The sequence below is a fragment of the Myotis myotis genome, unplaced genomic scaffold (assembly GCF_014108235.1).
Source record: "Myotis myotis isolate mMyoMyo1 unplaced genomic scaffold, mMyoMyo1.p scaffold_m19_p_6, whole genome shotgun sequence".
Classification (NCBI taxonomy): Eukaryota; Metazoa; Chordata; class Mammalia; order Chiroptera; family Vespertilionidae; genus Myotis; species Myotis myotis.
This window is the reverse complement of record NW_023416368.1, coordinates 52,163,310-52,451,667: the sequence shown is the minus strand read 5'-3', so window position 1 is coordinate 52,451,667 and position 288,358 is coordinate 52,163,310. Positions and strand designations below refer to the sequence as shown.

At 39.5% G+C, this 288,358-nt stretch overlaps 4 protein-coding genes, 2 long non-coding RNA genes and 4 pseudogenes across 16 annotated transcripts; 8 read left to right on the top strand and 2 right to left on the bottom strand.

The window, feature by feature from the left end:
* The first annotated feature begins 14,991 nt into the window (after positions 1–14,991).
* LOC118658451 lies at positions 14,992–25,358 on the top strand (annotated as a pseudogene).
* Positions 25,359–33,509: 8,151 nt separating this feature from the next.
* LOC118657731 (60S ribosomal protein L39-like) lies at positions 33,510–33,665 on the top strand. Its single transcript, XM_036312182.1, has one exon. It carries the CDS (start codon positions 33,510–33,512, stop codon positions 33,663–33,665), a length of 156 nt encoding a protein of 51 aa, XP_036168075.1.
* Positions 33,666–67,252: 33,587 nt separating this feature from the next.
* On the top strand, positions 67,253–69,150 carry LOC118658997 (annotated as a pseudogene).
* Positions 69,151–106,469: 37,319 nt separating this feature from the next.
* LOC118658450 lies at positions 106,470–120,041 on the top strand (annotated as a pseudogene).
* Positions 119,526–166,305, top strand: OTUD4 (OTU deubiquitinase 4). Of its 5 annotated transcripts, XM_036312201.1 has the most exons (21): positions 119,527–120,236; positions 126,133–126,216; positions 128,959–129,009; positions 132,651–132,697; positions 134,468–134,540; positions 136,490–136,571; positions 139,091–139,223; positions 142,596–142,653; positions 142,880–142,997; positions 143,090–143,154; positions 146,564–146,658; positions 147,676–147,779; positions 147,881–148,067; positions 153,082–153,244; positions 155,864–155,987; positions 156,277–156,332; positions 157,050–157,130; positions 158,011–158,149; positions 158,648–158,908; positions 159,926–159,966; positions 161,416–166,305. In XM_036312201.1, exons 1-21 carry the CDS (start codon positions 120,078–120,080, stop codon positions 162,622–162,624), a joined length of 3,330 nt encoding a protein of 1,109 aa, XP_036168094.1. In that variant the 5' UTR covers positions 119,527–120,077; the 3' UTR covers positions 162,625–166,305. The 5 variants fall into 5 exon arrangements, with proteins under 5 accessions (XP_036168095.1, XP_036168096.1, XP_036168094.1 ...); XM_036312202.1 differs by lacking the exon at positions 157,050–157,130 and having other exon boundaries at positions 119,526–120,236; XM_036312203.1 differs by lacking the exon at positions 158,648–158,908 and having other exon boundaries at positions 119,526–120,236.
* A 1,439-nt stretch (positions 166,306–167,744) lies between these two features.
* On the top strand, positions 167,745–171,581 carry LOC118658986. Its single transcript, XR_004968416.1, has 2 exons — positions 167,745–168,066; positions 169,192–171,581. It is a non-coding gene; the product is annotated as an uncharacterized LOC118658986 (long non-coding RNA).
* Positions 171,582–172,332: 751 nt separating this feature from the next.
* On the bottom strand, positions 172,333–200,855 carry ABCE1 (ATP binding cassette subfamily E member 1). Of its 2 annotated transcripts, none has more exons than XM_036312740.1 (18): positions 200,717–200,855; positions 195,181–195,310; positions 193,960–194,045; positions 191,129–191,226; positions 190,054–190,171; positions 189,262–189,399; positions 189,034–189,103; positions 187,729–187,825; positions 186,753–186,842; positions 183,558–183,679; positions 180,322–180,543; positions 178,893–178,952; positions 178,739–178,797; positions 176,792–176,902; positions 176,574–176,716; positions 176,335–176,457; positions 174,394–174,505; positions 172,333–172,852 (listed from the first exon to the last, which is right to left on the bottom strand). In XM_036312740.1, exons 2-18 carry the CDS (start codon positions 195,281–195,283, stop codon positions 172,805–172,807), a joined length of 1,800 nt encoding a protein of 599 aa, XP_036168633.1. In that variant the 5' UTR covers positions 195,284–195,310; positions 200,717–200,855; the 3' UTR covers positions 172,333–172,804. The 2 variants fall into 2 exon arrangements, with proteins under 2 accessions (XP_036168633.1, XP_036168632.1); XM_036312739.1 differs by having other exon boundaries at positions 200,713–200,849.
* Positions 200,856–200,905: 50 nt separating this feature from the next.
* ANAPC10 (anaphase promoting complex subunit 10) lies at positions 200,906–258,912 on the top strand. Of its 6 annotated transcripts, none has more exons than XM_036312742.1 (7): positions 200,906–201,038; positions 202,796–202,922; positions 205,411–205,501; positions 223,889–224,009; positions 254,252–254,344; positions 255,256–255,527; positions 258,171–258,912. In XM_036312742.1, the coding sequence occupies exons 2-6, from the start codon at positions 202,808–202,810 to the stop codon at positions 255,484–255,486; spliced, it is 651 nt and encodes a 216-aa protein (XP_036168635.1). In that variant the 5' UTR covers positions 200,906–201,038; positions 202,796–202,807; the 3' UTR covers positions 255,487–255,527; positions 258,171–258,912. The 6 variants fall into 6 exon arrangements, with proteins under 6 accessions (XP_036168635.1, XP_036168634.1, XP_036168638.1 ...); XM_036312741.1 differs by having other exon boundaries at positions 254,252–254,392; XM_036312745.1 differs by lacking the exons at positions 254,252–254,344; positions 255,256–255,527; positions 258,171–258,912 and adding an exon at positions 250,750–250,773 and having other exon boundaries at positions 200,907–201,038.
* A 22,128-nt stretch (positions 258,913–281,040) lies between these two features.
* LOC118659302 lies at positions 281,041–284,656 on the top strand. The gene is made up of 3 exons (XR_004968491.1): positions 281,041–281,141; positions 281,315–281,441; positions 284,468–284,656. It is a non-coding gene; the product is annotated as an uncharacterized LOC118659302 (long non-coding RNA).
* Positions 284,657–284,850: 194 nt separating this feature from the next.
* Positions 284,851–285,776, bottom strand: LOC118659038 (annotated as a pseudogene).
* Between the last annotated feature and the right edge of the window lie 2,582 nt (positions 285,777–288,358).

The following is a 288,358-nucleotide window of genomic DNA, read 5'->3' as shown; positions in this document are numbered from 1 at the left end:
AAAAAATAAAAAATAAAGGGAGGTAAGAAGGCCCTTTTGAAGAATTGGCAAAATGGCAGATTCACTGTATCTGTTCTTTGGCTCACATGGGAGGCAGCTGTGGTCCGGTGGCAAGGACTGTAGAGTAAGCAATATAAGTTCTACTCTAGAATCACAAATTCTAGCTTTGTGATTTACATGTATGTCTATGATCCATTTGAATTAATTTTTGTGAAAGGTAAGTTCTCTATGTAGATTTATTTTTAATGGGAATGTTCAGTTGTTTCATCACCATTTGTGGAAAAAGACAACTATCCTTTCTCCATTGAACTGCCTTTACTCCTTTGCCAAAGATCAGTTGACTATATTTGTGTGTGTCTGTTCCTGGGTTCTCTGTTACGTCCATTCTTTTGCCCTTACCATGTTTCCTTGATTACTGTAGCTTTATAGTAAGTCTTATAGTTGGGTAATATGTCAGTTCTTGACTTTATTCTTCTTTTCCAATGTTGTGTTTGCTATACAAACTTTAGAATCAGTTTGTCAATATCCACAAAATACTTGGCTGCCATTTAGACTGGGACTGCCTCAAATCTTTAGTTCAAATTGGGAAGAACTGATATCTTGACAATATATTGAGTCTTCCTGTCTATGAACATAGAATGTCTCTCCAGTTATTTAGATATTTAACTTTTTCTAGGAGTTTTGCAGTTTTCCTCATATAGTTTCTAGATATATTTTGTTGTTAAATTTTCATTTATGGAGTGTTAATGTAAATGGTAGTGTATTTTTAATTTTAATTTCAAAATTGTTTTGAATTCTGTGGCTAGCATACAGGAAAGCAATTGACTTTTATATGTTAACCTGATGTCCTGCAAACTTGCTGTAACTATTTACTGGGTCCAGTATTTTTTTATTTTTTTTATTTTATTTTTATTTTTTTTATTATTAGTTAAGGTATTACAAATGTGTCCTCATCCCCCCCATTAACCCCCAACCTCCCCCCCACACACAAACTCATGCTCCCATCCCCCTGTTGTCCATGTCCATTGGTTTGGCTTATATACATGTATACAAGTCCTTCGGTTGATCTCTTCCCCTTACCCCCGCCCTCCCCTACTTTCCTTCTGGGGATTGATAGCCTGATCGCTGTTTCTCAGGTTTTTTTGTAATTTCCTTGGGGTTTTCTACATAGACAATCATGTCATCTGCAAACAAACAGTTTGCTTTCTCCTTTCCCAATCTATAGTCCTTTTACTTCCTCTTTTTGTCTTAGTGCTCTACATAGGACTTCCAGTATGATGTTGAATAGGAGGACATCCTTATCTTGATCTAATCTTAGGGTAAAATCATTAGTTTCTCATCCTTAGGTATGATAATAGCTTAGATAATAATGTAGATATACTTTATCAAGTTGAGGACTACCTCTCTCTTCTTAGTTTGCTGAGAGTTTTTATCTTGAATGGATATTGGATATTATCAGGTGTTTTTTTCTGTATCAATTGATATGAGCATGTGATTTTTCTTCTTTGGCCTGTTGATGAGATTAGTTTAATTATTTGATTTTTGAATATTGAGCCATCCTTGTATATCTGGCATAAATTCTGATGGTTTGAACATACACATTTTTATACATCGTTGAATATGATTTACTAATATTTTATTGAGGAATTTTGTATCTATGTGCATGAGAGATATATTTGTCCTTCTTGAATATCTTTTCTGGTTTGGTATCAGGATAATGCTGGCTTCATAGGATAAGTTAGCAAGTATTCCCTTCATTTCTATTTTCTGGAAATGATTGTAGAGAATTGGCATTATTTCTTCCTTAAATGTTTGGTAGAACTCACTAGTAAAACTATCTGGGGCTGGTGCTTTCTTTTTTCAACATTATTAGTTATTATTTCAATTTCTTCAGCATTTAGACTGTGATGGTTAATTTTCTTGTACCAGTTTGGCTGGGCCATGGGGGTGCTTAGATATTTGGTCAAACATTATTCTAGTGTTTCTGGATGAGATTACCATGTAAGTCTGTGGACTTTGAGTAAAGCAGATTGCCTTCCATGATGTGGGTGGGCCTTATTCAATCAGGTTGAATATAACAGAAAGACTGGCCACCCCAGAGCAAGGGGAAATTCTCTAGCAGACTGTCTTCAGACCTCATCTGCAGCATTGGCACTTCCTGGTTCTATAGCCATCAGGCCTAAACTCTCCTGGGTCTGCAGCCTGCTGGCCCACCTGCAGATTTTGGAATTTCCACCTTCCATAATTATCTATGCCAATGCCTTATAATAAATCATATATATGTAAGTTATATATACACACATCCTTTTTGTTCTGTTTTTCTGAAGAACCCTGACTAATACATAGGCCTATTCAGATGATCTGTTTCTCCTTGTGTTGATTTTGAGTTGATATCTTCCGAGGAATTAGTATGTTACATCTAAGTGATCACATTTCTGAGCATAGAATTATTAACAATATTCCTTAATTATTATTTTAATGTCCATGGGTCAGTTGTGATGACCCCTTTCATTTCTGATATTAATAGTGTCCTCTTTCTTCTTTTCCTTAGGCTGGCTAGAAGCTTATTAATTTTATCAATCTTTTCAGAGAACCAGCTTTTTTATTTCTTTATGATTTCTTATTTTTAATTTCATTGATTCCTGCTTTAATTTTTATTATTTTTCTTCCGCTTGCTTTAGGCTTAACTTGCTCTTCTTTCTCTAGTTTCTTCAGATGGAAGCTTAGACTGTTGATTTTAGATCTCTTTTCCTATACATGCATTGGATGCTATATATTTCCCTCTAATTATTGTCTTCACTGCACCTCACACATTTTGAGACATTGTATTTTTTATTTTCATGTAGGGCAAAATATGTGGTCTATGTAAGTTAACATTCTATGTGAGCCACTGACTCAATTTTAATTAAAACAGATTTAAAATGAGTTTATAAAATTAGTGAGGTAAAGGGAAAATTGAAGCAAGACTAGGGAAGAATAAACAGGACTTAGCATGTTATTACTTTAGTTGACTGCAGTGATAAAAGAAATTTCCGAACTTGACTTACCACATACCTGTCTACCCATCCGTGGAAACAGCCTTCTGAAATATTTCTGTTCAGATTTTTCCTAGGCGAGGTGTCTGCATCAGAGATCCTAAAGGGAGGAGAGACTGCACTGTTTTAACTCTTTACTGATTTGGATTGTCCAGCATCGCTCGGGATGCACCTAACGCAGCGCAGTGTGTTTATGAGGCCCACGGGAATGGAGGTGAAATGCCATGTCTTCCTCCTAAGCGCCACATGCCCATGCCACGCATGCCGCAAACAAAAATAAACACCAAGAGCTGCTGACATTTCAATGCAAGAGCAATCTATTTGTTGTTGTCAATTGTTTATTTTTTGGTTGGCAGCATCAACTGGTAAGTGTCCAGTATATCACCACTACTCACATCTCCAATGACAATTTCGCCTCCAGAATGATGAAAATGATGATTACAGTGTAGTGGTCACATAGGTTATAGGTGACCTGTCTTTTTTTCCAGGACCTCTTATCCCTACTGCATTCCAGGCTCTCAGAAAGAGAAAATTCCTGCAGCAATAATCCCACCTCCGGCTCCATTTGTGGCAGGGCCAGCTTCCAGCGAGTTTGGCTGGCTCTCCTGGCTGGGCCTTCCATCTCCGGGGTCTCTAAGCAGACTGGCTGGGGCCAGCACCCGGGCAGACTCAGCACTAGGAACATGAGTTAAATCTCCAGTGTGGGTCCTGTCGCAGATTCCACAAAATAGGTTCAGGAGCTGTTTGAAATGACTTTTTAAAAAAGTGACTCTCACCCCAGCTGGTTTGGCTCAGTGGATAGAGCATCGGCCTGTGGATTGAAGGGTTGCAGGTTCAATTCTGGTCAAGGGCACATGCCCGGGTTGTGGGCTTGATCCCCAGTGGGGGGTATGCAGGAGGCAGCTGATCAATGATTCTCTCTTATCATTTATGTTTCTATCTATCTGTTTCTCTCTCTCTCTTCCTCTCTGAAAGCAATAAAAAATATATTTTAAAAAGTAACTCGTTTGTAAGATTTTTAGCTGCTCCTCATTGCAGCTGCTCATAAGGAGAAGGGCGTCACACACATACAGCTGGGCTGCATGTGCCCTGTCTCCACTCCTTAGAAATTCAAAGCTGCTCCTGGCATTGGCACGTTAAACATGGGTGGCTCAGACTGCCCTGGGGATAGGAGGTCAGGCACGTGCGAAGCTTCACCTAAGTCTCTCCGCCCCTTGGAGACAGTTCCAGCCAAAGAGTGACAGGTGATAGGTCGCACTTACCCCCACCCTCCTGCCACCCTCAGCACTCACAAGGAAACCTTGGTCTTTAGGAGCCAAGATAGTGAGAACATTCTTCAGGATGAGAAATGAAGTGACTGAGAGGGGTCAACCAGAATGGATGGAAGATGTAATTTAGGGAAGAAAAGAAGATCCACGGAGACAAGAGGACAATTATTTCCAAGTGTCCCCATTAATTGTTTGTTCGTCTTCTCAGTTTTCTATCATTACAATCCTAGTACCGCCAACCTGAGAAGAACTTGTATAAGGCCCAGTAAGTGAGGTGGTGCCATTACCCTGCTTGGGGATGGCTTCACTTTGTTTTGCTTTCCTAAGAACCCAGAGTAACAGACAAATCCAGGCCACAGGCTGGGCTAGAATAACAGAGGTGCCCTGAGTTCTAGTCTAGCCTTTGTCCTCACAGCCTTCATTGGGCCTCAGTGTCTTTGCCTCTAAAATTGCTCACTTCCAAAACTTATTGTGAGGTAGAATACACTATTTTACATTTCATAAAATTTGGAGTTTAAAGAATGTTTTTGCTTACATTTAAGCCTTATAACATATAGAAAGGTATTATCCTATATAATAAAAGCCTAATATGCTAAGTGTTTGGTCGTCCATTCATCCGTTCAACCAATCAAAGAGTAATATGCTAAGGCTGCTCAACCACTTGCTATGATGTGCACTGACCACCAGGGGGCAGATGCTCCAACCGGTAGGTTAGCTTGCTGCTGGGGTTTGGCTGGTTGGGACTGAGCGAGACAGGCCAGACACGCCCTGGAGCCCTCCCTCGGTCCTTCCCCAGCTGGCCAACCTCCCACGTCCCTCCCGGGGCCCGACCATGCACCGATGGGGTTCCTCAGCCTGGCCTGGCCTGTGCCCTCTCACAATCCAGGATCCCTTGGGGAATGTCGGAGAGCCGGTTTTGGCCCGATCCTGCAGGCCAGGCCAGGGGACCCCACTGGTGCACAAATTCGTGCACCGGGCCTCTAGTCTTTATAGAAGAAAAACAAAAACTGAGCAGAAAGTATGCAATGAACCTGCTTCTGTACTTTTGAGAGTTCCTGCCATGGTGAGTGGGTTTATATTCCAAAGGATTATTCATAAATCAGATGAACTTGAAACAAGAAATTCACATGCCATAGAGATGTTATGAGTGGTGGTAGGTTCCCAGGCCAACACACAAATTATATCCGTACAGTTAAATACGAAATGCTGTGGCAGAAAGAACTCAGGTGTCAGAGATGACCAGACAAACTTGGATGTAACCACTCACATTTCAGAAGAAAAACAGGCCCCAAACAGCATCAAGCTAGAGATGGCCTAAGCAGTGTCTGAAAGAGTGAGTAGGGGGAGGAGTGAGAAGATGGGGGCAGTACAGTGCAGGAAAATTTCTTAGTGGTTCCTCAGCCCTGGAGCTGAGGGTGCTGAGAGAGGATTGATTGCTACTAATCTTCTAGGCTGCATCAGAATAACCTGCATGTTAAAAACAAACCAACAAAGAAACAGCAATTCCAGGGTCCTACAAGATCAGCATCTCTGGGATGGGCCCCAGGCCTAGGTGTGTTTAAGAAACCCCCTAATTCTGGTACACAGCCAGGTTTGGGGACCGGTCTCTAACCTCTGCTCTCTCTCTTCCAATTGAAAAGCTGGAGGCAAGCCAGACCAACCACTCCCAGCAACGCACACGGAGACCATCTTCCAAATTTCCTTGTTGGCCTCCATGAGTTGGTGCCTTTGCCTCGCTCTCCCTTCCTCCAGCCATAAAATGAAGATGATGCTATTTACGTATCTTCACAGCTCTGCAGTGAAACTTAATTAGTTCATGTTTACTGTGTCCTTTGAAGATGAAAAGCTCCATGTAAGAGCTAAGGGTCATTATTTCACATTTCTTGCTTTTATTTGACAGGCCTAGAGCTCTACATTCTATAAGACTCTTCTTTTCCTCTATTTCCTGCTTTTTCTAACCTGCTCCAGACCAGGTACTAGTGGGATTTCTTGAGCTTTCCTAACTGTAAATGGTTTGAAGAACCTAATTGCTGGCCAGGATTGACGGGAGGGAGGGAGAGGAGGAAAGAAACATGTCTAAACAGAAACTTCAAGCATTCCAAGATCTGCCCCTCAACCTGGAATTCTGTGGCTCTCCCAGTGTTGGCTTCGACCTCTGGCTTGTTGCATTGTTCATTTATAGCCTCAGAGCTCCTGGCCCTTCAACTTTCCCTCACCATCCCAATGAATGTGAGATGTGGGAAGAAGGTGGAAATCTGTTTTTTGTTTTTGTTTTTTAATGTATATTTGGCAGTTTTAACACTACTTGACAGAAGCATTAAATGTTGTGAAATCTCTGCTCTTTAAAATCATCCTCCTCACCCGTTGCAAGAGACAGTGAGTGATATACAATGAAAGGGAGAGTAGTTTGGGGTTCTAGAGAGGTAGTAGAATTAAATGCTGCTTTCAAGATAATGATTAAAACTTTACTGTCCTTAAACAAACAATTTAACAAAAACATTAAAATTAGGTAAAGCAACTCCTCTTTCCAGAAATAAAAATACAAAACTATGTTTAATTTTAAGCCTTGAAAGTCTCGCTTGCTGTTCTGGCCAGCCTTCTGCCTCAATTCCTTTAAGCAGAATAAGTCCTTGGTGTTCAAGCTGTTCCTTGGCTGAGTTGAAAAATTGGGGCAGTTAGTCTTTGGTATTCAAGGATTCAAGTATATGCTCTTCCATTGAGCTTTGTAGCTCAATTCCTGTTAGGCACAAACAGCAGTTGTCCCAGCTATTTTCTATTTGTTCCTTCGTCCCTCTCCCTCCCCCGTCCATTTCCACCCTTCCCCAATCTGCATGGGTGGGAAGAGAGAGGGGAGCAGGAGCGGTATCTTGAGGTCTGAGAGTGGCCACCATGCAACACCACAGAGAGGTCAAGAAGTCAAGGGCTGAAATGACATATGAATTGCATTGTGATCCTACATCTACTAAGAAAAAGAAGGATTTCATTTTTCCAGGCAGTTTTATACATAAAAATATGTCTATTATATGTACTTATATATGTACTAGAGGCCTGGTGCATGAAATTCGTGCACAGGTAGAGTCCCTAGACCTGGCCAGTGATCAGGGCCGACTGGGGCCTTCTGGTTGCTGGCTGGGGCCTTCCTTTGCTCTGCACTGCCCCCTGGTGGTCAGCGCCTATCATAGTGAGCGATTGAATTCCAGGTCTCCCAGTCCAACTCCTGAGGGGACACTTTACATATTAGCCTTTTATATATATAGACTAGAGGCCTGATGCATGAAATTTGTGCAAGAGTAGGCCTTCCTTCCCCAAGCTGCCGGCACCGGCTTCCCTCTGGCACCCAGGACCCAGGCTTCCCTCTAGCCACCCGCAGGCACCCCGGACCCGGCCTTCCCTCACAGCCCCGGCTTTGTCCAGAAGGTCGTCCGGAAGGACATCGGGAAGGACATCCAGTCTAATTAGCATATTACACTTTTATTATTATAGATATGTAGTTATATATTTGTAGGTATATTCGAAAGGATAAATTGAGTCTTCTGTGTGGTGGCCTAAACTGGAGCCAGAGCCAAAGGACTGACAAAGTTTTAACTGACCTGCTCCCTGACAAGGCAGGTGCAGGACAATGGTCAAAGTAAACAAATAAGCCTGGTTCTCCTCAGGTTTTGGAAAGTAACTCTGTCATATTTTTTTTTATTTTGAGGGAGAATAATGGGTGGCTTGACTGGGGCAAGAGACATCTATGAGAAAGAGAAGATAAAAAGGACAATGACGTTAGCAGCATTATACTCAGCTAGGATCCATTCCTGGAACTTCCCTACTGGTTTCCTTGAGATCCACGGCACAGCAAATTCCTCTCTGGGAATTTCCTCATGTGATGGCCTGAGCATGTGCCTAGCAGACCTTGAACTCCAGGCGACTACTCAGAATCACTTTCCAAGTCTGTTTCGGTCCTCTCAGGTAGGGCACAGGAAGTTGCATTGTGCCAAGCCCCACCTCCCCCGATGATTCCAATACATGCTAAAATCTGAGACTCACTGCTAACAGGAAGCTGCAATTGTTACTTTTGAAAATGATGGCCATTTTTAAATTCAGATTTAAATTTCAGTTATTTATGAGTTTACATTGACACCATTCAAAAGAATGGTAATTTTTTTTAGCCTGGGAGGAGGGCCAATCAGGATCCCCCGGTCAGGTAGCAGTAAGTGGTGATAGGATCCCGTTCCTTCAGCAATTAGAGAGGTGGACATAGGGAATGGCCCCTCAACCCAGCCTCCAGCCCATTTAATCTGTTGTTTCTGTTTTTATGTCAATTAAACCAAAATTGTGGAACAAAAATGTTCAGCCTGTTCTTAGTTGTGAGCTAGAGTACAGCCACAGCTAATATCATAAATAAACAGGGAAACAGCGAGGCCCGAAGGCTCATTCACCACTCAAGTCAGTTGGGAGAACTTGAGGGTTCATAAAGAAGGATGATGAAAGCATTATCCTGACACAATACTCTGAAAAGCATCAGAAAATGTATATGCTCTTATAACCATGGTTTCTGAAGGGAAAGCCAGTGCCTGCTGAGGTAGAAAACTCAAACCAGGGGCACGTTACTTGTTCAGATATCTCTCCATTGTTGGGCTCATTACGGGGAGAAATATTGCTGATAAAATGAAGGCCAGAAGGAGGGAGCAGAGAAGGCATTTTCTAAAGGAGTTGAAAGAAACTCCAAAGTGAGAAAAGAGAAAGAGAATAAAGATTAGGGAAAATGAGAGAAAAAGGAGGAAAATCTGGTTGCTTTGAGATTTTTATTTTTTATTTTTTTATTTTTTTGGTTTTGACATGCATCACTGTCAGCAATTGTCTAGAAAGTACTGTGATCTATGTTTTAATTAAATAATCTCCCATCATTTTTTCCTTCGGATATAAGAAAACAATCCTAAGACATCTGACTGAATTGTAAGCATCTTCCTGCATCCTGTATATCTGACGGTTTAAACTGAAAATCTGGGTCACGAAGGAAACATTTTAGAAAGGAGTCCCCTGATGCACTAAACACATTTCTACTGAGACATTCCCCCTCCTGGGCTTTCTGGGGGGATGGGAGACAGTGACTGCAAACATGGAATTTACAGCTACAACCTTGAAGATAAATTTATATTACTCTAGGGAGCAGCCCAGTATTTGGCAGGAGCCTATAGGATTAATGGCACTTTTCTAGGGCTAGAGGAAGTGCCAGCAGAGGCTACTGATCCTGGAAATGACCTTGTGTTCTATGATGGGAATTCACCATTTGGAACGTACTTGAACATTTCTTGACAAAAATCACAGTGGTACCAACTGCTTTTACTGTTATTTTGTGCCTTGAGAAGCAGTAGTTGGAAGCACAGTGCTTACACGGGCCATGCTGAAAACACATTTGCGTAAGCAGGCCATGACTCAGAGTATACAAGACTGCAGGAAACTGGCGAACATGGGCTCAGTCTGCAAGCGCAGCAAATCTACATCTATGAATCAGTTCAGCTTCCCCCATCCTCCCTATCTGATACCCAGGTGCCGAAATGATGGAGAAAATCCCATGATTGTGCTAGGAATCCTAAGCCATCTAAAGCACAGGGCACTCATATCCTTACTTTGTAAATTCTAAAATAGGCCAAATCAAGATTACAGTCATTCCTAGCTTTTCTTCTTTCTGCCCCCCATGTTTTCACTTATCTTTTAGATCAGTATATCAAGATCTAGTTATATGTATAGACAACTGCATATAGCCACCATAGGCAGGTAGGCACCGTAAGAATCTCTGTAGAACGCAGTGGGGTCTCTGATCTCAGGGAAGTTTAGGATGTACTGCAGAAGTCAAGAAGTAAACGAGAGAAAAGGCAAGATGGAATATATAACCCAAGAGACATCTCCAGGTGGTGAGCAAATGTGTTACTATGACTCCAGAGGAATTACAGATCAAAGTGAAGTGAACTGCAGGGCTCTCAAGTTTCCAGAACAAGATGTGACTTGAAAAACCTTGAAAAGGAAGTACGATTTAGCAGTTAGAGGAGAAGAGAGCTTAGGCGAGAGGTACAGAGTGAGCAGAGGAATACGAGGAGGTCAAGCTTTTATCCTTCCTTCCCTTTACCCAAATTCTGAGTTACCAAGGATGGTCTGAAAATAGTGGAAAAGCAGCGTTGGGGGAGGTGCTGTCCTGACTGGGGAATACCATTTATTTGCCTTGTGTTCTCAAAAGTCCTTGTGAGTCTGTGTTACTCATTGTAGATTCTGAATTACTGAATGCTTTGTGGCTCTGGCCTGAATGTCCGCCAAGGAAAGCACTAACTCCATATTTTGGAGCCGGAATTAATTCTTATGAAGGATATCAGGTAGCTATGACTGAAAATAACAGAAAACACAGCTCGAAATGGCTTAAACAATGAAGAACTGAATTCTCTCATGTAACAAGAAATGCACAGGTTGGGCATATTCTCCAGATTAGTTAATGCCGTGACTGGACAACATCATCAAAACCTAAGTTTTCTCCAATTTTCCTCTCTCCCATCCTGTGAGCACGTGACTTTTTTCTTCAGAACACCAGCTCTAGAATTAGATGCCTTGGGTTTCAATCCCAACGCAGTCACTTATTAAATAATCGTACCTGAACAAGCGGTGTTACCATTTTAAGCCTCAGTTTCCTCATAGGATTAAATAACATAAGGTAGGTAAAGCATGTGGTGGCATTTAGTAAGTGATCAATAAATGCAGGCAATTGCTCTCTACAGGATAGCAGCACATTTTTTTAAAATAAACAGATTTGAAATAGAGTAGCATTTTTATGTACTTCATAGATAGTTTATAGTTCATTAGACTTCTCTATAATGAATACGTGAAGTGTATTTTATAGGAACTTGGAGCATACTTATTATTTTTAAAGTATTAAAATTTATATGTGGAGCTTTGCCTTATAATTTATTGCTGGTTGTACTGTGAATCAGGAAGTCAACCCCACATTACAACCTCATTCCTGCAGGAAAGTACAATCTGCCGTATAATGATCTATTTTCGCATGTGTTTCTAAGAATGCTTCACCATGGAAAGTTAGGTGGCCTCTGCTTCCTTGATTCTCCCACACAGCACAGCCTGTAGAAGGTACTCCTTTTTATTTACTGAAGCTGGCTTTGTTATGAGTGTAAAGATTAACAGGAATCTAAGTCAGTTTCTTCTTGTGCTTAGAGTCTGTTAATTAATAATTCAGTCCACTGTCCACCAGGTGTGCTGGGCCTGGTTCTGCCAGCTTGGAAGTCTGTCTTCTCAGGTCTCCCTGACTCCAGCTGGCTGGCTGGCTGGACAATCAGCAGTCCTCTGACAGGTTGCTGCCTTCCTCATTCATATCTAGAATGCTAAGCTCTTTTTGGCCCAGTCAGTTTTCTGGAAAATGTTTCCAAAATCAATCTCTGATGTCTCTATTGGCTCTGGCACCTGCCATTGACTCAGGTAGTGGCAAACAGGGTTAGACTCTCCCAAGCTTTCCATCTTCCTGCTGCACAGCCAGGATCACCTGAGGCTCCAGACTAACTCTCCAGCTGGGAGCACAGGGTATTCTGGGCAGAATTCTTCACCAGTGGGTCTATGCTGGGCCTGGCCCTTCAGCGTCAAGGAGTCCAGTTCCCCATGCTTTGAGGTTTTGATTTTTAAATGAAGTTTTGTTTTATGAACTCAGATCTAAAAATATAAAAAAATGTGTGGCTTCTTTTTTCTAAGATATTTTGCTGTCATTAATTCCCTCAGAGCCACAAAGCAGTCCCCCAGAAGCCTCGTGTTCTTCCATCAGTCTTAAGGGGACTGTACTCTAAACATCCTCGCTTTACCTTACTGTGATCTGTAAGCGTGAATTACCTTAAACAATTTATATCTTGAATCCATTTATATTGCAGCTGCTCTCTTGTCCTTATTCTTCATGATGTTGTGCAAGTTCATTAGGGTCTCCTCTTCTTGTCTTAGATTTCCATACTAGAATCCTGGACTTTCTATAACAGTATTCATATGGCTGGTTCTAAACTCCCTTCATTATTTTAGGTGCCCATCTGCCTCCGGATCTACACCTGCTTGTTTATCTTACATCTGTTACATACCATTTCTCTCTTAACAGGCAAAACAATGCCCTTTATGAAGATAAATGCACAGTGTTTTATTTTTTTATTATTTATTTATTTATTTGCACAGTGTTTTATATATGTTGAAAATTTCCAAACTCTGACAACTAGTCTCCTAATTCCATTGTTCCATAGTTTTTTAGGAAATTCAGAAATAGATTTGCTTGTATAAAAAAATAAATATGTTTTTAATAGGACTCAGGAAATGTAAAATCCTAGACCTTTTTTTATAATACATCATCTGTATATTGCATTGTGTGTTTACCACCCAAGTCAAATCTCCTTCCATCACCATATATTTGGCTCCCTCTACCCTTTACTACCTCCCTCACCCCTTCTCTCTGGTAACCAACATACTGTTGTCTGAGACTATGAGTTCTTGTTTATTTGTTTGTCTTATTTATTCATTTGTTGTTTTTCAGTTTTATAACCCCACATATGACTGAAAATATATAGTATGGTCTTTTTCTGTCTGACTTATTTCACTTAGCATGATATTCTCAAGACCCATCCATGTTGTCACAAGAAATCATAGACCTTGATATTCCCTTTTTATAATTGTATTAAAATTTAAAATATCACATAAATAAAATATTTGTAAATTAAATAACTGATACGAGGTTAATATCCAGAACAGAAAGAACTCCTCAAACTCAACAACACAAAAACAAATAATACAATTTTTTTTTATTTATTGCTTAAAGTATTACAAAGGGTATTACATATGTGTCCATTTTATCCCCCCGCCCTAGACAGTCCCCTAGCCTCCCCTATCCCCCAGTGTCTTATGTCCATTGGTTATGCTTATATGCATGCATACAAGTCCTTTAGTTGATCTCTTACCCCCCTACCTCCTGCCCCCCAACCCTCCCCGGCCTTCCCGCTGCAGTTTGACAATCTGTTTGAGGCAGCTCTGCCTCTATATCTATTATTGTTCAAAAGTTTATAATGGTCTCTATTATCCATGAATGAGTGAGATCATGTGGTATTTTTCCTTCATTGACTGGCTTATTTCACTTAGCATAATGCTCTCCAGTTCCATCCATGACGTTGCAAATGGTAAGAGTTCCTTCCTTTTTAGAGCAGCATAGTATTCCATCGTGTAGATGTACCACAGTTTTCTAATCCACAAAAACAAATAATACAATTTTAAAAATTGGCAAAAAGCTTGAATAGACATTTCTCCAAAGATGATATATGAATGGCCAACAAGTATCTGAAAAGACGCTCAATACCATTGATCATTAGGAAAATGCAAATAAAAAAACACAATGATATATCATCTTACACCAATTAGAATGGCTGTCACACAAAAAATATCAAGTGTTGATGAGGATATGGAGAAACTAGAACTCTTGTGCAATGTTGGTAGGAATGGAAAATGATGCAACCGCTATGGAAAACAGTATAGTCATTCCTCAAAAAATTAAAAATAGAATTACCATATGATGCAGCAATTTCACTTCTGAAAAACCAGGATCTCAAAGCAATATTTTCACACCCAAGTTCATAGAAGCAGTATTTACAATAGCTAACAGGTGAAGTAACCCAAGTGTCCATTGACAGATAAATGGATAAACAAGGGGTATGTATAGATAATGGAACTTTGTTCAGCCTTAAAAAGGAAGGAAATTCTGCTACACATGCTACGACATGGATGGACCCTGAGGACACTATGTTAAGTGAAATAAGCCAGTAACAGAAAGACAAATACCATATAATTCTACTATATGAAATATCTAGAATAGTCAAATTTATAGAAACAAAAAGTAGAATGGTGGTTACCAGGGGCTGGAAGGAGGAGGAAATAGGAAATTATTGTTTAATAGGTACAGAGTTACAGTCTGCAAGATGAAAATGTTCTGGACATCAGTGGCACAACAATGTGAATATAGTTATTGCCATTAAACTGTCCACTTAGAAATGGATAAGATGGTAAATTTTATGTTATGCTTTTACCACACTAAAAAATTAATATTTGTATTACACATACCTGCTGTACAGTAGTCCCCCTTATCCATGAGGGATACATTCCAAGACCTCCAGTGGATGCCTGAAACTACAGGTAGTACTGAACTCTCTACATCAGTGATGGCGAACCTATGACACGCGTGTCAGAGGTGACATGCAAACTCATTTTTTTGGTTGATTTTTCTTTGTTAAATGGCATTTAAATATATAAAATAAATATCAAAAATATAAGTCTTTGTTTTACTATGGTTGCAAATATCAAAAAATTTCTATATGTGACATGGCACCAGAGTTAAGTTCGGGTTTTTCAAAATGCTGACACGCCGAACTCAAAAGGTTCGCCATCACTGCTCTATATCTATTTTTTCCTCTACATATATACCTATGATAAAGTTTAATTTATAAATTAGGCAGGGTAAGAAATTAACAACAATAACTAATAATAAAATAGAACATTTATAACAATATACTATAATAGAAGTTATGCAAATGTATCATTGTTAGGTAAAATAAGGGTTATTTGAACACAGGCACTACGATGCCAGGACAGTCATCTGATATGTTACTAAGTGGCTAAGGGCGGGGAGTGTACACAGCATGGATGTGCTGGACAAAGGGATGATTCACATCCTGGGCAGGACGCAGTGGTACCGTAGGAGATTTTTTCATGCTATTCAGAATGGTACACGATTTAAAACATGAATTGTTTATTTCTGGAATTTTCTATTTAATATTTTTTAGACCTGATTGACTAAGGGTACAAAAAATAGAGATAAGGGGGTGACTACTGTTTATAGTATGCATTCATTTTTCTCTTAGAAATGTCATGTTTCAGCCAAGGTCATATCTTAATTACCCCACTTTACAGCCAAATAAAGTGGCCCTCCACTCCTAACCAGTGCCTTGACAAGAATAGGCATAAGATAAAATACCAACACCCAAAAGTAGCTAAGTTAATGACCTTGTGGTACTAAATAGATATTTTTATTGAATATTTCTTATGTGGCTTGGACTATGCTGGTGGGGAACTACAAGAGTACTTCCCTCTTTTTTCTGAGATCAGAGAAAAATGGGTTTGGCCAAGTGAGACTGTAGTTCCAGAGGGGGATTGAGTGGTTGCCTCTGTGGTGCGTGGTTTTCACAATGGCCTTTTCTTAGTGCACAAGACGCCAGTGGCAATGCGCTTGTGCCATGTGGGGAAGCACGGGCTTGGCTGGAATGTCTGTCAGGAGGATTCTCTGAACGGTCGGGTGCCTCTGAGGGGACCTTGCTGAAGGCGGCAGCCCCTACCTTGATTTTTCCAAACAAGTCCGATCCCCCGGGGTGTTTTGCTAGAATCTCTATGTTTAGTCTTCAAAGACCTGACCTTGTAGAAGCATATACTTTCTCAAGAATACTTGCCCTGCTGATTGTATCTAAAGGTTAATTTGAGTTCAAGCTGTTGTTACAATAAAAAGCCAACAAGGCAGGCGAACAAGACTGCTTTTACTACTGAAGTAAAAGAGTCCCTTAGCCCTCTCTTTCACAGAAACCTGTGTCGGAGTCATCTATTCATCCGACGCGCCAGCCTGATGTATGGGCTACATGACTCTATGGCCAACCCTGGGGAAGGGGAGGAAGGCTATTTCCTGCCCGCAGAGAACTTCAAAACAGGGATGGAGGTAGAGCAGGTGCATGGGGCAGGAGAGGTCTCCTTCAGAGAGAAGCCACAGGAGCAGACACATGGAAGTGTGGACACAGGAGAACCAGGCATGAATTCCAAAGGATGAGTGACAGAAATAAACACATCTTAGTCCTTTTTGTACCCCCAGTTGTTGACAATAGATTCTGTTAACCTGAATAAGTTTCAAGAACTTGAAAGCATTTAGATGTGTGTGTCTTGGGTTGAAGAGGAAAGAGTTGGGAGGGTTTACATATACACATACACATACATATACATACAAAAGGAAAGATTATTATCTTGAGAAAAACCTAAACACTGTCGCCTGCCAAGCTGACTCATCTGGCGAGATGTCTGTCCGTAATTACTTTTCCCAGTCACATTCATAGTCACTGTAGGAGTTTCGTCTAAGACAGTCACTGTAGGACACTAAGATCATTTTTTAACAGGAATTTTAGGTCACTTAAGACCAAGCAGTAAGTATTTCAATTAAACAAAAGACATTACAACAATGTCAAAAAGCTCCTACCATATTTAGCTACAATGGAAACATCAAGAGCAAATGTTAAGGGTTAGGATGGCAAGGGAGTTTGCTTTCTAGGAGAGCTGAGGGAAACAATTGTCTCTATTCCCTGACCATTTGGACCCAGAAGAACACGTGCCAGGAAAAGGTCCAGAGGGCAGAAGGTGAGAGCCAAACTGAAAAGTATACAAGAGACAAGCAGCTATGCGCGCCGACACCCCTCCTGACTCCCCAATGACTGCTTGAGCTCGATGCTCCAGACTCCTGCTTTCTAGGGGCACTGCAACAGGACTGCCAGGTTCAAGGGGCCCTGGGGCTCCAGATGACTTTACAGACCTTGAAGAACTGTGTGTGTGTACGCGCGCGCACATTGGTGCCAGAGCTAGCAGAGTGGGAGCTGTCCTGACTCATGGAATCTTTGCCACTCACCATTTCTCAAACCACTAATACGTGCTCAGAAGCAGTTGTAACACCCAATTCCACACTTCAGGAGGAAGCACTGAACTAAAAGTAAGGGAGATAGCCCTGGACAGTGTTGTTCAGTGGATAGAGCCCACAGACTGAAGGGTATAAGGGATCAATTCTGGTCAAGGGCAGGTACCTTTTTTGTTAACCCTCACCCAAGGATATTTCTTCCACTGATTTTTAGACAGAGTGGAAGGGAGGGGGAGAGACAGAGAGAGAAATATTGATGTGAGAGAGATACATCGACTGGTTACCTCCTGCATGCATGCAGGCACCCCAACCAAGGCTGCGTGCACTCGAGATATGAGCCCTTGATTGATACTTGAACCTGGAACTCTTCAGTAAGCAGGCTGACACTCTAACCACACCACTGAGCACACTGGCCAGGAATCCTTTTTTTTAAATACTCACCTGAGGACATGTTTCCATTGGTTGAGAGGGAGAGGGAGAAGGAGAGGGAGAGGGAGAGGGAGAGGGAGGGGGAGGGGGAGGGGGAGGGGGAGGGGGAGGGGGGGGGGGGGGGGGGGGGGGGGGGGGGGGGGGGGGGGGGGGAGAGAAACATCGATTGGTTGCCTCCCTTATGCACCCTGATCAAGTATGGGACCCACAACCTGGGTATGTGCCCTGACCAGGACCACACTCCAACCAACTGAGCCACCCAGCCAGGGTACAGAATAACTTCTTAAAAATAAGATCAACCCCACCTTTTATCTCTCCTACTACTGGCTCTCCCAGCTGATAATCTGATAAAAATCCTGCAAGAGACCCAGCTTGTTCCAGCCTAGCTAGCCACTTCTGTTTTTCACATCATGTATGTTAAACTTTATCTTAAATTGAGAAAATTCAAATTGAGATTAAGTGATAGAATTCCTTCTTGCAATGCCTCATTCTGGCTTCTTTTGTGACTTTTGTGAACCTCACAGCTTTCATTGCAGCGTAACTGCTGCAAGATTTTAGACTTTTGAGGGTGTTGCATAGGGATGTTTGGACTTGGAGAAACTTACAATAGTTTGCATGGGCATGCTTCCAGTTGTTCTTTGTTCAAAGAACTAGCAGCCTATTTGTGCAATTGGAGTGAGAAAGCAAAGATGGAATCATTTATAATTTTTCTTATTGCTTTTGATCACATAGTAAATATAGCAAAACAACAGGGTATTGACAAGACATCATTGTCTTATAATATAAGTGCCTAAGTTCTTTAAAGGCAATGTCTGTCTCTGATTCATTTTTAGCATCTTACAAGGCTAGTTCTGTATCTTACAAATAGTAAATAATCAAAAAATGTTTATGAATTAAGTGAAAATAAGAAAAAATAAACCCCAGTATCCCAAGGTTGTTAGCTATTAGCCAACAGTGCCTGAGCAGAAGGAACGCTCTCACTGGCGTATTATCATCATAAGCTTGCCTGTCTGCTTTTCAACATTAGAAGAAAAGATCTGCTAATCAGAGTTTTGCCTGTATCTGAAAGAAGTTATAGATTTTGTCATTTATTCTGGATTTACTGATGCATTCAGCAAGCTGTTTTGAAAAGCTAGTTGCATTTATCAACCTGGGAAGAAAAGGGGGCATTATATTCTAGCCTTTGGGAGTAAAGATCTACTGATCTCTTGACCCAACAGCAGTGGTCCAGGAATTTTGAGCTGCCTTGCCTGGAGCAGTAATGGATTTGCATCTATCCAGCTACATTCCCGCACTCACACATCTGCCCCATCACCATTGTGCTGACGGTTAGTTAAAAGCATTTTTTGAAGCAATAGCTGGACTTCGGGTTACACTCTGGACAAATAGATAAGATCAACATAATTGGTCTATCTGACTATTGAACCTGCTCTCATGACCTCACCAACATCATGTTCTGTATATAAATATGCATCATGTTCCTACTTTTCTCCCTCCCTCCCTTCCTTCCTTCCACAAATAGGGTTGAGCCAGACACTGTTTTAGTCACTGTGACTACAGGGGGAGCAAGAAACCCCAAATTCCTGCCTTCATGGAATTTATATTGTCTCATGGAAAGAGAAACAATAAAGAAGGTAAATAAATTACATTTATAGCAGATCAAATGATGATGAGAAAAGTAGAGGAGGGGGTCATGGATTCCTGAGAGGGGTCATGGCGGCATTAAACAGTGTGTTCTGGTAGGATCTCACTGAGCAGACATTTAAGCAAAGAACTGAAAAAGGTAAAAAGCTGGCCACAAAGCAGAGTCCTTTGTATCAAAAGGAAATGGCCTTTGGGAATAAATGGCAGACCCTCCTTACTTGGCTGTATGGTGATCAGTGAGTCAAGTATGCATCAAGAAGTATTCAATGATTTATCTTTGGCAAAAAGACAAAAAATAGACATCTGAATATTCTCCGCCTCCCCCTGACTTGATCCTCAAAGACAATGGTGAAGAATGCACACTCTGACTCTCCATGGAAAAAGAATTTCTGAAACAATGAGGTGAGATGACTCCTATAGTCATGGGTCTGAAGCTGAATGACCCTCCCCCTTACACAGCACCCAGATAAAACTCAAGGGTGGAGTTCCACTTCTTCATACAGGAAAGAATCTTATTGGGCCTGATGCACAATTATCTAAACAAGTTTTCAAATTTTCAATCAATAAAAGGGAAGGGTGGAGAGGGAAAAAGAGAGTGAACTCGAGCAGAATTTACAGAGAAGAATGCACGTTTTTGTTGAGCAAGTCTAGATACACCCATGGCAACCAGAAGCTGTCAGGATAACCCCATAGGTGAGGTCTATGTTTGCCTGCATGGGTCGAATGTGCAGGTGTTAGCAAGCGAGTCCCTCTAGGAGAAGGAAGGCATCCAAACCTCTGCTGCTATCAACATTTTCATATTTAACAGCATTGGTGAGTGGCTGCTATAAAATAGATTCTGTAAAAAATGCTAGAAATGCAAACATAAGTAACACACAGCTCTTGGCAGGTTTATAGGAGCTCGCCCACCATGAGTTGATCTGATTCCCAGCCAAACTACACTGAGTACCACTAACTAGCATTCTTTGGTTTAGAACTCTTGGCTCTATATAATCACAAATTAGGATAATAGTGGGAAATATAATGTCTGTGTCAGATATATATATATAAAAACAACTCAAACATAACTTGAATAGAAGCTGGAATCCAAAATAAATGGGATCTTACATCTCATGAATAACACAGGGCAAGAAAGCCTTTCTTATATGTTTGCTTGGCGTGAACATGAATCGTATGAGGAATATTTTAAGTTAATATGTGAATGTCCTGCTGAGTTATCCATCTTCAGTAGGGAAGAGAGATGATAATCACATGCTCTGGAACAATATCCTTCCAGCCCCAACAACTATCTATCATTTGTTGAAACTACTTTTACATGTTTCCCAACAAAAGTCAGATTCAAGTCTTGTAACCAAAAACACAGCCAAAAATGAGGCCAATGCCTTTTGCCACTTTTACACACATGTCACATAACATTCATGGCCCTGGGAAAGGAAAAAGTTTTCCCTATGCCTCATAGGTTATCTGCCTGGGGCCCTGTAAGTGAGATGGCTAGAAGGCTGATTACTAAGAGAAAAACAAACACAAGTTTATTAACATGTGCAGCCATGCATACACACGGAATACTTAGTGATGAGTAACTCGGAGGTGGTTAGATCCTGTGTTTATATACCATCTTAATGAAAGAACAAGAAAGTTTTAGAGAAATGACAAGGCAAAGGAAAAAAGCTTTGTTTATAGGGTGGCAATTTGTGGGAGGGTAAATACAGTAGGGGTCAAAAGTAGGTTTACAGTTGTTCGTATGGAAAATAATACAATAACTAATAAATAATAATACAAGAATAAACTCTGTTTCGCATAATTGCAACCCTAAACCTACTTTTGCCCTAGTAGAGTTTGTTTTGTACATTCCTTAGGTGCTATCTCTGGGCTGATAAGAGTCTAGAGTTATCTCTGGTGATTAACTTCTATCTCTCCTGGTAGAGAGGGATGGGGAGACACCTTTACAAATTATGTCCTGCATTTTTAGGCAAAAAGGGAGAAGACAGAGAACTTTTCTTCTATCTGCTTCTTCTCAGTTGCTTTCAGTTCAAAATAATCTTTATGCTACAGTGGCATATTTTGGGTTGGTATATTCTGATACTCTACACCTCATGACACACAGATTCTAGTTATGACCCTATGACTAACCACGTGTTTTTCCTGCCTCTACAAAAAATTCACCCCATTTGTAGATGTATTTCTGAGGTCTAGGTTTCCAATCTTTGAAAACAACACAAAACAAAAACACCATGCTGCCTAACTTTTCACCAGACCGATGCGTTGCAGGATCTGTGCCCATTCTCCTAGTTATAGTCAGGTCTTGATTATTGCACTAAGTGGAGTATTTCTATGGGTAACTTTAAATGGCAGGTTTAAAATGATATTTACTTTAAAATGGAATAGCACTTAGTGATAGAGCTAGCTGATATTCTAGTAATAAATTCTATTTGAATTTACTTCAAAGATAATAGTGAATGTTTACTAGGAAGATCTGACTCCAAAATTTCTTAGTTTCCCGGGCTCCCTTGACCAACCTTTTCCAGTTCTCTATCCCATGTTTTCTCACTGAAGGTTGGGTTTGCTTTCCCTGAAACTTTCTGACAGTAAAAAGGATGATGAAGTATTTGGGTATCAGGACAATATAAATAGAAGGAAGTTAGATATTGACCAGCCGAACAGCTGCCAGAACCAATAAAGAGTAACAATAAAAAATTTTGATAGATTAACAGAAAAGAAAGGAAAGAACATTTTCAAGATTTGTTCTGGTTTTAGTAGAAAGCGCTATACAAACAGATAATCGGAAAGTGCCTTGCCTTTTATTAGCTGTCTGACTTGACCAAGTTTCTTAAGCTCTCTGATCTTCAGTGATTTTCCTTCTGTAAAATGGGAAGAATAAGCCTCACTTTTCCATATTGTGAGAATTAGACATATCTTTAAAACACCTTGTTCAAGACTGACAGCTGTCAGAGGGGAGGAGGATTGGGGGGCTGGGTGAAAAAGGTGAAAGAATTAAGCAAAGAAAAAGAAATACCTCAGAGACACAGAAGATAATAGCACGGTAATGACCAGAGGGAAAGGGGGTGGGACGAGGTAAAAGAAGGTAAAGGGGGGACAAAGTGTGGTAGAAAGAGACTTGACTTAGGGTGGTGAACACACAATGCACTATACAGATGATGTATTATAGAACTGTACACCTGAAATCTATGCAATTTTATTAACCAATGTCACCCCCTAAATTCAAGAAAAAATGTTAAAAACACCTTGTTCAGCGACAATTCGTGGTTAACTCCAGAACAGTGCCCAGCATTTGGTATTTAATAGTTATTGAATGAATGGCAACTACAACAACAACAATAATAATATAGAAAACTTTGTAAAAAAAAAAGTAGGAATACATAAAATAAAATTATCAGATTTTTAGGTAATGTATTACTACATTTTATGCAATTCTGAAATAGTCCGAGTCACCAATATTTGGGCCAAGGGATACCAAAAGACAAACAGCTCCATTTTGGTACTGAAATGATTAATTCCATACTCTAAGAGAGAAGCATCTTACCCAAAACTGTGGTGTTTTCTGAAAGAACTGGAATTTTTAAAAGAATTCCAGGAAACCAGAGGCCTCAAGGTAGTGAATCATAGAGAAAGGAATCACCATTTTCTGACCAGAGGTGGATTCTCTAATGTTAAGAAAAGGTCAGAGACTTTCCATTACCTTAACTCAAACTGACCTCTTCTGAGGACAAAGCCAAGTATGACTCAGGGAAACCCTGGAGGCTTGGCCAGTGAGAAAGTGTCTCTTTCTGCCGTTGACATAGATTTCTTATATGGGCTTAAACTTGTGGCTGCTCTGGATCTCCTTCCTGAAAGAAATTATTCTTTGGCCTTTTCTTTATTTCAATCTTAATTTCATGTGGGTATTTACTACTTCCTTGCCTAAGATTTTTGTGACCAGAAGTAGTATACATACAAATACATGCATATACTACTGTGTGTGCAGGAGCATGTTTTGGTCTCTTGCTCTTTCCATTGAATAGCAAAGTACCATGACCTTTTTCCTCATGTTTCTTCTGCTCCTCACATGAAATTGGGGTGACCCTCAGCCCAGTTCAAAGTACCATGAACTTGTCTTTGTCTATTCTCTGAATGTAATCCCTGAGCTTTCTCGTGACAAAAATAGCAAGTCCAGAGATCTGTTTTCCCTCTGCATGAAGCATTCGAAGGTCCACAGTGCACAGGAGTGACTCGAGGAGGAGGATCAAGCTAACACCACAGTCTGTGGCACAGGGGCCTTGGCTGCTGATGAAAGCTCATCTTGGAGAGTTGCAGCCAAAAGGCAGACCTAGGGAAAGTAATTTATTCTTGTGGTAGCCAAGGGGCCTGGAGGCTTGACCCTGTGGGTCAGTATTACTCACAGGAGAGGGACTTTCAATCAAACTAGCCTGGACCTGCCTGCTGAGAGTCCTTTTGCTTCTCTATTGCCTCATAGAGCTAAGGTTTCACAAGTTCTGGCTCCTGAGAAGCAGTGTGCTAAAGGCTGAGAGGTCTGCAGTGAGAAGTGTCTCAGAACACTTGTGTTGAGTCCTCTGGGACAACACCAAGAAGGTGAAGAGGTGCCCACATCCTCGAAGCCACCTCCAGGGCAGTGCTAGAGCACTATCCTCTACACCTACCGCTTCTACGGATGCAAAGTCAATGCCTTCCACAACAGTGTTTATGGGGAAAGGCCATCTCCAGCACCTTCTGCCATTCCAGGACCCTCATGCCCTAAAATTCCTGGTCCTGACGATCTCTTAGTGATCAAATTCTTTCTGTTCATGTTCAGAGTTCCTTCTCAGACTGCAACATGGCCCTAGGAGTGGTTGGCCAAGACGTTTCCATCTTTTCCTGCAGTGATGTCCTCACAACGTTTATAGACACTTAAAACATCCAAGTTCTGGTTACACGCCTCTCCCAGAATAATGGCCAGCTCGCCCCACACTTGAAGGACTCAGTAAGGTCACCTAAATGATTCAGTAAAGTCACTTAAGTGACTCTTCCCAGAACAAGAAAAACCTTTTCAAAGTGATATTGCCCACCAGGACAACAGAGTCTATTCACGCCATACTTATGTAAGGGAGGAGACCACTTATGTGTTTCTTCCCCTACCAACAATGACCCGCGTCACTGCATTTTCTGCCCTACACTCATTATACACTGAAACAGCTGCCGGCTTCTGTTTAGGGTACCCACAACTGATGCCCAGTGCTTTGTTGGTTTACTTCGCACTGGCAGCCTGTGTGTTGGCTTCTCAAGTCTGTATATTAAGCGCAAAGCTAAATGCACCCATGTCTTTGCCTTCAATCAGTAAAAATGACAGCGTGTTTAAATATATGAACACACAATGTTGACATATCCCACTGGCAAAATCTGAAATGTAGTTTTTGCCTTTGCTTAGTAAAGCTTCCTGAAAACCATGATCTTAACTATATTTGATAGAATATACCTCATAGGTAGGAGGAAAATATATGAGCTGAAGAGTTAATGTCATGATACACTTATACCTAAGTTCCATAATGCTAAGAAAACCACAATCACATTTTGATAGAAAGTAGGGAATTATGGTAGAATCCCACCATAATATGACAAGTGGGGGTCCAAAAAGGTGTACTATAGACTGGGTAAGATGGGCAGTTTCGTTACTTGCATTACTACAAGGTAAATAAAATGACTTGGCTCCCCGCTCCCATCCTCTCCCCCTCCCGCAAAGCACCACTTACCACCACGCCCTCCCTCCAGCTCTGGGCTCCTGCTAAGCCAGATGCCTCTGTTGGCTCCTTCCGGCAGCCATCATCATCATCATCATCATCATCATCTACCCAGAACTCATTAGCCAGGATGAGGTGTTCTCCCATATCTACAAGTCCAGGAGATTGCAGATAGGCTGTGCCTGGAGGTAGAGGGGAAGATGGTCAGTAGGACAGAGGATGACAATGATGACTTGTTTATTGGTGGAAATGCCTCTGCTGAAGGCCCGGAGGGTGAAGGTACGGAAAGAACAGTAATCACTGGAGTTGGTACTGTCATGAACTATCATTTATAGGAGACCAGCTTCACAAAAGAAGCCTATAAGGAGATTCCATGAAATCAAAGGGGACGTGGAGTCCAGAGACCAGAAGAGAAAAGTCTTTTATGACAGGGGCTGCAGAACAAATCCAGCACATCCTTGATAATTTCAAAAACTACCAGGTCTGGATTGGTGAAAACATGAATCCAGATGACCCTGTATTGATTTTCTTTAAAAACGGTTAGAAATGGGAAAATGTTAAGTTTGGCAACTTGGGTCCATCACCTGTCATCATTCCTGGCTGCCACACACGTGGACTAGGACAAGTAGGACTATAGCATCTTGAGCTCTTCATTTATTTTTATCTTGATTTCTTTGGAGCAGAGGCATTTTTTTTTTTTTGATAGTGTATTTTTATTGCTTTCAGAGAGGAAGCGAGAAGGAGAGAGATAGAAACATCAATGATGAGAATCATTGATTGGCTGCCTCCTGCATGTCCCCTGCTGGGGATCAAGCCCACAACCCGGGCATGTGCCCTTGACTGGAATCAAACCCAGAACCCTTCTGTCTGCAGGCTGACGCTCTATCCCAGCTGTGGGCAAACTACGGCCCGCGGGCCGGATCCGGCCCGTTTGAAATGAATAAAACTATTGAAAAAAAAGACCATACCCTTTTATGTAATGATGTATACTTTGAATTTATATTAGTTCACACAAACACTCCATCCATGCTTTTGTTCCGGCCCTCCAGTCCAGTTTAAGAACCCATTGTGTCCCTCGAGTCAAAAAGTTTGCCCACCCCTGCCACTGAGCCAAATCAGCCAGACCCAGGCATTGTTTTTCAGAAAAAAACATATTTTGTAGGTTGTCTAAAAATAAAATGCATTTTAAATAAAAATAAAATAAAAATGTACCTATCCTGCCCACCAGGAGTTATCCTAAGGAATCCTTAGTGTGATCCAAGTCCATCCAGATCTCTGTTGCATTTTGGAGCTACTTGGTGGGAATTCCTGCTCCCATCCCCCCACTAGCCAAATATAAGTGAGGTCTGATGTTGGCTGGGACTTCCAGGACAGTGAGAGTGACTCCCGGAATCTACTGCCCTCTGGAAAGCTGTTCCATCAACCCCACCTGAAAGAATTGACCCATGGAATACTGCAGACCTGTGCTCTGGTTTCCTGCTTGCCAATCGGTATTATTCGAGGTTTCCCTATCAAACTTCATGCTCCCCTCTATAGTCTCAGCCCATTTCCCAGAATATAAAAACATTAACCCACTTGCATTTGGAAATTGAGACTGAATGGAGCAGAGGAGCTAATTGGATTGTATGCAAATTTGCATCATCCTGGGGTGTATCATGGGATTTTACTCTATTGTAGCCCTGTGTGCTCGTCTCCCACACCCACATCCTAAACTCCCACCTACGACCAGAGGCAAATAAATACTTCCCCCATCATTTAGAGCAGCTTTTAGTCCACATCCTATGGTAATGCATACGATCCAACAATAAACCAATAACAGCAGGGCCAAGAATTTATGTCAAGTGTGTCAATCCCATGAATAATAACTCACATCTTCTGATAGCTGGTGCAAACATTTAAAGAGGAATGATGGCCCCTGCTCTTCAAAACTCCTAAAATCACATAATATTAAATGAATGGTTTCTTAGAAGCCAAAGACAATTACCAGAAAAACTTTCATAAAGCAAATTTTTGAGCTGTGGCTGGCAGTGAGGGGTTTTGTCTGGAGAGAGATTGCATTACATTACCACAGTAATAATTAGGCACAAAAAATGTCATTTCTGAGCCAGTGGTGAAACTAAATGTCTGGATGTCAATATAAATAGACACCAGGATATGATACAGGGGGTTGAAAATATCATTGAGATTGTGGGTGTTTTGTTGGCAAAACAAAGACATTGGGCAAGCACATATGTTGTTCCGGTGAGCCACAGGCTGCCAGAAATCAAAGCTCAAGTGTAGGAGTGCATGTTTTCTCTTCAGTGAGGGGGCAAAAAAGCACGGGTACTTTCCAAGCTGGTAAACCAAACATTCGTTAGGTGGGAACACTGATACATATCAGTACAGGTGCAGTCACACACTTTTCTCCAGGGGCAGGGGAGTGGGAAGGAACTATGTGTTCCAGGGTGGGGAGGAGGCCAATGGAATCCATGCTTATCACGAACAACCTGCTTAAAGAGATGTTACCGTCCATCCCTAAGAGTGAGATTTTCAACCTCGAGTGAGTTCAGAAATCAGAGATGACTCTAAATACCTAATGACTTTGTGAGCTGCTGAAAATAATTTTAAATGAAGAAGGTAGCTTTAAAAATAATTTCTAAAGGGCTTTATCCTCCTCCATTCCTCTGAGCTACATGCTAGGCAGTGAGAGCCAGCAATGAGAACTGGCTCACTGTGCCATTGCAGAGAGCTGTTTGTGGAACTTCTATGGACCAGTGTAAGGCTGTGGTGAGGTCTGGATGCCTCTCCTCAGCTCACTCACCTAGCAGGGTTCCCAGAAGGACAAGTGCAGTAGTTCACAGTCAAGTTGCACTATCATTAGCTGTATGGCTCCCACCTCTGAATTCCCAAAGCAACTCAGGGGAAGACAGTGTAGTAGGGATGGTTTGATCTATTTCTCAGTGTACATACTGCCTCCCCCCTCCCCACTCCCCCACCCCATGAAGAAGTCTCACTGTTTTATAACAATTAAACATTACCTACAAGTATATGGACAATTCTCACTAACTTACAATTTAAACCATCACTTGAAAGTAATTGTTCACAAAACCTACAAATGAATGGCCTCCTAAGGCCTCCTCAGTAGAACCATGACAAAACTTTGTCAAGCTCCCATAGGGGCCTGAAGCCAACCAACGGTTTCTCTAGAGCAGTGATGGCGAATCTATGACACGCGTGTCAGAGGTGACACGTGAACTCATTTTTTTTGGTTGATTTTTCTTTGTTACATGGCATTTAAATATAGAAAATAAATATCAAAAATATAAGTCTTTGTTTTACTATGGTTGCAAATATCAAAAAATTTCTATATGTGACACGGCACCAGAGTTAAGTTAGGGTTTTTCAAAATGCTGACACGCCGAGCTCAAAAGGGTTGCCATCACTGCTCTAGAGTGTCCCCAAGATAACTGGAAAATAAAAATAAACACATGAGTTGCAATAACCAAATCTTAAAATTCTAACTTCATATGAATACGTAGCCCCGTTGATATAGCCATATTCCAATTTACAAGCTCTTCAAACTATCCTATTCAATCCAGCAAACTTTGTGTGGTTCCTCTAGGACAGGTGCTATGCTTGATTAACAACAGTATTAAAATAGTCTGTAATATACTTGAAAATATTCTTAAGGTAAGCTATAGCATCTTTTTAAAAATATGTTTTTATTTATTTTAGAGAGAGAGGAAGGGAGAGGAAAAGAGAGATAGAAACATGGATCTGCTGCCTCCTGCAGGCCCCCTACTGGGGATTGATCCTAAAACCCAGGCATGTGCCCTGACCGGGAATCAAACCAGCAATCTCTTGGTGCATGGGACGGCGCTCAATCCACTGAACCACACTGGCCAGGAAGCTATAGCATCTTAATATTATGTATCAGCTCAGGGATGATCAAACCACATTCCAGAGGGGCAACTACAGTTCATTCTGTTGTCTGAATCTCAAGATTGACAACCTACCCCTGCTAATCAGCATCCGGAATGTCAGAAACAAACCTCTGGTGTTTAACACTGTTGGCTGGCATGATGAATGTTGAATGTTAGATATCACACATCATTGATGAAACTAATGCAAGGTTATAAATATTTTAGAGACTCTCTCCCTACTGTTGCATGAATAGAAGCAAACAAAGACTTAGCCTTCACCTTAGGAGGCAGAGCTCAAAGCTTGATCCCTAAATGGTCTGAGGTCTACCTGTTGGTTATGATGATTTTTGTGGCCTGATGAATGCAACAGGAGTAAAGATTCCTGCTCTGGAGTGCAGTGCCAGTCTCTAAGCAGATAAGGTAAATTTCAGGGCACTTAAGATGACAGAAAGCTGGGGTTTCATTGAATTTACAGAACTGTACAGTTCTGGATCCGCTTGCTAGTCAGTGTATGGCTAATAAATGTCTGCATATATTATAGAATTTGGTTTGAGAATTGTTTTCATTATGATCTAGTAGCAAGGCCGAGAACGAACTAATTCTCATCCACAGTAGCCAACTTCTCAATGGCTACTGTTATCCTCCAGAAAGAACCTAGGAATTGTGTATGACCACATTGACTTAGATCAATTGCAATACATAGGCTCTACTTTCAAGGAACCCACAGAGGAGTTTCCACAGGCCTGACTGCCACTCACCAGAGTCTACCAGAGGTCCAACAGACTGACCAATCAATAGCCAGTGTCCCCATTAAGTCAAGGAGTTGATAAAAGATACTGATAGATACAGGGATGGGCAAAAGTAGGTTTACAGTAGTTTGTATGGAAAAAGACATACAGGTTATGATTATTACAATAGTTTTATAAAGAATGTCACAATTTGCCCAGCTGGCATGGCTCAGTGGTTGAGCTTTGACCTATGGACCAGGAGGTCAGGGTTCAAGTCCGGTCAAGGCACATGCCTGAGTTGTGGGCTTGATCCCCAGTGTGGGGCGTGCAAGAGGCAGCCGATCAAAGGTTCTTTCTCATCATTGATGTTTCTATCTCTCTCTCCCTCTCTCTTCCTCTCTGAAATCAATAAAAACATATTTTTTTAAAAAAAGGTCACAATGCAACTGTAAACCTACTTTTGCCTACCCCTATATGTTAGACTATTAAGCTTTCTTTAGTCAATAACCGAATGAAGATCAGTTACTCAGCTTTTCTTTTATGGGTCAGGAACATACATCTTGGAAAAAAACTATATACTTCCACATTCCCTAAGAGATAACTAACTCTTCTTTTAAAAGTTTGTGGAGAGGACAATCTTACAGTTTGTTGTGGGTCCAACATTCAAAGCATCAGAGAGGTTTGTGTTTGTTTGATTTTTGGTTATCAATATGTTCTCATTGTTTGTTTGTTTTTATTGTTTAAAGTATTATATATGTCTCCCTTTTCCCGATTGACACACTTCCCCTGCCATTCCTACCCCTAAGGGTAGACCCCCGCCGCCCCAGTGTCTGTGTCCATTGGTTATGCTAATATGCATGCATACAAGTCCTTTGGTTGATCTCTAACTCTCTCTCCCCTGCCCCTTGTCTCAGGATCTATTTTTGTTCATCAGTTTATGTTCATCATTATATCCCACATATAAGTGAGATCATGTGATATTTATCTTTCTCCGACTGGCTTATTTCGCTTAGCATAATGTTCTCCAGTTCCATCCGTGCTGTTGCAAATGGTAAAAGTTCCTTCTTTTTTATAGCAGCATAGTATTCCATTGTGTAGATGTGCCACAGTTTTTTCATCCACTCATCTGCTGATGGGCACTCAGGCTGTTTCCAAATCTTAGCTATTGTAATCGTGCTGCTATGAACATAGGGGTGTATATATCCTTTCTGATTGGTGTGTCTGGTTTCTTGGGATGTATAGAAAGCCTTTCTTGACATCTGTCCTAAACTTTGCTCTTCACAGGTAAAGAAAGAATCTGAATGGCGAAGGTAAGGATAGAAGGTCTTGTATCTCAATGTTCAGTTCTAGGTTTCTCTCTCCTCAAAAGCTTTTGGTCTTTAAGTTGCATTTTTTTCTTTGTCTCCCCCCCCACCTTACACACCCCCCAACCTTAAAGCTGGGTCACTGAAGTCCCATGATAGGGGCATAGGGGCTCTCCTGGCAGCTGTCCTTTGAAATAAATTGCTTGTCGGTATAACTTAATAAGGAAACACAAGCCAAAATGTAAGCCTTTTATTACACCAAAAATGCAGCCTTAATTATAAAAGTGTGAGTAACGGTCCCTTGGCTGACTCGCTCTCTGGCCGAGATTGGCAAGGCATCATGGTCCTGCTACAAGCTGTAATTTACAGGACTGTAAACTTCCCTTCCCTCCATTTCCTCCTCCTTAGCCGTCCCATCAACCACCTCAGTTTTTAAATATAAAGCTGTCCTTTTTGGTCATAGTACATGGCTAGTTATAGTAAGTCTCTCTTGATACTCAGCCAGACTTTGATGATTTTTTTAAAGGTACCAGTTAAGAATGCCATAAATTAAGAATTAGAGAAAAATTCTCTTGCTCCCTTTCCCATAAGTACAAAAATAAAGTTAAGAAGTCTCTTTATTTCCCACCCCCACAAAGGTATATTTTGCTTCAAATAGCTCTTCTTCCTTAAGCTTGAAATCAGTAGCCAATATTTATCCATCATGCATTTTTCTGAACACATGTTCTCTGGTGGGTATCATACTGCAGTGGAGTTAAAAAAGATTGAGCCTGGTTGGTGTGAGTGTGACTCCGACTGCCAAGTGTGTGAAGTTTGGGGACCAGAGAAATGACGGCCTGGTAGATCTAAGGACACTCACTGTAAGCCAGACTTCGGCCAGAGCTTCATTTATTATCTGATCTATACTCATGTGTCCTCTTAAGGGGGCCATGATTATGCTTTATGTCTGTGGGGGTCATGTAAACTTGGACCCTAGGTCCAACAATACCTCACAATGTCTGGTTATTACTTTCTCCCCAATACACTGTTATTCGAGTAAATGGTGGTAGGTCTCTGGGAAAAGATTAGAGTAAGCATTACAGTGTATACTTGCCATAATAGGGTGTACACTTGCCAAAATAGGGTGTGTGTGTGTGTGTGTGTGTGTGTTCATGTAAAGAACTAGGTTGTAACTCCAGAAAAAAAAATAGATTATGAAAGAAAATATTTCCTTACCTGACTCTATATAAAATAATACTGACAGTCATTACATGTAAAACAAGTTATTATTCCAGCCAAAGAAAGTGATATAAGTATAATGATAGGGTGAAGGAACAGACGTTGGGCCAGAGTATTGCCTATGAGCTGCCACTTCAGCTTTCCCTTCAGTAGGCCATTCCAACACTCAGTCAACTCCCTTGTGTGCTGGCTCATCATGAGGAGGTTAAGCCACTTCTGCACTTTCATAAGGTTCAGAACAGCCTGGAGAGTCAAAATCTATAGGAGCATCTCCCAGATGTCCTCATCTCATGTGTCAGGGACTCGGGTTTGTCCAGCCAGAGCAATGACTACCTTGGTTGAGTTTCCAACCATCTTTGAAGTTTATCCAGTCAGAACATCAAATTCTACACTTGATCTTCAGCCTTTTCTGTGAGTCCATTGCATGAGATGAGGGCTTCTTTGAAAGCTACCAAAGAGACACTCCAGCTTTTACACTTTTTTTTCAATTTGTTGATTGCCTTTTCATTATCAATCTGTAGTTTCACTGCAATTTAGAAAAAAAAAAAACCCACCCAATTCTATTATTATTGTATTTTTCATCTCTCTCCCCTACCTCCCCCACCTCTCCCCTACACCCCCCTCGCCCCCCCCACACACACACACATTTCAAATGCCCAAAACATCTTATTGACCATTGCATTGTCCTCTGCCAACATATCCTAGCCCATTATTTGTGAACACTTTATCCATTGGCCTGCTACCTTGTTCCAGAGCTGACTGTACACTAACTGGAACTAGGAACTGATTCTGCACTACCAACCAGGGAGTGGGTAAGTAAGCTGGCTCCTACATCCACCTTATTGCCTGCTTTCTTGGACCACTTCTGACACTAGGCTGGATTCCCTAGAAAACAGATGTGAGCTTGACTGGGAATAAAAAGTTTATGGGAAAGAACACTTGTAAAATGAAGGGGATGGGCATGAGATTAGGCAGGATAAGAGTCAGACCTCAATGTAGATGTGACAAAACTCTGCCAACCCAAAGAGAGCCCTGGGGTGGGGCTGTGAGAGGAGTCCTGCAGATAGCCAGGCCCTTTTACCATCTTTTCATGTGCTCATAAGCCAGGGTTGCCAGAGGAGAGTATGAGCTCAGCCACCCTGCTTTGCTCAGTCATTCACTATAAGCTTCCCCAAGAAAAGGATAACCTTGATTTGAATGCTGATCTAGACCCGGAAAGAGTTAACTGCAGTGAGTCTTTCCTTAAAGGAGCTGAGCCATGCTTTGTATCTGCCACTGCCTGGTTCTTATCCTGAGCTTATATTCTGGTGAGGGAAATACATGTAAGCATATGATTGCTATGCAATATGGTATGCAAAACTGTACAGGGGTCAACTCAAATTAGCTAAGTAGAGGAGTGAATGGGCGAGATAGAGCAGGAATGAAGACTCACCCTGGGGTCTTGATCATTTTCTTGTCCCCGTCATTTGGCATGTCAACTTGAAAAGTTGAAATAAGGCTCCTCTCCTCTGCCATTGTGGTGTGTGTGGTTGACTTCTTCGCCATGTCTTCTCACAAGACTTTCAGGATCAAGAGATTCCTGGCAACAAAACAAAAGCAGAATCAGCCCAATCCCCAGTGGATTCGGATGAAAACTGGTAATACAATCGGGTACAACTGCAAGAGGAGACATTGGAGAGGAACCAAGCTGGGTCTATAAAAAAAAATGCGCATGAGATGGCTCACATATTTATACTGTATCCAGTTGCTTGCACCTTACTATATCACTAAAAAGATCACTACTAGCTAGACAGCTGGGTGTGTCTTATTGGGAAATTATTGAAAGGATGATTTTTCTCTTTGTTAATATTTTTCTGCTGCTGTATAAATATGACATCTTTTTTTAAAAAATAACAATTGAAATAAAACCATACTGTGTGTAACATGCGTATTCACAGAGGGTCAATTTATCTTTTAGTCCCTAAATGAAAATAACTAAAGCAAGGCTTGGCATCCTCCAACCACAAATGGTGAAGTATTTAGCCAAAGTGAAAACTAATTTGATTTTTCATGGAGTTATAACAGAAAGCCAAGAAAATGTCTTAGTGCAGAATGCTCTATGCTTAGTCAATTTGAAGAATTTAATAAATTTTCTAACAATCATCATAAAGGTTTTTACCAAGAGACTATGCTTGCATGGTCCTTGTAACTGAAAGAAACTTTACTGTGGAATGTATTTGAAACTGGGATAGTTCATAAATCACTCTAACTTCTAGATTTATCATCATCTAGAAAAATTCAACCTATTCCTTCCGAATGCAACTGCTAGAGTCATTATAAATTTACTTGATCTTTTTTCCTCCATTGGAATTTTTAAATTGCAGGAGAACATACTTCAGTTGAAGAAAAAGAAATAGTAACAGATCATCTCTGCTTTAGAGGAAGACTATCAGTTTTGTGACTTCCCAGATGCTTCAATGGATATCTTCATTTCAATCTGGGCAACTTGCTTCTCCTTACATGTGTAGAGTCATTAGCCTTAAGAATTCAAATACATTTAATGCATAGATCACAATTCTCTACAATAATTTGTTTTACCATTGAATAATTACAATATAGCACACCAAGAAGGAGATAAGTGAACTCCAGTGTGACTTAGCTACTATCACGATCCTTTTGAATTAAATGATTAGATCACTGTAAAGGATTTCACCTGGAGTTTTTACAAAGAAATCATTCTCATCTTGGTCCTCCAGATTGGTTTCCCCTCCTTATTTATTGAATAGGATATATGTATATATTCTATAAAAATATCTTTGGTTATAAATGTATATTCCTGAAAGATTATTTTTAAAAAATCTATCAAGTAATAATGGATGGATAATGGATTTCAGGATCTAAAAGATCTCGAATATTTGAAATTTGCATGAGTTCACTAAGATAAAACTACTCACAAATGAACAATTCTGACTTTTCTACAGTAACAGCATTCTAAGTCAGCCAGAAGCCAGGGTACTATGGCTAGTTTCCTCTGAGGAACCTGTAAGTCATGATACTCAAAAGAACTGCCCCTACAAGTACTTAGCCAATGCAATGGAAACAATCTATTATTTTCTTAATCATATTTTCATTTATAGGATTCCCTGGCCTTGAATATTCTACTTGACTTTAATAGTGTAGCCTTCTCAAATAGTGTGCAAGAAAACTACAGACAGTCTACAGATTCACATGTCCATCTGGGTTTGATTTAGTTAATCTATCAAGTACTTGTGTGCAATTTTTTCAGACACATGGTTTTGCTTCTCTTCTTTTTAAGTAAGTTCTGTTTACTTAGGCATACGTTGCAAATTAGCTCTTAAAATATGGCAAATGAAATAAAGAAATCCTTTATAGTAGAACGAAGTCTAATGTGAATTTCATTACTGATTCATAAGACAGACCAATCCCAGAATTTTATATAAATTCTCAAGAAAATATATTTGTTAAATTTAAAAACACTTTCCCCTGCACTTTCTTGTTCCTTGGCATGTAGTGTTGCCACTGAATCTTTTGGGCATCTCAGATATCTGGAGAATGTTGAGCTCAGATACATTCTTGGCCATAGAAAAGGTGGGCACCCTTAATCTTTTCCCAGTTTCTTCAGTCGCTCCATAACCCAAAACCCTATTGTGAAAGAATTATTATTAAAGCACCCACTTAAACTTCTAGTTGTAAGAATTTTATTAATTAGGCTCATGGGTCAGTTCATTGACTTCACCATGAGGCAACATTAGTTTGTAGCATTTAAACTTATCCAGTTAACACATTTTAAAACGCTGTTGTGAGAATACATGTTATGAATAATAAATACTTTAATCATTATGCAGAGAATATTGAGGGCTTTCTTTTCTTTTTAATCAATCCCATCAAAAAGGAATGAACTATAGCCCTAACCAGTTTGGCTCAGTGGATAGACTGTCGGCCTGCAGACTCAAGGGTCCCAGATTCGATTCCGGTCAAGGCCATGTACCTTGGTTGCGGGCACATCCCCAGTAGGGGGTGTGCAGGAGGCAGCTGATTGATGTTTCTAACTCTCTATCCCTCTCCCTTCCTCTCTGTAAAAAATCAATAAAATATTTTTTTTTAAAAAAAAAGGATGAACTATAAACATTTTTAAATAGAATAAATTGTCTCTCAGGAAGCTTATCCATTTTCCACCATCTAGACTTTGCTGATAATTTTTAAATCCATGCCCCCACACACATTTCTCCAAGGTAGTCCAGCCTCTTGTTTTCAACCATCTTCATTGTGACTTAACCTGGATATGACTAGGACGCATAATAATGACTCCAAAAGGAGTCATATTATCAATTATAACATGTCAAGAACGGTGGGACGCTTACACTCGATACTCAAAGTGTGGCTGAGCATCAACAGCGTTGGCAGGATCAGGGAGCTTCTTAGAAATGCGGAACCTCAGGGCCTACACCGGACGTACTGAATCCTGATCTACATTCTAATGTGATCTTTAGGTTATTTTCCAACGCCTTACAATTTGAGAAGCCCAGGATCAAACTGCATGAATTTTAGGGTCTGACCATTTCCCGTTTATTTTCTAGTTCTGTGACTTACTGACCATGAGCAAATAAGTTAGCCTCTCTCTCAACTTCCTCATCTGTAAAATAAGAATAATGAGACTTATTTGAAAAAGTTGTTACAAACATATCTCCAAAAAAAAGTGTTTTTGAATGTGGGAGGGAGAGAAATAAGTTAGCTATATAGACTATTAGGTGGAATAGTCAAATATTGACAATTTCATACAATTCAACCTGAGTAAGTGAAGTAAGCTCTTAATAAACTATAGGTAATTATCTGTATTAGTATCCTACGGCTGTTGTAACCCACTACTGTAAGCCTGGTGGCTTATAATAACAGTAATTTATCTCTCACAGTTCTGGAGGCCAGAAGTCTGAACACATGGTGCTGGCAGGATTGGTTCCTTCTGGAGGTTCTGAGGGAAAATATGTCCCATCCATCTGGCCTACCTTCTGATGACTGCCCACAGTCCTTGCCATTTTTTTGGCTTGTAGATGAATCACTCCAGCCTCTCCCTCCATCATCACATGGCCTTCGCCTCTCTGTGTCTCTGTGTGCCTTCCCCTCTTCTTATAAGGATCCCTATCATTGGACTTAGGGCCCACCCTAAATCCAGTATAACCTCATCTTGAGATTCTATTTCCAAATAAGGTCACATTCTGAGATTCTAGGTGAACATAAATTTTGGGAGGAGATACTATTCAACCGCACTACAGGATCCTTCCTCCCTCCCTTTCAGTGATACCGGTAACACCAATCTTAAAAACTCAAGAGTTATTTTTTACTCTTCACTCTCTCATTTCTTAAATTCAGTTGTGCCTAGGTCTAGCGATTTCCTTCTTTAAAATGCTTCTCAGCTTTTAGTAACATGGAGCAAGGCTTGTGTTTTAAAGCTAAGCAAAAATAAAGCAGGGCATAACAGAGCCAAGGCTGGAAAGGCTCCACCTTTAGGTGATAATGGCTCCAATGGCACAGGGCTTGGTAGGCTTACAACATCTTTGTTAGCAAAAGGCACCCTTTCTCTGGGCCAATGCATTTCTGCTTTCAATACCCATTTACTCCCCCTAAACAGAATTGCTGTATCTAATACCTCCTACTAAGAAGAAGGAAGCATAACACTTTCTAGGCTTCTTTTGGGTTCCAGAACACCGTATGCCACACTGCTTCATTCCATTAACAAAGTGGCACAAAATGCTGCCATATTTAAGGGGGATCAAGAGCAAGACAGGGCTCTGCAGCGGGTCTGGAATACAGCGCTCTGCAGCTTGGACCACATGATCTGGCAGACATCATGGTGATGGAAATACCAGTGAAGAAAAAGAGATGTAGGGTAGAGTTTATGGCAAGCCCAGCTGGGAGAATGTCAGTGTAGACATTCTCCAGAGTTCTGAAGCAATACCATTCAATCTGCAATGGAGAATTACATACACACCTTTTGAAAAAGGCTCTTAGGGTGCTACTGAGCCATGGTAAGGAGAGGAATGGTTGTGTATGAAACACCAAAGTGATTATGAATCTCCAACGTGCAACATGAGCTGGAGCCTACTGAACCTGCCAAACTGTAAAGTCATGAGGATTCAGCATCAAGCCATCATAAAATGGAAATATACATCCAAGCTTGAGCATCAGCAGGGCCACAGGGCACAGCAAGCTGCGTGAGCAGGGAGCCAGACCCCCATGTTAACAGTCACAGTTCACCAGCATCTAACCCCCAGATCATACCTCTGGTTGTATCAGGAAAGACAGAGGGAGTCCTGTATGATCCAGTGAAAGAGGAAAAAATCCCCAAGTTTAGTTTATAGATAAATTGGTTCAGCATGTGCAAGCCAAACGTTGTATGGCAGCTGTGTTACATTCCCACTCAAGAGTGACTTTGAGAGACAATTGCAAAGGAAAAATCTTCTCAATGGGTACAATATTATCAGAGTGGTACACATATTCACTTTCTGTGAAAGAAGAAGCAGCCTGAGATGGAATATATATGATCTCTGGGAGTACAAAGTGGCTTTTCTGGCTAACTAGAGACCCAGAAGGAAAATGATTAAAGCTTGGAATTTAATCTTCAAAGCAAGGAATTCTAGGCTAAAGGCATGAGCTAAGTATATGGAATTGCATTGAAGTATGTAGATAACCAAGTAGGCAAAAGAAGTTGGCCCATTTATGTCAGCTAGCCTTTATCAGTGTCTACTGTGGTGTTGGCAAAATGCATGCACAAAGTGGCCAGAGCAGCTGAAACAGAGATTACGCATGGACCCAATAGCATGAACTTCCATTAACCAAGGCCAATCTTGCTAATAATGTCCAATCACATCTAATGTCCACTGTCCAACCTGCCAACACCAGAAACCAATGCTAAGTAAAGTCCCTAAAGTGGCAGTGAATCTTAAGAAGAACAACTAGCCACTTGAGAGCAAGCTGACTTCATTGGGAATCTCCCACCTTGGAAATTCTAGCAGTTTCTTTTCTTCTCACAGAAGACACTTGTTTCTGGTGTGGGTTTGTCTTTCATGCCCACAGGGAAGCACCACTATCTGGGAATCTATGGCATGCCTGATCTGCGATATGGAATTCCACATAACATAACATCCAACCAGAGAACTCACCTTCTCACAACAGAGGAGCACAAAAGTGAGCTCGTGACCCACCCCAGTAGTCACATCATATACTACTTCAGCCACATCACCCAGAGGCTGCTGGCCTGTTAGGGCAACGAGCAGTCTGCTGATGGGCAGCTGAAGCATCAGCTCAGAAGCAATGTTTTTTGAGATTATAGCACCGTCTTCTAAGGCACATTACACTTATTGAACCAGATACCTTTCTATGGCACCGTGTTCCCAACAGGGAGAAACATGGGTCTGGAACCAAGTGACAGAAGTAGAATTGATACTCCCAATGATTTACTAGAGTATTCTGTAGATTCCTGTCTCCACAACTCTGAACTCTGCAGGAGGAGAAACCCTTGCTCTCAAAAGGAGCATGTGCTCACCAGGGGACACAGCAAGAATCTCATTGAAGAACAGGCTACAGCTGCCCCCTGAGCACTTTGGAGACCTTTGTGTTCAGGAACCAGCAAGCAAGAAGAGGAGTCACCATCTTGTCAGGAGTGATTGACCCTGAACAGCATGAGAAACAGCTTCCTGGTACACAATAAAGACGAGGGGGATATGTGTGGCACTCAGCCACCCCATGAGTACCTCTTGGTCCTCTTGGCCCACATGAATGGGTACACGTAACAAGCCTGCCCAGAGACGTTTATGTTTAATAGGAAGTCTGGCTCTTCACGAAAAGTGCCAAGGCCAACGTAGATGGTCGCTGAGAGCGAAAGGAATTTAGAATGGAGAGTGGAGGGGAGAGATGATGAGCACCAGTTGTGGCCTTGAGACCAACTGCAGAGATGGGGGCTCAGTTTTGTCTCACTAACCTCCCTCTATCCAAGTGAGGTCCACCAGAGCCTGTGAGGAGCTGCTTCCAAATACCATGAAGTAGATGTGTGTGGCACAAGTGGCGAGCTGTGGCAGGCAGGGCGTTGTGCTGCTCTGCTCCCCCTTGCTGACCAGGGGAGGAAGGTGGTCCCCTGACAGAGTCCAGCTGGTAGCTAATTCAGGACTCACCTCAGCATTCAAGCTGCTGTCAGGCTCTCTTCAGAAAAGATACTGGTTAGTGACTGGGCAAGCCAACGGTGAAAGGGATCAGGATCTCCTTGGGGTGGTCCCAGCCAGTAACTGAGGCATAAGGGCTTGGCCCTTTACACACAACGTGGGCCTCCTCCAGTGGGCAGTCTTCTCTGGAACGTCCTGCTGGGCTGGCTGAGACATTGCCAGGTCTTTATCATCACCTCTCTATTTAGTCCTGCCTCTTGCATTTCTCTGTCACAGGGATTACTCTCCAGCAAAAAATTTTTGCACTCAGAATTCCATCTCAGTTTCTGCTCTCCAGAGAACCCAACATGCAACACATGTTTTAGCCGTTTTTGTAAACAGATTATCTAGCACAGTGCCTAGAACATAATAGGTAATCAAGAAATATTTGGCAATCAGGGCTGAATTATCTGCTTCATTCTATGATAAACTATGTGCTTAGTCATGGTCAAGTAACATGGCAGATAGAAAAACATTTCTTGTCTTCTTGTCTTTTTTTTTCTAATCCACAGAACTTTTAGGGACTTAAATGCAGTAAGGATTATGATGTTTTCATTGGCTTTTTATTCATTAAAATGAGACACGATCGAAGTCTTCCAAGTCTTTTGCTGTTTTCTGAGGCAGGAAATTTTCCATGCTGGAAAAAGAAGACAAATTTGTATTTATATCACAAGGAATGCTCACTAAATATTTCTCGCAGATGACTAAAGATGTGTTCATCAGAGCCAGTCAAATTTGAGATGCTACCCATAAGGATAAGGCAGCTGAAACAGCCCATCAGCCCCAAAACCACATAAAAGCCTTCAATGCAACTCTGAAGCCACCCACATAGCCACTGCCAAGCAATCAGTCAAGGCCAGAGGCAGGAACTAACTCATGTGGTGGCTAAAAGACTATTTGAAGAAGTTGGCAAAAGCTTGTCCATTTTATGAGGGGAACTTTAGGATGAGAAGAAAAAAAAAGTGATTTATATCAGCTGCCCCCACTGTGAATCAAATTTCCTGTGTCACTGTGTAGATGGCTCTGCAGCTATATATAATGCTTTGCTCCAGAGAACTAATAAAAATAGCACCATCCAAATGCAAGCCATAGAATGAGAGCAATTCCAGTAGTGCCTCTAGATAGATGAGAATGGTCTCTCTCCAGGTCAAAGAGGTATTTAAAAGGAAAGAACTCCAGCCAATTGTTTTATCTCAGAAATGGGAAGAAATGCCTCCATAAATTTTCTTTGAGCACATCGGTGATGAAGTGAGTGAAAAGCTGGCCTCTGTACTAAAAGCCTGACACGTTCTCCACAACAATCTCACCCTGGGGTCGCAACGTAGTTTATCTTGTAAAACAGAATCAAAATTGGAGTGAGCTTCCATTCCTCCAACCCACTACACCCTTTCTGTTCCTACTGAAAGTCTCAGAGTCATTTCTGAGTGTGAATTTTGGAGTGCCTTGTAGCATTGTTTGAGTCGCGCACTAGGCCAGTGGTCGGCAAACTCATCAGTCAACTGAGCCAAATATCAACAGTACAACGATTGAAATTTCTTTTGAGAGCCAAATTTTTTAAACTTAAACTGTATAGGTAGGTACATTGTTAATAACTTCATTAGGGTACTCCTAAGCTGGCCTTTGCTGAAAACGTCCTCAATCTGATTGAGGTGCGTTCACTGTGGTCGACCCCTTCCAACTCTCCCATCCACACTCGTCTTGTATACTTGTTTCTACCATTCCATTTATATTCAAGTTAAAATACAGCAGTTTTCCTTGTGCAGACTTTCTTCACCTCTTTGTTTTATCAAAGTGTAAGAGGCTCATTTAATAGGGACCCTTAAGCATACAAAACACAATTGACTTAATCTAAAGAAAATGTTCTTGTGGATGTTTGTAATTTGTTTAAACTCAGCGCAAACAAACACCCAGTTTGTTGGCAAATTAAACAACTATTACCATATGTCTGAAGTAATTCTAGGGATAGAGAGTGAATTTTTAAAGTAAATTTGATTTCATGGGCTAAATAGATCTCTTCTGAAGGAAAATGAATTGTCTTCAGTGGAAGTTTCTAATACAAGCCCTTTTAAGGCAAATTGCTAGAGGAACCTTCAAATCCCTTACCAATAATATACCTCAATTCTAATTTCTCTAATTGATAGCAATAAAAAACAGTTTCTTTTTAAAAATATATATATATATTTTAATTGATTTCAGAGAGGAAGGAAGAGGGAGAGATAGAAACATCAATGATGAAAGAGAATCATTGATTGGCTGCCTCCTGCATGCCCCCTACTGGGGATCGAGCCTGCAACCAGAGCATGTACCCTGACCAGGAATCGAACCCTGACCTCCTGGTTCATAGGTTGACACTTAACCACTGAGCCATGCTGGCTGGGCAACAGTTGCTTTTTCAATGGCTAAAATATAGGTGTGCAACAGGTTAGTTTTAAGTTGGCATTAGGTTTCCAAAAGTAGAAATATTACATAGCAACAAAAAAATGGAGGGATAGTAATAAATAGTATTTATTGAAAATTTAAATGTTCCAAACAATTGTGGGGCATATTATAAGGTTTCTGGTAGGCACACAAAGGAGGGCAGCCATTCCAGTTACTAATCATAGTTATCAAAACACACATTATGTTGTATTTCTTGGTAGGCTCAGGGCTATCAAACTTCTTCCGTGATAACTGAGAGGACCAGGCCATTCTGGTCTCCTGCTATAGCAACTCTGCTCAGCCAGGATCAAGGGGCGGAGAACCGGTCTCACCTCTCAAAGAGCAGCACAGCAAGGAATATGTGGCCCTTTGCAGTCAACCACAGGCAGATAAGAGAGACATCTGAAAATGTCAGGCATTAACAAATCATGATTTCTTTTTTTAAATATTTCAGTGGGGGGAATAATTTTGCTTGAGTTATCCAGACAATTACACTCATTCTGAACTCACATGAATAAGCACATTTCAAAAATATCATATTGGATCCCATTACTTTTATCCTATATCTTGGCCACTACTATTTTGGTTTTCTATGTCCTTGATATTTAATAGCAACGACATTTAAAACGATATTTTAATCAACAACAACAGCATTACTTTCTCCTCTGATGTAAAATAGCCAAACAAGAAAGGCAATCTATTAAGAATACCACTGTGGCTTCAAACAATCCTCCTAAAGAAAGAATGGTTTTGTATTCATAATAGCCTTTAAGTGGGTTTTTAAGAAATGCAACATAGTAATTTAACAACACAATAACAAATCTGGGGTTGAACCACCTGGCCGAAGATAAACGTGTACCTACTAATAGTCCTAGAAATATATCTTAAAGATCACACACTATATACCTAAATGAAGTGAATTCAAGTAACAACACAGAGCGTGGTGGTGATCTTTCGACACTGGGACTCCTGACCGTGTGAAATCAGGACAGTGGGTAGATATGAACGCCGCGGGAAGCACCAGCCCACCCAGGCTCTCCACCTATTTCTTGCTTGGCATAAAGCTACCTGCTTTGCCTGATACTCAGTTTGGTTCAACAAATGTGTATTGAGAAGTAGGTTCTGTGCTAGGAACTGACTAGTAAATGACATTGTTGCTGCCCTCCTTGCCCTCCTTGCCTTCCTTGAAGCAGACTCACGGCACCATTTTCCCATTGTGCATTCAACATGGTAGTTGAGTGCTTAATCTACACCAATTGTGTGAACCACTTGCAAACAAAAACCAAGAGGCCATGGTTCCACAGGTCCTGTATGAGTTTCCAAGGGCTGCCATGACAATGTACCACAAACTGTGTGGCTAAAACAATACAAATGTGTCGTCTCACAGCTATAAAGCCTGGAAGTCTGAGATCAGTGTCAGCAGTGTCGGCTCCTTCAGAGGAAGACTCTGGCCCATGCATTCCTCGGCTTGTCGATCTCTTGTTCATCTTGACATGACGCCCATTCTCCTTGTATGTATGCCTGTGGCCAGAGTTTCCTTTTCTATAAGGACACTGGTCAAATAGGATTAGGGCCCTCTCCCACTCCAGTATGACTTTGTCTTAATAATTACTTCTGTAACAAACCTATTTCCAAATAAGGTCACATTCTGAGGTTAGGGCTTCAACATATGGACATTGCGGGACACAATACAACCTATACCAGGTCCTTAGTGGTCCTATTTCTAGAGCATCTATCCACTTTGCACAATAAACAAAGCAACTTTACTTCTACCTAAGGAATAAGTATGGACAGAGTGATTATGAGGGTTAGCCAGCTCTCAAGTACTATATGCTTGGTTCTGTACCTGTTCTAGGCAGATTTAATTTGGAAAAAAAAAATGTTTTACGCAAAGAAAAGTAGGAAGATTTCATTGAGTGTCTGAAATTTATCCATTTAACAAATGTTTTGGGACATTGTTCTGGGCACTGAGGAGAAAGCAGTGAATAAAATGGGGGGGGGGGGATAATATCTGCTCTCATGGAGATTACATTCTAATGAAGGAAGACCAAAAAACAAATTAAAGAAGTCACATAGTACTTTAGTAGGTGTCAAGTGCTATGAAGAAAAACAAGATAGGACAAGAAAGATGGAGAATGCAAGATTTTGAGGGGTGGGGTTTGAAATTTTAAACAGGGTGGTCAGGGAGGCCTCACCTAAAAGGCAACGATTAAGGAGCTGACGATCATGGGGGAGCAAGCCATGTGGACAGCTGGTGCGGGAGTGTGGCAGGCAAAGGAAACAGCTAGTAGGATAGGAGTATGGTTGATGTGTTCAAGGAAAACAAAGTCAGTGTGGCTAGAAAATGAGAGAGTATGAGAGTGGCTGGTGGACAAGGTCAAAGGGAAGTAGGGAGCAGATCATAAAGGAACTTGTAGGCCATTGTAAGGATTTCAGCTGTTCTCCACGTAAAAGAGGAAGTCATTGGGGATTCTGAACGGAGGAGTGATGTGATCTGATTTGGGTTTTATTAGGATCGTTCTGGTTCTAAAGGTGAAAGGGGCAAAGATAAAAGCAGAGAGAAGCACTAGGAAGTTATTGCAATAGTCAAGGTGGGATATCGGTAGCTGGGCCAGGGTGACAGAGGTGGAGGTGATGAGAAGTATTTTGATTCTGGATATATCTTGAAAGGAAACCCAACGGTTTCCTTTTGGGATGAATTGATGGAGGGTGTAAAAGGAAAGAAGGAAGCAAGGAAAGAAGAAAAGAAGATATGATAAACTCCCAAAATTTGGCTTGTGCCAAATGGCAAATTCTTTCTGCCTTTATTGTTACCAATTAATTATTTTATTTGGGCAAGATGAAAAGCATTGAATAGTTAAATCCAGAATTGAAAAAAAACACAGGTAATTAATTGCTTTCTATTTAGATTTTTAAAATTCTCTAGAAATATGTAATCAGCTAAATCCAGAATGTGAGAAATTCCATAGCAAGAAAAATCCAGGTTCTTGAATAAATACATTGCAAGGGGAAAAAAAGAGGTAAAGTGAACCTAAAGATACAAAGACACTTAGGAGACATATAAATCAAATGCAATGTATATACTCTATTTAGATCCAACTGTGAAAAAGAAAGAAAAATATTTTGAGACACTCAGAAAAGTATAAACATTGATTGATTTGCGTGATAATTGGTCATTTTATAATGTTTAAGTTGGTAGCATATGATATTGGTATTATAGTTAACTTTTGAAAAATGAGTTCTTATTGCTTTGGCCAGTGTGACTCGGTTGGGCATTGTCTTGTGCACTGAAAGGTTGCTGGTTCAATTCCTGGTCAGGGCACATGCCCAGGTTGCAGGCTAGGCTCAATCCCCAGTAGGGGGTGTACAGGAGGCAGCCTAGAGGTGTACCACTCTCGCATTGATGTTTCTCTCTCTCTCTCCCCCTTACTCTGTCTCTAAAAATCAATAAAAAATTCTTTTAAAAATTAAACAAATAAAATGAGTTCTTATTTTTGATAGAAACATAATAAAATATTTACAGCTAAAAATTATGTCTAGGATTTGCTTCATCATAATCCAGTGGAGGAATGAAAGATGACCATAAATGGATGATAATTATTCATTTTACTATTCTATTTACTTTTATGTATGTTAGAAATGTTATAATAAAGAGTAGATAAATACATAGATACACAAATATATCAATACAATGTAATGACAATACATTAAAAATTGATAAGCATGATTTACCTTAAGAAAGGAGTGGCTGGGAGCAGAATCAAAGGAGATTCCTCCCTGCCTCCCCTTCTGTACCTTTTGAATATCAAACCTTTGAAATATACTATCAATTAATAAATACAATAAAAAATGTTAAGCTGCCCAGGCAGATGTGTGAAGGGAGCATCTTGCACAGAAGTGATGTCCCAGGACAAAGTGCTAATTATTTTCTCCTTGAGTCTCCCTATTCTAATCTCTGCCAGCCTCAGGTTGCCTCATGACTCCTCATTCTGAGGCAATGCTTAATTCAGCAGAATATAAGCCAAAATGAGAATGACTCAGAGAATAGTACCCCTGGGCATTAGAGCACATATCATTCTGAAGCAAATTTTTCCATGCAAGTTTCATTAGGTCCGTTGAAAAACAGTGCTTACATTGCAAGGAACTGTAAACTACTATTAACATCTGATTTAGGCTGGTGACCTTTTTCCCAACCTAACTGATGATAGGTTTATATCCTGGCACTCTCGGTGAGCAGATTAGATTTCATTATATACCACTGTGTATATTGGGAGTCACGTTTATTAATGCAATGCACACAGCACATCTTATCCGAACGTTAGATATGTTACATTTTATATAAAACTCATGCCATTCAGATTGCTCCATTAACTTTGCTGTGCACTTTTTATACATTAATCACAAAGTCCTCTGAACTTCTAACACTCAAAAGATCAATTTCAGGTACATATATTTATCCAAAAGACCTTCCATGATGCTCTCCAAACTTCAACACTTTAACAAATAGCTTTTTTTTGAAAGGCGTGAGTAAATTACTCTCCTCGCCCTTTAGGCAGGCGGGGGGAGGGGCGGGGGAGAAGGAGTTGGAGGGGAGGGTGTCTAAATTCAGTTGAAATTTTCATTTCTTTGTCTAGGAATCTAATCATGGAATAAACAAAGTTGAATAGACTGACTTCACATGAAAACTATTGGAATGTTTTTCATATTCTTTTACCCAAATATTGGTCCTCATCTAAGTTGCTGTCCTATGTTTTAGGGCTGAAATTTTTCTTTTCTGCTTCAAGCTTAGAAATAAAACATAAAAGGCAAAGTGAGTAGATGCCACACTTAGCTATTTGGGTCAGTGTTTTTCACGCACCTAGTAGACTATCAGCATTTAGCTTGGCAAAAAAAAATTATTAGGCTCTCACTTTCAAAAGATGAACTGCACAGCTGTGTTACTTATTCAAGTAAGTCTAATGGCAAAAGTTCCTGTGTGAGCATCAAAGGCTCTGCTACGAACTACTTTTATAAACTCTGGCCATGTTGCTCATACATCTCTGATACTTATTCTTTATAAATAAAATGAGAAGGTTTGATTGCACAGCCTTAAGTGTACTTTCAGCTTTCTATAATTCTATCATTTTAATTTTTAGAGAGAAGCACATGAAGTTACATGAATTTAGAATCTCTTCCTTTTACCCTATCCTAAAATTATTTATGAACCTCTAACTTGGTAAAGGGATTACTGTTTTAAACACCATTTGTGTCCATTCAGTATCCATTCCCTTCTTTCTTACATAGAGAACTCTGATTCAATGTACGCCAACACTGTGTTCAGCTAAAACACTTACCAGCGGTGTGATGATGAGATGGTAGCAGAAGTTGCTGAGTGAGGCTTCCAGTAAAGCTCTTTCAAAGCTGGTAGCCTCCCCTGGCAGGTATCTTTTATTCCTTGGCCTTTCCCTTCTGTCTGCCTGGAACTTGGACACAATCCTAGAGGTGGAGCAGTCACCGTGTGAAAACAAGGCAACAAGCAGAGCTGGGCAGAAAAGAGCATGAGGAGAACCCCAAACTGAATGGCTTAGAACAACAGGAACTTACTCTCTCACTGTCCTGGAGCTAGAAATCTGAGGTCAGGGTGTCCACAGGGCCATCCTCCTCCAAAGCCTCTAGGGAAGGACCCTTCCTTGCCTACTCTAGCTTCCTTGCCTCCAGGTGTCCCTTCGCTTGTGTCCCCATAACTCCAACCTCTGCCGTCTTCCTGTGTATCCCCATCTAAATGTCCCTTTTCTTATTAGGACACCAGTCATATTGGATTAGGACCCATGCCAATGACCTCATCTAAGTTGACTGCATTTTTAAAGATCCTAGATCTACAAACAGCCACATTCAGAGGTAGTGGGGGTTAGGACTTCAATATCTTTTGCGGGGGACACAATTCAACCCACACAGTCCCGACGGCATTCTGGAGCTGCTTTACCCTTCTGAATTTTCTACCTCTGAACTCAGTGCATGAAAAAAAAATAAAGCCCCTGTTTTGATTAAGCCTCTATTATTCAGAGGGTTTTGTTTTTGTTTGTTTATTTGTTGTTATTATTTTGTATTCACAACAGAACTCAATTCCTGACATAGTCACTTTGAAGTGAAGGCTCGGGCAATTAAAAAATGACTTGTCAGCCCTGGTTGGTTTTGCTCAGTGGATAGAGTGCTGGTCCCCGATTTAATTCCAGTCAAGGGCACATGCCTGGGTTGTGGGCTCGATCCCAGTAGGGGGTGTGCAGGAGGCAACCGAGCAATGATTCTCTCTCATCATTGATGCTTTTATCTCTCTCTCCCTCCCCCTTCCTCTCTGAAACCAATAAAAATATCTATAATAATAAAAGCATAATATGCTAATTAGACCGGACAGCTGAACGACCTTTGGGGCATCATTCCAGACATCCTTCCGGATGAAGTTGCAGTGGTGGGCGCTGAGGCAGAAGCAGTTAGGGGCGATCAGACAGGCAGGCAAGAAGTTAGGGGTAGTCAGGAAAGCAGGCAAGTGGTTAGGGGCGAACAGGCAGGCAGGCAGGTGAGCAGTTAGGAGCCAGCAGTCCTGAATTGTGAGGGTGCAGGCTGGGCTGAGGGCCTTCCCCCCCCCCCCCAACCCCTGCACGAATTTCATGCCGGGCCTCTAGTATTTAAAAGGAGCCTGTCTATTCAAAGGACAGTTTGTACTCTTTTTTTAAAGGCAGAGATCATCTTATTTGGGAGTGGGAAAACGGGTGGGAAGCTGTACTCTGCTACAATTTTTCTAGTCATAATTTAAAGATCAAACCTGTTGTCAAAATAGAGTTTGCCAGATACTGAAAAGGTCAATGGACATGTATTCAGCAGTCAAATTTAGGCCCTAACCCTGCCCTGGACTCACACTCATCTCAGATATGTCTTCATTAGTCACCACTACAGACCTCAGTGAATGGGAATATAAATGCAGCTTTTGTGCTAAAGTTACCAGAAGCACAGTTTACTTGTCCAACACAATCAAGTTCAATTTTATGATACTATCTTTGTGCCAGGTGTGGCGCTCACAAATATATGTGCCAGAAAACACTTCAAGGAGCCAACACTGACATTTGTCTTAACTTTGAGAGGGTTGCCAGGAGTCCTGAGACCATTTTCGTGGCATCCATACCAGGAACATAACCATGATTCATTCATCTTATTTATGGGCTCCTGCAGTGGAGACAAGCAATTCTTCCATCATCTCTGTTAGTCAGAGAGCCCTGAATTGCTCACTTTACTGCTCAACGGGCTCAGTAGAGGCTGACATCAGAGTAAATAAATATCCCTATCACTTCTTCTTAAGAAAGATGAGGGCAAAGCTGAGGACTTTTCATCCTGCCATCCTTTCTAAAAGAAATATTTATTGAGTGCCTATCTTGTGCCAGATTAATTCCAGGCACTGAAGATTAAACAAGACACAATCCCTACTTTCAAGGACCTACAGTAGAGCGACAGAGATAGACAGATCAACTGTTAATTGTAAGCCTGAAATGAAAGCTGAGAAGGGCTTAAGAGCAGGCTGCTAGGAAAGCACACAGGCAGGCTATCAACTCCTTTTCTGGGCAGTCCGGGTGAATTTTCCAGTTAAACTGGTGTCAAAAGTTAGACCTGAGGGTAACCTAGGAGTTAGCCAGGTGAGAGGGGACAGCATATGCAAAGGCCCAGAAGCAAGCAAGCACGTAATATATTTGGAGACCTGCACAGGGTTTGATATGATAGGGGGGTGGAGTGGGAAATGTCAATAAAAATAAATGAAATGTGGGGCATATCCTGAAGCCATTGGGAGCCACTAGAACAGTTGTAAGTCAGACAGTTACATGAACATGTTCGTGTTTCAGAAAATATCTTCCTGGCAACAGTATACAGAGTGAATTAGAACAGAGCAGGGCCAGACAGGGAGAAGCCAGTAGGAGTCTGCTGTGGTGCTCTAAGGGAAGGAGAGGTCCAGAGAAAGGAATTGGGAGACACAATTAGGAGTAAAATTGACAGCACTTAATGAGTGATCAGAGTCAGCACCCAAGGGTGACACTACAATTTATGGCTTAGTTAACTGATGTGTGTGGAATTGAAGAGGTATTCTTATGCTTAAAACGAGAAAATACGATAAAGTTAATTCTCTAATATTGATGCTAAAGATCCATATCCAAATATCATATTCATATTTAATAAAGTAATTGAATTCTCATCCTAATCAAATTTATAACATAATCATGTATTGAATTGTTTTAAAATATGAAAAGCAAATTCAGTTTAGAAACTGGATATCAATGGGGATGAATGATAAAACAAAAATATATAGGGTTGAAAGTTATAATGCATGAGTCAATAGTTCTCAATTATTTTCATCTCACAGTTTTCTTGAGAGTCCCACCCCATCCCACAGCTCAACTTCAGTGGATAGTACATATATCCCTGTACCAGTAATATAAGGTACAGCAATATTTCTCTTTTTTTGTAGGAAATAAAAAGGTGATATTTTGGAGCCAAAAGGAGCTTCAGAGATAATAAAATATGGATTTTTTAGGTTGGAACTATTGTATAACAACATTAAAATATTTTAAGATAAGCCCAGCCAACATGGCTCAGTGGTTGAGTGTGGACCTGTGAACCAGGAGGTCATGGTTCAATTCCCAGTCAGGGCAAATCTCCAGGTTGCAGGCTCAATCCCCAGTGTGGGGCGTGAAGGTGGCAGCTGGTCAATGATTCTCTCTCCTCATTGATGTTTCTATCTCTGTCTCCCTCTGCCTTCCTCTCTGAAATCAATAAAAATATTTTTTAAATAAAATATTTTAAAATAACAAAATCTCAGAATACCATTATGCTGAAATACAGGAGGTGTGCTACAACGGATACATGTTTGATAATTTCTACAAGCAAGGAGGGCCTGGACATGGAGTTGTGTGGATTAAATAAGGCAATATTTGAAAATACTTGAAACTGGACCCCTATCTTACACCACTCACAAAATGGGTTAAAGGCTGAAATGTAAGATCGGAAACTAAAAAACTCCTAGAAGAAAACATAGAGGAAAAGCTCCTTGATATTGTTTTTGACAATGGTTGTTTGTTTCTTTTTATATGACACCAAAAGTACAAGCAACAAAAGCAAAAAAAAAAATTCAAAAAAAAAATCTGGGACTATATTTGCAATCCACATATCTGATACAGGGTTAATATCCAAAATATGCAAGACACTCATACAACCCAATAGCAAAATAATAATAATAACCCAGTTAAATACTAGGCAAAGAGCATAGTCATTTTTCAAAAGAGATATTCAAATGACCAACAAGTGCATGAAAAGGTGCTCAACATCACTAATAATTAGGAAATGAAAATGAAAACCACATGATATATCACATCACATCTGTTAGAATTCTATTATCAAAAAGACCAAAAAAAAAAATTAACAAGGACTGGTAAAGATGTAATAAAGAGGAAACTCTTGTACATTATTGGTGGAAATGTAAATTGGTGCAACCACTATGGAAAACAGTATGGCAGTACCTCAAAAAATTAAAAATAGAACTAATGTGCTTCAGCAATTCTGCTCCTGGGTATATACCTGAAAGAAATGAAATTATTATTGAAGAGTATCTGCAGCCCATGTTCATAGCAGCATTATTTATAATAGCCAATGCATAGTAACAACCTAGGTGTCCATTAATGGATGAATGACTAAAGGAAATGTGGTATATATATACACAATGAAATATTACTCAGCAATAAAAAAGAATGAAATCTTGCCATTGTGACAACATGAATGAACCTTGAGGGCATAATTCTATGTAAAATAAGTCAGACAGAAGAAGAGTAATGATGTATGATCTCAGTTATATTGGTAAGTGGAATCTAAAAACCAAACTAAAAAACAGAGAATAAATTGGGGTGGGGTGCGGAGTAGGAGGAGGATGTCAGTCAAAGGGTACAAACTTCCAATTATAAGATGAATAAGTTCTGGGGAGGTGAAATATACAGGATGATTACTATTGTTAATAATACTGTTTTGTACAGTTGGAAGTTGTTAGCACATATACAGATTGCAACTATATGAGGCGATGGATGTGTTAACTAACCTTATTGTAGTAAACATTTCATAACATATATATATATATATGAAATCACATTATACCTTACACTTATACAATGTTTTATGTCAATTATACCTCCACAAAGCTAGGAAATAATAAAATAAACTCATAAAAAAAGGTTGGAGTTGCAAATCATAAGACAAGCAGAAAATATTTAAACTATCAACTTCTCAATAGCTGACCCTTCTGGTTGACACACTAGAAAACCTGATTCCCTTTCATCCAGCAATGACCCTCTTCCTAAAACAGCCTAACTTCCTAAGTGGAAGTTGAAATCATCCTAAAAGCATCAGGAATTTTCCTAAAAAACAAATGCCCCATTGTAACGTTTCCCTTTACAGAAAAACAATATGCACCTTTGATTTTATGACACCTGAAAGATTTGTGACTTCGTTTCCTTGAGAAGCTTAGCAAGAAACTAATTTCATTTAGTATTGTTTCAAAGTGATAAAAGTTATTAAAATATTCTAGATAATGTGACAATTTAAGGATGCAAACAGGATTAAATGGGAACTTCGTTGTAAAGAAAAAAGTGGGGGGGGGAATCAACAAAGTAACCCTTTTCAAATCAATTTAAAAACACTTGTTAAGCACCTACAATATGCAAAGCACTATCCCAGGTATTCTGCTTCTCCCATGAGCCGGTCATAGTCACTGTCTTTGCAGTCTAGTGGGGCTAACAATCATATAACTGATAAAAATACGTGGTAGAATAAAATGAGTTCTATAATGCTTCTATAAGCAAAGTACATCTGGGCCATCTTGGAAGGAGAAATTAATAACTGTTGAGGAAGAGAGGGAGAAAAGAAGGAGAAGAGTCTAATCGCAGAGAATAAAATCAGTGTTTACCTCCCCTGCCTCTTCCCCTAACCCCCACCGCCATTCCCATTTCTCAAACCCTGAGGATCACCTTCCTCTAGGATGTTTCAGAAAAAGGATGTTTGCCTCACATTTGTTCCTGAGTCACCCTCTTTGCAGCTGCTTTTGTGAGTCGCTTGCTCCTTTCCCTCACCCTCAGCTCCGCTCTGTTCTCCATCCTGCTGCCCACCTGGAGGACCTGGGACTTCTCATGACATGGTGATGGTCTCCATGGAAGGATAGAAGATCACACTTCCTTTTGGTGCTCTTCTCCTTAATTTCCCACCACACCAACACAGAGCGGTGCATATCTAATACACTTAATTAAAGGGTTGGTGAAAATTTAATTAAAAAGAGATTTATAACACAGGGCAGGGCAAAAGTAGGTTTACAGTTGTTCATGTGGAAAATAATACAATACATAATACAAGAATAAACTGTGTTTCACATACTCACAATTGTAAATCTACTTCTGCCAACTCCTGTATATAAGAAGAAAACCTAAAATTAAATAACAAATATGACCATTCTCTCAGCCCAAGGGGTAAAATTATCAGTCCTTTACAGGTGTCCTCTTGTGGAAACATCCTAGTTTCCCATTTTGCTCCCCTGCTTGAAGTCTAGCTTATCTTGCCCCCTCTAAAATGGTTTAGCTCTCCAGTCCTCCAAATACAAATCCTTGCTACTATGGTATGAACCCCACCCTTGCCCCTGGGCCTCCACCTGTATAACTCAAGGACACAGTGGCCATAGCAGAACATCATTTTAATGGGGAGACTCAGTGGACAGCCAAGGTGAGCTTTGCACTACAAGTCCAATCTCTTTTTTGAAGTCTCCATGCCAATCCAATGTGAGCCTATGTTACCCTCATCATTCTTGTAATTTTCCTGGTGGATAGCTGTTGGACTAAACACATCCCACATGTCTTTTCTAGTAGAATTAATACTTTACAAAGATAATACTCTCTTAATCTATATTAGAGATGATAAACTTTCTAAATGTGAAGTTATCTGCCTGTATTCTTCAGCCCACACACACACAAAAATAGCATTTTCTAAGGTTGTGCCAAGAAGTTTTGTGGGTTTTTTCCTACTTTCAGGCAATTCCCAGAGGCCTACCTGTGCTTCTGAAATAAAGCCCTGCTCACCAAGCAACAGCACCATCTACCATGATGGCCAACATTAGTTACACAAAATGCAGAAAAGCCCTAGCTGATTTGGCTCAGTGGATAGAGCGTTGGCCTGCAGACTGAAGGGTCCTGGTTCGATTCCAGCCAAGGGCACATGCCTGGGTTGCAGGCTCCTCCCCACCCAGGCCCTGATTGGGGCTAATGCAGGAGGCAACCAATCTATGTGTTTCTCTCACATTGATATTTCTCTCTTTTTTTCCCTCTCTCTTCCACTCTCTCTAAAAATCAATGGGAAAATATCCTTGGGTGAGGATTTTTTAAAAATGCAGAAGAAACTTTCAAAGTTCTTTCTTTGAGCCACATTGAATTCGTAGGCAGGAAAGAAAGGAAAGGGAGAGGGAGATAGGAACATTAATGATGAAAAAGAATCATTGATTGGCTGCTTTCTGCAATTCCCACACTGGGGATCAGCCCACAACCCAGGCGTGTTTCAACCAGGAATCTAACCATTACCTCCTGGTTCACAGGTTGATGCTCTACCACTGAACCACACCGGCTGGGCAGGCCTTTTCTTCTTAATGATCTCTATTAGGGTTAGGGAGGTAGTGGAAGGATGGTAATGACAAACTGATATGGCTGCCTAGTGCACAATGACCTCATACTCTTCCTTCGGGTACAGAATCTGTCCCCTTAATCTACAGAATAGACCTGTGACCAGCCTGAGCTAATCATGGTACTTTCTATGCTCAGTCATAGAAATTCATTCAAGGGTTGGAAACATGGTTCGAGCCTGGCCAATCAGAGTCCTACTCCAGGATTTTATAACCTAACACTAGATGAGAGAAGCCTCTTTTCTCCTATAGATGATGAAAGCCCAGGACTGAGTAAAACCCTGTTTTCCACCATAAAGAAAGAGCCTCTTCTCTATAGTAAAATGGAATAAAATGAATATGCATTGTAAAGAAGAAATGAGATTCAGAAAATTATGTTATTTAGTGTTTGAGTGCTTGGTTCCAGTCATTGAGGACTTCAACATTGCTATAGGTCCTAAAAACCATAGTCAATTATCTGAGTTATTCCAGTTAGTCTTTCAATTTAGCTCAAATTTTATTTAAACTGAATTGCATTGAGTTTCTCTTCTTACAAACAAAATATTCCTGAGATTATACCCTGTACAGACCAAATCAGCTTCCCTGAAGGCGGGAATAAAGATAGGAAAAGTGATGATTCCAGTAAACATAAACAAATCCTACACATGCAATCAGAAAGTCCTTGGCATTATTCCACATACAGCCAAATGTGACCATTAGAAAAGGATTTTCTAAGATGCTAGTATGATATCAAAGATCCTATACATACTAATCAACCAGTTGTTAAATAGAGCTCTGTGGGAGGCCTTGGCCAGTCCTGCTGGGCCCAGCCCCTCCTAAGTATGGAATAAATAGCGTATACCACAGGCTTGTCTTCAGAACATAACTGCAACACATCTATGCCTGCAATGTCTAGTAATTATTGGGTAACCTATGGTGGACTAAACACATCCCACATATCTTTTCTAGTAGATATGTGGGGTGTGTTTAGTCCACCATAGGTTACCCAAAATGGTGATGTGGCATACCAGGAATTGTACTTGGAATCAGTGTTATCTGGATGGTAAAGATTGATAAGGCTTTTCCCTTCTTCCAACTTTATAGAAAGTATAAAAAAGTTTTCAAGTTGCATGATTGATGAGAAGTTTTGTGAGCCTCTCGTTGGGGCTTCTCCCAATCTAAGGGAACCAACCATGGTCATACAAAATGCCACTGCCACTAACCCAGGCCTCTCTCCTGTGAAGAACTGGGTAGACTCAAGAAACCACAGTCAACAAGTATCTCCCATCTTGATATTTCCTGATGCTTTTCTGCAAGTGTTTTTGGAACTGTCACAATAGCATATAACTTTTGTAAGATTTCTGTGTCAATATGCAAAGCCCTGGTCCGGTCCTATGAAGAACTACTTCAGAACTATCTTCATAGATATCAAGAAATACTGGGAAATGTGGAATCTAGTGAAGTCTTTGTCAGTATCTAGGCCAGAGAAAGCTGGGGTAACGTAGACATTCAGCCTTAGTTGTTACTAAGAGGTAGACAACTTCAGTGCCTACATTTTATACCTTAACTGCTACTATATGCTTCAAAAGAAATGTGAGTTATTAACACGTAACCCAGATGTCAGATGAGTCCCCCTCCCCCCCCCCTTTTTTTTGGTTAATTCTCACTTGAGGATATTTTTTCAAAAAGAGTAGGATGGAGGGAGGGAGGGGTGAAAGAGAGAAACATTGATGTGAGAGAGACACATCAACTCGACTGGTTGCCCCGCCAGTGGGTGGGGAGCAAACCCCACAACCCAGGTACATGCCCTTGACTGGGAATTGAACCCAGGACCATTCTATGCATGGGCCAACACTCTAACCACTTAGCAACACTGGCCAGGACCCTTTGCCTTTTAAGATGGTTCAAAATCCCATTCCAAATTTCTCCATTGAAAGTCCAGTGCTCATCCCCGCATTTCTGGGAATTCCCAAGGGACTTTCGCTCTCATTGGCATTTCTGGCTCTGAATGCTGCTTCCTCTGACTAGTTTATCTGGTAGATCATCTTGCCATGTGGCACACAGTGTCCCTACCCTGCATCACATTCACCCAAACATGGAACTCAGCCCCTTGATTCCCACAGGACACCTGCTCACACATGCTCTGCCTTTACACAAGACATTTGTGTATATCGTAAGATTTACTAAAGATTTGGGACAGTGAAAGTGGGGCTTACATCACAGAGATAAAAAGTTCACAAAACTGAACATTGCATATTCAATATCTTAAAAGACTTTCGGCTGTACTACTGTATTGTCCTCCTAGTTGCTCTCACACATTGCCAGCCTGCTCGGTTTTTCCCACCTCTGTGCAGTCTAGCTATGACTGTTCTTTCTTTATCTCCAGCTACCCATGCCCTTATGATGCACCTCCTACCCAAGCAGTCCATGGAGTACAGGTATTTCCCTAAAACAGATTCTGGTTATAGCAGTTAAGGTTTTCCCTCCTAACGTACACAGAATAAATTAAATCCTGAAACTGGAAGATGCTAAGGCATATAAAATCTCTCAACTTACTTCATATCTCTTAAGTCTGAAGAACATTGTTCATGAACCCAGTTCATTTCCTGCAAGTCCCACCAAGCAATGATATTGTTACTAGACCCTTGGAAATTCTTCTGTTAGAACATGTAGGTTTTTAATAATATATAATAATTTAACCCCAAATTAAATTTTAAAAAACACATTCACCAGAATTGGAAAGGAAGTTAGATTCCTTCCTGTAGCAGAACATGTGGGATTGAAGGATTTAAATGACAGCAGGAAACAGCTGGTGTCCGGATAGATGTGTTTGTCCTCTAACGTGATTAATAAGCACATCGTTTTGAACGTAAAATGGCCGTTTTCCCAATTCCACATGATCTTTCCAGCCAAAGAAACTGTTTATCTTCTATGTGGATAGAAGCCTCGGATAGGGTGAGGCCTAGTGTCTCCTCTGGGGAGGACGGGTAATGGAATACGAAAGGCGGAATGAGACAGGGATCTGAATTCTTCCCTTTGAGTCCAGAAATAGCTGGCATGGGCCGTTCCTGGGCACCGAGGGCTGGGGTTTTAATGCTGTGGCCTAAGTTCCCAGCTACTTAAAACCAATTGGACAACAGGAGATCAGGTGATTGTCGTTAGCCCTCTTTCCTGCTCAAACTGCGCAGGAGTGTCTATTCCGCCAGCCTGGCAGCTTCAACTCCTCCCACCCCCAGAAAGGGCTTGATGTCTCATCGACTCAGTATAAACTGTCTCCCCCACATCTCACTGCCCTGCAGCCCCAGCCACCTCTGTGCCGTTCCCCAAACACATGAGATGTGCTCTGGTCCTGGAGTCTTTACCCTACTGCTTCTCTTACTGGAGAGGAGGTGTCTCCCTACATCCGCTCAGACAGGCTTTCTCCCACCACCTTACCTCAGCAGGATCCTCAGCACCCTTTATTCCTCTTCCCTTCTTTATCTTTCTTCATGGAACTTGCTACCTGATGAGACAGGCATGCACTGCATAAGGACATCTCCAGGCAAGGACAGACCTCATATACAAAGATGTGGTAGCATAGTAAAGTCATGACGTCATAGCGCAATGCAGTCCGAGTTTGGTGTAAGCCAACCTACTGTACTGCCAGTTTGTATAAAAGTACAGCACATATAATCATACTAGAGTCCCAGTGCACGGATTCGTGCACCAGTGGGGTCCCTCTGCCTGGCCTCCACCCTCTCGAAATCTGGGACCCCTCAGGAGATGTCAGACTGCTGGTTTCTGCCCCACCGGCAGGCCAGGCGGAGGGACCCCACTGGTGCATGAATCTGTGCACCAGGCCTCTAGTATGCATATAAGATCTTTGGTTAATCTCTTTCCGTCCTCCCCCTCTCCATTTCCCTCTGAGATTCATCAGTCTGTTCCATGTTTTCATGCCTGTGCTTTGAGTGTCTGCCCCCTGGTGATCAGTGCATGTCATAGCTACTGGTCAAACGGTCAAACAGTCACTTAGGCTTTTATATACAGTAGGTCCTTGGGTTACGTCGGAGATCCATTCCTATGGCACGATGTAACGCGATTTTTGCCGTAAGTCAGAATCCAACTACATAAGCACCTACGTCACTCACGTGGAGCACATACACAGCAGTAATGAAGTGAAACAGTAAAAAAATTTTAAAAGAAAGATAACAATTCCTGACCTTTACTTGTGGTAAATAAATAATAAAAAACATAAAGCACATATGTACATACGTCGAAATGACGGAACTTTTTTTTTTAGTAAATAAATGGGACGTAAGCACAGAATGATGTACGTCAAGTCCAACATAACCCGAGGACTGTCTGTATATACTAGAGGCCCAGTGCATGAAAATTCGTGCAAGAGTAGGCCTTCCTTCCCCTGACTGCTGGCACCGGCTTCCCTCCGGCAGGCACCCGGGACCTGGGCTGCCTTCCCTCGGGCTGCCTGCAGGCACCCGGGACACAGGCTGGCTTCCCTCGGGCCCCGGCTTAGTCAGGAAGAACGTCCAGAATGATGTCCAGAAGATGTCCTGTCTAATTAGAAGATATGCCCTGGCCGACTATAATCATATATAGTCCATGATACTTGATAATAATAGTAAATGACTATGTTACTTTTTTATGCATTTATTACACCATACTTATTGAGTGCACTGTTTCTATTTTTAAAACTTCGCTGTAAAACAGTATGTTACACTGGTAGCTCGTGTTTATTGTCTCTCGATTGCATAACTTTTCTCATTCTTGATTTAATCTCATGTTTTTTTGTACAGTAACATGCTATGTATTAGGCTTATAGCCCACAAGCAATAGGCTAGACCAGCAATTTTCAAGTGGTGTGTCACAAGAATTTTTAAAACATTCAATACTTGACTATTTAGTCAAGGGCACTGGCCTCTTTTCTTTTAGATTGTTAAATTTAAATAAAAAATGAGAACAGCCAACACACAACAATAGCTGTCTGGTGTGAAGGAATAAAAATTATACCTTTTTTCTTTGCCATATTGGCAAATATATATTTTTTGGTGTGCCGCAGAATTTTCGTAATTAGTTCATGTGTGTCATACGAAGGTTGAAAATTGCTGAGCAAGACCATATAGCCTAGGTGTGCAGTAGGCTATGCATGCCCTCTAAGATGTTAGCACAACGAAATTGCCTCACAACGCATTTCTCTGAATGTATCCCTGTCATTAAGTAACACGAGACTGTATATTGTAATTTATTGTCTGTCACCCTTCCAGAAAATCCCAGAGGTCAAGGAGTTTATTCCGTTCATCACTGTATATTCTGTACATAGTGACCCTGACACAGTTTATCAAATTAACAAATGAATGAATGAGTGATAACCCCAGAAGAAACTGGGTAACTTAGTGGTTTGGGGCAGGGACTTTTGAGATAGCAAATCTGGTTCAAGTTCTGGCTCCTCTATTTATAAGCTGTCTGGACTTCACCGAGTTGCTTACCCTATTTCACAGGATTATTGTACAGACTAAAGGAGGTAACATGAAATTCATTTAGCAGAATGAGCATCCTTGTTACCCCAATATTCCAGTCCTCTTATTTTATACATGAGGAACCAGAGGTAGACTGAAGCAGAAGGACTGGGCAGCAGCTCCAGTCTCAGAGCTATCTTGTGCAGAGAAGGAAACAAATCTCCCATTCCTCCATAAAGACATCATCAACCAATGTCAAGACCCTTAAAAACATACATTCACTTTGACTGAATCCTATTTCTGCAGATATAGCCCAGAGAAATAATCACCTACATAGGCAAAAATTTAGCTATACAGATTTTTACCACAGTTTTGTTTATAATAGCAAGAAATTAGTACTATACTACGTGTCCACTAGGAAACTGATTTGATAAATTATGGTATAGCCATCTGATGTAATGTGACATGGCCATTAGAATGAAATTGTAAAATAGTTAATAAGATGAGAAAATGCTTATATGTACTTAAATTTGAAAAGACTAACATCCACCAAAAGCCTGAGTGGTTGGAATCAGAATTAATTGTGTTTTCTTTGTGCTTCTCTGAATTTCCCATATTTTCTTCAGAAAATAGGCATTATTTTCATAAGAGTCTTTTAAATAAAAACAATAATAGTTTGTTAGTCTCTTAACAATGTGTTACTATGTTTTACCAGGTAGAACCATGAGAGATGCTTAAATTTGAGAAAGTTTCTTGAATCCTGATGGAATGAAATTATTTTCCAAATGTCATGATTTAAGTGAGCAATCCCCCTAAAGGTTTTGGCACATGGCTGATTCCAGAGTATTCCAGCTCTGCGACCGTTAGGACCAACTGCTGTGTGTTCTGAACATCCACATTTCTCTATATTAGCACATTTAACAGATGACCTTAGCTATGCTGAATTTTTAAAAACAAAATTGACTTATAGCATTACTCATTAGATTTAAATACGAGGGTGATTCATCATTTACAGTAAATCTATTAGATAGATTACACTGCAAAATTCGCCATTGTCAGTGTGGCAGGCCTGCCTGGAAATTAAGAATGGGAAAGGAAATTGAAGGAGAGAGATTCCTGTCCGTGATTTGAAATTTAAACTTAGATAGCTATGGCAAGCATCCGAGACTCAGCCAAAGAGGACAAGGCATCTGTCACATGTGTAAGATATTCCACTCTAATAATAGCCTAGGATCTTTTTTGGAACAGGTTAATGCCTTGCTTCATAAGGAAAAACCTTGCATGTTAAAATACTTTTAGGAGTATTTCCTTACCTCTTAGTTTTTTTCACAATATAACTGGACTGCATATGTGATACATGCAACAATGATTGGGTTTCTGCTGGTTAAATATAGTCCCAAACCAACAGCATGTTCAGCTGGGGGCCCTCACTCACCAGATGTTCTTCCATTAATAGTGAGTGAGCTCATCCTTGGTGTGGAAGGTTATTCATTTGGGAGAGAATAATGAAAGTGAGACAATCATTACGTCACCTTTTCCTGTACATTATTCTCCCCTGCAGCTAACAAGGCAGACAAGCTGCCCTGTTAGTTGTAAGCTAACTCATGTTCTTGCTTTTTTAGATCTACATCAAGTGAATCATGAGCTAATTCTAGTCCAAATTAATTTTTAATATATTATCTGATAATTTATATTTGGAGAGTTAGACTTTGGGGTGTTCTTTGTTATATAGTCAAGCATCCTGACTTCCTGAGGTGTGATTACCAGCACTTGACTCCCAGAGGCACTATCCTCCCTTTACGCCTTTGCCAGGGTTATCTCATTTTCCTCAGTTGGCCATTTGGGAGGCAGACACTGCTGTTTCTAGAAACACAAAGACTTCTGAATGAGTAAACTTTTAAAATAATGCTCATGAGATCATGTCCTTTTTTGTTTGAAGGATTCATTTGGTGCTATCATCAAACCACAAATTCAAGTTCAGAGTAAACCCAATTTATAAATAATATAGCAAAAAGAGGCTATATATATGTGTGTGTGTGTGTGTGTGTGTGTATATATATATATATATATATATTCATACTAACATATATGTTACATGTTTTATTAAAAATAAATCATTATGTGAGGTATTTTTAAAGAAATTATACATTTATTAATTAAGAATCCAACTTGTTGCTGAATTTTATTGCAGCCTTCCTTTAAATACAGTAATAACTCAGCAGCAAGCAATTTTATTAAATTTCTTTAAAAGGCTTTTAACTTTCTGCCAAGGAAGTTAACTGACCTTGTTTTTCTAGTGTTTATCATTATGGAATACAATTATAAGGAAAAGTGAAACATCTAATAATAACCCACTTGATGAAGCTGTCTTTTTTGTTTTGTTTTTTTCTAAAATTTTGCGTTTATTCATTTATTTTATTGAGGTACAATTGACCTATAACATTATATTCATTTCAGGTATACAATATAATGACTCAATATTTATATATATGGCAAACTGATCAACACAATAAGTCTAGTTAACACCTGTCACCACACATAGTTACATAATTTTTTCTTGTGATGAGAACTTTTAAGATCTTGAGACCACATTTTGGGTTGGAGATTAAGGCATATCTTCCAAAAGACTTTCATGTGTCTCTTAGCCAGCAGATCAACAAAAGAGAGAGAAATTGCTTGTATTTTTGTTTAGCACGTTTTTTTATTTGCTATCACATGAAAGTGAAAACAGAACTTCTCCAATGCCTCAGTAATTAAAAGGGAGTCATTAATATGCTGAGACACAATAAGTTGAATTTTTTCTCAGTGGGTGGCCTTACAAATACACACACACACACACACACACACACACACACACACACACAGTGGCTCTGATCTAGCCAACCATATGGTCCTCATTTTCTATATCTATTTCTATCTGTTAACTCAAGAATTCTGCCACTGTAAGACTGCTGACTGACCTTTTGCCCCTTGTTTCCCTCTTGTATTAAACAGATGGCTTAGCTTGAAACACTTCTTGGGTGCTGTTTTCTTCAGTTTTCCTCACATAGGAAAAAGAGTTCAAGGCTAAATGCTTAGTAAAAAATCACATTTGCATTATTATTTTCTTTTAAGGTGTTCCCCATCTCTGTGTTGTCTAAATCCTTTTATTTTTGTATTTTGTTCATTTAAGGCCATAGTCTTACTGTCTCCTTTTCCACCAAGAAAGAAAGGATCCTGAATGATTTTAGGACATGAAGAGTCAGAATCAATAAACAACCAAGCAAACACTGAGAGCCCACCCTGGGCCTTACATCCCACTAGACATTACAGGAAGTTGTAAGTGGTTCCTGGCAAAGCCAGAACGTCTGCTGCCTGGGTGTCCACGAGCTCTGGAGTCTCAGGCTGGGTGGGACCGTGGAGAACTGGATAACACAAGCTCAGGCTGAAAGGACAGCTGGTCCTCAGCTCCAGCCAACTGCTGCCATGTGGGAATGTAGGCCCAGTCTTGCCAGGTCAGCTAGTTTTTCCTCAAATTTTAGAAATCAAGATTTTTTGCATGAAATCTCTCCATTTAAAAAGTTGTCAACTAACTCAAACTTAAAAAAAAAAAAAAAAAAAACCGCTATGTGGGCCAATAAATATGCAGGCCAAATCAAATAAGTCTGCAGGCCTGATCTGGCCTGGGGCCTGCCAGTTTGTACCTTCTGCTTTACAGTTTAAACTCCCTCAGAGCTTTAAAATGCTTACTTCTCAAAATGACTTGGTCACAATTATAATGATCTATGTACATTTTGTGAGGAAAAACCTTGAATAAGGTGGCTTGTCTACAAATTCTAAACAATAAAACCTGCCACTCCAGGCACTTAGCACCACAAGGCAAAGTAACTTCTTGACAGAATTTTTTCCTTCCAAATAATTCAAATAATTGTTTTGACACCATATAAATGTGTTCTAAATTATGTATGTATCAAGTCTTAACATATTTTTTAGGATCAAGTCTGTATCAGCATTCCCTCCACACGTACACATATAGAATACTATCCAATAACAAAAATGACCACTATGAGAGATTATTTTAGGTTCCTGCAAGATTCTTATTGCTAGAAATAACAAGTGATTGGCAAGGATGTGGAGAAATTAGAACCCTTGTACACTGATGGTAGAAATGTAAAATGGTGCAGCCAGAATGGAAAACAGTGTGATGAATATTCAAAAGTTAAAAACAGAATTACCATATGATCCAGAAATTCCACTTTTGAAATACACACACACACACACACACACACACACATATACACACACACATATAGATATATATTAGAGATCCAGTGCACAAAACTCATGCACTGGCAGGGTGAGTGTCCCTCAGCCCAGCCTGCACCCTCTCCAATCTGGGACCCCTTGGGGGATGTCCGACTGCCGGTTTAGGCCCGATCCCACACTGGCAATCAGACATCCCTCTCACAATCCGAGACTGCTGGCTCCCAACCACTCGCCTGACTGCCTGCCTGATTGCCCCTAACCGCTTCTGCCTGCCAGCCTGATCACCCCCTAACCACTACCCTGCCAGCCCGGTCGCCCACAACTGCCCTCCCCTGCCAGCCTTGTCACCCCCAATGCCCTCCCCTGCTGGCCTGATCGCCCACAACTGCCCTCCCAAGCCGGCCATCTTGTGGCTATGGGCACCACCATCTTTGAGGGCAGGGCAGTCAGTTAGCATATTCCCTCCTTATTTGCTGTGGGCACCACCATCTTTGAGGGCGGGGCAGTCAATTAGCAAATTCCCACTTTATTGGCTGTGGGCACAGCCATCTTTGTGATGGCATGAGGGTCAATTAGCATATTCCCTCTTTATTAGATAGGAGATACACACACACACACACACACACACACACACACACACACGCCCAAGTGACCGGCTGACCAGCCGACCGGTAGCTATGACGCACACTGCCCACCAGGGGGTAGATGCTCAACACAGGAGCAGAAACCACAGGCATGGAAACATGGAACAGACTGATGAATCTCAGAGGGAAGAGGGGGAAGAGATGAACCAAAGATCTTATATGCATACCAGAGACCCGGCGCACGGATTCATGCACGCGTGGGGTCACTTGGCCTGGCCTGTGGGGATCAGGCCGAAACCAGCTCTCTGACATCCCCTGAGGGGTCCTGAATTGTGAGAGGGTGCAGGCCAGGCTGAGGGACCCCACCAGTGCACAAATCCGTGCACCGGGCCTCAAATATATATATATATTTAAAAGAATTGAAGGCAGAGCCTAGAAGAGATATTAGTATACCTGTACTCATAGCAACATTGTTCAAAAAGTGGAAGCAACCAAAGGGTCCTCCAAAGGAAAGCAACCCAAGTGGACCCTTTCGTTGCTTCCAAATTTTCAGGAAGAAAATTCTGACACATACTATAACATGAATGAGTCTTGTGGACATTATGCTAAATGAAATAAGCCAGCCACCAACAGATACTGTATGATTTACTTACATAAGATGCCTAAAGTGGAAACAAAAAGTAGAATGGTGGTTGCCAGGTTGGGACGGGGAAACGGGAGAGTTGTTTAATGGATGTATTAAACACAGTTCTCCAGAGAAATAGAATCAATAGGTATTCAGACACATAAAGAGAAATTTATTTGAAGGAATTGGTTCATGCAATTACAGAGGCTGGCAAGTCCAAAATCTGCAGGGTAGGCCCTCTGCTGGAGGCCCAAGGAAGAGCCAATGCCACCATTTAAGTCTGAAGGGCATCTACTGACATAATTCCCTCTTCCTCCAGAGAAGTCACTCTTTTATCCTATTCAGGCCATCAACTGATTGCATGAGGCCCACCCACACTATGGAGGCCAATCTGCTTTACTCAAAATCTACCAATTTAAATGTAAATCTCATCCAAAAAACATCCAAAATAACGTTTGACCAGATATCTTGGCACTGTGGTCTGGCCACATTGACATATAAAATTAACCATCACGGTGGTCACGGTGGGATGAAAGGTTCTGAAAATTGGCTGGAAATCAATGTGAATGCACTTAGCAGTACTGAACATTACACTGAAAAACGGTGAACGTGGTGATATGTGTAGTTTACCACAATTTTTAAAAAGGACATTAGCCCCTTCTCCCCCATATTAGTGCTGAGAGTGCGGAGTGTGTGCTCCAGGCTTGGAACACACATTTATTATTTTTTTTAATCTGTTTTACCCTCTCCCCCAAAAAAAATCTGTGTCTCCCCTGCCAGAGACGTTTTTTTCTTCCTTTTTATAAAATAGCCTGGTGAAGCACTCGTCGGTGGCCCCACAGCAGCTCCAAGAAGGAACCAAGAGACCAAGCCTTCTTGCTGCTTCAACACTCCACCCAGCAGCCTGAGGCCCTGCTGTTGAGCAGTTTTCGATTCCAGTGGATTTTTGTCCCCCTGCGCTTGCTCTGGCTCCCCTCCTCCCCTTCTGACCCCCCACTCTTGCCCTCCCCCCGTCGCCCCAGTACCCACTCTCCTCTCACAGAAAGGCCCAAGCCCTGTGGGCAGCTGTGCCCAGATGAACCACGGCAACCCCAGCCACCCCAGGGACTCGCTCTAGGTGAGGAACCTACACCCTGATGTGACCGTGACCGAGGTGACACTCTAGGAGAAGTTCAGGCGCCAGCCTATCCTGTCCATCTGCATCTGCAGGGACATGGTCACCGGCCGCTCCTTGGACAGCACATAGTGAACTTCCAGCAGCCGGCCGCCACCAAGCGTGCTGTGCACACCACGAATTTGGATGTCATAGGGCAAGCCAGTGTGCAGCATGTGGTCCCGGCGTGATCCTTCACTTCACAAATGTGGAGTGGACAACATAGTCATTAGAATTGGGGCAAATCCATTGAGAATAAAGCACTGCATGATACATTTTCTGCTTTCAGTAACATCCTTTCATGCAAGGTGGTTTGTGATGAAAATGGTCCCCAGGGTTATGGATTTGTACATTTTGAGACCCAGGGAGCAGCTGAAAGGGCTATTGAAAAAATGAAGGGGATGCTTCTAAATGGCCGCAGAGTATTTGTTGGGCGATGCAACTCTCCCAAAGAAAGAGAAGCAGGACGGGGAGCTAGGGCAACAGAGTTCACCATGTTCACATCAAGAATTTTGGAGAAGACATGGATGACGAGCGCCTTAAGGACCTCTTTGGCAAGTGTGGACCTGGCTTAAGTGTCAAAGTAATGATGGATGAAGGTGGGACATCCAAAGGTCTTGGATTTGTAAGCTTTGAAAGGCATGAAGAGACACAGAAAGCTGTGGATGAGGTGAATGGAAAGGAGCTCAATGGAAAACAAATCTACTTAGCCAAGCTCATAAAACAGTGGAATGGCAGATGGAACTTAGGTGCAAAGTTGAACACGTGAACCAAGATAGGGCCACCCGATACCAGGGTGTTAACCTTTACGTGAAAAATCTTGATGATGGTATTGATGACGGACGTCTCCAGAAAGAGTTTTCTCCATTTGATACAATCACTGGTGCAAAGTTTATGATGGAGGGTGGTCCTAGCAAAGGGTTTGGTTTTGTACGTTTCTCCTCCCCAGAAGAAGCCACTAAAGCAGTTACAGAAATGAATGGTAGAATTGTGGCTACCAAGCCATTGTGTGTAGCTTTAGCTCAGTGCAAGGAAGAGCGCCAAGCTCACCTCACTAACCGGTATATGCAGAGAATGGCAAGTGTGAGAGCTGTGCCCAACCCAGTAATCTTACCCGCTACCAGCCAGCACCTCCTTCAGGTTACTTCCTGGCAGCTATCTCACAGACTCAGAACCGTGCTGCATACTATCCTCGTCAAATTGCTCAACTGAGACCAAGGGCTCAGGGCGCCAGACCTCATCCATTCCAAAATCTGCCTGGTGCTTTCTGCCCAGCCGCTCCTGGACCACCATTTAGTACTGTGAGACCAGCTTCTTCACAGGTTCCCCATGTCATGTCCACACAGCGTGTTGCTAACACATCCACACAGACAATGGGTTCACGTCCTGCAGCGGCGGCAGCTGCAGCTATGCCTGCTGTCCACACTGTTCCACAGAATAAATATGCTACAGGGGTTTGCAATCCTCCACAACACCTTAGCACACAGCCACCAGTTACCATGTAGCAGCAGCCTGCTGCTCATGTACAAGGTCAGGAGCCTTTGACTGCTTCCATATTGGCATCTGCCCCTCCTCAAGAGCAAAAGCCAATGCTGGGTGAATGGCTGTTTCCTCTAATTCGAGCCAGGCAACCTACTCTAGCTGGTAAAGTCACTGCATGTTGTTGGAGATGGATAATTCAGGGCTTCTTCATGTGCTGGGGTCTCCAGAGCCTCTTCGTTCTACAGCTGATGGAAGCTGTCACTGTTCTTCAAGCCCATTGAGCTAGAGAGGCTGCCCAGAAAGCAGTCAGCAGTGCCACTGGTGTGCCAACTGTTTGAAACTCATCAGGGACCAGGAAAAGAAACTCGTGCCTCACTGAAGAAAAAGACCTACACATCAACAAACTTAAATATTAAGGGGGGGGGGGGAAACATTGCAAAATATAAAATAAATTTTAAAAGGAAAGGAAACTAAACTTTGGACTTTATGTACTGAGCAAATGCCAGGTCTAGCAAACATAATGCTAGTCCTAGATTACTTATTGATTTAAAAACAAACACACACACATACACACACACACATAGTGAAATATAAAAATTAATGTTTTGTAGACCCTGGGAAAAAGAATTTTCAGCAAAATACAAAAACTTAGAGCGTTCCTTTCTTTAATTTTGTTATTCTTTACAGTGGGATAGCTCAAAATATCACTTCTATTTTAAATAACAGAATTGATAACTGAGCAAGGAAACATAATTTGGATTGTAAAATTCTTGCCGTAATAAAAATTTCTTACATGGTGTGATTGGTGACATTCCTGGAGTCCACTTTAAGGATGTCAGAATAACCAGTGTCACTCTTTGGCCTTATATAAAGGCATGAAGAAAAGACCAAGATCACAAGTTTGAATGATGCAAACATGGTAACAATAATCTTTCATATGCTCCCCCTACCGAAAAATATCTTAGAGAGAGAAATTTCCTTTCACTAAATACCAAAAGAAATCTCTCCTAAGGGATGTTAGGGTACAAACTGGATTATATCTTAATTTGAGGGTTTTGCAAATGACCTAAAAAATGTTCTTCATATAGCAAGCTTCTATAAAAGTTGAGAGAGTAATTGTTATATCTCTAAAAGCTATTTCCTTGTTTAATTTTATTTTTCAATTACAGTTTACATTCAATATTATTTTGTATTAGTTTCAAGTATACAACAGTGGTTAGACTCAAAAAGCTATTTCTGTGGGGGTGGGTGGGTGGTTAAGATGACATAATCTAGGTATATCGTTTCCTGGAAATACAATTTTCCTCAGGGATAGAGTATAGAGAGTGAGAGAAATAGAAGCTAGTATGTTTCTTTGATTATTTCTCTCAAATAACAAACTTTTCAAATAAAGTGTTGGTAATAGTGAAATAGTAGTTAATTCATAGTTAATCCCAACCAATGACTATAATTTTAGTATTTTGGTGAACATTGCTATGTACACAGGAAGTAGAATGTGATCCATAACCAAATCCATGCTTCCAATGCATTTCAAATCAATTTTCTGAAATTTTATACTCCTGTTTAAGGATTTTTCACAGGCTAAGTGAGTTATCATTAAATGACTATTATGTTGATCTTAAGTTGAGACTCACATTATTCATACAAGTGTCTGTATGCTAAAGAATGTCTTCTAAATACAAGTCCTAATATTCAGACTTAACAGATGTAACAAGAGGCATCCCTTCTTTGGCCCCACTACTATTCAGCCTTTAGTTTATCCTACTAACAAGATTATATGGGTAATAATGGCTCCCACCATAATGCTGAGGGTCAAGTGATGATCATGGTAGTAAAATAATTATCAATTATAATTTAAAAAGCAATATAAATTCTTGTTACTCTAAATTCTATAGGAAAGATCACTTTAGTGTTTGGTGTGTTTTTTAAATATATTTTTTTGTTGATTTCAGAGAGGAAGGGAGAGATAGAAACATCAATAATGAGAGAGAATCATTGATTGGCTGCCTCCTGCACACCCCCTACTGAAGATGGAGCCTGCAACCCAGGCATGTGCCCTTCACCAGAATGGAACTGGGGCCCTTCGGTCAGCAGGCCGACACTCTAGCCACTGAGCCAAACCAGCTAGGGCTATGTTTTGTGTTTTATTAACAGGTTCTGTAATGACTTTTCCCTCCCCATGAAATTAGAGAGTTAAATAAAGGATAGTGATTGCTGAGGCAAGAAATGAGTGGTCCTACTGGTACAGCCACTATGGAAAACAATATGGAGGCTCCTCAAAAAATTAAGAATAGAGTTACCATATGATCCAGCAGCCCATCTTCTGGGTATCTACCTGAAAAAAATGAAAACATTTATTTCCAAAGATACATGCATCCCTATGTTCATTGCAGCATTATTCACAAAGGCCAAGACATGGAAACAACTGGACTGTCCTTTGATAGATGACTGGATAAAGAAGATGTGCTACATACATACTAGCAATTTTCAATCTTTTTAATCTCATGGCACACATAAACTAATTACCAAAATTCTGCAGCACACCAAAAAGTATATTTTTTGTCAATCTGACAAAAAAAAATAGGTGCAATTTTGATTCATTTACACTGGATGGCTATTATTGTGTTGGCTGTTGTCATTTTTTTATTTGACGATCTAAAAGAAAAGAGGTCAGTGCCCCTAAGTACTCAAGTATTGCATGTTTTTAAAAATACGTTTTTATTGATTTTTAGAGAGAGGAAAGGAAAGGGATAGAGAAACAGAAACATTGATGAGAGAGAAACATCATCAGTTGGCTGTCTTTTGCACGCCCCCCACTGGGGATTGAGTCTGCAACCTGGGCATGTGCCCTGACTGGGAATCGAATCAGGGACCTCTTGGTTCATGGGTAGATGCTCAACTACTGAGCCACACAGCCAGGCAGTATTGCATGTTTTAAAAATTCTCTCAGGCCCTAGCTGGTTTGGCTCAGTGGATAGAGTGTTGGCCTGTGGAATGAAGGGTCCCGGGTTAGATTCCAGTTACGGGTACATGCCCGGGTTGTGGGCTCGATCCCCAGTAGCGGGTATGCAGGAGGCAGCCAATCAATGATTCTCATCACTGTTGTTTCTATCTCTCCCTCTCCTTTCCCCTCTGAAATCAATAAATATATTTAATTAATTAATTAATTAATTTAATAAAAATTCTCTCAGCACACCAGTTGAAAATCATTGATACATACAATGGTACACTATTTAGCATGGAGAAAATATGAAGTTCTGCCATTTGTGACATGGATGGATCTTGAGAATATCATGCTAAGCAAAATAAGTTAGACAGAAAAAAGTTAAGAACCATATTACTTCACTCATTTGTGTGATATAAAACTGAAAGCAACAAATGAACAAATAAGAAAAAACAAATAAAAACTCATAGATACAGACAACAGGATAACAGTTACCAGAGGGTAGGGGGATGAAGGAGTAGTAAAGGGTAAAGAGGGTCCAATATATGGTGATGGAAGAAGCTTTGATTTTGGGTGGTGAACACACAATGCAATATACAGATGATGTGTCATAGAATTGTATACTTGAAGCCTATATAACCTTATTAGCCAACGTCACTCTGATAAATTTAAATTTTTTTAAATATTCCAAGAAAAAAAAAGTGAGCATTTCTTCTCCACAAGAAGGTAAGCCCTCCACAAGGTGAAGTCTCCAAGTAAAGCTGTAACTCTTTGAGAAACTCAACTAGTAACACAAGTCTGAAGAGATAATGACAGAGGTGCTGGCTGAAATGCTGAGCTCAGCCCATTCCAAGTTCAGGTTTTTAAGTCTCCCTATTTTGAAAAGGAATGTATTTTCTTTTTTACTTCATTTTTTTTTTTAAATCCTCAACTATGAACATAAACTTGGCAAACCAGTGAATTATAAATATGAAGGAAATCCTAAAGCCCATCTAGTCTATTTCTCTGCTTCTGAGTAAAATCAAACTTGAAATGTAGGTTTATCTTTTAAAATTTACCTCTAGGGAAGGCATTTCCTTACCACCAAAGCATTCCCTGGACTAGGTTAGGTTTCTTAGTGTACACTTTCACATCATTTGCTATTTCTTCTTCAAGGCATTTACTACAAATGGACCCAAATCATTACTGCAGGTCCTTGAGCAATGTCATTTTGTTCAATGTCGTTATGTTATAATACTGACCAGGAAAAAAAATCGATTTCTGATGGGACCACAGTCTGTGTGGAATTTGCACCTTCCCCCCTTGTCTGTGTGGGTTTTCTCTGGGGACTCTGGTTTCCTCCCACATCCCAGAGACATGCATGTGAGGTTAACTGGCCTGTCTACAGGGTCCCGATTTGAGTGGGTGTGGGTGTGGGTGTGGGTGGCCCTTCAATGGAAGGGCATCCTGTCCAGGTTGAGGTCGGCCCCTGAGCTGCTGGGAGAGGTTCTCGCCACTGTGACCCTGAACTGAAACAAGCAGGTTGGAAAATCATTATCTTATTTGTTTTTACTCATCTTTTAAAAATGTATGGATAGCTCACATTTGTTTCAATCTTTGATATTAGAAGTGTTTTGGATCTTTAGAAGTTTGGCAATGTTTGTGTGACCAGAAATATGCTGTAGGAACTTAACTCTTGTTTACATCAATCAGCCTGTGGTAAAATTCGTTTCATTATAGGTCGTTTCAATTAAAGTCACAGTTTCTAAGAATCTACGGACAATGTGAGGACTTACTATATTTGGACTTTCAGTTTAAGATCTCTGACTAACCTCACACACTTACCTCTCTTCCCCACCAAAGTCCTACTGAGATAATGAAAGAAATACAGCAATACAAATAAATCCATAACAGGAAAGATACCAACAGACCAGAAGAGAATGGGACTTCTAGGAAATTTAATCCTGGTAGGAGACAACTAATGGAGGCAGGGAACCAGAAACCCATGTCTGTGAAAAGAGAGACCCCTAAACAAATTTCCCCACGAGAGGATGGGAATAAGCCCTGAGAGAAGTAGCTGGGCCCGGAGAAAGCAGCCCGGGAGGCAGCTGGCATGTAATTAAGGGTCTGGGGAATACCTGTGTCAGCTTGCAACTCTGGGAGCCACTGACTGAGCCTCCACCCTGGGGAAAAGCCACGACTACGTTTTTAAATAGACAAATAAAATCAGAGTTCTGACGAGTAAGGCTCCCTGTGAGCACTGGGACTAGAGAAGACAGGCAGAAGCCCCTATCACGGACAACCACCTAAGGGACACGGAGCCCCCACACAAAAGAGAGGGTACCCAGCCACACTAAAAATAACGAGCCTCCTTGGCCACACTAAGTTCCCCTGACCTGCCCCTGTACTCACTGCCAGGAGATCAAATCTCTTCAAATACACATCAGCCAGTCTAGATCTTTTCTACAAATATAAACAGACAATAGAAAGCTGACAACCATTGGAATAAAACCAAATTGTTTCATTTTGTTATATTTTTTCATTGTATTAGATTAACCTCTGACAAAATAGTTAATACAGGAAATGGAGACAATTTTAAAAGCATATGATTATTGTCATAAGAAGAATTAAGAGGATATTGCACCCATTAAAACAGATAGGCTGCTGTGAAGAAAAGAATCGATTATAGTTCTTGGAAATTAAAAAATGTGATTGTCTAAATTTAAAACATTTCCATTCTTACCATTAAAAATAAGATTTTTCTGTGACTACTAAAGATGTTGAGCATCTTTTCATGGTTTTTGGACCATTTATAGCTCCATTTCTGTGAATTGCCTGTTTATATTTTTTTGCCCATTTTTTCCTCCTGGGTCATGTGCCATTTTTCTTACTGATTTGTGAGTGCTCTTTATATATTCTATATATTGATGTGTTGCTTGATATATATGGGCAGATTTTTCTCTCAGCCTAGCACTTGCCTTTTAACTGTCTCTAAGCATCTTTCAACATTCAGAATTTAAAATTTTGCCCGGCTGGCATGGCTCAGTAGTTGAGCATTGACCTATGAACCAAGAGGTCACGGTTCTATTCCCAGACAGGGCACATACCCAGTGGGGGACATGCAGGGAGGCAGTCAATCAATGATTCTCTCTCATCATTGATGTTTCTATTTCTCTTGCCCTCTCCTTTCCTCTCTGAAATGAATAAAAATATAGTTTAAGAAAAGGTAAAAAAAAAAAATTTTATAGTACTTATAGTTATTTTTCTAAAAGCGTGTGGGCTTTAATTTTCTTAGGAATGTCTTTTCCAACCTTAACATTATAATAGAACTTCTTTTGGTATAACTGTAAATATTAAAGCTATCTACTAGTAATCTCTCTAAACAGTTTACAGTTTCCTAACCTGTAAAATGGAAATAATATCTTCCACACAGAGTTGTTGTGAGAATGAATGAGAAAATGCATGTAAAATATCTGGCACACAGAGGCAATCAACAGGCTTAGTCGTGTTAGCCTTACTGTGCAGAGCACTGAAGTAACAGGCACTAGCCAAGACCAAATACACACAATAACCCAACCTCCCAAGTCATTGGTTCAGAGCAGCCAGACTAAATAGCCTCTCTTAGCCCCCATTATGGACTGGAAAGTAGGCTTTTGTTTTCTATGACTTTATGTTAAACAAGTACACAGACACCTTGAAAATAGCTTACCCATCCACCCATTCAGGAAGATTGCTCACGTGTTTGGGATTTGACTGTCATTCCCACCTCCTGCTTGACCTGTCATAGGGTATCTATGGCTTTGTCTTCCCCTCTCCTCACCTTGTCATTTGCACCCCTGCCCTTGCTTTAAATCTGTCAGTCCACATGCCATGTCCCTAAAGCAAGAGACACTGATGGACATGTCACCAGTGAAGGACCCAGGATTGCCAGACTCCCCGGGAAGAAGAAACACTTTTGACTCTTCCCTGTCCCCTAATTCCTAAGTGTCGCATCCCATTTGCTTTCACATAAGTTGCTTCAACAGCCTCCTTGCCTCTCAGCCTTCCTGTCTGCCTCCCACACACATATGCTCCCTTCTGTTGCCTTAAGGATATTTCTAAAGCAAAATCTGGTCATGTCATTGTTTACTTAAAACCCTTCAGTGCTCTGCCACTCAACAGCTGTTTGGCACTAGAAAAATATTTACCTTCATTGGGTCACTTTCTCCATTTGAAGAATAGGCATCATAATAGTGAGCCATTGCTTTTAATATAAAATTTAAACATCTAAGCCTGAGCTATAAAAATCCCTGTGTGACCTCTAGCTTCATCCTGGCCATTCCTTGTCTAGCCTTTTCTTTTCTTTCTTTCTCTCTCTCTCTCTCTCTTTTTTTTTTTTTTTTTTTTTGTCTAGTCCTCCCAGTTTCTTTTTCACTCCTAGAACATGACACACTCGCTCATACCCTATAATTTTGCACCGCTGTTCTTTCTGGTTGAAGACTACTCCTCTCCCTGCTCCCAGGGCCCTTCTAGCCACCTTCGTTGACAAATTCTTTTTTATACTCAAGGTTCAGCTTCCTCCTGAACTAAATTTCTGACAAATATTATGTTCTGAATAAATATTTGTTGAATGAGTAACTACCAAATATTGAGTGCACATTCTCTCATTTAATGCTCACATTCTCTCATTTAATGCTCACAAAATTCCTGTGAGGTCGATATCATTATTCCCATCATTGTGGATGTTAAAAGCAAAGTTCAGAAAGGTTGAGGAGCATGTCCAAGTTTATAGTTATAAGTGGCAGAACTAGTATCCAAATCCAGGTCTGTGTGACACTAAAGACCAACTTTGGTGTGAAATAGAGGTTTGTGCATGACATGAAGGAGGAAGTGATAATAAAACCAAGTGTTAAACATAGAGCTCTCAAGAATAAGGCCTTCCCAAGCACGGTCTGCATGGGTTTTCAGTAGCAGCACAAAGTCCTTAAAGCCCAGCTTTTTCACCAGCTCCCAGAGAAAGATGCTGAGTGCCCACACAGCAATGGGTTCCCTTTGCAACAGAGATGTGGTGACATTCCTAACAACCCTCCCCCAAGGATCACTCTGTCCCACAGCATCCCTAGTGTGAGAAATTAGAAGATTCTTTTCAGACTACTAGATCTCTTTCTTTCTATGCCATAAAGTGTAGCCCTAAGATATTTCTTTAAAAGAAATGCCTCTTCTTTAAAAAAAAAAAAAAAAAAAAAAAAAAAAAAAAAAAAAGCTTCCACCCTGATATATAAGTTCACACACAAAAAATCATACTATTAGAGTAAAAACAATTTAAATATAAAGGATATGCCACTTAAGCATCCATTTCTAGACCTTAGGCCAGTCTAATTTGTAGTCATAGCACATTAAAAGACATTATTTCAATGTGCTATACATGGTCATAGATTACAGGGACAGAAATAAAATCATGGAACAAACATAGAACTTTATCTCTTCAAAAGATTTTAATGCCTTATTCTCTGCTCGTCATAAGGAAATACTTCACAAGGAGTCACAAGCTTGTGGTCCTGTTAAGCTCGCTGGTGGCTTTTTCAAATGGTTTGCTAATGGTATATATCTAATAGTGCTATTAATGGTTTATCTTCAGACAATCCTGACTTGAAATAGGAAAGAAGGTAACTTCCTCTGAAGATGCATGTAATGATGGATAGAGGGCTAAAGAGAAGGTTAGGAGCAACAATTAGATGTGTAGTAATGATGGAATGGTTTGATCACAAGGAATGGGAGTGAGGCACTCAAAACATAATGGAGAGATATATTGTAAAGTGAAAAGGGCAGGTGGAGAACAATGGACAGAATATATTACAATTTGTGGTGTGTGTGTGTGTGTGTGTGTGTGTGTGTGATATATAAATGTCTTTAGAAAGACTCACAGGAAACTGTAAGAATGATTGCCCTGAGAAATGGGATTGGAAATACTGAGTTGAGGAGGAAGATCAAGGGTGAAGAGTAGACTGTTTTGCTAAATATGTGTGTGTTCGCATTTTAACCATGTATATCTATTTTCATTTCAAAACATAATAGGAATGCATGAGGTTGCCCAGCAGTGCATGGCTCAGACATCTGGGTCATACTCAAGCTCAGCCAAGCTACTTTGGGTACAGTCTTTCAGAAGCGGGTTGGAATAGATATACAACTTTCTGAAAATTAAGGCTTAAACAGCTCCACTGAGCCCTACCTGGAGAGCGCCAGCTGACCAATATACAAACCAAGGAAAGAATGATATGGGAAAACTGAAAGAGTGATGGGCATAATGGAGGCAAGGAAAGTGCAAGTTGGAAGTCAAGAATTTATCCTCATTCAGTGGCCAGCTACCCAGGTCAGTGTAGGTCTCGGTCTCTGGTCTCCCCTGGGGAGTGGTAGAAGGCATTTCAGACCATCATAGTGAGTCAAAAACCCTCACTTCTATCGACTTGCTTTGATCGCAAGTTTCTAATGATCACTTGGCTTCCCATGTATCTTTTCACAGAGAAAATATGCCCCAATCAGCAGAGGATGGCGGAGTGCAGAGTCAGTCCACCTTGCAGCTATATATTTTACTGTTTAAACAAATAAAAAATAAAGTGATTTGTATACAGACAAGATAATAGTTCTGAAAGAGTTGTTATTGGTTTCCTAGCATTTCCTTCTCTCTGTTAAGGCAGCTAAACCATGAGGATTCATTGGCTCAGGAAGATATGCAATAGTAGAAAACAGGGGGAAAATGGAAACTTTTAGCTTTGTGTTTCAAAAGCTAGCTCCTTAGAATTTTTTAGTGTTTTTTTTTTGTTTGGTTTGGTTGGTTGGTTGGTTGGTTTTTTTGTTTTGTTTTGTTTTTAAGGAACATGGGAATGTTTGAGAGCAGTAAGAGCAGGTCTTCCCCATCCACCTTCCCTACCAACTAGAAAAAGATTCTCTACACCCGGTAAAAGAAAAGAACTAAAGTAATAAGAATATGATACCAGTGTGACCCTGAAAAAGGGAGTCTGTGCCGTGCTCTCCAGGCTGAGCACTGGGAAGTAAACAAGGGCCCAAACCCCCAGACATGATTATGGAATCTGATAGCAAGAGACATACCGAGCAACTGCATAGAATTCTGGGTAGAAATGAAGTGAGTAATCCCAGAGAAGAAATATTTCTGTGAACTGTATAGGCAAACAAACATCTAACCTTCAAGCAGTTTTGGGGGGGCAACAACAGAATGAGTCTCATGCATCTGAAGGAGGCAAAGGAATTGTTGAGAAGAGCTGGCTAAATTTGAAGGATTGCACAAATGGGGACAAAAGATGTCTTTATGACAACTTGCATGGACCAATTCTGGAGGGATAGACTTACCCCTAACTCCCCCCTACCCCACCCCCAGTGAAGACCAGATTTCCTCCTCTCCTGCACTATCATCACCAATGCTTAGAGCCATATAATCCATATAACCACATAAACTTATATAAACTTTATAAAGTCAGAACTCAGATATAACTACATGCAAGAGAAAAGGCAGGAATCCAAGTTAGCAGAGATTAAGTTTCTGCCATCCTGATGTAATGGCAAGTTAGAATATATATTTAGCTGAGTTGCATAAGAGTTGGCATATTGCCCTGGCTGTTTTGACTCAGTGGATAGAGCGTCGGCCTGTGGACTGAGGGGTCCCGGGTTTGATTCTGGTCAAGGGCATGTACCTTGGTTGCGGGCACATCCCTGGTGAGGGGTGTGCAGGAGGCAGCTGATTGATGTTTCTCTCTCATCGATGTTTCTCACTCTCTATCCCTCTCTCTTCCTCTCCATAAAAAATCAATAAAATGTATTTTAAAAAAAAAAAAGTTGACATATTTCTTATACACCTAAATTTGTGGCCTTAGATTCATACCCACAATACATATTATATACTTCAGGTTCCTGTGAGCTTGAGAAGTTGATCCAGAGCCACTTACATGCTAGGTGCCTTTTAATTTCCCCATCAGTTGAATAAGAATTTTCATATCCATTGTACAGGGTTAATACGAGGCTCCGATGTGATCATATATATAAACTGCCAGGCCCAATGTAGATGTTCTATAAATACTGTTTTTCTCATGCCAGTATCATCACTTCAATTGACATTCATCGAATATTACAATTTCCAAGTGTATAACTGGTTAGACATTAATTATACTTTAGGTAGGCTGCTTCATGATGGCATCCTAGTATCTTAATCTCATCAGTAAAATGTCCTCACATCACATGGATAACTTCTGGGAAGGGTTTCTGTGGCCGGTTAGTCCCACCCACAGTTATGTAGTTTCCAGTAAGCTTCAATCAGAGAGAGTGTCCCCTCCCTGACCTGAGCATGCTGTCACTTCCCAGCCCTTTTGCCACAGTCATCTTGGAAGCCATGTTTTGGCATTCTAACTGTCTGTCCCTTATGCATAAGCTAAGCCATGACCTGCTTGTTCCAGGTCCAGGAAGCATGTGCTGCAACGTTGCATGTGCTTGACAACGTTCCTGTGGCCAGGTAAGGAAAAGGAGGGGCATTCATGCAGGTCCTTCAGGTATAGTATTTCACACCTTCTTTGCAATTACCACCATTTCATTGACAAAAACTAAGGCTCGGAGAGGCTAAGTAATTCCCCTGGTACCCGAGAACTAGTAAGTGACAAAGTAATACTTGAAGCTAAATCTGGAGGTTAAGCTAAATCTGGAGGGCTCCAAAGCTCATGCTCTTTCCGCCACATAACCACCCAGGGAGGAAAGGATGTGATGGGCAAGTATGAATTGTACCAAAATGATAGTTGATTGAGTACATGGTCAGTAATTAGAGGTATTTGCAATTGTCACCAAAATAAGCACATGTGTTTAGATAGGAGGGGGGAAGGGGGAGAGGGAGAGGGGGGGGAGAGAGAGAGAGAGAGAGAGAGAGAGAGAGAGAGAGAGAGAGAGAGAGAGAGAGAGAGAAGAGATTTAAATATCTTTCATTGGGCTGCAGCCATAGCCTGGGTTGATGTTTAGCTCTGTAGTAGTAACAATAATGATAGCAGTGCTTTGTGTGAGTCTAGTACTCAGCTTTTCTAAGTACTTTCACATCCATTGCATGATTTGTCTTACAGCATTCCTGGCAAGAAATGCAGGAAAAACATCATTCTTATGAAAAGGAAAAGAGGTACAGACTTGTTCCACATCCCCCAGCAATCTCAGAACACAGAGCTGAAGACTCGAATGCTATTTGAAGTATGTTTGGGCACTCTGAGTGATGGCTGGAAGATATGCAGAGGTGAGCTCCTCTTCCTTGGTGAAGTAGAGAATGCATTGTAGCAGTTAGGGCTTCAGCAGGAAACAGATGACATGGTCAAACTGGACAATTTTAGGAGATTTTAACAAAGGGACTATTTGCAAAAGGATGCTCAGGGTGTAGGAAAACCACAAGACATATTACAGTCTCTAGTTTGCATCAGCGAGGAACCATTACCCCACATAGGACTAAAGGTCAAGAGGACGGTGTAGTTATTAGAACAGGGAGGAAGTCTGTACAGTGAGATCACCTGACAGGAGCTCTGGACTTTGGCCAAGGGGCATAGACAGCCTGCAGTAACTTCCACAACGAGGGGTCCAGGGAAATCAATACCTTGATTTTACTCCAGTCCTTCCTTCCCTCTGATCACCTGCTGGTGCTTCCTGTTAGTAAAATCTGTCTGGAAGTCAAAGACAAAGAATGTATTATTGTGGTCAGAACAGTTCAGCCTCATGAGGCACAGAACAGGGAACAAAGGGGTAGAGAAGATCTGGAGGAGCAGACAGATATCCTGCATGTGAGGTTTTCTGCTAAGAGTTAGAGGTCACACTAGAACAGTGTATCAAGACGTAAGCTCACTTGAAATGATTAAACAATAAAAAGGAGTTATTGGACAGGCTTCAAGTGCAGTCAAATCAGGAGGCTGGCTGTCTGGGAGGGTGTGAGATTTGTGTGCCAACTCAGTACTCCAGCTGCTTTGCCACATGGTAGCAAAGTGGCTGCAAGCAGTTCCTGGTGTTCATCTGCACACCACATTGACCGGAGAAAGAGAGAGAGACCAGGTTTTAGAATTCTCAGTCAAAGTCCCAAGACTCATTCTGATTGGACTATCTTGGGTTATATACTCAACTGTAAAGCAAAGATTGTGGGTAGAATATGGAATGCACCAATTGGCCTACCTGAGGTCAAGTGCTTTGCCCTCAGATAAAGGAATAGAGTGGCTTTCCAGAAATCACATAGATTCTGAAACAGAAATTGGAGCTTTATGGCTGAAGAGGCCATCAAGAAGTACTCACTCAGGTAGAATTGCAGACCTGTCACTGATAGGAAAGGGAGGAGACATATGGGACTAAGGAGTGTTTCAGTCCAAAGTATAATCAAACAACAGAAACCTAACGTGGATTAAATGGACAGGGGCTTATTTATGTCACTCAATGAAGCAACAATGGGTAGGCCATCAAAGGTTGGTATAGTAGCTAAATAATGCCCTTTGAAACCCGGATTCTCATAATTATTACCTCATGGTCAAATGATGTCTGGTGCACTTCCAGGCTTCCATCCAAGTTCAAGGCAGGAAAAAGGAAAAGAGGCAAATGATGGTCTAAAGGGGAAAATGTTTGCCTAGAGCACTATTGCTTTTCCATTTGCAAAGGAAAGCCCTTTACTTTACTAACCAGAACTGTGCTATGTGGCCACCTCTTAGCCACAAAGGAGGCTGGGAAGTAAGGCATTTTCTTTTCTAGCTCAAGTTGTAGATGAAGATAAGGGAGAGGGGGGTTGGGGATGGTTTTGGAGAGCTCATCCATGGTCTCTGCCACAGGAATGATTGCCTAATGGCACTGAAGACCCAGCAGAGGCTGGAAATCATAAATCTGTGGTGGAGCTAATCAGCAGAGCATCACCCGCTGGACGATAATACTGGTTAACTGGAAAAAATGACAGCTTGATACTAAATTTCACTGATTTTGCTAACTCAGGAGGATCACAGGCCAAAGTTTCCTAGCAAAGAGGGCAATGAAGCCAACCACATAGACAATTCAGGAAAATTGCTGGAAAAATGCTGCTATCTCATTTCCAGAAAAATTAAGAGCCTTGTTATATAAATTTATAAACTAAAGTCCAGAGTCTGTAACATGTACCGGCACTAATGCTGGTTATTTTTCCAGAGAAGTTTATTCATCTAGGAAGGGCCTTTCCATCTAGTTTTTTCGTTGTTGTTTTGTAATTGATTTTTTTAATGCACTTGGCAGTTTTCTGTTTGTTTGCATGTTTATTTGATTCTTTAAATTTTTGTCGATTACAGTCTATATTCAATAGTTTCCGATATACAGCATAGTGGTTAAACATTCATATACTTTACGAAGTGATCCCCCTGATATTTCCAGTATCTACCTGGCACCATACATAGTTATTACAATATTATTGACTGTATTCTCTACGCTGTACTTTCTATCCCCGTGACTATTCTGTAACTACCAATCTGTACTTCACCTTTCTCCCCCAGTCCCCCAACACCCCTCCACCCTGGCAACCAGACACCTGTTCTCTGTATCTATGAGTCTGTTTCTATTTTGTTTGTTCGTTTATATTGTTCTTTTGATTCCACATATAAGTAAAATAAGTCAGTCAGGGAAAGACAAATTCCATCTAGTTCTAAAGACTACTAACAAAGTTTTTGTGCAAGTCTAGATAAGTAAAAATAAGTTTATACTCTAATAAGCAGGCTTTATAAGGATTCCCTTAGTGTGCAGATTCTCAACTTTTTTACATTATCATCAAGACCCAAATTTTTTTTTTCATATAAGCATCCAGGACAGGGCCATACACAAATGTGTATTCAATTAAATATAGCTTAATTAAATAAGTTTTGTGTGTACAGTTGTATAATCCAAATATAGCATTGCTCTGCTCTTAGGACCCACAGTGACACATCTGAAAAATTACAAATTCAACCCCAAGAGCCTTGAAGGAAAGTGTAGATTTTTGTAGGTGTTCTCAGGAGCAACTTAGTTTACGCCCACACAACACACCACAATCACATGGCAGCTGCTGTCCCCACAATCTCCTCCCTGTCTTTCTTGCCTAGTCCAGAAGAGACACCCTCTATCTTTCCTTATTTATGTAGAACCATTCACCTCTTTTTCTAATTGCCTCTAGGTCCAAGCTTGGCACATTTTCCCATCAGTACATCAAAGGCTTCGTCCATCTTCCCAAACAGGAAAGGACCTTCCTTCTTAAACAAAAGAGTCGAGGGGAAAACTGACAAAGGTCACATCATAGCAATGCCAAACTCTAGGCAAGTGCTTAATATAGCTTCAGAGAAAGTGCCAGCAACTTCCCACCTTTAATATATAGTAAAAGTACTGAAGCAAAACCATATTAATAATTTACTTTTACATGGCACCATATGGCAAAAATAATAAACATCACAGATTTCACAGATCTACAATGTAAAATGGAAGAGGAACGAGGACGAGGAAGATAGTGACTGAAAAGATATGAAGTAAGAGCAATAGTTGCATTTTCCTTAGCAGACCATGTTTATCTGAAAATAGGACTGCTGGGAATAGGAATGTTAAACTCTTGAATAAAAAAGTATGTGTTCTATTTAAAAATGAAATGGCTCTGGCCCTGCCAGCGTGGCTCAGTGATTGAGCGTTGACCTATGAATCGGGAGGTCCAGGTCAGGGCACATACCCAGTTGCAGGCTCAATCTCAGGTGTGGGGCGTGCAGGAGGCAGTAATCAATGATTCTCTCTCATCATTGATGTTTCTATCTCTCTCCCTTTCCCTTCCTCTCTGAAATCAATAAAATGTTTAAAAAAATAAAACAACTAATGTTATTGTACCTGTTTCAGCCCCATCAATTAATAAAAAGAAAATGGCTCCCACTGTAAATGTATAAGAAAAATGATGCTTCATATAGCATATGAACTAATGAAATTACTTTGTGGTTTGTGGATATCCTTAGATATATTAATCACTAAAAAAGAATAATTTCTATATAAAAACAAGTAAATGACTAGCATGATTATTATGCTAACAAACAATTCTATTAATGACTGCTTAAGAACTCTATGAGGCTTAATATCAGCCCAGCCATGAATAACAAATACTTGTATTCTATTTTGGGTTCTTCAGTTTACACACCATGTAATTTTAGTCAAATCATTTAGTTTTTTTCTACTTCTTTATCTATTAAACTGAGAAGATAATCTTTGTCCTTTATCTATCTCTCCAGGTGCAGTGAGCATCAATGCAGGTAATGCTTATGCCAGCATTTTGAGAATTGTGGAGTACTATTAAACCCAAAGTACTATTATCCTATATAATAAAAGGCTAATATGCAAATTGACCGAACGGCAGAAAGACTGGCTGCTATGACATGCACTGACCGCCAGGGGGCAGACGCTCAATGCATGAGCTGCCCCCTGGTGGTCAGTGCACTCCCACAAGGGGAGCACTGCTCAGCCAGAAACCCTGAGCTGGGCTCACAGCTGGCGAGTGCAGTGGCAGTGGTGGGAGCTTCTCCCGCCTCCGCAGCAGCACTAAGGGTGTCCAACTGCCGGCTTACTCCAGGTCCCTGTGGGGAGCGGGCCTAAGCCATCAGTTGGACATTCCCAAGGGCTCCCAGATTGCAAGAGGGCACAGGCCAGGCTGAGGGACTCCCCCCCTCAAGTGCACGAATTTTGTGCACTGGGCCTCTAGTTATTGATAATAGTGGTAGATATTATTTACTGACTATCCACAAAGCATCTAGCAAGATGATGCTAGATGCATTGCATACATAATGAAATGTACAATGCTCATTCTGGAATATTTACGTTTAGTATTACTGTCTAGAACAGTATAATCTGTGCCTTGAAATTTTATTTTAATTTATTTTTAATTGATTTCAGAGAGTAAGGGAGAGAGAGAGATAGAAATATCCATGATGAGAGAGAATCATTGATCAACTGCCTCCTTCATTCTCCCCACTAGGGATAGAGCCTGCACCCCCAGCATGTGCCCTGACTGGGAATTGAACCTTGACCTCCTGGTTCATAGGTCAACGCTCAACCAGTGAGCCATGCTTGCTGGGCTAATTTATCTTTTTGTTGCAAGTATTACATATTTCCCCATTTCTTTCTCATTGACTCCCTCCACCGCACACCCGCCCCTCCCAGGCCTTCACCATACTACTGTCTGTGTCCAAGGGCTGTGCATATATGCATGTAAGTTCCCCAGAATTTTAATTAGTAGATAATAATAACAGCTACCATTTCGTGAGCACTTAGTAGGCACTATTCTAAACACTTGGAATACTTTATATCATTTAATGCTCACAAGAACCAAATGAGGGAGGGTAGTGTTATCATCATCTTTATTTTACAGAAGAGGAAACTGAGACTCAAGAGTTTAAGTAACTCACTCAATCTCAGTTCACAATGGCAGAGAGTAGTTGAACTTGGAATGGATTCCAGGTGATAGCATTGACATACTATGACATTTCCTTGCAGTTAGAACAGTGATGTGCATATGTACCTAGGCAACACATATGTGTTGGCTCACTGAGTGAGCATACATAGACCTCTATGTTTCATGTAGTTAGAACATTGCCAGATTCCTATGGCATATAGTATTTTCTAAATGAAGAAAAGGAAAAGAAACTTTCTCATACTTCTATTACCTGTCATCATTGAGAAATGAGCTTTTAATTATGCACCTGAAACTTATACAATTTTGTTAACCAGTGTCACCCCAATAAATTCAATAAAAAAGGGGTGGGGAAGAAATGAGCTTTCAATAGCAGACTTTTCCAGATAGATACTTCTCTTAAAAGACTAAATTTAAGCCCTAACCAGTTTGGCTCAGTGGATAGAGCATCAGCCTGTGGACGCCAGGGTCCCAGGTTCGATTCCGGTCAAGGGCATGTACCTTGGTTGTGGGTACCTAGCCAGTAGGGAGTGTGCAGGAGGCAGCTGATCGACGTTTCTCTCTCATCGATGTTTCTAACTATCTACCTCTCTCCCTTCCTCTCTGTAAAAAAAAACAAACAATAAAATATATTTTTTAAAAAAAAAAAAGACTAAATTTAAAACTTTTAATTAATTTTGATGAAAATTTTCTAAAATATGCCAAAAATCTTTTGAGGGTCTGTGGACTGGAGGTAGTTTTTTAAATATATTTTTATTGATTTCAGAGAAGGAAGCGGTAGAGAAATAGAAACATCAATTGTGAGAATCATTAATCAGGTGCCTCCTGCACGCCCCCCTCCTGGGAATGGAGCCTACAACCCACGCATGTGCCCTTGACCAGAACTGAACCCGAGACCCTTTAGTCTGCAGCCCGACGCTCTATCCACTGAGCCAAACCAGCTAGGGCTGGAGGGAGTTATTTGACCCCTCACCACCTCCCCACCCCCGCCAAGAACTAAGTTGGTCTGCCTTCTAAATTATTTTTTCTACTTTCTAAATACTTGCTTTTCACGGTACCTGCAACTGTGCCATATCTCTACTGCTTTCTTTTTTCTCTCTCTTTGTTCTTCTTTCCTCAGAAGTTATCCATTTCCTCTTTTCTCTTAACTTGCATTTGAAAATATGGCTTTTCATAGACAGAATCCACCTTTTTATTCAACTATCAAAGTAAAAATCACAATTAATTGAGCATGCGCCTATCCTGATACCTGCCTTTCCACTCAACTACCTTGTTGCCCCTTGCCCAGGATTTGTCCTATTGTCAGCAAATAATTTTTTACAGGGTCTAAATCATAGTTAGATTAAAGTAGGCCACCAGCACTCCCTGGCAATCCTTCCATATTTTATTCATCTACTTCCCCACTCTCTAAAAGGACTGTCACACTTTATCCTTTCTCTCAAACATTCAACATCTCCTCTTCCATCTCACTTGATGATCTCACCTCTAATTTCACTGAGACTGTAGAAGCAAAACAAAGGGACATGCCTGGTCTCCCACCACCAAATAAACTACACACACACACACACACACACACACACACACACACAGTGTCCATATCCACATGTCCTCTCTCTTTGGTCTTGAAAATCACTAATTCTCCCTTCATCTATAATAAAATTCAAATCTTCTAACACAGTTGTACTCCAATGACTATATTTTCATTTACAAATTTCATTTTTGCTTATTTTTATTCTATAACTAGTGGCCCAGTGCACAAAATTTGTGCATGGGGGCAGGGGGGTTTGTCCCTCAGCCCAGCCTGCACCCTCTCCAATCTGGGACCCCTCAGGGGATGTCCAACTGCCCTGTGGGATCGGGCCTAAACCAGCAGTCAGACAGCCCTCTCGCATCTGGGACCATTGGCTCCTAACTGCTCACCTGCCTGCCTGCCTGCCTGATTGCCCCTAACCACTCTGCCTGCCAGCCTGATCGCCCCCAATTGCCCCCACTGTCAGCCTGCTTGCCCCCAACTGCCCTCCCTTGCCGGCCTGATTACCCCCAACTGCCCCCCCCCCCCCACTGCTGGCCTGATCACCCCCAACTGCTCTCCCCTCCTGGCCTGATCGCCCCTTACCACCTCTGCCTCGGCCCTGCTACCATGGCTTTGTCCCAAAGGTCTCCTGATCTAATTAGCATATTACCCTTTTATTAGTATTGATTTCTTGTTCCTTTTAGTAGGAGTTATGCCTTTATCTCTTCAATCATCTCCATCATAGTTATATTAAAACCTTACCAAACTTGCCAGAGATAAAACTGATTTCATCTATATTCCATTTACATTCCCATTGTTGATTCTGTTGGCTTTCTTTCTAAGCATTAAACCCATCCTCGTGTTTTGGAATTTGGGTTTGCAGGCTCAAAGTGAAGCATTTGGAAGCTGTTAACATTTTTCTTTCTATCTCTCCCCATGCCTTCAACCATGAGCTCACCCCTCTCTGTCAACAGACCCTCCATCAAAAGCCAACTCTTATAATAGCAGCTTGAAACTCCTGCACTAAGGTGATATTTTGGATTCTGCAGATCCAGCCACAGAGCAATTAGGCAGTTAGGCTCAATTTTTTTATTGTAAGACTATATCTAGATACCCCCCCATCTCCCTTTCTAAAAGCCATGTCTCCAAGTAAAAGACATCTGGAGTTTTAATATCTCGTCAGCCTCACTCCTGAGAAGGGAGGAGTTTTCAAACTGTGGGGTTTGATACAATTTCTTATGGAACAATTTTAGTGTCCTCTACCCCTCCAGAGCTGAAATCCTGGCCAGCACTCTATGCTTTCTGAATTTTCCATAAACTTTGTGGCTTCAGCCTACACATTTTGACATTTTTTGTTCTATTTCCAACTAAAGGATGTTTGTCTTGCTTTTGAACCTGAGTTTATCTTTATTGTTTTCCCCCTTTAGATTTGATCTATTATTGTCCTGTGTTTGGAGCAGTGTGGGTTATCAAAGCCATCTTGCCTAAAAGTTGTACCCATGTACTCTGTCTTCTCTGTTGTGTATCAAAAGCCAGAATTCTCATTTGTGCACTGCATTTCATCCGCCCTTATTTCCTTGAGCACTTTGTGTCTATAATCATTCTTCCTCTTTCTGGACTCATTGGTTTCTTCTTCTCCCCTGGATCATTTCATTCATTAGACAAGCAGGCTGAAATAGCACTTGTTTTATTTTTTAAAACCCCCAAAACTCTTCTTAGACTTCACATTTTCCTCCAGCTACTTTCCATTTTTTTGCTCCTCTGCTCCTCTTTATTCCAAAACTCCTTGAAAGAGTTCTTTATATTCACGGCCTTCCCTTTCTCATTCCTTATTCTCCCCTCAACTCGTTCCATTCAGGCACCATGCCTGAGACTGCATTCTAGAGGGACTGCTTTGCTCATGTTAAGTTTGAGTTGCCAAGTCGGCATGCAAACAGAGACAATGAGTAAACAGGCTTGAAGCTCAGAAAAGAGTTTAGGACTGGAGATATTAATATGGACCCTTCAATATATTGATGTTATGGCAGAGCCAACTAGATGCTTATAAAATATTCTTTCTCTTCTGTCTCCTTAATACAGAACTTGAATCTTAGCTGAGCATACTGCTTCCTGAAATAAAAGCCACAACTACTAACCGCCATCCCAGCAAAATAGAAGCACAATGACTGAGTCTAGCCATTGAACTAATGAGAAAAACATGCAAATGTGTGTGCGTGCGTGTGTGTGTGTGTGGTAGGAGTGGGGTGTGCTTGCAAAAAGATTCCTTGAAAAAAGCTGACCTCTGGGAAAAGTCCCCTTTCTCCTTTCCTTCTTCTTGGAATGTGTAGATGATGCGTAGAGCTAAATCAGCCATCTCAGATCCTAGGTGAACCTGAGAGTGGAAGCCAACTGCTACAATGATAGAACAGAAAATCAGCTCTATGACTTTGTGTATCTGCCATATTAGCTATGAACTGACTTCTAGTGTGTAAGAGAATGAACTCTAAAGTGTGTGGAACATAATTCACTAGGGAACAGATGGTATTTAATACCACTGAGCTGGAAGAGATCATTAGGAAATGAGTGGAGACGTAGAACAAAAGAGAACCACGCTAGAGCCTATGGAACTCTAACATACAAAGGAGGACGAGGATCTAGAAGAGGAAATTGTCAATGAGGGATCAACACGGTAACAGGAGAGCCAGGCCAGTGTGGTGTCCAAGAAGCAAGTGAAGAAAATATTGAAGTAAGAAGCAATATTAATTGTCAGGTGCAGTTCATAGGTCAAGTACGATGAGAACCGAGATTTAGCAACATTGGATTTAGCAACATGGAGGTCACTGGTGACCTGACAGTGTCAAATTCAGAGGAGGGGAGGTGGGGGGGAGCCTGATCTGAATGAGTATAAGAGAGAATGAGAGGAGAGAAAGACGCAGTACAAGCAACTTTTTGTTTTGTTTCAAAGAAGAGCAAATAGTTGGGGCAATAGCTGGAGTAGTAGACTCAAAATATTTTGTTTGTTTTACGATAAGAAAAATAATAGCATGTTGGGTGCTGTAGGAATGATTTAATTTAATGATGCAAGAATGAGAAGGTAGAATTGTTGGTGTGATATCTTTGTTTAAATCAAGTTGCTCTCTGCGATTAACTCTAATAATCACTTAAATTATGTTTTCATAACCAGCTCTCATGTAGCTAATTTTCCTGTTTTTTTTTTATTTAGCATGATTTTAAAAATAATAAATTCAATGCATTAAAAAAAAGGCATAAGAATTTTAAAGGGAATTCTTGATTAACAAACAATTAACATATATTCTAATTTAAATTTATGTCAATTATATCATTTAGATTATTTTTTAATTACATTTTTGGGGGTGACATTGGTCAACATGAACATACAGGTTTCAGGTGTGGGTTTCTATGTTACAAGATCTGTATATTGCACCATGTGCTCACTAGCCAAAGTAAATTCTAAATGCTTCAAATCCATACACATGTAAATTTCCAATGTATTGGAATAAGTATGAGCTGAAGACAAAAGAAAAGGAGAAAAGAGCAATTTGTATCTAAGTATGATATAGTTTGCCCTGCAATGCGTAAGGCGCGATTTTGAGTTTGTCGTTCCTGTGGGAATTATAGCACAAATACAATTTTAAAATTACTGCCTTTAGGCAGTGCCCTTGGCAGTCCCAGATCTGTCTGTTGCTTCAACATTATTTGGATGGAACAGACGCAGGGACGCCCCTTCTTCCAGCCTCAGGCCACTCTCCTGCATCTTATCCAGTCACCACCTTCAGAACCACCTCTGGGACCAGCCAGCACACCAGGTTTTTCTCCTACCTTAGCTCCTTATTGCCGGACAGCCATGAGTTCCCAAATTCCTCAGAATTATTCCACCGAGGTGGAGGCTGCGGTCACCCGCCTGGCCAGCCTGCATTGCGGGCCTCCCACACCTCCCTCTCTCGGGGCTTCTATTTCAACCAGGACGATGTGGCTCTCGATGTGGCTCTCGAGGGCGTGGGCCATTTCTTCCCCCAGTTGGCGGAGAAGAGGGCGCTGAGCGCCTCTTAAGTTGCAAAACAAGCGCAGTGGCCGCATTCTCTTCCAGGACGTGCTGAAGCCTTTCCAGGATGAGTGGGCAAAACTCAGGACACCATGGAAGCCGCCTGGCCTTGGAGAGGAACCTGGACCAGGCCCCTTTGGAGCTGCAGGCCCTGGGTTCTACCCGCACAGACCCTCAGCTCTGCGACCTCCTGGAGAACCACTTCCGGGGTGAGGAGGTAAAACTCATCAAGAAGCTGGGAGACACCTGACTCACATCTGAAGGCTGCCCGGCTCCGAGGCGGGGCTGAGCCTTCGAAAGGCTCTCCCTCAAGCAGGACTAGGAGCCTTTGGAGCCCAGAGGCCTTTGAGGGGCCCCTCTGCATCCCCCTGGTGTCTGGCTTTTACCTGAGCCTCTTCACAAAACTACTAGCCATTCTTTTAACCACCCTGAAGCCCTCTCCCATGCACTGGACCAAATGAAACAATAAAGCTTTGTGCAGCAAAAACATAAATAAAAAATTACTGCCTTTAAAAAGTGCTTAGAGTGCTACCCAGTATCAGATAAGGATAGAGATGATTGCAATGTAAACACTGAGTCTTTAGTATTTATAATGTTACAGGGAAACTGGGACTATGTCAGGACTAGAAGGTGGATTCTTTAACTTGAAATGGGTTTTTGGATTATAAGCCTCTCTGAGAAGGAACTAGGGTGACCCCTGCTGGGAGGTGAAGCAAAGGGCTTTCCATTCAGGGCCAGGCTTCAGGTAAACAGGAAGTGCCATTCCGAAATTTACACGGATGAGGATTTAGAATAAGAAAAGAAAAAGAATCCAAGAGGAAGTGATCATAAATGACAGGCTGGAGTAATAAGCCTTCTAGAAAAATAAGGGGGGAAAAAGTCATAGCAAGAAAATGATCATGATACATGAAACTCCAAATGGGTTAATTAATATGCAGATTTTGTTCTTGATCCTCCTAAAGGACATTTGTGACTTTCCTAAGAGTTTACAGACCCTACAGAGGTCAAGAAACCTTTCTAGGAGAAGACAATATTCTTTGAAATGTGCAGATGGTCAATCTGAGAGGCTTTTCATAATTTCAGAGAAACATTGGTGTTAAAAAGAAGTCTGAGTAGAGGAGATGGCAATAGGACTGATGCCACAGGGCTGGGAAGGCTGGGAAAAGTGATGGGCCATCAGTGATCCCTTACTCCACAATTTATAAATCGCTATGCTAAGTTACATTTTAATTTGTTTCTGTCTCACTTCAGACAGTTATACCTAATAGATAAAGTAAAGGTGAAATTGAAATTGGAACGAGAGCAAGAAAGATTAGCGCTATAAAATTAAAGACTTGATAGGATTGTTAGCCTGAAATTTATGACCCAGAGCACCCATGGATGGCTTTCATGGGACCCACAATCCTGAGGAAAAATATTTTTTTCTTCTATGTCTCCCCCAATATTTAAAATAACAGGGGAGAAAAAGGTTTTGTGCAGCTTGTATTTTTTATTAAAACTTTGTTTTATACTAAACAAGTAAAAGGCAGATGTGAAGCAATGTAATTTATAATTGTCATCATTGTCCAGTTATAATACCCACAAGGCCTTCCTTTGATGTGAATTGAAAATATGATATGCCATTATAATTATAAACATTTATCTATTCACTAGAGGCCCGGTGCACAAAAATTTGTGCACTTGGGGGGAGGGGGACCCTCAGCCCGGCCTGTGCCCTCTCGAAGTCTGGGACCCCTCAGGGGATGACCACCTGCTGGCTTAGGCCTGCTCCCTGGGGGATTGGGCCTAAGATGGCAATCAGACATCCCTCTGGTAGCCCAGCAGCCCTCGGGGGATGTCCACTTGCCAGCGGGGAGCAGACCTAAGCTGCAGTCGGACATCCTTAGCGCTGCTGAGGAGGCAGGAGAGGCTCCCACCACCACCGCTGTACTGGCAGCCATCAGCCTGGATTGTGGCTGAGCAGAGCTCCCCCATGTGGGAGCGCCCTGACCACCAGAGGGCAGCTCCTGCATTGAGCGTCTGCCCCCTGGTGGTCAGTGTGTGTCATAGTGACCAGTCATTCCCAGTCTTTCTGCTGTTAGGGTCAGTTTGCATATTACCCTTTTACTATATAGGATAGAGGTCTGGTGCACGGGTGGGGGCCGGCTGGTTTGCCATGAAGGGTGTCCTGGATCAGGGTGGGGGTCCCACTTGGGTGCCTGGCCAGCCTGGATGAGGGGCTGAGGGCCATTTTCAGGCTGGCCGGCTGTTGAAGCTCCGAGCCTCTCCTTTTTTTCTTTTTTTTTTATTCTGGGATTTATTTACCTTCTATAATTGAAACTGTTGCCGTCACTGGAGCTGAGAGCTGGCTCTTGCTCGCTCCAGCTCTGAGGCCATGGCCTGCTGAAAGCAGGTATCTGGGGTTTGTTTAGCTTCTATAATTGAAACTTTGTTGCTTTCGGAGCTCAGAGCTGGGCCGCGGCAGGCAGGGAACCTTGGCTTCCTCCATTACTGGAGCAAGCAAGCCTCCTGCTCGCTTCAGCTGCGTGGCTGCTGGCCGCCATCTTTGTTGGCAGTTAATTTGCATATCGCCCTGATTAGTCCATGGGAAGCATAGCGAAGGTACGGTCAATTACCCTTTTTGTCTTTTATTAGATAGGCTACCTTGATACTCTAGGAAATACCACCTCCCCCCCCCCCCAAAAAAAGAAGAATATGCATATCTCCTTGAGTTTTATTTGTACCATTGAACATAATGAAACACAAAAGTCAGAAGGAGCCTTGTGTGACAAGATTCTTACCGATGGGAATGGAAGTCAGCAAAGCTGAAATAACCGCTTACATCCTGAAAACACATTGCACGGTCTGCTTCTTTTTTCCTAAGTAAAAGGCTCAATTAGAAAACGTTAAAACGATACCAAAATTGGTTTTGCCTCAACACAAATAGTGTCTGCAGAATTGCTTGCTACATTACCAAAGACCTTAGTGAAGCCATATGTCTTGGTAATGGTTAAGCTGCCTTGTGCCTTGGAGGAAAATTTAAAAACTAAAACAATGCCTCTGTCAAATGTTCTCATCCATGCCTGGCCAGCGTGGCTCAGTGGTTGAGCCTCAACCTATGAACCAGGAGGTCATGGTTCAATTCCCAGTCAGGGCACATGCCCAGGTTGTGGGCTCAATCCCCAGGGTGGGGTGTATAGGAGGCAGCCAGTCATCAGTGATAGTTCTATCCCTCGCTCCCTCTCCCTTCCTCTCTGAAATCAATCAATCAATATTTTAATGCTCTCATTCATTCCAGAACCACTAAAATCAATTCCAATATTTTGAAGCAGATCGTAGAGGAATTGCCATCTCTCTTCAAAATGAAAGTATTGACTCTTCATGGAGCCAAGTCCTGATTCTCATGTTATTTGCACAAGGACAGCATGCAGTGAGGATTCCTATTTTGGGAGTCCTTTTGGAAAGTTCAAAGGCCTGCTATGGTTTTGAAACTGTAAAAACATTATTTGTCAAACAAAACTTCAACTCAAACATTAGTAGTTGGTACTGAGCATGGTTGGAGAGCCAGCAATGCTTGGCAGCACCTCTGGGTATTCTGCCTTGGACAAGAAACTCTGCGTGTCACTGAGAGTCATTCCATTCCACATTGGCTAGCCTTGGTGTCAAAGGCAAATCCTGAATAAATTTGTTTACTACCACAAAAGGCATCAACCTATTCAGTGTCAGAGTCTTGAATTTCTGTCTTTTCAAGTGTTGTTAGGAAAGTAGAATGAAGTTCTCCTCTGCTATGCAGAAATCCCCTTGTTGTCTAAAAGGTAAGTCTAGTAGCACTTAATTGAATTTGAGATAGATAACTCTTATTCGGCCTTAAGATCTCACATTAAAAAACACTTCATTGTCCCTAACCAGTTTGGCTGAGTGGATAGAGTGCTGGCCTGCAGACTGAAGGGTCCCAGGTTTGATTCTAGTCAAGGGCACATGCCCGTGTTGCAGGTTTGATCCCCAGTAGATGGCATGCAGGAGACAGCCGATCAATGATTCTCATCATTGATGTTTTTATCTCTCTCTTTCTTTCCCTTCCTCTCTGAAATCAATAAAAATATATATTAAAAACAACAAACAAAAAAACCACTTTTTTGACCTAGCCAGTGTGGTTCAGTGCTTAAGTGTCAACCTATGAACCAGGAAGTCACGGTTCGATTCCTGGTCAGGGCACATGTCGGGCTTGTGGGCTCGATCCCCAGTGTGGGGGCATGCAGGAGACAGCCAATCAATAATTCTGTCTCATCACTGATGTTTCTATCTCTCTCTCCCTCTTCCTTCCTCTCTGAAATCAATAAAAATATATTTTTAAAAACACACTTTCCATGGAAACAGACAATAGGGTCCTGAAGGCATAGGGGTGTCAGGGGCAGGGGAGGGAGGGATTGGAGGGGGCCAATAGGGGAGGGGGGGAAGGGACATATGTAATACTTTCAACAACAAAGAATTATTTTAAAAAACACACAAAACACTTCTTTGGGGTCATATCCCTCCATTAGTACCTCTCACAGAACCATATACCTTTACTCCATAGTAATTTTGTATTTGAGATTGTGACTATTTGATTAATATCTGTTTTCCCCACTAGACTATAGGCTCAGTGAGGTAGGAGACTAACTCAATTTATTTGATCATTTTATCTCTGGCACATAGTGCAGTGTTGGGCACATAGTGTTCCCAATAAATATTTAGAAATACATGAATTAATGAACAAACAAATAAATGGCAGGGAACAGTTTTTCCACAGCCTTCTAAATATGTGTCCATTTGAATAATAACAAAATGTGGTTGCCCTTATTATAAGGCTGTATTGGAAGTAAGCCAATTCTCACAAAAATCTTATCAGATAGATACTATTATTATTCACTGATGAGGAAATCCAGGCATCTTGAGGCAAGTTGCTAGTTTAATTTCCCATGGTTAGTGAAGGTGGAGCCAAGCTTCAGCTAGTCTACATTTGGAGTGCATACTCCTAACTCAGCATCCCCTGGTCCCCTATGTACTCACTCCTAGGGGAGTTACTGGAAAACTACGTAACTCTTTGGATGACGCACCTCTCTGGAGTGAATGGTGGAGGTAAGACAGCTATGGGAACTTGCCAGACCTGGGGGAAGTTTTCCTGCCAGCTAGCAATTCTTCTGCAGGAAGAAACCTCCAGAACTGGGAAACACTGCAGAACTCTGCATGTTACTTCTGCTCAAAATACCATATAAACAGTATCCACGAAGCAGATCTTGACTAAGATGATCTCAATGACTGGAGGGAAAAACAAAATGGAATCCAACCTGTTTGAGAATTCTAACATTCTGGTTCAAAACAACCCTCACCTGGAAAAGCAAGCAATGGAACTTTTGTTTTCATCTGCAATATCCACCCTTGTAATCAGGGATTTCATAACCTACTGCCATCGGACTTAGAGCTGACATTCATAGAATGTCAAAAAATGACAAGTGTCCCCATGCCAGTGACCATTCTAAGCTAAAGTTCTTATGAAAGTCTTTTTTTTTTTTTTTAAGCTGTGCTATATCCAAGTATAGGTGATACAGTAGGCAGTTAGGCAGACATGAGCTGAGTAGAAATGATAGGCCAGGTATGGAAGGTCACCCAGGGTGGAGGGCCCTGGGTGCCTAGCATTGGGTAGGATCTGACCCCCAGCAAAAAGGTTGACCTTTCCTCCCTCAGCATATCGCTGGTCATGAGGTTTAGACTCCCTGACCTTTCATATTGCTAGTCATGTGGTTTAGACCCTCTAAGCTTTCACATCTCTAGTCATATGAGCTTTAGACCCCCTTAGAGGAGTAACAAGGGGGCAGGAGAATAGCCTCATCTGACTCCATATAATCCCTTGCAGGACCACTCCCTTAAGCATTAAGCCCTCAGGACAACGAGGCTCTGGCCTGCATCAAATGATCTTAGAAACGATGCCTCAGGGCTGTTGACCACAAAGACAGAGTTTTGGTCAAAGTAGAGATAATATCTAGGCCTCAGTTGGCTTTTAGCTCCAGGGCCAGAAAAGCAGCAAAACAAGATGAAGCAGATGCCATGACTAACATCAGGACCAGCTGCAACGATGAGTGACCCCCTACCCTAGTGCCCACCAATCAGTAGAGACCACCACCCTGAAAGGACACACCTGGAAAGCTGGTGAATATTCTATTGAGATTCTCCCTCTACTCCCTTCTTATACAGCTCACTTCTACCTCTGTGGCTTTCTAAATAAACTCTCACTTGTGTTTGAGTCTTAGCTCTGAATTCCTTCTTAGCCAATTTCAAGGGCTAAGGTCTAACATCTGGTCCCATTCTCCATTAACATAAGTAAATAAAACCAAAGAGAATAATATTGAACTCATAGACTATTAGTGTGGTGGAATTAGATACTTTTATAATCAAAAGAAGCTATTCTCTGTTCCCAGAACAATTAAGTACTTCTGGTGCCTTGAGGTAGACTGTTATATAAATCAGTCAGCCCTTGCAGGGTAGCTCAGTTGGTTAGAGCGTTGTCCCAGTATGCCAACGTTGTGGATTCTATCCCTGATCAGGGCATATACAGGAATCAACCAATGAATGCATAAATGGATGGAACAGCAAATCAAGGTTTTTCTCTCTCCCTTTCTCTCTCTCTCCCTTTCTCTCCCTTTCTCTCTCTCTCTCTCTCTCTCTCTCTCTCTCTCTCTCTCTCAGCAATAAATAGATTTTAAAATAAGTCAAAGATGACCTCTGTGTATTAGCCGCTAAGTTTAGTTTTTATCTGCAGGCTGCGAACAACTATCTCGAAAGCCCCTTGGTGCCAGGCTCAAATTTGCATACATCCAATTATTTAAAAAATAGCCAGAACAATAGAAATTTTAGACACTTTGTATCTGCCTGCTTTCTTACCCCCAAAACTTCACCCCACAGCATTACCTATTGATAAGACAGAGCCTTGCAGAGATAAGCCCCTAAGCCAATGTTGCCAGGAGAGCTCTCAAAACCCAGAGACTCCTGGTAAGCTCCCTCTCTCATTCCTCTCTCCCCTAGGAGGTCCCTGGTCTTCCTCTTCTGTGGCCCTTTGCAGTAAGCCTCTGGGTGGTTTCATGCTGTGAGGGACTTTCCCTCTCATGCAACCTTGTTCAAATGCCATCCAATAAAGCTTCTGTGTTACTGCTTTTCTCCCTCACCCTTTTCCTTGATCAGCCCGACATTTCTCAAAGCCCTGCACAGACTAATTACAAATTCAGTGGAAAAGTTGCAAAATGCTGCCAATCATGAGTAAGCTATAACTATGGAAAGAAACATTGTGAAATGCATCTGTTAAACAAAATTCAACTGAGTAAATCTGAAGATCTAATTGGGTTTATTAATGGATTCATGAATCTGGCAGCACCCCATCGGGCAACTATATGGAAGTTTATTATAGGAAGAGGGGTGGGCAAGGGAGCTCCTACAAAAGAAAAGAAAGGATTACTTTTAGACCAGGACAACTTTGAGGGAGAAGGGAATGGTAGTGGTTTTATCATGCAGATTGCCTCTTCTTCCTCTGGGGGAAACTTGTGGAGAGAACCCACGTGACAGATTAATTTACTGGTGCTTAACTAGAAAATTCCAGAGAAGTTGGTCGGGATTACATTTCTAGGAGAAGTTGAAACTGCAGTTAGAGCAGGTATGAAATCTAGGTTTGGTTTCATGGGCTTGTAGCACAAGGAATGCCATTTTGGGCCTGTGATTTTCTCTTTAGCCCATCTAAAGCTGGGTGATTGTTATCTGAGACTATCAAGGAGAGAAAAGGTGCAGAAATTTTACAAACATTCAAAAGGTGATCATTTGGGCTAAGTCACCAAATATGTTTCAAACAAATAAATTGTTTTTATTTCCACCATATAGTCAATGGAAATGGATCTTGATCTTCCTCCTGTCATTTACTAATTGTGCACACTTGAGCAAATTTTTCTTTTAAATCTCTTTGAACTTCCAGTTCTGTACCCATAAAATGGAGATTATCATATTTATTGTGAGTTATATATAAATATTAGCACCTGGTACCTTACAGTTTTCTAAATTTGTTAGCTTTCTACCATATATAGGGTGTCCCAAAATTCACACAAGATTTGAATTTTGCGTGAGCATTAACAACAACAACAAAAATAAATAAAAGCCTAATTTTACTTGGTTTATTGAATCAGATTCTAATATCTGTTACCTTTGATTTCAATCCCTTCAATTTGATAAGCATTACCAAGTACCAATTATGGCCCAGTAGCAGGGACAATGAAGGCCAATGAAGACCACGGCTTTGCGTATGTGCCAGCAAAGCCATGGAGACCATTTACCCAATGTGCTATTCCATACATAACCCTATACTGTGTACTTTATGAATCAATAAAACATTTACAATTCTTAATTATAAACCTGTGTTTTCTATCAAAATTACTTCTTGCGTGAATTTTGGGACATCCTATATATAATGGAAACACGTTTTTTCTTTTCTTTGCATATGATTGTATATGTCATTGATCTTTACAAACAGAGAGAGCATTTTCAGCAATAACTTACTAAAAAAAATGCTAACAATTCAAAGGTAGAGATGGTCCAAGTCACTTGCTTATGAAAAAGGCTATTCTTATAGCCCCTACCCCCACCCCCTTGCCTTAAAAGAAGTCTTTGCCCAAACAATCAAGTGAGTTGAAGAGTTTCCTTCTGGTTTTCAGTAGTACTTTGGTCTAGTGTGGAAGTCAATGTGGTCTAGTGGCTAGACAGAACAAAGGTCTTGGGGCCAGCTGATTCCAGCACGGTGTGGGGGCGACTAGCACAAAATCATCCAAGCTGTTACCCCTGTCAAACCCTTTGACCTCCCCAGCCCCGGTCAAACCCAGGACTACAAAGTGAAATGTGCTAGAGGCAGGTTATCTCTTCCTGAGAGTAAAACATATACTAAAGGGGCTGAAGCAGCCTGAGAACTTAAAAAAAAAAAAAAAAGGCGCAAACTGTCAGCAAAATAAACTCTGAATGCAGGAGCAAAATATGAGAATAGAAATATTGCCTCACATCAAAATCCAAATATCTGAATCATGGAGATGACAATTCCCCATGTCCTTCATTGCTAGATATTTAAGCATTCAAGATGCCAAGCAGAACTGTAAATTCTGATGTTTGAAGTATTGTTTCAGAAAAACAAGTGGAAGAGATTCCTTACATAAACAAAAGGACCCCCTTTCAATCTAAACTTTTACCATGTGTGGAAGAGAGGATAGTCTATTTTGCTTAGGGCCTCACACTTAACTTTAAAACATTGTAAAGGCTTTTGTCCTATAGCTATCTAATCCAAGGCAAAGACCTGGAAAATATTTGCTATAGAAAAAAGCAGGATGGAAGAATGTAGTCAGATTAGAGCCTAAATACTAAAAGAGATCTTAGGATGCCCAGCTTCCATATGGATTCACCCTGCATTCTACATCCCAAATAACACTTAGATCATATTTGAAGTCCATCAAGTTGTCAAAACATGCACATAAACATGCAACATCCAAAAATCTCTGCAATACATGTCCAAGGATCTAATGCCATCTAAAGGAAGTTGTGGCAAATTGCAAAATAAATACATGACTTAAAACTTTTCACTCTGGATATGAACATTAATAAGATGTTCTTAGCTTAATATTATTAACTAGAGGCTCAGCGCACGAAATTTGTGCAGGGGTAGGCTCCCGAGGCCTGGCCTGTGATCAGGGCCAATCTTCCCCGGCTGCCGGCAGCCAGTCCCACCTCCCCGCCACTGACAGCAGTCGCCCTCTGTGTGTGGGGCAACCAGCAGGGCAACTGGGGTCCCACTCGCTCACACTCACCTTGGCCTGGCGCTGCTTGCGTCGGCCACCACCCACGCCCAGTTCCCCATTCCCCATTGGGCAATTGGAGCCTGCCAGCCAGGGGGAGGGACTAAGAGGTTGGCCGGCAGGCCCCGATTGGGCGATCGGGGCCTGCGGGATATGGGCAGCTCCTGCGTTGAGTGTCTTACCCCTGGTGGTCAGTGCAGATCATAGCAACTAATCGTTCCGCTGTCTGGTCGATTTGCATATTATGCTTTTATATATATAGATACCACTAACCTAATAATGTTATTAGCAGCTTGATATTATTAAGCAAGGAACCACAAATCCTAGGTTGATTCTGATGGGGAGGAAAAATAATTTTCCTTCTACCCTCCTAAACTCTTCTGACTGGTCTAATAATATACCAATGACATACAGCAGATTAATAGGAGAAAATGGCACCATGATTTCACATAAACATGAAAATGCCAAAGACACCTCATTCTGGACTAAGAAGAGGTAAATAGGGAGCCTGAGATTTCAAAGGGAAGTAAGGCATTTCACAGGGAGGTGAAAGTTAACATTTAGTAAACAAATGTTTGTTGGGCCATTTTGAAACAATGAGATACAGAGAGGACTTTGATAAAATGGTCCTTGCTAAGTTCCTCCCTGTCTATCACACTAAACTCTAGTTACCTGTGATGATATCCCCCTTCCTAGAGTAAGGACTCTACTTTAAAGTCTTTCAGGCAACTAGGGGGAAGGGCAAAGGTTTATCCTGAGTCTTTCCTTTCTTGAAACTAACTAGCTTAAAATAACCAATATCCCCAAAGGGCATATTGTAAGGTGGCAAACTTAGCTCACCCTCAGTTCCACATAATACCTATTAAAGTCAATAAGGCTTTTGTCTAAAAATTCCACAGAAGGAAAATCAAAATACAAATAACTAATCAAGAGGGGAAAATGTGAATGTTTGTTTGTCTATGTGTGTTCAGCATTGCAATTAATCAAATAAGTATAATTAAAACTACACAGGGGAAAGTCTTCTTAAAATGTAATGCTGGCTAAACAAGAGATGGAAGCAACCCCAGTGTCTGTTGACAGATGAATGGATAAACAGAATATGAAACAAAATGTGGTGTATACTTGCACAGGAACGTTACTTAGCTTCCAAAAGGAAGGAAATTTTGACCCATGCTACAACGTGGAGAGAGGGAGTTAGTACTTAATGGGTATAGAGGTTCAGTTTGGGAAGATAAGAGTTTTGGAAATGGTTGGTAGTGATGGTTGCACAGCCATGTGAATATGCTTAATGCCACAGAACTCTACACTTAAAAATGATTAAAATGGTAACTTTTATGTTATGTATATTTTACATAATTAAAAAAATTCAGTATTAGTGTGAGAGGAATGAGATGCATTAATACACTGCTGATGGAAGGAAAAAGTCATGTCATAATTCTGGAAAATACTGTGACAATATGTAGCAAGAAATACTTCCATGTTTATATCTTTTAATTTATTAGTTCTATATCCAGACTCCATCCAAAATATATATAACAGAGATATGATCAAAGAATTGTGTGCAGGGATGGTCATCAAAGACTTGCCTATAATAGAGAAAAATAGAAAACAAATTACAAATCCTATAACAGGGAGATAAATAAATAAATTATAGAGGACTCATATAGGTTAGTGTGTTGCAATTATTATTGCTTGCGAAAAATAGTTAATGACATGCACAATTAAGTGGAAAAAGGGATATTTTTATTTGATTTATTTTTGTTTGTATATATTACAAGCATTCTATTATAAGAATTTCTCACTGTTAATTGAAAAATGTATATATACACACACACACACAGTAGAGGCCCGTGTGCACCAGTGGGGTCCCTCAGCCTGGCCTGTGGAATCAGGCTTAACCGGCTCTTCAACATCCCCCAAGGGGTTCCGGATTGTGAGAGGGCACAGGCCGGCCGAGGGACCCCACCAGTGCACAATTGGGGCAGGGGAGGGATGCGGGAAGTTAGCCAGCCTGGGAGGGACCGCAGGAGGGCTCCAGGGCATGTCCTGCCCATCTCAGTCCCGATGGGTCAGACCCCAGATGCAAGCTAACTTACCAGTTGGAGCATCTGCCCCCTGGTGGTCAGTGCACGTAATAGCGAGCGGTTGAGCAGCCTTAGCATATTATTAGCATATTACACTTTGATTGGTTGAACGGACTACTGGATGACCAGACACTTAGCATATTAGGCTTTTATTATATAGGATACACACACAATATGTGATTTTGATAAAAAGTATTAAATTAATTTTTTATTTGAAATACATTATAAAGTTAATTTTACTTAAGCAAAACCTCATAATAATTCATGTCACATTATACTAATGGCAAAAATATATTCTAGTCTGGCTAGTGTGGCTCAGTAATTGAGCATCCACCTATGAACCAGGAGGTCACAGTTCGATTACCAGTCAGGGCACATGCCCGGGTTGCAGGCTCCATCCTCTCTCATCACTGACATTACTACCTCTCTCCCTCTCCCTTTTTCTCTGAAATCAATAAAAATATATTTTTTTAAAAAACAAAACTAAACTCTGTTTTAACTTACAAGAAATCCATTAATAATGTTTAAGGCTTTTGTTAAAATATAACTAGTCCTTTATTTCACAAAAAAAAAAAAGTTATTTGGACATTCAAATTTTAAAAAAATTTATATCATATTTCCACTGTGAGGATCCAATATGAGTGAAATTGTAACAGGCCCTTAATAGACTAAATAAGTGTATCTAAAACCACCATCTCTTTTCAGCCACCATTAGACTTTGCTTGAACTTAAATGGCTTATTCTGTTAAAATAAAAATAAACATTTGTCTCTATGCTAAAGTTAATGTTTTAAAAAGAGAGAGAGAGTTTGGGGGGGAATGAGTAGAGTGATAAGGAAAGGTGACCTTTGAGGAGATATGAAGGAATTGAGGGAGTAAGTCATGTATTTAGATATCTAGGTAAAAGGCGAAGGGCATTCCAGACACATGCAAAGGCCCTGAGGTAAGAGAGTGCCTGTGTCGGAGGAAAAACAGCAAGGAGGCCAGTGTGTCTACAGAAGAATGAGCAAGAATGATTTCAGACATTTCATAGATCAGAGAGGTGGAGGGAGTCGGAGCACATATAGAACTGCCTTGGCTTTTATTCCACGAAAATGCCTGTGAAGCCTGGAGGCATAAATATCTATTCATGCTATTTTATTTTTTACAGATTGAAGATGCCCTTGATAGCATTATATATATCAGCCTATGTTTTCAGACTTTATGAACACCCTGAAATGAGACAGGAAGTCATGGGGAGGGTCAACTGGATGATACAGTTATGCTTCATATGTCTGGTCCATCCACAGGTCAGTCTAGAGAGGTTCCCATGGTGAAGGCAAACCAATCAGACAGCAAGTGGAAATGGCCATGCACTTTTTCAAGCCTCTGCTTGAAGCCATCCTATTGGTGAAATCAAGTCTAAAAAAAGTCTCACCCAGAATGGGAAAGTACTGCAAAGTTACCAGGGCATGGATAGAGGAAGGGGTGAAGAAGTGGAGCCAATGATGAACACAGTGCCTGGTTGGGAAGGAACTGCCACAGATTCCTCTCCTTTCTGAGCCGGATGAGAGCCCAAGGACCTATGTTACAGAGTACCAGTGCCAGCATCTACAACCCATAGTTTCCATGGAAAGGGTGGTTCTCAAAAATAGGTAGACCCCTGGGAGGAAGGTGAATATATCTGGGTCCAACAGCCAGGGAGTGGATGAATAAACAGAATCCCCATAGTAATCCCTTATTAAAAGAGAGCTGCTGTAAGAGAACTAAAAGTGTAATGAGAACTCCGAAGGAGTTCATGAACGGTGCAAATGGACTAGGAATTTAGCATATTAATACAAAGAGATGTTTATAGTTGAAACTCAAATTATGGGCATGAAGATCAAATGAAAGAGATCTCAAAGCATAGAAGAAAAATACTGAGAGATAGAAATCATTAGGGAAATGGGAAGACAGGTCCAGAAGACCCTACATGAATCATAGGCATTCCACAGTGGAATAAAAAGAAATAATAGGAAAAAGTCCATAATTAAACATAGCAGAAGAAAATTTCCTTGAGCTGAAGAAAGATATGCGGATTGAAAAGGTTCACTGAATTCCAGATGGTTTTAATAAGAAAAGATACATTTCTGGGCATATTCTGGTAAACTTGAAACTCCAAGGATTTTGGATAAATCAAAGCTTCCAGTCAGAAAAGAATTTTTACTTACAAAGAAGAAAGACAAACTACTTCTGACTTCAAATCTGTAATATCAGAAGCCAGAAATTAGTAGACTAATATCTACATATTGTTATAAAAAGAACTGAAACTCTAGGCTATTTTACATAGATTAAAAAAATAATTGGCTCACTGGGGAACAAAGTTATAACCAGAGATTCAGAGAATATACCACCCCCGTATTTAATCTGAGAAAAATGCTTGAGAGTACCCTCGGAGATCCCCTGGATCTGTCTCTTGCTTCAAAAGTGTTTGGACAAACAGACCTAGGGATGCCCTTTCCAGCCTCCAACCACCCTCCTTTTTAAATACACACACACACACACACACACACACACACACACACACACACACATTGCTTTCAGAGAGGAAGGGAGAGGGGGAGAGAGAGATAGAAACATTAATGATGAGAGAGAATCATCGATTGGCTGCCTTCTGCATGCCCCCTACTGGGGATTGAACCTGCAACCTAGGTATGTGCCCTGACTGGGAATTAAACCAGTGACCCCTTGGTTCCTGCATTGATGCTCAACCGCTGAGCCACACCTGGCCAGGCAACCCTCCAATTTCTTTTCCAGTCATCACCTTCAGAACCACCTCAGCCATCCTCAGCCTTCGAGACCAGCCAACACCATTTGCTGACCTTAATTCCTTATTACCAAACCATGAGCTCCCAAATTAATCAAAATTATTCCACCGAGGTGGAGGCTGCTGTAAACGGCCTGGCCAACCTGCATCTGTGGGCCTCCTACACCTACCTCTCTCTGAGCTTCTATTTCAACCCTGATGATGTGGCTCTGGAGGACGTGGGACACTTCTTCCGAGAGTTGGTGGAGAAGAAGTGCAAGGGCACTGAGCATCTCTTAGAGATGCAAAACCAGTGCAGTGGCTGCATTCTCTTCCAGGATGTGCTTGGACAAACAAGATGAGTGGGCAAAACTCAAGATGCCATGGAAACTGCCATGGCCTTGGAAAGGAACCTGGACCAGGCCCCTCTGATCTGCAGGCCCTGGGTTCTACCTGAGCAGACCCTCATCTCTGTGACCTCCTGGAGAACCACTTCTGGGGTGAGGAGGTGAAACGCATCAAGAAACTGGGCAACCACCTGACTCACCTCCACAGGCTGGCGGGCCCCGAGGCAGGGCTGAGTGAGGATCTCCTTGAAAGGACCCCCTCAGGCAGGACTAGGAGCCTTTGGAGCTCACAGGCCTTTGAGGGGCCCCTCTGCATCCCCCTGGTGTTTGATTATTGTCTGAGCGTCTCTCCCCCCCCCCAAACCACTAGCCATTCTTTTTATTTTTTAACTAGAGGCCCGGTGCACAAAAATTTGTGCACTTGGGGGCCGACTGGTTTGCCCTGAAGGGTGTCCTGGATCAGGGTGGGGGTCCCACTGGGGTGCCTGGCCAGCCTGGGTGAGGGGATGATGGCTGTTTGCAGCTGGTCACACACCCTTCAGGGTGGGGTTCCCCACTGGGGTGCCTGGCCAGTCTGGGTGAGGGGCTGAGGGCTGTTTTCAGACTCGGGGTGACTGAAGCTCCCAACCGCTCCTTTTTTTCTTTTTCTTTTTTTTTTTTTCCTGGGCCAGCTTTAGCTTTGAGGCTTGGCTCCAGCTCTTAGGCCTCCGCTGCTGAAAGTAGGTTTCTGGCCTTTGCTTACAATGTTGCGATCCGGCAGACTAAGGCAGGTTTCTGGGGTTTTGTTTAGCTTCTATATTTGTTACATAGTTGCTTAGAGTTGCAGCCGCAGGCGGGGAACGTTGGAGTCCTCCGTCACTGAAGCAAGCAAGCCTCATGTTAGTTTCAAGCTGCCTGGCTGCCGGCCACCAACTTGGCTGGCAGTTAATTTGCATATTGCCCTGATTAGCCAATGGGAAGGGTAGTGGTCGTACGCTAATTACCATGTTTCTCTTTTATTAGATAGGATATGTTTGTATTGCTATGTAAAATGTGCACCTAAAAAATGTTTACAAGGAAAGAGGGTAACTCACTGTAACCCTTCCATACACTATAACAGTGATGGCGAACCTATGACACGTGTGTCAGAGGTGACACGCGAACTCATTTTTTTGGTTGATTTTTCTTTGTTAAATGGCATTTAAATATATAAAATAAATATCAAAAATATAAGTCTTGCCGAAACCGGTTTGGCTCAGTGGATAGAGCATCGGCCTGCGGACTGAAAGGTCCCAGGTTCGATTCCGGTCAGGGGCATGTGCCTGGGTTGCGGGCACATCCCCAGTGGGAGATGTGCAGGAGGCAGCTGATCGATGTTTCTCTCCCGTCGATGTTTCTAACTCTCTATCTCTCTCTCCCTTCCTCTCTGTAAAAAATCAATAAAATATATTTAAAAAAAAATATATAAGTCTTTGTTTTACTATGGTTGCAAATATCACAAAATTTCTATATGTGACACGGCACCAGAGTTAAGTTAGGGTTTTTCAAAATGCTGACATGCCGAGCTCAAAAGGTTCACCATCACTGACCTAGTGTGAGCCCCATAATACAGATAATGTAGTGCTCAAAGCAGACAAAGAGGCCATTTGTGAGAACATCCTGAGAGGCACACATTATCCAATCTGAAATATAAAACAAGGCTAGCCTCTAGAGTGGTGGTAGTGTCCTGTGTTGCTAGTCTCTGGGTTGCCTCAATGTCCTATGCTTGGCTTCTCAGCTTTTCTATCACTGGTTTGTGACCATTTAATTCTCTGAATTAATATCCCTCTTGTAAAAGAACTTGAGTGGTTTCTGTTTTCCTGACTGGATTCAGAAGGAAACATATGTGTATTTCATTATAAACGACCTCAAACTCTTTTGGAAGTAGATAGAAGTTTTTAAAAATAAAAGATATTAAAATCATCTAAATACTTGAAAATTTTATCACACTGCCTCTTTTAAAAGTCAGTTATTGATTTTATAAAATATAAAAAAAAGTCTTTTAATGTAAGATGGTGTTATTATTTACATGAATACTATTGAGTGATTTTTCTTGTAATGCGGCAAAGAAATGACCTTTTAAATTTTAGTCTCTTGATATATACAATGGATGTAGGTAATCTTTTGATGGATGAAATTTCACAAACCTACGCAAAGAAGTCTATTTCCCAAATTTTATATTTGACTAAGCCCTAAGTAAATTCTTCCAGGCTTTTTTTTTCTCCTTAAAATTGCATGTGAAGTTGCAAGTGATCCAGATGTTACTGATTTGTTTATAGTTAAGCAATCAGCATTGTTTGGTAAAAAACATTTGAAGGCCTATGATGCTTTTCAAATATCTTTATCCTTTGAAGACGAAGGTTGAGTCCTGCCAAAGCTAAGTGAAACTTGAACTTTACAAGACTCAAGTCCAGTGAACCTAAGACATTTTAAATTTGCACAATACCCAATGCTAACTAATGTTTTCACATCTGGCTCTTGGTACAAAGCCATGAAAGAACAGTAGGTTATTCACTTATTTTTATTTTTGGGGGGTTGGGGGGTTGACGGTTAATTCTAGTCTGGTGAAGGTTCCTCTTCACTCACAAATTATATTTAATGATTTATGATTTTGACCAGATGGTTTCAAGATTACACTGTATTGTCATGCAAAAATGCAGCCAATGTTTTTGGCTTCTATTCTGAAACAATGTTTTCTTTTTTTTTTTTTTTTAACTGATCAAATGAGATAACCAGTTGCCAAATGATGCCTAAACATTGTTTTCCACTTATCCAATTTTAGTAAGCTGATGTACAGCCAAAGGTCTTTGAAGAATTTAAGTATATTAAAAGAAGAAAAGCCCAACAGTATGGCAGAGTGATTGAACACAAGTTTTTGAGTCAGTAAGACTGGGGTGTGGATCCTGGCTGTATTAGTTACATGAATATCCTTCTGTGTAAGTGAAGATACGAATAATAGCTGTCTCATGGAACTAGGATAATTAAAAGGGACAATATATGTGAAAAACTGAGCATATTGCCTGGCACATGCCATATGTTCAACTAGCTATTACTATTTTAATACATTTTCAGAACAAACTTTTTCCATGTTAGGAAATCTTTTTGTACAAGATGAAAGACAGCGATAAGACATCTCTAAATGTGGGCAGAACCAGTGAAACTTTTGTGGATCAGTGAACAGTTTGTTCACCTGTATACCGTATATTTTCATTTTGTTTCACTTTTATTGATTTTTTTCAAATAGTACATCTACATGGTTTGAAGTTCAAAAACTACTAAGAAATATTCAATGAAAGAGCTCCCTTTCATCTCTGTCTCGCCCCACCCCCAAGTTACCCAGCTCTCCTGCTTATGAGGCAATCAAGGCCAGCATTTTTTCTGGTGAATCCATACAAGATATGTAATGCACATAAAAACAAATAAACACGATCCCTTCCTTTCACATAAATAGTAGCATGCTACACAAGTTGCTTGTTACTGCACTTACCCTTTTTGCTTTAATTATATATTGTCTATCATTCCATATCAATATGGCTGTGTAATAGTCCAAACTTTATTTTAGCCAGTGCCTTATTAATAGAAATTTAGGTTGTTTCCAGTCTTTTGCTGTTACAGATAATGTTCCAACAAGTAACCTCATCTATGCATTATTTAGCATATATGTATTTGCTATTTATATCAGTAGGGTAAATTCTGTAAATGTGTAGGACAAATTCCCAGAAGACCTGCTGGGTCAGAGAGTATGTGTAATTGTGATTTTGATGATTATTTGCAAATTGTTCCCCAGAGAGATCACACCATTTTATAAAGCAACCAACAATAATATCCTTGGACATTAAAAATCCATTTTCAGGCCCAGTCACAGACCAAAGGTCCAGCTGGCTCCAAAGTGCAAGACTTGATCATATACTTTGAGCCCCACATTCTCTTTTTCGTGTTAACCTCCAGGCAGGAGCATATCTCAGAGAGATTTCTTTTTGTTTCCATGGTGACACTTAACCTATTTAAAAACCTCAAATTATTGTCCTTAGGTTACAACAGTAAAAACTCTGGATTAAAATGTTCTACCCACTTCATGTTTTAAATAGGAAAGAGATAAGAAAAATCCTCATAGGCGAACAGTGGTGCATATGCTGCTTCCTGTGCAGGGGGATTGTTCAATTCAGGCATTTTTCTAGTGTGTATTTAGGGATATGTTCTTTTGCTCTCTGAGGTCCTCTTCAGTTTTGCTCTTTGGCTTTTGAGAAACGAATCTGTTTTCTTTACTGGAAGAACATGGCAAGAGGACAGGGTGGGAGGGGGGTGATTATGGGTTAGCACTTAATTTTCAGCCCTTCTAAGTGGAGAATTTTGCTATTTTCTGGTGTGGCTCTTGATAACTTAAATACATTTGAATTTCTCTTTCTTTCTTTCTTTCTTTCTTTCTTTCTTTCTTTCTTTCTTTCTTTCTTTCTTTCTTTTAAGAATTAAGAGTAATAGCCCTAGCCGGTTTGACTCAGTGGATAGAGCGTCGGCCTGCAGACTCAAGGGTCCCAGGTTCGATTCTGGTCAAGGGCATGTACCCTGGTTGCGGGCACATACCCAGTGGGGAGTGTGCAGGAGGCAGCTGATCGATGTTTCTCTCTCATCGATGTTTCTAACTCTCTATCCCTCTCCCTGATTTTCTTTTTCATTTCAGTAGTAATCAGAAAAAAGAATGCAACTGAGCTACTGGAAAATCTCTCAGAAGTAAACATATTAAGTAAACACATATACAATCCTTAGTGTTATTGGTTACAGGAAAAATAGTTCCTTTAGGTAGCCTTCAGAAACACCAGAGAGATATGTATGTGTGTGTTCCTGGCTCTCGGGGTCCAGATGAAAATCTACCGTTTGAAGAAAGGATACAATTGGCTGTGAATGTATTTATTTGCAACACTGAATAGTTCATTTGTGAATGTGTGCCCATCTGCAGATTAACCGTCTTTTGCATGTGGGCTAAACCATAGGGAAGTATTTAAAACAAAAGGTTTCTGAGGGCTTAAGCTTTCACTAGGATCTCCTTTTCCAATGTTAATTTTAAATTCAAATTCAACATTAAATGAAGCCTGATTTAATTGGTCCAGCTTTCTGATGCTTTTCAGAGTGAAGACTTTTTTATCCTTGCTGTTTCTTTATTGGTACAAAATTAGCCTTTGAATTCTGGATGGCTTGTAATTTCAGTTAAAAGAGAAAGGAAAATAGAAAGAAAACTTTGTCTATTGTGTGATAAGTCAGTTATTTGCCATACTTGAGAACAAAAACTTGACTGATACAACAAGTATTTTGCCTTTTCTCTGTTTTGACATCATAAATACAGCTACCGAAACATTTTCTGATTGCAAGTAGTCAATACAGCCCCGTCAATCTTTTCAAGCTTCTCTCCAGGAACAGATGTAGAGCTGAAATGTGAACTACAGCAAATGAATCTTGAGTAGACTCAGTCTTTCCATGTCTTTATAAAGGAAGAGGTGGATAGTCCTGCATATTACAGGTAGCAGAGTGAAATATTGTATTAGCCAGAGTTCAGTTGCGGGGAGGAGAGGAGAGAAAAGAAAAGGAAGGGCACTAGGTATTTTAACATGAGATTTTACGTAGAGAATTGATTACTCAAGAATTATAGGACCGAGAAAATAAGAGTGGAATACTGGGTTAACCCAGAGCCAACAGCAGAAACAGCAGCTACATTTAGGTCTGGGGAGACAAAAGGGAAAAGAATGGGATTACTATTCACCTCTTGGGAAGAAATGTTCCCATGAAGCTGGGAATCCGCTACCTCTGAGTGCTTCCTAATGGCAGAATTCAACAGCCAGATGGCAAAGGACTCTGGGAAAAGTAATTTGCAAAGTTTCAGTCCTAGGATTAATAGTGAAGCTATATAATGATCAATTTGCTGTTGTAGGATTCAATTACTTGAATTTTTACAGAAAGCAAACCAAAATACTATGTGGCAATAAAGTTCAGACATTCTTCAGCTACTCTTTTTTTAAAATATATTTTTGTTTATTTCAGAGGGGAAGGGAGAGAGAGAGAGAGAGAGAGAGAGAGAGAGAGAGAGAGAGAGAGAGAGAGAGAGAAGAGAAAGGGAAACATCAATGAACCTGGGCATGTGCCCTGACTGAGAATCGAACTGTGACCACCTGATTCATAAGCTCCCGCTCATTCACTGAGCTATGCTGGCTGAAAAGGTTACTCTATTTTTGTAAAGGATTTTATATTTTAAAAAATTCCACTTACTGGCTAGTTTATTAGAGAACTAATAAAACAACTTAAGGATGTTAAGTTAGTAATTATTTTGATGAATTATTGAAATATATTCTATGCCTACCTAGTAAACAGAAAATAAAGTATTGTATCTGAGCTACTTATTGATTGCTGTATAACAAATTATGCCAAAATCTAAGTGCTTAGTTTAATACAACAAACATTTATTATCTCACACAGTTCCTGAGGTCAAGAATCTCAGAATCGAGAATCTAGCTTAGCCCTAGCCGGTTTGGCTCAGTGGATAGAGCTTTGGCCCGCAGACTGAAGAGTCCCGGGTTTGATTCCGGTCAAGAGCATATGCCTGGGTTGCAGGCTTGATCCACACTGTGGGGCATGCAGGAAGCAGCCAATCAATGATTTTCTCTCATTGAGGTTTCAATCTCTCTCTCCCTCTCTCAAATCAATAAAAATATATTTAAAAAAATTAAAAAAGGGATCTGAGAGTAGCTGGATGGTTCTGGCTCCAGGTTTCCTCATGAGGTTTCGGCCCAGATTTCAGCCAGGGCTGCAGTCAGTAATCGGAAAGCTTGACTGAGTTGGCGGATTCACTTCAAAGTTCTCACACGGCTGTTGGCAGAAGGCTGTGGTTTTCTACCAAGAGAACCTCTCTGAAATTCTTCTTAGGACCTATAGGAATGAACTTCCACTGAAGGCGCCTGTCCATGAGAGAGGGCGTGTCAGACAGCAACAAAATGCCAAGTGTTTTCTATTCCTATAACCTAATCTCAGAAGTGACATTCAAAGTAAAAGCAACATGCCATCACTTTTGCTCTGCTATATTCTATTGATCATGTAGACCAGCGGTTCTCAACCTGTGGGTCGCGACCCCGTGAGGGGTTGAACGACCCTTTCACAAGGGTCGCCGAAGACCATCGGAAAACACATATATAATTACATATTGTTTTTGTAATTAATCACTATGCTTTAATTATGTTCAATTTGTAACAATGAAATTGGGGGTCACCACAACATGAGGAACTGTATTAAAGGGTCGCAGCATTAGGAAGGCTGAGAATCACTGATGTAGATCAACCTTGGTACAAGGTGGGGACAATTATGTAAGAGTGTGAATACTAGGAGGTAGGGATTATTGGGGACCATCTCAGAGGCTGGCTACTATATTATCTAAACTTTTATTGGGGGGGGGGGAACCTCCAGAAAATCTATGTTAATGTCAAAACATTGAAACCTGTAAAGAATTTTTGTGAGTTTACTTGAGCCAAACTGTCGACCATTGCCGGGAAGCAGAACCTCAATGGATTGAGACAATGCTCCAGAGAATGGCAATTTCTTATCTATCTTTTATGCATTGCAATCAAAGGAGGGAACGTAGGTGGGTTACATGAAATCCACTGGTGATAGATTAGAGAGGTGGGAGAAAGCAAAGCCCAGAAACCTCTGGGATTGGATAAGTAAAACAACAGACACATACTTAGGTGGGTACAGGAACAATTAATATGATAACAATGAAGGAATTTGTGGTATCTGTCCTGGCGCCCAGGCACATTAGGTTGTGCCCCAAGGGGTCCAGAAAAAGGGAAGTTACAAGTTACCCAGACATTTCAAGGATATGTTATCATAGATGAAAAAAGACAGATAGGCTCAGTTAAGGTAAAGGTTGACCTTGTCAGTGAAGATACTGGCCTAAGAGATAACTACCCACCATAACTGCTTTTAGTTAAAGTTTAATTTCAGACCATCCTTTTTTGGTTTCTTTAGGTCTTTGAGTTTGCAAGACTGCCATGCAGGCCTTCCCTGAGCTTGTCAGGTTAACATGTGGCTTCTTTCGTCCACACCTATCATTTTAAAAAATATATATTTTATTGATTTTTTTACAGAGAGGAAGGGAAAGGGATAGAGAGTTAGAAACATTGATGAGAGAGAAACATCAGCTGCCTCCTGCACACTCCCTACTGGGGATGAGCCCGCAACCAAGGTACATTCCCTTGACCAGAATCGAACCTGGGACCCTTGAGTCTGCAGGCCGATGCTCTATCCACTGAGCCAAACCGGCTAGGGCAATCATTTTTTTTTTAAATAAAAAATTCCATCCAGTACAATTATTAGCTCTAAACGGACTTGATTGAATACAAGGAAAGAAAGCTAGTTGACCCATTTGGATAAGATGAATTTGATTAATTTCATTAGGTTCTCAGGAGTATTTTTTAAAAATATGTTTTTACTGATTTTAGAGAGAGGAAGGGGGAGGGAGAGATAAAAACATCAATGATGAGAGAGAATAATTGATTGGCTGCCTCCTGTACACTCTCTACTGGGGATCAAGCCCGCAACCCCAGCAAGTGCCGTGACCAGGAATTGAACTGTGACCTCCTGGTTCATGGGTCAACGCTCAACTATTGAGCCACACCTGAGGGGTGGGTTCTCAGAAGTACTGAATCTTTCTGGTTTTATTTGATTAAAATATCACTGTTTAAAGAATTTTTAACTTTTGCTGGTCAGAGTGAACATTTTCATTTCATCCAAGTACTAGCCAGGCCTGACCCTGCTTAGCTTCCAAGATCAGACAAAATCTGATGTATCCAGGGTGGGATGGCTGTAGATTTGAACATTTTAATTTCAGATGTGGATTCTCAAAAAGTTTCAGAAGTTAATGCTAACAAGTAAAGATCCTTTGAAAGTAAGTGGTCCAGTTTAAAGGCATAGGATCCTCTAAGGTTGTCTGAACAGCAAGCTATATTTGGGGATTTGGCATACAGTGGGGCTGTCTTGGATTAGGTCTCAAAATACCTAAAGGATTTCCTTAAACAGGCCCAGTGTCAGACACAACAGGTGTTTTACTTCTAATTTTGGAAGCAGAGGCAGCCAGTTTAGAATGAGGCTGTTATGCACTCATTCAGCAGGAGTGGGGACAATAAGTAATTTTGCCAAGACATCAAGTGCAGGAAAAAACGGAAATGTGTTATTCTTCTCATACTTCTGATAACCACATTTTTACAAGATAACAGAATTTTGATGAATTCTGATAAAGGCCTCTGTTTTCTCAGTATTTAACAATTCATTAAAAAATATTGAAAGTAGACTCTAGTATCTCAGGTTCTACATAAAATACTTATTGAAATAATTATGTCCATTCTTATTTCTACTATACTATTGTCAGTGAATTAATTTATTGCAATGAGAAATAAAGACATTGTAGAATTAAGCATACATTTGGTTTCCTTTTCTTGTCAAAATATTTTAAATGAATTTGGGGGTTTTAGAAGATGGTGATATTACTTTATTAAAAAATATGGAAGCACATTTAAATAAAACTAAAATATAGATAAGCCTTAAAATATAAAATATGCTTGAAACATTATTAGCTACCCCAAATGAAGTTTTTGTGCATATGTATGTGAGCAACATTTTTATTTGAGTGACTTTAAAAAATTAAAGCAATTGTTATCATGAAGTTTTCAATTACAAGACAAGGGCTCATAAACTTTCAAAGGTGAAGTCCTTGGAAATGTCCTTTCAAATATATCCTCAAGATATTCAGTGCAATCTCAGCATGACATAAACAGTACATTTCCCATAAATACACACTGAATGAGATTAATTTCAGAAATTCTTTTTTTTTTTTTAATATATATTTTATTGATTTTTTACAGAGAGGAAGGGAGAGGGATAGAGAGTCAGAAACGTCGATGAGAGAGAAACATTGAACAGCTGCCTCCTGCACATCCCCCAATGGGGAAGTGCCCGCAACCCAGGTACATGCCCTTGACCGGAATCAAACCCGGGACCCTTCAGTCCGCAGGCCGACGCTCTATCCACTGAGCCAAACCGGTTTCGGCAAATTTCAGAAATTCTTATTGAAGAAATTCTATATAATAAAAGCTTAATATGCAAATTGTCCCCTTGGGTGGTTGTTCGACTGAGAGACCTGGAGTTTGCTTGCTATGACGTACGCTGACCACCAGGGGGGGGCGTCGTGGAACATGTTGCTGCGCTGCGACCTCTAGCCAGCTACCTGGGGGCCGGGTGATGGGGATGGAGGTGCGTTGAGAATGCAGGGTGTTTCCCGAGCTCCTCTCACTCCCCCTGCTACCCACCTCTGGGACACCAGGACTCCCGTGCCGAGGAAGCCCCCCCCGTTCTCAGGTGCTGGGCGCCTGCGAGGAGCCCACCCGCACCTGCGAGGCCTCTTTCGGGTGAGCTGGGCCACAGCCTCTGGGACCATAGGGGCTGGTCGGGCTCCCCGTGGGTTCACCCAGGAGCTGGTCTGTGAGGCCGGCCGGGAGAGAGTGTGCTGCCTACCTGGATTCCCTGTGGCGCTGCTGGGTGGCCGAGGTCCATGCTGCGCCCTGGCCCGTGGCATCTGGCCACACTCACCACATCTCCATATGGGGACTCGGGCGCTGTGACTCAAGCAGAGTGGGCTGCGCGGGTGGCCCAGGGACCCAGGTGCTGCCCAGGGCCCAGAGGTCAACTGGGACCTGCCCTTCCAGGCCAGACACTCGTGTTTCGATCGCCGGCCAGGCCTAGGGACCGCATCTGTGCATGAATTTCGTGCACCGGTCCTCTAGTATTAAAATAAATGTTAAGAAAGGCATGGTTTTCTTTGCATATCAGAAAGTCTGTTGCTTATAAAATGAACACTATAGGATCTACTCACGTGAGGAATTCAATATTTAAGCTCTGTGGTTCAGATGTTACTTTACTTTGAATTATTCTGTGGGTTTAAAAGGGAAGCTAGCCCTAGCCCGTTTGTCTCAGTGGATAGAGCATCGGCCTGTAGACTGAAGGGTCCCAGGCTCCATTCCGGTCGAGGGCACATGCCCAGGTTGTGGGCTCGATTCCCAGTAGGGGGCATGCAGGAGGCAGCCAGTCACTGGTTCTCTCACCATTGATGTTTCTATCTCTCTCTTCCTCTCTGAAATCAATAAAAACAAAACAAAAAATCAAACCTATTGGGAAAAAAAAAAGGCAAGCTATGTTGTAAGTAGTGGCAAACCTCTGTAATTCTTTTTGAGTGGAATGAGAAGTGTATGCAATGTAAATATTTTTGAAGAAAAGAAACAGGTTTGACTTGAAACTAGATTTTTCTAAGTGATTCCATAATGTTTATTTCTTTACACCATGTACAAAATTTAATATTGGGACAAGAAACTTTACTTAGGTCACAGTAACTTAAATATTCTCTAAAAACAGCACAATTGGAAATAGAATTTTTAAACATTAAGAAAACATTGAGCCCCGGCTGGTTTGGCTCAGTGGATAGAGGGTCCGCCTGTGGACTGAAGGGTCCCAGGTTTCATTCCAGTGGAGGGCACATGCCTGGATTGTGGGATCAATCCCCAGTGGGGGGCGTGCAGGAGGCAGCCAATCAATGATTCTCTCTCATCACTGATGTTTCTATCTTTCTCCCTCTCTGAAATCAATAAAATATATTTAAAAAATCATAGAGAAGCTCCAAGGTGAATACACAAGCCAGTCGCTAATTGCTTGCACCTAAAGCACTGAAAACTAATTTCTAGAGTTTCAGTAATTTGCTCTGTACGCTCAGCTCACCCTCTGGCCTGCCTCAGCTCCAACCCAGTTTCTTTGACTACACGTCTAACCTTGCAACACCCCAGCTTCCTTCTCCCCCAACTCCACCTTGGCCTCAGACTGCAGTAAATTTTGCGATTAACCATGTGTTTAGGTAATTAGGACATCAGCTGCTGTTGAATTTTAGCAAAATAAAATCCTGGAGGCACAAAAACATGCCGGATTCTCAACGTAAACTCGTCATTGAACGTCACAGGGTCGGGAGTGGAGCAGGAAGCCTCCAGGCACGACTGGAAGCCGTGGCAAGACCAGCATGTTATCAAGCAACTACATGCTGACATTTTAAAGGAAAAAAACAACCACTAACATTTTTCGGGCCGTTGACATTTCTTTGCGCTGGGTGCGCAGCAGCAGTGGCAGGGGGAACCAAAACGTCTGTGGCAAAGGCTTCTTGCCAAAGCGCGTGAGCGGCACTTGGAATGTCTAACAGGAATCCGCAGTTCGCGGTTGCTCTATGGACAGTCTGTGTCGTCCAACACCGTGCCAGTTCGGCAGGCTTCGCCCAGGAGCTGTTTTCTACTTAAGCCCTTAAAGCCACCGCCATGGAAACGCCCGGAGAAGAGGCCGGGGGGAGGGGTGCAGACAGGTGCGCCCTCTGTTTGGGAATACACAAAGGGCCGACCCGGCCGCCGCCGTGTCCCTGGCAACTCCACGCACGCAGGGCGCGCGCACTTCCCGCGGCCACGAGGCGCAGCGGGCAGCCCGGCGAGCGGCGCGCGCAAGTCACCGCGCGTCAGCTCGCGGAGAACCCTCGGCCTGCGCTCGCTCTCTCTCCCGCGCGGGCCCGGGAAACGCGAAGCCGGCTCCGGCGGCGCAAGCGCTGTAGGGATCTGTAGTCCGCGGGCCTCCCAGGCGCGCGTCCCCGCCCGTCGCGGGCCGACTTCCTGCCGCTACCCAAACTACACCTCCCGGCATCCTCTTCGCTGTCGGGCCGAAAGCGAAAACAAATTCTGGACTGCGAGGGGAGCTGCCCTCTGCCGGCTTCCCCCACCCGCTCCCCGCCCCACCGGTGCCCTGCTGCGAGGCGTGGAGGCGAAAGGCCGCGTTTTTCTCTCGTGGCTTCTTTGGCCCCGGCTGTCGGGAGTGCGGGGCACGCAGGCCTTGTTTCACCTGAGCCGGCCTCGCGCGCGCGAGGGGCGGGGTTTCCTCGCTTCACCCCAGTCGGGACGAGGAAACTTGTGGGGAAGGCGACCCCGGCCCGGGGCTGGAGCACGGCAGCGAGGCCGCCGAGGAGTGACTTCTCACTCTCGGGTTTTCCTTACAGTTCCTCCCGGGTGCGCGGCCCCTCGGAAGGCGGCCGCGTGCGCACAGCCATGCACTAGGCAGGGCTCCCCTATGCGCTCGGAGCGCGCGGACCGCTGCCTCGGGCCGCCGTCGCCGCCTGCCGCCCGCGGAGCCCTAGACACAGCCGCCGCCCGCCCTAGGCCGGCGCGTAGAGGAGCCGGCGGCGCGGCCATGTGGGGCTAGCCCGCGCCGCGCCTGGCCTGCAGCAGGACCGGCAACATGGAGGCGGCCGTCGGCGCTCCCGACGGCGGGGACCGGGGCGGCGCGGGGCCCCGCGAGGACGTGACGCCCATGGACGCTTATCTGCGGGAACTGGGCTTGTATCGGAAATTGATCGCCAAGGACGGGTCCTGCCTGTTCCGGGCTGTGGCGGAGCAGGTAATGGGGCGGAGGGCGGGGGTCGGGGGCGGTGGGGCCGGGGTGGGGGTGGGGAGCCGTGGGGAGCCGTGGGGAGGGGGAAGCGCTGGCCCGCAGCCACCCGGGCGGCCTGGCGTCCGGGGCTGCGCGTGGCCCCGCTGTCGTCACAGCCGCCCATTGTAACGCCGGAACGGGACGCTGTCCTGGGTCTGGACGCTGCAAATCGAAACTTAAAAACCCGCAGATGAACTGGGTGTCGCCCCTCCTGGGGACGAGGTAGCGAGTCGTGGACCGCCTCCTGCGAGGCCTGCCGAGAGCAAGGCGTCGGTAGTGGATGGATTGCTGGGGACTCGGCGAAATGAGCTTTTTCCATCCTGTTCCGCGTGCCCCTTCTCTCCGTTTCGTCGGCAGAGCGTCCTCACCCGCAGACCCGGTGTTTACCGGAGGCGGTGGTGCGGCCGACCTGCCTCGGAGAACATTGCTTTTTCCGCGGCCGGACTTTGGCCTGCGGGGCGGTCCGGGCCGCCGCTGCCCGCCCGAATCTGGAGGGGGAAAGGGGCGCGGAGGGAAAGCCAGCCTTTAAGGAATAGGGAATGTCTTAAAAGATTTGTCTCCGTAGTTCCCACACTTTATTTTGCTTTGCAAGGCAGTGTAGGTATACTAAAATAATTTACTTTTTTTTTTTAAAGCCTGTTTTGGTGTTGGTAAGTAGGAAGGGTGTTCCTGGTGCCTTAGGCCCTTCTTGACCGGATTTTCCCGTTAATGGTCAAAATCACATTCTCACACAGTTGCTTAGGAAGTTGTTTCTGATTTTTTGGGGGATAAGAGAGCCGGTTCCGCGTTATATAACACCGTGTGGTTGGTAGGTATGCAGCCACCAGAACCCATCCTGTATTGAAAATATCTGCCGAAATAGTTGGATGAAAGTTTCCACGTTACCGCCCTGGTGTGTGTTTCATACCTTTCGCAGGTTGCTTTCCTTTGCTTAAGGGGATTCACTCCTCCCCTCCATGGAGTTTTTAGGTTTCTGTTTCTCTCCCCTTTTTTGAATGCTAAATAGCTTTCAAAAGTTCTCTTTGTGAAAAATGTTTTACTTAACAGCTGTAGACCAGTCTATTCTAATTTTTTTTTTCAACATCAAAAAAATGTAGGCCAGTCATTTATTTTCCAAAGGCCCTCTCTTCACATCAGCAGCATGAAATCTTTTTTTAAAACAAGAAATTGGTTGAACTGGTATGCCCCTTTGTAGTAGGTGTCATTGTCACTCAGACGTTCTTCTTAAAGCTTCCCAAATCAAGCTCTGTCTTTTCCAGTTCATTATTTTTCTCTAATTTTTAGAAATTTAGGATGTTCCAGTGTCGCTGTGGGTGTGTTCACACACACCCACCCCAGCCTTCACTATTAGTAGTAGGCACACAGCATGTCCCATTTATGAATTCTCCACATCTCCGTCTGTCCTGCTGCTTCTGTCTCAGCCTCCCTGCACGCCTCAGCACTCCGGAAGCAGAGGGGAGAGGTGAAAGTATATTATATATTCTGTTAGCTCTAGCTAGAGTTCCGTCTGGAAGAGGTAGAAACCAACAAAAGTGTGGCGTTTATTTGGAATTGGATTTCCAGATTTTGCTTTATATTGAAGCAGAAAGGTGTGCCTTATTTCAGTATTCCATGCCATAGATAATTGGTGAACTTGATTATACAGAATCCTCTATTTTGTAGTGGGATTTCTATTTTTAAGTAGAAGGGGGCAAGAGCTAGTTGTACAAAGAACTCATTGCTAACATCAGATAAATGACAATGAGATACAATAAAATGTGTTAAGTTAGGCCTAAGGGAACATCCCCTCCATTTGTGCGACGGGTAATTTTTAGTATCCAGAGTCTCGGAAGCTTAATGCCATGAATTTTGGGAAAGCTCAGTTCTTCAGTAGACATGGGCTAAGCATGGAGCCTTTATGGCCAAAGGCAAAGTATGTGTGGGGGTGGGGCAAGGGAAGTAACACCAACCTCAGGCTGTCCTTTAAAAATATGTACAAAGGATTTATTTGTTTTTGCCAACATTTTCTCTAGTATCAAAATAATTTATCGTTTCTAAGAAGGAGTCAGAGTAAGTAATCTAAATGGCAGTCATTGGGGGGAGTGGGGTAGAGACTTGAGTTAGGAATAGTCTTTCCCTCCAATTTACCTGATTTAGAGAGGCCCTTCCCTTTTTACACTTCTGGACTTGGGCCTGCAGGAGGCCTGACCTGAATCAGCTTTGTGGCCATAGAGCTAAAAATAGGGCACTCTTAGAGGACTTGCTAAAGCAGTGTATCTCAGTCTTTCCCAGTGTTTATCATTATCTTGTCTCAAGTAAAGATAGAAAAGCCTCCTATTTTTAGTTTATTTCATCTATAATAATTTGCAAAGATATTTGTCATTTCAAATCTTCCTGAGTGTCCTTGAACTTGCACTATATTATACTTTTTAAACAGTTGTCATGTAACCTTGTTGCTTCTCGCAGTGCTTGGCTTTGTAAAGCACCAGCACCCAACACTTTATGGAAGTTGGCTTAGAGTTTGCTTCTGAGTAACAGGTTCAGATTTCATGTGCTAATAAAATCTTTATTAAAAGGAGAAAAAACAGTATGCCTACCATTGTTTTTGATGGAAAATAAGCTTTATTCACTTATGTCTGCCACCTGTTGCTAGGTAAATTGCATTAAGACTAGCTTCACTTTGCTAACTGCAAGAAAGCCCTATCAAATGACACTACAATTTACTCAGACTAATAATACCTTGATTCATAATGGTGTCTGATTTAACTTATGTGAAGTGTCATTAACTATCATTTATGTATTGGCAAAAAAAAATTGTGTGGTGTTTACTTTTATATATGGACAGTTCTTCTAGTGTAGGAAGCTAACAGTATGTAAAGATGCTTTTTAATAGTTCCCAGGACAGCATTGCAAAATCAGCTGCTATACTGAAAACAAACTAATTGCTCATCTCAGACAGTGCATCTTCAGTATATCTCAAAGTAAAGGGACATACTAACTGTCCAGACAGTTGGGCCTCTGGTTCTGTGGATATAAATGAGCCTTGGCTGTTATCCAAAGAGACTTGTAAAATGTGCAGCTGAAGTGTCCCTTTTCCTGCTTACTGTGAGCATAAGGGAGAATCTCTCAATTGGAATTGTAACTTTTTAAGGTATAGTTGGCATACAATATTAATTATATTAGTTTCAGGTGTTCAAAATAGTCATTTGACATTTTTATACTTTATAGTATGATCACCCCACTAATCTAATAATCTGTCACCATGTAAAGTTACCACAATATTGCTGACTATATTCCCCTTCACCCTTTTCACCCAATTCCCCATCTCTTTCCCTTCTGGAAACCATCCCTTTGGTCTTTATTTCTGAGTCTGTTTTGTTTTGTTTGTTCATTTTTTTGTTTTTATTCCACATGTAAGTCAAACTACTATACAGTAGTCTTTGAGTTATTTTAGCATTACTACTCTTTAGGTGTCCATTCATGTTACATATGGCAAGATTTTATTCTTTTTTATTGCTGCATAATATTCCATTGTGTGTGTATGTATACACCCACCACGTCATCTTTATCCATTCATCTATCTATGGATACCTTGCTTCCATATTTTGGCTATTGTAAATAATGCTGCGGTGAACATGGAGGTGCATATTTATACTAATAAAAGGGTAATATGCTAATTAGACCAGACATCTTCTAGACAGCCTTCTGGACAAAGCCACAGTGGCGGGTCCCGAGGCAGAGGAAGTTAGGGGCGACCAGGCGGCAGAGGAGAGCAGTTAGGAGCAATCAGGCAGGCAGGCAGGCAGAGAGGTTAGGGGTGATCAGGCAGGCAGACAGGTGATCGGTTAGGAGCCAGTGGTCCCGGATTGTGAGAAGGATGTCCGACTGCTGGTTTAGGCTCGATCCCAGTTGGACATCCCCTGAGGGATCCCGGATTGGAGAGGGTGCAGGCTGGGCTGAGGGACCCCCCCCACCCCCACCCCCCCCCGCACGAATTTCGTGCACCGGGCCTCTAGTATCTTTTTGAATTAGTGTTTTTGTTTTCTTTGGATAAATACCCAGAAGGGTAATTTCTGGGTTATATGGTACTTCTGGTTTTATTTTTTGAGGAGTCTCCTTACTGTTTTCCATAGTGACTGCACCAATTTGCAGTCTTACTAACAGTGCACCAGAGTTCTCTTTTCTCCACATCCTCACCAACACGTTATTTGTTGACTTTTTGATAATAGCCATTCTGACTATTGTAAAGTGGTATGTCGTTGTGGTTTTGATTTGCATTTCCCTGATGATTAGTGATGAGCATCATTTGATGTCTGTTGGCCATTTGTATGTCTTCTTTGGAAAAATCTTTCATGTCCTCTGCCCATATTTTTTATTGGATTGTTTATTTTTTTATTATTGAGTTTTATGAGTTTCTTATGTATTTTGGATATCAATCCCTTATCAGATATATCTGAGCTGTAACTCCTAAAGTTACTTTATAATAAAATTTCAAGCCAAAACCGGTTTGGCTCAGTGGATAGAGCGTCGGCCTGCGGACTGAAAGGTCCCAGGTTCGATTCCGGTCAAGGGCATGTACCTGGGTTGCGGGCACATCCCCAGTGGGAGATGTGCAGGAGGCAGCTGATCGATGTGTCTCTCTCATCGATGTTTCTAACTCTCTATCTCTCTCCCTTCCTCTCTGTAAAAAATAAATAAAATATATTTTTAAAAAAATAAAATAAAATTTCAAGTGGCCTTCATAGTAGTTGAGAAGTGGTTATTTTAAATGTCAGTTGTTTTTTTTTTTTTTCTCCACCTTGGTCCTATAGGGTACCAGGAATACCTTCTTTTGAGACACCTAGTAATAGAACATAATTTTGATCTTCTCTTAAGTGTGGAAGTTAAAGTATTGGAGGCTAGCCAAAGGGTTCCTAAGCATTTATTTGATAATAGTTTGTTTGAAACCAAAGCTTTGGAATTTTAGTAAGAGACAGAAGGCCAATAAATTATCTTTTTGTTGAATTAGTAGCTTAATTGAAGAACACAGGCTACAGAGTGAGAGGATTTGGTTCATCTTTGTAGTGTGGCTTATTTCAGGTGATGCTTTAAGATTTTGGGCAGCCTGGCCGGTGTGGTTCAATGCTTAGCATTGACCCATGAACTAGGAAGTCAGGGTTTGATTCCCCTTCAGGGCACATGCCCAGATTGTGGCTCAATCCCCAGCAGGGGGCATGCAGGAGGCAGGCAATCAATGATTCTTTCTCATCATTGATGTTTCTATTTCTCTCCCTTCCTTCCTCTCTGAAATCAATAAAAATATATTTAAAAAATATTTTGGGCATAAGAGCAAGTTTGAAGGCTATTGGGATGACAGCACAGCAGTGTGTTTGCATCCTGTGTGCTGCTCACTTGGATGTTCTTTCAAGAGTCCTGTAAGGATTTAAGAATGAGTACCTTAATTTTTCTGAAACCACAGGAGACTTAAGTTTCTACATAAGGCAAGTAATTTAAAATGCATGGGATGAATCTAAGCACCGCGCAGATTAGTTAGTTCTGCTTTGTGAAGAGCAAAGTTACAGTAGAGGGCTGACCAAGAGAGGAAAGTGTCTTCAGTTCACAAAGATTTTCTTAAAGGAATGATTTCAGTATTTCAGTGACCTAAAGGAGAAATGGAAGTAAACTCTTTGTAGAATGGCATCTGGTTTAAGACGTACTGTACTACTGTTTGTATGTGTCATGCCATCCTTATGATTAGAGAGAGAAATGGAAATGAAAAAGGTCTAGAAATTATAGAAAGACAAAGGGTGTGTTTTGTTGGTTGAGTTTTTTTGGGTATGTCTAGGTTGCAACTTAAATCTTATTTTAACAAAATGCTTAACAGTGTGTTGCTTTTTCTTTTTAGGTATTGCATTCTCAGTCTCGACATGTTGAAGTCAGAATGGCCTGTATTCACTATCTTCGAGAGAACAGAGAAAAATTTGAAGCGGTAATTTGTAATTTTAAACGAAATGTTATCTCGACTTGCATTTACAGTTCACCCTTTAGAAGTGGTCTAGTGGGAATTTCACAGGATGGATCTTAATGGGGGTTATGAAAATCCCCCTTATAAAAAAGAATTGCTTTATTTAGTTTAAATCCAATTATATTCTTTTGTGATAGTTTTTATGACATTTAGTGGTATTCATTTATTATTCTGGCCTTTAGAAAGCTTCTGTGACAGATAAGACACAGCTATGAAGGATAGAGGGTGACTTGGGCAGGATCCTGGCATATTAAGAGTGAGTTTTGTCTGACATAGTCAGGTTAAATGGAGCGTGTGGTTAATAGAGTTTTCCCTGATTTGTAACCCCCTATGAATTAAAAAAAAATTCATACTAAGTCTTTTATTTTATCAGAAGGCATGTATATATTTTTAATTTTCAGGCTTCATCATTGTGAATCATATCAGAATACTATAATTATGTAAATATGATTAATAGTTAATAGAATGTTGTAGAATACTGGAATTTTCTCAGTAGTATGTAGTAGGCTGTGAAATATGACAGTCACCTATTTTCATTTTACATTGAAAGCCTTACAAGATTTGCTTAGAATTAAGTCATCTGACAACTTTCAATGATATTCTCCCCTGTGGACTGCTAAAAGAATGTTGGTGTTTTGCAAATGACTCAATTCTGAGAGTTAATAGATAAATGGTTCTTAGTTTGGATATGCTCTTGGGTTGGTTTTCCTATATTCAAGCAAAATATTATTACTGGTAACATTTTTCTGAGTGCTATTTTATCAGATGGACAATAATGCATTTCAGGAAGGAGAATTACCTACTTGATCAGGAGATATGAAAACTTGTCTTACAGAAAGAAAACTGGTAGTGAGGCTAGATAGAATATTAGGGTGTGGTGAAGAGAAAGGTATATGGAGTGGTCTTTAAGTATTTGAAGTTAGTCATTATTATTGACCCCAGAGGGTAAAACACTCTTGACAATAATGGAAATTACTAACACTGGTTGAGCACTTAATATGTGCTAGGCATTTTAAATGCTTTGCATATATTTATTTAACCCTTGCAATCTTTTGAGGTTACCAGAAGTTGAAAGTTCTAAAGGGGTAAATTTCACTTTACCATTTCTGTTGGCCAAAATGGGAAAAGGCTGTCATGGGAAGGCGGTGGGGTGTTGTTCCTTGTGACTGAGAATGTTCAGTCAAAACCTAGGTGGATGCTTTCTGATTAGAAAGGAGAGTCTTATATTGGATATAGGCTTGCAGAACACTGCTTGGGTCTCTTCCAACTTCAAATGGTTCTGTGGGGTTTTTAAGTCTATAAATAATCACCTAATATAGAACAGTAGCCTCTGATTGGTGGGATATTTAAAATAGCTATTTTATTATAATATGTGTTGAAATCTTAAGATACTTTTTGGAAATTTGACAGTATACTGTCTATAAAATAATCTCAGTCTTAAAAAAATCCATGGGCATTTAAAAGATTTTTATAGACTTGGTAGTGTACTTTAATGTTTTTGAGTGTATTGCTTTGCAAATTGACTGGGCCTGTAATTTAAATAAAATTGAATTTGATGTTTCAGATGGTGTTTTAGGGCTTTCTCGATTAAATTAGTATAATCGCTATTAGAAAAAAAAATGTTATCACAGCTTTTTCTTTTTCTTTTTTTTTTTAAGATTCGTTACTGATTTTTATTTTTATTTTTTTAAATATATTTTATTGATTTTTTACAGAGAGGAAGGGAGAGAGATAGAGAGTTAGAAACATCGATGAGAGAGAAACATCGATCAGCTGCCTCCTGCACATCTCCTACTGGGGATGTGCCCAAGGTACATGCCCTTGACCGGAATCGAACCTGGGACCTTTCAGTCCGCAGGCCGACGCTCTATCCACTGAGCCAAACTGGTTTCGGCCGTTACTGATTTTTAGAGAGGGAGGGAGAGAGAGAGAGAGAGAAACATGTGCCCTGACCAGGAATTAAACCTGCAATCTTTTGGTGCACGGGATGATGCCCAACCAACTGAGCCACACCAGCCAGGGCTCACATAGCTTGAATAAACTTTTAATTTTATGTTAAGGTGACAATGAAGCAAAGTGTATTAGAAAAATCTTATTTATTTTTTTCAAAATATCTTTAGCATTATTAATTCTCATCTCTGCTTTTAGTATAACTGACCTAAGGAACAGTGAATATTCATATCTGTATTAGTAAACTAATATGTCTTAGCTAATGTATCTGTCTGTTTATTCTCTACATATTGGCCATTTTCAAATTAACCTTAAAATGCTGCTTTTATCATATCATTTCTCTGTTCATAATGTCACTTGCAGTGACCTTGTATTGCCTTTTCTCCCTCTTCTGAAAGTCCTGCCTGGGCCACACCTTTCTATAAACAGATGGATAGTCTGAGTTCTCTCTCTCTCTGCTCTCCCCACGAAAGTGCTCTGTTCCTGCTGACCATGCCACTCCTGTCTGCCCAACACAGTGTCCTCTCTGTTTCCACATGCCATATTGTCCCTGTTTCTGTCCACATCCTGTTCAGGAAACCTTTTCTGACAGTGTTTCCTTCTTTAAATTCTTTGTGTGTGTTTATGATCTTCACTTACTGATTTGTATGTATTTTCATAGATTATATATACACATATGTAAAAACTCAGTAATTCACAGTAGAGAGTTTAACTGTTGTTTTGATGTATTCCTAATAGACTTTTTTCCTTTTTCAGTTTATAGAAGGATCATTTGAAGAGTATTTAAAACGTTTGGAAAATCCACAGGTATGCAGTAATCTTTTATCTATTTTTTATATATAAGATCAATATTATAGTGCAATGATGGCGAACCTTTTGAGCTCGGCATGTCAGCATTTTGAAAAACCCTAACTTAACTCTGGTGCCGTGTCACATATAGAAATTTTTTGATATTTGCAACCATAGTAAAAAAAAGACTTATATTTTTGATATTTATTTTCTATATTTAAATGCCATTTAACAAAGAAAAATCAACCAAAAAAATGAGTTCGCGTGTCACCTCTGACACGTGTGTCATAGGTTCGCCATCACTGTTACAGTGTATGGAAGGGTTACAATGAGTTATCCTCTTTCCTTGTAAACATTTTTTAGGTGCACATTTTACATAGCATATAATTGGAAGACAGTTGGAGCTTTGTACTGTACTGTACACTAGCTGTTGCCTAGGGACAGGATTGTGGTATCTTTATCTTTGTTATAATGGCATGTGAATGTAGTATAAAAGAGCTAAAATAACACTGGTGATGACTTTCATGATACTGTGTTGGTAGGTGTGTGGGGATTGGTGGACAGGGCAAGATTTGATTACTTCTTCAGGTATCTGAGAAGATAGGTTCTCTTATGGAGGTTTTATTTCCCATGATTAGCTTGAGAAGAAGGAAGACTCTGTTGAGAGTAAAAGGTCAGCACTTCCTCACCAGGTCTCACTGCCACACTTCCTCAGTCATGTTGATGTTAAAATAAATTTTTTTCTGCTTACGAAACTCCTGTAAAAAATCCAAATATCATGGAATGTCATGTAGATGTTCCATTATCTCCAGAGGTAATTACTGTCAATTTTAAAATGACATTAGCAAAGGATGAAGCTAAGGAGAGGAGTCAGGTAGGGAGGGAAGGGAATAATAACACGAGATCAGGGTTTTTGGTCAGCAACTGGTATCTCAGTTTGATTCCCTAACATTAGTTTGAGTGCTTGCTGTGGGCCAAGAATTGCCAGTCACCCTGGGGATGCAAAAGTGAGAAAGTACATATGCCATAAGAAGGGCAGGTATGATGCTATAGACCAGCGGTTCTCAACCTGTGGGCCGCGACCCCTTTGGGGATCGAACGACCCTTTCACAGGGGTCGCCTAAGACCATCGGAAAACACATATATAATTACATATTGTTTTTGTGATTAATCACTATGCTTTAATTATGTTCAATTTGTAACAGTGAAATTGGGGGTCACCACAACATGAGGAACTATTAAAGGGTCGCGGCATTAGGAAGGTTGAGAACCACTGCTATAGACATTCAGAGTTTTGTTTCTAGCTGGGGAGGCAAAGCAAGAGTTGGAGTTGGCATTTGAAGTCTGAATAGATTCTGAATAAGAAATGCCAGGGGTGAAGGGCAATTTCAGGTAGTGAAAATTGTGAGCAATGCAGATTCAGAATGCAGTCTAGTTTTATGGAGCATGGAGCATTTGAAAGTAGGAGGTAATGAGAAATAAGTCAAAGGGCAAGCTCTGGGTCAGATCATGAAGAAGCCTTCAGTGCTAAGCTCACCAGGTTGGAGCGTATGCTTTAGACCAGCATATCTCAGTGTGAGTTACACACCGTCTGCATCAGGATCACCTGAGGTAGTTGTACACATGCAGGTTCCCTGCTCTTTATTACTGATCTGAATCAAAGTCTGTGCCTGGGGACCGGGAAACTGGCATTGGGAAGCCTTGCAAGTTTTTTGGGGCAGGAAGTGAGTGAGTGTGTTTTGTTCACCACTGTGAACTAGAGAACAGTTCCTGACATTTATGTTGACTGAATGAATGGATGAAAGAATTTTGTATAAAGGTGATTTCAAGGGAGATGAGATCAGAAGCAAGAATACCAATTGCAGTGGTTTTAAGATATTTTTATTTTATTGATTTTTTTTTCTCTTTTTTTTGAGAGAGAGTGAGAGAGAGAGAGAGAGAGATGAGAGATATATATATATATTTAAAATTGACCCTGGTTAGAGAAGATGAGAAGATACTGTGATAGCCATTGTCTGCTTAACCAAACTACAGCAGAATTTATTCTGAAGATTAAATACTTTTAACATAGTACATTATTTGAGAGGTAGTATTTTATTGTTGAGTAGAATAATTTTCCATTTTTTAAAGTGATGTAACACATTTTGCATTAGGTGTTGCTTGTGTTTGTGATCTGAGGGATTTCCTTTACACTAGAGGGGTGTTGCTTGCAGCAGTTGATGAGAAGCCATGATTGTTAGGTACAGACCTATTTTAAGAAATCTATTTTAATATATGGCACCCATTTCATTTTGAAAACCAGAACCAATTTTTAAGAGCTACTAAAATGAAGTCTCTGGGGAAAAGATTATTATCCTCCTCTGTGTTCATTGTCTAAAATCTTTTTCTTACCTCAAATTTCTTTCAAGGAAAAGATGGCAGCATTCATTTACCATAGCTCATTATTTTTAGTGACTATTGGTATTAAGTCTTTACTAATTTCACAAATAGTGTAGAATACATTCTTATGGTAAAATATTTAATATAGAATGAAAATAAATTCTTTCTTTTCCCGGTCTCCACTGTCAGTTTAGGATGTTATCCTTTCAGTCCCCTCTCAAGGAATGTATGCATACATATATTATACACATAACTTTTTGTTTTATACAATAGGATTCTTTTACTATGACTTTTCATACTAGTCAGTGATTTTTTTTCCAAGTCACTTCATATGGGTATACCTCATTCTTTTTAATGATTGCATGTTCTATATATAGTGTGGGTAAAATGTCTAAGTTATTTAATTATTCCTTACCTATTGGTGGGATTTTGGGCTTTAACAAAATATTTTTTAAAACTATTACAGATGGCTACAGTGAACATCCTTGTTTATTTTTGTGGACATAGGAAATGTTTCTGTAGGATAGGTTTATAGAAGTTGAATTGCTTTGTCTAAGAGTTTATGGACATATTCTAAGATTTTTATATATGCTGGCCATTTCCTTCTTAGAGACTTAAAGTGACTCCTTTAGGATTGTAGAATCTCTACCTCATTTGAAAAGGATTGCTGGGAGACTCTCTTTGTACCTTCAACATGTGCCAAGCTCTGTCCTGGGTGCTAGGTTAGAGGACAGAACCCTTGCATTCAACAAGTTCTCAACTTAGGGATACCACTTCTTGGTCTTACCACACCATTAGGACCTGTCATTCCACTCCATTACTAAGGATTTTTGCAACAGGGACTTGGGCTGCTTTTTAGTATATATAACATGTTTTAAGTAAATGTTTTTATAATATTTATGATACTAATAACAAGCTTTCAGAACTTTATATTGTATAAAGGTATGTATGAAGATGTTGTTTAGAGTAGTGATTTTCAACCTTTTTCATCTCATGACACATAAACTAATTACTCAAAATCTGCGGTACACCAAAAATATATTTTTTACTAATCTGACAGAAAAAATAGGTATAATTTTGATTCATTTACACCTAATGGTTATTGTTGTCATTTTTTAATTTGACAGTCTAAGGGAAAAGAGGTCAGTGCCCCTGACTAAACAGTCAGGTATTGCATGTTTTAAAAATTCTTGTAACACATTTGTTGAAAATCGCTGGTTTAGAAATATATTGTAAAAAAGTCTGAGACATTTACGGGCCATTTTTTTTCTTTAATACAGGAATGGGTTGGACAGGTGGAAATAAGTGCCCTTTCTCTTATGTACAGGTAAGCACTAATAACATAATTCAACAAAAATAAAGTTAGTGGAAAATTAATATATTACATTCTACTAAAATAGTTAAAATAGTGATTTTATTCTTGGTTGTGAAACATCTTTTCTAAGTTTATTTTTATTGTATGAATTAGATTTTGACATTTAGATATATCAATGTTTAGAAATTTTAATTTTCAAGATATTTTTGGAAAGGAGTACAGAAAATTTTCCAAACCTCTAAACGTTATCATTTATCAACCTTACAGAGAAATGATTTCCTACTTTCTCAAGGCCAGTAGAACTGAAGGGCCACTAGAACAGAGGCAAAACACCTCTGTCAGTTATCAATTTTACTACTATTGCCTAGTAGAGGAGCAGGTGAATGCTTTATATTTTCTTTTCAAAATGTCTTTATATATTTCCTCTTCACAACTTCTATGGTTTTGAGGTTTCCTTTAAGAATTATATATGAAGTCACACATATACAAGCTATATTTGAAATTTTATTTTTTTGAAAAGATGCTTTTTATAGGTACTAGAGGCCTGGTGCACAAAAATTTGTGCACTCGGCGGCGGGGGTGTCCCTCAGCCTGGCCTGTGCCCTCTTGCGGTCTGGGACCCCTCGGGATGACCACTTGCTGGCTTAGGCCTGCTCCCCAGGGGATTGGGCCTATGGTGGCAATCAGACATCCCTCTGACAGCCCAGCAGCCCTCCGGGGATGTCCACTTGCCAGCGGGGTGCAGACCTAAGCTGCAGTCGGACATCCTTAGCTCTGCTGAGGAGTCAGGAGAGGCTCCCACCACCACTGCTATACTGGCAGCTATCAGCCTGGCTTGTGGCTGAGCAGAGCTCCGCCTGTGAGAGTGCACTGACCACCAGAGGGCAGCTCCTGCATTGAGCGTCTGCCCCCTGGTGGTCAGTGTGTGTCATAGTGACCAGTCATTCCCAGTCTTTCTGCTGTTAGGGTCAGTTTGCATATTACCCTTTTACTATATAGAATCGAGGCCTGGTGCACGGGTGGGGGCCGGCTTGTTTGCCCTGAAGGGTGTCCCGGATCAGGGTGGGGGTACCGCTTGGGTGCCTGCCAGCCTGGGTGAGGGGATGATGGCTGTTTGCAGCTGGTCACACCCCCTTCAGGCGGGGGTCCCCACTGGGGTGCCTGGCCAGCCTGGATGAGGGGCTGATGGCTGTTTTCAGGCTGGCGGGCGACAAGCTCCCAGCCTCTCCTTTTTTTCTTTCTATTTTTATTCTGGGATTTATTTACCTTCTATAGCTGTCACTGGAGCTGAGAGCCCGCTCCAGCTCTGAGGCCTGGCTCCAGCTCTGAGGCCGGGGCTGGCTGAAAGCAGGTATCTGGGGTTTGTTTAGCTTCTATAATTGAAACGTTGCTTTTTGGAGCTGTTGCTTCAGGAGCTCAGAGCCGGGCCGCGGCAGGCAGGGAACTGTGGCTTCCGCCATCACTGGAGCAAGCAAGCCTTCTGCTCGCTTCAGCTGCGTGGCTGCCGGCCGCCATCTTTGTTGGCAGTTAATTTGCATATCCTGCTGATTAGCCAATGGGAAGTGTAGCAGAGGTATGGTCAATTACCATGTTTGTCTATTATTAGATTAGATAGGATTTTACAACTTAGTATTCCATTACTATCTTATATTTACAGCTATATCTTCAGTGCCTAAACAAATCATTACTTTACATAAATTAGGCTTTTGAATAAATGAATGATATATCTCAATTTATAGGATATATTCCATCAGAAGTAATTTCTAAAAATGTTATTTTTAGGAAAGATTTTGTAATTTATCGGGAACCAAATGTTTCTCCTTCACAAGTAACTGAAAATAATTTTCCTGAAAAGGTAAGAATTTTTTCAGTGTTTTTAAAAGCTTTAAGTGAAAGAACTACTCAGATGCCACCTTGACCTCCTAAGCTATAATTTTAAAGTGGTTTTTGGAAATATTTGTGCATGAAGGCTGATACTGAGTTGATACAGTGTAGTTTCTGTTAATCATCATTGAGCTGTAATTTTTTGTATTAGTTTTTCCCGACAATTCACCATGTTGAACCCTATCACTAGAGGAAAATAAGTTGAGATACTAGTGTATATGATTAACTAGACTATTACTCTTTTGTGTCAATATAAACATTAACTAGTAAAATAACTTGTAAAAATAGGTTCTTCCATTTCATCCAGAGGTACTTTGGTAATCGTGATATATTTCCCATTATAAAGATAATTTGCTGGCTAAGGTGTTATTTATTATCTGTTCAAAGCAGAAACAACTGGAAAAATATGTAATCTAGAAAGGAAAAAACCCCAGCTGATTCATTATAAGAAAACTTTGTTTTAATTACTTGTTCTGGAGTCATCCAGGCCATTTGAAGTATCTGTCACCAAGCTAATGGTGGTAAGGAGGAGGGAAATTGAGTGAAATACTACCTTAATAAGGACTTAGGGGTTCCTAACATGCTTGTCTCTGGATCTGGCCTTTTCCAGTACACTTACTGGAATATGACATAATCTAAATAAAATCAGTGTGCATTTCTCTTTGAATAAGTAGTTAACTATTTAGAAAGTACAGTTGATTTTTTTGCCAACATGAGTTTGAACTACCTGAGTTCACTTATATGTGGATTTTGTTCAATGAATATAGTCTGTCTTCTGCATCCCAAGGTGTCTGGATTCAATCAACAGCAGATTGAGAACAGTATTTTCTCATTTGAGGTTAGACGTTGGGAATCTGCAGATGGGGAAGGCCAATTGTATGCATTGTTCTACACCAGTGATTCTCAACCTTCCTAATGCCGTGACCCTTTAATACAGTTCCTCATGTTGTGGTGACCCCCAATTTCATTGTTACAAATTGAACATAATTAAAGCATAGTGATTAATCACAAAAACAATATGTAATTATATATGTGTTTTCCGATGGTCTTAGGTGACCCCTGTGAAAGGGTTGTTCGACCCCCAAAGGGGTCGTGACCCACAGGTTGAGAACTGCTGTTCTACACCATTTGATATAAGGGACTTGACTATTTGTGGATTATGGTATGGCGGTTTGTGTGTCCTGGAACCAGTACCCTGCAGATACCTAGGGAGGACTGTAGATAAGTTTTGGGGGATTCAAAAGTTATATTTGGATTTTCGAATGCATAGGAGTTGGCACCTCTAACCCCCACATTGTTCAAGGGTTAACTGTACTTTAACTGTAAAGAAGCAGAAAAATTTTACTTTTGATTCTGCCTCTTAGAGGTAAGTATTAATAAGATTTTGGAATGTTTTCTTATGGTCTCTTACATCTTGTTCTTTAAGTAGCTGAAATCATGCTGGTTTTTTTTTTTTTTTAATATATATGTATTTTTATTGATTTCAGATAGGGAAAAGGGAGAGAGAGATAGAAACATCAATGATGAGACAGAATCATTGATTGGCTGCCTCCTGCACGCCTCCTACTGGGGATCAAATTCACAACCTGGGCATGTGCTCTTGACTAGAATCGAACCTGGGACCCTTCAGTCTCCAGGTCAACGCTCTATCCACTGAGCCAAACCTAGGGCAATGTATTTATATTTTATCCCATAAGCATTCCCCAAGTCATTAAGAACTTTTTGATTTAATAGCTGTATAACATTTCTGCATGTGAATTTACCATAGTTGACTACATTGGAGCTTTAGATTGCTTCTAAAATACTCACTTTCTGTTTGAAAATTATTTATTAGTGATTGAGAGATATTGGAGATAATAAGTTTCTATGTAAATACCAAATATGAAGTGCTGAAAGATGTCTTTTATTTTTCCCTTTCAGGTATTACTGTGTTTTTCAAATGGAAATCATTATGATATTGTCTATCCCATTAAGTATAAAGAGAGCTCTGCTATGTGTCAGTGTAAGTTTCACCCTTGTGTTTGTATAGGAAATTATATTCCTAAGATATACAGTCTTAATGCGCACAAGTCAGGGCAAATATACTCTGTTTTGTTGTATAAAAAGATATTTCTAAAAACCTTAGGTTACCAAAAATATTAATATTGTATTAAAAACTTCTTTCAATAGGAAAAAAAGATCTAGTAGCTAGAGTTTGACTTATAAATATGAAGTTATTTATTTCCTGCAGTAATTAAGTTCATTAATAAGGATTTGTATGTGTTTTCAAAGCTGGGTAGTGTATGGCTTGAAAATTTACATGACCGAGCAAATCAAACATTTGATTATATTGGCTCTAGAGCAGGGTTTCTCAACTTTGACACTATTGACAATTTGGGCCAGGTAATTCTTGTTGTGGGGGCTGTTCTGTACATTGTGGGATATTTAATAGTATACCTAGCATCTACTGTGTAGATCTCCCATTGTGACAACCAAAAATGTCACTAGATTTTGCCACATATTTCCTGGAAGGATACAGTTCCTTCCCAATTGAGAATTACTGCTCTATTAGTTCCTTCCTTTGTCTGTTCTAAATGCACATCACTCATACAAAACAGTAGTGCTGGGCATACAACAGCTTTTTCCTCATTTTTTTTTTTTTTTTAAATTCCCACAGGAGGTTGAGAGAGTGAGAGGGAGGGAGGGAGAGAGCGAAAGAGAGAAACATTGATGTGAAAAAAACATCGATTGGTTGCCTCCCTCATGAGCCCTGACCTGGGCCTGGGATCGAAGCTGCCACCCAGGTACGTGCCCTTGACTGGGAATCGAACTCAATATCCTTCTGTCTGCAGGCTGATGTTCTAACCACTGAGCGCTCAGGCCAGGAGTCCTCTGTTCTTAAGCTAGTGGTGATCAGTAAAGATAATATGTAATGTAAATTTTTAAAATTAATTCATCTGTTTTGAGGTATGAAAGTCTAGCTGACTATCCTGGACTGTGTCCTTTTTTTTCCAGCTAGTCAAAATCTGGACATGTCAGCTTTGGGAAGGATAGCTCATGGAGATTCCTTTCCTATACTTCTCAGTGCCTGTGGGTTGGATGATACAAGGCAGAGTTCCTCAAACTACGGCCTGCGGGCCACATGCAAATACAAATATTGTATTTGTTCCCGTTTTGTTTTTTTACTTCAAAATAAGATATGTGCTGTGTGCATAGGAATTTGTTCATAGTTTTTTTTTTAAACTATAGTCAGGCCCTCCAACAGTCTGAGGGACGGTGAACTGGCCCCCAGTTTAAAAAGTTTGAGGACCCCTGATATAAGGTGTAGAAGAAAGATGGTTTGCTAGAAGGAAGTCTCTTAGGAAACTTATTGTTGATGAATTCTTAGTGTACTCTTGTTTCCATAAGAATCACTGTAGTAAAACCAATTTAGAATATTTGGTAATATATATTTCCATGTTTTCTGTGTGTGTGTGTGTGTTTTTTTTTTAAGCAAAACGTCTAAATATGCTTCTTCATTGGCTGCTGAGAATACATTTAAAATATTTTTATTTCAGAGAGGAAGAGAAAGGGAGAGAGAGATGGAAACATCAGTGATGAGAAAGAATCATTGATTGGCTGCCTCCTGCACAACTCCTATTGGGAATCGAGCCCGTAACCCAGGCATGTGCCCTGACTTGGAATTGAACCGTAGTTCAGTCATATGTTCATAGGTTGACGCTCAATCCCTGAGCCATATTGGCTGGGCTGAGAATACATTTTATAACAGTCTCTTTTTAGTCCCTTATGGAAAGTTATCTTCTTCCTACCAGTCTTTTTTTTAAAAATTTTTTTGTTGTTTTGTTTATTAATCCTCACCTGAGGATATTTTTCCATTGATTTTTAGAGAGAGTGGAAGGAAGGGGGAGACACAGAGAGAAACATCGATGTGAGAGAGACACATCAATTGGTTGCCTTCCACATGGTCCCCGCTCCCCAACTGAGTCTGGGGATTGAGCCTGCAATCCAGATATGTACATGCCCTTGACCGGAATCGAACCCAGGATCCTTTAGTCCATGGGCCGATGCTCTATCCACTGAGCCAAACTGGTTAGGGCAAGCAGTCTTAATGTTTCTTAATGTTTTCTATCCAAGTCTCTTAAGGTTGGGTATGTTGTATGCCATCTATAATTCTCAGTTTCCTCATCTGTACAATTAGAATAATTGTACCACTGTGCTGGGATTAAATATGCAGATAATGTAAAGGCTTAACACATAAAGTGTAATAATTGTTTAATATGCATGTTTATCTTTTATTGTCATCATACTTGTTTCAAAGTAGTGATACCTTTTTGTGTTGATATTTTTAAAAATGACAGTTATCTTATGTAATGATTTTAAACTAAATTACACACAAATCTGGTTGCTCTCTATGATTAAATTTGATCATAGATGTTGCAGGTATCCAGTTATGATTTTAGAAGCCTGGGCAGTAGATACTCAATTTTATGTTAGAACATAAAATTAGTTAATGTTGCATAACATATCTCTTGTTAATTGCAGCTCTCCTTTATGAATTACTGTATGAGAAGGTATTTAAAACTGATGTTAGTAAAATCTTGATGGGACTCAACACTGCTGAAGTAGCTGGTGAAAGCCACAGTGAAATATCAGATTCAGAGGATGATAGTTGCAGGTAAGAATGAATTTAAATTCTAAGATATCTTTATAGTGCCGTACAAAGAAACAATTCAGTAAATGATTCTGCAAGGAGTTCCCTGGAATTGAAATATTACGGTATTCCTAAAATATACCGATCTGCAGTAGAAGGTTCTTTATCTCTGCCACTAATTTTACCTCATTTCTTCTAAGGAACTGTTACTTTTAAAAACTTGTTTTGGGTTGGAAAGCATCTAATTCTATGTAATCTGGATGTGTATATGTGGAATAGATTTGGTCTACCGATATCTGTGGTATTATAAAATTTTAAGGTTAAGCTGTCAACTGTTTGCGTATTCAGTGCTAAAAGAATGGCCATTTTGATTTCCTTGACTTTCTTTTATTGTTTCCTTAAATAATGCCACCTCTTTTTCTTTTTAGATAATAAAAACCCCAAATTAGGGTATAGTGTGGGAACAGCTCTGGAGAATGTTTTTGTTTAGGTTGTGAATAAGCACTTTTTGAGTCTATGATATTCCCAGCCCGCCCCGCAGGACGTATAAACTAGTGGATAAGAGCTTGGGCTGTATACTTCCAAACCTGGTTTCAATACTGGCTTCCTGCCAACTTACTAGACTTGGGGAAAATTACTTAAATTCACTAAGAAGCCTCAATTCTGCATCTGTAAAATGAGATATATTAGTAGTTCCTCAAAGGGCAGAATCCTCCTATATAATAAAAGCCTAATATGCAAATAGACCGAATGGCAGAATGACCGGTGGCTATGATGTGCACTGACCACCAGGGGCAGATGCTTAATGCAGAAGCTGCGTGCAGGCCCCAGGCCAGCCAAGGTGGGTGCCAGCGGGGGCCCCTAATTGCCCCGCCAGTCGCCCCACAGTCACCCTGATCACCAACCAGGCCTAGGGACCCTACCTATGCACGAATTTCGTGCATCGGGCCTCCAGTTTATAATAATTAAATGAGATAACACGTAAAGTGCATAAGCTAGTTCCTAAATATAGTGTCCAACATGTTAGTTTTTATCAATAATAAGAATACTAGAGACCTAGTGCACAAAATTTGTGCATGAGTAGGGTCCCTAGGTCAGTCTGGCAATCAGGACCGATATGTGGGTCGACTGGCGGGTGGGGCGATCGGGGGGCCCCTACTGGCACCTGCCTTGGCTGGCGGCCTGGTGCCGCCCACTCATCGGCCCTGACCAGGGGCAGCTCCTGCGTTGAGCATCTGGCCTCTGGTGGTCAGTGCGCGTCAAAGCGACTGGTCATTCCGCCATTCGGTTGATTTGCATATTAGGGTTTTATTATATAGGATATTTTATAGCAACTAATCATATTCCAATCCTAATGAAGTTAAACTATTATTGCTGTTGTATCTTAAAAAGGAAAGCCTCCTACTTGGTGTTACATACTGAGAAACTAGAGAAAGAAATGAAAATTGATATCTAATTCTTTATTAAGTACTTAATTATCTTTTTATCTGTAATTCAAGGTATTTCTTAAATTTTTCTAATCCTGATTGAAAAATTGTCTACCATTTCTTTTTTATTTTTATTTTTATTTTTTTTTAAAATATATTTTATTGATTTTTTACAGAGAGGAAGGGAGAGAGATAGTTAGAAACATCGATGAGAGAGAAACATCGATCAGCTGCCTCCTGCACATCTCCTACTGGGGATGTGCCCGCAACCAAGGCACATGCCCCTGACTGGAATCGAACCTGGGACCTCTCAGTCCGCAGGCCGACGCTCTATCCACTGAGCCAAACCAGTTTCAGCAGTCTATCATTTCTTTATAAGAAAGAAATGAACAGTTAGGTTAGAATCTGGGTCTGCCTTTGTAAGTTTAATGCTAGAATGGACTGACTTTGCACAGGGAAAAATTTTACTCCATGGTCCTCTCCAGCACCTCTCTGATTAAGACATGTCATTGAACATAGGAGAAAGTTAATTAGGGAAGGTGTGCTCATTATAATGCTGTTTTTCTTTTTATACTTTACTATTGTAGCTTTTTACTATTGTAACATTGGAGCCTTTCTCGTTAACTTTTTGCATTATTACAGATTTCTTGTGTCATATCTGGCTTAGGGAAGACAAGGCTTCAAGTAGGGAAGAATGCTATATAACCATGGCACAATAGATAGGCATAGTGTGATAGCAAGGAGGAAAGACTAGGGATTTTGTTATACTCTTGTGCCTGGATTCTTTTCGCATTCACAGTGCTGAAGTACTGGAAATTATGGGTGCTTTTTAAAAATCTAGACACTGGCTACTTGGAGTCTCTTGAAGATTGCTGCATTTAAGGGTACAGACTTGGGAAATTGTCCCAAAGACTAGAAATTGATTTATGAAGGAGTGTTGGACAGAAGAGTACAGGTGGCTCCTCACCTCATCTCCCATTCTACTTGCCATCACTCTGTTCCAGCCTTGCCAGCCAGCCCTTGTCCACACCAGAGTCTTTGCACTTGATTTCTGTTTTTTCTGCCTGGAATACTGAATAGACTTATGGTTTGCTATCTTGTTACCTTTAATTACTTATTCAAAAAGACATCTCAACAAGTTCTTTCCTCATCCCACTTTTTATTATTTGAGCCTATGGCTCAACACTATAATTTTTTCCTAACATCCCCAATAGCACTTATTAGTATTAGCATACTGAATATGGTTTGCATTCATTATCACTAGACTGTACATCTTTTTGTAGTGGAATATTTTGTTTAATGGATCATCATTTATGTATTGAAAGGAAATTTTTCTACATTGAATGTTTTATAAACCCAATTATTCTACTTACCTGAATTTCAGTTTATTTCTGTTTGTTTTATTGAGCCAGTAAGAACTACTGATAAAAGTCTTTGAATTATATTTTAGAAGTCACACACACACGCACACACGCACACTTTTTTTTTGTATATTTTTTAATCCTCACCCAAGGATATTTTTTCATTGATTTTAGAGAGAGTGGAAGGGAAGGGGAGAGACGGAGAGAGAGAAACATCATGTGAGAGACACATAGGTTGCCTTCCATATGCGCCCGCACCAGGGCCAGGGCTCAAGCCTGTAACCTAGATACGTGCCCTTGACTGGAATTGAACCCAGGACCCTTTAGTCCAGCAGTCGCCAACCAGTGGTCTGGGGACGCTGGGGGTCTGTGAGGTCCGAAAGGTTGGCTACCGCTGTTTTAGTCCACAGGCCGACGTTCTGTCCACTGAGCCAAACTGGTCAGTGCCACTTGTGTACTTTATTAAAATTTGTAAAGGCTCATTGGAAGATATCTTTGACTTTGTGGAATATAACTCTGACTTCTGATATTTTTATGTGAAGTTAGAATAAATTAATTGCATGTGAACACATTTTGTACTAATTATGGTTATGTTTTTTCCTTTATAGGAGAAAAACTACCACCGCTAATGATGTAAATGGATTTAAAGCTCTGTCAAGTGATCAGGTATTTTTTTCTAAAGGTCTTAACTTGTTCTTCAATATAAGAGCTTATAAAAGTGTAGTCTTAATATTTTTAATCTTTTCTGGTACATTTTCAATAGAGTTAGGCGTATCTAACTAGTACATTTTTCAGCAACTTAGTAATTTTTGAAGTTTTCTTTTGATTTTATTCTTGTACATATGTCAAACAAAAATGTTTTATTTTTTTAATCCTGACTTTGTTTGTTTAGCACCTGAAAAACAATGGGAACTCCCAAAGCCTTCCTTTGTCTAGAAAGGTTCTTAAGTCACTCAATCCAGCGGTTTATAGAAATGTAGAATATGAAATTTGGCTCAAGTCTAAACAAGGTGAGCTTAAAAATCTGCATTTTCCATAAATTTGTTTTGTGGCACTTGAAAATAATTAAGTCAACTTGATATTATTCTGATATTATTTACAGCTCAACAGAAACGTGATTATTCCATTGCTGCTGGCTTACAGTATGAAGTTGGGGATAAATGCCAAGTAAGTGATTATATAGAAGAAAAGATCTTACCTGACATCTTATTATAATAGGAACCAAGTAAACAGATAAGTTTGAATGTATTGTTAATTTGGAATTTTAGAATATATTTTTTCATGTATACATTTTCATGGTTTTAAATATTTAGCATTTTGATTCATTTGAATACATTACCAAAATTGTATGTATCTAAAACCATGGCATCCTGTCACATGATCTTTAAAAAAAAATCTAATATTTGATATTCTTGCTTCAAAGAAGTTACAGTTACATTTCAGATTTTTAGATATTTTCATTACAGTTGGCAAATATTTTATAATTGGTTCAAGCTTGATATTATAAGTCAGTTTGTTTTGCTTATAATAGTTATCCTGGAAAATTGAGAGGTACATAATGTTTTTCTAAAAAAAAAAAAAAAAAGATGTATCTTTTTATTGATTTCAGAGAGGAAGGGAGAGGTAGAGAGAGAGAGAACATCAATGATGAGAGAGAATCATTGATTGGCTGCCTCCTGTACGCCCCAATCTGGGGAGATTGAGCCTGAAACCCAGGCATGTACCCTGACTGGGAATCAAACCATGATCTCCTGGTTCATAGGTTGATGCTCCTACTGAGCCAAGCCAGCCAGGTGGTACATAATGTTTTTTGGTTGAATTAAGAAAGTAAAGTGGACTGACAAGAGATTTTCATTTACTTTGAATAAACTATTGCTCTGGATTTAAGTAGCAGATTATTAAAGGGGAAAGTTGGATTAGATCAGTTTATTTTTGCTTAATCCTAACCGGAGGATATTTTTTCCCTTGCTTTTTAGAGAGAACGTAGAAGGGAGGGAAGAGGGGGGGAAAGAGAGGGAGAGACAGACACACATCAATGTGAGAAAGACACATCGATTGCTTCTCGAACGTGCCCTGACTGGGGGTGGGGAGTGAACCTGTAAACCAGGTACATGCCCTTGACTGAGAATCGAATCCGAGACCCTTTGGTGTGCAAGGTGATGCTCTAACCCAGCGGTTCTCAACCTGTGGCTTGCGATTTCTTTGGGGGGTTGAACAACCCTTTCACAGGGGTCGCCGAAGACCATCAGAAAACACCTATATAATTACATATTGTTTTTGTGATTAATCACTATGATTTAATTATGTTCAATTTATAACAATGAAAATACATCCTGCATATCAGATATTCACATTACGATTCATAACAGTAGCAAAATTACAGTTATGAAGTAGCAACAAAAATAATTTTATGGTTGGGGGACACCACAACATGAGGAACTGTATTAAAGGATGGCGGCATTAGGAAGGTTGAGAACTACTCTAACCACTGAGAAACACCGGCCAGGACACATCAATGTTTCTTAACTTGGAGTGATTTTGCACCCCCCCCTCCCTGCTGAGCAATGTCTGCAGACATTTTTTTTGTTTTCTAACTGGGAAGATGCTACTCACATCTAGTGGGTAAAGGCCAGGGATATTACCAAATATCCTACAGTGTACAGGGACATCCTTTCCCACTTCCCATGGCAAAGAATTATCTGGTCCAAAGTGTCAAAAATGCCAAGTGTAGAGAAACTCTGGAAAAGGTAATTTCCAAAGGTCCCTTTTCTGTTGTTTATGATAAAAATGGACTATTTCCAAAATAAAAGCAATCCACGTACACAAGAATTAATTGGAAGATAATTTTCATCAAAATGGCTTCCATCAAAAAGTGTTGCCTTTTGCCCTGGCCAGGTGGCTCAGTTGGTTGGAGCGATATCCTGTACACCAAAGGTTTGGGGTTTGATTCCCGGTCAGGTCACATACCTAGGTTGTGGGTTTGATCCCTAGTCGGGGCATGTATGGGAGTCAACAATCAAATGTTTCTCTCTCAACATTGATGTTTCTCTCTCCGTTCCTCCCTCCTTCTTCCCTCCCTCCCTGCCTCCCTCCTTCCCTGACCCCCTTCTTTTCTTCCTCTGAAATCAATAAAAACATATCCTCAGGTGAGGATTAAAAGGAAAAAAGTGTTTGCCTTTTCAAAACTACCTTACAATAGCCCTTGACAAACATTTCTCCTTGACTTGTGGGGGAAACGCTAATTTCCTTTGTTATAAAGTGGTTTGTGAAAAGTATCTGACCAGGATTATATCTGTACACTTTTGAGCACTTTTCATAGTGTTCTGGTTCTGGGGCATTTGAAAGGAAGAAGAGGATGTAATTCATTTAGGTTCTTCCTTATGGGATTGTCAGAATTATGCTCTAATTATAGAACAGAATTGTGAAATCTTTGAAGGGAACAAAAGAGAAGAATAAAACCAAGGCTTAGTATTCCCCTTCTTCCCCACTCCTCAACAGAGAAGAGAAGATTGCTTATCTTACGCTGCATCACTAAAGTTTTGTTACTCATTATTTCAAATCATGCATATCTTCTTTGAGGTTGCAGTTACTTTTGGTAGATGCCATTAATAAGGTAGATGATAAAGCAGATACCTGTTTTAATTTTTTCTATTTTAGAGTATTTTGTTTCTAATTCTACTACTTTAACTTGGATAAAATTTAATTGAAACTTTATTGTGTAAACTGCTAGGAGTCAAAGATGACTTGTTTACTCAGGTGAACATGTAAGATACAGTTTTAACTTTTGATAAAAAATGTCGGGAAAATATTTTTGATTGTTAAAGAGAGGAAGGCAAAGTGTCCTATTTTGATTTGTGAAGAATGAAACCTCAGTTAGAGGACTTTGTCTACTAATAAAAGTACGAGGGTACTCAAAGCCATGCAACACGGGTGGGCTCTTAGTGCTCCTGGTGTAGTCATGCCAGATCCCCTATTCATTGTGTATTGTTTGATTATAGAAACACCTCAGGGCTTACTCTCCTATCACAGTTTACTCTTGGAAAATACCATGTAGAGAACAGATAACAGATCTATTTTTAGGGAGGAGAAAGGTCACAGTTACACATAGTAATTATAATAATACTGTCGCGTCCTTCATGTATATGATACATACCTCATTCCATCTCCATGAGTCCTATGACTTTGGTACTATTATTAGCCTTATTTTGCATATGAAGACACTGAAGTATGAGAAGTAACTTGCCCAAGGTCATATTGCCGGTAAGTAAAAATCCCAGGCCTGGAATCCTGGTTGTGTTGTGCCACAGTCCTGACTTGGAGGACCAGGACAAGATGCCTCTCTTGTTAAGAGCCTTAATAGATGTTGCTACTACTACTTGAACTATTTAGGATAGTAATTTAGAACAATTTTGGAAGGGTAAACACAGAGAAACATATTATTGTATACTGTTTTGAAATTAGTTTTGTGTTTAACAATATACATTTCACTTTCTCTTTAATTGGAAACAATAAATTTTAAAAACTGATCATTAATGCAAGGAAGCAGATGACTGATCTTTCTGGAATTGTTCAACAGGTTAGGTTGGATCACAATGGAAAATTTTCTACTGCAGACCTTCAAGGGGTTCATTCTGAGAACGGACCAGTTTTGGTTGAAGAAGTTGGAAGGAAGTATGTACTGCTCTTCAACTAAGGCATTTACTGTCTTTTCAACTTGCCTCATGTAATCACGAGCATTTCAAAATGGCTTTGTGCATTTTCAGATTCACTTAAAGGTGTTGCCTATGTGTAGAAATATTTGTTCAGAGCTTTTGAAAAATAGAGTTTAAATTTAGTCTTTTGCATGATGATATAAAAGAAAACTCATTTTGCCCATTACTGTTTAAAATGTGCCCTTCTTCACAAAGGCAGTTTGGGAAATTGACTTTTATAACTATAAAGTGGGAGCTTTGGAGGATAGAGATCATATTCATTCCTAATATTATTTGGTACTGAATTGCATGTAATTAATTTTAAATAAATGTCAGACGGAGTAAAATTTTATGGTAGATTTACAATGTTACTTTAGAATACCTTTTATTTTAGTTGCTGCTGCCCTTATTAGAGATAAAGGTAGTAAGTCACACCTAAACTTTACTATGGAAAACTTCAATCATACATAAATGTCAGGAGCATAGTGCAGTGAACTCTAATATACCATCATCCTGGTTCATCAGTTAACAGCATTTGGCAGTCTTTCCTAATCTATTTTCCCTAACCCTTTTTATAAATGGAATTGGAATAATTAAAAAAATTCAGACGTTATACCATTTCTCATAGACATGTAGGTACTTTTATGTGTCTCTAGCACAGTAAGGGCTCCTGCCTCTCCCCACCTGAATGACAGTACGTTTATCACAGCTAATAGCAATCATTCCTCAAATCTTTTGCTTCGATTGTGATTTAAGGCCTTTTTGTCTTCTGGTATTTTTGGGTTTGAAAACATGCTTTTGATTTATGTTATCTTTTATTTATTAGAATTACATCTGGGTTGCTAAATGGCTTTGTTTGTACTTTATTTTTAATATAAGAACTAAAGCTGGAAATTTTTATGTAAGTTACAAATAAAATAGCTATGCTGAATACTTAAGTAGATATTGTTACTATGAGCATTTTAAATTATTACATGTCTTTTCCTTCCTTTTGAAGGCACTCACCGAAGACCCTCAAACCACCTCCCTCAGAAAGCTGGAACACAGTGTCAGGGAAGAAGATGAAAAAACCTACCCCTTCTGGACAAAATTTCCATTCTGGTAAGAGCACATCAAGTTATTCTTTTTTGGGGGGAGGGGTAAAGATACATGGCATTGTTGATCATAGGAAATTATGAGGTATTTTTGGATTCTTGTCACAGATGCAGATTATAGAGGGCCAAAGAATTCAAGCAAGACAGTAAAAGCTCCATCAGCACTACCTCCTCGACTCCAGCACCCTTCGGGAGTAAGACAGCATGCATTCTCTAGTCATTCTGCAGGGTCACCGTCTCAGAAACCCTCTAGTGAGCACAAGAATCTTAGCAGGACACCTTCACAGATCATAAGGTAAGAGAGGGGCATTTTCTTTTATTTGCCACATTTCATGCTTTTAGTTATAGAATAATATTAAAAGTATTGTTGATAAAATACTATGTGAGGATTTCAGTTCTTCATAGTTCTCTTTAAAGAAATAAAGTAACTTTGCAGAGTAAGTCATCTTTATTTTATTTATTTATTTATTTTTTGTCTAAAGTTTTACATGTGTCTCCCTTTTCCCCAATTGACCCCCCCTCCCAATTTGTCTCTTTTTTTCTTGTTAATCAAATGATGTTGATCATTATATTCCACATATGAGTGAGATGATGTGATATTTATCTTTCTCCGACTTGCTTATTTTGCTTGGCATAATGCTCTCTAGTTCCATCCATGCTGTTGCAAATGGTAAAAGTTTCTTCTTTTTTATAGTGGCATAGTATTCCATTGTGTAGATGTACCACAGTTTTTTCATCCACTCATCTGCTGATGGGCACTTATGCTGTTTCCAAATCTTAGCTATTGTAAATTGTGCTGCTATGAACATAGGGATGCATATATCCTTTCTGATTGGTGTTTCTGGTTTCTTGGGATATAGTCCTAGAAGTGGGATCACTGGGTCAAATGGGAGTTCCATTTTTAACTTTTTGAGGAAACTCCATTACTGTCTTCTACAGTGGCTGCACCAGTCTGCATTCCCACCAGCAGTGCATGAGGGTTCCTTTTTCTTCACATCCTCACCAGCACTTGTCATTTGTTGATTTTTAAAATTATTTTTTTATTGATTTCAGAGAGGAAGGAAGAGGGAGAGAGAGATAGAAACATTCACAATGAGAGAGAATCATGGATCAGCTGCCTCCTGCAAGTTCCCTACTGGGGATCGAGCCCACAACTGGGGCATGTGCCCTTGACTGGAATTGAACCTCGGACCTTTCCGTTCACAGGCCTACTCTATCCATTCAGCCAAACCGGCCAGGGCTGATATGTTGATGATAGCCATTTTGACAGGTGTGAGATGGTATCTCGTTGTTTTGATTTGCATCTCTCGGATGATTCATGACTTTGAGCATGTGTTCATATGTCTATGGGCCTTCTGTATGTCCTTTTTTGAAAAGTGTCTATTTAGTAGATCCTTTGCCCATTTTTTGATTGGATCGTTTATCTTCCTTTTGTTAAGTTGTATGAGTTCTCTGTAAATTTTGGAGATTAAACCCTTATCAGAAATATTATTGGCAAATATGTTCTACCATTCAGTGGGCTTTCTTGTTGTTTTGTTGATGGTTTCTTTTGCTGTGCAGAAGATTTTTATTTTGATGTAGTCCCATTTGTTTATTTTCTCCTTAGTCTCCATTGCCCTAGGAGCTGTGCCTGTAAAGATATTGCTGCAACATATGTCTGCTATTTTGCTGCCTATGGAGTCTCGTAGGATTTTTATGGTTTCCCGTCTTACATTTAAGTCCTTTAGCCATTTTGAGTTTGTTTTTATGTATGGTGTAAGTTGATGATCTAGTTTCATTTTTTTGCATGTATCTGACCAAATTTTCCAGCACCATTTATTGAAGAGACTGTCTTGACTTCATTGTATGCTCTTGCCTCCTTTGTCAAATATCACTTGAGCATAATGGCTTGGGTCGTTTTCTGGGTTCTCTGTTCTGTTCCAGTGGTCTATATGTCTGTTTTGGTGCCAGTACCAGGCAGTTTTGAGAACTGTCACTTGGTAATATAGCTTGATATCTGGTATTGTGATCCCTCCAACTTTGTTCTTCTTTCTCAGGATTGCTGTGGCTATTCAGGGTCTTTTTTTTTATTCCAGATGAATTTTTGGAGAGTTAGTCATTATTTTTGAATAATTTTTCCCCCCAATGATTTGGGAGATCTTAGCCAGGTCTTATTCTGGCACTTAATAGTTGTCTGGTAGTTTGTTATAAGTTAAATACTGAATTCCAAATGGCATTTCTAATTTCTTGGAGGGTGAGGATGTTTTCCTTTATATAGGAAGTTAAATCAGTTAAGATGGTTGGTTTACTTTGTTCTAATAACTTTGTATTATTTGGGTTAATGTGTCTAATACCAAATGGAGCTACAAGTTGAGGTTCATGTAATCATGATTATCAGCATTCTGACTGAATATCCAGACACAGGTGAACTTCAGGGTCATAATTTCCTGTATTATGGATTTTATTTTTTTCTTAATCTGCCCTTCCATGGAGTAGTTTATATCCCTTTAAAGAAGCTTTATTTGAGAGGGTGTGTCTTAAGTGGAGGCTGTTCTTTCATGCAAATATGGCCATGTCTCTGGGCACCTCAGCCCTTCTAGGTGACTGTGACCTGTGCCTCTCTCTCCCCTATTATCTGAACAGCTGTAGCATCAGCTTATGTGCTTGACAAGTTCTAGTCTCTAGTTCCTTTATTTTTGGCATTTGGGCATTTCCCTTTCTTGGGATATACTTAACATTTTTTCATTAAAGATCGTTTATATAACATAACATCTTCAAGACAATTGTAGGTTCTTAGGCTGACATGTTACTATTACTGTGTTAGTTTCCTGGGGCTGTTGTAGCAAGGTACCACAAACGGGGTGGCCTAAAACAACAGAAATTGACTAAATTCTGGAGGCTAGAATTCTGAACTCAAGTTGTTACTAGGGCCATGCTATCTCAAAGACTCCAGGGGATAATCTGTTCCATGCATCTCTCCTGCTTCTGCTGTTGCGTGTAGTCCTCTCTGCAGGGACAATCCCGGCCCATGGTGGGTGACCTCTCCCAACAGACAGAATTTGTGCTCATTAATCAACTAGTTATGGATGAAGCCTGTTGTTTGGATATTGACCAGACTCCACTAGCATTTGGTGGCATCTAACTCAAGGCAGGCAAAGTACCTAGGAGATCTGACTTATTTTGAATATAGACTTTGGAAACCTAAAAATGTGAAGTAAACATAGGAAGGTCATAGATAGAAATGAATTTTATTTTTTTTAATAGACTGGAAAAGAAGCATTTTTTCCCCTTGAATACAAGGAAACTCTATACTCTTCAGTGTCTTGAAGATTAAAAAAGAAAATACACATGGGCTACTAAATGGCTAATTTGAAATATACTTTTGTTTACCACAAACAATTTATATCCAGTATGTTTCTGCTGTTGAATCAATCCTATCTCCTAGGCATTGGTAGAATGATCAGACAGATATGAAATGTCTCTGTAGCCTTAGGATCAGTTTCTGCTTTGTGTGTTAGCTGTATATTACTTGGTATATGAAACATGATGGCAGAAGGCAGTACGTAATACATAGGCATGAAGCTTTAGAGAATGTTTGCCATTGTGATTGATTACATAGAAACCTATTTGTATTTGCAGTTAGTATGCCTTCACTGTATGTATGGAGTGGGTTTTATTATTAAAAGAAATTTAGAGACTGCTGATGATCAAATATTTAAAGTAAGACTTAAAAAAATTAAGTCTAGAATTTTATAGTTAACAGTCCCCTGGATTTAAACCCATTAGAGTTTATCTTTCTAATGTTCAACGCATTAGTTTTGAATTATTCTACTTACAGAACAGAATCTTTTTTTTTTTTTTAATATATTTTATTGATTTTTTACAGAGAGGAAGGGAGAGGGATAGAGAGTTAGAAACATCGATGAGAGAGATACATCGATCAGCTGCCTCCTGCACATCCCCCAGTGGGGATGTGCCCGCAACCCAGGTACATGCCCTTGACCGGAATCGAACCTGGGACATTTCAGTCCGTAGGCCGACGCTCTGTCCACTGAGCCAAACCGGTTTCGGCCAGAACAGAATCTTAATGTTAGTCATGAGACCCCTCATGACCTCTCACCTTTCATTTCTTTCTCATTTGTCTCTTTCTTTGAAAAAAAATAAAAGTGTAATAAAAACCAAGCAGGGTTGCTGTTTGTGGTTGCATTATGTGAATGCTGAAAATGATAGTAATATCACTGCTGAATATTTTTCCTACAGTTAGGGGCAAATAGGGAGGATTTGGTTCTCTTTGTAGTGGGTGAGGATAAGATGGACAGTTTTGGTGACAGGATGGACATGGTATAAGGTTGTGTTAACTTTCCAGACTGCTGGCATTTGCTGAGTCCTCTTTGGAGTCTTCTGTGACTGGGGTTTGAGAAGGACTGGTCAAAGATTATGAGGGTCCATTTTGCTCCCCTGCTTTTTCCCCCCAGTACTGTTGGGGTTACATTTGCCCTGTTGGAATTAGGGTGTGATTTTTAAGTGGTACTATCTGAGGGCAAAGTGGCTGTTCCTTATGTCAGATGTAAAAAAATCACTTCCCACTTTTGTTCGGATTATATGTTCAGATTGTGATAACGAATTTTTCCTTTAGGTTTTGACTTTTCATTTCCCACTGTTGTGAAACTGTTAGACACGGTGCAAATAGTATTCATATTGCCTATAATTACAAGTCATACAAAATCAATAGGAATGTGTTATAGGCTACTAAGTTGTATTCATGAATTTTTTTTCATCCTTGTTTGACCAAAATTATACTGAGATGTGGTTAGTATCTAGCCTGGCACATTTTAATATTTGTTCTTTGTAGCTTTACATCTCCCTTGGTGGTATCAAAAAGCAGAGGATGGTCCTCTTGTTTCCTTTGATGTTGCCCTTTACTTAGAACTGAGAAGTAGAATGCTTTTGAGACCTAAACTAATAACTTTCCCTTTCTTTTGAAAGTGAATTCTTATGAAAGTATTAAAATGTGGGGTAAAGAAATATATTCAGTACTTAAATTTCTGCTCTGATGAAAAGGAAAAAAAACCCCTCAATTATTTCTATATCACTTTTTTTCTACCTCTCCCTATTGTAAGTTTATCTTCTTGATTCTGTTAATGTAGCGTGCATGATGCTACAGGAGATTCCGTTTGGTAAACATTTATTAATCAGGTTGCCAAAAGGTCTGTGGTCACTGTGTAGCAAAATATTAGTCAAATATTTGTATTGACAAAACAGGTTATTTTATTTTAGGTAATCAATACATTTGCCTTTTTTTTTTGTGACAAAAATGTTTTATTTAACAGAAAACCTGATCGTGAGAGAGTTGAGGATTTTGAGCACGCCAGTCGAGAATCTAATTATTTTGGCCTTTCCCCAGAAGAGCGCAGAGAGAAGCAAGCTATAGAAGAATCTCGATTACTTTATGAGATTCAAAACCGAGATGAACACGCTTTCCCAGCCCTTTCTGTATGTATAAAAAGAGATTTTAAAAGTTATTGGTTTGAAATCTCTCCTTAATAGAAGTTAACTCTTGAACAACATGTGTTTGAACTGTGTGGGTCCACTTACAATGCAGATTTTTTTTCAGTAACTACAGTTGGCCCTCTGAATTCCCCTGGTTCCCCATCTGCAGATTCAACCACAGAATCTGTGGATGTGGAAGACTAGCTGTGTGCATTCTTTTAGGTCATTTTATATAAGGGACTTGAGCATCCATGGATTTTGGTGTCTGTTTGGAGTCCAGGTACAAATTCCCTATGTAATACTGAGGGCACCTGGAGCTAAGTTTTCGGGGAATTAAAGTTATTCACAGGTTTTCAATTGCCTGGGAGAAGTTGGCACCCCTAAGTCCCATGTTGTTTAAGGGTCAACTGTAGTTTTTATATTAAACCGTAACTTTATATTAATCTATAAGACTAATAATTTGTAAACTGAAGGGTACCTTGCCCTGGCCGGTGTGGCTCAGTTGGTAGGGGCATCATCCCGTATATCAAAAGACGTGTTCCTGTCAGGGCACATGCCTAGGTTGCTGGTTAGGTCCCTGGCTCTGGTTGGAGTGTGTGCTGGAGACAACTGATCGATGTTTCTCAGACATCAATGTTTTTTTCTCTCTCCTCCCATCCCCACACTCCCTTCCCTTCTAAAAAATCAAAGAAAATGTCTTTGGGAGAGGATTTAAATAACAACAACAACAAAAAAATAAACTGAATGTAACCGTCCCTCCTTTTCATGAGGAATGTGAAGTTTAAAGGTATTAGTTGGTGTTAGAGCTGAGGCAAGTAAATTGGTTAGCTCACTTCTAGGTTAGTATTTTGAATTAAAATATGTTGCTAGCCAAAGTAACAAGATACATTTATATTCAGTTAAGCTACATCCATAAAATCAGAAAGTCTTTTCAGTGTTCCTTATTAAACACACCAGCACCTAAAATTATATATAGTAAGAGCTGCTCAGTGTTTGCTGTTGGAGGTGGAAGTACATGGAATCTGGTGTCTTTGCCCTTGCTCTGTGTTTGACACGGCTGTGATGGATGCTTCTCTGATGAAAGAGATGGTCTCTATCTTTAGGTTTCTTCTTCTTTTTTTTAAAATATATTTTTATTGATTTCAGAGGGGAAGGGAGAGGGAGAGAGAGACATCAATGATGAAAGGGAATCATTAATTGGCTGCCTCCTGCAAGCCCCCTAATGGGGATCGAGCTCACAACCTGGGCATGTGTCCTTGACCAGTATTGAACTGAGACCCTACAGTCCACAGGCCAAGGCTCTATCCACTGAGCCAAACCAGGTAGGGCTCTTTAGGTTTCTTAATTATTTTGGTGGAGTCAGAAGGGGAAACAGTTCTCATGTAGAGTGAAGTCAGTGGTCTGTGAAGAGGGTTCATTGGCAGGATAGGGGAATGTGATTCAGTTTGGGACACTGGAAACCATGGTCTTTTAAGTACTGGAAAGTGGTACTAAATGACATGTGATCCAGAATGTTGGTTGGACACCTTTTCTCAACAGTAGATTAAACAAAATGAAATGTTACAGGAGGCTTCCCAGTATACCGATGTAAAACATTAAATAATGTCCCTCACACTCAATTATCTGTCCACTGGCCTCTGTGGAATCTTTTTAGAGGTGTGAGATGCTTGGTTGAAAACAGCTCCTCTGGACTAATAGTTCAGTCTGGCATAGGGTTTGGAGCTTAGGAATTATTGGAAAAAGTTCCCACATCCATATGTGAATTAGACATGGGTTGTGTGTTAAGTATATTTATCTTTATGTAACATGTTATTTTCCCATATTTAGATTTTAAAAAAGGCACAAATCAGTTAAGCTTGTATTCATAGCTTTTTGTCCGTTTTCAGTTAGTGAATGGTAAGAATATGACTACTGTAATGTAGGAATACAATGTGAAATTTTTGATTGTCAGAATGGAGTCATGCTCATCATTTTTAGATAACTAGTTGACAGTTGGAATCCTGTCTTCTAGTAAACTCCTGTCACAAAAGGCTAAGATCCTCTTCTCAGCTCTGTGCAATATTTACTTAGTACCAGAACAGGAGAGGATCTTCAGTGATAATTTAGCTTGAAAACCTGACTTATTCCAGTTCCTTTGTTACACCAATTACAAGGTTAGATCTCATGCAGAGCTTACATGATTTGCTGAGGGTCAGTAGCATTTCAGTGAATAACAATCACAGTGCACTGTATCTGTTAATTTGCACTTGGGTATCTTTCCCCCCCAAAGGACTGTGGCTCTGTAATAGCTGTTTTTGAAGGTTTGTATGAAGGGTGCTTGCTATTTGTGCAAAGAATGAAAGTATAAATTACAAGATGAAAGTTTGGTCAGAGCAGCTTTCCCAAATAAGGATACGAAGAAGTGTTAAAATAATTTAGGCCAAAGGTCTGTCTGATTGCCTAATACTTAGACTTATTAATAAGCCTATAACTATAGAGGACGTAATTAAGTATGAATCTTAGGCCCTATTTTTGGAAGTATAAAGACACGGCTATGAATTTTGAGATTTTTAATCAGATGTACAAAGAGTATATTTATGGGTAAATCTTTAACACAAAGTGTTGGGTTTTGTTTATTTGAAGAGCTCATCAGTCAATCAGTCATCTTCTCAGAGTAGCAATCCATGTGTCCAGAGAAAATCATCATATGTGAGTGATAGAAAAGGAAGCAGGCGGAGAATGGATACCGAAGAACGAAAAGATAAAGGTATGTTACTTCATCATTTGAAAGCATGTACTGGAGTTCCGTGTCTGGTTTAAAGTCATCCATTGGAAAAAGAACCGTTTTAAAATCATTGAGCAGTTTAATGTCATATATCTCACTGTTGCTGACTCAGGCTAATGCTCCTTTAAATAAATAGCATTCTGAAAACTGTATTTTCACCGACTAAACATGATGCAAATAGTACTTTTGGCTTTCTTTATTTTTATATTTTGTTTTTCTGTCTTCAAAGTGGCTGATGCTGTCTTTTTTTTTAAATCTTGATCTGTTACAGACTCTAGCCATGGACATACTCACCTGGATAAAAAACCTGGGCCAAGCACATCAGAGGTAAATGTTTTAAATACTAATTGCATCTTTTCATTTTCCTTGTAACACTGTGATACTAATATATCAGGAAGAAGCAGTAGGAGATGGTGACTTCATTTGATAACTGTTAGGGAAGTAGAAAAGTAGAGAAAAAATGGGGAAAAGATAGTAGTGCTTGAGGAGGATTCACTCACAAACTGTAACCATTTCTTGTAGGGTACATTATGGTGACCTTTCTGAATTGGTTGGAAGTAGCTTTTCCAATAATCTATAGTAGAATGAGATTTAAAAAAAAATCTCCACCTGAGGGTATGTTCATTGATTTTAGAGAGAGGAAAGGAGAAAAACATTGATGTGTGTGAGAGAGAAACATTGATTGGCTGCCACCTGTAAGTGCCCGACCAGTAATTGAACCCGTAACCTTTTTGGTGCATGGGACGACACTCTAACCAACTGAGCCACCTGGCCAGGGCAGTAGGCTGAGGTTTTTAAAGGAAAAGTGTGCTCTTTGAAACTACGTCCCCAATAAAAATGTCCCAGTAGTTTGATATAAAGATGTGCAGGTAGTATTACTATCTGATGAAGACTAGATGTAATTGAAAAAGAAATAGTCGAGAGGGTTCAATCAGGTGCAGGTAGAGTGCACAATAAAGGCAACCACTATGATCCTAGAATGTGGGTGGGTGTTTGAAATACAAAATTATGGGTTTTTTTTGGTTTTTTTTTTTGCTTCTAAAGAATATTAGTGATGATAAGTGTGCAAGAATTTCATCACCATCAAAGTCAAAGAAATTAGAGTGCCCACCTCCTGCAGAACAAGTAAGTACATTGTTGCATCTGACATAGAAGGCTCCCTTCTCTTAGCTCTGTATTTGATAACATTTAAAAACAGAAAACATCTATATAGAAAATGGGAGGATATATTTTAACATCATAATTTGGATAGCTGTGATTTTTTATAATGCTGTTGTTTAGAATGTTCCCAGTTTTTTTGGGTATTATTTTTAGATATACTATTTTTTGGACATAGAAGTCATTCTTCTGAATTGATTTTGAATAAGTTTATATTTGGTGGGTTGGCTTGAAAATTTGATTTTTGGAAATTTCTACTTTAAAAACTTTTCAGTTGTCTGCATTCTTAACAGTTATTTTATAGATGGTAGGGAATGTAATGGTTAGACTGTACTAAAGAGATTAGAAAAAAAAATGTTTAAAGAGCCATATCACCAACTTTTGAATTTAATGATGAAGAAACCTGAGTTCCAGCAGGCATTTTGATTCTTGGTCTAATACAGGCGTAGAGAAAGGTTGTAGTCTTTGCCATTCAGTTAACATCCTTATGTCAGTTAGAAAGCATATTCAGTTTTGTGGCATGTCTTCGTGTGAAGAACTATTCTTAGTAATTCATGAATTTCAAAGTGATTTTAATGGTTTTGCTTCCTTGCCTTAAAAGCATTGTGTTCAATGCTTCAAAGTTTGTTTCTAACTCTGCCAATGACTTCTGTGACTTTCGGCAGGCAATCCCTGGTTAGGATCAAATTTGTTTGTGTGGGATTTTTAGCCACTGAGCTTTTTTCCTTTCATTTATAAAACCAGAAAAACCATTTATATAAAAGCTGCAGTAGAAAGGTAGGCAACTCAGAGTACATTTGGTGGTTAAAATGAACTCGATATCTCTTTCCACCCTTTCTCTTTGAAGAAGCCAGCAGAACATGTGTCTTTGTCAAATCCAGCTCCCCTTCTGGTTTCTCCAGAGGTACATCTAGCTCCTGCGGTGCCTTCTTTACCAGCCACTGTGCCAGCCTGGCCAAGTGAGCCTACATCTTTTGGACCAACAGGTTAGTTACTAGTTTTAAATATCCAATGACCCATCCAACATAAGCTTTCCAAGTTAGAGACTTCAAATGCTCGAGTGAGAGCTTGACCTCAGAGTAAGGTTAGCTATATGGAGCCTCTTTTTGCAATCCTCTGCTCTTCTCTGCTTCCAGTGTGGAATTCATTTGAGATATGCCCTCAACATCCCAGGAGGAAGATGTGTGAGCTGGTTATCTCCACTGGTTGCTTTGGTTGCTCAGCACTGACACCAAAGTTTCATTCCCCATGGACCAGTTCTAATGACCCTCATTGAACCCTTTGCCAGGCTCTGTGCACATATGTTTGTAAGAGCTACACTCAGACCACATTGATGCAGAGCTTGTTTCCTGGGTTCATTTTCTCCTGTATGTCAGGAGGGTCCCTGGTTAATATAGCATTCTTTACTTTTTAGCTTAATGTAAAAATATTTGTAGAAAATTATTTTCATCTTTTTATAGTTTTTTATTTCTTTTCTTTTGTAGGTGTCCCTGCTCAAATCCCTGTTTTATCAGTGACACAGACCCTGACCACTGGACCTGATTCTGCTGTGTCCCAAGCTCATTTAACACCCTCTCCAGTTCCTGTGTCAATACAGGCAGTTAACCAGCCCTTGATGCCTTTGCCTCAGACACTGAGCCTTTACCAAGACCCACTCTACCCTGGGTTTCCTTGTAATGAAAAGGGAGATAGAGCCATTGCACCACCTTATTCACTGTGTCATACTGGGGAGGACCTGCCTAAAGGTGAGCTGCTTCTCCAAGTTAAAACTGATTTTATTTGTCATGTACTGATACAGGGTCAGTGAGAGATGTAAGTAGAGGTCAGAGGTCATGTTGTCATGTTAGTCTCTACTTGGGAAAGGATAGCAGAGGTTTGGCTATTAGTCACTCACTCTCTGCTTCAGCTTGTGTTTGATTGGATTATGTTTTTTTATGTGTTTGGTAGCTGCACCCTGATCTCCTCACCTCCCCCCGCCCCATCATTTTTTAAAGAACTGTTTAAAACCATTTTGAATTAATAACCAAATAACTAAACATTTACTGCCTTTTTCCATCACTAATTACTCAATGAAAAAATTATAGGGAACGAATATAATAAATAATAGCTGTCATTACAGTACTACATGCAACAATATATATATTTTTAAAAGAATTCTTTTTAAATTTGCCTGTCCCCTTTTTTTAAAGGTGCAAAATTTCCTAAGTCTAGAAAAGGTAATGCAATGACTGTCTATATGCTCCCTATCTGGATTTTTGTGGATACTTTTGTTTTATTTTTCAGTGGCTTGATGTTTGAGTCTGTGAGTAAACTTGGCTAATGTCAAATGAATACCTTAGCTGATATTATCCTATTAATCTTATGTTAGTAATGAGTTAGGTTTATGTTGGCTTTACCTTTAACCCCCAACATTTTTATTTCATAATATTTTAAATCCCAAGGAGAAGTTGAAAAGGAAAAACAGTGAACACCTGAGTTTCCTTCACAAAGAGTTAATTTAAATCAGATAAAAATCTCAATTTAAGGTATTTTGGAACTTAGTTGTAAGTAGCATAGACAAAGTATATTGAACCTGGAATTACCCTATAGAAACAGAGCCTCGTTTTGGTTATATTAGTTTTTTCTCCATGTTTTATAGCACAGGCTAGAGAAAACAATTCTAGTAGGTAAAAATGTCTTAGAACTATATATTGTTTGAGAATAATGAAAAAAAGCTTTTGAATGTATAATTATATTGAGTGATGATTGTTATTTATTTTTAGATAAGAACATTCTTCGATTCTTCTTCAATCTTGGTGTAAAGGTATTTACATTTTATCATTTTAAAATTATTTTCAAGTAAACAGATTTAAATTCTAATTATTTAATTATCCTAAGAGTAAATACCCTAAGATTTACTAAACCTCATTATCTTCAGTACTAGCATTTTCAGAATTGTGCGGTATGTCTCTTTTTGGTGGTGATTGGGGCTCCAATTTTTGGTTGGTTTTCCTTTTAATGGGCAGTGATTTAACCCTGTGAGTATGTTTAGGAGATGCCTCTGTCCCTGGGTGGCCTAATGGAAATACCCTCACTGAGGGATTAAGTGAGCCATCTGGGTTTGAAGTTCTGCTCCATCACTTTTTAGCTGGTTAGCTCTGGACAAGTCATTTAATGTATCTGAGCCTAGCTTTTTGAATTTATGGAACGAGGGTAGCAGTCTTCGACTTGCCTCATTGTTTAAAGGTTCAAGGAAATACCATGTAAAAGTACCCCTATAGAAGGTGGGGTGTTCACTAGTGGAGTGGAGGTCTCCTTTAGGAAGTGGTCAGTCAAACAATAGTTTGTCTTAGAGAGGCTGGGGAACTCTTTGTCCTTGTCAGTGCTGTGTTGTCTCCTGTCTTGGATTGATTTCTGTGGGTCCTAGACTGTTAAAATATGAAATGAAGTGCCCTACTGTAGCCTAGTGACCAATTCATAAAAGGAGACTTGGTTAATTTCACCATCTACTGCATTTCTTTGCCTAAATTTATATTTATCTAGTTAATTTTGGCTCTGGCTAAAGGTAGCCACTTAGCTGGTAAATTGTGTGTGTGCGTGTGCGTGTGCGTGTGTTTTGGTCTTTTGTTGATACTTTGTAGGCAAAGGATTTGACATCCTTCATTTTCAGTATCACCCTTCTCTGATTAGGAGTCTCACTTTTATCTTTGCAGAGTGCTCTGGGGTCTCCTAGAACTGTGGAGTGCTAATCTTGGGGGTCATCTACTCCTATACTAGATTTTTCTGGTAGAGCAGGTCCAGACCAGTTATTTAGTTGGCATGGGTCACACACAGTGAGCTAGCGATAGAACCAAAATACAAATGCAAGTCGAGCTAAACAGCCAGTGATTGAGATACTTGAAGCTGGAGGCTCAAGTGCTTGTTGTTGGTGGCTTTTGAGATCCGTATCACCCATAATTGTTTTCGTGCAGTTATATCCAAAGAATGAAATTAATGGTCATGATAATCTTGGGTAGGTTCATTTATTGTCATTTGTCAACATCTATACAGGACTTGGGATTGGTTTCAGGATAGGACAAGGAATGGAGCTTTAGAGCAGTCTTGATTTTGTACTTCCTTTCCATGTTGAGTCTCACAGTGATGTAGTTCTTGGACTGCAGATTATATGCTCTTTGTAGACATAAAAAACTTACCTTGAGCCCACTTTAAACTTTCTTTCAACCTTTTGTTTTTATTTTTAACTGTTTTTTTTTTGTTTGTTTGTTTCTTTTAGGCATATAGTTGTCCTATGTGGGCCCCACATTCTTACCTGTATCCTCTGCACCAGGCTTACCTGGCAGCCTGCAGGATGTACCCAAAGGTCCCTGTCCCTGTGTATCCTCAAAACCCTTGGTTCCAAGAAGCTCCTGCTCAGAATGAAAGTGATTGTACTTGTGCTGATGCACACTTTCCTATGCAGACTGAGCCCAGTGTTAATGGTCAAATGCCACAAGCAGAGATTGGACCACCACCATTTTCTTCACCTTTGGTTATCCCTCCATCTCAGGTGTCTGAAAGTCACGGACAGTTGTCTTACCAGGCTGATCTTGAATCTGAAAACTCTGGGCATCTTCTTCATGCTGAATATGAAGAGTCACTAAGTGGCAAGAATATGTTCCCACAACCGTCCTTTGGACCTAATCCATTCTTAGGCCCAGTTCCCATTGCACCTCCTTTCTTTCCTCCTGTTTGGTATGGGTACCCTTTTCAGGGATTCATAGAAAGTCCAGTAATGAGGCAGAATATTGTTCTGCCTTCTGATGAGAAAGGAGAATTGGATCTACCCCTGGAAAATCTGGATCTGTCTAAACAAGGTGGTTCACCTTCAACAGGTGAGTTTCAGGAGGCCAGATGTGAAGACACACAACATGCTCTCCCTGAAGCAGATGTGAGTGAGCATGAAGGCCGGGCAGAGCAGTTGTCCCAGACACCTAAGGCAGATCTGGCATTGGTTTCCATCCCTCCAGTAGCGGAGGGAAAGGCTCATCTTCCCACTCAGAATCTAAACAGAGAGAGAGAAACTGTGCCTGTTGAACCTGAGCCTAAAAAGACCATTCCAAGTCTGAAAGAAAAAACAGAAAAAGTGAAAGATCCTAAGACTGCTGCTGATGTGGTCAGTGGGGCCAACTCTGTGGATAGCAGACTACAGAGACCAAAAGAAGAGAGTTCAGAAGATGAGAATGAAGTGTCTAATATTCTGCGAAGTGGTAGATCAAAGCAGTTCTATAATCAGACGTATGGAGGCAGGAAGTACAAAAGCGATTGGGGCTATTCTGGTAGGGGAGGATATCAACATACAAGAGGTGAGGAGTCGTGGAAAGGGCAGCCAAGCAGAAGCCGAGATGAAGGTTATCAGTACCATCGAAATGGCAGAGGACGGCCCTATAGGGGGGATAGGAGGAGGTCAGGGATGGGAGATGGCCATCGGGGACAACACACTTGATGGCTGTTGTTGCAGTGTATTAGAGCAGAAACTTTTCTTAGGTGGAATGTTTCTAAAGGCTTTAAAAAAATACATTAAAATAAAAACCCAAATTGGAACTATCTCCTCCCCTCCCCCTTTACCCTCACTTCTATCCTGGACAAGAGATTTTGGATATGTGTTCAAGGGGGCAGGTGAATTCCTGGCGTTGCCATTTCTCTTTGTTCAAAATCTGTTTATTTATGGGGTGACTGCCCCCATAAGTAGAAAATAAGTTTGTTAAAGTATTTTTTATAAACAGCTTAATATAAAACATTATAGATTTAGTGTTTGTTTTTTTTCCTTAAAATAAGTTTAATTTCAAATGTTGGAAATGTGTGCTGTATAGTGTTTACTAAAGTGACAGAAAATACACCATTTGACACATGATAGATTCCAAAACATAACATTGCACCAAATAGAAATGTATATTTTATTATGCAATGCCTTAGTCATAAACTGGGCTCAAACAGTTCTTAGGCTAAAACACTGTTGTCTTTTGAAATGCTTCCAACCCAAAGGCCTTTCATCTCAATATCTGTCAAACTTGAATAATGTCTTCTTTTTAATATTACACATAAGGCAGCCTATTAACCTGTGTCTTAGAAATGTTGTATATAGTTCTTTTAATATTAATAGGGTATATTTTTGAATTTTGGTATTTGTTGAACTTGAGATCGCATACAAGAACATATGTTTAAGAAATAATAGGAAATACAATGAAATGGCTGTTTCCACCAAGAATTCTTAGCACTGGTGTAAATATGGTGCCTACTCGAAAGAAATGTAGATGCTATGCATTTTGAAAATAATCTGCATCTGTTAAAACTGCAGAAGTTTTTTAATGCCACTTTAACACTAATGCACTGACAGATTTAAATATTTTGAGAGACGAAATGTTAAAAATTTTTAGCTTGACAGGTTTCTATAGAGTTCTGTGTTTTGTTTTTTCACTTTGCACCATTGGCTGTGTCCATCACTTTATATTTGCATGTTCAATTTGTCACAGCTGGAACTATTATACAGAAAAGGATGATTGTGACTTCTAGTTCTTTTCTAGAGGATGCTGCTAGAAAGTGGTTTTGCTTTGCATTTTATAGCTTGTTACCTCTTGGGTAACCTGTCAATCCTGCTTCCTTCCTGTCTTCGTCTTCACAGTATTTCAGTAGAAGTTCCTTTGCATGTTGCACTCTGTCCTCATTTGGAGATTTGACTTTGAATTAACACAGTATTCATTAATCTGTGTTATACTGTATAACTATAGCTTTTATTTCTCATTTGTATATACTAATGTGAAAATCTACCCTTTTTTATGTTCTCTTTTGATCAGGAAGTTTGAGCGCTATGCAAATAAAGTAGTAATTTCTCTTTGCATGCCATGTATAATATACCTAGCCAAAAATGGATTTTTTTTTAAAAAAAGCAAATACAATTCACTTGAATTTGACAAACTGAAACAGATGAGTTTTCTGGGTTCTCTGATAACTTAACAGAATTGTTTGGGATGCCAGCTAGGCTCAGTGAATCTCCACTGTACTGTAATAATGGTTATTTTACCTCTGTTTTAATTACCTAATGTCTGTGTAACTGCTGATTCGAGTAGTGATTATCATTTAGACGTTTTGTAACAGGATTTTAGAGAGCACTTTGAAAGATATTTTATGATGGTGCTAAGTAAAAACTTTAAAGACTGAGATGGTTGTGTGGAAATACTGAGAGAACCTGCCGAAAGGAATTTCTGTTGTCACCTTCTAAGCTCTAACAATTGGGGAAGGTACTGCTTAAGCCATTTCTTTCTTAGTTAACATCAGTTGTTATGGAATGAGATTAGCGGGTCCTTTATTCTCAGCTCATATTTTTTAATGTAAGATTAGTTTATCTGATAGTTTTTATGAAAATCACCTTTAGATATTATGGCCAGATTTAAAAGTTCAATGTAAATTTAAACTCAGGAGACCAAAAGAAATTGGTGTTTCCAGTGTCTTTTATTGACTGGGATTTGATCTTCTCAGTTTCTTCTGGAAATGTTGAAAATTGGGTAGGAAAGAATACTGTTCATTTCTTCACTGTCTTACCTCAGTTGAGTAACAACATACTCTATAGTTCCTGAAAGAAATACTGATTTGCTTGCTGTTTCCCATATTTACCTCCAGGACATGATGGAAACAGTGCTGAAAGAGAACTTTACAGATGGTACTTTACTCAGTGACCTCTGGAATAAAAGAACTCTGAATTTTGATAATTAGTTTTAAAATTATGAGTCTTTGCATGAAGGTCAGTTTTGTTTTTTTTAGATTTGTTTTAAATGTATTCAGGGGATTTGCCTTATGCTGAGGTCAAACCAAGCAAGCTTTTGTCCTTCATTCTGACTGAGTCATATGGTATGTTGACATGAGATACAATGTTTATCATACAATGTTTCCATATAAGAGAAACTAATGCTTAGAAGTGAGAATCATTTGTATTTTGAGTTGGAAATTATGGAACTTCACTGTATCAGGATCATATACATTTTAAAGAACAAATGTTTAGAATGACCAAAGGTCACTTCTTTTGGCTTGTGCTAAACTTGATTTTTTCCCGTTTAGTATTGGGTATATTTTTCTTCAAGTTCTTCTCAGATAAAATCTTCCTGTTGTTCCATGTACTCCTTGGCAGCAGGATGCTAGCATCTGTGTAATTCTCATCCTGTTTCCTGGTAACCCATATATTCATTTTCATGCTGACTTGAGCTCAGACCCTGCCTTGATTTGGCAGGAGTAGGTTTTCCCAAACCACAGTGCTTAGTTAATGCAAACTGTATATTTTGCATTATGTTTCCTTTGTGACTGAAGATTGAATTAAAATGCCTGTGAACTGCAAACTTGCTTATGATTGACTTGGTGCAATAAAGTTCCTTTCTAACCATTTCTGGTTTAGAAAACATTCAGCCATCCTAGAAACTAGCAATATTTATTTATGTCTCATTTATTTTACCTTCAGTTTTAGATGAGGGAATTGTAGTCTTTCACTTGTGGGTACTAAGCAAGGTCCATTTTGGTGTAGCTGAAGAGAATGCATATTTGGCTACACTATTTCTGTTTACTATATTTTGCTTCTTGTTTAAAACCTTAATAATGGCTCAGTTCCAGCATGTCAGTCTCAAAGAACTAAGGTTTTACTACTAGTGTCAGCCATTTACTTTCCCACTAATTGGGATACCCCCCAAACCCCCCAAATAAGTTTTAGAAAATCCTAGAAAAGGGGAGATTGCATGTCTTAATGCTGGGGAACAGCAACTTTGGTGTTGAATTTACTTGAATGGATTAAAATTGCATTGTTACAGAGATAGAAAAAAATTTAAGTATGAAAAATAATAGCCTTATACTGAGTATAAATAATACTTTAAAAGCATGTGAAGATGTGATCATTTGTGATGTTACTTGTAAAAAAAACTATATATAAATATCTTTTGAAGTGTTGAAAGGAAAATAGTACTTTATATTCTTTATCATATCACTTTTTGTAAGTGTTGCATATATTCCTGTTTATTTTTCTATGTTCTGTTTTGTAGCCTTAAGAAGTGTTTCAAAGATATCTGAATGTATCAGAGTAAATGCCCTACATGGTGTGATGCTGCATTATATATGAAACTGTGTGCATATATTAAATTTTGTCTGTTGATTTTGCTTGTGATTCTTTGGTTCCAGGGTTAACCCAGTATATAGCATATAAATCTTAAGAGGAGCTTAGTGAACTTGTGAAAATAAGTGATGGTTTTTAATTGAGTCAGAATTCTAGTGTGTGCGACTAAAAACCACGTGGAATTTATAAACTATGGGGTAGGTACTGTTCTTTTCCCTACTTTATATATATATGTAAAAAACGGAGACAGGCCAAGTAATTTAATTTAAGTCATGCAACTAAGTGGTAGGATTTGGATTTTGAACCTAGCTGAGAGGTTTTAAAGCTAGTGCTCTCTGCCATGTTTTCAGCAATCATGATGGGAATGTATACTATCTAAGAGTAATTTCTAGATTAAATGGCCCTTTTATTTTTTAAAGTTACTAATCAATATTTGTGTTCTGAAGAAAGATAAGGCAACTTATTGGAAAACTTGGTTTTTGTTTTTTGAAAAATAAAAGCAAACCCTTTCTTAAGGGTGTTTTTTCATTAAATTAAGTCACCTAAGTGTATGGCTAGTCAGTACTTAATTAACCTACTTACTAACAGGTACTTTGTTTTAGAATGGCTTCTCCAGAATGCAGAGCCTGAAGCAAAGGCTTCATTACAGGTGTTCAATAGAAAGTGATAGGGTAGGTAAGTTGGTTAGTCATAGAGGCCAGTTTTTAGGGATTGCTTGAGGTGGTGAGTGAAGTATCACAGAACCTTGAAGGATCAGAGGGAGAAAGAAAGGAAAGGGGGGAGGAAGCATTTATCTGTGTGAGTGCCACTTTCTTTTGCCAGTAAGTCAGTAGAGAAGCCAGAGCATGGGGAGGAAAGTTAGAGGGGGTTGGTGTTGGTTGGAACCCTTGCAGAACTGGTCACTTGAAATGGAACAGTAAGGTAAGACCAAGTGACCACTGGTCCACAAGAAGCGTGCCCTATCCAGGGTTTCTCCAGAAGTTTTCTATAATTGGATGGGCCTGCTTTTTCACTTTGAATATTTTATATTTTCATTCAACTTTAGGTACATGTATAGGGAATAAGTAGTATGAGAATATTTAAACTACAAAATTAGTAAACACAACTTCTCTTCAGAGACACTAACTTAAACTCTTTCAAAAGTTGAGTCTTGCACTCCGCAGAATAGTGAAGCTACAGCCATTGATAAAAATGTCATACTAGATATTTATTGATCTAGGAATTCATTAGAGCTCAAAGTCAGCCATTTAAAAATACATACCAGTCTTATCGCCGAAGCCGGTTTGGCTCAGTGGATGGAGCGACGGCCTGCGGACTGAAAGGTCCCAGGCTCGATTCCGGTCAAGGGCATGTACCTGGGTTGCGGGCATATCCCCAGTAGGAGATGTGCAGGAGGCAGCTGATCGATGTTTCTCTCTCATCGATGTTTCTAACTCTCTATCTCTCTCCCTTCCTCTCTGTAAAAAATCAATAAAATATATTTTAAAAAAAAATAAAAATACATACCAGTCTTATGATTAAATTTATTTTTCACATTTACAGAAAAATCTTGTAAAGATTAAAGCTGTAAATATAAAAAACGAAGAGTGGTGTTCGTAAGGCCTCCTATGTCTTTCAATAGTCTAATGAAACTAAACTGGCAAGTTATTGATTCCCATACAAAATTTGTGTAAGCTATTTTTTTTTCCTAACTGCATAAGCTAATTTTTTTTTTTTACTGATCTCCAGGTGGAAAAAACAAAAGTAATGCTATATACTACCTACGATACATGTTACTGTGTAACTTGTTGCATGCTTTCTGTAAGTTGTTTTCTAAATTAGGAGTTAGTAAAAGCATGTTAAGTCTTCTATAATTTTATAAGGTATGTTTACAAATCAGGGAGGGGCCAGAAGTGGAGACTTAGAGGCATAGGCATGAAGCCATGCTCTTCAGGAAGGGATTATTGGATGGACATGACTGGTAACCGCATTAGCAGAGAGCTGTGTGGATAGGTGAGACAGACTACGGCACAGGCAAGGCTGGGAACTGAAACAAATTTACATTAAAGCCAGGAGCACCCCAGTAAAATGGGCACTGATGGTAATAACATAAATTTCCTATAAACAAGCCTTTTCTGGCCTGGGTTCCAGATTCTTAAAGGGAAAAATACAAAACACTAAATGTTTTCACATTTGTTTAGGTTTGAGGTCCAGAAATCTACAAGCTAAGATTAAAAGTGGTTCCAAGCTGGAAATACACTTGGGTCACCTAGTAGAAGCAAACTGAAAGCCTTTGGGCAGACCTCAGTCAAGGAGCCAAGGTTATTTTAACAAAACCATTTTGACTTATAGTAGCTTAAACAAATAGGGATTTATTTCCCTTTCATAAGATAATCTGTAGCTGCTGGTCACACCTCAGACTAGCATTTTTGGTATTTCTTGTGCCACTTTATGGGCGCAACACATCCACAAGGGTAGGTACCAGATATCCTTTTATTGGAAAAGCAAGTGGGCCTCCAGAAACACTCTCCCTCCCCCGCAAGAGACTGCTTGCTACTTTACTTTCAATTTCATGGCTAGGACTGGGTCAGCATGGCTATGCCTAGCTGTGAGACTAGGAAAATGCAGAAGATGATTGTCATGAGTGTTTTAGCCCAATTATGAATCACCATCTGAGGCTGGGCACACTGCCTACCCTATCAAGTTGGTAAGGAAGGAGGTACTTGTAGTATGAAGTTGGGAAGGAAAGACAAAGCCTCACTGAACATCAGCTCACAAACCAAAAGGAAATAATCCAAGAGTAAGACATAGACTAATTGCAGAGTAATGCAAGTATTGTTTCAAAAGATTAAAAGACAATGGAATAAAAAAATTATAAGCTCCTGAACCACTGCTATCTTGGTAATTCTAGCTGCTTCTCTAACTGGTTTTGCTTTGTCTCTTCAGTCCCTACTTAGAGCATGTAAAAACCTCTAACTTGAATCTTGAAAGCATGGAGAGTCCACTACAGTCTGCCTGTGTCCATCCTTTCACTAATCTCTTCAATGCCCATGCTGATCTCTGCCTCTGACCTGATATGTTCTGCTGTATTTACATGGATTATTTTACCATTTATCATTACAGGTACTATTTTTTTTGGTAGCTACCTCCTTCACGTAGCCCTTTCTAACTCTCCAACCTAACTATTTCTCGCCTGAACCACTGAGTGCTCATATTACACCAGGCACTGGGTTAAGTCTGACATACACGTGCCTAATGTTAATGAACATGAACGAAATTACAGAACTGAGTAGTTATCCTTTCTTCCTACTGTCTGTGGTAAATAGATCCATTCCTTCAATACTGTAGAGGCATACTACATACTAGGTACCAAACTATACACTGAATTATTAAAATTATTTCTAAACAGTTGATAGGTACAAAATATAAAATTCAGAAGAGGTATATGTCACCTTCCTATTCTTTAATCAAGTTATTCTTCCTCAAAGCATTAAGCTTCTTGAGTATCCTTCTGTGTACTTTAATATTTTGTATATTTTCATATGAATGGTGTATTATATAAACACTATTGCACCACGGTTTTTTGCCTAGAGATTTCTTCCAATCAGGACATATTCAACAGTCTCTTTTTAATAGCTAACTTCTGCATTGACGGTGTTTCTGAGTTGGTAATATTGATTTTATAGAAAAAATTTTTTTTGTTAGCAACTGTAGGCCCTTTTCTATTGCCACAAAATTTTAAGGAACAGCTGTTTTTAAATTTTCATCTGCATGAAAAATGTAATACATATTCTGTCATAAGCAGTAGGTAGAACTGTGCTCTATATATTGTATATTCTTTAGGACAGAATACGGAATCAGTAAATAAAAATAGCTTTTGGCTTATTTTATTCAATTTTTTGAAATAAACATTCACAAATTTAACCTATCCTTAAAAATAGGCACTACATATTTTAGTGTAATCCCATTTATATACAATACAAGCCCTTTACATATTAACACTGGTAACCTTTGGGAGGGTAATGTGAATTTTTCACAAATATGTATTTCTATGTAATAAAAGCCTAATATGCAAATCGACCAAACTGCAGAACAACCGGTCACTATGATGCACACTGACCACCAGGGGGCAGATGCTAAACGCGGAAGCTGTCTCCAGCCCACAGGCCAGCCAAGGCAGGTGCCAGCAGGGGCCCCGATTGTCCCACTGGTCACCCAACCGAGGGAGGTGACTGGCGGCAGGGCTGGCTGGTGAGTGGGCTGGTGCCACCCTTGGATCGCCCTTGGGGGGCGGGGCTGGCAAGTGGGGGGTGCCAAGCCGGCCAAGGCGGGTACCTGCGGGGCCCCCCAATTGCCCCGTTGGTCATCCCAAAGATCGACCCTGATCACCAGCCAGGCTTAGGGACTCGTACCAGTGCATGAGTTTCATGCACTGGGCTTCTAGTTTATATATTAATTTTAAAGGCCTAATGGGGCCCAGTTATACTTTTTTGCCCAATTTGCATATCAATCAAAGCTATTGTTTCAAGTAAATAATTTAGTCTGTTCAATAATTTCAAATATCTTCCTCTAGTTTGCTTGCTCCATTAATTCATTTAGTAAACTCTTTCCCTCACTTATAGCATGGTAGTTCCAGTTCATTGCATTAGTCAGAAGCATAACTGAAAGTGGTTTCACACTAGAACAGCGGTTCTCAACCTGTGGGTCATGACCCCTTTGGGGGTTGAACGACCCTTTCACAGGGGTTGCCTAAGACCATCAGAAAACACATATTTTCGATGGTCTTAGGAACCGAGACACCGCTCCTCTATCGGTCTCCAGGTGGGTCCGCCCACATGCAGATATGGTCACACATGAGTACCCGGCGTATTAAAGGGTCGAGGCGTTAGGAAGACTGAGAAACCACTGCACTAGAGGTTCCTATTGCTCAAACTGAGAACTCGGACTTGGATAAATTTTTTAGAACTTATGCCCGGCTGGTTGTTTCAGTGGTTGAGCCTTGACCTATGAACCAGGAGGTCATGGTTTGATTCCTAGTCAGGGCACATGCCCAGGTTGTAGGCTCGATCCCCAATGTGGGGCCTGCAGGAGGCAGCCAATTAATGATTCTCTCATCACTGATGTTTCTATCTGTCTGTCCTCCTCCCTTCCTCTCTGAAATCAATAAAAATATTTTAAAAAATAAAATTAGAAGTATAAACTGAACATGGTTTTACACTAGAGGTTTCTATTGCTCAAACTGAGGACTTGGATAAAATATTAGAACTCTTGCTTTGCATTATCCAAAACTAAACAAAAGAGAAAAAAAAAAGAGTGAAATAGATGTACATAATATCCTCTATATCAGTGATGGCGAACCTTTTGAGCTCGGCATGTCAGCATTTTGAAAAACCCTAACTCAACTCTGGTGCTGTGTCACATATAGAAATTTTTTGATATTTGCAACCATAGTAAAAGATATTTTTGATATTTATTTTATATATTTAAATACCATTTAACAAAGAAAAATCAACCAAAAAAATGAGTTCGTGTGTCACCTGACACGCGTGTCATAGGTTCGCCATCACTGCTCTATATCCAAACTTAGAATTAAGTGTATTAAGATACTTTGTATTGCTATCTGGGGAGTGTTTGAATTAATGTTGCCTTTAGATAAGTGGCTCACAGTTCTTGGCTGCCCACCAGAAATCTGTGGAAACTTACAAATATATAAATGCTTAGGCACCAACTTGAGAGATTTTTGAGCCTGTACTTTTAAGGGAAGCAAGCATTCTTTACAATGCATTTTCCTAAATCTTTAATTAGTGATTATAAAAAGGTATGTTTAGAGAACCATTACTTGAGAGCAATTACAGAATATAGAATCTTATGGAATGCTAAGCTGAGTATATCAAAGTGAAGTTAGGTTGTTTTCTTGGTGAAAGTTGGGGGATATTGAAATGATTTTTATGAAGATATTCAAAAGTACCAAAAATTGTAAGCAATGATTAAGTTGGTAACAGCAATTTCTGACAGTGGTGGTTTGTAGATGATGATCTTTTGAAAGTCTAAACACACTGATAATATAGTGCGAAGACTGAAAACAAATATAATCCTAATATTTATTTATCAAATTTCATCAGTGGAATCTTAGACCAACTTTAAAATAAGGGCAGTTCATTATATTGACATACGTGGCAAACCATGTAAGTAAGTACAGAAACCTTTTTCAAGAGTTTTAAAAGGGGGCAACACTGGTCAACATTTGGTACATGAATATAGTACATCCACTGAAAAATCTTCCCATACATCATTAAAGTTTGGAGGTAATTAATATAGCTTGAAATGTGTTCATTTTAGAATGTTAGAGGCAAAAAGGGCCTTATCATCAAGAACAGAAAAGTGGCATGTTTTTTGTGGTTCAGACTACAATTTACAATACAACTGGCTTATGTTACAATAAGTAAATTCTACTTCAGGCTCTAGAGTATGTGGGACTTTAAACCTGATTAAAGTTTTATATGACAAAAATCCCAATGTTTCTTTTAATAAATGGTTTATCGATATTGTCAGATTCAGTCTAATCATCCAAGAAAAAGTAGTTTCCACTCTTCTTTTGTTCTACATCCTAAGAAATAAAATAGAGAAGGAACAAAAATCAACACCATTCTCCTACATGTAGAGGTAAGACTTTCACTCACAGTATTACTTAGCATTGTTTACAATAGTTACAATCTCCTCTGCACTCAGGTCTGTTTCTGGATATTCCTGGGTCCATGAGTTAGAAGCAAGATTACTACCTCTGCTCCCCATCCGTACTACAGAACACTTCCCTTGGTTCACGTCAAGCAAAGCCCTTCACATAAAATACTTATAAAGTTGCCATGAAAAATACTGTTTCCAGGAAAACTATTAAATTCCATTTTCATCATTTTAAGCTCCTGGTACAAAAGGTCCATATTGTTGGTTTGAGAACTGCCTATTACACAAAATATGTAAAAAATTTCCCCAGTGCTCTTTACTGACTGGCCAGTAATGATGACCCATCTACCTATTTGCCTAGCTGCTCACTTATTAGGGTTAAGGTATGACTGAGATGAGTGGGCAGAGAACCAAACCATACGTTTCTGCAAAAAAAAAAAAAAAGAGTACAAAGTGTTCATTCAATAAAAAGGGGGAGGGGGGGGAACTAAACACAGAAAATAAAAAACCGTGTTCATAATACTTCAGCAGAAATTCTTAGGAAAAATAAGTTCTCCATAATCAATGTTCTAGAATTTAGGTCCTCTTTTCTGCTTAATGTTTTCCAAAACTGAAATTTGTCATTTCATTCTCCTGGCCAGTGAGCAACAGCCATAAATAAAACACAGAAGGCTAAAGGCAACATGATGTGTACGATGACTTTGTCTCTGCCTTCCAAAAACTCATGGTTAAGTCATAAAGCTAGCAGAGTACAAAACAATAAAATCTAGTGATTGCTACAGGTACAATGTATAACATACTTCTACAGTTTCTAAAGTATTATGATAGCCAGAGACCACAAAATGTAAGCAGCATTTTAAAGAGGCTCTGCAGGGGATATAACAACAAATGGGTTTTTTTTTTGTTTTTTTTAACTCATTTTAAAAATGAATTTTTAGTGACCAAGAGATTATTGCCTTCTGATAACAAATGGTATTTCACAGACTACATCAAGTGTAGGTGGCACAATTATTTTAGATACCACAAGGAAAGAAAAAGTGCCAATTAAACTGACAAAATATTTTTCCATTGTTTAGAATTTTATGATCATTGAAGGAGTTTATTTAGACAAACTATATATTTTAATTATGTTGTTCCTATGCATGCACAAAAAAAACACCAAACTGATTAAGGTATTCTTAAAAACTTGTTTCACTGGTGAATTAGTGTAATCTTTCTGAAGGCAGTTAAATGGCAATTAACACAGGTGGTACAAGAGTGGGTACAACTCAGATGACATGAACAGCTCTGCCGGAGTTCAGGTAGCAATGGCAGCCACATCACAATTGCTGCCTGTAAAACTTAAGTATGCCACCCAGGTATTAAAATATGAAAAGCATGACTCTTGGAATTAATAAAATATAATACAGATTTTAATTTGAAACATGCCTTGAGTTATCCAAGATTTAAGATAGTTTTTCTACATACCTTAATAGAATTGAGTTTGTTTATTCTTGGTCTATAGTTGTTTGGATCTCTTCTGAATGTAATTTCAAGCTGAGATAAAAATTTATTCATGCCAGCCAAAAGGGTTTGAGGACTAGAAGAAAAATAAGGCCAATTTTTATTAAATTCTACTCCTCAAATTTAACTTTTTGGGATAAAGAATCACTGTTCCCTCTAATTCCCCAATCCTAAGTCATCTGGATAGTAGTATAACCACAGCATATTATAAACTCTATGTTCTGAAATGTCTTCGTGTGTTCTCTATAGTTTGGCTATAATATATTTGTGCAAAACTTAATTTAACTTGTTGCTGATCTGGAAAAAAACATTTAAGAAGTACTACAGAAAAGCAAAGATCATTAGGAAATTACAGAATTTCAAATCTGACGTTTTTAGGGGAGAAAAGACTTTAACAGAAAAGGTAATATTTATGTTGGAAATTAGGCACTGGAGGGAGTATTGTACAACATAATGATTTCTAGTAATAAGAACTTTTAAAATGTCTGCTTTATTCATCCTAAATCATGCTAAATCACATCACATATGTGGAACATTTTATAAACATAAATACAAAGAGGATCATTATTTGAATAAATAAGCCTTATATGGCCTAAGAAATGTCCCTAATCAGTAATTGATGTATAAATTTAAAATGAAAATAATGGAATTCTGGAAAGTTTAGTAAGATACTTATATTTCGACCGACCACGACCGACCGCCAGCGGGTGTGGGCCGGGCGCCGCCGGAGCGGCAAACCTGGTGTGCTCCCGTCCCCCTGTCTCCGACCGACCGCCAGCGGGAGATACTTGTATTTCATGAATGAATTATTCAAATAGCAACTCCATTCCTCCCTAATCCAGAAAATGTTATGTTGGAATCACATAAAATTACTGTTTTTATGGGTCAACAATGGTTGAATATAGTAATGGTTGAATATAGTAATTTCATATGGGTCAACCTTATATGTTAGGCTTCTCTACATCACAAATGCTCTCAAGCCAGTAAGGAGAAAAATGATAGGAAAAAAAGAGAAATAGTAAAATCATTACATTTGGGGTCTACTGTGACCTTTACCACAATCATGTAACCTATGTGGATTGATCTTTATATATCCTATGTGACACGTATGGTTTTCAAGGTTATTGCAAATTCAGAATCCTAATGTGTTTCGGAAATCCACATAATGCAGGTAAAACTTAACATAAATGAAAAGGCGAGCCCTAACTGGTTTGGGTCAGTGGATAGAGCATCAGCCTGCGAACTGAAAGGTCCCAGGTTCGATTCTGGTCGGGGGCATGTACCTTGGTTGCAGGCACATTTCCAGTAGGAGGTGTGCAGGAGGCAGCTGATCAATGTTTCTCTCTCATCGATGTTTCTAGCTCTCTATCCCTCTCCCTTCCTCTCTGTAAAAAATCAATAAAATATATATTTAAAAAAAAAAAAAAAAAAAAAAGGTGAGAGGCTCAGAACTCTATATGCTTATCCCCCTGGGCCAGGAGTGCTATACATTGTCTGAAAACGATTCTGCCGGATCCCATCCAGTATTCCATGTGAATAATCTTGGATGTCAGTGTATAATTTCTATTTCTGGCTATCTTTCCTTCTTAAAAATTAAAATGGTTTGAGTCCACAGGTGGCTCAGTTAGTTGGGGCTTTGTCCCATATACCAAAAAGGTAGTGGGTGGGTTCGATTCCCAGTCAGGGGCGAGTATGGTAGGCAACCAACAGAATGTTTCTCTCTCTCTCCGCCTTCCCCTCTCTCTAAAAATCATTTAAAAAAACCATATCCTCAGGTGAGGACTAAAAAAAAAAAAAAAAAAAAAATAGTATGAGTAGTGTTTATAAGCTTATTGGAAAATTTTAAATAACTTTCTAATTATTAAAAGTTATAATTAGGCTGAATATTTTCGAAAGTAGTTTTACCTGTTTGCAACTGTGTTCTTAGATGGAACACCATCAAAAACAATGACTCGATCTGCTAGATAGGTGGCCATGATGAAGTCATGTTCCACAACAAAGGCTGTCTTCTTAGCATGGAGTATGAAACTAAAACACATAATTGCAAAATCACATAGTTTTATATAATCAAATATTCAAATGCTATATTAAGCACAGCTGTATGCCAGTACACATAACCAAAAATACTTTCATGAGGTCATTACCGTTTGACAACTCGAGCTGCCATCAATCTTTGTTCAGAATCCAAATATGCAGATGGTTCATCAATTAAATAGACATCAGCAGGTTTGCCCAAACAAAGAGCTAAAGCTACTCGCTGCAGTTCACCACCAGATAATGTCTGTACCTATTTGGAGAAGGTTAGCACACCATTTAGAGACATCCAGTTTAAAATAATAAAATAACAAAAAAATTAGAGTACCTCTTGATCGATGATGTTTTCAATTTGCAGAGGCTTCATTACATCAGTCACAAATTGTGGATGAGTATAAGCATCTCGTATCTTTTCATGTAGTAATTGTCGAACACTTCCCTGTTTTTAATGGATAAATATTGAAATTTTATTTCAGTACAGAACTACTCTAATTATGAATTGTAACAAAGTTAAGTTCCAGAGCAAAACTATGTCAATTTGCCACCAATAGATATCAATGGTGTTTTTATGCTTATCTGTCATCTATGGCATGTTCTGAAAATTTTAAATTAAACCCATCATGTCCAACAATAAAAAGAAAAGCAATAATCTTGAAATTTGAAAGTAATAAATGATGAATGTTTCAGGGGAGAAGTCATTGAGAGTAGGAATAATTCTCAAGGTCAATGTATCAGTAAGATAATACAAACTGATAGGATGAATCTTAAGATGCACTGCTGATTATTTCTGGAGAGGTCTGAGTTTGAGAACTTAAAAGGTAAGCTTAGCCGGGCTGGTGTGGCTCAGTGGTTGAGCATCGACCTATGAACCAGGAGGTGATGTTCGATTTTCGGTCAGGGCACATGCCCAGGGTTGCGAGCTCGATCCCCAGTAGGAGGTGTGCAGAAAGCAGCTGATCAATGATTCTTGTCATTGATGTTTATATCTCTCCCTTCCTCTCTGAAATCAATAAAAAAAATATTTTTTTAAAAAGGTAAGCTTTATAGAAAGTATCAATGGTAAAATTTTTTATTATAAGCTAAGCCACCTCAAATAGACCTAAGAGAGTGTTGAGGTACTGAGTATGGATATTGTAGTCAAGAAGTTCATTACAACACCTGCAGAAACTAGAGATTAACTTCATGTTTTCAAGGTTCATCCATATTACAACATGTATTAGTATTTTACTTCTTTTTATCGGTGAATAACATTAAATTTTTTGGATATACACAGTGTTTATTCCATTCATCAGCTGATGGACATTTAGGTTATTTCCCACATTTTGGCTATTATGAATAATGTATTTGTGTGCAAATTCTTGTGTTCAGATAGTCTTCATTTCTCTTGGGGATATGTCTAGGAGTGAAAGTGCCGGTTCGTATGTAACTATGTTTAATTGTTTGAGGAACTGCTAAGTTGGTTTTCAAAGTGGCTGCACCATTATACATTCCCACCAGCAATGTATGAGGTTCATATTTCACCAATACTTCTTTTTTTTTAAGTCATTCCAGTGGGTGTGAAGTGGTTATTACACTGTGGTTTAGATTTTCATTTCCCTAATGACTAATGATGCTGAGCATCTTTTAATGTGCTTATTGAGCATTTGTATATCTTCTCTGGAAAAATGTATATTCAAATCTGTTGCTTATTTTTAAATTAGTTTTAAGAGTTCTTTATATATTTGAGATAAATGATTTACAAATAGCTTATTCCATCCTGTGAGAGGCCTTTTCACTTTCTTGATCATGTTATTTGCAGCACAACACTTCAGGTTTTTAAAGGTTCATTTTGGGAAAAGATGCCTATCAGATTTTAAAAGCGTTTTCTTAGTGGAAATGAATCGACTATAGTCATAATACCTTTTCTAGACCTTTAAAAGCATATGTTTTTATTGATTTCAGAGAGGAAGGGAGAGGGAGAGAGAGAGACACATATCAATGATGAGAGAACTATTGATTGGCCACCACCTGCATGCCCCCTACTGGGGATCAATCCTGCAATCAGGGCATGTGCCTGGATCGGGAATCGAAGTATGACCTTGTTCATATATCGAGGCTCAACCACTGAGCAATGCTGGCTGGACTCTAGACACTTTTTGATAAAACTGTACAGAAACTAATTTGAATTTTGATATAGAAAAGATTAACATTATATATATGTTTATGTGTATGTATGTGTGTGTGTGTGTGTGTGTATGTGTATAAACTTTAATAACCAAATAACAGAATAACTCACAGTTGATTTGGGACTGATTTTCTGTGGCTTATAACTGACATTTAAAACTGGTACTTCTCCTGCAAAATAATGCAAATAAAACACTGAACACTGCCCAGATCTTTAACATTTACTATGTAGAACTGAGTAAAAGGAATCAAGATTACAACAGTACCTCCTTCATCAGGTTTCAGTCTTCCAGCAAGCATTCTGATAAATGTCGTTTTACCAGTACCTGGCAACACAACATACAACAAATTGACTTGAAAGATGCTCCACATTTAGTGTAAATCACTATGTACTACTGGGTTTTAATTGAGAAATTAGTTTTAAAGATATACACTGACACTACTGAATTCTGAAGGTCATGCAGAGAAATACTTTCATGATTCACCTCTCAAGTATCATTCTAAACTAATTAGGAGGAATATAAACTAGTTAAAACTAATAATGACCACTTTAATAAATGATAGGCCTAAGTATTAGACTTTGGCTACTTTTTAAAATATGATATTTAGCTAAAATGTCAATGCATACAATTTATTAAGACAGAATAGTATAATTTATACCATCATTATGAAGACCATTTACATGAAATATTTAAGTTAATTGCAACCCAGTTCAAAATTCCTTCATTAACTAAAGGCTGATACATTGAACAACCCTCATAAAAATGTTCTTCCACAGTTTTATAAGCTACTAGAGGCCCAATACACAAAATTTGTGCAAGGGCGTTGGCCCTGGCCCCTGCCCACCACCGCCACGGCTGGGGGTCCTCTACCGCGACCCCTGCCCGCTGCGGCTTTGTCCAGAAGGAATGACATCCGGTCTAATTGGCATATTAGGTTTTTAAAGGTTCATTTTGGGAAAAGATGCCTATCAGATTTTAAAAGCATTTTCTTAGTGAAAATGAATCGACGACTATAGTCTTAATACCTTTTCTAGACACTTTAAAAACATGTTTTTATTGATTTCAGAGAGGAAGGGATAGGGAGAGAGAGACATATCAATGATGAGAGAACCATTGATCTCTATGGCTCAATAACTCATTTTTAACTTTTATTATTATAGATAGTATACCATTCAAATGTTTTTTTTTGTGTTTGTTTGTTTTTAAATGATGAAAGCAATATCAGATATTTGGTACTCAAATTCATCTCATAATTATATTTATGATGGCAACATAATATTAAAAAGTGCTGGTAATAGAACTATTTACAAAGGTAGACTAGTTTGGATTTGAAATAAGAAAATCTCCAAAAGAAAAAGTGCAAGAACATTTAAAACATGATTGCTTGTGAATTGCAAATAGTTTCCTTCTTATCAGTATTCTATGTGAATAAATGCCCTATCAATTTATAAATAGAGAAACTAGATTTCAAAATAATCTTATTTTTACTGAAGGTTATAAGACAAAATAATATGAACTTGATTGAATGACAGTGAGATTAAATCACATAATGTTACAAAATGTGAACTATACTGAGAAATGTATGGATTCAATCCAGCTTCCAGTATAACTTAGTTTTTCATGGAGCAGTTAAAATTAAGTTACTAGGTAAACAGAACAGATGTTCACATATCATAAAATTAGAAAAACTTACCATTTTCCCCCAACATCACCATGATTTCAGAATCTGTAAACTCTCCAGCTACAATTGCTAGCTCAAACTCTCCCATCTTTTTTCTCATTCCAGGATATTTATACATACACATTTTTTTAACTTCTTCTTCATTTGCTGTCTCAGCCACTTTAAAAACAAGTGATGCATCTCTGAATCTCAAATTTTCTGTTGGAACGTAGCCATCCAAAAAAATGTTTATGCCTATTGAAAAATCATTGACAACAGATTAGTAAAGATCAATTAAAAAAACTTTCTCTACAGCAAGAAATTATTACATAAGAGTTCAAACCTCAGGCTCTCTCGGGATCACTGTAAGCACAGGCTTTTAATTTCTGTGGATTTATGATAACATGTAGTGACAACCCAGTGTTTTATGTATCTAATGAAAGTTTAAATAATTCGTGCACATATATGTGGCCTATATATATACACACACATACAAAGAACATCCTTTCATTACGATGTGATTTTATAAGACATTTCCCCCAGGAGTTTTAATGCAAAAGCATACGATGCCATTTCTGCTGCTCATTTTTAACTCACAAATTGTAATTTTTCTCTAAAAATGACTAAAAGTGGATTATTTTCATAGATTGACATAAAATGATATAAAATAGTCTGGGGAATAACTTTAAAAAAGCAACAAGTTCCTTTTTTTTAATATTTTTATAGGAAGGAAGAGTGAGATAGAAACATCAATGATGAGAGAATCACTGATTGGCTGCCTCCCGCACGCCCCCTGTGGGGGACCAAGCCAGCAACCCGGGCATGTGCCCCAAGTGGGAATTGAACCACAACCTCCTGGTTCATAGGTTGATGCTTAACCACTAAACCACGCCAGCCAGGCTGGGGATTAATTTTTTAAATAAACTATTTAAATTACGAGTATTTATTTTCACATGAGCTATAATTATACATTGAGGTTATAATTTACTGCATTTATCCCAATTATTTTTGCAGGTTTCTAAAACATTGATAATAATGAACTTCATTTGACACTTTTTGGCTTCATTTTACAAAGTCAAACACCATTATCTAAAAGGTTTTAAAGACTGGCTAGTGTCACTCAGTGGTTGAGTGTTGACCCATGAACGAGGAGGTCACAGTTCCATTCCTGATTGGTTTGGGCACATGCTCAGGTTTCGGGCTTGATCCTCAATAGGGGGCATGCAGGAGGCAGCTGATCAATGATACTTTCTCATCATTGATGGTATCCCTCTCTCTTTTCCTCTCTCTGAAATCAATAAAAAACAAAACATTTAACAGGATATAAAAACTGGAAATAAACTAACTTATTATACATGAGAATCCTTTCACACTAAAGTTGATAAGATCCATAATGGCAGACACAGAAATTAAAAAGTGGATTATTTGGGAAACAAATAAAAACACTCTTTTCCAGTATTTGCTATATATAAGAGAAGTAAGAGAAAGACTGGCTGAAGTTTTGGAAGGTCTTGAAAGGAAGTCTAAGAATGTTATTTGTTTCATCTGGAACTGAGAGCCACATCAGGGGGCCTGTTAAGCTCAGCCTAAAACATAGGTGTGTTCAATAAATATTTGCTGACAGAACATATGAAGAGATACATTGATTTTGCCAAAAATAGCATTAAAAAAAAATCTTTATGTGAGGTTAAAAAAATTAAAACCAAAAATTAAATAAAAACATAAACTTGAAGGAAAGGAACCTTAGTGAACATTTAGTCCAAGTGCATAATTTACAAGGTAAAAGGAAGATGCAGAGAAATAAGGGACTTTGAGCAAAACATTAAACATTAATAAATCAACCTTCACATTCTTACTGCAATGTTTGTCTTACCGCTTTTACAGTTGAAAGAGTTATATATTTTGCTTTAATTTCAGTTTTACTAAAGGAAAGCAGAAAGATTAAGTGGTTTTCTATTTGAATTGTTTTAACATAAGGCACATTAAAAACCTCACCAGGGATTATTTTTTCAGTGGCAAAGCCTTTCACAAGGCATTCATAAACAGAATTGACAAGTGATTATCCACATAATTTTCAACAAGATTGTAGAACTACTACTACTATATGCTAGAGTAGATACTCAAGTCGGCGTGGCTCAGTGGTTGAACATTGACCTATAAAGCAGGAGTTCACGGTTCGATTTCTAGTCAGGGCACATGTGCAGGTTGTGGGGGGTGTGCAGGAGGCAGCTGATCAGTGATTCTCATCATTAATGTTTCTATCTCCCTTTCTCTCTGAAATCAATAAAAATATATTTTAAAAAATATTTATATATTTTTATAAAATAAAAAAGCTACCACTACCTTTTTATGCAAAATGTATAATGCAATAGAAATTTCTTTTTCCAAAAGGGCTTTAGGTATCACAAAGACTATTACTAATAGACTGCTATTTTTTAAAAATATGGACTAAGTAGTCCTTTTCGGTATTCTAGGTTGTCAGCTGAAGGCAGAGCCAAAGAGAAGAAATATAAAGGAAAATAAAAGAAAGAAAGCAGAGAAAGGAAATAGAAATGAAAAGGAAAAGGCATATCAGATGGAGAGTGCACAGATATTGTTTCAGGAGCCAGTTAGTGGTAGGCTAGTTTTTACTTTTGTCTAACTTGCTTAGGTAGGGAAGAGCATGGAAAAGAGAGGCCAGAGAGGCCCTCTTTCCTGCAAGTAGAAGGAATACATAAAAATATACTAAGTTATTTTACTAGACTTATAGTCAGTTCCTAAATATATACTTATTTATATAAGTATATATACTTACTAAACTATCTTATTAGACTTTTAGGCAGCCCTAATTCTACAAACTTAGGATAGATAACATACATTTGAAACAAGATAAGCACTAAAAGAATTTTAAGAGTTTCACTACTGGTATTGGCCTGTCACAGATGAAGTTGAAGATGATATATAAAAGTTTCTACAGAAGCTCAAATATAAAAGAAACTTTTAATAAATAGTAAAACTATTTATTAATAAATAAATAAATAAATAAATAGTAAAACTATTCAGCCAAGTTTATTTCTATCCACCCCAACAGAAAATTCTCCAAAAAGATACAGGTTTTGTATTATAACTGATGAATATAACCAAATATATATTCTGTTACATGATTAAATTTCATGAGACTAGAGTTTTAGATAAGTCATATTAGAGGGACTTAATATCAACAATAGTACATTTTCTTAAGCATTAGAGTAGAGAGAATACAGCATTGTGAAAACAGTTTTGCAAGTTACCTTCTCTTACACTAAAAGGCATAGTGACAACACCGTATGCACTTGGTACGCCATATAAACAGCAGATGAAGTCAGAGAGATAATCTAATACACTTAGATCATGCTCCACCACAATGATATATCTGAAAATTAATATAGATTTAAGATGTAACAATATATATAACATTAAAATTATATTTAATTATAACTGCTATGTAACTTTTATAAACCACAGTGTAAATTTCAGGAAAAGATATATATTTTCAAAAAATTAAGTATAAAGACCATATTAAACAAAAGCCATAAAATATTTCTTTAAATATGACTCTATCAATGTTCATATTTCAAACTGGTATCCTAAACTAAAAGAAAAAAGAGTTAATATTAAATATATAAGAAATATATTTTACTAATATACATTTTAAAATAAACTTTACAAAGCAGAAACAATTAATAGATTTAAATCAGATGTAGCCTAACTGATTATTATGCTATTCTCCTTACACATTCAATCTCTCTACTTGTCCCATGCTGGCTGTGGTAGGGGATGCATGGAGAATCACAGACAGAATCCTGAATCTGAGAATTTCCAATATAGCTGGGAAAGACAAATCTCACTCACTTTCTTCAGGTCCCTAGACATGGCTCTCAGTTTCCAAAGAAACAAATAACATAATTAGACTTTCTTTTAAGATCTTCTAAAACTGAAGCTACCATTTTTACTTCATTTATATATAGGACATACTGAAAAATGGGTCTTTCATTATTTCCTAAACAATCCACTTTTCCATTTGTGTGTTTCAGGGGTATTCTATCTTCTAAAACGTCTCCTGCCTAAATCCTCACTTGTTGGAAGTCCCTCCTACCATCTCAAATCCTAACTTCTGTAGGAAGACCCTTATAGTCAAATGAATGTTCATTCCCTCATTCTTGAACTTTTGTCACTCTGATCTAATACTTGTACTGAGTACCCTACAACTTGTTCACAAACACCCTGAAGGCTGCAATGATCTTTACTCTTGTTATCCATCAAACAGATATTGAATAAAGTTGTTGAATGATGAGGAATTTGGACTTATGTTAATAGGCAATGGGGAAAATGATAGGTTCTTAAACAGCATTATCCAGTAGAACTTTTCTTGATTATGGAAATGTTCTATGTTGTCCCATCTGGTAGCGATTAACTACACGGAATGCGCAGCACTTAGAATGTAACTAGTTTGATTAAAGAAATGAATTTATTTCAATTAAAATAAAAATAGCAAAATATGGCTAGAAGCTACAGCCCAGTTTTAGAATAAAAGAATTATATGAAAAATCATCACTTCAGGAAGATTAACCAGGCAAGAAGAACCATACTTTCTTAAAGGAAGCTGTCACAGTAATCCAGGTGTCAGGTAGTAAAAGTAGGAATGAAAAGTAGGGGGAAAATTTAATATGAAAAGGAAGTATTAGTGAGCCAATACTCACCCTGCCTTATGTTTCTGTTGGCAATATTCCATTACCTGGAATAGTCCTCTGTTTTTTACCATTAAAATCTTTAAGGCCCAATGTAAGGCAACACAGTATTATCTAGTGGTTTTTAATTTACTTCAAAAAGAAAAAACAAAAATCAGGTCAAACCTCCTGTTTTCCTTACTTTCAAATGGAGCTTATGCAAAAGTTCAAAATGTAAAAAAAAGCCAGCTGGTGTGGCTGACTGGTTGACCATCAATCCATGCACCAAGAGGTTGCTGGTTCGATTCCTGGTCAGGGCACATGCATGGGTTGTGGTCTCAATCACCAATAGGGCCCATGCAGAAGGCAGCCGATAGATGCTTCTCTCTCATTGATGTTTCTCTCTCTAAATCAATAAAAATCATTTAAAAAATGTAAAAAATAACTTAGGAGGACCACTCTATTTTCTGAGGATTTGGAAAAAAACAGGAATCTGCACCATAATGAGAAATCTATGCTGTGAAAATTTATACCCTACAATTAATTTTGGTTTAATTGTTGGTTTTTAATTTTACTGAAGATATTATTAGAGGTCAAATTCTAGAGAATCCCTTGTATTATTTTTCCTTTCTCCAATCCATCCTCTCTTTTTCATTGTTTACCCAAAGATAATGATCTCCCAAATCTTTGTAAAGCATTAAAGACTGAATGTGTCCTTTGACATGTAGAATTCCAGGATACAGATATACTTCTTTTAACTTGGTGTCAATTTATCACGAGAGATTATTTTAACCCTGTATCAAAGACCTAGCACATATGTGCAAATGTCTAACTCAACCATTTTCTTCACTTTGTTAATATAATTTGCTTTGACACGTTATCCTTTTACAGTGAAGGTTCTGTAGTCTGATAATTTCGGACTGTAGTGATTTGGCTGAATATTTACAAATTGAGATACATGTCAGCTGGTTATAAATCACTAACTTTTTCATTATGGTTAGGCCATTACTTGATATTTTTTAAAAAATTATGTGTGAAGGTAGATTGTCTATGACTTTTATTTCAGTATAATAAAGGGATATAAATACATTTTATAAAAAAGAGCTAGGGTTTAGAACTTGACTGCTTATGTATTTTCTTTATCAGGCTGTGAAGTCCTTGAATACTGGGACTACATTTTATACTCTTGCATTCCCCAAAGAGCCAGGCCTATGTACAAGGTAAAAATTATAGCTGCTATTTGGCCCAACTAAATTTGTTTCTTTATCACTGATAGCTGAAAGATTCTATTCTAACTTAGAAGATTACTATTGGGCTCAAATGAGATAATGGATTCAGAAACTCTGCAAACTACAAAAGCACCCCATATATACAGGGTGTTATGATTACTTAACAGAGGTTAAGAATTCTCTTGTGCTCAGAAAGACCCTGAAAAACTGGAATTATCCTGTTGATCCTTATTTTCTAAATTCTGTGTGTGTCTGAGTGACACATTCATTTGAGGATCTGGTAAGAGCTAAGGATCTGCTTCCCAGAAACCCATTCATTTGTACCAGAATTTGCAGATCATTTCAGAGCATTCATAGTTCCCTGGAACCAGGCATAGTAGTAAATGATCTTGCATTAAAAACCTATATTCTAGTTAGAGGAAGGTAAATTCAAATGGTAGCTCCAAATAACCAACATGGAAAACATGCACATGTATATGATATTGATCTTTAGAAATCTGTAAAACTCCCCCCCAAAATTAACACAGGCATATGGCAAATCTGTACTTACCTATCTGGATTTATTAGGGATCGGATAGTAATAGCAGCCTTTAAACGCTGCTTGACATCTAGGTAACTAGAAGGTTCATCAAACATGAAACTATGAAAAAGAAAAGCAAACATAATTTGAAAGAGAAGTATGACATAATTCTATCTTGCATGTTATTTTAAAACCCTATAATATAGTTCATGTTTGGCAACAACAAAAATCCCCCTATTCTAACGAGGAGTCTACACTGTAAGAGTAAAAACTTCTGTATTTTGTTCAGAAGAGAAATTACGAAAAGCCGAACTGCATATTGAATATGGAGAGACACTCCCAGATTAGGCTACCTTACAAATTGTTACCTGCTTGTGAAAAATATTCTGATTTAGTCCAAAGTAATACAGAGAGCTTTTCTCTTAAACAGCTGAAGTCAGTTGCATTAAGTAAGTTTCTGGAGTGGAGGGCAGTGCACAGAATTATAGACTAGAGAGCTAGCCTGCTTTGGATGCCAGAGCAAAAACGTGGAATATGGGAGCAGGAAGTATTGGGGAGGAGAGAGGCACTGGAAGGTAGGAAGGAAACTGGCCCTTTTTACTCTCACATAGCATGCCACCCTGATTCAGAGTTATCTAAAAGACCTTGTATTCTACTTGAGGTATTTATAAAAAACTTGCTGGCTTTGTTAGAGAGCTTAATTAAGTCTGAAAAAATATTCTTCTTATGTACAAAGAGAGTTTAAATAATAAACAACTTACTTCATAGTAAAAAGCTCAGGGCCCCATCAATTGTAAAGTATTTATCTAAATAAATGAGTTTCTCCCCCTGTAGGAAGAACAGGTAGAATGGGCAGTTGATGCACAGCTGCTTCAGCTTACCTCAAAATGAGAATCTTAGATACTACTTGTATTGTTTCTCTCAAAACCACCGTTTTATTAGCAGTATTACAAATAAAAGCTCTAAAGTAAGGATTGAGATCTATAAAAGGTATAAGGTAACCTACATGTCAGCTTTCTGTATGCAAACAACAGCACAAGCAAATCTCTGCAACTCTCCTCCTGAAAGATCTTCCACATTTCGTTCTTTTAGATGGGTTAGATCTACAAAGAACATAGAGGCATTGTGTTTAACATTATAAGTTTTATTTCACCTCTGCTAAGTAAAATTTATATTGTAGGTCATTCTGAGTTTGACTTTCAGTTGGAAATTGTGCAAAATAAAAAGTAAAGATGACAACTACCAGAGATTTCCCATATCTAATCTAATAAAAGGGAAACATGCAAATTGACCATACCTCTGCTATGCCCCAAGCCATGCCCACCAGCCAATCAGAGCGACTATATGCAAATTAACCCAACCAAGATAGCGGCCAGCAGCCAAGGAGCTGGAGCAAGCAGGAAGCAGGAGGCTTGGTTGCCCTGGCGATGGAGGAAGCCAAGCTTCCTGCCTGCCCTGGCTGGCTCTGGCCTCTGCTCAAGGCAACAAAGTTTCAATTATAGAAGATAAATAAATCCCAGATACCTGCTTCCAGCCAGCCTCCACTGGGAGCTTGGGTGGCTGGGGGCTGTGGCCAGCCTGCAAACAGCCATCAGCCCCTCACCCAGGCTGGCCAGGCACTCCAGAGGGGACCCCCATCCTGAAGGGGGTGTGGCCAGTCTGAAAACGGCCCTCAGTCCCTCACCCAGGCTGGCCAGGCACCCCAACGGGACCCCCACCCTGATCCGGGACACCCTTCCGGGCAAACCAGCTGGCCCCCACCCATGACCAGGCCTCCATCCTATATAATAAAAGGGTAATATGCAAATTTACCCTAACAGCAGAATGACTGGACACTATGACACACACTGACCACCAGGGGGCAGACGCTCAATGAAGGAGCTGCCCCCTGGTGGTTAGTGCGCTCCCACAGGGGGAGCTCTTCTCAGCCACAAGCCAGGCTGATGGCTGCCAGTACAGCGGTGGTGTTGGGAGCCTCTCCTGCCTCCTCAGCAGTGTTAAGGATGTCCGACTGCAGCTTAGACCTGCTCCCCGCTGGCCAGTGGACACCCCCTGAGGGCTCCTGGGCTGCCAGAGGGATGTCTGACTGCCAGCTTAGGCCCATCCCCCAGGGAGCGGGCCTAAGCAGCAGGTGGACATCCCCTGAGGGTTCCCAGACTGCGAGAAGGCACAGGCCAAGCTGAGGGACCCCCCTGAGTGCACAAATTTTTGTGCACCGGGCCTCTAGTATTTCAACAATCCATATAAAGACATTTGTTTTATAATTTAAGTTTAGGACCTATTAAAACACATACACAAAATAAACACTTACCAAGCTGTTGACATACAATTGCTTGTGTCTTTGTTTCATCCTTTCGGTCCAAAATAGACCCTACGGTCCCCTGTCATAATATACCAAAAACAGCCATTACTGTTTTCCTCCAATATTAAAATTAAATTCAATGTTAAAATCCCTTCAATCTTTGCTTTAATTTAATATGTTTTTTTATATCTCCATCAATATCTATAAAGTATAAATTCTTCCTAAAAAGCAACTGACCTTTGCAGCCTTGGGAATCTGGTCTACGTACTGAGGCTTGATAATAGCTTTGAGGTCATCTTCTAAAATCTTGGTAAAGTAATTTTGCAATTCAGACCCACGGAAGTAAGTCAAAATTTCTTGCCAATCCGGTGGATCCTAGAAATATAAATATAATTACCTGAATTTAATTTAATAATACAATTGCAAGGAGGATGACTGTTACACAAAATAGAACATGTGTCCAAATAGAATACTTCTGGCTTCTAACTTAATCTTAATATTGAGGATTTAATTTCAAATCAAGGTATACCAACTCATAACAGTTTAATAAAACTCAGAATAATCAGATAAGTAGCACCAACAGATTTTAATTAAAAAATGGAGTTTCATCTATGTATAGTTTCTTAGCATTAATTCCACAAATAATTTTAAAAATAACTTAAAAAAAAAAAAAAAGACACAGCCCTAGACGGTTTGCATCAGTGGATAGAGCATTGGTTAGCCTGTGGACTGAAGGGTCCCAGGTTTGATTTTGGTCAAGGGCATGTTACCTCAGTTGCAGGCTCGATCCCTGGTCCTGGTCAGGGTGCATGTGGGAGGCAACTAATTAATGTATCTCTCTCAAATTGATGTTTCTCTCTCTCTGTCTCTCCCCCTTCCTTCCACTCTCTCTAAAAATCAATGGAAAAATATCCTTGGGTAAGGATTAACAAAAGCAAAATAAAACAAAACAAAATGACATATACACTCTCTTCCAGTCTCACAAAACCAACCCAAGATATCTATTTTTTATAAGGTGGTAATACATACATCGTACTTTCCAAGGTTTGGCTTTTGCTTTCCTGCTAAAATTTTTAAAGCAGTTGACTTTCCAATCCCATTAGTTCCAACTAATCCCAAAACTTCACCTGGACGAGGGATAGGTAACCTGCCAAAGTATACAAAAATAAAAAAACTCAGAAAAAGCTACATAATATCAGAATGGCATACTTTAATACACTTGCACTCCACACACATCCATTAAGCTAAGAGATATATGCCAGATATTATTGGCTATTAGAAAAAACCCCAGCCAAGATCAACTTAAACTGTTAATTGTTAGAAATGCATCTATGGCAATATTACTCCAAGTTTTATTTATTCAAAGTCTGTACTAAAGTAACAATTATTCTTTGCATATAAGGCTCAGTTTTAATGTATAAAAAAATGGTTTGGTAAAAAATATCATAGCAGGTGCAACCTCACACTGTTGTTTTTGTTGTTGTTGTTTTCCTGCCACTTACTTACAAGGGAGAAGTGCCACATCAACCAGAAATATTCCACTTCATTCTCCCTGCTGCAGGAGGCCCCTTAAAGCTGGCAGGTTGAGAAATACCTTTTTATTAGTAAAATCTAGACTTCCAGATTAAAAATATCAGTGTTTAGCAGATAAAAACCCTCAAAGGACTCCTGTAATTTAATAGTATATGTCCAAGTTCAGAGTAATATTCTCTGTTGATCATGAAATCAATAAATAAAATCAAGGACAAGTTTCCTTAAAAGTCATTTTGGGAATACAGGTTTATTAACAATAGTGATTCTCAACCCCAGATATATACTAGAATCATCTTGGAGCTTTTACAACTTACTGAGGTCCAGACTTTTCATCCAGAGATAGGACGTAACTCAACTGGGCTGAAACCTGGGCATTAGTTTTAAAAAGACCCCCAGGTAACTCTAATGCTAGCCAGAATAAACAACTGACATATATGATTCCCTGTGATGTTACAATATTGTATTTCTCTTTAATGTATGGATAATACAGTTTTTTCCCAGTCTTGCATATCTCTGAAAATTCCAAATGCATTTTATGGAAGTAAAGAGGAAAGTTTACTTGAAAATATACCTGTGAAGTTTGAAGGCATTGGCACAATATCGATGTGTTGTTTCTTTTTCCAAGTTGCTCGGTAAATTGACAATTGATAAGGCGCCAAAGGGGCATTTCTGTTATTTAAAGTAAAGAATTAATTTTGTGCTAATTTTTACAAATAAACAGTTGACTAAAATGGAAAGATTAAGTAGTTTTTATAAGCAATCTTCTCAAGATGGAGTTGCCCAAAGATGTAAAATATTTTTTATTTCCTTAAAAGTTTCTAGAAGGCAAAATTGTATCAACTAATTTTGCATTACCCTTAGTGACTGCCATAATCTTAGACATTTAATGTTCATTTAATAATTATTGAAAAACTACAGAACTTGGAAGTTTTGTGTGCATTTGTTTACATTATTAGATAAAAGAAGGCAAGATAAAACATGGTTATTGAGTACTATACAACTGCATATTCAGCCTATGACAGATTCCTTCCCTCTACTTCCTTATTCCTGTCTTTGTATACAGCTGTTTACCTTAAGTCCTTTAAGGTCATGGATTGTACCTTTTTTGTCTATTTATGTCCCAACAACAGCTAGCATAACATCTGGATAGAGCAAGGATTAATGTCTTTCTGCTGTGATTTTTTAACTTTCCATATGAAAAAGATGTTTCTTATTCCAAGTAAATTCACATGAAAAAAAGATTTATTCATAGAAAACCTTATTCAAATAATACTTGACTAGTAATCAGATAAATGGCTATGAAACAAGAATGGCAAGAACTGGAGGTTAATTTAAGAGTGGTAATGTGGCCCTGCTAGCGTGGCTCAGTGGTTGAGTGTCGACCTATGAACCAGGAGGTCAGGGTCTGATTCCCCATCCGGGCACATTCCCGATCCCCAGTGTGGGGTGTGTAAGAGGCAGCCAACCAATGATTCTCATCATTGATGTTTCTCTCTCTCTCTCCCCCTCCTTTCCTCTCTGAAATTAATATATAAAGAGTGGTAATGTGGCTAGAGGAACTTATCAGATAACTTCAAAAAGGTACATCCCAGAGTATAATCTCACATTTGAGATTTGTTTAGCAGAAGAACTGTTCAGTGAGCTCAGGGACCAATTCAAAGTCTCTGTATAGAAAAATTTCAGTGAGTTCTCATTATATGTTATAAGAACATAGATAATTAAACAAATAAAACTTTTGCTTTCTAAATAAATAATTACTACCCTCTAAACCAGGGGTGGGCAAACTTTTTGACTCGAGGGCCACAATGGGTTCTTAAACTGGACCGGAGGGCCAGAATAAAAGCATGGATGGAGTGTTTGTGTGAACTAATATAAATTCAAAGTAAACATCATTACATAAAAGGGTACAGTCTTTTTTTTTTTTTTTAGTTTTATTCATTTCAAATGGGCCGGATCCGGCCCGCGGGCTGTAGTTTGCCCACGGCTGCCCTAAACAAAACTATTAATTCTTTACATGAGATATTTCTCTGCCAATCAAGTTACCCTCATTTACAGAATTCTTTTTATTCCATCAATGTACACAAAATACTTATAGGCTAAAGTAATTTAAACTTCTCTAAATCTACAAGGGAAAAAATATCCACACTGTTCATATATGAAGTGAATTATAAGCATTTTAATTTTGGGGTATATACTATCCTCCTCCCCAAAATAGACATCACATTAGTATCTTTTCAGCCACTGAAGTGCATACCCCAAATTTTGGAACCTCATTTTCCTACAGCAGTGAAAAAAGAAAATAAAGTTCTTTCTTCATAGAATTAAAAATATATTACTCAAAATCAGATTTCCAGCACCAGAGAACATTGGTATATAAGAGTATTTGCTGGAAGAAATATTTCCTGTTTCTATTTTCAAAATAAGGGAAATACCTTCTTTCAGGTATTTTCTTTCTGGAAGCCAATGCAGAATACACATGAAGCTTATTAGAATAAGTAACAGGGTGGTATCCATACTCTGGTAAAGGTCCTTTCTAAAATGCACTATTTACGAATAAAAACACCTAAATTAAGAACTTTGTGAACTGGCTCCTAATTATCTTTCATGAATTTAAGTTGGAAATTCATAATTTTTAAGTCAAAAGCCTTAATCAAACTTTTCAATGCAACAAAAACTAATTTGGGGTATTTTGAAAAATTATACTAATGGAATAAATTCAACAAGAGAAGAATGTACAATACAGCAGAAAAAGCACTTAAAGATTAGGTTAAATTAAAAAAATTTGGCCATATGCACTTCTATTTAAAAGCTGCAAATTTAGCTCTAGCCAGTTTTGCTCAGTGAATAGAATTTTGGCTCTCAGAGTGAAGGGTCCTGGGTTTGATTCTGGTCAACTGCATATACCTCAGTTGCAGGCTTGATCCCTGGTCCTGGTCAGGGCATGTGCAGGAGGCAACCAATCAATGCATCTCTCTCACATTAATGTTGATGTTTCTCTTTATCTCTCCTTTCCACTCTCTCTAAAAATCAATGGAAAAATACCCCCACAGTTGCAAATTTAAAGTTATATGGACTTGAAAAAATGTATGTTATATAATTCATATTTTTAGAATTCATATTTCCAAACAGTTCTGGTGAAGAATATCCTTGTCATAAAAAGGTGGAAATATATATATATATATATATGGTTGGAAATGGCTTTACAAAATTGAGTATTTTTATTTCTAAATAAAAATTTGGCCTAATTACAAATCAATAATATTAGATTATTGATGTAAGTACAAAATTTATATTCTTTACTCATTGCTTTATATTTTGCCTCTTTTAAAACAATTATATTCAGAATTTTCAGATTTCATTTTCAGGTTATAAATTTGATTCAGTAAATAAAGTATCACTTACCTTAATACAAATACCACAGCCAATACAAAGAGTTTCAGAAATCCAAGCTATTTTGCACTGGGGTGTAACCTCAATACATAGTTTTCCTGGCAAAAGAAAAATACTCTTATGAGGCAAGAGGGAGATGACTCTAATATATTTATTTTGTTTAATTTACTACAGGGGAAGAAAATATGCTGGTAAAATTGTGGCAGATCCTAAAAGTTTTATTTTTAAGCTGACTGACCTAAATATTTAATTCACAAAATATGCCTTGCAAATGGTAATGTGTATCAGAGAAAAGAATGAAATAAGTTAGCTAGATCAGTTAAATTCTAAAAAGTTAAGTAGTTATCTAATATACAGACAAAATTAAACTTGGCATATAAACAGGAATATTAATAATGGATTTTCTGAACAGCATGGAAGACTATACTAGATGACATCTAAAGTCTCTTTTAAGATTCAATAAGCCTATACAGTGGGGTCTTGACTTAAGAGTGTCCCGACTAACAAGTTTTTCGAGATACGAGCCGTCTCTCGGCCGATTTTTTGCTTTGAGTTGTGAGCTAAAATTCGGGTTACGAGCCAGCTTCAGATACCCCATCGCTAGTTGGAGCAGCGAACGTCACAGTGAATGCCACAACATCAGCCCAGCATCATGTGTCATTGTAATGGTGAAAATTGATTTGACATATGAGTAATTTGAGTTATGAGCTCCGTCATGGAACGAATTAAACTCGTAAGTCAAGGCCCCACTGTACCTCACTAGTACATTTAAAGTTACAATTACTTTAACACAGTTCTAAAGATTACAAACAATTCATCCATTCTGAATTGCTGTAAATTTATTTTATCTTGAAAATATAGCAAAATCTCATGAACAGTGATTCTTATTAAGCTCTTTAAAGTGAGAATATTATCAAATACAAACATGGGCAATCCTTTCTCCATGACTTAGAGTAATTACAGGATTTTGTAGAACAGTAAGAATATCAGTAACTTGAACTCTGGTTTGACTTCATATTCAATAAACTTTTAAAAATACTGATACTAATACATTATCCTATAATTTAAAAGAAACAGAATCATGTAGTCATAAAACAATAAAAAATTCAGAACAAAATCTGGTCTCTTTACATTTCAAAGAAACTAATGGCAAAAGTCTAGACAACTATGAAGCCAACTTGTTCCTTTTAAAATTTTACTCTTAATCTTTAAATGATCCATGGAATAGCTTACCCATTCGAACCACAGGACAACTCTTTTTGCACTCTTGCCGACATTTCTTAGGTTTACATTTGTCATGGTTGACAATAGCAATTCTTGTTAATTTATCTGCCATAATTCTAGGTAGGAATATCCAGCTCTTCTGTTAAAGAGAAATTAACAAAATTATGGCATAACCAATGCAATTAATTGAGAAACAAGTCAGGCATAAAAGTTAGATAGGAGAGACCAACCAAAAGGCTTGTATGCATGCACATGAGCATAGCCAATGGACACAGACCGGAGCAGGGTGAGGGCATGTGCTGGGGGGTAGAAGAGGTTGGGGAGAGGTCAATGGGGGAAAAAGGAGATTTATGTAATACTTTAAACAATAAAGAATTTAAAATTTAAAAAAAAGATAGGAGGACTTAAATTATCCCTATATTCCAATATGATTATCTGGAATTAGTGAAAAAACACCATCTTCCATCATCACACAAAAAAGAAATGATCTAGGAATCAACTTAACAAGACACATACAAATGTGAGGCAACTTTTAAAATATCATTGAAAAACATAAGACTCAACAAACAGAATGAGATTTTATCATAGAGAATAGTAACACTAGAGATTTCAACCTTCCCCGAATTTATACATTTAATCCAATCTCAAGGGGGTAGGGAGAGAGAGAAAATTAACCAAGCAAACCAAATTTAGAGCTCTTATGAGAAAAATAGTAACAGCCAGGAAAACTGAAAAAGAGCAGATGGAAAAACATGACATAATACACATGCTAAAGATGTTTACTCCCTCTCTCAAACTAAGCATTACTTCATGTAGTAGTACATGAATAAAACTATCCATCTCACTATAATGACTCTATTGATGAAAATAGCAATTTCCAAGATTCTGACCATTGTGTTGGTAGAAAAAGTAAAAACTGCATTTATCTGGGAATTTGCAATATGGACAAGATGAATTTTATGCTAACAGCACTGAAAAGAAAAGGAAACAAAGTAACTAAGTATAAACTGTACTCACTTTTAAAGCTTTTGTAAGTCTGGATATTTAACAGTGCCACCGATTATGTAGCTAAGGTCAAAGTGAATTTAAAAATCTTTTATAATACTGGGCTAGTGATAGACTTAAATTGACCTTACTTTTCTTAGACTCGTGATTTCAAGTAAACAAGTCCCTAAAGTGCCTTAATACACCAGTTTTTCAATATGTAATGAAAGAACCTGAGGCCAAGACTACTTACTGACAAAAACATTCTATTGGGTTTTTTTATGACTGTGATCCTCAATCCTCTTTTTTTTTTTTTTTACAGACTGGCTCCCCTTGTAGATCTCTGAGTATTTCTCACACATCTCAATATCATTATACTTGGAGGAGGATAAGAAATTTTGCTCCTCAGTGCTCCTCCCAGACTATTATTATTTCTCCCTTCTCACTAGAAGTTTCAGTATTTGCATTTCACATCATTCAACTTCTTTTGTCATTTACTGACCATCAGATCACTTGCTCCCACTCTTTGAGGATTTCAGTTGTTGGCTAACTTTCACCCTCTTTTATAACTCCTGTCCTAATTCTTGGTTCAATATGTTCATAAATGAATCACCTATTAACAGCCTCAGTTCATTAACCCCTCTCCTCCAATGATCTGGTTTTCCACCCTCCCTCAGCCACTCATTCTTTTGGTCAAACCCTTGACCTTGCCTTTACCAATAACTGCAATCCCTCCATAGTCTCCATTACAAATACCTCATTCACCAACCACCACTCTTATCTGTTCAGCTCACCCCTCTCATACACAACAATCCAAACCTTTGAATTCCCCCATTTCTCAGACCTACTATCACTATATCTTGACCCTACCACATTTCCACTTTTTCTCAACCCTTCATAGCTTCATTTCCCTCAGTACCCAGCTAAACTTCCATTGTCAACCATTTCTACTCAACTATAATCCTGGTTAAAAGCAACTTTTCACCTGCACACATACAGCTGAAAATGGACAGAGAAAACACAAAGCCATGCGGACTAGTGTCATTTCAAGTGAACCCTTGTGCCAACCAGCAATCACTATACCGATTTCCAGAGCTAAGTCCATTTGTACACTAAAAGACATCCACTAAGAATATCCCAGTCTTCCTCCTGTCTTTCACATCATCAGTTATTCTTTCCACTGGCTTATTCCATCAGCATTCAAACACACATCCCCTCATCGCTTTATATTTTTGTAGCAAGACTACTTAAAAGAGTTGCCTATAATCAACTGTTTCAAATTTCCATTTTTTCTGGAATCCATTCCAAGCTTTAGTGACTATAATTCCATCAAAATAGCTTATCATGCCATTACTCTTAATAGCTTTCCAAGAGATCTTTTTGGTTCTACTCTTACCTCCTTCTGTTCCAACCCCTGAAACAGTTCATTCTCTATACAGGAGCCAGAATGATCCTCTTAATGTGTAAGCCAATTCATGTCACACCTCTATTTGAAATCTTGCAATGGCTTCCCTACTCGCTCTGAATAAAAGCCAAAGTCCTTAAAATAACCAACGAGGCACTGACCAGCCTCTGTTAACATTCTGAGCTCATCTCCAACTAGTCTAGCTATTCATTTTGCCTGTCATGTTGGTTTCTTGCTGTTAAGTCCTAGTATATACCAGACACGTTCTTGGCATTTTCTCTTCTCTCTGCCTGTAATGCTATTCTCCATAGTGAGTTACATGGCTCACTCCTTCAAGTCTTTAATGTTTATTTGTCAGTGAGTTTTCCTTCTCTAGCTATACCATCAAAAAGTACACCCAACTGCCTTTTTGTCCCTCTTCCCTATTTTATTTTTTTCTTAGTTCTTCCTATTATATGGCAAGTTTATATGTATTCAACATATATGTATATACTATATATGGTGTATACAGAGTGGGGCAAAAGTTTATAGTGGTTCATATGGAAAATAATACAGAAATTAATAAATAATACAAGAATAAATTGTTTTGCATACTCACAACTGTAAACCTGCTTTTGCCCCACCCTGTATACACATTTATTGTGTGTATATGTATGTATACATACATAGTATGTATTTACATATTCTCTCTCTACACACACAGACAGTATTTTTCCTTCTCCAAGTAGAATGTACTCTATCATGAGGGCAGGGATTTTTGTCCAATTGTTTATCTCAGTGGCTAGACCAGTGTCTAGCACATAGTAGGAGCTGAAGCATGTGAATGAAGAAATAAGTTTAAATATAGTAAATAATTTTTCTATAGTTATAACAACTTCAGAAACCTTTCAAGTTATCAATATTTCACAGTGATGGTTATCCACTAAAGTATATATTGAAAGAAAATAAAATCACCAAAATGGACACTAAATATTTATGTAATACACTAAGTTATGTTAATTAATAGGTTCATTTTACCTCTTTAAAACCTTTAAAAACTGGTTGAGGTCTCATAAAGATTAGAAGAGGAAGAAATTAAATAACTTTTGAATTGTTCCAAAAAGCTATCATCCTGGAAGTGACAGCTCCCTGAAAACTGAAGATTTTTTAGTTAGCTATTAAAGTAAAACTGGACACCATACAAATCACATGGTGAATGAGTGTAATAAATTCTCTAGGGGATAAATCCTTTATCATGAAATTATTTAAATAAAACTTTATATCTGCCAAACTACTAAATGTTTCACCTAATTATTTCAAACCATCCTATTCTATATAATAAAAGGCTAATATGCAAATCAACTGAACAGCGGAATGACAGGTTGCTATGATGCACACTGACCATGAGGGGGCAGCCACTTAACACAGGAGCTGCCACAACCCCCCCACCCCCCTAACCCCGTCAGTGCGCTCCCACAGGGGGAGGGCCGCTCAGCCAGAAGCCACTGCAGGGGGGGGCTGAGGAGCAAGGGATCCCACACTGAGAGGGTGCAGGCTGGGCTGAGGGACCCCCGCCCCTCGCACCCTCCCTCCAGTGCACGAATCTCTTGCACTGGTGCTCTAGTATATAATAAAGTGATAAGAGGTCTAAAGATATTTCAGATCTGAAAAACTGTTCAAAATAGGTACTCAAACAATGACTGTCACTGTCCTTCTCCCAGCTGGGAGGCACAAGGGAAGTGCGGCATACATGAAAAGCATCTGCAGTCTACGACCAAAATTACTGTAATACCGTGTAAAAGCATCTGAAGATCACTGTTAAATGATGCTTCACATCGCACGAAATAGTCTAACCTATGATTACTGTAGATTATTAGTCTTATAAAACATCTAGGTTGGGAGTGGTACACAACTGATTTCAGGGTGATAAAATTGAAGGCATTTAGAAGAGACACTAAATTAATATTGCTTTCTTTTCCCCCACAACAATGAAATGATCTTCCTAAATGAATTATTATTTTTTTTCTTAAATAGGGAGAACAAGGTTTTTAACTAAAAATAAAAGAAACCCTTTTGGTTCAAACAGAGGTTGAGAGCCCGTGGTTAATACAGCCAACGCATTATTGTCCGGGAGCTGGGACAGGATGACTACTCCCAGGCCAGGGGACCCACGGACTGAGGGCTGCAACCCCAACGCCGCTGCCGTTCACGCCTAGTGAGCAGTCCTGTGCGAGAGGATACAAGGAAAATAAAACCCTGTCCTGACAGTCCTCTCCTTAGCCATACACCGCGAACATGGGCCAATGTCCTGTATGGGACGTGGAAGGGCTCTGACCGTACTGACTGCAATGGACGAACCCCTGAAGGGAAAAACGAAACAAAACAAAAATAAAGGCACTTTGAGTGAAGACACCACCCCTGGTCTCAGGGGTCTGATTCAGGGGCAGAGGGAATAGTCACTAAGGGGGAAAGCGCCGAATGCTATAAACGCGCACCCCCCCCCCCCCCCCCAAAAAAAAAGCTAAAGGCGCTAAACTGGGAGATTAGCTGGGATCACTCCAGTGAAAAGCCGGGTACAAGCTGTTCGACGAGAAAAGCAGAGTGACGTCCGGCCATCGTTCCTGCCAAGGCTGGGAGTGGACGAGGACTACTCAACCTCACCGCAGCAATGACTGTGGAAGGAGATGCCACGACTCATGCCACGGTTACCAAACGGGGGAAGAAAAGGCCACGACTCCCCCAGACCAGACACGCACGAGTGAAAATACACCCGTTTTCCTGTGCCCGGGGAAGAGGGGGTGCTGGGGGGTGCTGTACATTCGGAAGGTGCCTGCCTCTCTAGGGGGCTCAGCTCCGGGCAGAAGCGGGGTACAGGGGGATGGCAGCGGCGGGGGCTGTCAGGTCCGGGTATAATGTGGATATTCTTTTTCTTCAACGTTATCGTTGAGACGGCATCGAGATGGGTCTATTCTCGCAGCCTCCGGCGGGGCTGGCGGGCAACAGCGGCCGAGACCCAGATCAGCTGGAAGCGGAGCCCGACGCGCCGCGCCCTCGCCGGCTGCCACGCGCCGCTGCGGTCCCCGTCGCCGCCACCTGAGGCCTAATCAGAGGTTCTAGAGTCTTTACCTCGCGGCGGAGGGCGGCCAATGGCCGAACGCCCCGGGGCTACTTACCTACCTGGAGAGAGCGACCCCCTGGCGGAGGGGAGCGCAGAGGCCAAATCGGCGTTTGCTGTCACTTCTCAGGTCCACAACGTGTTCCTACGGCGTCCGGCCAAAATGGCGGTGCCCAGCCGCGCCTCGCGCACGCCTCGGGGACGTAGGGCGCGCACGCGACGGCGAGCGCCGGGCGCGACGGAGAGGCGTGACGTCGTTGCGATGCGACGCCAATTCGACGTCACTGGGAAGCCGGGCTGCCCGGAGGAGCTCAGTGGGAGTGGTGCGGCTCTGCTGCAGGGCATCCTGGAAACCCGAGCTGCAGCATACTCGGTCTGCAAGCTGTAAGTGCCTGAGCTTTTCCCGACGTGGAGAAGGTTCTCCCGCAAGCACATGCGTTCTCTCCCCCAACCTCAGTCTTTTTGTTTTGTTTTCCGCGCCCAATTTCCAGGCCGGTGGGTCAGGAATGGAGCTTAGCCATGGCCCGTGTTAGCCCTTCCATTCAGCACAGGCGTCCAGCAGGACCCGAAGAGTCTGGTGCAGACGCTGACGTTCCTCCTTGGGACTCGGCTCCTTCTGGACCGTATGGCCAGGAACCCAGTCTTACCTGAACTCCGTGTTTTATCCACTTGGTGGCGTCCAGTACCAAGTCCGCCAGTTGAATTCCTCTCTAGTAGAGAAATGGGCCTTTCTTTTCTTTTTACAAATTTGACAGTTTTGAACACAGCTTGTAATTCAGCTTGTGAAAAAAAACAAAACTCAGGTCCTGGTATAATGTGGATATTCTTTTTTTTCAACGTTATTCAGCTTGTAATAATGGTCAGAGATTTAATTTTCTCACCTTAGACCTTACTTAACTTGAACATGGCAAGTACTTGTATATTGAATATATTTATATCTATATATCTATATCTATATCTATATATCTATATATATCCATTTATTCATTCAGTAAATTGCTAATTGAGCATTTAAGTTTTAGGCTTCTACGAACTTTACAGTCCAGTGCTATTTAGTGAATATCTAAGTGCTGGTGTGGGGATTAGGGAACAACTGAGATCAAATAGGAGGTATCAAGGAGATAGTATATGGAACTATTGATCTAGGTTTATAATAGCATGTGTAACGATGTTCAGTAGCTGTAACTTCGAATTTCTGAGGCAGTTTTTTATACTGTTCACTCTGCAAGAAGTTTTGTTTTCCCACGTTTGCATAGATGTAACAAGATTAGCAACAGATGTGAAAGATTAAGTAAACTTTTGATTTAGAATGGGCCAGTTACACAGACCTTGAAGCCGTTTTTCTGACTTTATCTTCTATGGTAAGAGCACATACCATCTAAATGATGCTTTTGACAACTAGTGGGAAAATGTGATTTTTCTCTGCATCACTTAATGGATTATTTAAAATGGAGACCCATATTCACATATTTTGGGAATAAGAGTAGTTCTGAGTTTTGTTTTGTTTTTTAAATATATTTTATTGATTTTTTACAGAGAGGAAGGGAGAGAGATGGAGAGTTAGAAACATCGATGAGAGAGAAACATCGATCAGCTGCCTCCTGCACATCTCCTACTGGGGATGTGCCCGCAACCCAGGTACACGCCCTTGACCGGAATCGAACCTGGGACCTTTCAGTCCGCAGGCCGACGCTATATCCACTGAGCCAAACCGGTTTCGGCTATCTGAGTTTTCTAAGGGAAAAAAATGGCATTTGAATTAAGAAATGTTACTCATAGAGGAATAGCACTGTATAAAGCTGTGGAATTATAGATCAAGTCAACCTCTTTGACAGGAGAGGAAATAAAGTCCAGACCTGCCCAATGTCTAGGCTAGTTAAAGAAGGGGCTGAAGCTAAAACGGTAATCCTGTGCCCCTTTTCCCACTGTACTCTGCTGCTTGACACATAAAATATTTTACAAGCTGCATTCCCAAGATTTCTAAAATTACAGTGGTTGATTTATGTTAACTGCATTTGAGAATAAGATGATTATTATCAAGGGTCTATTAGTGATCCATTTTGCTATTAAATGTTTATTTTTACCTTTTGAAAAAAAATTCAGGTCCTGGTATAATGTGGATATTCTTTTTTCCTATATAGAATATTTTAAAAATGACCACACCAAACAAGACCCCTCCTGGTGCTGACCCTAAGCAGTTGGAAAGGACTGGCACAGTACGGGAAATTGGGTCACAAGCTGTTTGGTCACTCTCATCTTGCAAACCAGGTAAAATAAAACAAAAAAGCTGTTTGCAATAACTACTCACTAGTACAGTTTTCTTGTATTCTGGACTGACTTTAATATCATTTTTGTTTATATACTTCATCTTAATTCTAAAATAATTTGAGTTTTCATCTGTTATATATCTCTTCACAATTGCTTTACTACTATCCACTTGAATTTAACTGCATATGTCATAAAGTCTCTTCTTTATCCTCCCCTATCTCTGCTGTGATTAAGTTATTTGGGATAAGTGGGTGATACATTTTTTGAGTGATTACATATCCCAAAGTAACTTTATTTTACTCTTGGTTGAGATAGAAATCTTGAGTGTCAGTCTTTTTCTCTCAAAAATTTTGTGGATACTGTTTTACCATTTTCTTTTTTGTCGTTGCAAATAAGATGGTGTATATCTGTCTTGCTCTCTCTTTTTTATATAACTTGTTTTTTGGAAGCATTTAAACCAAGCATGTCTAACTCAAAGGCTAACACGGGCCAAATAAACAAGGTTTGTTTATGTGGGCCGCAAAAAAACAAAAGCTTCAATTTTCATAGAAATGTAGGTTTATTTTGATAGAGACATGCTGAATACAAAGGGCTGAAATAAATGAGTAACCATTAACATAACATAATAGAACATTTTAATAAAAATTAATATTTTCGTGAACATTAACTTATCAGACACTGAATAACTGCACCAATTAATAAGCGTAATGCAAATAAACCTATTTTTCTTGTTCTCCAAAAGTGAAATATTTCCGGTTGCGCACACCAAACAAGTCAGTCCAAGACTAATGACATGGCAATTGGCTGCTAAAATATTCGCTGCTAGTATTAGTGGAGAGAAATAGTGCGCCTGCGTGTAAGGCACATAAGGGAAATGAATGCAACACGATTATAGTAATCAGTCATTAGCGAACGTTGTAGTTCATTGTTAATAATTATGTATAACAGGATATTGTAAAAATTAAGTTAGGAGATTTTTATTAAAACGTTTCTTACATACCGCAAAAATATTCGTTGTGGGGCGCGAGTTTGACATGCTTGATTTAAACCATCCTGTTTATCAAACTTTCTGGACAGATATATATATGTACACATATATGTATAGTTATATATGTGTATACACACACACACACATATATATACAATAAGTGGCCCAGATTATTATGACCACCTGACGTTTGTAGGCAAATTAGCTATAATTTCGCGCTGAAGTTGCTAGAGGGCCAGACCATTATAAATAGGGAAGCAGGTTGTTTACCACGACAGTAGAAGTTATTTTTTTCTGAAGAGATGGGTAAACAATGCGATTTAACAGCCTTTGAACGTGGGATGATTGTTGGCGCTCAGAGCCATGGAGCGAGTATCAGCAAAACAGCCGAAGGCCTGTTTGAACAGCTTTGCTGTCTGCAGTTACCAAAATAAAACGTCTCCAATTCACATAGAAACACAAGGATTGGACAGTCGAGCATTGAAAAAAAGTCATGTGGTCCAATGAATCACGTTTCCAGTTGCATCATGCAGATGGAAGAGTGAGAATTTGGCGGAAACAGCATGAAAGCATGCACCCCATATGTATGAGTACAACCCTTCAAGCTGGTGGGGGCAGTGTTATGGTTTGGGGCATGTTTTCCTGGCATGATTTGGGCCCTTTAATTCGTGTGGAACAACATCTGAATAGCACAACATACCTAAGTACCATTGCTGATCAGGTTCATCCTATCATGTTGATGGCGTATCCCAATGGAGATGGCTTCTTCCAATAAGACGATGCACCATGCCACAGTGCTCGTATTGTGCAGGAGTGGTTTCAAGAACATGAGGGAGACTTTACCTTGCTTAGGTGGCCCCCACAGTCACCAGATCTCAATCCACTTGAGCATCTGTGGGACGAAGTTAAAAGAGCCATCAGGCAGCTGGTTCCACAACCATCAAATCTCACAGAACTGGACAGTGCTATTCATCAGGCATGGTGTCAGATTCCTTGCATCACCTTTCAACATCTTGTGGAGTCAATGCTAAGAAGAATTGCCACAGTATTGAAGGCAAAAGGTGGCCCAATAAGTACTACTGATGGGGTGGTCATAATAATCTGGCCATTCAGTGTATATTTATATGTGTATATATATAAATATATATATATATATATATATATATATATATATATATATATATATGGTTATTTTATATTTTATTATTATTTTTTATTTTTTTAAAATATATTTTATTGATTTTTTACAGAGAGGAAGGGAGAGAGATAGAGAGTTAGAAACATCGATGAGAGAGAAACATTGATCAGCCGCCTCCTGCACATCTCCTACTGGGGATGTGCCCGCAACCCAGGTACATGCCCTTGACTGGAATCGAACCTGGGACCTTTCAGTCCGCAGACCGACGCTCTTTGCACTGAGCCAAACCGGTTTTGGCTATATTTTAAATATACAGCTCTTTCTTTAGCATGAGAATTTATTGTCACTTGTGGTGTTTTTAGGATTTGGAGTGGATCAATTACGAGATGACAATCTAGAAACTTATTGGCAATCAGATGGCTCCCAGCCTCATTTAGTGAACATCCAATTCAGGTAATACATTAAAAAAATTTTTTCTTGGATTTATTGCAGTGATGTTGGTTAATAAAATTTCATAGGTTTCAAGTATGCAGTTCTGTAATACAGCATCTGTATATTGCATTGTGTTCACCACACAAAATCGTCTCCTTCCGTCACCATTTATCCTCTTCTACCTCTCTCACCCCCCACTTTTCCTTTGGTAATCACCATATTCTGTGAGTTGTATTTTTTTTTCCCCTCTTAATCTTTTCACCCAGTCTCCCCTCTGTCAGCTATCAGTCTGTTCTCTCTATCTATGAGTCTCTTTCTATTTTGTTTATTAGTGTATTTTGATCATTAGATTCCATATATAAGTGAAATAATATGGAATTTGTCTTTCTCTGACTGGCTTATTTCATAATACTCTCCATGTCCATCTATGCTGTTGCAAAAGGTATGATTTCCTTTTTTTTTTTTTACAGCCAAATAGTATTGCACTGTGTAAATGTACCACAGCTTTTTTATTCACTCATCTACTGCTTGGCAGTTTGGCTGCTTCCAGATCTTGGCTATTGTAAATAATGCTGCTTTGAGCATAGGGGTGCATATAGTCTTTCAAATCAGTGTTCCAGTTTCTTCAGATATATTCCCAGAAGTGGAATAACTGGGTCATAAGGTAATTCCATTTTTATATTTTTGAGATAACTCCGTACTGCTTTCCACAATGGCTGTACCAATCTGCATTCCCACCAACAGTGCACAAGGGTTCCTTTTTTTCCACATCTTCACCAACCTTGTTGTTTGTTGATTTATTGATGATAGCCATTCTGACAGGTTTGAGGTGATAACTCGTGGTTTTAATTTGCATTTATCTGATGATTAGTGGTGTTGAGCATCTTTTTATGACTATTCGCCATCTGTATGTTCTCTTTGGAGAAGTGTCTGTTCAGGCCCATTTTTCCATTGGATTGTGTTTTTTGGTGGTGTGTTTTATAAGTTCTTTATAAATTTTGAATATTAATCCCTTATCGGATGTATCATTGGTAAATATGGTCTCCCATTCAGTCTTTTCATTTTGTTGATGGTTTCTTTTGCTGTGCAAAAACTTTTTAGTTGATGTAGTGCCATTTGTTTATTTCATTTCCCTTGTTCAAGGAGATATATCAGAAAAAAATATTGCTAGGAGAAATGTCCAAGATTTTACTGCCTATCTTTTCTCCTAGGATTTTTATGGTTGTGAATCTTACATTTAAGTCTTTAATCCATTTTGAGTTTATTCTTGTGTATGGTGTAAGAAGGTGACCTAGTTTCTTTTTTTTTTCTTCCCCATATCTGTTCAGTATCATTTATTGAATACACTGTTTTTACCCCATTGTATGTTCTCATTTCTTTTGTCAAATATTAATTGACCATAAAGGTGTGGGCTTATTTCTGGGCTCTCTATTCTGTTCCATTGATCTATATATCTGTTTTTATACCAGTACCATGCTGTTTTGATTACTATGGCCTTATAGTAGAGTTTGATATCAGCTAGCATGATTCCTTCAACTTTGTTCTTCTTTCTCAAGATCACTGTTGCTATTCAGGGTCTTCTGTGGTTCCATATAAATTTTTGGCATAAATGTTCTAATTCTGTGAAATACGCCATTGGTACCTTGGTAGGAATTGCACTGAAGCTATAGATTGCTTTGGGTAGTGTGGACATTTTAATGATGTTAATTCTTCCTATCCATGAACATGGTATGAACTTCCACTTATTTGTATCTTCTTCCATTTCTTTTTTCAGTGTCTTATAATTTTCTGAGTATAGATCTTTTATATCCTTAGTTAAATTTATTTCTGGGTATTTTTTTAATGCAATTATAAATAGGATTGTTTTCTTAGTTTCCCTTTTATAGTTCATTATTTGTGTATAAAAATGCAACTGATTTCTGGATATTTATTTTGTATCCTGCTACATTACTGAATTTATTTCTCAGATATAGTAGTTTTTTGGTGGAATCATTAGAGTTCTCCAAGTAATACATTTTTGAATTTTTCAATTTGTGTAGGTTACAAGTGGGCAAAGAAATCTATTTTTATGACATAGTTTAAAAAGTATAGAAATTATAGTGAAATGCACTTAACTCTGCATTTGATAAGTTTTAGGCATTATTTTTCTGCTACTAGAATGTGTTTAAAGTTTACTCCATCATATCCTTTATGAATTCTTTATGATACACAGTTCCTATTTCATAAATATTTTTCAGATATACTTTTCAATATGATTTATTTCAGAAAAATATGCTTTGCTTGTGACCCAATACAATAACTAAATGCATGGCATTAAGTACACCTGGAGTGACTTCCATTTGGAAAAAAATATTTTAACTTAGACATTTTTAGTTTTGAAATGCTTTTTTGTGGAAAAGGAAACCGGCCATATATATATGTTTGTCAATTGCTTTGAATTTACTGATTTAGATGAAAATCGTTAAGTTTGTTATCTTGCACCATTTACTAGTATGCCATCTGTTTTTAGTTTGTTTTTATCTTCCTACATTACGGATTAGCCAATTTCTTATGGAAAAGCCAGATAGTAAATATTTTAGGCCTTGTGGATTATCTGGCCTCTGTTATAACTACTCAGTTATTCTATTATAGCATGATGTGCCAACTCCTGTCTTAGAGTATTAAATATGTATACCCAGGAATAAAAACAGCAGCTAATATATTTTTTAAAAACTTAACATAGCAAATACCTTGGTAAATGTCTTCCCCACTTACCCATTCATTTTATTTAACCTTTACAGCTATTTTTAACCCTTATTTTGTAGTTTCAGAGATGTATAAATTAAGTAGCTTGCCCAACGTCACACAACAAGTAAGTGAAAGGATTGCTATTTGAACATAAATACTTTGACCAGAGAGCCTGCACTTTTAACTATTATACAGTATAGCCTAGGGCAGGGGTTGGCAAACTTTTTGACTCGAGGGCCACAATGGGTTCTTAAACTGGACCGGAGGGCCAGAACAAAAGCATGGATGGAGTGTTTGTGTGAACTAATATAAATTCAAAGTAAACATCATTACATAAAAGGGTACGGTCTTTTTTTTTTTTTTAGTTTTATTTATTTCAAACAGGCCGGATCCAGCCCGCGGGCCGTAGTTTGCCCACGGCTGGCCTTGGGTAAATTGTTTCTTTGTGACATCAAAGGCTGTTGCTTAAAAGTTGTATCATGAGTATCCTAATTTAATTGTATTATATTAGAACTAGTGGCCTGGTGCATGAATTTGTGCACATTGAAAGGAAATTAATTAGAAGAAATATTTTAATGTCGCCATTCACCCTTTCTCTGTAAGTGTCAACCAAATTCATAGTCGACAATGACAGATCGAAACACACACTTATCTATCTATCTATCTATCTATTGATAAACTTGCTTAATTAGACTTGCTTTCTGATTTAGCTAAACTCTTTCCAGCCCTGTGAAGCACCCCAGCTTCTTTTTTAAGTAATTGTCAGCAACACAGCAGTAAATATCAACACGAAGTGATTATTATTGTAGATCACGCAGGGAGAACAAAGGTGAAATATTTAACTGTAGCAGTGTTTGACTATATTCTGTGCAGTGAGAAAACCTGAAGTCATTTTCAAGTTCCACCATTTCTTACTTCTTTTAGGTGGGGTCAAGTTTCTAAACTTTCTAAATCTCCATTTTCCGGCTAATGAAAAGAAAATAAGATTCTACCAAGTCTCCTATCTACCTACTTCAGGACTTCTGTGAGGATCAAATGAGATGAGGCATGTGAAAACGCTTCACAGACATTTGGTTAAAGTTTAAAATGTTTGCACGTGGGTATAAAGCAAGTCATGTTCCTGGGTTGAAGAAACTCCAAGGAGGATAGTCACTAGGTAGAGGTAGCTGGGCATTGCTACGTGACGTCATTACCTGGTGCCTACAATGACTGTTTCTGGGCTGGGCTGGGCTGTGGGCCACATTTTGAACCGTGGGGTCTTGGCAGTGTCGGCTGCTATTTGGTGGGGTGTCGCTTCAGGGTAGTGATGGGGCCTGTGTCCCACTTGGAGGGAGCCGAGTGTTGCTTTGTGGGTGCCAGATCCACGGTGCCATTTATCGTTAAATGGCCTGTCGCTAGGGAGAGGAAGCTAGGCATTGCTATGTGATGTCATTACCCAGTGCCTACAGCCACCTTTTCCGGGCAGGGCTGTGGGCCGCGTTTTGCACCATGGGGTCTCGGCAGTGTCAGCTGCGATTGGATGGGCTGTCACTCCGGGGTGGTGGCAGGGCCTGTATTCCACTTGAGTGTTGCTTTGTCGGCGCCCGGTCCTCAGTGCTGTTTCTCTGTAAATGGCCAGTGCGCATCAGGGCAGCTCCTGCATTGAGTGTCTGCTGGGAGCCGGTCCATGCTTGCTGTTTCAAGGGACCTGGCATATATTGCATACTGTTCTTAATATGTTTGCTCACCTTCTTGGCACTATGTGTTTTAACCAACGTCACCTCTCTGAGAAAGGTTGTTTCCCCAGGTAGGGATTTTCCCCTGAAGTTAGGGAGGGAATAAAACCCCTTAACTAAGTGCCAGGCGGGTAATTAATCACTTTAACTACAAACAATCATGCTTAAGCTACATAATCTTTACTTCCTGGAATGGAGATAAGAAACGCCCTAACCTTTGGAATAGAGATTGATAGGATTGGAATCAACTGGTATAAATACAGATGTAACAAGACAACAGGACACAGAACCTAGACACAGAACCTACACAGAACCTAGAGACAGAAGAACTTCGCTGGAGAGAACATGGCAAAAGATCCTGGACAGAAACTGGCCACAGAACCTAGAGACAGAACCTAGTGAGAGAACATGGCAAAAGATCCTGGACAGAAACTGGACACGGAACCTAGAGACAGAACCTAGGGAGAGAACATGGCAAAAGATCCTGGACAGAAACTGGACACGGAACCTAGAGACAGAACCTAGGGAGAGAACATGGCAAAAGATCCTGGACAGAACCTGGCTACAGAACTTGGTTGGAGAACCTAGACAGAACCTGGCTGAAGAACCTGGCTACCGAACCTGGCTGGAGATCCTAACCAGAACTTCGCTGGAGATCCTGACCAGAACTTGGCTAGAGATCCTGGCTAGGCTGCTGATCAACTGAACGCTGTCTCCGTGTCATTCTGTCTTTGCCGACTCCGTCCACACCTTTGGGGACCCCTGGACTTGCTGGGGTTGGACCCCAGCAGGTGTCTGCCTCCTGGTAGCCAGTGCGTGTCATAGTGACCAGTCAGATGGTTGGGCACTTAGCATATTAGCCTTTTATATATATAGATAGCAGTGTTTTTTCCGAAAATACAGTTTTATACAGAAGGCTAATGTATTGAATAAATAATAATAAAAAAACTTTATTAAAATGATGAAGAACAGAAGAATATTAAGAAAAAGAATGAAAAGTTCTGTTGGCTTACTTTGTTTTAAAGAGAAAGGTTGATAGATTAAACTTTAGATAAATAAAAAATAAATAAATGAAAAGGTCAGTATTTCCTAGGATCTACTTGAATGAGAATATTGATTGCCATAAGTGCCATTGTTATTTAAAACTAGAGGCCTGGCGCACGATTAAATCGTGTGTGGTTAGGATCCCTAGGCCTAGCTGCAGTCAGGGCCATGTCCGCCACCCAGCGTCGCTCCTCCATCTCCGTGGCCCCTGCCCTGTGAACCTCCAAGCTCACAGCCCCCGCCCTGTGAGGCTCCTTGGCCTCAGCCGCCCAAGCCCCGCAACACTCCTCTGCCGCCCCATGAAGCTTCACGCTAATATCTCCCGTCCTGCGAGGCTCCTCAGCCTCTCTACTGCCCACGCCCTGCGATGCTCTTCCACCTCAGCAGCCCCGCAAAGCTCCACACTCACAGCCCTGCTCCACCTCCACCGTCCTGCGACGTGCCACGCTCCCCGCCCCCACCCTGCTCCTCTGCCTCAGCCACCCCCGCGAAGCTCCACGCTAACAGCTCCCACCCCACGAGGCTCCGGGCGGCCAGGGGTCCACAGCTCCCACTCCCTCAGCTCCTTAGCCTGCTGTTTGGTCATCCGTCCGGTCGTGACGGCACCTGGCTTTTTATATATATTAGGATACTTTGAACAAAAAGTACTTTATAAATTTAATAGAATCATATACACACCAACATATGTTTAAACCAAATCATACTAATTAATTTTCCCTCCTCCCCAAATTTTAGACTGTCCATAACTTTTTTATTTTATAAATTTTTAAAGTTTTAGGTTCTTAAAAAATATTAGTTAACAGATGAACACTGGGACCCATTATATCATCACACTGCAGTTTTAGCACTTAGACATCTTTGTAAAAAACATTTGTGCAATGACTGAATAGTTTATTGCATTTTCCCCTTATTTTTTAAAAGTAGAGCAAATGGAAAAAAATCAAAGAGCTGATGCCATTTAAAAAATAATAGGTACTAAGCTGAATAACTTAAGACAATTGTGATTATGTTAGAAATCATTAACCTAAACCAGATATTATTGGACCTTACTAGTTAGCTACATACTGACTCTGAATGGAAACAAATGAAAGGAAATATTAGAAATTGGTGGTCAAAGATTATGACTAAATATAAAACACGTGGTGTAATTTAGGATTAGGTAAATTTTTAACCTCTTAGGGAGCCAACTTTTATATTTCCATTATGTAAGCTCAGTGTTCTACTTTCTTCTATTTGATTTTCTATATGTTTTTTATTAATATACTAGAGGCCCGGTGCATGAAATTCATGCACGGGGGTGTGTGTCCCTCAATCCAGCCTGTACCCTCTCCAATCTGGGACCCCTTGGGAGATCGTCTGACTGCTGGTTTATCCACAAGGATCAGGCCTAAACTGGCAGTCGGACATCCCTCTCACAATCCAGGTCTGCTGGCTCCTAACCGCTCACCTGCCTGATTGCCCCTTGCCACTTCTGCCTGCCAAACTGATTGCCCCCTAACTGCTCCCCTGCCAGCATGATCACCCCCAACTGCCCTCCCCTGCCGGCCCGATCACTCCTAACTGCCCTCCCCTCCTGGCCCGATTGCCCCCAGCTGGCCTCCTCTGCAGGCCCCATTGCCCCCAACTGCCCTTCCCTGCTGGCCTGATTGCCCACAACTGCCCTCCCCTGTCATGACCCACCTCGTCCATGCGAGACAGCGGAGAGGCTGGGACTGGCCTCCTCCGCACCATGCAGAGCCGTGGGACCTCCAGGCCCGACGGTGCAGAGTGGCCACCGGGCCCTGCCTCCGCTGTGTGCGCAGCCATCTTGTGCGACGCCACCTAGGCTTTTATTATATAGGACTAGAGGCCAGGTTATCTGTGCACTGGTGGGGTCCATTGGCCTGGCCTGTGGGGACCAGCCAAAACCGGCAGTCTTAAATCCCCCGAGGGATATAGTAGTGCTGAAGCAGCAGGCGGCCGGGGAGGAGCCTGAGCCGGGGCACTGCGCTGCTCCCACTCATCCTGGCCCTGCTGTGCCTGCTGCTGCCACAGCTCTGTAGGCTCGCTGCTGCTCCGCTGCAGTCTCTGTGGGCCTGTCCTAGGGCGATATCAGCGCGCCCATGACTGAGAAGCGGCCATTGGCTTGCGCCCAATGAGTCCTGATGCCAGTCCAGATCCGGGTCCTGGTCTGAATGGGGGAGGGGTGCCCAGGGGGAGTGCCCATGGGAGAGGCTCTGGCGCCACAGCTGCGCTTACCAGCCATGAACCCAGCGTGTGGCGCCCATTGGTCACCTGAGCGGTGCTCCCACTGTGGGAGCGCATTGACCACCAGAGGGAAGCTCCTACGTTGAGCATCTGCCCCCTGGTGGTCAGTGCGCATCATAGCTACTGGTCGAGTAGTCATTTGGTTGTTTAGGCTTTTATATATACATATAGATTATGCAGTAAAGAAAGGACTTTCTGTATTGAAAAAAAGTGTTACATGTAAGCTTGAAAGAAGTTCAGTTTGGACTTTATATTTTGTTAAGATAAAATATTTAACTCCTTAGATATTCTCCCCTTTACAGAGAAAATAAGCAACTCTTATTTCTTGTAGTAGTTTCTCAGCTAGTTGAGTGAGATTTTAGAAATAGTTTGTATTAATGATGTGTCAAGGTGGATGTGTAGTGCACAAATACAAAGTAGCATTTTCTTTTAGATCCCATTGCAGCTTTAAATCAGGGGCAAGTTCTTTCCTTGGCCTGGGTGAGAACTCTATAAGGAGCAGGTATGACATTTTGGGTAACATATACAGTTCTCTGTTCATTTCAAATAGCAAAAGGTAGATTTAAAATGAAAACATTCAGCCCTAGCTGAAGTGAAAGCTTCAGACTTGCTTTAGTTTCTTGTAAGGTTTCTTTTCTACCTAAGGTTGAGTCTGTTGTAAATGGAATAAGAAAGCTGTGGTTTGCTTGTCTTTCCCCACCTCACTTATTTAGCTACTCCCATATTCTTTTTTAAAAATATGTTTTTATTAACTTGAGAGAGAGAGCGAGAGCGAGAGCGAGAGCGAGAGCGAGAGCGAGAGCGAGAGCGAGAGAAAGAAAGAAAGAAAGAAAGAAAGAAAGAAAGAAAGAAAGAAAGAAAGAAAGAAAGAAACATCAATCCATTGCATCCCGACTGGGGATGGTATCTGAAACCTGGGTATGTGCCCTGACTGGGTATTGAAGCGGCAACCTTTCAGTGCATGGGACAACACTCAACCAACTGAGCCACACACTGGCCAGGGCTTCTCCTATATTCTTAACTAATTTCTGAACTCTTTAGGCCTGCTGGTATGGAAGTGGAGAAGGAAAATCCATAATTGCCCATTCTCTCTTGGTGATCTAGCATTGGAGCTCCCTGTGTGTGACTACATGTCTAAAGTTAACTGTATCTTATGCATGCTTTTGTGGTTGAGAGAATCTGCTTCCAGTCACTTAATGGTGCTGTGGGTGATTCACCTGCAACTCCCTTGGTGAGGATGCATTAATCATTTGCTCCTTCCTCAATTCTGAGGCCTTTGTGGACACCTCCAGCTTCCTGCTGAGGATTGTTTATCCTTACTAGCCAGAAACTAATATAACCCTTTAGGTTAGCAGGTTGATGAAGTTCCCTTCCACTCTTAGTGTATTTACACTTTTTTAAAATGAATACTATTAGATTTTCTCAGATGCTGTTTCTGTATCTAATTATATGACCATATGATTTCTCTTCTTTGGTCTGTTGAGATGGTCAATTTTAATGATTTCTTTTATTGTAAAATACACATACCATTTATCACTTTCAAGCATATAGTTCAGTGGCAATAAGTACATTCTTATTGTTTTACACCTGTTACCATGTCTAGAATTTTTCATTATCCCAGACTGAAACAATAACTCCCTATACTTTTCTTCACCCAACCTCTGATCACCACTGTTACACTTTTCTGTCTGTTTATTCTGTTTGATTTGTTAATTGGTTAATTTATTTTTTAATCCTCACCCAAGAATATTTTTCCCCCAATTATTTTTTAGAGATAGTGGAAGAGAGGGAAGAGGGGAAGAGAGGGAGAAACATCAACATGAGAGAGACACATCGCATGTGCTCTGACCAGGGCCAGATCAAACCTGCAACTGAGCCATGTGCCCTTGACCGGGAATTGAACCCGTGACCCTTTGGTCTGTAGGCTGATGCTCTAACCACTGAGCAGCCAGTCAGGGCTCTGTCTGTTTATTTTTTATATCTATCAATTTTGGCCATTTGACATCTTCTTTGGAGAAATGTCTATTCAAGTTCTTTACCCATTTTTGAGTTGCTTTTTTGTTTTCTTACTGTTGAGTTTTGGAATTCTTTATTCTGGATATTAATTTCTTATCAAATATGATTTTTAAATGTGTTATCCCATTCTGTGGGTTGCCTTTTTACAAAAGTTTTTCATTTTTATAAACTCCAATTTATTATTTACGCTCCTTGTGGCTTTGGTATTATATCTCATTGACTGGTTGTAATTGTTCTATTTTATTATTAGTTGTTGTTAATCCCTTACTGTGCCTTATTTATAAATTAAACTTTATCATAGGTATGAGACTCCAATTACATATGAATCTGCTTTATACTGTCTCATAGACCACTGATATTGTATTCATTTTAATGAGGGATGAGAGCTTTTTGTTTTTTATACTTCTCTTTGGAGAGTTTCTATAGCTATATGATTGTATTCACTGTCTCTGCAATGATTAAGCTGCTATTAATCCCATTCAATAAATTTCTTATTTCAGATTTCTTTTTCATATCCAGAAATTCCATTTGGTTTTTTAAATATCTTTCATCTCTTCCCATTTTCATGTTTTCTTTTAATTTTTTTAACAGATTTATGGCAGACTGGATTTTTCAGAGTGCTCACAACATTATTACCTATTGCACATGCTCACCTACAACTTTGCTACTCTCTAATCAAGAGATGGCATCATTGTGTCTCCCCTGAAACTGGTTGGGTCTTGGCAGATTTCTTGCCTAAGAGTATGGATGTATGATACTGTTATTTCTGAGGTTGGGTCATAAAAAGCAATACAAATTCTTCCTTGTTCTCTCTCATGTTATTCTCTCCCATGGTGTCCATTTACCATGCTGTGAGAAAACCCACATCAAATGAAGAAGCCTATAAAGAAATGAGCCAAAGCCTATGGCCTCAGCTGAGAACCAGCATCAACTTGCCAGCCATATTAATGAGCCATCTTGGAAGCAGGTTCTTCAGATCTCAAGTCAGGTTGCCACACCTGACGCTCTATGGAGCCTTCCCTTCTGAGCCCTGCCCAAATTCAGATTCATAGAGAAAGTAATGACTATTTTTTAAAGGCACTAAGCTTTGAGGTGGTTTATTATACACCTACAGGTAGATATTTGTATTTTTAAGTCCTTATTTTTTAATTCCATTATCTTTTATTTTTTTTTTATATTGGCCTTTATTGACTGATTTTTCCTTATTATGGTTCACATTTTTCTGGTTCTTTGTGGTAATTTTTTATTGGATGTTGTTGAGTGCTGTTTTTTTTTTTTGTTTTGTTATTTGTTTCTTTGTTTTTTTTTTGTTTTTTTTTTGTTTTTTTTGTTTTTTTTTTAAATTAAATCTTTATTGTTCAGATTATTACATTTGTTCCTCTTTTTTTTCCCCCCATAACTCCCCTCCTCCCAGTTCCCGCCCCACCCTCCGCCCTCACTCCCCACCCACTGTCCTCATCTATAGGTGCACGATTTTTGTCCAGTCTCTTCCCGCATCTCCCACACCCCTTTCCCCCCCAAGAATAGTCAGTCCATTCCCTTTCTATGTCCCTGATTCTATTATAATCACCAGTTCATTCTGTTCATCAGATTATTTATTCACTTGATTCTTAGATTCACTTGTTGATAGATGCATATTTGTTGTTCATAATTTGTATCTTTACCTTTTTCTTCCTCTTCCTCTTCTTAAAGGATACCTTTCAGCATTTCATATAATCCTGGTTTGGTGGCGATGAACTCCTTTAGCTTTTCCTTATCTGTGAAGCTCTTTATCTGACCTTCAATTCTGAATGATAGCTTTGCTGGATAAAGTAATCTTGGTTGTAGGTTCTTGGTATTCATCACTTTGAATATTTCTTGCCACTCCCTTCTGGCCTGCAAAGTTTCTGTTGAGAAATCAGCTGACAGTCGTATGGGTATTCCCTTGTAGGTAACTGAGTTTCTTTCTCTTGCTGTTTTTAAGATTCTCTCTTTATCTTTTGCTCTTGGCATTTTAATTATGATGTGTCTTGGTGTGGTCCTCTTTGGATTCCTTTTGTTTGGGGTTCTCCGCGCTTCTTGGACCTGTAAGTCCATTTCTTTCACCAGGTGGGGGAAGTTTTCTGTCATTATTTCTTCAAATAGGTTTTCAATATCTTGCTCTCTCTCATCTTCTGGCACCCCTATAATTCTGATGTTGGTACGCTTGAAGCTGTCCCAGAGGCTCCTTACACTATCCTCGCATTTTTGGATTCTTTTTTCATTTTGCTTTTCCGGTTGGGTGTTTTTTGCTTCCTCGCATTTCAAATCATTGACTTGATTCTTGCGCTCCTCTGGTCTGCTGTCGGGAGTCTGTATAATATTCGTTATTTCAGTCCGTGTATGCTTAATTTCTAGTTGGTTCCCCAATATAAGATCGAGGGTCTCATTAGTTTTCTTGTAGATCTCATTAAGTTTATCGGCGGCTTCTAAACAGTTCTTGAGAGACCTTAAAAGTGTGGTTCTGAACTCTATATCTTCCATTGACAATTTTGTCCTGTTTCTTTGTCTCCGCATTTTGTTATGCTTCCTTGGTGCACCCCCTAGTGGTCTTTGTTCCCAGTCTTATAGTTAAATCTTGATTGTTGTAGCTAATTCCAGGGAGGGTTTGACCTCCAGGCCAAGTGGCTATGAGAATCAGCTGTGTCTGCGGTGAGAGAACTTCTGTCCTCTAGGGAGGTGCTAATCTAGCCTTTGCTTGAGGCTATCCGGCAAATGCCTGTGTGCAGGGCTTGGGTGGGGCGGGTCGCACAGGATCAACAGGGTGGGCCGGAGAGAGCAGTTATGGAGGCTCTCAGTCCTGTCCCCAGGGGCTCTGCCTCTCTGAGTCCCAGCACCCGCTGCAAAGCTCAGAGAGAAAGCTGCACTCGCTCTGACCGAAGCCAGACAGTCCCGCCTCTCCCGTTTGAGTCTGGGTCCCTAAAGACTCGCCCGGATCTGGAGCTCAGAGTCTGCGACTCCCTCCCGATTGAAAACGCCAACCCGCCCTCCGCCGCCAGCCCGCTCCGCGCACTCCGCACCTCAGAATTTGACTTCAGCACTGCGCCTCCTCTGAGTGTCCGTATGCGTTTCTCTTTCCTCCTAGTTGTAGGACTTCCACTCAGCCAGCGTTCCTGTGGTTCTGGGTGATGTCCCTTCCGGTTTTTGGTTTCACTTTTGAAGTAGTTGTTCAAAGCAGCAAACTCCGGCGTTAACCTATGCCGCCATCTTGGTTCTCCCTTGTTTCTTTGTTTTTAAAGAGGATTGGACTTTGTTCTGGCAGGCAGTTAAGTTAGTTAAAAATCAATTTGACCTTTTTGAGGCTTGATTTTTAAGCCTCTTTATAGTGAATCTAGAGCACCCTTTACTCTAAGGTGGGGGTAGCAAACTTTTTGTAATAAAATAGGTGGTGTTATCAGTGGGGCGACGCCTGAACAAGAATTTCCTGAGGCCCCCATGGGAGGGTAAGGTATCGTGGAAAGCTTTATTGATGATGTAAAATTAAGGGAGCTCCTCTCCAAGGCTCCATCTCCCTCCGTTTCTCATGAAAAAATTCTTTAGCAGGGCAAGAGTTAAGGCCATTGCCCAGAGTCTTCGCTCCATATTAAAGCACAGACCAGTCCAGGAACCAGCTGACTTAGCTTGCGTTCCCAGCTGCAGTCCATTGTGTGTGAGATCCCCATGGCCATGGGCTGTGAGGCTGCTTAGACCACATGGCAGGTTAGTACATGGATGGGGGCGGGCCACGGAGCAAGAGAGTGCAAGGGAGCAGGAGCATAAGAGAGAGAAAGTTTATTTGTCTGGGGATTATAACTGGGAGCTCATCCAATTAACTCTTCAGGATTTCACGTGCTTGCAATGGCTCTGCCTCTGTAGCCAGCTATCTTTTTCCCAGGTTAGACTGACAGACAAGCACTTTCCCTATGTCACACCAACTTCACAGTGCATGTGCCCATCTCCCCCTTTGTTGGAGCCCTTCCACCATGATTTGCAGAGAATGGACTGGTGACCATGGGGAGTGTGAAGCTGCCCAGAGGACCATGCTTATAATGTCTGGCTTCCCCTTTGCTCTCCTTCCATTATCAGTATTAACTAGCTGCTTATGACAGTAACAATAGTGCTTTAGGCCTTGCAAGCCATATTTTAGGCTCCTCCAGCTGCTCAACTTGGCCATTGTAGTGCAAAAGCAGCTGTGGACAGTATGTAATGGAGTAGGTATTGCTTTGTTTCAATATAAGTTTATTTTTTTATTTATTTAATATATTTTATTGATTTTTTACAGAGAGGAAGGGAGATGGATAGAGAGTTCAAAACATCAATGAGAGAAACATCCTCAGCTGCCTCCTGCACACTCCCTACTGGGGATGTGCCTGCAACCAAGGTTCATGCCCTTGACCAGAATCTTCCCTGGGACCCTTCAGTCTGTAGACCAACGCTCTATCCACTGAGCCAAACCAGTTAGGGCAATATAAGTTTATTTATAAAAATAAATGGCAGGCCCCATTTAGCCTGTGTGTAGTTTGCTGATGATCCCTACTCTAGGGCATCAGTTCTCCAAATTTTTGGTTTTAGCACCACTCTAACTATTTTGGTTTTTGGTTTTAAACTTTGAACCTCAAGAGTTTGTAGTTACTCTTAATATAGTATAGTCATATAGAGTACAAAATCTGGCTCTTTGAAAAATTCCTAGATGTGTAAATGAAGACTAGTAGCTTAACTTGATCTGAGTTTCAGTTTCCTTATCTGTAATGTGGGCATAACAGGAATGAGAACTTCTAGTAACAGAGCTATTTTTTCTTCTTTAATATGTTTTTATTGATTTCAGAGAGAGAGGGAGAAAGGGGAGAGGGAGAAAGAGATAGAAACATTAATCAGTTGCCTCCTGCACACCCCTTACTGGGGATTGAGCCTGCAACCTGGACATGTGCCCTGACTGGGAATTGAACCGTGACCTCCTGGTTCATGGGAATGATGCTCACCCTGCTGAGCTACACTGGCCAGGCTAGTAACAGAGCTTTTATTTTTTATTCATTTATTATTAAAATATGCATATTTTAGAGAGGAAGCGAGAGGGAAAGAGAGATAGAAACAGTGATTAGAAAGAATCCTTGATTGGCTCTCTCCTGCATGCCCTACACTGGTGATCAAGCCCACAACCCAGGCATGTGCCCTGATTGAGAATCAAACCATGACCTCCCAGTTCATAGGTCAACACTCAACCACTGAGCCACATCAGCCAGGCAGTAACAGAGCTTTTTTTTCTTTTCTTTATTGATTAAGGTATTATTGATGTGCCCTTATCCCCCCATTGCCCCCACTCATGCCCTCATCCCTGTGGTGTCTGTGTCCATTGGTTAGGCTTATATGCATGCATACAAGTCCTTTGATTGATCTCTGCCCTTTACTCCCGCCCTCCCCTACCTTCCCTCTGAGGTTTGATGGTTTGGTCAATGCTTCTCTGTCTCTGGATCTGTTTTTGTTCACCAGTTTATGTTGTTCATTATATTCCACAAATGAGTGAGATCATGTGATATTTATTTTTCTCTGACTGGCTTATTTCACGTAGCAAAATACTCTCCAGTTCCATCCATGCTGTTGCAAATGGTAAGAATTCCTTCTTTTTTACAGCAGTGTAGTATTCCATTGTGTAGATATACCACAGTTTTTTAATCCACTCATCTGTTGATGGGCACTTAGGCTGTTTCCAAATCTTAGCTATGGTAAATTTTGCTGCTATGAACATAGAGGTGCATATATCCTTTCTAATTGGTGTTTCTAGTTTCTTGGGATGTATTCCTAGAAGTGGGATACAGAGCTTTTAATAACAGTGTTTTAAACAAGGTGGAAATTTATTTCTTCTACCTCTTCATATTAGAGGATCCTGGCAGTCCAGGAGTGGGATGGCAGCCCACAGTATCTTGTAGACCCAGATTCCTTCTCTTTCCATTCCACTGTTCTTAGCTCATGGATTCTATCCTCCAAGTTGCATCATGTCTATATCCCAGGCAGTAGGAAGGAGTAGGTGGGAACGGTAAAGGGGGTATGTCTTCCTCTTAAACTTTCTTTATTTCACTCAGTCATTCCGTTTAAATCTTACTGGTCATAACTTAGTCTCATGGTCATACCTAGTTTTAAGGGAACCTGGGGAATAAAGCCTTTTAGCTGGATGTTATGAAGAAAAAAAGGTAAAGGGGCCGTTAGGTTGGAAACTAGGAGTGTTTGTCACTAATCTCTTCTGTTGAAATTTCATGGGTTCCAAATCAATTGAGAAATTATTCAAGAGTTATAGCAGGTGGAGACTAAAACATCATTCTTATAAAACTGACAAAGCTGATGTTAGAAAGGGGCTTATATCTGCAGTCAAGTGTTTTCCTAATATTGAACCCTAGAATTACACAGACTTACCCATCCAGTTAAGAAAGTAATAGACCAGGTAGAGCCTGTCCCTATTAAATGTTTGCTTCCTGCCAGCAGCTCTTTCTCAGCAGAAAGAGAATTGAGAGAGGGAATAGAGAGAGGCTGTGAGTGTTACTTATGTCATCAGAAATGAGTAAGTGTTACCCTCTGCCTTCTCCTTTCCTATAATACCTTATCCTAAGAGTTTAGCAGGGTGCCTGGAGTAATTAAAGCATTCAGTTTATGGTGATTATTATTATAGTGATGATTTAAGCAGTTTGAGTAGCTGATAGTATTTCTCAGAACCTATGCATTTAACCTTCCCACATGCACTGCTATTTTAAATTCACCATGAGATAAATCCTATCCTATATAATAAGAGGCTAATATGCAAATCGACCGAATGGTGGAACAACCGGTTGCTGTGATGTGCACTGACTACCAGGGGGCAGACGCTCAATGCAGGAGCTGCCCCTGGTGGTCAGTGTGCTCTCACAGAGGAAGCGCCGCTCAGCCAGAAGCTGGGCTCATGGCTGGCAAGTGCAGAGGCGGTGGTGGGAGCCTCTCCTGCCTCTGCAGCAGTGCTAAGTGTGTCAGTCCGACATCACCTGAGGTTTCCCGGACTGTGAGAGGGCGTGGGCTGGGCTGAGGGACCCTCCCAAGTGCATGAATGTTGTGCACCGGGCCTCTAGTTTATAAACAATTTAAAAAGGCTTTACAGGTACCTTTTAGAGAAATAATTTTAAACTTTTGATGAGGTCACAATTTCCTTTGCAAAGTTAATGAATCAATGTATATAGCATAAATTACGTATATGATTTCTGGAGATACGTGGGCCTTAGGATAACATCCTATGGTGTAGATAAAATTTAAAGAAGTGTAAATACCTGCATATTACTATAAACTGTCATCAATGACTGTTGAATGAGGTAAGTACAATTTGTGAGTAGGAAGGTGATAGTTTAAGATCAAGTGAGGCAGACACACATTTGAACTTCTACCATGCTCACCTACTAGCTTTTCAACATTAACATATTATTAACCTGAGTATTATTGTGTCTTTTTAAATCAGTGAAATGAAGGTGATAATAGCTCCCATATCACAAAGTTGAGGAGAACATAAGTTAATACACTTAAACCATTACTTCTGGGCCGGATAGGGTATTCACTTGCTATTTGCTGCTGTTGCTGTTGTTTTTACAGTGATTAATGTTATTGTTATTCTTTGCCTTTCTAACATCACCCTGATTATCTTATAGGTTCCAGTGCCTAAGTTGTCCTGGATTTTATAACTTGGAGATAAAATTATTCTTCCTTTATATCTATTTTCATTATTTTTAAAGCAGTCCTTAAGAATAATCTTCATGATTTTGATCTTTCTAAGAAAGACCTTTCACTGCCTGCTTATGGCTCGTCAGGGAGAAAGTCTTTTGTGTGCCCTTCAGAATTTCCCCTTCTTCCTTTGCTTCCTCTCATGTCTCCTCCCTAGCTCTGCAGAAACAGAAAGATGTCAGTTTGATACCTCTGGCCTCTTTTTAAAACCTGGTAATGGTATTTATCCTGTCAGCAGTTCCTGGGTATTTAGCGTTTTACATCTTCATCTGTCTTTATTATTTGCGGGAAAGTCCTTAACTTTCCCCATTCCTTTCTGATGAATAGCTTGGTCTACAGAAGTTTGGTCCCCTCTCTAAGAGTTACAGATCCCCTGCTGTTTTTATAGGTTGACTTTTGACACAGACTACTTCTGTTCAAGGAGCTCATTGTTGTTAAGTTAGTGCCAGTTTATACCAGAACTTAACTTTTAAAGCACATTTAAATGGACTTCTTAGTGTGGTTTTTTGTATGTGTTGATGTTTAAAATTGTCTAATTTTTTTTCTAAGGACCCAAATAACACATGCTAATTGTTAAAAATTTAAAAAAACATAGATAAAGAAGAATATAAATATCTCCCATAGTTCCATGCCACCAAAATAGTCACTTTCAAATCGTTTTTGTATGATTCTGTTTTGGCTTAACTGTTCCTTCTTTGCTCACATCTTGTTCTTGACTTTGCTCTAGATAAGCAATGTCTGTATATAAGTAAAATGTGTGTCTATAATTTTTACATGTTCTTAATTTTCATAATTGTTAAAAGTAAAGAACATCGAAACTTTTGATTTAGATACTCGTTTTAGCAAACAATGATTTTTAAAATAAGAAGATAAGATGTTTTGGATATAATCTTTCCATATGATAAAGGTCATGTTTTTATCTTATTGATTTTAGAAGAAAAACAACAGTGAAGACATTATGTATTTATGCGGATTACAAATCTGATGAAAGCTATACTCCAAGCAAGATCTCAGTCAGAGTAGGAAATAATTTCCATAACCTTCAAGAAATTCGGGTATGTTTTCAAATTTTAAAATGTGTACGTATCAGTCAGGCTCTTTAGAGGATAGTCATGTTTGATATTTAGTTAGAGGGATTAAAATGTTAATACAGGGGTGGGCAAAAGTAGAGAAACAGTCATTTGTATGGAAAATAATACAATAATAAATAATAACATAAGAATATTGTGTTTCACTTATTCACAATTGTAAACCTACTTTTGCCTACTACTGTATTTAAAATAAAATTGTTGCTATTTAAGAATTTTTTTCATATTTTATAATATTAAAAAATTTTTTTTGAATTCTAGTGGTCACTTTTATTTTTTCTCAATACTTTATTATGGAAATTTTCAGACATAAAGAAAAGGGGAAGACTTTTACAGTGAATTCTAATATGCTCGCCTCCTAGATTCTATAATTGCTAATGTTTTGCTATATTTGCTTTATAATAATCTGTCAATCCATCTAATTTTTATATACATATCAAAATGTCAAAGTAAGTTCAGGTATCTATAAATATTGCAAATACTTAAGCATGATATATGATAACTGGAGTTATTACTATTTGCTTAGGTTCATTTTTTTAAGGTAAAATTTATATAAATTTTGCTCAAATCTTAAGTATAATATTTGGTAAGTTTTAGCAAATGCATTTATCTGTGTAATACTAACTCCTATTAAGATATAGAACAATTCCATTACCCCAGAAAATTCCCTCATGTCCTTTCTGAATCTCCATTTCCATTTTACCCTCAGAAGTAACTGTTCTGATTTTGTTTATGTTTATATATATTCATTCATTCATTCATTCTATAGATCATTTTGTCTGTTCTAGATAGAATGTCATATAAGTTGAATCAGACAGGGTGTAACTTTTATGTTTCATTCAGCCTTAAGTTTTTCAGGATTCATCCATGTTGTTGCACGTATCATTACTTCATTCTTTTTTATTCCTGAGTTGTATTGTAGTTCATTGTTTGAATATATTGTAGTTTATTTTTCCTCTGTATGACTTTTTGAAGCTATCAGGACAGTGCTTTTGTGACCTGATATTTTTTTAGTTTTAAAATATTTACATTTGAGATATTTTCAATGATTTTGAATTGCATACTTGTGAAGTTCTGGACCTTAGCATTGTTTCTTGTGAGAAAAATAATTGAACTCAAATAATCATTAAAAGCTTTAAATTCATTGGTTCTGGGGGATCTGGGAAGCACCTGTGATTTTTGAAAGACTTCCAGTTAACTTGTTGGCCCCTAGACTCTTATTTGACTTGTTTATATTAAGACCCTGTCTCTCACTTTGTATTAATCACATGAATGGGTCATCATATTGAGAAATCGTTTGGGATCAGAATTGCTTTGTTTTGGTTTAAAGCGAAAGATTTGTCATATAATTGCTCAGGCAGGTTGAAATATGTGAAGCACTGGAAATACTAGTAAAGTTTTGCTTCGATATATGTGGTATATATTTGAAATGTTCGCTAGATGTCACTGTTGTCTTTTAAGTACTAGTCTCATATCCAGGATAAGTTCAAGGCCTGAAATAGTTCTTAGTTGTAAGTACTAGGTTTTCCTAAAGAATATATATATTTACCAAAAGTTCCTTGATACATTTTGGAAATGTACATCTTCATATATGATTTCTATATTTATGTGTTAAATATATGTTTTGTATTTTGTTGTAAACTGGAGAAACTTTGACATTTGGGCCATTGTGGAATACTTTTAATCTGGTTTTTGCTTCTGTTATATCAATTAAGTCCTAAAACATTAGCCATATAGAATAAAGGCTCTTTTAGGTAGTATCTTAATTTTATTCTAAGTGTGTTTATATTTCTGTATAGTGACCACATAGCCCCATGAGACCAGTAATACTAAATATTACCAGGTGATAATGTAAGTTGTTTTCCTGAAAAACTTAATGAACATACTGCTTTTCTGCCACAGTTCTCACTAAGGAACCATAATTCTTATATTTTGCTTTAAAATATTAGTGCTGCCTTTGCAGTTCATGATATAAAGGGTACTTCATCTTTTAATTATACATCTTTATATGTGATTTATTCTGTTTACCTTTTCCCCTTTATAAGTTGAAGAAATAAGTATCTCATAGCATTTTGTTTTTAAGGGAATATAAGCAGATCGTGATTTTATTTCTTACATTACTCTCTATAAGATCTAAATTGTTATTTTTAAAAATCTTTACTTCTTCTACTCAGATAGTAAGTGATTAAAATAATGTGAAATTTGAGGTTTTAGAGCCATCATTTTATTAATTATAGGACTGATTTAACTGAGTGGAAAATCCAACTAAACCTTTATATTTTTCCATGGATGTTTGCCCACTCGAGGGTGTAGTGTGTATTAGAGTGTTTTAATAGGTTTTCCTTTTTTACTAGAAATTATGGGTTTGTTTACTTGAAACACTCTAAAAACCTATTTTCTGTAATTTTATTATTGATTTGAGTAGCAAATAAAAATTTTTAGTTCAGAGTGAAAACAGCTATTGGCTATCCTGTTTATCCAAAAATTACTCTTTCTCTGTCATGTCTTCCTTCATTTCAGTTCTGAAGCGTGACTTTATATCTAGATCTTTGTTACCTTTGTTGAAAAATCTCCACGAAGAGATGAGGCCCTTCCTTTACTATTCTAGAATGCATATGTTAACTTCTAGACATGAGGAGAGACTTAAAATGGAAGTTAAGTTTATATTCTCTGCTTAATGGCTACAAGATACTACAGCTGGCTTTGGCCAAATAGAACATTTTTGTCACCAAAGTTAAATTTAATTATGCTGTTCATTCTACTTTCTTTTTTCTCTCTCAAATTGTAAACCAACAACCTAAGAACATTTTATAAGATGTTTATAATATATTGCTTTTACACAAGAGACTATTTCTAAATAGAAGTGAGATTTAACACTCATTTAACTTGAGTCTTAATGTCATTATCTTTTTAGAATACTTTCTAAATCAGAAAGTATTTAGAATACTTTCTAAAAATTTAGAATACTTTCTAAAAATATTTCCATTGTGTTACTTTTAAGCAATAGGTTATGTTCATGTGTTCAAAATGTTACTTAAGAGAAGTTTTCAAATAAAGATGTACATGCTTTTTAAACCTTTACATTTTAGCATTATGTTTTGGTTTAATGTTCTTTTCGTTTGCTCTCAGAAGAGAAAATATATGTGAAGGAAATTATTTTTTTATTTAGATTGAGGAATCAAATCATACTATATTGTACATTTGACCATTTTAACATTTTAGAGGACATCCCCAGCTAAAGTCCAATAAAATTTAAAGTCCTTATCAATTTGCTGATAATTACAGTCATCCCCAACCCCCAATCCACAGATGCTCAAGTCCCTTATATAGAAGCCTCGTGCATGAAATTCGTGCATGGGTAGAGTCCCTAGGCCTGGCCAACAATCAGGGCCGATCTGTGGAGCAACCAGCGGGGTGATTGGGGGGCCCCCGCTGACACCCACCTTGGCTAGCCTGGTGCTGCCTACTCGCCAGTCCCGCCCCCCACTGCTACCACTGGTCGCCCCTCTCTGAGGGGCGATCAGGGGAGGGGGGCCCACTGGCACCCACCTTGGCTGGCCTGTGGGCTGGGGGAAGCTCCTGTGTTGAGTGTCTGCCCCCTGGTGGTCAGTGCTTGTCATAGCGACCGGTCATTCCACTGGTCATTCCACCGGTCAGTCGATTTGCATATTAGGCTTTTATTATATAGGATGGTACAGTATTTGCATATAACCTATGTACATCCTCCTATATACTTTATTTTTATATATTTTTAAATTTTTATTGTTGATAGTTTTAAAGAAGTCACCCAATTACCCCAACCCCCTCTATCGTCCTCCCAGCCCCTGCCCCACCCCAGGCTTTCACTACACTGTTGTCTGTATCCATTGGTTATGCATATAATCCTCCTGTATACTTTATATCATCTCTAGAATACATATAATACTTAATACAATGTAAATGCTATGTAAATAGCTGTCACTGTGTTGCTTAGGGAATAATGACAAGGCAGAAATGCTGTACATGTTCAGTATAAAAGCAACCGTCCTAGGCCTCACTACATAGTACATGTTAGCAACACGGTAACATCCCCCCCCCCCCAAGTGTTTCAATCATGGTTGGTTGAATCTGCAGATGTAGAACTCCCAGATACAGAGAACTGACTATATTTTTATTTTTAAAAACTATTGTAGAAACATTTGTAATTAAATATAAATCTAAAGTGGTTTATTAGACATATAGTCACAGCTCTCAAAATTATTTCTATACAGTTCTGTGAAAAACAACTTGTTAAATAAAGTTAAGCAGATATTTTCAGCATATGTGAAAGTTGTCCTTTGGTTCATTGTTAGCATTTTGCTTCTAAAATTTGTCATCAAAGTTTATCCTTTTGTCACAAAAGGATAAAATATTGATGGAGGGCAAGATTGAACACTTAACTGAATTTTAAACCTTGATTTCATCTTCAGATAATAAAGCTGTTACCAAGTGATTTTTAAAAAAGAAGTGGCTTGGGCAAGTCTTCAGTGTTAAGAGAGATATAATGATATTTTTCCTTTCTTTCATGTAGACAAGCCTTTTGGCTCTCTACCTTGTGTATTAAATCAGTGGCCTGGCTATGGGAGTCCATATATGGTATTTTGACAGAAGTGGTTAATAAGTCAGCTCTTCTATTAAAATAACATTTACTATTATAACTTGAATTCCATTAATGTGTGTGGTAGAATAAGAAGATGTAGACAAAGGCTCTGACTCTATTAATTGATTTTAAAATTTATATTCTTATGAGGGGCCTCTTTTAAACAACTTGATATAAAGTGGGATGATTTAGACAGTATCTACAAACATATATTGGTTTGAGCGTTTAATTTATTGGATCTTTGGAAAAAATGCTTTTTTATTGAATTTAGCTAAAAGAAAATAATTATAAAAATTAGTTTTTATAGCCCTGGCCAGGTGGCTCAGTTGGTTGGAGCGTTGTCCTGTACACCAAAAAAGATTATGGGTTTGATTTCCGGTCAGGACACATACTTAAGTTGTGGGTTTGATCCCTAGTCAGGTCGTGTATGGGAAACAGCTGATTGATGTTTCTCTCTCATAATCGATCTTTCTCTCTCTCCCCCACTCCCTTTCTCTCTAAAACTAAATAATAAAATAACAACACATCCTTGGGTGAGGATTTTAAAAAATTAGTTTTCATAACTAACTTTAGAATATCTTTGAAATGAATAGAGAATGTTTTGGTGTGATACACATAATTTTTAGGCCACAAATGTTATTCTCTCTTATCCCTCTCTTAAAAGTAACATATGCAATTAAAAATTATTCATAATTATATACAATACTTATTTCCAAAATAGAATTGAGATAACTAAGCATGTGGGCTATATTTTCTTTTAAAACTGAATTATTTTGCAAAATAGAATATCATATATTTTTATGAGAGAAATATTCCTGTATATCTTATGGTTCTTTTAGACCACAAACTTAGGCTACCGATTTTTAAAGAGATGTTGTCTGGCATTTCCATACAAGACAGATTTTGTGTTTTATTTGGTAAATATTTATTTCCATACAAGACAGATTCGTGTTTTATTTGGTAAATATTTATTTAGGGCCTGCTAAGTGCCTGATACTGTGTTAGGACCGGGGATACAGCAAAGTCATTGTTTCTGCCCTTAAGGCAGGCAAATAAATATCAACAATTACAGTAGTAAATATAGGGGGCTATGGGAACACATGGAATATTAGAGAAAAAGTTTAAAAAGTTTTACTAAAAGAGTTGATGGTTCATCTGAATCTTAAGGATAAATGTAAAGCCTGCTCAGGTGGATAATAAAGTGGAGGCGTTCTAAAAGGGGGCACAGAGCACATGCAGGTCTGGAAGCCTGAGCATGTGGCATGATAGAACTGTGAGTAATTAAATATGCCTGGAAGATGGGTGGGTGGGAGGGAGTGGCAAAAAAGATGAGAGAAATATTTATTCATTCAGCACATTTATTGTGATGGTACTATGGCCTCTGTATATAGGAGCTTACATTCTCGGAGGGAATAAATATATAATTGTTACAGTGAAAATATATATAGGCAAAAGTCAGATTGTGCTTATTGTCAGACTTCTAGGGAGTTTAGACTTTAAATGAGGAAGCCATTGGTAAAATTTAATCTTGGGAATGCTGGGGCTGGAGCAATGTGAAGACCAGGTAGGTAATATCCAGGTGAGAATTATGAGGATTTTACTAAGTCCGTCAGTTGAACTAAGTTGGGTTCAAGAGAAAACGATGTATATGAAGGAGAATCAAAAGATTTGTGACTGTTTGTACTTGGGGTATAATTGAAGTATGGGTTGGGGGTTCAAGTAGGTAGAAGGGGACATCTAGAATTCTTCAGAGGCTTGGCAACTGTTTTAATGTTGCCACTAATCAGAAATGGAATAGAAAGTTAAGGAACATTGTGGTGGGGACGGAGAGAAAGGTTAAGCTAATGAGGTTAGTTTTGTCACGGATTTTTGGTATCTTTTTAGAGGGAGGGCTTTTCAGTGGATAGTCAGGTATATGGTTCTGAATCTGAGGAAAGAAGTCTAGGTTAGAGGTGTAGATTTGGGAATCAGGGTGTAATTAGAAGCGTAGTTGTGAGTTTTGATTCATTCAGGGAGTGTGTATAACAGAAAAGAGTGCCAGGGTTGGAACCGTGAAAATGCTAATATTCAAGGATTGGTTAGAAAAACATTATCCAATGAAAAAAGCTGAATGGGAGGTGGGGATAGGTAGAAGAGGGTAAAGGGGGATAAATGGTTCCCGAAGGAGACTTGACTTGGGGTGGTGAACACACAGTACAATATGCAGATGTATTATGGAATTGTACACTTGAAACCTATGTAATTTTATTAACCAATATCACCAAATAAATTCAATGAAAATTAAAAAAGTAAATAAATAAAACAAAATGCATCCCCCCAAAAAGGAAAGAAAAAAGCTGAGAAGAACTGCCAGAGATAAGAAAATCAAGAAAAGGTGATGTCACAGAAGCTGTGAGTGGTCAGGAGAATCGAGTTAGGGACTGAAACTTTTTCTTCATAAGCCTCTGTTACATATGTTTTAATAGGAACTTTATTTAATGCAGTTCTGAATTAAGGTAGTTCTTGCAAGTAGCTTAATCACTCTTTGGAGTAATAGTTTCTAAATTTATAGATTTGAGACTAATGAAATTATTTGTTTTAATAGCAGGAATTCCAACTTTTCCTACCATAGTATTTGTGCCAAGTAAGAAGATTCTGAAGGGGATTCTTGTTTCATAATGCCTCGCATTGGGAGGTTTTGTACTGCTGATGCGTACTTAAGTAAACTTTGAAGTTGATGAGGTTTCTTTTCAAGAGCATCGTGCTGTAAGGTCGCTTTTTAGTACTCTTTCACAGCACTTATGGAAGAACTGCACTGTTCCTAGTAGACAGTGTGAGAGTAGTAACAGCCAAGGGCAAAGAAAACAAAAACGGGGGTGTGGGAGCAAAGGGGGAATAAAGACACATATGTAATACCTTAATCAATAAAGAAAAAACAACAACATCAACAAAAAAGAAAACAAAAACAAATGAAAAAACTTGTTATTTAACCATGTGGTGGGTTATAAGGCAATAGAAATATGTACTTACAAAAGGGAAAACAAGGTGGTTTTAGAGATACAGATTATAAAAAAAAAAAAAGTCTGCTGAGCAAGTATGGCCAGTGAGCAGGGCAGGGGTGGGCACTTGGCTGAGAACCTAGCACAGTGCTGGAAACAGTAGCTACTTAAAGATACACCAACAGTCAACCAGTAGGCTGCCACTGACCATGCTTGTTTAGTTTGCTTCAAAAAGATGCCAGACAGCCCAGTTTCTCCCCATATGAGTCTGAGTCCCCAGAGTCTCGCCTGGAACTGGAGTTTAGAGCAATCAGGAGCTTGTATCTCTCTCCTGATTGAAAAAGGCAACAGCGTATCTAGTTGCCAGCCCGTTTCTGCGTGTGCCTCTCTACCTCAGCACTTCCGCACCTCCTACCAGTTTCAGTGTGCTTTTCTCTTTCCTTCTAGTTGTAGAATTTACACTCAGTCAGCCTCCCCGTGGTTCTGGATGATATCTGTTTTGTCTTTTAGTTGTAGTTTTGATGTCGTTGTGCGGGGTAGCAAGTACAGGTGTGTACCTCTGCCACCATCTTGGTTCCTCCGCTCGGTATTTGTCTTTTTGTGACTGGCTTATTTCATTTAGCACAATTTCCTCAAGGTTCATTTAGGTTGAAGCATGTGACAGAATTTCTTTCCTTTTTAAGGCTAAATAATATTCCATTGTATGTACAAGTATAATATACCACATCATGTTTATCCATTCATATGTTGGTAGACACTTGGGTTGTTTCCATCTCTTGATCACTGTGAATAATGATGCCATGAACACGGGTGTGCGGAATTGCTTTGAAACCCTGCTTTCAGTTCTTTTGGATGTATATCCGGGAGTGAGATTGCAGGATCATATGGCAGTTCTATTTTTAATATTTTGCCTTTCTCAGAAATATGACTTACAAGAAGTAGGCAAATTATCAGCAAGACTTGATGCAGATAGATAGTGACATGGAACTGAAGTTTTGGTTTTTTTTAAAGTTTTATTTAAACATTTAAATAAGTGTGAGGAAAGGATGGGAAAGAGAGAGAGAAACATCAGTGATGAGGGAGAATCATTGATCAGCTGCTTCCTGCATGCCCCCTACTAGGGATGGAGCCCACAACCCAGGCATGTGCCCTGACCAGGAATTGAAATTGCAGCCTCCTGGTTCATAGGTCGATGCTCAACCACTGAGCAACACCAGCCGGGCCAAACTGAAGTTTTAAAGTTAGAAGGATATGAAGTACAAGATATGGGAAGAGGTAGGATGGTGTGGAATGAATAGAGGGATGTAAGGACAAAGACATAATCAGGAAGGGAAAAATAGAGTTGAACAGGTTGCCCCCATATTCTTCATTTACTGACCTCTCTGATACCCAGTTTTCTTTTTTCCTGGGTTCCTGTGGGTATATAAACTCTTCCTATAGAAACTGTTGAGTGAATCTTTATTCATGGCAGCTAAAATGGCCCTGATTAGAACAGTAGTGGCAGCAGAAAGAGCTGCAGCAAGTCTTGCTGAAAACCACCTGCTGAAAAATTGTATCATAATATTAAAGAATATCTTATTAGAAGTGAGTCCACTCAGGACCTTCTTTTTTTTTTTTCCTTAGCCTCTTATTTTATACTAGAGGCCCAATGCACAAAAATTTGTGCACTTAGGAGGGATGGGGGGCCTGTGCCCGGCCTGTGCCCTCTCGCAGTCTGGGACCCCTCAGGAATGACCACCTGCTGGCTTAGGCCCGCGCCCCAGGGGATTGGGCCTGAAATGGCAATCAGATATCCCTCTGGCAGCCCGGCAGCCCTCGGGGGATGTCCACTTGCCAGCGGGGAGCAGGCCTAAACTGCAATCGGACATCCTTAGCGCTGCTGAGGAGGCAGGAGAGACTCCCACCACCACCACTGTACTGGCAGCCATCAGCCTGGCTTGTGGCTGAGCAGAGCTCCTCCCATGTGAGAGTGCCCTGACCACCAGAGGGCAGCTCCTGCATTGAGCGTCTGCCCTCTGGTGGTCAGTGTATGTCATAGTGACCAGTCATTCCCAGTCCTTCTGCTGTTAGGGTCAGTTTGCATATTACCCTTTTACTATATAGGATAGAGGGCTGGTGCATGGGTGGGGGCCGGCTGGTTTGCCCTGAAGGGTGTCCCGGATCAGGGTGGGGGTCCTGCTTGGGTGCCTGGCTAGCCTGGGTGAGGGGCTGATGGCTGTTTGAAGCTGGTCACACCCCCTTCAGGGCGGGGGTCCCCACTGGGGTGCCTGGCCAGTCTGGGTGAGGGGCTGAGGGCCGTTTTCAGGCTGGTGGGTGACTGAAGCTCCCAGCCTCTCCTTTTTTCTTTTTTTCTTTTTTTTATTCTGGGGTTTATTTACCTTCTATGGCTGTCACTGGAACTGAGCGCCAGCTTTAGCTCTGAGGCTCGGCTCCAGCTCTGACACCTCGGCTGCTGAAAGCACGTATCTGGGTTTGTTTGGCTTCTATAATTGAAACACTGTGCAGCTCCAGCGCTGAGGCCCGGCTGGCTGAAAGCAGGTTTCTGGGGTTTGTTTAGCTTCTATAATTGCAATATTGTTTCTTAGAGTGCAGCTCAGAGGCTGGCAGCGGCAGTCAGGGAACTGTGGCTTCCTCCATCACTGGAGCAAGCAAGCCTCCTGTTCGCTTCAGCTGCCTGGCTGCCGGCCGCCATCTTTTTGGCAGTTAATTTGCATATCCTGCTGATTAGCCAATGGGAAGCGTGTTGGAGGTATGGCTAATTACCATCTTTGTCTATTATTAGATAGGGTGTGGTAAATGAAGAATTAGTCATATCCAAAGATGAGAGGCAAATAGTTGATTTTCTTTCTTTTTTTTTTGTTTGTTTTTTTTTCTTTTTTCTTTTTGTTTTTTTTTAAATTAAATCTTTATTGTTCAGATTATTACATTTGTTCCTCTTTTTCCCCCCCATAACTCCCCTCCTCTGAGTTCCCGCCCCACCCTCCACCCTCTCTCCCCACCCACTGTCCTCATCCATAGGTGCATGATATTTGTCCAGTCTCTTCCTGCATTTCCCACACCCCTTTCCCCCCCAAGAATAGTCAGTCCATTCCCTTTCTATGTCCCTGATTCTATTATGATCACCAGATTATTTATTCACTTGATTCTTAGATTCCCTTGTTGATAGATGCATGTTTGTTGTTTATAATTTGTATCTTTACCTTTTTCTTCTTCTTCCTCTTCTTAAAGGATACCTTTCAGCATTTCATATAATACTGGTTTGGTGGTGATGAACTCCTTTAGCTTTTCCTTATCTGTGAAGCTCTTTATCTGACCTTCAGTTCTGAATGATAGCTTTGCTGGATAAAGTAATCTTGGTTGTAGGTTCTTGGTATTCATCACTTTGAATATTTCTTGCCATTCCTTCTGGCCTGCAAAGTTTCTGTTGAGAAATCAGCTGACAGTCATATGGGTATTCCCTTGTAGGTAACTGAGTTTCTTTCTCTTGCTGCTTTTAAGATTCTCTCTTTGTCTTTTGCTCTTGGCATTTTAATTATGATGTGTCTTGGTGTGGTCCTCTTTGGGTTCCTTTTGTTTGGGGTTCTCTGTGCTTCCTGGACCTGTAAGTCTATTTCTTTCACCAGGTGGGGGAAGTTTTCTTTCATTATTTCTTCAAATAGGTTTTCAATATCTTGCTCTCTCTCATCTTCTGGCACCCCTATAATTCTGATGTTGGTGCGCTTGAAGCTGTCCCAGAGACTCCTTATACTATCTTCGTATTTTCGGATTCTTTTTTCATTTTGCTTTTCTGGTTGGGTGTTTTTTGCTTCTTCGCATTTCAAATATTTGCCTTGATTCTTGCGCTCCTCTGGTCTGCTGTTGGGAGTCTGTATAGTATTCGTTATTTCAGTCCGTGTATGCTTAATTTCTAGTTGGTTCTTTATCATAACATCGAGGGTCTCATTAGATTTCTTGAGGATCTCACTACATTTATCGACGGCTTCTAGACAGTTCTTAAGAGACCTTAAAAGTGTGGTTCTGAACTCAATATCCTCCATTGACAGTTTTGTCCTGTTTCTTTGTCTCCGCATTTTTTATGCTTTCTTGGTGTACCCCCTAGTGGTCTTTGTGCACAGTCTTGTTGTAGTTAAGCCTTGGTTGTTGTCGGCAATACCGGGGGTGATTTGACCTCCAGGCTAACTGGCTATGAGAGTCCGCTGTGTCTGCAGTGGGAGAGCTTCTGTGCTGGATCTCTAGGGCGGTGCTAATCTAGCGTTTGCCTGAGGCTATCCGGCAAATGGCTCTGCGCAGGGCTTGGGTGGGGCGGGTCCCCAGGGATCTACAGGGCGGGCCGGAGCGAGCAGTTATGGCTGCTCTCAGTTCCATCCCTAAGGGCTCTGCCTCACAGAGTCCCAGCAACCGCTGCAAACCTTGGAGAGAAAGCTGCCTTCGAGTTCCGACCGAAGCCAGACAGTCCCGCTTCTCCCGTTTGAGTCTGGGTCCCTAGAGACTCGCCTGGATCTGGAGCTCAGAGTCTGAAACTCCCTCCCGATTGAAAACAACAACCGCGCCCTCCGCCTCCAGCCCGCTCCGCGTGCGCTCCGCACCTTAGTATTTCACTTCAGCACTGTGCCTCCTCTGAGTCTGGGTATGATATTCTCTTTCCTCCTAGTTGTAGAATTTCCACTCAGCCAGCCTTCCTGTGGTTCTGGATGATGTCCGTTCCGTCTTTTAGTTGTTTTTTGAAGTGGTTGTTCGAGGCAGCAATCTCCGGCGTTAACGTATGCCGCCATCTTGGTTTCTCCAATCTGATTTTCTTTTTTGATGGGACCAAAGTTTTGGAAGAGAAGAATCAGCATGTCAGTTTTGATTTAGAGTCAATGGACCATCATATAATTGTATTTGAGTTATTGTGTTCACTGTTACTTGTATTTGTTATTGCCTCTACTATTTATCAAGCACTTTCTTCATGCATATCACTGTGCTAAGCAAGCACTACTCACTCTTTCATTTTGTCTCTCCAAAGCTGAAGTGGTGGTCAGATGTAATTACTATCCCTTTATTCAAATAAAGCTAATACTGAGATTAACTGAACCATTTGCTATATGGCTACTCAATGTGAGAATGTTAGAGCTGAAAAAAACTTCAGAATTAATGGTGATACCATGAGTTCATGCCTTCTCCAAGGGGCAGCTACTATTCATTTTGAGCCTTGGTTGCACATGGGAATGTAAGTCCATTGTTGCCAATTATACTTTTTAAAGGGAAATCAGAAATCTAGATTTGAATGTTAAATTGCCCCATTTTTAAAACATGCTGGGCTATTATAGTATGTCCACAGGCTAAATGTGGCCAAGGGCCACTAGTTAGCAACTTCTAATCAAGTACAAGCTGATTATTTTACAAATGAGTCAGAGAGGCTAAGTGAGCTGTCCATTGTCACATAGGAAGTCAGTGGGAATCAACATGTAATTCATATTTCATCATTTCCCCCCTTAAAATCACATTATATTGCAAGCTACCAAAACATTTCTTTCCATTATTAAGAAAAATTGGAGTGTGTAGCTGGGGAAATGAGCCGGTGAACAACAGGGGATAGAGTGACTATAGATTTTTGAAATGTATTTAAAAATTGTTTACTTTTTAAATGTATTCTACTGAAAATTGATTGATACTTGTTATGCTAATGCTTTTGGCATAAAAATTTGGTACATCCAGACAATGGTCATTATTCTCTGCTAAAACGATGAACTGTCAAGCTATGGAAAGACACGGAAGAACCTTAAATGCATATTACTAAGTGAAAGAAGCCAATGTGAAAAGGCTATATACTGTATAATTCCAACTATGTGACATTCTGGAAATGGCAGAACTATGAAGACAGTTTAGATCAGGAGTGGCCAGGGGTTAGGGGTGGTTGGCAGGGATGAATAGGCAGAGCACAGAGGACTTTTAGGCCATTGGAAATACTCTGTATGATACTGTAATGGTACATGACATTATATACTTGTCCAAAACCAAAAAATGTACAACGCCAAGAGTGAACCCTAATGTAAACCCTGGGCTTTGGGTGATATCATGTAGGCTCATCAGTTGTAACCAATGCACCACTCTGGCGAGGGGGTGGGGGAGGATGTTGATAATGGGGGAGGCACTGCTTGTGTGGGGCAGATAGTATATGGGAAATCTCTGTACCTTCCTCTTAATTTTGCTGGGAATCTAAAACAGCTAAAATGTAAAGCCTTAAAAAAATAAAAAGAAAATATAGGTCTTCTGTACTTTTCAAAACTACGTGTTACGTTACGTTACTTTCACGAAAGACCGACCTCAATACCTATTTTCACTAACCAAGAGAGGATTTTTGCTTTTAGGAAAAACGGTGAAAAGCAAAAGTAGGGTTCAGGATTTGTTTTGCAGAGAATGTTATAAAGAGGCAGCATGTACCCGGGAAACTACAGGGAGCATTTCTGCATCAAGCCCCATGGCTATGAACTGTGCCTATGAGCATTTGTGCTGCATCTCGATTTATTCTGTGCATCTGTTAGCAAGATGTGTTCTAAGGTATCAGCCTGAAGAAGCTCATAGGGTGTTGTGCTTAGAGAAGGTAATGACCAAAGGGGTTATAATTTACCTTGGGAGAATCCAGGAGACTCATAACTTGCCTCTTATCATGGCCCAAAGGTGATCTATGTTAAGGCACTTTAGGGAATAAGAACAAACTGAGAAGTGAAAAGAAATCTCTGCCTGCCTTCACTCTTCTACTTTAATATATAAGGTAGCTGCTTCACATTTAAGGTAATAAAAGGATAAAAAGTCAAAATTATTCTCAGCTGGTTTGTAAAATCTAGTTGTTAAATGTTAGCTTTATCCATTTTAAGATCTTCTTTCTCTGAGAAAATTAGTGAAAGGCATTAAGAGGTGTTTCTGGCTTTAAAACACTTACTTTGTATGAAGAGTTGCTTTGTGTTGAGAGAGGATTATCTAAGGCAAATATGGAATTCAAATTTGAAAAGTTTCTGTTTACTAAGTTCAGGATTATCAGTGGCATGGAATTATCATGACTCATTGAACTCCGTTTAACCTGAAGTTGTCATTTGAAACTTGCTGCTATTCCCCTAGAGTCATATTGTACTCGCCATTGTACGCTGAGTTCTCTAACCTTGGCTTATGGGGCAAAAACCCAGTCTGTTTCATAATCTGCAATCTGAGTTTTAAATATTATATTCAATGTGGGACAGAAGGATGAGACCTACGCCAGAGGAAGGAACATGTTTCTAGATTATCTTTGCCACATGCTGCTTTAATTGTGGGTTTTGGAGTCTGTCAGATCAGAGTTGGAATCTTGATATTATCAATTCTTTATTTTGCTATACAGGGCAAATTTCTCTGTTCTTTCTGAACCTCTGTTTATTTACTTAAAAAACGAGAATTGCAATATTGGGTGGTTGTGAAGATTAAATGAGATAAGGTATGTAAAAACATCTGTAATATGCCAAATACACAGCAGGTTTTTCAGTCAATGTAAGTTTATGACCTTCCATACTTATTTTTTTCCTTTAGTTTTGTGGCTGCTTGCTTTATCCTTACTCATACATGACTGTAAGAAGTCAGACTATGCTATATAAATGTGTCTTATCTTTATTAAGGCATGTTCTAGTAACAGATAGTAGATAGTCATCTTGGATTCAATTCCACACTGCTGGATCTAAGCATGAAGTGGTTTTTTAAAAATTGATGTTGATATTTGGCATTTCAATATCAATTTTCCAAAGTTGGACAGAGCATACATCTTATGTGGGTTTTCTAGTTATTTGTTTTTTATTTTAATGAAATTTTCATCGGCATTGGATTAAATATATGGATTTAATACTTTGAAACTACAGTATCAGTGGCATTATTATTTTGTGACTTCTGGAAGAGCAATTTTAATCTTTCTGATATGACCCCATTAATAGCATAAAATCTGTTGATCATATGTTGACCTACTGTGTCAAAATATTAGACCTCTCTTTATTGGCTAAGGTAATAGTTTACTAACTTGGACACTGCTTTGATTTTGAAATTTTTTGTGCTTATGGTATTTATTTTGATTGGATTTATTTGCAATATAAGCAAAGCTGATTTAATATTGATGACTCTGAATTCTACTACTGAGCCCTAATACTTTCTCTACAGGATATATTCTTTTAAACGAATACAATATTAATAGTAATAACTTTGTATACCGACTTCTGCGCATGGGCCGCGAAGTTTCAGTCGCACTGTACATGCGTGCCCACACGTGGTATTTTGTGGAAGAGCCACACTCAAGGGGCCAAAGAGCCGCATGTTGCTCACGAGCCGCAGTTTGCCGACCACTGCCCTAGCCAATCTGAAGACTCTCATAGCAGGAAGTTGAGAGTAGCAGTTGAGTTTGGGAAATGCCCTTGTTAATAGTCATTTGCTTTTAGGGCACTTTGGACTAACAATTGAACAAATTGTTTCTGTTCGAAGTTTGTAAAGCAAAAAAAGAGGTAATCACAATACAGTTTTTGGTAGAATATATATTAAATTGGTTCACTAGATCAAATAGTTTTAAAATATTACTATATGAAGTTATTCAACTTGTTTTTAAAATCCTTCTTTGTGCCCAGCCAGTGTGGCTCACTGGTTGAGCGCTGACCTATGAACCAGGAGATCACAGTTCGATTCCTGGTCAGAGCACATGCCCGGTAGAGGATCAAGCCTGCAGGGAGCAGCCAATCAATGATTCTCTCTCATCATTGATCTCTCTCTCACTCTGCCTCTCCTTTCCTCTCTGAAATCAATAAAAATATATATATTTTTAAAAATCCTTCTGTGCAAAAAATTTATGTCTTGATACCTATAGTATTAAGATGGCTTTCATTTCTTTGTGGCCTGGCATAATAGATAATACTTTTAGCTTAGAAACTAGAGTAAAGTCGGAGAAAGATAAATATCACATGATTTCACTCATTTGTGGAATATAATGAACAACATAAACTGATGAACAAAAAAATAGATCCAGAGACAGAAACATCAAACAGACCATCAAACCACAGAGGGAAGGCAGGGGAGGGTGGGAGAGGACAGTAAGAGATTAACCAAAGGACTAGTATGCATGCATATAAGCATACCAATGGACACAGACAGTAGGGGGGTTGAGGGCATGAGCTGGGGGGTGGGAGCAACTGGGCTGGCTGAGGGAAGGGGCCAATCAGAGGTCGGGCTGGCCAGGGGCAGGGGCCGTGGGCGGTTGGTCAAACTCCCAGTTGAACTCCTGGTCGAACTCCTGGTAAAGGGGACAATTCGCATATTAGTCTTTTATTATATAGGATAGAATAGTTTTGAAACTTGGCAGTACTCTATGATCCAGTTATTATAAGATGATACTTGGAGATGATTGGGAATTATCTCATATTTTTTAGGCCAAGTGATGTTGAAAAACGACAGTTTAGCAAAGTAGACAGATTTGGTTTCAAACCTCAATTTTGCCACTTGTTAGCTGTGTGAAACTTAGGAACACATCTAGCCTCTTTGAAACTTAAAGTTCCTCATACATAGAATAGGGATAACAATGCTCATTCATTGGATTCCTGAGACAAGTAGGATAAAATTTGCACTTATTCATATTGCCTGATGCATAGTAAACACTCAATAAGTGCAAATTATCTTTTGTGTTTTTTAAAAATAAATAATATTTGACAATATGAAGATATTTTGAATATTTAAAGTAAAATACAAATTTATTTCCACATTAGTTTTTGGGAGAGTAACAGCACTTTCTGCACCTCTGGAGAAATCTTGATAAGAGCACTGGATATAACATATTACAGGATTCTCATAGCCCTCCCAGCTCCCCATGAAAAAGCTATTTTAAAAAAATTTTTCAAAAATTATTTTAAATTACAGTTGATATTCAGTATTATTTTGTATTAGCTTCATGTGCACAGCATAGTGGTTAGAAAATCATATACTTTACAAAGTGTTCCCCCTGATATTTCCAGTACCCAGCCGGTACATTACATAGTCATTACATCTCATATTCTTTATTTAGTTGTATAAACCATATAGGCAAATATAAGCATAATAGCTGATTATTGGTTTTGGAAAGCTTCAACATTTTTTATGGTAAACTTCCATAAATTACATAGAGTAATTTGTATACCATAACTTACAAATTCAATTTGTGAAAAATACAAAGTTTCTATCAAATAATATACCACCAATTTGGAGGAAATGACATTACTTTGGTCTGTGAAGATAAACTTAAAATCCCATTAGATACCAGCATTGTCATGTTCTGAGGTTAATTGGTTGCGTTCAATTATAGGTTATGAAAGGTCTCACTGAATAATTCACCAAGCCATCAGGCACAAAGACCAGTAGTTCACAGGACTAATTGACCATGTTGGTATACTAGAAACACAAATAAAATTCTCTTTGCCAACAACTTTGCAAATGAAAACCCCAGAAGAAACTGTTACGTCCTGTAACTATCCTGGAATACTATGATTTAGTTAGCAGACTGTGGGTGGAGGTAGGTCTTGGTGGGAGGAAGTTGAGGGGAGGGAAATGTGCAAGATAAGAGAAAAAAGGTTGGAGGGAAATTAATTAGGCAAAATGCTAGAGAAAAACACATAGCTTTAGAAATTATTTTAAACATCTTGAATCTCTAAAAAGTAGTGTCTTTAAGTTCATTATATTTTCACCCTTCTTTTCTGTATCTCAAACCCTGTTGTATAGGTTCGATAGTCATTGCAGTGAGCTGTTTTTTGAAAGGTAACAACTTTGACAGAGCATAGTGCTCTACTGAGGATGGAGCATGTTTGTTGTCCTGCATTCTTGCTTCATTTACCAATATATGACAAGTATTGTCTAAAGCACCATTATATCCTTGAATCTAAAATGGCTGTTTGTTAGTTGGTTGGTTGGTTGGTTGAGGTTTGGATTGTGCCAGAGTGGGGGAGGTGAGAAATATTGGAAGAGACAGAGGAACAGTCATTCACTAACAGATTTTGACAATTGCGCGCTCTCTCTCTCTCTCTCTCTCTCTCTCTCTCTCTCTCTCTCTCTCTCTCTCTCGGTAATGATGCAAACCATATATTTTATTAAAGAACCCTCAGAGCAGTATATTAGTCTTTCTTAAAGAAAGCAAATGTTTTCAAATGCTTTAACAAATTTAGTGAACCACTATAAGGGCTTGGTCTTTTAAAGGGAAAAAAAATAATTTTAGCTTAAAACTCATTAGGGGGATATGAGTCACGAAAAGTGAGCTAGAGAAATTGTGCAGCAGATATCAGCCTTCATTGTAATACAGTAGCAGGATGTTAACATTCCTGTTGCATTTTTTAAAGCATCTTTTACATTGTAAGGAAAAGACAATCAAATTGTTAAGTGGGCTTCAAAAATAGTAATAAAAAAAGATTTATAATGGAAAGAATTGATGGTATATTTCACCTAGAGTAAGAAAGACAATGTGTAATAAGGGATTTTGTGGTTTTACAGCTCAGTGCATGTGTTTGAAAGCTGTTCTCTCAGCAACGTGGGTGGCAGGTTATGCTACCATATAATGTATTGTAGTTGGCTCTCCACACTTGTCAGGGTTAGTGTTCAACCACTCGGAAAATTTTCCCATTGTTCTATCATGTGAACCAAGGCTAGTGTTGAATTCCCAATAACTTACCAAAAAAAGAAAGTTTAATTAGAAAGTTCGAAATTTGATTACAACTTATTGTTTCAATATAGTGCTACATATATTATAGATTTTTGCAATTATTTTTCATTCAAAAAGATATCCTAATCAAGACTTTATTCTTTTTAAAGTAGGTTTCACGGAAATCTGTACACTGAATCGTGCCCTTTTTTCTGTATTAACACGCTGTTTCCATCTTAAGCATTTTGCTTTAGATGGACCATGGCTCTTGGCAGCTAGTGCATTTTTAGCAAATAATACTGTTTCTAGTAAGGGTTGCAGAGAAAAAAAAAACTTAGTGTGAGGTCCTTGTAAACTGAACCTTTGGAACATTACTTTATTTCTTTTTTCCCCCCTTTTGTGCTTCTTCTCTATTTGTGTAATGGTTATAAATTACATCCTTTGAAAAGAATTAAAAACATTTTGTTTTGTTATTTTTGTAGTTGATTTTTTTTCTTTACCTGTTATTTTAAAGATACACAGAGAAATAAGCAATTATGGTATTGAAATTCCATTGTGCCAGCACCTCCAGAGCATAATCCAAAAAAAACAGAACACCGCCTGCTGGGTTGTCTGCAGTGTGCTTGTGTGAACATCAGTGTCTGCTGTTCACACATCATTTTTTTTACTGAAAGTTCCTTTTGGAATAAAGACTCTGTGTTTTCTGAGTGTAGTGAAACATTTGTTGGTCCTTATATTTTAAATTTGTAAGGATTTCTGTTTATAGTCTCAGTTGTCATAGATGTATATTACATGATTGTCACTGGCACATTAAGAAGTAGAGAAAAGGCTTATATGTTTATGGACTATAAAATAATGAAAAACTTTAAATGAAATTATAAAGTATTGAGGTGATGAGATTTTTGGAATATATTTATATATATATATGTATGAAGAAGGATTGATTTACATATTGACTTTTGCCCCTTAAAATCTATTTTATTTATGAAGTAAAGTATATCTTGGCTAAGTGAATATAAAAATGTTATAAAATTGTCCTGTATTTCACCTGAAATTCAGATACTTAAATATGGTGGCTTCTTAATATTGAGTTAGAAAATTTTTTTAGTTGCCCCTACCTAATCAAGGAATGTATTAGTATATTATAGATCCTTACATGAATTTTTAACCTTATTTACTTATTCATTTTTATTTTTATTATGCTGCTGGATATCATATTAGACACACAGCACACTTGCAAAATGTAGTCCAGTGTGTTGGCAGTCTGAACCTTTCACTCAAACTTGCAAAACATCAAGAAGAGAAAGCATTTACAGATAATAGAGAACTTCAGGTTTAAATTTGTGAAGTGGAAGTTGATGCCCAGTCTCTTTGAAGGTTTATTTGAATCATTCAACATCATTTGTTTTTTTTCTTAGGAACTTTTCACATAGAAGTTATACACGTCTTTGCTGAAACTAGGTTTTTACCCATTTGAACTATTTTTCATTGCGAGAGAATTTCAGGTTTGTTTGCTTCTGAATTTTACTCTGAGTTTCTTAATCAATTAAAAGCACTTTTACATTTCATAATCATTATATCAATCTTTTAATCATTGTTTCTTCTGATTATTAGAATGAGGTTACTGTCTATGTGGGACCAGTTACATTTAGTCAGTAGGTCCAGTAGGCAATGATACTTGCTAATCTCTCATGTGATTCTCCTCAGTGTGCTTTTTATTAGTCTTCACCTTTTTTTTTTAGTCCTATAGGTAGAAAAGATTGTCATCTAAACAAGTTATATCTGGCATGTGCCTCCAGGAAAGGGGAGGAAAGGCATCAGTTCCTTAACTTGCTAGTTTTGTAAGGGCCTAAGACTCCTGAGTCTCCTGATCGCCAGGAAGCCTAATTGCTCACAGGGCAACTTGGCACACTGCCATTTCCCCACCGGGCTGTCCACTGGCGCTTGTGAATAGAACAGGAATGTCTTTACTTTTCTACTCAGTTGTCATTGATTGCTGTTTGAGGAAACAGGTTAACATTTTTCTCAAAATGATAGTAATTTACATCAAGATGAAATCAAACTTCATAACATCTATGTAATAAGTAGTGGAGTTAGTTTAGTACTTTAAAAATTCATATTAAATACAGTTCATTACTTCTTACTCTAAAATATTCATTTTGTATAATTCCACCTTAACTATTCTAGACAGATGTTTTAGATTTGCAGAAACACTTGAAAGTAAATTATGAGGTGGCTTTTTGTACTTTTACAAACAAAATTTATTATAAATATGAGTTAAGGGACCAATGGAAATCACAGATCTTGCAAGCAGAATGTGTGTGTGTGTTGGGGGGTGGTAGTTAGTCCAGCTGCTTTGAAAACTTGTTTTTGAGAATACCAGAGATGCTCGCATTTAATCTTTAATATAACTAGAGGTGTGTGTTGGGTTTTCACCTCTGTCTGGATTTGTAACAAGCACTTTGTGTGTTCCCATTGTCATGCTTTATGTCGAGGCCCCATAACTAATGGGAAACAGTGAGGGTCATGAGATTTTCACTTCTTTTCTTCCCAATCCCCTTCAGAGTTCCACCTGTCTTTAAAGAATATACAGGATTATAGCTTTTTGAATTTCTGATATTTATTCACTTGTTCTAATATTAGAATATATTCTTGTTTTATTTTTATTTCAGGCAGACATACTCAAAGACTACTTTAATACTTTGATGTTCAGAGTTTTGGTAGGAAATTATTTTCAAATCCTGACTTAATCCTGCACTGGCTAGGTAACCCTGAACATATTATATAACCTCTCTGAACTTAAGATTTCTCAGCTACAAATAAGGGCTGTGGTGTTGGGATGATTAAAACAAATGTATGTTGCCCTGGGCAATATGGCTCAGTTGGTTGAGCATCATCCCATGTACCGAGAGGTTGCAGGTTTGATTCCTGGTCAGGGCACAGGCCCAGGTTGCAGACTTGATCCCCAGTAGGAGGTTTGCAGGAGGAAGCTGATTGATGTTTCTCTCATTGATGTTTCTCTCTCTCTTTCCTTCTCCCTTCCTCTCTCTTTAAAATCAATAAAAACATATTTAAAAATATATACATATATATCAAATGTCTGGCATATGGTAACAGCTTAGTAAATGGTGGCTGAAAGGTGCAAGGCCTTGAAAACTGGTAATATAAAAGTACCTATTAGTATGCTTTTCTTTGTAATCTCATGAAATTGGGGAGTTTTAGCTACATATACTAGTAACTATAGGTTATACATTTATATCTTTGTGTTGATAAAGATCCAAGAGCATGGGCTTTGGAGTCACGTGAGTTTCTGCTCTGCAGCCTAACTATGAAGCTTGGAAAGTTAGCTTCTTTGTGCCTCAGGTTTCTTGTGTATAAAATGAAGGTGAAAATAGTATATTTTATAGAGCTACTGCAAGGCTGGAGTAAAATCAGTACATGTGGAGTAAAACTCAACTATGATTATTTCATAGAAAAGGAAAAGTCATAAAGCCAGAAAATTTGGTGGATTCAGCCTTAATTAATGGATGTCTCTCTCATCCACTCCTAAATACTTCCCATTACCTTTCTTTCCAGTCCCCTTCAGAGCTCCACATCTACTTAAAATGTATTTAGGATTATATTGCAGTTAGAATTCTGCTTTGTATTCATTACCTGCATGGAACTGTGATGTCCTTGCAGTAAGAATCTTTGTATGTCTCTTAATCAAATCTGCTGGTTTTGTCACTTGCTCCTCATAAGTCTTGCCTTAGTTTTTTAGCAGTTCTTGATTGTGAAAATATTTTTTAAAGGCTTTATTTTTCTACTGAACTTTTTTAAAAAAAGTAATTGGGTCTCCTTTTGCTTCTACTGGACTTTTAAAATAAGCAATTATTTACTTAGTGGTCAAATGATTTATATAAAAAGTATTTTATAGTGATTTTTTTTTGGATCTTAAATTCCTCATTTCCCCCATCTATTTTTCAGTGGTTTATAATCTAGTGGTAAGCCATCAAACAGCCTTAGATATATTACCGACTTGTGTACATAAAGGCTGTCTTTAACCTCTCCTTATTTTGAGAATTTACTATTAAGATTTAAGGTGATGGAATGACTATACTTTTTAATTTGCTATACCTTAAGAATTATTCATGCATGTGAAAAGTCTAAATTTGTGTGTATGTATGTATATATATGTGTGTGTGTGTGTGTATATATATATATATTGATGTTTTTATTGATTTTTAGAGAGAGGAAGGGAGAGGGATAGAGAGCTAGAAACATCGATGAGAAAGAAACATGTGCCCTGACTGGGAATTGAATCAGTGACCTCTTGGTTCATGGGTCGACACTCAACCACTGAGCCACACTGGCCAGGCCAAATTTGTATATGTTTGCATAAATTTTTCTCATATCAACTGTACATACAAAAATTCTGTTTCATTTTCATTTTTATTCTAGGATAAAACATAAATATCAAATGTAAGGGAAATGTACATTTATTTATTTTAGAACCCACTTAATAGCAAATCATAATTTACCTGGAATATCAGGGTCTTGGGAAAAGCTATACCTCATTTATAGCATGAGAAGTTCTGCAACTGTGTGCTGGAGATTCTACAGTTGTTTCTTTTGTGTACTTGGCACTCCTTCCTCCCCAAAGTCCATAAAACATACATATACAGTTTATATGTGTATATAACTTTTTAATGTAAGAAATAGAACTTTATGAGCATCCCAGAAGCTGGGAGTATACCCTCTTCCCTTCCCTGTCACAATCCTTTCCCTATCCTGTAGAGGTAACCACTGTGCTAACTTTTTGTGGTAATTTCTTTAGTTTTAAAAAATATTTTATCACCTTTTTAAGTTTAATTTTTAAGGTTTAAATATACTTTTACACAATAAAACATATATATATATGTTAAAAGTCTGAAAGGACTGCAATAGCATTTATAACAATAGCACTTTTTTCCCTATCTAACATCCCCATCCCAATCCTTGGGAGCAATCTCTTAGTTATTTTAGCCTTATTTGCTTTAATTTCTAAATAACATTTGTACACAGATATCTGTAATAGACATGTAGAATTTTAAATAAGGTGTATGTACATATCTGTATTTAAAGACATGATCTAATGATATCTTACTGTGAAACATCAGGACTTAGTTCTATAATCTCATTTCTTCCCTAATAAACTTTCCTTCTCTTCATCTTCTTAGTATAGTTTTTCATGGTATTTGCTGAAATTATTATGCACATTTTCATTATTATGACCACATATTGTTGATACCTGATTCATGTCATGTTCTATGCTTAAATTTCCTTTTTAGACATAATTTTATTTTTCTGGAATTAGTAGTTGCCTCATTTCCCCCCTTAATTAAAAAAAAAATGTTATCAGTTATCTAAATTCTCTGAAAGATCTATAAAATACTCCTTGAAACAGTCACATATACTCCCTTGGATCCACATTTTTTTCCTTTATTTTAAAATATGTTTTTATTGATTTTTTTAGAGAGAGGAAGAGAAGGAGGGAGAGAAGGAGAGTAGGAGGGAGGGAGGGGAAGAGAGTGAGAAAGAGAAAGAGAGAAACATTGATCTGTTGCTTCCAGCATGCACTCCTACCTGGGACTGAACCTGAAACCTGGGTATGTGCCCTGACTGGGAATTGAATCAGCAACCTTTTGGTGCATGGGACAATGCTCAACCAACTGAGCCATACCAGCCAGAGCTTGGAAACTTTTTTTTCTGGGAAACGTTCTTTCTGGACCTCCAGCTCAGCTACTGTGTCAGTGTGTCAGTATACGTTCAATCGGAGAAGCAGAGCACTAGGGTGTGTGTGTGTGTGTACAGCATATATATATGTGTCTGTATATATGTGTGTAGGGGACATGTGTGGCAGTATGTAATAAGGGATTTATTACAGGGATTTTACCTTACACAAGTAGGAGTTGATTAAATAAATCTGTAAGCTGTTTTCATGTCATGATGCTGGAGGTTGAAGTCCATGGGCCCAGCTGTTGTCCCATGACAGTGAAGTGAGCCAGCAGATAGTAACATGTGTGATCTACAAGAGCTCCTACCTCAACTTGAGTGTGAAAAACAAAATGGCTGCTGCTTCACTCGTGCCCTCCTACTCATGTATGAAAATATTTCGTGTCCCATCTCACCAGAAACATGTGAGGAAGGGAATCCTGGGAAATGTAGTTTAGGTTAGGCCAAGAGTAACACATTACAGAGCTACCATAGATGGCCATGAGAAGGTTCTTCTTAGAAGTATGATCCATAGGAGTGACTGACGGATGGCCCCAACTGCTCTCTGAAATCCATCACCACCGCTAGTGCAAGACCATGCCTTCCACCAGCCATTGAGGGAGTACAGCAGGGGTAATAAACCAGGCTTATTCCTGGGGACTCTGGAATCCTGACAGGCAGCTTGGGCTTCAGGAGTCCCTGAGAGCCTTGCCCAACGTTTGCTGGAACTGCACTGCAGTATGACATGGTCCACCCAGCCTTCCTTCCTTCCCTGTCTCCTTCCCCTGGGCTCAGCCCTGCATCACTGTCTGACAGCTTTTCCAGCCTTCCCTGGCTCCCTCCCCTTTTCAGTCAAAGACATTTGCCCTTATAAATACCTGGTACATCTATTCATGTCTTGGTGTCTGTTTCTCAGAGGACCTGGACTAACAGCTGTCTTCTTGAGATACCCCTTCAACATCATCCTGGGAGTTTCTTTCACCTTCTCTTTGGTTGATCTCTTGTTTTCTAGATCCCGGGTCGTCATCTTTTTTGATTTATTTCCTATTTTGGTGGAATGCATACTCCACATGGGAGGTAAAATTGTTGAAGCCTTGCATGACTGAAAACTTAATTTTAATCTCACCCTTGAGGATGATTTGGCTGGGTATGGAATTCTAGTTTGGAAGTCATTTTTTATCAATTTTAAGCACATTCTCCATTGCCTCATAGTTTTCAGTGTAAATGTTAAGGAGCACTTGATTTTTGATGCTTTGCATGTGACCTATTGTTCTTTGTAGAAGCATTTATAATCTCTTTATCCTTGGTGTTTAGAAATTTCACGAGCTATACCATAGTTGTGTGTGTGTGCGTGTGCGCGCGCGCACGTGTGATGTTTCCGTCATTGTGCTGGGTGCTCAGTGGATCCCATCAGTGAGGAGACACTTGTCTTTCAGTTCTGGGAGGTGCTCTTAGGTTCTTTCATATTTTTCTTCTCTGTTCTCTCTTCTGACTTCACATTTATTAGCTGTGGTACCTCCTTTATCGAGTTACCAGATTTCTTATTTTCTATCTCTTGTTTTCTTATTTTTTCAAGCAATTCATTTCATTTCAGTTAATTAAAAAATTGTTTTTGCAGATACACACAACAGATGACCCATTTTTAATGAAATACAGTTAATATCTCTTTGCCATCTCTAATCTTTGGAATATTTTCAGAATCAGTTTTCTTCATAGTATAAATTTATTTTTGCATTATTGCAGATTATATGACTGAAATTAGATGAAAGACCACTCAAGACAAGACTGAAGAGGCAAGCAGGGATGAGCATTAACTCCAGGGCTGTGCTGTTCCCTTGCTGGACCTTCAGAAGTTGCCTCTTTCCCTGGCCAGTTTTACTAAGTGGTTAGAGCATCTGCCTGGAGACTTAATGGTTGCGGGTTCGATTCCTAGTCAAGGGCACAGAACTGGGTTGTAGGTTCGATCCCTTGCCCAGGTTGGGGCATGTTCGGGGAGGGAAGCAATCAATGTGTCTCTCTCACACTGATGTTTCTCTCTCTTTCTCTCCTCCTCCCTCCCTCCCTTCCACTCTCTAAAAATGAATGGAAAAAATATCCTCGGGTGAGGATTTAAAAAAATAAGAAGTTGCCTCTTAAAAAGGAGATATAAAATTTTAAATCACCAGCATATATCCACTTGAGGTACCTGAAGTCATCGGTCTGGATATAATTATATAGGACAATTTCAAGTATTCTATTGCCTTAGCATTAATAAGTCTTAATTTCTCAATCTTTAAATTTATGTCTTTACTGAATTACCAGTTATTTTCTGTCATTTACAAAATCTCTTATCTTTAGTAAACCATGTTATATATTTTTATACACAAAACTATGTTTAAACTACAATATTATATAAAGCTTTAAAAGCCTTAAAAATTTCCAATACAAATAGATATTGGTCAGGCACATTATTAGATGAGGAAAATCCAGAATATAGTATTAAGCTGTATTAAAGAATTGATATGGCAAAGTGAGGAGTCACAGGTGACTTTGACAAGATTGGTTTCAACGGGGCCGCAAAATTCAGATTGGAATGGGATACAGACAACTAGCAGGTGAAAAATTAAAAAATAACAATTTTTCAAATGAGTGATTGTGTGGAGAAAGGAGCCAAAAGGGGGAGATGGCAGAAAGAACATGAGGAATAAAAAAATATATCTTAGTGGTGATGAGATTTTCATTTATTGAGGTTCAACCAGAAATGCAAGGGGAAAAAAGTTATTTTGGCAAAATTTTGCCTTTTGTTAATTTTCTGTTTAAAATATTTTTAAAAATATTTTTTGCATCAAATATCTTAATCTTTTAATCATTTTCAAAAATTTAAATTTATAGGTACATGAGGTTTTTAAAAAAATCTATGAAATAAGTTTAAATATGGCAGTATCAGAATAGTAACTTAAATAAAAAAAAGAAGAATAACTTTATAGAGATGACTTTGAGAATTTCAAACTGGGCACAATAGAAGTGAAGTAGACACATGAATTGGTGTTTATGACTTCCAAGCAATATAGTTGATGGTGTAGCCATCTGAGAGGCATTAACAGCCATATTTATATATATTCTTTGTAATATATAGTACTTTTAATGATTGAGATCAATAAACTTTATGATATGTTCAGAAGAAATAGTTAATTATTTGCATTTATTGAATAATTTACTACATTCATAATTCTGAATATATCATGCCAAAAGTTATATATGTTATAAAATCTTAATACAGCTTTTTGTACACTGAAGTGTTTAAAATACTCTAAAAATAACATTATATCTGTCAGAAATAATGGTTAAATTTGTCAAAAACATTACATTATTAAGGAGCTGAATTTAGAATCTTGGTTTCACTTTTTGTTCATTATTGAGATTCATTATTATACATTTACCTGGAGAATAGATTATTTCAACCAGAAGTGCTTTCTCCCTCCTCTAAACTCCCATGTATATTCTATAATAATAAAAGCGTAATATGCTAACATCCTTCCGGACGACCTTCCAGACGAAGCCGGGGCTGCGAGGAAAGCCCGGGTCCTGGGTGCCTGCTGGCAGCCAAAGGAAGCCTAGGTCCTGGGTGCCATCCGGTGCTGGCAGCCGGGGGAAGGAAGGCCTACTCTTGCACCAATTTGTGCATCAGACCTCTAGTCTATTATAATAGTTTCCTATTTCTGCTATAACCAGTTACCACACACTTTAGTGGCTTAAAACAACACAAATTTATTACTCTACGGTCTGGAAGTGAGAAGTCCAAAATGGTTCAAGTGGATTAAAATCATGGTGTCAGCAAGATACATTCTTTTCTGGAGATTCTTTGGAAGAATTATTTCTTGCCTTTTCCAGCTTCTGGAGGCTGCCCACATTCTTTGGCTTGTGGTTATATCACTCCTGCCTTTACTTCTTCACATCTCTGTCTCTCTTCCTCTTTTAAAGACCCTTGTGATTACTTTGGCCCTACCCAGGTAATCCAGGATAATCTTTCCATCCCAAGATCTTTATCTTAATTACATCTGCAGAGTCCCTTTTGCTATGTTAGCATATTCACAGGTTTGGGGGAATGATGTGGGCATCTGCCTACTACATCTTTCTTCTTTTAATCAGACTCATTGAATGTCAGAGCTGGAAGGGCTAATGGATGATAACTTGTCCAATCCCTTTACTTTATGCATGAAGAAATTGAATGAAGCCATAGAGGATGTTTGTCTACTTCTAAGCTTTTTTTTTTAAGGTTTGGAATAGGCTTTGGGTTCATGCTTTGTATGCTTTAACTGTACTTAGAACAATACCTTGAACATTTTAAGTGTTCAATAACTATTTGTGGCCTGAATGAATAAAAGGTTAGTGATAGAAACCAGGTATATCTGGTTTCTGATGCACTCATTTTGAGTTAGTTTTAGTGGAAGTTTATAAAATGTCACTGACCGAAATGCCATGGGGGTAGAGATTCAATTATTCTTATATTTTGTAGTTAAAAGCGGGAAATCATTTAGTCTTGAACACCAACTACCTTCTTAACATCATTACAGTTCTCTTGCCCCATCTCTACCCACCCTCTTTCTTTAAAAAAAAAAAAAGCAAAGAAAGAATAAAGAAGGAAAGAGAAGAGAAAGAATGAAAGAAGATAAAAGAAAAGGAAGAAAAAGGAAGAGATCATGGCTTTTATTTAATTGTTTTTCTAGAGTAACTCACGGAACCCCGAGTTAGAGTTTTTGACACTCATTGTCATCTGACTGTCTTGATAAGATAAACCTATATTTTTTGTGATGCATATATATAATTCATTTGTACCCTTTATTTTTTTTTTTTTTTCCAAATGCAGAAACTTTATTGGTGCAACTGAGGGAAAGAACTTAGGCACACAGGGTAGGTGGGCGGTCTCAGGATAGGCCCCCACAGTCCCGGAGTCCTAATCCAATGCTGTGCCTATCTCGGACCTCTCCTTTTCCTTCTTCCTTTCCTCGTCGTGCTGCTTCTCCAGCGGCAGGCACAGATTCTTTTTCTCATCAGAGTATATGACTTTTGACTTGTCCATGCCCATGCACGTGAGGTAGACATAGAACTGTTCCATTTGCTCCGGGGTCACCTCTGGCTTGTCAGCAAAGAAGGACAGCCCCATCTTCTGCTTGTCTTCTAGGAAAGTAGTGAACAAGTAGGTCTTGGGGTCCTTGGGGAACAGCAGTTGGCCATAATTTTCTCTGCCATTCTCGGATTTGGACAGGGTCCCATTTTCCCGATGGACCTTCACGCTGCTGGAGTTATAGAGGCACTGGTCCCCGCTAAAGCCAGACAGAAGAGGGGAGAAAACAGTAAGGTAGTCAAGGAGAAGTGGACTGTCACAATCTTGGAGGGGGAGAGTCAGGTGGCAATTCTATAATTCATTTGTACCCTTTAATTAAGCAATTAAAAAACCAATGTTTATGTTTTAGAAACTACTTTATACTTTAGGAAAACTTTTAGAAATGTTGGTTTACCTTTTGGCTTATGGTTTTCCTTTCCTTGTGAAGTAAGGACAGTTTGGACTTTTGTTTAAAATAAAATGTAAATTTAAAAAGTTAATCTATCATTTCTTATTTAAAAACATTAAAAATCTAGATTTTAGATCATCATCAAGACTAGATAAATCACTTACTATTCCTAAGAAAGAAAGCTTTGTTTAATGCTTATTTAATAATTGATTTTCTCTTAATATTCTTATAATTTATATAGAATCTGATTGTTGTATGATTTGGATGTATTAGGCATATTTCTTGAAATAAAATATATCAGAAGCATGTTAGATTATTTTCCTGCTTTTATCAACATGGTCTTCCATTGGATGTATACATTTATACATGTCTAATTCTAACACTAAGACTCCCTACTAAGATGGTACATGTAATGTGTTTAGCACCTGTAGAAATAGACCATGGTAAAAGTGTCCAGTAACTGGTAATGGTTATTACACTGTCATTCTCTTGATGAGCAAGAGGTTAATTTTAACTCAACTTTATATTTTTATTCTATTTTTAAAAAATTTGTAATTTTTCAATTATAGTTGACATGCAATATTATATTAGTTTCAGGTATACAACATAGTGGCATTTATATAAGTTACATGATCACCTTGATAAGTCTAGTACCTGCCTGACACTATCCACAGATAAGTCAACTTTAGAATGTATTCATTATAATAAATTATATTCATTGGGTACAAACCTAATCTGACTTTTCTTTTCCTGGCAGCAACTTGAATTGGTGGAACCAAGTGGCTGGATTCATGTTCCCTTAACAGATAACCATAAGAAGCCAACTCGCACATTCATGATACAGATTGCTGTTCTAGCCAATCACCAAAATGGAAGAGACACCCACATGAGACAAATTAAAATATATACACCAGTGGAAGAGAGCTCCATTGGTAAATTTCCTAGATGTACAACTATTGATTTCATGATGTATCGTTCAATAAGGTGACCTGGAAACAGAAGTCATTAAACATATCTTTGTTTTCTCTGGTCAGTAAATATATCTGGTATCTTTATTGAAAAATCCTCAGTTGTTTTACAATTTTTGTATGCTTTGAAAAGTATTTTATATTAGCTTTAAAAAATAACATTTGGGTCATACTATCTTTATTTTCTTTAACATATAATAACACTCACATATTTTATATTAAAAATGAATTTGAGCCCTGGCAGGTGTTGGAGCATTGTCCCACACACCAAAAGGCTGCAGGTTTGACTCCCTGTCAGGGCACATACCCAGTTGCAGGTGTGACCCCCAGTCCAGATGCCTGCAGGAGGCAGCCAATTGCTGTTTCTCTCTCACATCGATGTTTTTTTTTTCTCCCTTTCTCTCTTTCTTTCTCTCCCCCTTCCTCTCTCTAAAATCAATTAAAAAAATAAAAAATTTGAAGCCAATCATTAAATTTTTCCTCATTCCAAAAGAAAACCAGTTGAACTGAAAATTTTAGGATTTGCATAATTTTTTACTAACCAGGTGATTATTTTATATAATGATCATGCATTAGAGTAATAATTTTATTTCATGTTTGAGAACAAGCCTATGTTTTATCAATAGATACTATCTTTAATGAGCCAAAATTATTCCTTGTTTTTAAATCCAGAGGAAGCTTATTCTTTTAATACCGGACCTTTAAAAAAAACTGTGTCAAATAAGCTTAGCATAAAGTGTCTGATGAGAACCACTCTGATTAGGGAATATTGTCAATTGTATCATAATTACTTCCATGAGATACTTGTAACCCTAGGGCTGTCTATATCCTGATACCATGTCAGAGATTGCCAGTATAATCTGCTGTTATCCTAATTCTAGTGCTGCTATACGAGTTAGTTTCAGGTTTGTGTCTTGACAATAACACATTCCAAGGGATAAATATGTATCATGAAAATTTTTTTCATGTATGAAATTATTCTTGATATATAAAAAGATATTAGAGGAACTGCTTGGCCGGTGTGATTCAGTGGTTGAGCATCGACCTAAGAACCAGGAAGTCACGGTTTGATTCCCAGTCAGGGCACATGCCTGGGTTGAGTGCTCGATCCCAGTGTGGGACATGCAGGAAGCAGCCAGTTGGTGATGCTCATCATTGATGTTTCTATCTCTTTCTCCCTCTCCTCTGAAATCAATAAAAATATATTAAAAAAAAAACACTAGAGGAGCTTAAATATGTTTTCTGTCCAAGGTTTAAAATGAGTAGATTTTATTTTGCATACTGTTTTTCTATATCTATCACTTTTAGGGAGGGTGTTTAGCCACAGAACTTCTCCAGATTGGCTCTTGTTTGGGAAAAAATCCGTAGTGGTTCTTGCATTACTGGAGAGACTGAAGTCTTAAATATTAGGCTTGGGAAAAGTTGGTACCCGAGGATTACAGAGATAATGCTTAACCTTATTATAAGGATTATTTAAAGTACAGATAGACTATGTGTTATAATAACAAAGCATAATTATCTAAAAGTGTTGCATTTCTCTTTTGAAAGTACAGATTATCTGACAAAGGATTTGTATTTAGAATAAAGAACTCTTACAACTCAACAGTAAGAAAACAATCCAATTAAAAGTGAACAAATGTTTTGAACAGTCGCTTTACCACGGAATACATATGACTTGTAAATGAGCGTGTGAAAAGTGCTAAAGTTCATTAGACATTAGTGAAATGCAAATTAAAACCATAATAAGATACTATTTCATAGCCTTTAAAATGGCTGTAATTAAAAAGACAATTGCAATGGTTAGCAAAGATAGGGAGGAACTGGACCTCACACTGCTGGTGAGGATATAATTAATGCATAACCACTTTGGAAAACAGTTTGGTAGTTTCTTAAACATGCACCTAATTATGGGACCCAGCCATTCCACTCCTAGTTATTTACCCAAAAGAAAAGAAAGCTTATGTTTATATAAAGACTTGTATGTGAATATTCATAGTAGGTTTATTTGTAAAATCTCAAAACTGAAAATAACACAGTATTGATTAATAGGATAATAGAAATATTGTGGTATATCCATACAGTAGAATACTACTGAGCAATAAAAATGAATGAACAATTAATGCATGCAACATGGATAAATTTATTTCTTACTGTATAGGATTTGAGAATTAAAAACAAAGATTAAAAAGCCATTTTAACAGTTAATGAAACAACAAATTCACTGATTCATTTGTAACGAGTATACATTTTTTAGTATTAAATGGCATTTATAAGATTTGAATTTTTAAATGTTACATCTAATCTAAGTATAAAACTTTTAAGTCAGTTTATTAGCTGAGGAAGTATTGTTACAAGAAACTGCATAAAACTGGAATTTTAAAACATACTAGTTTATTGAACACTAATAGACAACTAATTTTTGTTGTTGTTAATCTTCAAGGATATTTTTTTCCATTGATTTTTTTAGAGAGAGTGGAAGGGAAAGAAGGAGTGGGGAGAGAGAGAAAAAAATCAATGTGAGAGAGACACATCGATGGGTTGCCTCCTGTGCATTCTCTGACCAGGCTGGGGGTCGAACCACTGATCCATATCGATCGGGCATAATAGACAACTCTTAAAAAAACATCAAACTAATAAATACTGGGTGTTGAATTAGATGTAATAAAGAAACTAAGATAAATCTCATGTGGACCTTGTTTTCTAGTTGTTTTCAGCCCTACTAGGGGAAATAATAGGCCTCTGAACAACCAAATGAGAAATTAGAGTGGTAATATCTCGAATTGCTGAATGGAAGTGTAGAGGAGAAGAGAATTGACTTCCTGTCCAGGAAATTAGAGGTAAAGCTAAATAGACATTGTGAAGGAGGTGGAATTTCGGAAAGAAAGACTATTGAAATATCAGCTGGTTATTCACTTTTCATGCCTTTTCTTGAATCCAGACTATCATTGTTTATATCTAAGTAACAACAGTTAATTTGAAACAGGTGATTTGTATGTTTGGTATCAAGTGATGTTTGGTACATTTACTCTTGTTTAAAAGGTTCCAACAATTAAAACATGGACAACTCTTGAAAATTTTAGACATAATGCCTTCTGTTCTTCTAGCCATTATGACTACTAATTTAGTACAGATTAATACACTACAGCATAAATTTAATGAGTATAAATTTTTTTGACTTACCCAGGCGAGGTGGCTCATTTGGTTAGAGCGTTGTCCCTACCAAAAGGTGGTGGGTTTGATCCCAGTCAGGGCTCATATAGCAGGTAACAGATCAATGTCTCTCTCTCTCTCAAATCAAGAAAATCATATCTTCAGGTGAGGATTAAAAACAACAACAAATAAAATTTTATGACTCAAATACAAATATTTGATGTTTCTAGTGTTTTAGAAAATTGTTACTATATAAACTTCTTAATAAAATGGCTTATGTATTATTTTTTATTGAATTATTGGTAATTGGTTTATTTAATTAGGTACCTTTTTAAAATGATAAAATTTGCAAAATTTGCATTGTGGTCTGCCATTTAGTCACATCTGTTTCTGTGCAGTGCTGTCCAGAAAGCTTTAGAGAGAGGAAGATGATGATGAAGAAATCCTTGAGGATTAGTTTATTAATTATCCATGATAATGATTTATTATATCAGCACAAATCCAAAAGCTAATTAATTAGATCTTCCCCAACTATAAATCTAAGAAAAAGTCTATAATCAATGGCCAACTGAAAAGTTAAAATTATTTTTTAGTACTATTATCTAGACCAATTTTAGGAGAGTTCTACCTGCTTATGAAACCTTTTTCTAAGTGAATTCTTGTTTCAGAAATTGGTATTTCACATCATGTGTAATTGTAGCCCTAGCGTTTACCATGGCAGTCTTTTTACTAGTAAGTACTGCATTTGTGGCTGTCAGCTTCCCATTGATGCAGTTCTGTGATCACCCTAAGATGTTCTTCCACTAGGCATTTGCTTTTCCAATGTTGAGAGCAAATTACGATTCTCCTCCTGTGGTCCTGGAAATAATTCCCCAAACTGTTTTTATAGACTTTATTCTGAGACTAGCTCTCCTCTTTACCCTGGCATTGATCAGTAGTTGGCCATCCAGATTTTAACAGATCATTTCCTGTTGTTACTACGGCAGTATCAAAATACTGATCACTCACCAAGAAGCAAATTATCCAAAAGACTGAAGCAGAGAGTTCAGCCAGCTGTTTGTTTTCAACTGTTAACATTTATAAGAATCACATGTTAGATGGATATGAAGACAAATGAAATCGAGGGTAGCCTCAATAAAAGGAGAATGAATGACAATGCTCCATCCAACTATTGTTATACTCAGGTGTTTACCAAAGACAAAGCAAAGGAATTTTACTATTTATTTTAAGATAGTGCATATTTTTTTAAGGCAGCATTCAGTGACTAATAGGATGCTACTTCTCATAAGTTTTCTTTTCTTTTTTTTTTTAAGTCAACCGAACTGTTAAGAAAAAGTGATTTTTTTCTTCTTGAAATTGTCAGTTGTTTAACTGGTGTAATTTTTACTCCTCTCATCTTTTCATACTCAGTAACCTCAAGTCCTGCAGATTCCACATTAATTATCACTTTTGGTTTCACCCAATTCACATCATTCTAGGCCAATTGCAGGAAACTCCCAGATGGACCCTTGGTCTTTATTTTAAAATAAAGGTATACAAACAATGTTTCATCAGTAACTTTCTGTAAATATGTATACTAATTCTATATTTCCTATATAAATTTATCAAATATATGAACCCAAAGTCCTTTGGCAGCCCTTCAGAGCCATACTTCTTTCCTGCCTCTTGTATAACCTTTTACAAATTATTCTCAGACTTTTTGCTCTAGCCAAGCAAATATGCTTGTCTGTTTTATGCATCCTCATTCTTATTTTTACTCTTTTATATGTAACATCTACAGGCCTTTAGTCTTGTCACTATATTCTACTAATTGATACTACTTTCCTAAGCAGAACTAGCCCAAAAGTCACTCCCTTGCCTGGCCAGTGTGGTTCAGTAGTTGAGCATCGATCTATGAACCAGGAGGTTATGGCTCGATTCCCAGTCAGGGCCCATGCCCGGGTTGTGTGCTTGATCCCCAGTGGGGGATGGATGTACAGGAGGCAGCCGATCAATGATTCTCATCCCTGATGTGTCTATCTCTCCCTCTCCCTTCCTCTATGAAATAAAAAAATATTTTTAAAAAAGTCACTCCCTTGAATGCCTATATGTAGCTGATTTTAATCTGTATATTTTTGTTCTTTTATCCTGGACCTCAGCATTTATGTAATCTGCTATTTCTATATTAACATATTAATGTTATACTGTGTCTATTGCTAACTCTTGAAGACAAGGAATCAGTCTTATTTATCTTCTATTTGCATTATTACAGTTCTCAATAGGCATGAGTAAACAGGCATGGCTTTTCATTTATGAGCTCTTGCATTGACATGCTTTCACATCTTATATCTCATTTTCAGAAAATCCCTGTGTCAGGGTTACATTTAGCTATGAATAATAGAAATCCCTACCACAATGACAAATTTTTATTAAAAGGTTTAGAGATCCATGGTTGCTTCATTGGCCCAGCAGCTTAATAATAGGCTTTCTGAGAAAATTTAGATCATTCTCTCATGGTCAAAAGATAGTTCAGCTATGACATTATTCCAACTATAGTTCCAGCTCTGACATTGGCACTCAGAGGGAAGGAAGAATGCCAACATGTCCTCCTTTATCAGAAAGGGAAAAATTTCCCAGAATTCTTAAGCATCCTTATATCTCATCTGGGTCACATGAACATCTCTACCTGAAAGGGAGGTAAGTTTGGGAAATCAGGGAGTTGATTGCTGCCTTAGGCAAATATTTTATTTAAAAAAATTTTAATTGATTTTGAGAGAGAAAGGGAGAAAGAGAGAGAAACATTGATTTGTTGTTCCACTTAGTGACTCATTCATTGGCTGATTCTTGTATATGCCCTGACCAGAGATTGAACCTACAACCTTGGCTATGGGGATGATGCTCTAACCAACTGAGCTACCGGGCCAAGGCACAAGTACTATTTTCTAGGGCTAAGCATATCATCAGTCTACAAAAATAATTTTAAAAAAAACTATTTTCTATGCACAGAAGAAGGGAGACTAGACATCAGATAAATAATAAACAATATCTAACACACGCAACCCTTCTAAGCCTCAGCATCCTTATCTGCAAACCAGAAATGCTAATAGCAGTACACCTCAGAGAATAATGGGAGATAATAAATGTAAGCACTTAGCCCAGTGCCTGGCAAATAGACAGTATTCAATAAAAAGTAGCTGGTGTTATAGTTAGTATTTTGTCTTCAGAACATGCAGTTTGACCTGAGAAATCTCTAGGGAAGAAATGGTGGTTTTGCCCTCTTCCTCAAGAATCTGGAACTAATGCATGTATAGCAACCTTGGAAGCCCTTTTTCGGTATCTATTTTATCATCTATTCACCAACACTTCACTATAATAGCAATCACATAGAATTTTACCACACAAAACAAGGAATTTCTAAATTCTGTTACAAGGAATGGGGACCAAATTAATGACATTGTTTTTCCTTTTGAGCCCATGCAAAATGGCAAAACTATCTTGCACATTTTAATCTTACCAAAAGAGAGAGAGAGAGATACCTGATAAAACTTTCTAATCTTGCAAGCTGACATAGATGCTGAGCATCCCTTTAAGTTCTTTAAGACACACCCTCACTCCTGGAAGTAGGAAATGAGCATCATCATCATACTTGTTCTAAGCCATTCTATTAGACCCATTCTTAATCCTGATTCTTGTTCTGAATCCCTTAGCTGCTGATAGTGACATCTTGTTTCACTGCCCTTTCTTAGTCCTTTGGGATTTCATGATAAGCACTATTGTTCTAGCTCCAAACTTGTGTCCTCTCAATGTTGTTCTCTCAGGCCACTTTGGGTAAGTTTTCTCTATTTTGATCAACTGAGTAGACGTCTTTATTCTAGCTTATCTCTAGTAAGGTAAGATAACATAACTGATCATGTTGGTAACACTGTGCCAATGAAGAAAGGTAAGTACAGTTGGGCATATGACATTTAGTAAGGCTGGAAAGCATGCAATGCCTTTTATAAATATTTACTTAGGAGGGAATAATCCACAGTGTCATTTTTTAATTATTAAGGACTGGAGGTCCAGGGCATGAAATTCGTGCACTCAGGGGGTGGGCAGATCCCTCAGCCTGGCCTGTACCCTCTCACAATTCAGGAGCCCTTGGGGGATGTCCGCCTGCTGTGGAGGTGGGAGAGGCTCCCACCACCACCACTGTGCTCGCCAGACGTGAGCCCGGCTCAGGGCTTCTGGCTAAGCAGCACTCCCTCTGTGGGAGTGCACTGACCACCAGGGGGGAGCTCCTCTGTTGAGCGTTGCCCCCTGGTGGTCAGTGCACATCATAGTGACCGGTTGTTCTGCTGTTCGGTCGATTTTTATATTAGCCTTTTATTATATAGGATGTCTGATTGCTCATCCCTATAAAAATATATGTTTACAATGCTGTGATTCATTGTATTATACAGAGTAGTTCCCAGGAGAAAAATACTACATCTTTTTCAAATGATCAGCATGTACTATCAAATGCTTTAAATCCTGCGTAGAATATAAATAAGTAAAAAACATGTTTCCTGTTCAGAAAGAATTTACAGTCTAGCTGATGATGGCTAAGTACACTCAGAGACATTCACACAATGCCCAGCGTAGTCAGTAAGGTTCTTAAAGAAGAGCTAGACATTCGTGTATGTAGGGGCATCTGAAAAGGCCTTCCTAGGTTCTATACAAGTTGAGAAATAGTAAAGATGAAGGCCAAAATGTCACCTTTTTAAAAAATATATTTTTATTGATTTCAGAGAGGAAGGGAGAGGGAGGGAGAGATAGAAACATCAATGACAAGAGAGAATCATGGGTTGGCTGCTTCCTGCAGTTCCACACTGGGGATCAAGCCTACAACCCAGCAAGTACCCTGACCGGGAATCTCACTGTGACCTCTTGTTCATAGGCCAATGCTCAACCACTGATATTGGCCAGGCTCACCTTCTTTCTTGATAAAAGACAGGTTGACAGATGCATTTTAAAGTCTTAGCTAATTTGGGCTTCTAACAATGAACCCCTAAGATTCATGCCATAGCTGGTTGCACTGAATGGGGCAGGAAGCTACCCAGAAGAAGGAGTATGGAACTGAGCCATATATTCTCAATTCTTCTATTTACCAATGGATGTTTACCTCATTAGGGATGCATCAGGGGGTGGAGAGAAGCTCAGAGTAAAGGACTTGAGCTTCCTTCTAGTTGGGCTAACTATGGGAAGAAGTTTTCCTATAGATATACTCTGGTTCCAGAACAATGAGCAAATTTAAATAGAGATGAGATGTGAGGGCATTGCATCTCAGGCATGGAAAAGTGTGCAGATTTGTGGAGGAGTGAGAAGGTTATATTCATACTGCAGTACAGCAGGGCGTTAAACATGAGTAACATGTAACATCCTTAAGTTACAGAATGGACAAAAGGTAGGTTAGGGTAGGGTGGGTTGAAAGTTTAATCTTTCCCTGTGATATATAGGGTAACTGTAGTCTTATGCCCATACCCTTATGTAATTCTCCTATGTAATGCTATGTTAAAACTTTGGAGGATTAAAGAGGCAATATGAGTAGCCTAACATCCACCACCATTATAAATTATAAAGGAGACTATGGAATAAAAGCTATATTTTTTGAAACAATTTTATGTAAATCAAAATGTTTAGTGAATATATATAATGTTCTAATATTAGACCATGCAGAAGGTTATCAGAAGATAAAAAGTTGGGTGGGAATTGCTGCTTTTCCAAAAGGGCATTCCTTAGAGTGTGATGCTTGAGGGACATAGAAATGTCCCCCCAATTTGTTCCCATCATTCCAGGCTCCCCCTCCATTCCAGGGGTTTAGATCATACTAGTAAATGAAATTCTTAGGAAAATCCACTTATAAGCAAGACAATCAGAAATCATACACAGCTCCAAATAAGGCTCTCAAGTGGCCATTACAAAAATATTTGAATTCTTACAACGTGCCACGCTGTGTATTTAGACAAAATCATCGTTAGTAGGAACACAATTTGATTCCTTTTGAGTCCAGTTTGTGCTTGTCTTACATCTAATTACGTTTAGGTTCAAAATAAGGGAGCCTTTTTTTTTTTTTCAAACTGAAGTCTTTGAAACAGTGTTATTCATAATATAATCCTTTTAAAGATAATGTTGATCAAAGCATGAAATATGCTAGTGACATGAAGAAACAATATACTAGCAGTGTAAGCACAGTTTCTGTTTTTAATACCATTTTGCAGATACTCTTTGTGTAGCTAGTGAACATGATAAGAGGGAATATTATTTTAATAGAAAGTTCTGTATGTGAAAAATTTTCTCCATTATTTGCAGGCTAAGAGAAAGTAAGTCAGTAGTATAGAAATTATATGAGCACCTGAGTTCTATCTACTGTAATCTCTGGCCAATTTTATCAGCCTTTTCCTTTTTTAAGTGTGTGTATGTGTGTGTGAAGCATAATATGTATACAGTGAAGTACACCAAGCACCATCTCAATGAATTAGGCCAGAGTAGACACCCATGTACATGCCAAAGACTAGAACACCTCAGTACCTTGGAAGCCCTCTTCATGTCCCATCTAAACCAGTATTCCTTTCCTCCTCTCCAACATTAGCCTCTACCCAGGGTTAAATGGTATAACTAAGTTTCACCTATGTTTAATGCATACATCATGTACATACGTGCATTCAAATGTAGTGTAATATATTTCCCTTTGTGTTTGTTTTCTTTTACTCAGCATGGTTTTTGTAATATGTGTCCATGTTACTGCATGTAGCTATAGTTTTTTCATTTTTATTGTTGTATACATAGTATTCTACTGTAGGATATACCATCATTTTTTCATTCTACTGTTGTTGGCTACTGGTCGTGCCTCCGGTCATGATGGATCCAGGATTTTTATATATTAGGATTCTCTTATTTTATAAAAGCTTTATTTGCTTTATCGTACAGATTTTAGACATGAAATCCACTTTAGATGATAGGAGTTACATTTCATTTTTTTCTTCTCTATGTGGATATCCAATTTACCCATTTGTTAAGACCATCTTTTCTCAGTGCTCTGCAATGCCACCTTTCTGTCAAATCAGCATCCCTATGTGCATGATGTGCTTTCAGCTCTCTGCTCTATTCAGTTTGTCTATTCTTGCACCAGGACCATAATGTCTTTATTTGCAATACGTTTTGACATTAGGTAGATCAAGTTATCCCAGCTTGTTCTTTCTAAAGAGTCTCTCAACTGTTTTGGGCCTCTTTCATTACTATATAGAGTTTAAATTCAGCTGATCAGGTTCTATACACACACATTGACACACCAAATAGAATTTTTATTGGGGTTACTTTGAATCTACTAGTATAGGTCGATTTGAGAACTGACTCTTTTACAATATTGAGTCTTCTAATTTGCAGAAGACTCCATGTATTTGAGTCTTCAATGTCTTTCAATAATGTTTTATAATTTTTCTAGGGAGACATCTTTTACATCTTTTATAGATTTATTCCTAAGAATATGATATTTTTAATGCAATTATAAACAATATTTTTAAAGATGTTTGTTTTGGTTAGTGGAAATAAAAGAGATTTTTGTATTTTGATTTTATATCCAGAAACTTTCTAAAACTTTCTTCTTAATTAGAATAACTTTTCTGTAGATTCTTTTGGATTTCTTACATCTCTAAATGGTGGCTATTTTATTTCTCTCTTCTTTTCCTTACACCTTTTGTTTACTTTCTTTCCTCATTGGGTTAGCTATGCCCTACAGAAGTCTGAGGTGTAAAATAAAACACTGAGAGTGATCATACTTATCTTGCTTTTGATCCCAATAGGAAAGCTTTCAAAATTTCACCAGTTTGTATGATGTTAACTTATATCACACAGGAGCAGGAGGAAGGGACCCTTACTTAGTAGAACTTATGCTACTCCCTTATATTTCTAGTTTACCATTTATTTTTTTTTTAAATCATGAATGAATATTGAGTATATAAAATGCTTTTCTTGCACCTATAATAACCATATGATTTTCTTTATTTTATTATTGTTTTGAATTATTTTGGTTGATTTTTAAATATTAAGTGAACTGTCATTCCTGGGACAAATCCAATTTTGTTATAGGCATTATCCTTTTTTTATGACTTATTGGGTTTGGTTTGCTGAAAATTAGTTGAGGAATTTTTCATCTACATGTACTATATGGTTTTTGCATCATGAGTGAGATTGACCTGTGACATTACCTCTTTGTACTGTCCTTGTCTTACAGTGGAATTACTTTGGATTTATAAAATGAATGGGAAAGAGTTTTGTTTTTATATTTCCTGGAAGAATTTGTGTGAGATTAAAATAAATGAGATTCACTGTGAAGACATAATTATAGGTTTAATTTCTAATTCTAAGCAGATGGGAAGATATTCAGATTTTTATGCTTCATCTTTTGCAAGTTTTGGTGATTTGTATTTTTTGGGGGGAGTTTATCCATTTTGTTTACGTTTTTATTTTTTATTTTTGGTATAGAATTATTCATATTATCATTTTATAATGTCTGTAGAACCTATAGTGTTAGATCTCTCCTCCCCTCCCCTCCCCTCCCCTCCCCTCCCCTCCTCTCCCCTCCCCTCCTCTCCTCTTCTCTCATTTGACCCTCTGAGGAAAGAACCCTATGTGGCTTATTTGGGAGACACTGCCTCCCAAACCAATGCAAATAAACGAGTAGGAGAGGGGTGAGAGAAATTTTTAGAAAGGTCATTTCAGGCCTGATTTTGCTTTCCTTTTTTTTTTTTTTAAATATATTTTTATTGATTAAGATATTACATATGTGTCCTTGTCCCCACGTTACCCTCTACCCCCCCACCCCCCGCTCATGCCCTCACCACCACCACCCCCCCCCCCCCCGTTGTCCGTGTCCATTGGTTAGGCCTATATGCCTGCATGTAAGTCCTTTGGTTGATCTTTCCCCCTTACCCCCACCCTCCCCTACCCTCCCTCCAAAGCCCGACAGTCCAATCAATGCCTCTCCGTCTCTGGATCAGTCCTTGTTCATCAGTTTATGTTGTTCATTATATTCCACAAATGAGTGAGATCCTGTAGTATTTACCCGCTCTCCAGTTCCATCCATGCTGTGGCAAATGGTAAGAGTTCCTTTTTCTTCTTCCTCTTCTTAAAGAATACCTTTCAGCATTTCATATAATGCTGGTTTGGTGGTGATGAACTCCTTTAGCTTTTTCTTATCCGTGAAGCTCTTTATCTGACCTTCTATTCTGAATGATAGCTTTGCTGGATAAAGTAATCTTGGTTGCAGGTTCATGCTATTCATCACTTTGAATATTTCTTGCCACTCCCTTCTGGCCTGCATGGTTTCTGTTGAGAAATCAGCTGACAGTCGTATGGGTGCTCCCTTGTAGGTAACTGACTGTCTTTCTCTTGCTGCTTTTAAGATTCTCTCTTTGTCTTTTGCTCTTGGCATTTTAATTATGATGTGTCTTGGTGTGGTCCTCTTTGGATTCCTTTTGTTTGGGGTTCTCTGCGCTTCCTGGACTTGGAAGTCTATTTCTTTCACCAGGTGGGGGAAGTTTTCTGTCATTATTTCTTCAAATAGGTTTTCAATATCTTGCCCTCTCTCTTCTTCTGGTACCCCTATAATTCTGATGTTGGTACGCTTGAAGTTGTCCCAGAGGCTCCTTACACTATCTTCATATTTTTGGAATCTCTTTTCTTTTTCGGTTGGGTATTTTTTGTTTCTTTGTATTTCAAATCTTTGACTTGATTTTTGGGATCCTCTTGTCTGCTGTTGGATCTCTGTAGATTATTCTTTATTTCAGTCAGTGTATGCTTAATTTCTAGTTGGTCCTTTTTCATGTCCTCCATGGTCTCACTATACTTATTGAGGGACTCATTAAATTTATCAGCGGTTTCCATAAAATTCTTGAAAAACCTTATAAAGGTGGCCTTGAACTCTATATCCAGTCGTTTGCTTTCCTCCATTTCTGCCATTTGTGACCTGTTTCTTTGTCTCCGCATTTTGGCTGCTTCCCTGTGTTGATAGAGTGGCTTTGTGTGCTAGGTGTCCTGTAGGGCCCAGTGGCTCAGCCTCCCCAGTTACCTGAGGTGGACACTCTTGGTGCACCCCCTCGTGGGCTTTGTGCACAGTCTTGTTGTAGCTATGCCTTGGTTGTTGTAGGATCACTGGGAGGAATTGACCTCCAGGACAATTGGCAGTGAGAATCAGCTGTGTCTGCAGTGGGAGAACTTCTGTGCTGGAGACACCCTTCTGGGGCAAGACTTGCTTCAGTGGGGCTTTGGTGCTCACTGAGACTGCACCCTGAGTGTGTCCCTTATGGATCTGAAGAGTTGTGATCTGGATGGTCCCCCTCTGACCACTGGGTACAGTGGCTCTTGGATCTAAGGAGGTGCTAATTTAGCCTCTGCCTGAGGTTACACAGCAGGAACTACGAAGAGAACTGCAGATTCCCCTTCCTTTTTTTTGGAGTTTGGAAGTGCCCTGATGATGCTCAGCTGTGTAGCAATGCAAGCCGCTGTGGGGCCTTGGGCCTTCTCTTGGAAGCTCTGGGTCTATCTGGCCCGGCTGTGGTTAGGTAATTATAGGTTGCAAAAGGCCGGGGCATTCATATGCAAAAGCCTCTGCGGCAGCCTGGGCGGGGCGGGGTCTCAAGGAATCAAAGGGCGGAGAAAGCAGCTATGGCGGATTCTCAGCCCCGCCCTAAGGAGTCCGAGTCCCAGTGTCCCAGCAATGGCTGCAAGCACCTCTGAGGGAAAGCCGCTCTCAAGCTCGCCCGCTGCCAGACAGTCCAGTTTCTCCCCGTATGAGCCCTGGGTCGCCAGAGACTTCCCGGAACCGGATTTCAGAGCAGTCGGGAGCTTGTGTCTCCCTCCGGATTCAAAAAGACAGCCGCGTCCTCCGGTGCCAGACCCTTTCCGCGCGCGAGCCCCCGTACCTCTGCACTCCACCTCCGCAGCTCCTCCCGCTCGCAGTGTGCTTTTCTCTCCTTCTAGTTGTAGAATGTACACTCAGCCAGCCCTCCTGTAGTTCTGGATGATGTCCACCTTGTGTTTTTGATGCATTTATCGATTGTTGTGGGAAGCAGCAATTTCCCGGTGTTTATCTATGCCGCCATCTTAGTTTCTCCTCGGAGGGCTTTATAATATCAAGACAAAATGTTTGGGCTGTATCTTTTAGGGAAGCATTGAAGGGTTTTGAACAGGTAGGCAAGCGGTCCGTGTTTTAAGAAGGTTAAATCAAAGAGACTCCATTGCAACAGGAAGCACTGGAGGCATGAAGAAAGGTCCTGCAACCACCTTAATGCTGTAGCCTCTAGAACAGCGGCACTTGGCACGTGGTAAGCGTCAGTAACATATCTGATAACCAAATGAAAGAGGATCAGGATCAGATGGGAATGTGGCAATGGAAAGACCAAGAAATGACTGGAAATATAAAATGGAGTTCATTTCCTGCGTACATGTGGCCGAGCAGAAAGTTTAAGTTTAGGTTCATGATAATCAACAAATAGGTATTGAAACCATGCTGTCTATTACATGGGGCCTCAGCAGAATAAACTAGGTAAAGAGACAGTGGTGACTATATTAATCATTAACTTACAAAGCATCACAAATAGTAAATATAGGAACTATTTGAAGGTGAGTAGAACATTTTCTTCACCGCCACGTCTCCTGCATTCAAGCCACCATGTTAGCTTTGATATATCGTCCAACATCCCGCAGCGCTTCTCCAGGTAGTTGCTTGCTCTACATCACTGTTTTTGCAGGTACTTTTGAGGAAAGAGCCTCAATTTACACATTTCCAGGAGGAGGCCATGCTTCCCTATAGCAGCTAGCTGGTAAGTGAGTCCCGACCTTTATATTATTATGTGGTGCCAAAGTAATTCAGTGGCAAATAATTCAATGTTTCCTATTTCTGGTTTTGCTCCCATCTTCCTTCCAAATGCTGTTATTAATCGTTCCCTTAGCAGATGCTTACTCATTTTTCATTTTTATGTATGTTAAGGAATGTAGAGTGTGTAGTAATCAGAATTTTAGAAGAATAAGTTAAAATATGTGATAATTCTTTTAGTCATAAATTTTTAGTAGTTCCTATCAGACATTTCTATTGTGTTAATTTCTTGGGTGTTTCCATCTGCTGTTGTTGGCTGCTGAATCCACTAGTATAGATTGTTTTCTGTTCTGTTTTAAATCTTCGATTATGAGCGTATCTGCAGTAGAGCTTTATCTATAAAATTCCTGTGCAGCTTGGGTTCAGAATATTCTTCCAAGTTAGTTTTGGGTTTACTTCTGTGTACACTCAATGGGAATCCCTGGCTTAGAATTTAGTTCTTTGTAATTTCTTCACTGTGGCTTCCTAGAACACATGTATTATAAATTCAATCCTCTGTGTCGTGCAGGTCATATTATGAATTCTCAAGGGATTTATTTTCCCCACTCAGAGCTCAAGTGCAAGTAAACTGATTTCCATATTGTCTATTGTCTTCTTTTGCTGGTGGGCAGATTACCTCCTCTCCCCATACTGAGAGTTTAGTCCTTCCAGTTTTATGCTGGGATCTGAGTTTCAGTTCTACACCTGGCAAGAGTCAAGTTCTCATCCCTTATCCTTTTCAGCCCTTTAAAACCAAACTCTTTAGATCTCAACCACTGCTCACCACCTGCCATTGAGGCAAACACAGGGTAGCCAACTCTTTTGGTAGTTCAGTTTTCAGTTGCTTCATTATTCCTGGCATCTGGGTATTTTTCTCTTATCTGCACTTAGCTGTGCATTTTTTAAAAGTTTGTGTAATTCCCCCCAGCATTTCCAGTTGATCTAGCAGGAGGGTTTTTATGTATAGTCCGTCATATTGTTGAAACTCATATCTTTAATTCTTTCCACATCTACACAGTTTTCTCTCCCTATGTTTCTTAATATCCTTGGTTTTATTTTATTTTTTTATAGGATGTTACATTTCACAGTTGGAGTGGCCTTAAAATGGCATATTTTCCCTTTTGATTTAATAGAAAAAGAGTACCTAATTCTGATATCATTAGACCTTCCCACTTCATAAATTCTATTTAGAGGCACAAAGGGAATAATTAACTCCAAAGATTCATAGAATACTAGCCTTTTTATCTTGTCCTGAGAAAGTAACCTTGATAATGCATCCCAAGTGAGTAAATAGCATCAAATTTAGTATGGTGATTACTTCAGGGTTCAGGGGCAAGAAGAATTGAGAAATAAGGTCAATTATATTTGTAATGTTTTATTTCTTAAGCTAAGTAGTATATACCCAGAAGCTTAGTCTCTATATTTTAAAAAAGTTTTTGAAATATTTCACAGTAAAAATGATTATAAAAGGAATTACCACCATAATGAAATTGTGTCATATTTTATTTTATTTTTTATTAATTTTCAAAGAGGGGGAAAGGGGGGGAGAGAGAGAGGAGAGAGAGAGCGAGAGAGAGAGAGAGAGAGAGAGAGAGAGAAAGAGAAAGAGAAGAGAGAGAAATGTGGGAGATACATCTGTCCGTCACACCTCCCATATGTGCCCCAACCAGGAATCGATCCTGCGACTTTCCAGTGCACAAGATGATGCTCCAATCAACTGAGCCACCCAGAGAGGGCTGAACTGGGCATTTATAATTTCATATAACAGAAGATATATAGGGCATTTGTCATTATCATGTGCATTTGTCAAGTGAAAAGATAATTTTTCAGAGTAAAGGTTTAAATTGCTATTTCAACTACTGTTAAGGTTTAGTTACATCCAAATTAGATTGTTCCTCATGCTTCTTAAAAATGTCTTATGCCTGACCACAAACTCCAACCGATCCAGTGATCATGCTATTTCCATCTTGGGGAGTAATTCTAGCATTATCCAGGATAGCAGCAGGTTACATCTGAATCATCTTTTGTGCCAAAGAGGTCCTTTTAAGTGTGCTTGCAACCAAATTCTCAGCTGCTCCCCCCCTCCCCATGTTAATTACAAGCAGTGCTGTCTAGTGATCCTGTCCACTCACATCTTTTAACACTACAATATGAAAAAGGAAAGAAGGGTTGGCATGTAGAGGGACTGAGGTTCTTTCAGATATTTACTTAGGCTTGGTCCTCTGCTTGATTCCTCACAAAGACTGCCTCTTGTCCTCACAACGACATTAACCCTAGTTAACTGTTGCTGAGTGCTTTCTCTGCCAGTCATTGTAACAAAGCATTCTTCCTGCCTTATCATGTTTAGTTCCTATAATATACCTGCAGTCATCATTACCCCCTTTTAGAATGAGGAAACAGTTTGATTAATTTTACTACATCGCACAGGTACAAATGACTATGTTGAATATTTACTTCTAAGTAACTCTGAAGTAACTTTAGATACCTATCTTCAATCTATCACATCATCCAGTATTGGATACCACATAGAAATAACTGAATAGTACTTTAGCATCAGAAAGATTCATGTAGATGTTATGAAATATCAGATTTAGCTGATTTCTATTTACAAACAGTAGATAGGAGGAAAATACAAGGAATGGCCAAGCAGTCAAAGCAATCTGGGTCTCAGGACACAGGAGTGGTTGTGGGGTAGAATGCTTGCCAGAATGAACTGCCCAGGGCTGTGGTGGAATACCTACCGATGTTGATGGTATGTGTGGATAAGATAGGTATGTGGCCTCTGGTTTTATGTTTTCTGTCATACCGAAGACTAGTAAAAGGACAATATTGTCCTGGGATTCTCACCTTTGACCCAATCAAATAAAACGTTCTCTTCCCACATCATTACCGTTAGGAGAGTCGGGGATGGTGCAGGATGCGTTCACAAAGATAAAGAAGTATGAGAATTTGACCAGGCTATATTGTTTCCTATTTATTTATAAATTAAGCCTGTTGTCTTTCAGAAAAGGAGAAAGAAAGAAGGAAAAATGGTGGGAGGGATAGAGGGACAGAGGTAGAATGGAGGAAAGATTGATTCAATATCAAGAAAAATATTCACATATTTCTCTCTGTAACTTCTTCGAGAAGATGCTTGCATGACTATTTTGTGACTTTACAACTTAGTTTGAAAAGAAATGGATGTGATTTAATTTAAATTGAGCCTTGTAAAGAGCAAGGCATCTCTTTCCCCTGAGTCTTTCTGGAACACAGTTCTATAATACATCATCTGTATATTGCATTGTGTGTTCAACACCCCAACCGACAGTGTTTCTTAGAGAAACTGATGTTATCTTCAAACTGCTTCTTGAACTATTGTTTCTACTTCATACTGAGGCTTGTGTTTAATTATTTTGGCCTTTTTAAGTAACTCTGGGCCTAAGGCACTTAGACATTTAGGGGCCCTTCATTGGGTTAGCAATAAATCATAACTGAATTACTATAATTCCATTGAAATTAAAATAATACTTCATCCATTCAATTTACCATTGCCATGTATATGTGGTCTAATCTAAATCCTACCATGATAATATAATTATTATTAATAAGTTAATAATAACATTGGCTCATAGAACCCAGGGGCATAAAAGCAGGGGTGTGAGCAGATGTTTTCTTTTGCCTTCGGAATTTTACAGGTGTCCAAAGGCATTGTAAAGTGCAAGAAGGGGCCAATCTAAGGACAAGTGCCCTGGGGTGGCCAATAAATAGCTCTGTTTGCGTGAATATTTTGCTGCTTTGTAGTTAAAAAATCAGTAATTAAATTGAAATTAGGTCTTGTGGAAAATTGTGAATCTCTTTTACCCAAACTTTCTTAGAAAGATTCAAGTATTTTCAGTGCTCCCCCTGACGCCAGATGTCGAACTCTGTTTTCTGATTCCCTGGGCCGCAGCTACCGTGCTAACCCTTTCTGTTTCTGAGAAGAACAGTAGATAATTTTATTGGGGACTTTTTCAGTCCTTTTGAAACATTTTAGTAAAATTTTTGTTTGAAAATGTATTCCATTTTCTGAACACATAACAGGAAAGTGAATTATTCAAGGACTTTGTAAAGTCCTTTATTGTTTACAAACAGCACAAAGGCCCATATCCCCATTGAGATGCTTACAGCAACCTTGTCAGGTAGATACGGCTGGTGTCAGCCCCACAAGACAGATGAAACAAACCACAGGTAGTAAGTGACCCAGATCTTCTTACTCCCAATGTCGTGCTCTTTCCTTATTTCTAGTAGTTTCTTTCTCTTTTAATTTTGAGAGAGAGAGAGAGAAGGGAGAGCAAGAGAAATGTGAAAGAGAAACTTGGATCTGTCATCTCCTGCACATGCCCCAACCAGGGATGGAACTTGCAACCTGGGTATGTGCCCTGACAGGAAATTGAACCTTCCACCTTTTGGTGTACAGAGCAACACTGGCCAAGGCTCCACTAGTTTCTTGATCAAATGCCAATGAGTGGGCTGACTTAATATGGATTCTTGGGTTTTCATATCTAAAATTAAAACTATGGCACTATGAGAACTTTAACTGTTAATCTGAGGTGGGGCACAATTAGTAATTGATAAATTCTCAGGCTACCTCTGTTAATTGGCTTTGCCTTCTCTTCCTGTGTGTATTCTGGGTCTTGGAAGTTCAAGATCAAGTGTGAATGTAGCAAGTAGAGCCCTCCTACTAAACAAACACTAACGTATTGCTGCTCGATGGCAAAGATATAGTCAATGAGCACTTCAGCATGTTTCAGAAGGAGATTCTCAATTCAGGATTATATGATTAATCGCCTTCTTCATTAAGGAAACGATGTGGGCTGCACACATGCAAGTCACTTTTTAGAACTCCCATGCTCTGTCTAACCTTGCGTCATCCCACATGAGCAACCATGATGCCCAACAGTTGTGAACTCTAACTCCATTGTATTTATTTTTATGAGAATCAGGTCAAGATCAGCCCAACCAAAGGGACCAAATAACCTGGGAACACAAGCAAAATGGGGAATACAATATTTTTCATACCGAGTCCTCACAGATGGATTATGCAGAGAATAGTAATTAACCATGGGCCCAACTGGGGGTGCATTTTTAATGACTTGCAGGTAGTCTAGAGAAAAGCACCATAAAATAATCCCAGTCCCAACTGCTCTTCTAAAATGGGCTGAGAACTATAGCAGTGAATTAAAATAACCTGTGAATTTTTCTAACCAAAATAAAAATACCAGTTATGAAATATTTCTTTTACTCTTTGCCAATTCTTTAATAGTCCATTAGGTATTTCTAGGAGGTGGAGTAGTTGAAATGAAAATTTGAGCTCAGAAACCTGCAAGGCCAGAATCTTGAATAAACTGACTGAGGCGAGATAGAACTGGGTGTGAAAGGAGGCTTTTTCTGTGGTAGATTTGCCTTCAAACTGGGCATGTGTTTCATTTGGATAAGTCTGTGAAAGTTCCAGGAATCACTGAAAAAAGAGACTTGAAGAAACTCAGAAATAACTGGTTTAATCCTCCTGCAGCCTAAGAGTGGGGTGCTTCATGGAGAAGGTATTTAGTTGCTTCTACACAATTTGGCTAAATGATTCTGTCCTGTTTGGATGAAAAGTTGTCACTCAACTCGGTTAAAGAATCCGCTCTTTCAACCCACTCCTTCTCCCCATTGGAACCTTGGTGTAAAACCGGATTTCTTGTGGACTACCTCTCTTTTGCCTGGCCCAGAAATGATTGATTGAATGTGTTATTCTTTGTGTCGTTTATAGAGAAAGTCAGAATGAATATCTGGCCTTGACACTTCATTTCATTTCAGCTTCACAGGCCAACGTTTAAGAACATTTTAATCTTCTTTCTGTTGCTTGCACTGGAAGTGGTGGAAATAATAACACGCCTAATAATTACATGATTAGTAATTATGTGTCCCAGAGTGAAGCTTAATATGGTTTTATTCTGATACAGTTCCCTGTAGGTAGTACATGGGAGTGATTTTCAGGTTCTTTGCAGAAGAACTAGGCTTTTCTTTTTAAACATCTTAACTAAAATAAAAGCAGTTTGTTTACAGGGTCCCCTTCTTTGGCGAGGCCATTTACAACACAGAGCTACGGGGGTGGTATTTATTCCTACAGAGATAGGTTAAAAGACGATGCCTTTATATGTGGCATTATTTCATTAAAAACAATTCCATTCTAAATTATAGCTTTTATTCTCTTTTAAAATGACTGCTTCTTTAAATAGCAGCCATTCCTGGTTTCATTCTTTAAATACCCACCCTAAAGGAGTAAAGCTAAACTAGGTGCCTTCAGCTTTTTTGTAGCATAGAGATTGTATTTTGGAAAAAAGAAATCACGTTTCCTTGAGGCAAAAGTTGGAAATCAGGGTTCTCCATACTATGAGTTACCCAAAGAATGAAGTGAAATAGAATTATGGAATGTTAGCTCTAAAAACCATTTAGTTTAATCTCTTTATGTAACAGTCAAATACACCAGGGCCCTATTGGCCAGCCAGTTCTCTAGTGCGTTACACAGGTGGATGGTGGGGAAGTCTATGGGGATTTCTCTCAACTCAGAGTGATTCTGTTGAACCCTGTGTGTTTGGTTGAATTTGGCTTGGGCAGTGGTGAAAGAGGGAAGCTAAGAAAAAAACAACCTGTCACAGCTTTATGGCCTGCTCATTAAATTAGAACCCAAGCTTGACACTGCATTGCTTTCTTTGCTGGCTGTGGATTGACAGGTATTGATGAAATGTCTCAGGTTCTAATTCAGAATGCCTGGTGATAAATTTTAAGTTTGGCAAGTTGAGGTTATCAGCAAGCCACAGGGTGAGTCTATGGACTCCAGCCAGCAGCAGCCTTGCTCCTATCTCAGCAAGACTCGGCTCTTTAACCAGGATGCACTTGATCTCTTCACCCCCAAGGAGTAGATTAAATGCTTTAGTAAATATGCCATTAAGATACTTCATTGGCCCGGCCTGCGTGGCTCAGTGGTTGAGCGTCGACCTATGAACCAGACATCATGGTCTGATTCCCGGCCAGGACATAAGCCTGGGTTGTGGGCTCGATCCCCAGTGTAGGGGGTGCAGAAGGCAGCCGATCAATGATTCTCGTCATTGATGTTTCTAAATCTCTTTCCCACTCCCTCCCTCTCTGAAATATATAATAATAAAAAAAAGACACTTCATTAAACTAAGCCATTCATATATACCTCAAATACACTAAAGCTGAGGGCAGAGCCTTCAGCCACCCAAGAAGCATATGAATGACCTGGAGAAATGCCTAATGTTATATCTAGTGTGATCTTTCCTTATTAAGTGCAATTTAAAAATTCAGAAGTGAATTCCTATTCATTTGAATAAAACCAGAATGGAGAAACTAGCAAATTCCTTTCTAATCTCCTCTAAATGATTCTCTGCTACCATGTCCACTTGGTTGTGGCTCTGACTGCATTAATTCCTTGACTTTGGCCTGAGTCAGACCATAGGTTTTAGAGTATTTTCCACCACCAGCTAAGCCTCTTTGAAATTTTACTTTGTTTTAGAAGAGGCTTAATTGGAAGCATTTGAGATAGTTACTATTTATGTTTGTTGTCTGATTTTAAAAAAATATATATTTTATTGATTTTTTACAGAGAGGAAGGGAGAAAGATAGGAGATAGTTTGAAACATCGATAAGAGAGAAACATCAATCAGCTGCCTGCTGCACACCTCCCATTGGGGATGTGCCCGCAACCAAGGTACATGCCCTTGACTGGAATTGAACCTGGGACCCTTCGGTCCGCAGGCCAATGCTCTATCCACTGAGTCAAACCGGTTAGAGCTGTTGTCTGATATTTTATTTCTTACTTTTCTGAACATATTCTCATGATAATAGAATATCATGGGAATAGAATTTATTTCTTTTTATTTTTGAAATAGAATTTTAATACCATGTTGGACCCAAGAAATCTTTACCTCAACTCTTCATTTTCGAGGTGAATAAAGTATAGGTCAAAGATATGAAAGAGTCTTTTATGTTGTCTTTGCTATCTTAAAGAGATTTGTTTAAAACTCTTTTCTTAAAAATATTAATGTATTTATCCTCTCTAATCCCTATTCATGATTTGGTTTGCATCACCTTCTAGTGATTGTATGATGTTTTAGGTGGAAAAAAAAAATTAGGTACAAAGAGATGAGTTGGCCAAAGTCAGAAACTGAGGTAAGATAGAGAAAAACCTGGTGTTGAATTTTAGGTTGTTAGTCCTGAGGAGAAGCTCTTTTTAAAAATAGTCAGAAATTAAAAATCTGCATTTTTTGCTTTGGTCTTTAATATTTTTATCTTACTCAAGAAAGACTTCTAAGAAGCCAAATATATTCTGCACATTTTGTAAAACAACCCTTCAAAAGACTTACCTGGACTGACCTGTTGACTTACTAAGTTTAGATAATCTTATAACTCATTTTTCTATTGGGGAAAAGGGTGGTTATGACTGATTTCAGTGAAAGAATTAAGGTTGAAGTGACAGAACTAATAATGAATATGAATGTAGGGAAAGTGTTGTCCATGAAAGACCTCTTTGAAAGGAACGAATGGTACTAATTTCCACCAGTGTAAGAAGTTGTCTAGCCCAGCCAGAGTGGCTCAGTGGTTAAGCATCAACCTATGAACCAGGAGGTCACAGTTTGATTCCCAGTCAAGGAACATGCCCGGGTTGTGGGCTCGATCCCCCGTGTGGGGCCTGCAGGAGGCAGCCAATTAATGGTTCTCTCTCATCATTAATGTTCCTCTCTCTCTCTCTCTCTCTCTCTCTCTCTCTCTCTCTCTCTCTCTCTCTCTCTCTCCCCCATCCTCTCCGAAGTCAATAAAAAATATTTTTAAAAAAGAAAGAAGAAGTTGTCTACCTCAGCTTTAGTTTCATATGGTGATCTTGTATTCTATAGACTCAAGTCATTTACTAAATAGGGGTCTGTTAACTCTTTTATTATCTCTAAAAGCTTAAATAATACAAAACAAAGGCCACTGCTCTTTGGCAAACACTTTTTTCCCAACTAGCTTTAATTAAATGAAGAATGAGCAGGGTTTAAGTATAATCTACTACTGACCATTATTATTCTTTTTTTTAAATATTTTTATTGATTTCAGAGAAGAAGAGAGAGGGAGAGATAGAAACATCAGTGATGATAGAGAATCATTGATTGGCTGCCTCCTGCACACCCCCCACTGGGGATCGAGCCCGCAACCCAGGCATATGCCCTTGACCGGAATCAAACCCGCGACCCTTGAGTCCACAGGCCAACGCTCTATCCACTGAGCCAAGCCGGCTAGGGCCATTATTATTCTTTTTATTCAGGAACAAAATAGTAAAAAAAAATGGGAGGGCAGAGCCAAGATGGTAGAGTAGGTATTATCAGTCAGTTTCAATATAGATGAATGAATCAATGGATTTTGACTTTTTTCATAAATATTCAATTCTGCAAATTCTCCCCACCAAAAAATGATGGGATTGTGGATTTTTTTTACAGTAAACATGTGCTACTTTTATTATTTAAATTAAAAAATATACCAGAAGTAGAAACAAAATAATATGATTTTTATGATGATTTTATTTTCTGACAAGATCACTTTTTAGTGCTCCCATAAGACCATGTGTCATAATACTACTACAGAATTTTATTTCTACTTAAGTTAGTACATTTTCAGGAAACCTAGACCCCAGGAATAGACAGTGACTGATAGGCACAAGTCAACCATGTGAAAATGTTGCCATATTCATTTGCACTGTTTACTTCTCTGCTGTATCTTCAGTTCCTCCAGGACAGAGACCTGTCTTATTCATCTTTGTATCTCCAGTTCCTAGAACAATGATGCACTCAATAAATACCTTTCGCATGAATCTATGATTTAAGCTCTAGAATTCCAAGTTTGTCGTGGAGAGGGTAAATTCCAATTCTAAATGTGTTACACAGGGTTGTGTCCTAATTTGGCATCAGCGCTCCCTCATATGTAACAATACAGCCGTTAAATAACTGGGAGGACATTGCCAGGCACAGTGAACAGAGTATGCGCCCTTCTCAAAGCTGATGGCATGGTTTTATTAACACAAACCAGGATTTTCCTAGACGCTGCTGAACCTGTTGCCTACTTACTGTCAGAACAGTTTAACGTCAACTGAGCTACCACGGAAACCATTGTACTTGACAGACATTCTCCAGTATTTAGATGAACAATACTAAATAACCCCATACAACAGGTCAACTCATTCAGCTATTGGAATGTATATTTTGCAGCTAACTTAACCTGGGTGGGTCCATTGGGAATACCATTCTGCTTGAAAAAAATTGAGACATTCACCAAAGGCCAGGCTGAACTGCTTTTATGGTCCAGGCAGCCAATTGGTAGTTTTTAGCGTGCCTGGCCCTCCAGAATACCTACCCCTCCCCCCCCCCCCCCCCCGCCCCCCCCCCCCCCCCCCCCCCCCCCCCCCCCCGTTTAGCGAAGGGGATCCTAATCCTTTCTCACAGCAGGCTTGCTCAAGATTACACGAGTTTTTAGATTCTGAATAAAGCTGCCAGCTGCCTGGACAGGCAAGTAGATAAGAGGAACATTCATGAGAAGAGAGAGTGGCCTGGGGTAGGAGGGAGCCAGGTGGAGCTCCCAGAGCAGAGGAGGGGATGAAGCACCACAGAACAAGTTAGATCAGTGAGCAAAGGCCGCTCAGCACCTGGGTTGAGATGGAAAAACCAGGGGAGACCACCAGGGTGGTGCATGTGAGGGGATGGCAGGGGGCAAAGTCGCTGGCTGCGTGCTTCTGGGGGAGGATGGCTTTGAGAGATGGGCGTGGCTCCCTAACTTGGCTCTGCCTTCTTCTCTAGGTCTCATTCTCAGGGATCAACTTGTGCTTCTAGCAGTTGGGGAATTGCAGTAAAAGATCAGAGATACCTCTGAGAGGAGAGCTAGAGCTGTGCAAACCCCGGGCACCTCTGGGAGGAATGACTTCAGGTATGAAACCTGGTAATAGGTAACGCCAGCCTTCAAACCGTCTCAGGCCCAACTTATCTTCTGTGTTTCATGGTACAGAAACCCAGGTTCTCAACAGAATACCCACCTGGGTATGTGAGCAGAGTCAGTATTATCTTTGGAGGAAATAATAATTCGGCTTTGTTTACAAGGAAAAGCCTCATGGCCTGTTTCTGCACAGAGTAGAGAATGTCTAGCAGAGAATGTCCAGTTCTTAGGAATTTCAAAAACAGAAGGTCAGCTCTGTCACACGTGGATCTGGGATATAAAAAACGTGGTTCTTTTTTAATGAGCACTTTGGAATAGCGGCATCTCAGACACCAGGAGCTATTTCAACTATGAAATGACAGCAATTTGCTCATCAAAGCATGATGAAATAAATGTCCGTTAGCTTAGAGACCCAATAGGACTGCAGGTCAAGTAAACTAGAAAAAATGTGTGTTTCAATGAAAACTGTTCCTCCTCTATAACATACCTGTCCAGGTGAGCAGATTCCAGCCCCGCTCCTTGTCTTTGACTTGCTTGCAGCTGTCTGTAAGTGGTAGGTCTCTACAAAGTGTCCCATCTAGTAGTGATCTTAATTTACTTCTCCCATGTGGATAAACTAGACTTGTCCCATGTGCAATTCATCTCAATGTTCCTTTACTCCTTATACATTTGTGCTGATTTGACTTTTCTTTCAAACTGGTAACAACATTGGCCCGATTCCCTCACTTACGATTAAAAAGAAATTCTTTAACCCATGTTTATTTTTATAGCTGTATGGGAGCTATGATTTTACCTTTTTCTGAACATTATCTTTTAACAACTCTCTCTTCTGCTAGGCTCTCAAACCACTATTTCCTTACTAGGGGTTATAAGAGAAACAAGTATTTACATATTTTACAAAATGTTCTTAAAGTGATCCAGGGAATTTCTGAGGCCAATTTGTCAGGAAAAGAGCAACTCCGGCCTAGCTCCAGCTCCCCCACAAGCTCAATGCCATCGATCTTGATGTTCTGGTGCTTCTCTGGTGCCTCCTTCTTAACCATCCGGGTTGTCATGAGCGTTCTGTCTCTGGAGCGGTGGCATCAGGGTTTCTGAGCATCAATCAGGCAGAGCTCCCAGTTCCTGCCTCTTCTGGCACCTGCCCAAGGTGCTTTCTGAGAAGCTGGGCTATATTCATCCATAAAATAATTCCCCCTCATCCGCATTTTCTACTGTCAAGTCACCAAAGGAACTCAAGGTTCTGCTGATGAATTTTGACATGACTATTTTTTTTAAATTATCTGTAGTATTAAAAGTATTACAATATTCCCCCTCAACATGACTATTTTTATCTAAAAAAAAAACAAACAACACGATTTTTTTCAGGGTGTAAAGGGTTGTTCAGAATTATAAAGGAAACTTTGCAAATTTTGTTCAAGTGTGGAGTATTTGTGGTGTTGTGTTATGACTTAGTTATTAATGTGTGCAGTTCAGTCAGTGCTTGCTGGGGCCTACTGTGAATGGATCACCGCAGAAGATACTCAGCAGCAAGTAAAACAAAACCCTTGTCTTCAAGGACCTCACAGGAGAAAAACTCACACGCACAACTACCCACAAACTGTGAGATCATGCCATACTTTGTAGTATGAACACAATGGGAAAATCTCATTGCTTGGTAAAGGCATTTATCTCGCATTTTAACTGAAAGCACTTGAGAGTTGTCCAATCATTTTGCAGATGAGGAAACAAAGTCCCAAAGATGTTATATGGTCACAGTTCATTCATAATGAAAGCATAGATATATATTAAAGTGTGCGATCAAACCGAAATTCCATAGCAAATACATTTCACCTCTTCAGCTATAGCTGTTATTTTGTCAATACAGGGAATTAACCTGCAAAATGCGTTGCTGTGTTTCTAGTCTACTTGTAAATGTAAAGAAGTCATTTGTAAAAGGCTTTTGGCAGGCAGACTCAGGCCCCGGGGGAGAATTTCTCAAGTGTTGCAGGGTATCCCATTATCTGAGCTGTGATCTGAGCTGCAGTCCTGGGAGGTCTCTCTGGGCCAATGAGAACGACCGAGTAGCTGGGGATTGGGATGGTAGTGGTGATAGTACCATAGCAGGGTCTGTCTCCTGGGCTGGTGAGAATTGAATGAGTGAGCTTTTTTGGCTGGGCTTCAGGGCTGGGTTCCTAACCAGCAGGAGCTAGGGTGAAAACTAGAAGCTGGGCAGGAGGCCAACCAGATCAAAAGCAGTTCAGCTCCCAGGGGTCTCAGTTCACCTCCAGGAACACTGGACAAACTGCTTCCAGATTCTGCTCACTCATGAGAAGGAAGCTTCTGACCTATTGACTGACTGAGCCATCCCTAGCTCAACACTCGGGTGAGGAGCATTGTGTTGGGGTTGGGACAGTAAGAGATTAACAGGGACAGACACTGTCTTTCATAGACTTGGGGTTTCTTATGAAAATATACCTGTTGATAGTAGAAAATACAGAAAAGGATAACGAGGAAAAGTTAGGATTAGCCAAGAATTCAAAGACTTCCAGACCTCCCCCCACTCCTCTCTTGTATAATGGACAGTCATGTAAGTTGATGGTGCACCCATTTGTAAATTAATTTTGACCATAATAATGGACAGAATTTAATAGTTGAGAGGGATGTGCTAGTCATCTTGCCACTCCCATTCTACAGATGCAAAAACTGATGTCCGATTTAATTCAGTGATTTGCTAGGTTAAGAACAATAGTTTTAAACAGAGCCAAGGCTGGTCCCTCAGTGCCAGACTATGCGTTCCTTGAGGGCAGAGTGACATGGTGCCTTTGCCGCTTCAAGGATGTCTCCAGGCCGGCAGTAATGGCATCATTGGGGAGCTGGTAGCCATGGAGAGTCCCAGGCCCCACCCCAGGCCTGGTGAATCAGAATCTGCATTTAACAAGATGCCTAGGCAATTCATATCCACACTAGAGTTTGAGTGGGACTGAGGGAATGGTCATTAAATATTTATTTATGGTGGTTATGGTGTTTATATCCCTTCCCAGATTCTCATGTTGAAGCCTAATCCCCGAAGTGACGGTGTTTGGAGGAGAGTCTTTGGAAGATGATTAGGTCCCCAGGTCTGAGCCCTCCACCTGTGACCCAGGAAGTGGGTCCTCACCAGACAGCGAGTCTGCCGGCGCCTCCATCTTAGGATCGAGATCCATGGAAATATATTTCTGTTGTTGGTGAAACACCCAGTCTCTGCTATTTTGTTATAGCAGCCAGAAGGGACTAAGACAGTGGTATTAATTGAGTCTTTTGTTTACAGCAATGGAAACTGACTCCAAGTACCTTAAAGCAGAAACAGGAGTGATAGCAGTTGTTGGAAAACAGACTGGTGTATTATGGAGAATTTAAGACCAAACTTTATTTATTTTTTTTTTCGCAGGCTTAATTCACTTTATTTTTCTTGTATAAAATTATGTGGTGGCCACAGCGGGAGCCTGGGTCCTCTGCACAGAAACTCTGGTGTGGGTCTTGACAAGATGGTCAGTGAATTCCTGATAGGGAGACTTGGTGAACACGGTCTCTTTCCAGAGATCTGGGGTGAGATAGCTGTAGGTCTTAGAGATGGCATCAAAGGTGGCCTTGGCGAAGTTGCCCAGGGTGGCAGTGCAGCCCCTGGCTGAAGTGTAGCAGTCGTCAATACCAGCCATCATCAGCAACTTCTTAGGCACAGGGGCCGAGACAATGCCCGTACCCCTGGGGGCAGGGATGAGGCGCACCAGTACAGAGCCACAGCGTCCAGTCACCTTGCAAGGTACGGTGTGGGGCTTGCCAATCTTGTTTCCCCAGTAGCCTCGCCGCATAGGCACAATGGAGAGCTTCGCCAGGATGATGGCTCCACGGATGGCAGTGGCTACTTCCTTTGAGCACTTCACACCCAGACCGACATGTCCATTGTAGTCCCCAATGGCGACAAATGCCTTGAACCGGGTCCTCTGGAAAGCACATGTCTGCTTTTGCACAGGCATGATCTTCAAGACTTCGTCCTTGAGGGATGTCCCCAAGAAAAAGTCAATGATCTCCGATTCCTTGATGGGCAAGGAGAATAGGTAGATTTCCTCTAGGGACTTGATTTTCATGTCCTTGACCAGGCGGCCCAGCTTGGTGACAGGGATCCACTCCTTGTCCTCGGCCTTGCCTCCACAAGCTCCTCGGCCTTGGCCCGGCCCCGACCCCGGCCGCGACCCCGGCCTCGGATGCCGCTGCCAAATCCTCCACAGAAGCCGCCGCGACCTCCTATTCCGGGGCCCCCGGGTCCTCCGGGCCCACCCGCAGCACCGGCGTCATCCGCCATTTGGTGTTTCGTCGGAAAAGAAGCTAAGACCAAACTTTAGGTTTGGTTTTAAGCCTCAGGAACCTTAGAGGTAGGACTTGGTTAACCTTTTCTATGGGGCTGTACCATACATGTGATGCCTACTCACAATGTCTATCCATTCCAAGTTACCAGGAGAGAGCGAGAGCGAGAGAGAGAGAGAGAGAGAGAGAGAGAGAGAGAGAGAGAGAGAGAATGAGAATGAATTAGAGAGTTGGAGGGTCATGTAGTAAAATGGATACTGGACCCCACTCCTATTGCCATAAGCCATTCCCAGAGATGGAGGATCATTGAGAGGCAGGTACCATTACAATAGTTGTCTGCTGTAATTTTCAAACTAAATTTGTCACTTTTTTTGCTAATAATGGGGCATAAAAGTATGAGAAGAGCCTATTTCAAGACCCCCCCCCCCCCCGCCCCTGTTTCTCTGATTTTCTTTGTTGCAATTTCTCCATCAAAGAGAACATACATTCTAATGATTTCAGCAATTAACATTTTGCTGGTGACACTCAAATGTACTTCCAGCTTGAATCTCTTTTCTGGGTTCCAGCCTCAAATCTCCAAATGTTCTGTCACTACTTAAAGTTCAACAGGGCCAAAACTGGGTTCATCATATGGCCCTCCCAAATTCTTCATTTCCATCAAGATGCTACTGTTTTCCATGATAACTAGCATCTGTGGCTCCTTCCTTGTTTTTCAAATGCCAAATCCTGAACTTTAAAATGTGAGTTTCTTCAATTTTCCCTTTCCTCCCTACTGCCAACCAGAGTTTAAATCCTCATCCACTCTCTCTTAGATCATGCCGTTCCCTTGCCACACCCCTCCTTCTGTCCAGTCTTTTGTCTTACCCCTGCCAGGTAGATTTTTCTTAGTCTCCATTTGTATCATCCCACTGTCCACCCCAGAAAAGGTTTAATATTATTTCAGGACATTTTATATATAGGTCTAAGGTTGTGACCATAAAGATACCATTGGTAACTCAGCAATCCCTATTGCCAGTGATCTACTTAAGTATTATGTGAAAGAAATATTTTTCTAGAAATATTCTATGAGACAGATAGCCAATTCTATTAGAAATAAATAGCACAGTGTCTACATAAAGAAGTATATGTTTAACATAACCATTAACCTATTAAAGGAAAAACGGTTTCCTCTACTCACACCACTTCTGACACCAAACCTGTGGGTTTTCCACACCAAGCAATTGCCCAACCCTCTAGGTAATAACTGGGTGTCCTATAATTCAGTTATGACATTAAGTACCTGGAGTTAGTACAGACCTCACAGGTTAAGGGCTCTGACCTACAAGACTGCCCCCCCACCCCCCACCCCCGCCTTCCAATGCTAATTTCAGTCCGAGTTGATTCCTATGCTTCAGACTGAATGGCTGTTAAGTCAAAGATTCCCATGACCCTCATCTCAGGTTTGATAATTTGCTAGAATGGCTCACAGACGTCAGGAAACTGCTTAACTTAATAGTATAGCTGGTTCATGATAAAAGGATACCAACCAGGAACAGCCAGATGGAGGAGGTACATAGGGCAAGGTCTGAGGGAAAGGGTGTGGAGCTTCCATGTCCTCTGGGCGCGCCATCCTCTGGGCAGTTTTATGTTTTCAGCAACCTGGAAGCTCTCTGAACCTCTGTCTGTGGTTAGGGTTTTTAATGGGGGTTTTTCTTCTGTCGGCATGATTGATTAAATGATTGGCCATTAGTGGTTAACTCAGCCTGCAGCCCTTCTCCCCTTCCCTGAGGTCGGGGGGGGGGGGGGGGGGGGGCTGAGGCTGAATGTTCCAACCCTCTAGTTACCTGGTTGGTTTCCCTGGCAACAGCCCCTCTCCTGAGGGTATTCAGGAGCCCTGCGCCACCAGTCATCTCACTAGCATTCAGAAAGACACTCCACTCCTGAAAATTCCAAGTGTTTTAGAGTTGTAAGAGAGGAAACAGGGACACAGACCAAAACGTATATTTATTTTTATATTACATATCACACCTGTTAATTTTAACTTTTTATTTTGAAATAATTTCAGTCTTTCAAAAAAGTTACCAAAATCATAGCGTTTCCATATGCCTTTTACTCAGCTTCCCCAAATATTAAACATGTTATAACCACAGTAAAATAATCAAAACCAGGAAATTAACACTGAAACAATATTATTAACGAATCTACAAACTTCATTCTTATTTTGCCATTTGTCCCACTAAAGTCTTTTTTATGGTCCAGGATCTAGTCTAAGATTCTGCACTGCATTTAATTGGCATAACACTTTAGTTTCCTCTGATCTGGAACAGTTCTTTGGGTTTTCTTCGTTGCTCATGACCTTGATGCTTTTGAAGAGTTGTGGCCAGTTATTTTTGTAGAATGTCTTTTAATTTGTTTGGGTTTGTCTGCTGCTTCCTCATGTTGAAACATGCATGTTGAATTATGCATTTTTGGCAAGAATACCACCAAAATGATGTAATACCCTCAGTGCATCATATCAGGAGGCACATGATGTAGATTTGTCTCAGTACAGGTGATGTTAATTTTTGTTGTTGTTGTTAATCCTCACCCGAGGATGTTTTTCCATTGATTTT

Excerpts from the sequence above, each read along its gene's own strand:
- LOC118657731 (XM_036312182.1), top strand. The coding sequence starts at position 33,510 with ATGTCTTCTCACAAGACTTTCAGGATCAAGAGATTCCTGGCAACAAAA.
- OTUD4 (XM_036312201.1), top strand. The coding sequence starts at position 120,078 with ATGGAGGCGGCCGTCGGCGCTCCCGACGGCGGGGACCGGGGCGGCGCG. Across the intron at positions 139,224-142,595 it reads TCAGAGGATGATAGTTGCAG|GAGAAAAACTACCACCGCTA; the intron begins GTAAGAATGAAT and ends TTTCCTTTATAG. Across the intron at positions 146,659-147,675 it reads GTTGAAGAAGTTGGAAGGAA|GCACTCACCGAAGACCCTCA; the intron begins GTATGTACTGCT and ends TTCCTTTTGAAG.
- ABCE1 (XM_036312740.1), bottom strand. The coding sequence starts at position 195,283 with ATGGCAGATAAATTAACAAGAATTGCTATTGTCAACCATGACAAATGT. Across the intron at positions 187,826-189,033 it reads AATTGTATGTCAACAGCTTG|ATCTAACCCATCTAAAAGAA; the intron begins GTAAGTGTTTAT and ends TGTTCTTTGTAG. Across the intron at positions 176,903-178,738 it reads AAATCAGTCCCAAATCAACT|GGAAGTGTTCGACAATTACT; the intron begins GTGAGTTATTCT and ends CATTAAAAACAG.
- ANAPC10 (XM_036312741.1), top strand. The coding sequence starts at position 202,808 with ATGACCACACCAAACAAGACCCCTCCTGGTGCTGACCCTAAGCAGTTG. Across the intron at positions 205,502-223,888 it reads TTAGTGAACATCCAATTCAG|AAGAAAAACAACAGTGAAGA; the intron begins GTAATACATTAA and ends TATTGATTTTAG. Across the intron at positions 254,393-255,255 it reads TCTTGGAGGGGGAGAGTCAG|CAACTTGAATTGGTGGAACC; the intron begins GTGGCAATTCTA and ends TTTTCCTGGCAG.